Here is a 288,358-nt window from a genome sequence, read left to right on the forward strand (position 1 = left end):
TGCGGGTACTGGGCAGGGTATGAGTTAATGACAGGTACTGGGCAAGGTGTTAATGGTGGGTATTGGGCAGCATGTTAATAGCGGGTACTGGGCAAGGTGTTAATGGTGGGTACAGGGCACGGTTGTTACAGGGCAGGGTGTTAATGATGGGTACCTGGAAGAACATTAATGATTGGTACAGAGCACGGTGTGAGTTAGTGATTGGTACTGGGCACGGTGTAAGTTAATGGTGGGTACTGGGCATCGCATGAGTTAATGGCGGGTACTGGGCAGGGTGTTAATAGTGGGTACTGGGCTCGGTGTTGTTTAATGGCGGGTACTGGGCAGGGTGTTAATGGTGGGTACTGGGCAGGGTAAGAGTTAATGACTGGTACTGGGCAAGGTGTTAATGGTGGGTACTGGGCACAGTGGGTATTGGGCAGCATGCTAATAGTGGGTACCGGGCAGGGTATGAGTTAATGGCGGGTACTGGGCAGGATATTTATGGTGGGTACTGGGCACGGTTGGTACAGGGCAGGGTGTTAATGATGGGTACCTGGCAGAACATTAATGATTGGTACAGAGCACGGTGTGAGTTAGTGATTGGTACTGGGCACGGTGGGTGAGTTAATGGTAAGTACTGGGTACAGTGGGTGAGTTAATGGGGTACTGGGCATGGTCTGTACTGGGCAAAACATTAATGGTGGGTACTGGGCACCGTGTGAGTTAATGGTGGGTACTTGGCACGGTCGGTACTGGGCAGAACATTAATGGTGGGTACTGGGCATGGTGTGAGTTAATGGTGGTGTAACAGACTGCTCATCACCCCGACTGGGTTCCTCCGTTACTGGATGCTCCTAGCGCTTCCCGAGGGCTCCAAGCGCTCCGCCAGACACCATAACCACCGCAGACCCCACGAACCGCCGCAGCTTGGTTGGGGTCTTGCCGTATCCTACCCACCCTGGACCTATGACCAGGCTCCAGGCTCCAGTGGGTGAGCCTCTCCTCCAAGAGAGTGAAGCAGGAATAAGCTTAGAAGTGATTATCCAAGGGAGTATGCAGAGCATAGCAATCCCTTGTAGTGATATAGCAATTCCCCCAATAAGAGACAGGACTCTAGATTGAGGGTTAGGCAGGAACTGAGGTTTAATGACACACACTCTGCTGTTATGCAATTCTCCCGTGCAAGGGAGACACCCACAGACAATTAAGAATTACCCAATCCACAACTGGTTACATCCCACACATCCCCTCCCCTTAGCTTGAGAGATAACATAATTAACCGTACACACATTTTACACACTTTCTATAACTTTAACATTATACATCACATTACATTTTCTGAATCAGCATACATAGGGGACAAACATATCCAAAAATCATGTGAATCCGTTCAGCAGTTCGGGAGTTAGCTGGAAGTCATGGGGATGTGCGGGGGGGAAGGGGGGGGGGGGCATGGGGGAGGTGGGGATGTGCGGGGGAGAATGGGGTAGGTGGGGATGTGTGGGGGGGATGGGGTAGGTGGGGATGTGCGGGGGATGGGGCAGGTGGGGATGTGCGGGGGGAATGGGGAGGTAGGGATGTGCGGGGGATGGGGCATGGGGGTGGTGGGGATGTGCGGGGGGTAAGGTGGGGTGGGGATGTGTGGGGGGTCATGGGGGAGGTGGGGATGTGCAGGTGGGGGTAAGGTGGGGTGGGGATGTGCGGGGGGGCATGGGGGAGGTGGGGATGTTCAGGGGGGGCATGGGGTAGGTGGGGATGTGGGGTCATGCAGGGTTAAAGCTCCCATTTATTTTTTATAAAATCTTTCTTTGCTCTGTTTACTAAACCTGCCACTCCTTCTCTCTCTCCTCCCAGCCTGTCTCTCGCTCCTTCTAACTTCCGCTCTCTGTTGTCATTACATTCCTGTCCCAGCTCTCTGACACTTGGTAAGACCTCACTCAGTGTAATAACAATATCACAGCTTTTTACTCTGTCAAACACTTTGCTTTTTCTCACTGACTGTCTCTCTTTCTCCCTTACTCTGTATGTCTGTCTGTCCCCCTAACACTGTCTGTCTCCCTTACACTGTCTGTCTGTCTCTTTCCCTTACTCTGTCTGTCTGTCTCACTTACACTGTCTGTCTGTCTGTCTCCTTCCCTTACTCTGTCTGTCTGTCCCCCTAACACTGTCTGTCTCCCTTACACTGTCTGTCTGTCTCTTTCCCTTACTCTGTCTGTCTGTCTCACTTACACTGTCTGTCTGTCTCTCTGCTGTCTCCCTTACACTGTCTGTCTATCTTTCTCCCTTACACTGTCTGTCTGTCTCCCTGTTTTTCTAAAATGGCTCACTTCATCCCTCTCATGAAATTACCGTCATCTCAAGACCTGGTACTGATCTTTATATGTGAGATTGTCCGTCTGCATGGCATTCCTCACAATATTGTATCTGATAGAGGTTCTCAGTTTGTATCCCGATTTTGGAAAGCTTTCAATAAGCAATTGGGGATTGAATTGTCTTTTTCATCCTCTTACCACCCCCAGACTAATGGTACAGCTGAGAGGGCTAACCAGTCTTTGAAGTTATACTTGCGTTGTTTCGTTAATAGCCCTGTCTGTCTCCTTTACTCTGTCTAATTTACTCTCTCCATGCCCTGTCGGTGGCACGCAGTCTCTCCATGCCCTGTCGGTGGCACGCAGTCTCTCCATACCCTGTCGGTGGCACGCAGTCTCTCCATACCCTGTCGGTGGCACGCAGTCTCTCCGTGCCATGTCGGTGGCACACGGTCTCTCTGTGTCCTGTCGATGGCACGCAGTCTCTCCGTGCAATGTCGGTGGCATGCAGTCTCTCTGTGCCCTGTCGATGGTACGCAGTCTCTCCGTGCCATGTCTGTGGTACACAGTCTCTCCATGCCCTGTCGGTGGCACGCAGTCTCTCCATACCCTGTCGGTGGCACGCAGTCTCTCCATACCCTGTCGGTGGCACGCAGTCTCTCCGTGCCATGTCGGTGGCACACGGTCTCTCTGTGTCCTGTCGATGGCACGCAGTCTCTCCGTGCAATGTCGGTGGCATGCAGTCTCTCTGTGCCCTGTCGATGGCACGCAGTCTCTCCGTGCCATGTCTGTGGTACACAGTCTCTCCATGCCCTGTCGGTGGCACGCAGTCTCTCTGTGCCCTGTCAGTGGCACTCAGTCTCTCTGTGCCATGTCGGTGGCACACAGTCTCTCCATACCCTGTCGGTGGCACGCAGTCTCTCCGTGCCATGTCGGTGGCACGCAGTCTCTCCGTGCCATGTCAGTGGCACGCAGTCTCTCCTTGCCCTGTCGGTGGCACACAGTCTCTCTGTGTCCTGTCGGTGGCATGCAGTCTCTCCGTGCCATGTCAGTGGCATGCAGTCTCTCTGTGCCCTGTCGATGGCACGCAGTCTCTCCGTGCCATGTCGGTGGCACACAGTCTCTCCATGCCCTGTCGGTGGCACGCAGTCTCTCTGTGCCCTGTCAGTGGCACACAGTCTCTCTGTGCCATGTCGGTGGCACACAGTCTCTCCATACCCTGTCGGTGGCACGCAGTCTCTCCGTGCCATGTCGGTGGCACGCAGTCTCTCCGTGCCATGTCAGTGGCACGCAGTCTCTCCTTGCCCTTCGGTGGCACACAGTCTCTCTGTGCCCTGTCGGTGGCATGCAGTCTCTCCGTGCCATGTCAGTGGCACCCAGTCTCTCCATGCCCTGTCGGTGGCACACAGTCTCTCTGTGCCCTGTCGGTGGCATGCAGTCTCTCCGTGCCATGTCGGTGGCACACAGTCTCTCCGTGCCATGTCGGTGGCACGCAGTCTCTCCGTGCCATGTCGGTGGCACGCAGTCTCTCCGTGCCATGTCGGTGGCACCCAGTCTCTCCATGCCCTGTCGGTGGCACGCAGTCTCTCCGTGCCCTGTCGGTGGCACGCAGTCTCTCCGTGCCATGTCAGTGGCACGCAGTCTCTCCGTGCCATGTCGGTGGCACCCAGTCTCTCCATGCCCTGTCGGTGGCATGCAGTCTCTCCGTGCCATGTCGGTGGCATGCAGTCTCTCTGTGCCCTGTCGATGGCACGCAGTCTCTCCGTGCCATGTCGGTGGCACCCAGTCTCTCCATACCCTGTCGGTGGCATGCAGTCTCTCCGTGCCATGTCGGTGGCACGCAGTCTCTCCGTGCCATGTCGGTGGCACACAGTCTCTCCATGCCCTGTCGATGGCACGCAGTCTCTCCGTGCCATGTCGGTGGCACACAGTCTCTCCATGCCCTGTCAGTGGCACTCAGTCTCTCTGTGCCATGTCGGTGGCACACAGTCTCTCCATACCCTGTCGGTGGCACGCAGTCTCTCCGTGCCATGTCAGTGGCACACAGTCTCTCCATGCCCTGTCGGTGGCACTCAGTCTCTCCTTGCCCTGTCGGTGGCACACAGTCTCTCCTTGCCCTGTCGGTGGCACGCAGTCTCTCCGTGCCATGTCGGTGGCACACAGTCTCTCCATGCCCTGTCGGTGGCACTCAGTCTCTCCTTGCCCTGTCGGTGGCACACAGTCTCTCCTTGCCCTGTCGGTGGCACGCAGTCTCTCCGTGCCATGTCGGTGGCACACAGTCTCTCCATGCCCTGTCGGTGGCACGCAGTCTCTCTGTGCCCTGTCAGTGGCACTCAGTCTCTCTGTGCCCTGTCAGTGGCACTCAGTCTCTCTGTGCCCTGTCAGTGGCACTCAGTCTCTCCTTGCCCTGTCGGTGGCACGCAGTTTCTCCGTGCCATGTCGGTGGCACACAGTCTCTCCGTGCCATGTCGGTGGCATGCAGTCTCTCTGTGCCCTGTCGATGGCACGCAGTCTCTCCATACCCTGTCGGTGGCATGCAGTCTCTCCGTGCCATGTCGGTGGCATGCAGTCTCTCCGTGCCATGTCGGTGGCACACAGTCTCTCCATGCCCTGTCGGTGGCACGCAGTCTCTCTGTGCCCTGTCAGTGGCACTCAGTCTCTCTGTGCCATGTCAGTGGCACACAGTCTCTCCATACCCTGTCGGTGGCACGCAGTCTCTCCGTGCCATGTCAGTGGCATGCAGTCTCTCCGTGCCATGTCGGTGGCACGCAGTCTCTCCGTGCCATGTCGGTGGCACACAGTCTCTCCATGCCCTGTCGGTGGCACGCAGTCTCTCTGTGCCCTGTCAGTGGCACTCAGTCTCTCTGTGCCCTGTCAGTGGCACTCAGTCTCTCCTTGCCCTGTCGGTGGCACACAGTCTCTCCTTGCCCTGTCGGTGGCACGCAGTTTCTCCGTGCCATGTCGGTGGCACACAGTCTCTCCATGCCCTGTCGGTGGCACGCAGTCTCTCTGTGCCCTGTCAGTGGCACTCAGTCTCTCTGTGCCCTGTCAGTGGCACGCAGTCTCTCCGTGCCCTGTCGGTGGCACACAGTCTCTCCTTGCCCTGTCGGTGGCACGCAGTCTCTCCGTGCCATGTCGGTGGCACACAGTCTCTCCATGCCCTGTCGGTGGCACGCAGTCTCTCTGTGCCCTGTCAGTGGCACTCAGTCTCTCTGTGCCCTGTCAGTGGCACTCAGTCTCTCTGTGCCCTGTCAGTGGCACTCAGTCTCTCCTTGCCCTGTCGGTGGCACGCAGTTTCTCCGTGCCATGTCGGTGGCACACAGTCTCTCCGTGCCATGTCGGTGGCATGCAGTCTCTCTGTGCCCTGTCGATGGCACGCAGTCTCTCCATACCCTGTCGGTGGCATGCAGTCTCTCCGTGCCATGTCGGTGGCATGCAGTCTCTCCGTGCCATGTCGGTGGCACACAGTCTCTCCATGCCCTGTCGGTGGCACGCAGTCTCTCTGTGCCCTGTCAGTGGCACTCAGTCTCTCTGTGCCATGTCAGTGGCACACAGTCTCTCCATACCCTGTCGGTGGCACGCAGTCTCTCCGTGCCATGTCAGTGGCATGCAGTCTCTCCGTGCCATGTCGGTGGCACGCAGTCTCTCCTTGCCCTGTCGGTGGCACACAGTCTCTCTGTGCCCTGTCGGTGGCATGCAGTCTCTCCGTGCCATGTCGGTGGCACGCAGTCTCTCCGTGCCATGTCAGTGGCACGCAGTCTCTCCTTGCCCTGTCGGTGGCACACAGTCTCTCTGTGCCATGTCGGTGGCACGCAGTTTCTCCATGCCATGTCGGTGGCACACAGTCTCTCTGTGCCATGCCGGTGGCACGCAGTCTCTCCGTGCCATGTCGGTGGCACGCAGTCTCTCCGTGCCATGTCGGTGGCACCCAGTCTCTCCATGCCATGCCGGTGGCACGCAGTCTCTTCATGCCATGTCGGTGGCACGCAGTCTCTCCGTGCCATGTAGGTGGCACCCAGTTTCTCCATGCCCTGTCGGTTGCATGCAGTCTCTCTGTGCCCTGTCGGTGGCACGCAGTCTCTCTGTGCCCTGTCGGTGGCACACAGTCTCTCTGTGCCCTGTCGGTGGCATGCAGTCTCTCCGTGCCATGTCAGTGGCACCCAGTCTCTCCATGCCCTGTCGGTGGCACGCAGTCTCTCCGTGCCCTGTCGGTGGCACGCAGTCTCTCCGTGCCATGTCGGTGGCACCCAGTCTCTCCGTGCCATGTCGGTGGCACGCAGTCTCTCTGTGCCATGTCGGTGGCATGCAGTCTCTCCGTGCCATGTCGGTGGCATGCAGTCTCTCTGTGCCCTGTCGATGGCACGCAGTCTCTCCGTGCCATGTCGGTGGCACCCAGTCTCTCCATACCCTGTCGGTGGCACGCAGTCTCTCTGTGCCCTGTCAGTGGCACTCAGTCTCTCTGTGCCCTGTCAGTGGCACTCAGTCTCTCCTTGCCCTGTCGGTGGCACACAGTCTCTCCTTGCCCTGTCGGTGGCACGCAGTCTCTCCGTGCCATGTCGGTGGCACACAGTCTCTCCATGCCCTGTCGGTGGCACTCAGTCTCTCTGTGCCCTGTCAGTGGCACTCAGTCTCTCTGTGCCCTGTCAGTGGCACTCAGTCTCTCCTTGCCCTGTCGGTGGCACGCAGTTTCTCCGTGCCATGTCGGTGGCACACAGTCTCTCCGTGCCATGTCGGTGGCATGCAGTCTCTCTGTGCCCTGTCGATGGCACGCAGTCTCTCCATACCCTGTCGGTGGCATGCAGTCTCTCCGTGCCATGTCGGTGGCATGCAGTCTCTCCGTGCCATGTCGGTGGCACACAGTCTCTCCATGCCCTGTCGGTGGCACGCAGTCTCTCTGTGCCCTGTCAGTGGCACTCAGTCTCTCTGTGCCATGTCAGTGGCACACAGTCTCTCCATACCCTGTCGGTGGCACGCAGTCTCTCCGTGCCATGTCAGTGGCATGCAGTCTCTCCGTGCCATGTCGGTGGCACGCAGTCTCTCCGTGCCATGTCAGTGGCATGCAGTCTCTCCGTGCCATGTCAGTGGCACCCAGTCTCTCCATGCCCTGTCGGTGGCACGCAGTCTCTCCGTGCCCTGTCGGTGGCACGCAGTCTCTCCGTGCCATGTCGGTGGCACCCAGTCTCTCCGTGCCATGTCGGTGGCACGCAATCTCTATGTGCCATGTCGGTGGCATGCAGTCTCTCCGTGCCATGTCGGTGGCATGCAGTCTCTCTGTGCCCTGTCGATGGCACGCAGTCTCTCCGTGCCATGTCGGTGGCACCCAGTCTCTCCATACCCTGTCGGTGGCACGCAGTCTCTCTGTGCCCTGTCAGTGGCACTCAGTCTCTCTGTGCCCTGTCAGTGGCACTCAGTCTCTCCTTGCCCTGTCGGTGGCACACAGTCTCTCCTTGCCCTGTCGGTGGCACGCAGTCTCTCCGTGCCATGTCGGTGGCACACAGTCTCTCCATGCCCTGTCAGTGGCACGCAGTCTCTCTGTGCCCTGTCAGTGGCACTCAGTCTCTCTGTGCCCTGTCAGTGGCACTCAGTCTCTCTGTGCCCTGTCAGTGGCACTCAGTCTCTCCTTGCCCTGTCGGTGGCACGCAGTTTCTCCGTGCCATGTCGGTGGCACACAGTCTCTCCGTGCCATGTCGGTGGCATGCAGTCTCTCTGTGCCCTGTCGATGGCACGCAGTCTCTCCATACCCTGTCGGTGGCATGCAGTCTCTCCGTGCCATGTCGGTGGCATGCAGTCTCTCCGTGCCATGTCGGTGGCACACAGTCTCTCCATGCCCTGTCGGTGGCACGCAGTCTCTCTGTGCCCTGTCAGTGGCACTCAGTCTCTCTGTGCCATGTCAGTGGCACACAGTCTCTCCATACCCTGTCGGTGGCACGCAGTCTCTCCGTGCCATGTCAGTGGCATGCAGTCTCTCCGTGCCATGTCGGTGGCACGCAGTCTCTCCGTGCCATGTCAGTGGCACGCAGTCTCTCCTTGCCCTGTCGGTGGCACACAGTCTCTCTGTGCCATGTCGGTGGCACGCAGTTTCTCCGTGCCATGTCGGTGGCACACAGTCTCTCTGTGCCATGCCGGTGGCACGCAGTCTCTCCGTGCCATGTCGGTGGCACGCAGTCTCTCCGTGCCATGTCGGTGGCACCCAGTCTCTCCATGCCCTGTCGGTGGCACACAGTCTCTCCGTGCCCTGTTGGTGGCACGCAGTCTCTCCATGCCATGTCGGTGGCACGCAGTCTCTCCGTGCCATGTAGGTGGCACCCAGTTTCTCCATGCCCTGTCGGTTGCATGCAGTCTCTCTGTGCCCTGTCGGTGGCACGCAGTCTCTCTGTGCCCTGTCGGTGGCACACAGTCTCTCTGTGCCCTGTCGTGGCATGCAGTCTCTCCGTGCCATGTCAGTGGCACCCAGTCTCTCCATGCCCTGTCGGTGGCACGCAGTCTCTCCGTGCCCTGTCGGTGGCACGCAGTCTCTCCGTGCCATGTCGGTGGCACCCAGTCTCTCCGTGCCATGTCGGTGGCACGCAGTCTCTCTGTGCCATGTCGATGGCACCCAGTCTCTCCATGCCCTGTCGGTGGCACGCAGTCTCTTTGTGCCCTGTCGGTGGCACGCAGTCTCACCGTGCCATGTCAGTGACACAGTGAAAGTGCTATTCCTGTCAGACTGGGTGTGTGTTCTGGCACAGCTCCCCTTTGTGCCAGCTCACACACAGCAGAGAAGGAGCTCAGAATCTGATCTGATTCTGTGCAACCAGTCCCCTTCCCTCTCATGCCCCTCGACCGCCAGCCGTGCCCCTCGACCGCCAGCCATGCCCCTCGACTGCCAGCCGTGCCCCTCGATTACAAGCCGTGCCCCTCCAGCCATGCCTCTTGACCACCAGCCATGCCCCTCGACCGCAAGCCGTACCCTCCAGCTGTGCCTCTCGACCACCAGCCATGCCCCTCGACCGCAAGCCGCGCCCCTCCAGCCATGCCCCTCGACCACAAGCCGTGCCCCACAACCTCCAGAGATGGGAGAGATGAAACTGGGGGCTTTGTGTTGTGGGGGGTGGTAATGTGGGGCATGGGGTGATGGAATTATGGGATGTGACTGATGCCCCTCGACCCTCACTCAGTGAGTTATTCAATCTCTGTTTGTTCAATTTGTTCGATCACAATGTGTCTGATTAGTAAATATGACTGTCTGCAACCTGTCTCTTTACTAACTGGAACTTTGCCTGATTTTAGCTGGCAGCTTCACCATGAAGGGAAATACAGGTAAATATATCTCTGTATTAAGCCAGCCATAAGGTATCAGTCTGCCCTGTGTTCCCCTGTCCTAGAGGTATCAGTCTGCCCTGTGTCCCAATGTCCTAGAGGTATCAGACTTCCCTGTGTCCCCCTGTCCTAGAGGTATCAGACTGCCCTGTGTCCCCCTGTCCTAGAGGTATAAGACTGCCCTGTGTCCCCATGTCCTAGAGGTATCAGACTGCCCTGTGTCCTGTCAGTGGCACACAGTCTCTCTGTGCCCTGTCGGTGGCACGCAGTCCTAGAGGTATCAGACTGCCCTGTGTCCCCCTGTCCTAGAGGTATCAGACTGCCTTATGTCCCCATGTCCTAGAGGTATCAGACTGCCTTGTGTCCCCCTGTCCTAGAGGTATCAGACTGCCCTGTGTCCCCATGTCCTAGAGGTATCAGACTGCCCTGTGTCCCCTTGTCCTAGAGGTTTGTTTGCCCTGTGTCCCCCGTCCTAGAGCTTTGTTTGCCCTGTGTCCCCTTGTCCTAGAGGTTTGTTTGCCCTGTGTCCCCCTGTCCTAGAGGTTTGTTTGCCCTGTGTCCCCCTGTCCTAGAGGTTTGTTTGCCCTGTGTCCCCCTGTCCTAGAGACTTGTTTGCCCTGCCCCCCCCTGTCCTAGAGGTTTGTTTGCCCTGTGTTCCCTTATCCTAGAGATGTGTTTGCCCTGTGTCCCCTTGTCCTAGAGGTTTGTTTGCCCTGTGTCCCCTTGTCCTAGAGGTTTGTTTGCCCTGTGTCCCCTTGTCCTAGAGGTTTGTTTGCCCTGTGTCCCCTTGTCCTAGAGGTTTGTTTCCCCTGTGTCCCCCTGTCCTAGAGGTTTGTTTGCCCTGTGTCCCCCTGTCCTAGAGGTTTGTTTGCCCTTTGTCCCCCTGTCCTAGAGGTTTGTTTGCCCTTTGTCCCCCTGTCCTAGAGTTTGTTTGCCCTGTGTCCCCTTGTCCTAGAGGTTTTTTTTGCCCTGTGTTTCCCCGTCCTAGAGGTTTGTTTGCCCTGCCCCCCCTGTCCTAGAGGTTTGTTTGCCCTGTGTCCCCCTGTCCTAGAGGTTTGTTTGCCCTGTGTCCCCCTGTCCTAGAGGTTTTTTTTTGCCCTGTGTTTCCCCGTCCTAGAGGTTTGTTTGCCCTGCCCCCCCCCTGTCCTAGAGGTTTGTTTGCCCTGTGTCCCCCTGTCCTAGAGGTTTGTTTGCCCTTTGTCCCCCTGTCCTAGAGGTTTGTTTGCCCTTTGTCCCCCTGTCCTAGAGGTTTGTTTGCCCTGTGTCCCCTTGTCCTAGAGGTTTTTTTTGCCCTTTGTCCCCCTGTCCTAGAGGTTTGTTTGCCCTTTGTCCCCCTGTCCTAGAGGTTTGTTTGCCCTGTGTCCCCTTGTCCTAGAGGTTTTTTTTCGCCCTGTGTTTCCCCGTCCTAGAGGTTTGTTTGCCCTGCCCCCCCCCTTGTCCTAGAGGTTTTTTTTCGCCCTGTGTTTCCCCGTCCTAGAGGTTTGTTTGCCCTGCCCCCCCCCTGTCCTAGAGGTTTGTTTGCCCTGTGTCCCCCTGTCCTAGAGGTTTGTTTGCCCTTTGTCCCCCTGTCCTAGAGGTTTGTTTGCCCTGTGTCCCCTTGTCCTAGAGGTTTTTTTGCCCTTTGTCCCCCTGTCCTAGAGGTTTGTTTGCCCTTTGTCCCCCTGTCCTAGAGGTTTGTTTGCCCTGTGTCCCCCTGTCCTAGAGGTTTGTTTGCCCTGTGTCCCCCTGTCCTAGAGACTTGTTTGCCCTGCCCCCCCTGTCCTAGAGGTTTGTTTGCCCTGTGTTCCCTTATCCTAGAGATGTGTTTGCCCTGTGTCCCCTTGTCCTAGAGGTTTGTTTGCCCTGTGTCCCCCTGTCCTAGAGACTTGTTTGCCCTGCCCCCCCTGTCCTAGAGGTTTGTTTGCCCTGTGTTTCCTTATCCTAGAGATGTGTTTGCCCTGTGTCCCCTTGTCCTAGAGGTTTTTTTTGCCCTGTGTCCCCCTGTCCTAGAGGTTTGTTTGCCCTTTGTCCCCCTGTCCTAGAGGTTTGTTTGCCCTTTGTCCCCCTGTCCTAGAGTTTGTTTGCCCTGTGTCCCCTTGTCCTAGAGGTTTTTTTTGCCCTGTGTTTCCCCGTCCTAGAGGTTTGTTTGCCCTGTCCCCCCTGTCCTAGAGGTTTGTTTGCCCTGTGTCCCCCTGTCCTAGAGGTTTGTTTGCCCTGTGTCCCCCTGTCCTAGAGGTTTTTTTTGCCCTGTGTTTCCCCGTCCTAGAGGTTTGTTTGCCCTGCCCCCCGTCCTAGAGGTTTGTTTGCCCTGTGTCCCCCTGTCCTAGAGGTTTGTTTGCCCTTTGTCCCCCTGTCCTAGAGGTTTGTTTGCCCTTTGTCCCCCTGTCCTAGAGGTTTGTTTGCCCTGTGTCCCCTTGTCCTAGAGGTTTTTTTGCCCTTTGTCCCCCTGTCCTAGAGGTTTGTTTGCCCTTTGTCCCCCTGTCCTAGAGGTTTGTTTGCCCTGTGTCCCCTTGTCCTAGAGGTTTTTTTTGCCCTGTGTTTCCCCGTCCTAGAGGTTTGTTTGCCCTGCCCCCCCCTGTCCTAGAGGTTTGTTTGCCCTGTGTCCCCCTGTCCTAGAGGTTTGTTTGCCCTTTGTCCCCCTGTCCTAGAGGTTTGTTTGCCCTGTGTCCCCTTGTCCTAGAGGTTTTTTTGCCCTTTGTCCCCCTGTCCTAGAGGTTTGTTTGCCCTTTGTCCCCCTGTCCTAGAGGTTTGTTTGCCCTGTGTCCCCTTGTCCTAGAGTTTTTTTTTGCCCTGTGTTTCCCCGTCCTAGAGGTTTGTTTGCCCTGCCCCCCCCCTGTCCTAGAGGTTTGTTTGCCCTGTGTCCCCCTGTCCTAGAGGTTTGTTTGCCCTTTGTCCCCCTGTCCTAGAGGTTTGTTTGCCCTGTGTCCCCTTGTCCTAGATGTTTTTTTGCCCTTTGTCCCCCTGTCCTAGAGGTTTGTTTGCCCTTTGTCCCCCTGTCCTAGAGGTTTGTTTGCCCTGTGTCCCCTTGTCCTAGAGGTTTTTTTTTGCCCTGTGTTTCCCCGTCCTAGAGGTTTGTTTGCCCTGCCCCCCCCGTCCTAGAGGTTTGTTTGCCCTGTGTCCCCCTGTCCTAGAGGTTTGTTTGCCCTTTGTCCCCCTGTCCTAGAGGTTTGTTTGCCCTGTGTCCCCCTGTCCTAGAGGTTTTTTTTTGCCCTGTGTTTCCCCGCCCTAGAGGTTTGTTTGCCCTGTGTTTCCCCGCCCTAGAGGTTTGTTTGCCATGTCTCCTTTAATCACTGATTGTATATGCAGGCGCTGATGACCCCCTGTGTAGTGAGCCCCCCAGTTATAACACGATTGCGCCCTATGCTCCGCCAGTTTTGTTCCCGCCAGTGCCATCCGTGCCACTTGTGGACTCCATCCAGTTGAAGGGAGTCCCGCTGGGTTTGGAGTACCTCAGCCAGGTAACTATAATGGAATTTTGTCCTTTGGGAAACAGATCGATAGTGATCACACTCATTAAAGGAACACTTCCACATACCATCACCACTGCAGCCTGCTGGAGTGCCTGGCACCCTCCCAGCAGTAAACAGAATTGAGAAAGGTTTGTCAATTTGCAGGAATTTGCCAGGTGATGACATAACTGTAAGGTAAACACTGGAGCCCATAAACAAACAAACAATACTTAAAACTTGAGAACTGTACTATAGTGTTAAAGGAAATGCACTCCAACCTCCAGCCTGTTCGGACACCAGAGAAACTAAGTCCCAGCACAAGTCCAGCACCCTCTGTTCCACCAGGCCACCGCACAAGCTTGTGTCTTGTGACCTGGTTTTCCTGTGGACCGCTATCTGAATCCCAGGTTTGAAGCTTGGGTGTCGGGCTGCGACGTGGAGATCTCTTCCACCAGGCTCGGGGCCTAGGAAAGCAGCTGCAGGGGTCAGGTACCAGCGCCAGAGACTATATTCGTGGTTGTGGGTTGTCGGCTGAAGTAAGTTGACTGTGTATCCGTGCGGCCCAAAGCCAAGTTAACAAGGCGGTCCGCACGTTCAGCTGCGTAGTTAGTGGAGAAGATTCCTGTTTGGCGGCCATTTTAGGGTTAGGATGTGATGTACCATGCATGGGCTGCGATCGACTCACTTCCACCTGAGACACACCGCTTCGGGGATCTCCAGTGGGGACTGGGATAACCCCCACCGGTCCAAAGGGTGGGGAAACGGGATCAGCCAGTCACATCATCGAAGAGCCAGTGTGCCGGAGTCGGCAAGAAGTTAAGGCAGCGGCTGTCCACCTCACCCCTTGCATGAGTAGGCCCAGGACCTTAGATTGTTTGGTGTCAGCATTGGCACTAGCAGTTGCAGTATCGACATCTGTCAGCTTTTGGTTGCTGAGGTTTAGGTTTATGCACTAAAATTGAGCGTTTGAACTTGAAGCCAAAGCCAGCAGGAGCTGCTCCGACATGCATCTAGTCGGCATGACGGTCCAGCCCCGCTCCCAAAATGTCTCAGTTTTTTTGTGATTTTTGGTGTTAGTTTTGTCTTTTCCCCCATTTTACTATAAAACTTTGTGTTTCAGCTTTCATTTTACGCCACTTTACTGTTGGTGCTAGCTTTGTATAAAGCATCGTTATTGCAGCTAAGTAATCACAGAGAATGAAAAGCGCTCGTTCTGTGCGTTTTTAACATCATTGTCTGAATTCTCGGTGAGCTGTGGATTCTCTCCTGTAACGGTTTCACAGAATGCAATTACTCGCTCCATACAAAGTCTGCTCGTCATAAAATGACTGATAGTAAATACTACCACACCAGCCCAGCAGGTTTCCTATAAAAACAGGGAGCCAGTGCAGAATCAGCCTAGGGTAATCCCTGGAAAATCACAAATGGCAGATTTATGGCTCTAAATAAGATGTCGGCTTAGTCAATTTTTAGAAGTTTTTATTAAGTATGGACCAATTACAGACCAGAAATTGGGCCCCTTTCAGGTCACTTTGACGAGTCTCTCCCTAAATGCACAATAATAGCACAACCTCGTGTATTGAAACCCAAGTTGAATAATTAAAGCTAAAATCGTCAAAGAAGTAACGTTTTGGATATGTTGGTCACCCAGATCAGGGCTACCAAGGGATGTCACATTTGTGGAGATATTATGTGTTTTGGGACTTTATAGAAATGTGTGTTTTTTCTGCTGAGAGATAATTGAGTTAATAAAGTATCTGACTCAATTATCTCCCAGGCAGAGGGGAGGGATTGTATGCTATGTGTGGCAGTGTCGTGCATTGGTCTGTGAATATTATCACTCAGTTCCCCACAAGGTCCATGTGGGCGTACCCCTTGCATGGGGATTGTCATATAAGTCCAAGTGTGGTCCCATTAAAATCAGTTCCTCTTCACCCTCAACACGCAGCCTCATCTCGTGATTGTAGGGAAAAGCTATACCAGCCATACCAGCTAAAATCCCTGCTCCTCTTTGGATTACTATATATGCTATAACCACTAGCTCTTGTAAGGGCTTCACAGCTATACTCTCTTGGAAGAGAGGCCTTCCCACTGAGAGCTGGATCCAGGAGTTGGTCCAGGGTGGGAAGGGACGGCGAGACCCAAGCCAAGCTGTGGCGGCTAAGGGGCTACGGTGCTCATAGTGTCCGGTGTGGTGCTTATGGTACTCCAGGCAACTAGGAAGCAACGATTGGCAGAGGCACCCAGTTGGGGTGCCAGGCGATCCGTCACACCGGGTTCTGCTGGGAGCCCACTGAACACTCCTCAAGCTGTAGAAGCCATATCAAAATAAAACTCTCTAGAAGGGGTCTAGAAGTCTCCAAGAAAGAGCCTATCCTGGGTGAATTTATGAATTAAAAATAAGCCCCTCATTAAAGGACCTGAAATATTTCCTTAACGTTATGAAAATAATATGAGCAGAGAAAACCCGTGCTTCGAAGTGATTACATTAACTTAAAGCCCTAAGATTAATATCCATCCTATAAGTAATATACCAACATACAAGGTAATGCCGCGTAAACACGTCCGGTGCTATTAGTATGGGTGGATTGTCCACATTAACTCTATGGGGATCGAGGTGAGAAGACTCCATCATTTTAATAAATGGTTTGCTTGGGCTTGAAGTGAGTGGAAATAAATCACCTACAGACCCCACAAATAGTAACAAAGCCATATAAACTGGAACAAATAGGGACAATCAATCCTAGAGTAATAAGAGAGAACATTGGAATCCTATACAGATCGACTCGTATAGAGATAGAAGAGATCCCGGCATTAAATCAAGTATGTCAGACAGGAAACTCACTCCATATAGATTCAGGATCTAGTGCTCACAGGTGATACCACAGGGTGAACTTTAACCATTACAGCCTAGGAATCACCACACCTATTACCTCGGAGCACACAGCCTCTACACTAATAGGACTGTTGGGTACTGTGAAGGAGGACCCCATCACGTTCGGCTCTTTCTGTTTGCTGGATTCATGTCCCATGGTTATTTTGTTTATTCTGTTAGGTTTCTGAACTGAGACAACCCAGAGACCCATTAAACCATGGAATGTTAAGTACCTGTATGAAAACCGCAAAAGGAACTCGTTAATAGAATCCTACGAACATCGGTCATCATGGACCTGCTGCCTGTTCCAGTTCTATTTCACCTACACAAACCAAGTTCGAGAGTTAGAGACTACTGAACACTGGGAGCATGCCACACAAACCAGCTTTTATCTAACTTATGTGGTGAAGGGCGTGGCTTGAACACAGGAGTGAATGGCCGCATGAGAGCCGAGCTCCGCTCAGAACTTGCCTAATCCATAGGAATCCCGGCACCTACGACGACACTTACCGCTTCCAAAACTTCATTAAGGCGGTATTTCGCTGAAAAATCGGAGTCGGAAAAAATTACCTTATGTGGTGTTTGTACAAAACCCCACGAACGGAGATCGTCTCTTGCCACTAATTCCCTGGAACTATTTTGGGCTTCTACCTCGTGGCAGACCGATCAAAACTTCCCTGCGATGGCGATCCAAAACTACCAAACGGATCTGCGTGATTTTGGGATATATTGTTCACCCAGATCCAGATTGCGAAGTTTCCATGTATTTTGGGGGGTACTTTTGGGGTGTTGTAAAATTGTACGTTTTTCTGTGCCTGGAGATAATTGAGTTTAGTACAGTTCCTAACTCAAATATCTCTCAGACACAGAGGAGGAGTTTATTGACTGTATACATCTGATACCTGTACTGCCATTAAACCAGTTTTCTCCCAACATTAAACCTTGGATCATGTGTGGGGGGTTATGGAATATTGGTGCTATTTTACCTTGTGGATTATTTTGGGTTCTTGTATTGGGAAAAGAGTATCCGTGGCGGTGATACTTTGGCAGACCGCCATAGGTACTCCGATTGAAACAGAGCTGTTCTGACCCCAAGCTTGATGAAAACATCTTAGTCGTCCTCTAGAATAGGCGCTGGCAACCTTTTAGTACTAATGTGCCAAAACAAGATTTTGAATTCCTTTGGCATGCCAATCCTTTTTTTTTGGTGTGTATGTGGCCGTATTGTGCGCGTTGTTACAAACTGCCGTTTGTAACTGGGATTTTATGTGACAAATTGCCCTGTGTCCTTGGCTTATGGAGAAGCCTAATTGCCAGCCTCCTTCCTAATGACTATGACCCCTCTCATCAGCCCATGCTAAACCTAAACCCCATGGCGATTTGACTGTGTTTGTGGGATCTGAGCGCTGTTTGGATATATTGAGCGCTCAGATCCAAGCCATCTGGGGATAGGTTGAATGTGGGGGTTCTGTTCAGTATGATAGGAGTTATGTATTTTTGTGTATTTTTGCTGTTGTTGTGAATAGAGATATTTTCTGTATCTGGAGATAGTTGGCTTACCACACCCAGTTAAGCCAATTATCTCCAGGATAGAGGACTCTGTGGAACTGGTTTGGGCTGGAAAGCCATGCTTCAGTTGGTCACAAAGGACTTCGACCTAACTTTTAAACCAATGGAAGTGTAACGGATCACCTGGCACCCCGACTGGGTACCTCCGTTGAAGGATGCTCCTAGTGCTTTCCGAGGACTCCAAGCACTCCGCCAGACACCATAACCACTGCAGACCCCACGAACCGCCGCAGTTTGGTTGGGGTCTCGCCATCTCCACCCACTCTGGACCCAAGACCAGGGTCCAGCTTCCAGTAGGTCAACCTCTCCGAATTCCAGAGAGCAGGAACAGGAACAAGCTCTTAGCAGAGCTTAGTGACCATACCCTGGGGAGTATAGTGATTATAGCAATCCCCAGAGTGTAGTTCTCCAATCCCCCAAACATGAGCCAAAACTTCATGAAGGTTCAAGATGATCTGATTTTTAATGACCACACACTGGCTTTTATGCAAGTCCCCATGCAAGGGGACATCCCACAGGGTGGGGCACAGTACAACCAATCATTTACAGGAAAACCGTAAAACACACCCAGCACCAACATACAATCCCTCCCCTCTGCCTGTGATATAGTTACTGAACACAATGGGTTAATGTAATTTATCACAGGCAGGAAAAATACACTTTTTATACATGTGACGAGAGCAATCTCACCACATTGCATTGGAGAAGCCTGGCTGCCCGCCTGCTGCCTTTGGACTATGGCCCTGGGAGATTGGGCCCTTTAAAAACAGTATTCGGCCATACCAGAGTGTATGTCACTCATTCTGGCCCTTTAAATACAGTGGGGTCATTTGGTACTTACCCTGTGTGAGCTGTGGTAACCCAGATAGCTATGCCATGGAGCCTATTCGTGTGATTAAAGACTTTGGCTCCATGGCGATTAAATTGTATTCGGTTGGTCTGAGTGCCATTCACTTAATAATGTGCACTCAGACCTGAGCTATCTGGGGATATGTGAAATGTCTGTGTGTTATGTGTAAAATGTGACTTTATGTATTTTAAAGTGTTTTATGTCGTTTTGCAACCATGTGGTTAATGGAGTCTGCCTCTAGTCCTGGATAATTGGATTACTTCCCCCCATTGTCTCCAGGATAGAGGGCCCTGTAAAACCATGCTTCCAGAAGGTCAAATGCACATTTGTACTAACTTTTGAACCCCTGGTCCAATTCGTATGATTTTTGAGTATGTAGTTCCCCTGAATGGATTGATTGTGAATATGTATTTTTATGCGAATGTGATGTATATTTTGGGAGTTATGAATGTTGTGTAAAAACTGTATTTTCCCTACCTATGATAATTGTATTTTCCTGTGTGTACAGATAATTAGTTTACAGGTAGAGGGGAGGGCTATGTGTGGGATGTAACTATTGTGTGATTGGTTAATGTACGTTACTGTGTGTGTCCCTCCCCTTCATGGGAGCACCTAATAAAAAGGTCTGCAAGCTAGCAGCCAGAGAGTTCTATTTTTACCCTCAACTTGAGTCCTGTCTCTTATTGGGGGAATCTGCTACAAGGGATTGCTATGCTAGGCATATTCCCTTGCTATAATCACTGAGCTCTTGTAAGAGCTTGTTCCTTCTTCGTTCTGAAGGGAGATAGCTGCAGCCTGCGGTGCTTATGGTGTCTGGTGGAGTGCTTGGAGTCCTCTGGAAGTGCTAGGGGCATCCATTAACGGAGGTACCCAGTCGGGGTGCCAGGTGATCCGTTACATTGGTGGCAAGCGGTGGGATGGCGTCCTAGTGCGAGGAGAAGCAGCTCAGAGACACCGGTAACGTGTGGAGTTGTGCAGCGTCCCTATCTTCAGCAACATAATGGAACCAGCAGTGGCTACAGCAAGCATGGCGTATAGCTACTCCGTACTAGAGTTTGGCACGATGGTAGGGTTGCACCTGAAGTTTTACGGACCCAATCCAGAGGAGAAATACGTGCGGTTCGTGTGGTACATGGTGACCCGGAACCTACAACACAGGGCGTTGAGGGAAGGCCAGTGGGCACGTTGGGAGAAACTCTAGCCACAGGTAGAGTGGGACGAGGAAGAAACCGAGGTGGCCGGTGGAGATGGGACCGAGGTATCTCTACCGGCCCTACAGGGATGCTGGGCACCCGGCCCAGATCCCCAGCGGCAGTATGTTTTACAGGGAGGGGAGACAGTCGGTCTCACTCCCCAGCGGCAGAATGGGTTATTGGAGGAAGAGACAACCGGTCTCCCTCCCCAACAGCAACCAGAGGTACCCGAGGTAGAGGACCTCATAGACTGGTCCTGGGAGGACCCCCTGCAGGCAGGTGGAGATGGGACCGAGATCTCTCCACCGGCCCTACAGGGATGCTGGGCAACCGGCCCAGATCCCCAACTAGAGCTGGAGTTACAGAAAGTGGAGAGCATCGACCTCCCCCCCCAGCAGCAGGACACTGTATTGGGAGGAGAGACAGTCGGTCTCCCTCCACAAAGGTGGAAAGTATGTATGGGAGAGGAGCTTGCTACCACCTCTCCCCAGCAGCGGATCATTGATGTGCAGGGAATAGGGAGCCCAGTCTCCTTTCCCCAGCAGCAGGGCACTGTATTGGGAGGAGAGACAGTCGGTCTCCCTCCACAAAGGCGGAAAGTATGTATGGGAGAGGAGCTTGCTACCACCTCTCCCCAGCGGCGGATCCGTAATGTGCAGGGAATAGAGAGCCCAGTCTCCTTTCCCCAGCGGCAGAGTGTTCTATTGGGAGAGGAGCCTGTTACCCCCTCTCCCCAGCAGCAGCTTAATGTACCAGGGGGAGACTGTAAGCCCCCCACCGGTGCAGATAGGACCGTGGTCTCTGCACTTACCACACAGGGGGTAGGGATGGTCGGTCCTGCCCCCCCACGACAGGGCTGTTTAGCCAAAGGGGAGACAGTCGGTCTCCAGCAGCAGAGCTGTGTAACTAAAGGGGAGACAGTCGGTCTCCAGCAGCAGAGCAGTGCAGCTAAAGGGGAGACAGTCGGTCTCCAGCAACCAGGCTTCAACCAGACTACTCCCGTGGTAGTGCTGGCATCAGGGCAGAGTACCGCTGGTCTCTGCCCACTCAGCAACCCACCAAGGCAGCCTACCAGTCCCCCACACAGCCATGGTGAGGCACCTGGACATGGCCAAATTTCTCCTCTACCCAGGTGTAGTAACCAGTTATTGTGGGTGGGCTGTACTGCTGTTTCTGTTTTGTGGGTGGGCTGCTGGACTAACAAGGGCACTGACCGGCAGGAGGTCAGATACCCTGTTAGTCTGTTTGGAAAAGGGGAGAGATGTGACGAGAGCAATCTCGCCACATTGCATTGGAGAAGCCTGGCTGCCCGCCTGCTGCCTTTGGACTATGGCCCTGGGAGATTGGGCCCTTTAAAAACAGTATCCGGCCATACCAGAGTGTATGTCACTCATTCTGGCCCTTTAAATACAGTGGGGTCATTTGGTACTTGCCCTGTGTGAGCTGTGGTAACCCAGATAGCTATTCCATGGAGCCTATTCGTGTGATTAAAGACTTTGGCTCCATGGCGATTAAACTGTATTCGGTTGGTCTGAGTGCCATTCACCTAATAATGTGCACTCAGACCTGAGCTATCTGGGGATATGTGAAATGTATGTGTGTTATGTGTAAAATGTGACTTTATGTATTTTAAAGTGTTTTATGTTGTTTTGCAACCATGTGGTTAATGGAGTCTGCCTCTAGTCCTGGATAATTGGATTACTTCTCCAATTATCTCCAGGATAGAGGGCCCTGTAAAACCATGCTTCCAGAAGGTCAAATGCACATTTGTACTAACTTTTGAACCCCTGGTCCAATTCGTATGATTTTTGAGTATGTTGTTCCCCCGAATGGATTGATTGTGAATATGTATTTTTATAGTTATGAATTGTTGTGTAAAAACTGTATTTTCCCTACCTATGATAATTGTATTTTCCTGTGTGTACAGATAATTAGTTTACAGGTAGAGGGGAGGGCTATGTGTGGGATGTAACTATTGTGTGATTGGTTAATGTACGTTACTGTGTGTGTCCCTCCCCTTCATGGGAGCACCTAATAAAAAGGGCTGCAAGCTAGCAGCCAGAGAGTTCTATTTTTACCCTCAACTTGAGTCCTGTCTCTTATTGGGGGAATCTGCTACAAGGGATTGCTATGCTAGGCATATTCCCTTGCTATAATCACTGAGCTCTTGTAAGAGCTTGTTCCTTCTTCGTTCTGAAGGGAGATGTTTGTATTTAAAAAAAAAAAATACAAACATACTAAAAACATCAGACAATTCCTTCCATTGGTTTAAAAGTTAGGTCGAAGTCCTTTGTGACCAACTGAAGCATGGCTTTCCAGACCAAACCAGTTCCACAGAGTCCTCTATCCTGGAGATAATTGGCTTAACTGGGTGTGGTAAGCCAATTATCTCCAGGTACAGAAAATATCTCTATTCACAACAACAGCAAAAATACACAAAAATACATAATTCCTATCACACTGAACAGAACCCCCACATTCAACCTATTCCCAGATGGCTTGGATCTGAGCGCTCAATATATCCAAACAGCGCTCAGATCCCACAAATACAGTCAAATCGCCATGGGCTGATTAGAGGGGCCATAGTCATTAGTAAGGAGGCTGGCAATTAGGCTTCTCCATAAGCCAAGGACACAGAATATGGGGACCGGGTTGGCCAGGTACAGGTGAAGGTCAGGAGCTGAGATAGGCCAAACCTCGAGTGCCATGCATAGCACGCGTGTCATAGGTTGCTGACCTCTGCTCTAGGAGAACCCTAATGGCCAGACTACCAGTAAATTAGTAAATAAGGGGGATACTTTATTTATAGCGAGTCACATGATTTACACAGTACGTGTGGACATTCACCATTTATTAACATGATTGCGCCTTGCTAGTACTAATGTAGATCGCCTTAGGGCATCCAGTGGAACCCTTGTGTACCAACATCGTGGAACCCCTCTGAAAAATGTAGTGCCAGTACATTGATAACTACTGACATGTGGTTACATGCATAATTTGCTTGATTTTTTATTTATTTTATTTTTTAACGTGTTTGAACTGAAAGAGATTTTTATGGTTTTTATGTACAATGTATGTTGGGTTTTTATTATATAGGAGATTTTCAGGAATTTATTTTCATATTTGAATCTATATAAAGGAATTGTAGATTATGCTAACGTAGTGTACCTATAATCTTAATTCTAATAATGACAGGAGGCGAGTATTTTGCATAACTTTCTTTACTTTATGCCTCCAGCAGCACAAGTCAATCAATAAACTTTAAACCAATCAGTAACAGGCATCACATCCATATATAAAGCCCTGACAGACACATGACTTCCTCTTTCTTTGATGCGAAAGCAGTCTATTATAACGTCAGGGAATTCCAATAACAGTCCTGAGTAACGTGTAGCACATAACTTGAAACCTTCCAGCTTTATCTTGTCGAATCCCTCTATAATGATTACGCTGACAAGAACAGAAATACGTGAGAGGTGATGGAAACTAACTGTTTCTATATTTGTAGTCATATCAACGTATCTATATTTGTAGTCGGGGACATAAGCCGTAAGGTATGATAAGTACATAAGAATATAACAGTCGGTTGTGGTGTGCTGGAACCGACGTATGGGGTAGGCCTGTAATAAAAGAGGGCAAAAAGGTTGGAGCAAACAAATAACGTTATTGGACATGTTACATTGCTAGACCATTAAACGCTGATCTTAATTCTTGTACGGCTGTGGAATATTTAACGGGATAGGAAGACATACAGGATTGAGAACTAGGGTAGGCTCTAATGATGTGGTGTTAAATACCTGAGAGATACAGTTTAATGACAGTATTAAATGACAGTTTAAGGTTAAGGTGGCAAAAGGAGATAAACGGAATGATAGAAACTAGTGAATGGGTGAATTTGGTATATATGGTAAATGCTCGATTGTATGCCCGGGATGTGTTAGTGGAGAGGGCAGCTCTGGCTAGGTAACTGCTGTGTGATAGCAGTCTCTCTAGTCCAGGATGAGGTCTTGCAATGAGGGGGTGCTGACCGGTCTGGAGTTGGCTGTGGGATGCGTCCTGAAGAAAAGCTGTAAGTTAGATCGCGACAATGCGTCAGCGGCTGTATTGGTGTTTCCTGGAATGTGGATGCACGTGATGTGGAATTGTCGTGTTGCTGCTAACCAAGTTAGCCTTCGGATCAATTTCATTATGGTGAGCAAGGAAGATCTACCCTTGTTTATGATGTCACAGGCTGCTTTGTTATCGGAAAAGCTTTTTACTGCTTTCCCCTGCCATAGGTGTCCCCATACTCTTGCGGCTGCCACAATTGGATAGACTTCAAATAAGGCTGAAGTAGTGTTAAATGAGGGCAAACCACGGGTTTCTAAAGGCCAGGAATCTCTAAACCAGTTATTGCCATAGATGTCCGCAAACCCTGTGTGAGCTGCGGCATCGGTCCAGATGACTGGTGAGGATTCTGACAAGGGTGTGATGAACATGGCTCTCCCATTCCAATGAGACCGGAAGCGTGAGTAGATCTGCCCTGGCGTGAGTATCTAGTGACAGGGAGCTGGAGTCAGTATTGAGTAAAGGGAGAAGGCACAACAATCTAGAGATGAATGCCCGGCCTTGCGGAATGATTCTCATGGCGAAGTTCAACGTGCCCAGTAAAGATTGTAGGTCTGACCTGGTACACGTGTCCTTAACCAAAAAATACTCCACTATCTCTATGATTTGTCACACCTTCTCTCCTGGTAAACTAGCCTGTAAGGTAACAGTGTCCAGGTGAATGCCCAGGAATGTAAGATTTGTGGTAGGGCCTATAGTTTTCTCTTGGGACAGTGGAACCCCTAATGCTGAAAATAGGGCCAAGGTCTTCTGGAGGCTGACTGGAGAGGACTGAGATGATTCTATAGTGAGAAAGTCATCCAAGTAGTGCAGAACTGAGGGGCAATGGGTAATATTAAGGAGTAGCCAACATAGTGTGTCGACAAATATGTCAAATAGTTTGGGGCTGCTTTTGGCTCCGAAAATAAGGCGGGTAGCAAAGTAGTTGTCGATGCTAACTTGGGTTAGTCGTTGTTTTGGGTAAAGACGATTGGGACATATAGTTTTGGTGTGTGCCCTGAAGCAAATTGAGCAGACAGGACCTAGATCGTGAGTCAACTGGTGCTAGCTAGGCCAGAGGCGAAACACAGGTACTTAGTTCTTTTATTCCCCCCTCACTATTTTTAGGGTGAGGGGGGTAGGTAGAGGTTTATTCATTTTTGTTTTGTTTGGGGGGGGTGTCTAGGGGTTGGGGGCAATATTTTCATTCAGGGCCCCCACCCGCCGCTCAGGGATGGGAGCCGGGGGACAATAGGCCCCCCACATTCTCATTTTGGACCCTCACTCGCGCAGGGGATATTAGTTTGTTGTTGTTTTTTTTTACATGCCCCTACTCGCAATTGTAACGGACCGTTTCAGCATATGAGGGGTTAAAATCTGTTTAGGCGATAATCCCCTTTTCTCAGAAAGGCACAGCTACTGCAGAACATCAAAACTCACGGATTGGATATAGGTGAATGCATCAAACTCCCGAACTGCATACCAGGTAATAAGATAGCACTCCAAGCTGGAACCTCACGAATAGCTGCTAGCAGATGAATAGGAAAAGCAGACATCAGCTTACACTCCTAGCAATCAATCTCCAACAGCATACAGTGAATCCCCCCAAGAACGAGACAAGGCTCCGTGTTGAAGGTCAAGCAGTGGTCTGAGGTGCTGGGGCACCCAGCCTGGTTTTTATTACATGAGTACACATACAGGCCACACCCAGGGGGAGGCATAAAATATCCAATCACATACATGGTTCAGCCCACACATCCCCTCCCCTCAGATAACATTAAACCCAATTATCTGGTACACCTTTTCAGCCAAGTTCTGGATGTACCCCAAAACCAGGGAGTACACCTTTAAATCTAGCATCGCTGGATAGCCCTTATTCAGGGGGACAACATATTCAAAATTCAAGTCATTCGGATGAACGGTTCGGGAGATATGGGGTTCCAAAGATTTGACCGACCGCATGGGTAAAGTATCCGAAAACAGTTCCATGCATTTTGGCCCTGCGGTCGGTCACAAACAAGGGAATGAAAACAGGCGAATTGCCTGTGTTATAGAGCCTGGAGAGGGTTTGAATGAATTCCCTTGTTTGTGGGGTTCTTTCTACCGAACGGCGGGTCATTCGGTAGTTTCTATACGAATTTCTGGAAGTATGGAGGTCTCAGCGGTGTTTGCCTAGTCAAGTGTCCGATTTTAGTTCCAGACACTCAACGGCAAAACACCGCTGTTCGGTAGTTTAAGATGGCCGCCGCCACGTGTTCGTTTCCCGAATGGCGGCCACCCAGAGGACAAAGAATACATTACACTGATTGCCAATTACCCGTTTGCAACATTGTTGCAAACTGTAATTGGAGGCACACTTATTCCTGGGTGGTCTGGTTGTTCGGTAGTTTCACTCAATATACTGAATGGAGTGATTCTACCGAACAATCAGATGAATGCTGCATACATATAACCAAGGTTAACTGAACACATAAATGCATACATGATATTAAAGGACTAAAGGCAGGATTACTGTAATATGCTCTACAGTCTTAAAGGTACAGTATCCCACAAGTCCCAATAGGTCCACGGATGGCCCTTAAAGGCCCAGTAGCAGTAATATAAACTATTACATGCCCAAATATAGTTTTTACAGTGCAATATGTCCAGGGGCCATAGTCGCAGGGCAGGAGGCTAGCAACCAGGCTTCTCCAGTTCTCAGTGGCGAGGTTGGTTTCGTCACAGCAATATAGCGAGTAGGGGCAGAATTTACTAATACTGAGTAATCTTTACTTAGTATTAGTAAATTTAGCTGAAAGACCAGTTTGGTTCTTTCAGCCTTTTGGTAGATAGCTCCCTGATACCGTGTGAATTAGGGAGTTATCTACTAACCGCCTGCAAGATGCAGCCACGGTACGAATAGGATCGGAGTTTCATTCATTAGAATGAAATTCTGATCCGAACAAAGTCCCGAATTGCATCCTAACATGAATGAACAAACTGTTCTCATTCTGTTCGGACGAAATTCGGTCGTTTCGCCAGGCTTCGGGAAAAGTAAAAGGAAGTATCGCGGGAACACGGAGGAAAGGTGAGAATTGTGGGAAAATTTCAATGACCACCGGAAATGAAGCACACTTTGCTCCTCCGCTGGTCAGAGATGGTCAGGCGTAGGAAACCTCCATAAGACAAATTATTTGTCTTATGTTTTAAAGAAAACTAAAGCAGACAGGAAGAAATGAAGAACAGATCCTGAGAGAGGGAGAGAAGAGGAAGTGATTAGGGGAAGGTAAGTTCGACATGACAGTGCCGCTTTAATTCGCAACATTTTAAAAAAAAAAGTGTCTTAATGTTTCTGAATGCACCGTACATACCATACATAATAAATATATATATTTTACATACAATAATATGTGTGTGTTTAATGGTATTTTTTGTTTCATCTTGTAACAGTTGTAAGTAATACCGTAACTCATTATATTATATTTTATTTTGTTTCCCCAGATAAACCAGTTGATTTTGCGAGCAAAATGTAAGAAAATGTTTGTTTTTGTTTTATAAAAGAGAAATAGTAACCCCCAGCCCCCACCCTCCCCCCCTTTAGTCAACAGCAAAATGTGAATTTATTACCAACACACTGAGATTACAGACCATATATTACCAACACACTGAGATTACAGACCATATATTACCAACACACTGAGATTACAGACCATATATTACCAACACACTGAGATTACAGACCATATATTACCAACACACTGAGATTACAGACCATATATTACCAACACACTGAGATTACAGACCATATATTACCAACATACTGAGATTACAGACCATATATAACCAACACGCTGAGATTACAGACCATTTATTACTAACACACTGAGATTACAGACCGTTTATTACTAACACACTGAGATTACAGACCATATATTACCAACACACTCAGATTACAGACAGTTTATTACCAACATACTGAGATTACAGACCATATATTACCAACACACTGAGATTACAGACCGTTTATTACCAACACACTGAGATTACAGACCATATATTACCAACATACTGAGATTACAGACCATATATAACCAACACGCTGAGATTACAGACCGTTTATTACTAACACACTGAGATTACAGACCGTTTATTACTAACACACTGAGATTACAGACCATATATTACCAACACACTCAGATTACAGACTGTTTATTACCAACACACTGAGATTACAGACCATATATTACCAACACACTCAGATTACAGACAGTTTATTACCAACATACTGAGATTACAGACCGTTTATTACCAACACACTCAGATTACAGACTGTTTATTACCAACATACTGAGATTACAGACCATATATTACCAACACACTCAGATTACAGACCGTTTATTACCAACACACTCAGATTACAGACCGTTTATTACTAACAAACTGAGATTACAGACCATATATTACCAACACACTCAGATTACAGACCGTTTATTACCAACACACTGAGATTACAGACCATATATTACCAACACACTCAGATTACAGACAGTTTATTACCAACATACTGAGATTACAGACCATATATTACCAACACACTGAGATTACAGACCGTTTATTACCAACACACTGAGATTACAGACCGTTTATTACCAACACACTCAGATTACAGACTGTTTATTACTAACACATTGTTTAACTCTTCTTTAATTGCAGTCTCTGTGTCTCAGGGTAGTGATCGAACGTTTGATGTGCTGGATTCTGTCGGCCAGCGGTTATTTCAGACAAAGCAGACTGTTCCCTGTTGTGTAATTTCCTATAAGGCAAAAATTACGGATAACGACAATAGAGACATTATGGAATTAAACGAGTCTTATGGATGTTGTACCAGACTGGTGAGTGTGTCTACGAAATATTCCAGGTTCCCCAATGTAACGTCTGCTGCAAGCCAGCTCCTGAGCATCTTAATCAGAGCTGTCGTAAATATTAACGGGGGCCTGGGGAAACCTTGTGGGCCCAATGCCTGCGTCCAGTTAACCCACTCAATTTGGGGGAAAAATGCCTGCCAAGTGTATTATCATTCTAAGTTAATATTCCATATATCCCTGCACTGTGCCTGAAGAAAGCTTTGACAGACGCCGATCCCAGTACAGCCGGAGTTGGCATTGATGCGGAGTACGGCTGGCTCACAAGCAAAGAAGCTCAGGACTGGCACAGCTGCCAGAGTTGTGCAGACATGTCAGTTAAACGCCCCAAAACGTATAAAATGAAAACAAATCCGTGAAGAGGCCCCAGGGAGAGTGCGCAGCTTAGCGGACAGGGGCACATGTATGAGTGTGGGATGGATGATGCATGATTGGCTATATTCTACATGTATTTGTGTGGGATGGATGGTGCATGATTGGCTATATTCTACATGTATGAGTGTGGGATGGATGGTGCATGATTGGCTATGTGCTACATGTGGGAGTGTGAGATGTGAGGAAGTGGGTGGTGACAATGTAGACTGACCTCAGTGCCACTTAGGAGCCGGGCCAGCAACAAGTTTCCCGCCCATCCTCCCTTTGCTGCTTTGGGCCCGGGTGGTTGTCACAGCGAGGCGGGGCATGTCCTTGCCAAATAAGGGATGGTAGATTAGATGAAAAGGGGGATAATGGCCGGGTCTCATCCTCCCCCTGTCTCTTATGGTGAACCTGGAGGAGGTACCAGGTTGGACGTGTCCCCACTGGGTTGTAAGTCGACTGGGGTGGAGCATTATCGTTGGGCACCACCGAGCGGAAAAACGGCTGGTCGGAAGCCCTGAAAAGGAAGATGGTTTTTATTATGCCGAGGGGGGGAGGTGAGAGCCTTGGGGAAGTTAGATTGGCAAGGACGGTTTCTTGATTACTGTATGACTGTATAAAAGTGTTTATGTTAATTTATTATGTTATATGTTTAAGGAGTTATACAGTATTTTGTGATGTTAATAAATGCTGTGGCCTGTTTTTCCCAAGAAGTTGTCTGTCGTTATTTGAAGGGGTAAGTTATGGTTTTTATGGGGGGATGAGGGGAATGCTATCCAATGCCCACTACGTACATACATGACGTGTCATTTCAGTTCGAGACAAGGCCCCAGGGAGAGTGCACAGCTTAGCGGACAGGGGCAACAAGTTTCCCGCCCACCCTCCCTTTGCTGCTTTGGGCCCGGGGGTTTGTCACAGCGAGGCTGGGGTGTGTCCTTGCCAAATAAGGGATGGTTTGGTAGATTAGATGAAAAAGGGGGATAATGGCCGGGTCTCATCCTCCCCCTGTCTCTTATGGTGAACCTGGAGGAGGTACCAGGTTGGACGTGTCCCCACTGGGTTGTAAGTCGACCAGTGGGGAGCATTATGGTTGGGCCCCACCGAGTGGGTGGGGAGCCCTGAAAAGGAAGATGTTTTTTTTATTATGGCGAGGGGGGGAGGTGAGAGCCTTGGGGAAGTTAGATTGGCAAGGACGGTTTCTTTGGTTACTGTATGACTTTATGCAAATTGTTTATGTTAATTTATGATATTTATTATTTCGTTATATGTTAAAGGAGTTATACAGTATTTGGTTGTGTTAATAAATGCTGTGGCCTGTTTTCTCCAAGAAGTTGTCTGTCGTTATTTGAAGGGGTAAGTTATGGTTTTTATGGGGGGATGAGGGGAATGCTATCCAATGCCCACTACGTACATACATGACGTGTCATTTCAGTTCGAGACATGTAGAAGCTTATTCTTTGAGTGTTCAGAGATATTTTGCTGTTAATATCACACTGATGTTGATGCACAGATCACTCAATACAATATGACTCTCATTTCTGATATTTTACTGCTTTTTCCTCCTGTGACAGATGACGGTGTGTTCTCTGGATGGATCTATTATAGGACAGATCAAGTTTCACAGCGGCAGTGTAGTTATCCACCTCTCCCTTCTGAGTCCAAACAACGAGGTCATCCTACTCATCGTCGGACCCGGCTTCGAGACCAATGTCTTTGGGAACTCTAGCTTTGAGGTAATTCGCAGCCCAGACAGGGGAGCGCTAGGAGTCTGTCCCTCCCCCTGCAGGGTGACACCATGACACAGGCAGAGGGTGATGTACGTACAGTGTCAGTGATACAGACAGGGGAGCGCTAGGAGTCTGTCTGTGACGAAACCAACCTCGCCACTGGGCATTGGAGAAGCCTGTTTGCCCGCCTCCTACCTGCTGACTATGGCCCCTTGAAAATTGGTACGTTTAGAGAACTATATTTGGGCATATTGTATTTTATTGTGCGACTGATGCCCCTTTAAGACGGTGTCCCCAGACCTGTAAAATAACTTGCCCCTGGCTTTCCCCCACTTGGTTCAGTAAATAGGGCTTACTGAACCAAGTACCACACAGGCAGACCACCCAGAAGCTAAAGTGTGCAGGCAATTTACCTCCCAGGCTGTGAGGTTACTGCCGGTTAATTGCACGTGGCGGCGGCCATCTTTGTTCAGTCGAATGCGGTCAGCGGTGTATGCTAAAGATTCTGTGGAACTAAAATCGGCTACACATTTTACCGAACACCGCTGACCCTTACCTTCTCCCATACTGAACTTGCAGCTCCAGAGACTAAGTCCCGTTCGAAATGGGACTTAGTCGTTTTTTCGCATGAAATTGACCGGCCGCACAGCCCAAATCTATGGAACTGTTTTGGGCAGGAAAATGTGCTTGCGGTCGGTCATAAAGGACTTCCAGCTAACTTTTGATCCACTGGAGGGATTTGGCTGATTTTTGGAAGGGTGTATGTTTCAAGTGTGCTGATTCCAAATATGTGGTTTTTGGGAAGATGTATGGTTTTAAAGTTATAGCACATGTATAAAAACTGTATTTTCCCTGGCTGTAATAATTATGTTAACTGGTTATCTGAGGGGAGGGAACTTGTGGGTTGTAACCGTTATGCTATTGGCTGTTTTACCCCGCCCCTGTGGGCGGGCTTTTATGTGTAAGATGGAAATAAAAGCAGACTGGGTGTGCTAGCACCTCAGATCATCTTGGACCTTCATGAAGTTTTGGCACATGTTTGGGGGATTGGAGAACTACACTCTGGGGATTGCTATAATCACTATACTCCCCAGGGTATAATCGCTGAGCTCTGCTAAGAGCTTGTTCCTGTTCCTGCTCTCTGGAATTCGGAGAGGTCCATCTACTGGAAGCTAGACCCTGGTCTTGGGTCCAGAGTGGGTAGCGTGGCGAGACCCCAACCAAGCTGCGGCGGTTCGTGGGAGTCTACAGTGGTTATGGTGTCTGGTGGAGTGCTTGGAGACCTCGGAAAGCACTAGGAGCATCCGTCAGCGGAGGGTACCCGGTCGGGGTGCCAGCGGTTCCGTTACACTGTCCCTCCCCCTGCAGGGTGACACCATGACACAGGCAGAGGGTGATGTACGTACAGTGTCCGTATTACAGACAGGGGGCGCTGCACATACAGTGTTACCTATATAGACAGGGGGCGCTGTACATACAGTGTCAGTGATACAGACAGGGGGCGCTATACATACAGTGTCAGTGATACAGACAGGGGGCGCTGTACATACAGTGTCAGTGATACAGACAGGGGGCGCTGTACATACAGTGTCAGTGATACAGACAGGGGGCGCTGTACATACAGTGTCAGTGATACAGACAGGGGGCGCTATACATACAGTGTCAGTGATACAGTCAGGGGGCGCTGTACATACAGTGTCAGTGATACAGACAGGGGGCGCTACACATACAGTGTCAGTGATACAGACAGGGGGTGCCGTACATACAGTGTCAGTGATACAGACAGGGGGCGCTATACATACAGTGTCAGTGATACAGACAGGGGGCGCTATACATACAGTGTCAGTGATACAGACAGGGGGCGCTATACATACAGTGTCAGTGATACAGACAGGGGGCGCTGTACATACAGTGTCAGTGATACAGACGGGGGCGCTATACATACAGTGTCAGTGATACAGACAGGGGGCGCGCACATACAGTGTTACCTATATAGACAGGGGGCGCTGTACATACAGTGTCAGTGATACAGACAGGGGGCGCTATACATACAGTGTCAGTGATACAGACAGGGGGCGCTGTACATACAGTGTCAGTGATACAGACAGGGGGCGCTGTACATACAGTGTCAGTGATACAGACAGGGGGCGCTATATATACAGTGTCAGTGATACAGACAGGGGGCGCTGTACATACAGTGTCAGTGATACAGACAGGGGGCGCTATACATACAGTGTCAGTGATACAGACAGGGGGCGCTATACATACAGTGTCAGTGATACAGACAGGGGGCGCTATACATACAGTGTCAGTGATACAGACAGGGGGCGCTGTACATACAGTGTCAGTGATACAGACAGGGGGCGCTGTACATGCAGTGTCAGTGATACAGACAGGGGGCGCTGTACATACAGTGTCAGTGATACAGACAGGGGGCGCTGTACATACAGTGTCAGTGATACAGACAGGGGGCGCTATACATACAGTGTCAGTGATACAGACAGGGGGCGCTGTACATGCAGTGTCAGTGATACAGACAGGGGCGCTGTACATACAGTGTCAGTGATACAGACAGGGGGCGCTGTACATACAGTGTCAGTGATACAGACAGGGGGCGCTATACATACAGTGTCAGTGATACAGACAGGGGGCGCTGTACATACAGTGTCAGTGATACAGACAGGGGGCGCTATACATACAGTGTCAGTGATACAGACAGGGGGCGCTGTACATACAGTGTCAGTGATACAGACAGGGGGCGCTATACATACAGTGTCAGTGATACAGACAGGGGGCGCTATACATACAGTGTCAGTGATACAGACAGGGGGCGCTGTACATACAGTGTCAGGGATACAGACAGGGGGCGCTGTACATACAGTGTCAGTGATAGAGACAGGGGGTGCTATACATGCAGTGTCAGTGATACAGACAGGGGGCGCTATACATGCAGTGTCAGTGATACAGACAGGGGGCGCTATACATACAGTGTCAGTGATACAGACAGGGGGCGCTGTACATACAGTGTCAGTGATTGTAACGGACCGTTTCAGCATAAAAGGGAATAAAATCCGTTTAGGCGATAATCCCCTTTTTGAGAGACAGGCACAGCTACTGCAGAACACCAAACTCCCGAACTGGATAAAAGATAACACTCCGAACTGGAACAGCTGAACAAGAAAAGCATACAATCCGCTTACACTCCTGGCAGTCAGTTTACAATCCAATTCCCCCCAAGAACGAGACGACACTTCATTTTGAGGGTTAAACAGGAACTCAGGACTGGCTCATCCAGCCTGGCTTTTATTTCCAACTCACACATACAGGCCACACCCAGGGGGAGGCATAAAAGAACCAATGACATAGATGTTACCTCCCACACATCCCCTCCCCTTAGTGTGACACATAATCCCATTATGCATACAGTTTAAAATATACTTTTACACAACTTTCCTAACTCTAAAACCATACATCACATTCACATAAAAATACATATCCACAATCAATCCATTCAGGGGAACAACATATTAAAAAATGGCATGGGGGGGCGTGTCCTAGCCGCGCATGTGATCGGACGTGCTTACCGGAGCTCTCCCGGACCGCGGCACGAAAACGACTTCAAACAGCGTGTAAACCTTCCGAACACCCCCTAAAACGCCACAACCTGCAAGGTGAATACCCAACACCTCATGGCTAACAAAAAACTAAAGCAAAAAATGCTCATTTCCCTCCTGGAGAGGCCGCAAACCTCGGAGCTGCAAAAACAAAATGGCGCCGACGGGCAGCAAACGCCAGACCCAGGCCCAAGCCCAGACACAGGAGACAGCCAGCAAGCACCTGGCAATCCTGCTACAGATGCCTCTATCAGGCTGATTATGAAAGAACTACAAACCTCCTTCAAAGCAGACCTCCTGCAGATGACTGCTGATATCAAAGCAGATATACATAGCATGGGGGAACGCACTACCCGCCTGGAGGAAAGAACAGAAGAAATAGTGGAGGCGCACAACTCAATGGCAGATGCATACTCCTCCCTAAAAAATAAGGTCAGAGAACTAGAAGAAAAAGTGACAGACCAAGAAGACAGGAGCAGGCGGAATAACATCCGAATAAGGGGCATACCCGAAAATATCACACCTCCAGACCTCCCCAGGTATGTCAAAGACCTATTCAAGGCCTTAATCCCCTCCCTGTCGGAGTTTGACCTCATCCTGGACAGGACACACCGGCTCCCCAAGCCCAAACACCTCCCCCCGGACACCGCCAGAGACACCATAACCAGGGTTCACCACTTTACGGTCAAAGACAGAATTATGCAAAAAGCTAGAACCACCAACCCATGGCCAGAACCATACACTAACATCAAGCTCTTCACAGACCTCTCCTCGGCTACCATGACCAAGCGCCGTACCTTTGCGCCTGTGACAGAGGCGCTACGAAGCGCGAACATCCCCTATAAGTGGGGCTTTCCTGCAAAGCTGCTGGTCAAGAAGAATGGCTCTATCCAAGTCATCACTCATCCCGAAGAAGGCAAAAGACTGCTCCAAGAGTGGGAAGTACCGATCCCATCCAAAAGCCCGCAGAAAACACAAATGAAGGCCCAAGCTTCAAAGATATCTACCAGGGAATGGTCCCGAGTGCCCAGACCCTCTCACATACCGGCAGAAGTGGAGTCTTCACCGACCTGAAAAGTCTATAGACTGTTCTCACACCACCAAAACCAAGTGGACTTATCATACAGGTTTATTCTTATTTTGCGTTTCAATTTTATGCACAACTAATGTTTAACTTTATATATATTGCAATGTTACAAGAAGGTTGAAAACGTATGCCGCGGAGGGTGGATCACACCCGGTTGCTGCGTGCTCGGACTCAGACTATCGTAGATCCCATTCCCATCAGGATCTCGATACTCTAACCCCGAGAGGTATACCCCCAAGGCTCCAGTAGCCATATTTCTCCGTTGCCTAGAGCATCCCTCGTCACCGAGAAGTGACACACGGAGTATTGTATATAGTTTTCCCCCGTTACCCCTCCCCCTTCACTTGTGAGTACACCCAAAAGCCCCCTGGGACCCCGCTGCCTAAGGGGACAACACATCCTACGAATACAATATGGTCATTAAGATTATGTCTTTAAACGCAAAAGGGCTTAATTCCCCAAACAAACGTAGACTGGCCATACAAGAAGCGAAGAAATGTGGTGCGCTAGTAGCATTCTTCCAGGAGACACACTTCAGGTGGAAAGATAGACCCAAATTCACATCCAGATGGTTCCCCCACAATTTTCATACATGTTACACAGCCAAAAAGAGGGGTGTTTCCATTTTAATAAGTAAAGAAGCGATCTTCTCCTTGGTCCGCAAGATCACGGATAGGAAAGGGCGATAACTAATACTACAATGCCTACTTAATAATACACCGTACACTCTAGTTAATATATACGGGCCAAACGATAATCAACATGACTTTCTAACTTCAACCCTAGCAGTAATTGATATGTACAGATATGGGGAGGTAATAGTTGGAGGCGACACTAATTTCCTATTGGATGCCAAATCTGACTCATCCACTGCCACAGGTCTCTCACGAGGCACTATGCGACAACGAACTGCCCTAGCAACTAAGGCATGCACTACGCTAACCTCCCACCACTTAGTGGACCCTTGGCGCATCCTCCACCCCACAGAAGTGGATTATACATGTCATTCCATAGTGCACAACAGCTACTCACGCATCGACCGCTTTCTCATTCCTGCCACATTAATGCCGAAAGTAGTAGAGGCTTCTATCGGTACGATGTCATGGTCCGATCATGCGCCTATCACCCTTAGCATCAATGAAACATTCCCTAATAAAGGGAGAGGCTCATGGAGGCTAAATGAGACACTTCTGGCAGACCCCTCCATAGTTACACAAATCACCACAGACCTCCAGCATTACTTTGCGGAAAACATGTCACACGACACCTCTGTAGAACAGCTTTGGTTAGCACACAAAGCAGTCATCCGAGGCAGTTTCATAAAACACGCCGGTAGAGCCAAAAAGTTAAGACTAGCAGAATACAACGCACTGGTTTCACAGATTGCCACACTGACACACTCTAACAAGCGAGACCCATGCAAGAACACCCAAAACACCCTACTGGCTCTCCAAAACCAATTGAGAAATATAAAACTAAATAAGACAAATTATCTCTTGCGCAAAGCTAATCACAACTTCTTTGCCAATGGGAACAGGGCAGGTGCCAAATTGGCCTCCCAATTAAAGGAGAAAAAAGTCGCCTCCAAGATTGCCTTCCTAATCAATAACAAAGGGGGGAAGGTTTTGAATCCACAAGATGTTGTAGACCTGTTCGCACAATACTACGGGGAATTATATAATTTAAAAAATGACCCCAACATGTTCATACCATCAAACGAAGACATTGACAAATTCCTGACAGGCCTCGACCTACCGAAACTACAAAACGGAGACTGGGACTTGCTCCAAAGACCCTTCTCCCCTAGTGAGCTCACGGAAGTTATCTCCCAACTTCCAGCACACAAATCCCCAGGCCCTGATGGTTTCACGAATGCCTACTACCAACAATTCTCCACCATCCTTTCACCACACCTACTAAACTTTCTGAACCACTGCGCTACCAAAGGTGCACTACCAGATGAAACACTGCTAGCCCACATTTCCACTCTCCCCAAACCTGGCAAACCCCCCACCATATGTAAAAACTTCAGGCCTATCTCCCTACTTAATGGAGATGCCAAAATATATGCCAAACTTATCAGCAACCGCATAGCCCCTCTCCTCCATAAACTAGTACACAATGACCAGTCAGGGTTTATAAAAGGTCGGCAAGGGTCAGACAACACCAGGAAAATCCTAAACATGTTAGCAACACTTGATGCGGGCGGCACAGAGGGCCTCTTTCTAGCACTAGATGCAGAGAAGGCTTTCGACCGCTTGAATTGGACTTATATGGCCAAAACCCTCAGCAAATATAACTTCCCTGAACCCACCATTAAGAGTATAATGGCATTATACCACAATCCAGCAGCCAGGGTCTCACATGGTGGCTTCCTATCCAGCCCCTTCTCCATCACAAATGGCACCCGACAAGGATGCCCCCTCTCCCCCCTGCTATACATATTGGCCCTCGAACCACTGGCATGTAAAATTAGATTACACCCTGAAATACAAGGAATTCCTATACGCAACACACGGTACAACTTAGCCCTATTCGCAGACGACATCTTTGTGGCATTAACAGACCCCTCCCAGTCATTGCCCCATATGCTGACTCTCATACAACAATTTGGAAAGGTATCCTACTATAAACTAAATCAAGATAAAACCCAACCCCTACCCGTTAACCTGCCAAAAACCCAAACAGACGTGCTCCGCACCACCTACAACTTTGACTGGAGATCTTCATCCATCACATATCTAGGGATAAAAATCGCACCCTCTATCCCAGCCACAGTAACACTTAACTACACACCACTGTTGACACTCTGCAAAACAGAAATGAACAAGTGGAAACACACCATGATATCCTGGCTAGGGAAAATTAACGCATACAAGATGATGATCCTACCCCGCATCCTCTATGTCTTCAGGATGCTTCCCCTCAAAATCCCCAACCACTACTGCAAAACACTCCAAAAACTATGCAGCGCATTCATCTGGGGGGGGGGGGGGGAAAACCTAGAGTGTCCATGGCACTACTGCAAACGGTCACCCGCTCCGGAGGTGTAGGCCTCCCTAACATTAGACAATACTATAGGGCAGCAATCCTGACCTCTAGTGTACTACTGCACACACCGCCTGACACGATCCAATGGGTAGACATGGAGAGAGCACAATTTGGCAACTATTCGCTCACTGACTACTTATGGACACCCAAACAGTTAAGGACTCCGCGCAATGATCTCTTCCCTACCACCCAACTCACAGTTGCAATGTGGAACGAATTCATGGGAGCCATGGGTCACAGTGCCTCCTTCCACCCCAGGGCACCCATATCGACCCTCAAGGCAATAGTGCCAGGCATACCACTACAAGACTGGCACGGGGCGGGGATCAAAACTATATCTCAACTGATGACTGACAAGAAAGTAACACCCTTCCCGGCCCTGCAATTAAAGTGGCAACTCCCTAGCAGAGCCACCTTTTCATACCTACAGGTGAAAAGTGTCCTACAAGCACATGCTGTAACCCCGCACAGCCTAACACCTTCAGTACGAGTCGCCCCCTGCTCACTCATTGAAAGATGTTGGTCCGCACCTACCAAACCCAAAGCACTTTCACTATGCTACAATGCGTGGCAAGAACTTATGCCATCCAAACCACACTCACATAAAACACATTGGGAAAGGGATTGCAACTTGACCTTATCAGACAAAGAGTGGCTCTCCGCACTAAACGGGCTGTCCAAATGGACAAAGTGCTTCTCACACATAGAAGCCCACAGAAAGCTGTTGTACAGGTGGTACATGACACCAAACAGACTCCACCAGATATACCCCAAGTCAGACCCGAAGTGCTGGAGATGCAACTCAGCTACAGGCACATTACATCATATGTGGTGGTCCTGTGAAAATATACGACCCTTATGGGCCACAACGAGGTCACTCCTAGACGCACTAGACATCCCACAATTTGAACTGACGGCATCAATCTGCTTATTGCTACTACTTCCAAAAGACCTAAATCCAGGTCAAAAACAAATAGTGGCGCTAGTGCAACTAGCTTCAAGAAATCGCATCACACTTAACTGGAAATCAAACAACTGCCCACTTCTGTCACAGTTGACAGACAAAGTACAGCAATTCTGCTTATACGAGAGGATGTCAATTTCATCCCCGACTAAAACACAACAGTTTGTGGCTTCTTAGGACAAATGGGTAGAAAAATTTGGAGGTATAAATGAAAGAGTACAGATGCAGACAGGAAAAGACAGAAGGGACGATGAGAATTGTAACGGAGCTCCGTGTACCCCGACCGAGTACCCTCCGTTGATGGATGCTCCTAGCGCTCTCAGAGGACTCCAAGCACTGCAGACGACACCCCAACCACCGCAGGCTCCACAACCGCCGTAGCTTAACTGGAGCCGCGCCGTCTTCCTTCCACCCTGGAATGAACCTTCAGCATTCAGGACCGTGTGGGGAAAACCTCTCCTCCTGGAGAGCGTATCCGGAACAAGCTCTTACAAGAGCTAAGTGATTAAGAGCTCAGGGGAATATGCAGAGCATAGCAATCCCCAGTGTGATATAGCAGTTCCCTCCAATAACGAGACAAGGCTACGTATTGAGGGTCAGAAGAGGTCTGAGGTGCTGGAACACCCAGCCTGGCTTTTATTGAGGTTACATGCAAATAGGACACTCCCAGGGGGAGGCATAAAATCACCAATCACACATCTGGTGCAACCCACACATTCCCTCCCCTCAGATAAACAGTTAAACCAATTATTACATACAATAAAAATACAGTTTTCACATACACACTGTAACTTTAAAACCATACATTCAATTTCAATAAAAGTGCATATTCAGACTCAGCATACATCAAACATACACCCTTCCAAAAATCAGCCAAATCCCTCCAGTGGATCAAAAGTTAGCTGGAAGTCCTTTATGACCGACCGCAAGCACAATTTCCTGCCCAAAACAGTTCCATAGATTTGGGCTGTGCGGCCGGTCAATTTCATGCGGAAAAATGACTAAGTCCCATTTCGAACGGGACTTAGTCTCTGGAGCTGCAAGTTCCGTATGGGAGAAGGTAAGGGTCAGCGGTGTTCGGTAAAATGTGTAGCCGATTTCAGTTCCACAGAATCTTTAGCATACACCGCTGACCGCATTCGACTGAACAAAGATGGCCGCCGCCACGTGCAATTAACCGGCAGTAACCTCACAGCCTGGGAGGTAAATTGCCTGCACACTTTAGCTTCTGGGTGGTCCGCCTGTGTGGTACTTGGTTCAGTAAGCCCTATTTACTGAACCAAGTGGGGGAAAGCCAGGGGCAAGTTATTTTACCGGTCTGGGGACATAGTCTTAAAGGGACATTGTTCAGCAAAGTCACAATATGTCCCCAGACGGTTCTTAAAGGGCCATACACACCCAATAAATGTTAATAAGTTTTCAGGGGCACAATCTTCCAGGGGCCATAGTCATGAGGCAGGAGGCTGGCAAACATGCTTCTCCACAATCCAGGGAAGCAGGGCAATTTGTCATTTAAAGGGCCAGTTACAAATAGTGATTTGTAACAAGAATTAGTCCCGATCTTCCCCCCTGGCCCCTTTTTGTAGTACCCTAGTCATAGAAAACGTCATCGGTCACCAACCATGGTGATACTCACACACCCCCCCCATATCCCTCTGAATACCTTCCCAACCCACCAGTTTCCACTCTCCCACCACAACCCCCTTATTTAGTTCTTGACCTCAACTACAGGCTCATGACATCCAGACCTCTAAGGAGGCAGACGAGACAACACTTGCAAGGTTACCCAAATGTTAGTATTGCAAAGTCAAAAGCAAGGATGTTATATATGGTTCTCACATACTGGCAATATACCTTAAAATAACAAATGTACAAAGACTAACTTGAACCACACATATGTCTGTATCTTTATTGGTTGTATAATGCTACATCACCATTGTTGTCAAGCTGAATGTATCTCATGTTTGAATAACCCTCCCACTTTCTTTTTTCTGTACCCCTAATAACCTTAACCAACAAAAACCAATAAAATACAAATTTGAAAAAAAAAAAAAAAAATGGCATGGATCAGACCAGGGGTTCAAAAGTTAGTAAAGTATCTTTTAAAACCCCTAGCTTTCCAGCTCAGACTGTTTTTTACAGAGCCTTCTCTGTGCTGGAGAAGTAATCCAATTATCTCCAGCACAGAGACAGACTCCATTAACCACATGGTTACAGAAAGACATAAAACACTTTAAAATACAGAAAGTTACTTTTTATCCATAACACACAGACATTTCACATATCCCCAGATAGCTGGGATCTGAGCGCACAAAACTACCGAATAGCGCGCAGATCCTATTCACACAGTACAATTGCCATGGAGCTAAAGTCTTTCCCATAGTCTTTCATTATATGAATAGGCTCCATGGTATGGCTATCTGGGGTATCACATTCCCATAAAGTCTGGTCCATAGTCCAAAGGCAAGAGGCGGGCAACCAGGCTTCTCCAGTTCACAGTGGCGAAGTTGGTTTCGCCACAGTGATACAGACAGGGGGCGCTGTACCTACAGTGTCAGTGAGACAGACAGGGGGTGCTATACATACAGTGTCAGTGATACAGACAGGGGGTGCCGTACATACAGTGTCAGTGATACAGACAGGGGGCGCTGTACATGCAGTGTCAGTGATACAGACAGGGGGCGCTATACATACAGTGTCAGTGATACAGACAGGGGGCGCTGTACATACAGTGTCAGTGATACAGACACGGGGCGCTATACATACAGTGTCAGTGATACAGACAGGGGGCGCTGTACATACAGTGTCAGTGATAGACAGGGGGTGCTATACATACAGTGTCAGTGATACAGACAGGGGGGGGCTGTACATGCAGTGTCAGTGATACAGACAGGGGGCGCTATACATACAGTGTCAGTGATACAGACAGGGGGCGCTATACATACAGTGTCAGTGATACAGACAGGGGGCGCTGTACATACAATGTCAGTGATACAGACAGGGGGCGCTGTACATACAGTGTCAGTGATAGACAGGGGGTGCTATACATACAGTGTCAGTGATACAGACAGGGGGTGCCGTACATACAGTGTCAGTGATACAGACAGGGGGCGCTGTACATACAGTGTCAGCGATACAGACAGAGGGCGCGGTACATACAGTGTCAGTGATACAGACAGGGGGCGCTGTACATACAGTGTCAGCAATACAGACAGGGGGCGCTATACATACAGTGTCAGTGATACAGACAGGGGGCGCTGTACATACAGTGTCAGTGATACAGACAGCGGACGCTATACATACAGTGTCAGTGATACAGACAGGGGGCGCTGTACATACAGTGTCAGTGATACAGACAGGGGGCGCTGTACATGCAGTGTCAGTGATACAGACAGGGGGCGCTATACATACAGTGTCAGCGATACAGACAGGGGGCGCTATACATACAGTGTCAGCGATACAGACAGGGGGCGCTATACATACAGTGTCAGCGATACAGACAGGGGGGCGCTATACATACAGTGTCAGTGATACAGACAGGGGGCGCTGTATATACAGTGTCAGTGATACAGACAGGGGGCGCTATACACGCAGTGTCAGTGATACAGACAGGGGGCGCTATACATACAGTGTCAGTGATACAGACAAGGGGCGCTGTACATGCAGTGTCAGTGATACAGAAAGGGGGCGCTGTACATGCAGTGTCAGTGATACAGAAAGGGGGCGCTGTACATACAGTGTCAGTGATACAGACAGGGGGCGCTATACACGCAGTGTCAGTGATACAGACAGGGGGCGCTATACATACAGTGTCAGTGATACAGACAGGGGGCGCTTTACGTACAGTGTCAGTGATCTGTCTGTTCTCGGCAGGTGAAGTCTAAGGATGAGCAGCACATTGTGGGGATTATAAAGAGCGAGGCTGAGAATCGGATGATGGTTTCATTTCCGCTCGATTTGGAGGTGACAGTGAAGTCGTTGCTCCTGGCCGCCAGCTTGTACCTGGTGAGTAGATATCAGATTATGTTAACATCGATACCGTGATTACGGTCCTGTGATCAGAGCTTGTAGCTGGGATTAGTTGTTGCATTAATAGTAGTGAGCTAAATTCCTTTTACCGGTTAACACCTCGATATAAACAGTGTCCTCATCAGGTCCATTCAGATAATTAAAGAATAGAACTAATCAGCGAGTTCCAGACCCGAGGTGATATTATGGAATGTGCCCGTTTTACTATTCGATTAGAGATTAATGTGTGTTACATGCAGTTGGTAATATATTCTGTCACTAGATTTATACTGCCAGTCAAAAAGGTAAATGGACCCCCTGACAAGAATTGTAGGTGATGTAATGGCACCGCCTACTGACCAAAAACTAGATGATAGTCTATAGGGAAGACATACCCACAGTTCCCTATTGGACCTTGTGGCGAAACCAACCTCGCCACTGGGCCCTGGAGAAGCCTGTTTGCTAGCCTCCTACCTGCTGACTATGGCCCCTGGGTTATTTGGGGCATATTGTACTGTATATTGCTGCTACTGGCCCTTTTAACAGCATCTATGGACATATTGGGACTTTTGGGACTACTGTCCCTTTAAGACTGTGATACATATTCTAGTGTACTGCCTGTAATATTATATGTGTATTAAGTTTAACCTGGGATATGTATGCAGCATTCAGCTGATTGTTCGGTAGAATCACTCCATTTATTTTATTGAGAGAAACTACCGAACAACCAGACCACCCAGGACTAAGTGTGCCTCCAATTACAGTTTGCAACAATGTTGCAAACGGGTAATTGGCAATCAGTGTAATGTGTTCTGTGTCCTCTGGGTGGCCGCCATTCGGGAAACAAACACGTGGCGGCGGCCATCTTAAACTACCGAACAGCGGTGTTTTGCCGTCGAGTGTCTGGAACTAAAATCGGACACTTGACTAGGCAAACACCGCTGATACCTCCATACTTCCAGAAATTCGTATGGAAACTACCGAATGACCCGCCGTTCGGTAGAAAGAACCCCATAAACAAGGGAATTCATTCAAACCCTCTCCAGGCTCTATAACACAGGCAATTCGCCTGTTTTCATTCCCTTGTTTGTGACCGACCGCAGGGCCAAAATGCATGGAACTGTTTTCGGATACTTTACCCATGCGGTCGGTCAAATCTTTGGAACCCCATATCTCACGAACCATTCATCCGAATGACTTGAATTTTGAATATGTTGTCCCCCTGAATAAGGGCTATCCAGCGATGCTGGATTTAAAGGTGTACCCCCGGGTTTTGGGGTACATCCAGAACTTGGCTGAGAAAGTGTACCGGATAATTGAGTTTAATGTTATCTGAGGGGAGGGGATGTGTGGGCTGAACCATGTATGTGATTGGTTATTTTATGCCTCCCCCTGGGTGTGGCCTGTATGTGGATGAGTGTAATAAAAGCCAGGCTGGATGAGCCAGTCCAGAGTTCCTGTTTTACCCTCAAAGTGATGTGTCGTCTCATTATTGGGGGGGAAGGATTTATTGCATGCTGTTCCAGTTGACTGCTAGGAGTACAAGCCTATTCGTATGGTCAATTCAATGGTCTACAGCATTCATACGCTTGGGAGGATTTAAAGGTTTCTTGGATTCGGTGATTATGGTGTCTGCCAGAGTGCTTGGAGTCCTCAGGAAGCACTAGGAGCATCCTTTAACGGAGGTACCAAGTCGGGGTGCCAGGCGATCCGTTACATTGGTGGCAAGCAGTGGGATGGCGTCCTAGTGCGAGGTAAAGCAGCTCGGAGACACAGTGCGTTTGGATTTACAATTGAGGGCGACGCTGGTGTGCATACAGCGTCCCTGTTTACATAAAGATTTGGGAAAATGGGGTTCGTAGACCCCTGGGCAACACACACACCTGAGGAAGAGAGTGAATTAGAATGGAGAGATAATGCCCGGATAGAATTATGGTACGATGCCCTGGAGGAAGTCCAGTATCAACGGCAGCAGCGCCTTCCTGGTGTCGCATACCGGTTGGAGGAACAAATGGCCTGGCGAATGCCGCTTCTGGGAGACCAACCTGGAGGGCAGCGGGTAAGACAACTCGAGTACCTCGTGGAAAGGGAACTGAGCTTGGACACCTCATACCGGGCACTGTGGTGGTGCACTGTCCAGCCAGAGACGTGGAGGGCAGAGGGCATCCAGCCAGAGGGGGAGAACTACACGAGCCCTGGCCTGTTGTGGAAAGCCTTAGTGGAGGATGTCGACTTCGGCAGTCCAGCAGAGTCACGGTACTGGGCTATCTTTCATTACCGAGGTGAGATGATACAGGGCCCGAGATCTATTGGACTGGGACAAGACCTCCGCCGTTTCGCTGCCATGGAACGAGAGCTGGAGATGGACTATGTAGAACTATTAAATTCCTGCCAGCCGCAGAGCAGGGACGCAGACCGGGAAAACTGGGTGGCAGACCCAGACCTGCTAGCCTACAGCTGGGAAAAGGTGGCTGAGGTACCCCCTGCTTCACTACCAGCTGCAGAAGTTGGGGACCTCATAGACTGGTCCTGGAGAGACCCACAGATGGCAGGTGAAGATGGGACCGAGATCTCTCTACCGGCCCTACAGGGATGCTGGGCAGTTGGCCCAGATCCCCAGCGGCAGTCTACGGTTCAGGGAGAGGAGCCTGTTATTACCTCTCCCCAGCGGCAGCACAGCTCACCAAGGGGAGACAGTAAGCCCCTCACCAGCGCAGATGCGACTGTGGTCTCTGCGCCCTGCCTACAGGGAGTACAGAGGGTCAGCCCTGATCCCCAGCGGCAGTCTACAGTGCAGGGAGAGGCGCCTGATACCCCCTCTCCCCACCGACAACCTAACCCATCAAGGGGAGACAGAAAACCCCTCACCAGCGCAGATGGGACCGTGGTCTCTGCGCCCAAGTTACAGGGAGCTAAAGGGGCCGTCCTCCCTCCCCAGCGGCAGTGTGATTTGTTGGGAATTGGGAGCCCAGTCTCCATTCCCCAGCGGCAGTGTGAATCACAGGGAATTGGGAGCCCAGTCTCCATTCCCCAGCGGCAGGCTGAGTTACAGGGGGCAGAGGTAGTTGGTCCTTCCCCCCAGCAGCAGAGTGATATGCCGGGAAGGCAGTGTGAAGTGCAGGGAGAGGAGAGCAGCGTCCTCCCTCCCCAGCGGAAGGCTGAGTTACAGGGGGCAGAGGTAGTTGGTCCTACCCCCCAGCAGCAGCATGATTGTTTGGGAATAGAGAGCCCAGTCTCTATTCCCCAGCAGCAGGACACTGAATTGGGAGGAGAGACAGTCGGTCTCCCTCCACAAAGACTGAAAGTAGGCATGGGAGAGGAGATTGTTACCACCTCTCCCCAGCGACGGATCATCGATGGGCAGAGTGTTCTAATGGGAGAGGAGCTGGTTACCACCTCTCCCCAGCGACAGCTTAATGTACCAGGGGGAGACTGTAAGCCCCACACCTGTGCAGATGGGACCGTGGTCTCTGCACTTCCAGCACAGGGGGTAGGGACGGTCGGTCCTGCCCCCCCACAACAGGGCTGTTTAGCCAAAGGGGAGACAGTCTGTCTCCAGCAGCAGAGCTGTGTAACTAAAGGGGAGACAGTCGGTCTCCAGCAGCAGAGCTGCGCAGCTAAAGGGGAGGCAGTCGGTCTCCAGCAAGGCTCCAACCAGACTACTCCCGGGGTAGTGCTGGCACCAGGGCAGAGTACCGCTGGGCTCTGCCCACTCAGCAACCCACCAAAACAGCCTACCAGTCCCCCACACAGCCATGGTGAGGCACCTGGACCTGGACAAGTTTTTCTCTTACTCAGGTGTAGTAACCATTTATTGTGGGTGGGCTGTACTGCTGTTTCTGTTTTGTGGGTGGGCTGCTGGACTAACAAGGGCACTGACCGGCAAGAGGTCAGGTACCCTGTTAGTCTGTTTGGAAAAGGGGAGAAATGTGGCGAAACCAACCTCGCCACTGGGCCCTGGAGAAGCCTGTTTGCTAGCCTCCTACCTGCTGACTATGGCCCCTGGGTTATTTGGGGCATATTGTACTGTATATTGCTGCTACTGGCCCTTTTAACAGCATCTATGGACATATTGGGACTTTTGGGACTACTGTCCCTTTAAGACTGTGATACATATTCTAGTGTACTGCCTGTAATATTCTATGTGTATTTGTGTATTAAGTTTAACCTGGGTGATATGTATGCAGCATTCAGCTGATTGTTCGGTAGAATCACTCCATTTATTATATTGAGAGAAACTACAGAACAACCAGACCACCCAGGAATAAGTGTGCCTCCAATTACAGTTTGCAACAATGTTGCAAACGGGTAATTGGCAATCAGTGCAGTGTGTTCTGTGTCCTCTGGGTGGCCGCCATTCGGGAAACAAACACGTGGCGGCGGCCATCTTAAACTACCGAACAGCGGTGTTTTGCCGTCGAGTGTCTGGAACTAAAATCGGACACTTGACTAGGCAAACACCGCTGAGACCTCCATACTTCCAGAAATTCGTATGGAAACTACCGAATGACCCGCCGTTCGGTAGAAAGAACCCCATAAACAAGGGAATTCATTCAAACCCTCTCCAGGCTCTATAACACAGGCAATTCGCCTGTTTTCATTCCCTTGTTTGTGACCGACCGCAGGGCCAAAATGCATGGAACTGTTTTCGGATACTTTACCCATGCGGTCGGTCAAATCTTTGGAACCCCATATCTCACGAACCGTTCATCCGAATGACTTGAATTTTGAATATGTTGTCCCCCTGAATAAGGGCTATCCTGCTGGATTTAAAGGTGTACCCCCGGGTTTTGGGGTACATCCAGAACTTGGCTGAAAAGGTGTACCGGATAATTGAGTTTAATGTTATCTGAGGGGAGGGGATGTGTGGGCTGAACCATGTATGTGATTGGTTATTTTATGCCTCCCCCTGGGTGTGGCCTGTATGTGTATTATTGTAATAAAAGCCAGGCTGGATGAGCCAGTCCAGAGTTCCTGTTTTACCCTCAAAGTGATGTGTCGTCTCATTATTGGGGGAAGGATTTATTGCATGCTGTTCCAGTTGACTGCTAGGAGTACAAGCCTATTCGTATGGTTCCTATTCAATGGTCTACAGCATTCATACGCTTGGGAGAATTTAAAGGTTTCTTGGATTCGGTGATTATGGTGTCTGCCAGAGTGCTTGGAGTCCTCAGGAAGCACTAGGAGCATCCTTTAACGGAGGTACCAAGTCGGGGTGCCAGGCGATCCGTTACAGACCTATCAACTAGTGACGTGCAGAGAAATTCTGTTTTAAAAAGTAAGGACAAAGGGAAGAGGGACATTCTGACTCTTGGACTGGACTCAAGGCTACCACTTCCAGACTCTCAAACACAATCTTGGACACACCTAATTCTTTATCTTTTCCAACTAACACAACTTCAGAATTTTGAAAACTTTTCTATTTTACTCAATTCTTATCATACTTCGAAATTCCTGGGACATATCTACACATCTGATAGAAAATCTACAACCTAGCTGGTAATAATGCTGGTTTTATTTAATTAAATTAATTAATCTTTACTAATGGCAGGAATATACAGCTGGATAAATATTGGTCAGATTTCAATTATTACAAATCGTAATTAGCTAAGGAATATATGGTTATAGAAATCACATTCCTGCAGGTGGAATAAAGATAACGATATATTAACGGTAAATTTAACAAATGTTAGCGTACCAAATTTTTATCCAGAAGTATTGACTTGTTCTGATATAAGATAGTGAATCTTAATTAGGAAAGTTACAATTCTGTAAACGTAAAATCTGGTAGAATTATTCTTATTGGATGGACAGAGGAATGGTCAAATGATCTGGTATGAGGATTACTTTAATTGTAAAATTGCAATATGATAGGATATCTTGCCTATGAGGATTGTAGCCAGCAGTGTCAGAGTTAATCCAGTGTGATCTGACTGTCAGCCAAAGCTTGTATTGCTTTATGCTGCACTGCTGTGTACGTCTGTGAAGTTCTGTCTTCTCTATGAATTTGGTTTCTATGTGGAGTGTCCTGTCCTAAATCTTAAACTGATGACAACTGTGCACAGAACCGTTGCTTTTAGCTGTCTATGTTGTGTTAAACCACTGCCATATTGTATACTTATGTTATACCTAAATATTCACTGATCATTGTTACGCATGTTATATATATTATTTCATTATTATTGTCACAATACATTATATTTTTATAATTCATTTGTGATTACTAGTGATGTCGCGAACATAAAATTTTCCGTTCGCAAACGGCGAACGCGAACTTCCGCAAATGTTCGCGAACGGGCGAACCGCCATAGACTTCAATAGGCAGGCGCATTTTAAAACCCACAGGGACTCTTTCTGGCCACAATAGTGATGGAAAGGTTGTTTCAAGGGGACTAACACCTGGACTGTGGCATGCCAGAGGGGGATCCATGGCAAAACTCCCATGGAAAATTACACAGTTGATGCAGAGTCTGGTTTTAATCCATAAAGGGCATAAATCACCTAACATTCCTAAATTGTTTGGAATAAGGTGCTTTAAAACATCAGGTATGATGTTGTATCGATCAGGTAGTGTAAGGGTTACGCCCGCTTCACAGTGACAGGCCAAACTCCCCGCACCGCAAACAACCGCAAACAGTCCATTTGCAAAACCGCAAACTCCCCATTTGCACAAGGTTGGATACCAAGCTAGCCATGTCCCGTTCCTTGTCCTCACTGATGTCATTGAAGGTCTCTTCCTCCACCCAGCCACGTACAACACCAAGGGTCCCCGAAAGGTGACAACAAGCCCCCTGTATTTTTTTTTTTTAAATGTACACTACTGTTACACCAGATAATGTATAATAAACACAGGTTACTGGCTATGGGGGGGATAATGTATAATAAGCACAGGTTACTGGCTATGGAGGATAATGTATAATAAACACAGGTTACGCTATGGGAGGGATAATGTATAATAAACAGAGGTTACTGGCTATGGGGGATAATGTATAATAAACACAGGTTACTGGCTATGGGAGGGATAATGTATAATAAACACAGGTTACTGGCTATGGAGGATAATGTATAATAAACACAAACACACACAAAAAAAAATAATAGGAAAAAAAAATGCAGCTTCAGAATTAATCTAAATTGTATGCTGTCTAGGAGGTGGGAGGGTCTGGGAGGGAGGGTCTGCTGCTGATTGGCTGGAATGTGTCTGCTGACTGTGAGGTACAGGGTCAAAGTTTACTCAATGATGACGAATAGGGGGAGGACCGAACATCGCATATGTTCGCCATCCGTGGCGAACGCGAACATGCTATGTTCGCCAGGAACTATTCGCCAGCGAACCGTTCGGGACATCACTAGTGATTACTGAGTGAAGTTAAATCCTCTAGTGAAACTTACTCTAGGATCTAAGAGAATTTTAAAAAAATTGGGTAATTCTCAGCTTTATATCATTAATCGGGAAGACAGTGCCACAATATAAATTTTTAATATAATAAAAATTATTAAATTAATTTTTGATAATTTATGACAATATTATTTTTTAATATTTATCACCCCATAAATATCCTCACAATTCTGTGTTACAATATTTACTGTGTCTGTCTGCTGTCACTGGTTTCTCTGTTCCTTTCACAGGACTATGTTATTTACGAAAAGAGACAAGAGATCCTGTACAGGAAGAACAGTGACTGACATTCCGCGCCCGTCTCTGTACACAAATCCCTTGTACATATGTGCAGCTATGTGTTTCAGTGTTTTAATACTATTTCATGCAATGTATATTATATTATTCTATACGTCTGGAATAAATATATAATGTATAAGGAACAAACCCGTATTCCTGTCACTATTTAGGCGCCAGGTCCGCCACCAATTTAAAAGGCACGTATACTCAGATTTATTTCAGCACCGCACAGTCTTGGCTGGCTCCACCCCCTTGGGTGAGATCATAAAATTGACAATCTCAGCCTATCCAATGCATCTCTAGTGAGGAACGTTCAGCGCCCCCTGCAGAGTGTGGAGACGCCGAATGTCAGTGACTGTTACTGGAAGTGTCCCTAGGGAGCAACGTAAACACTGCTCCCTAGAATATTCTATACCTAACACATTAAATATGAATAAAATGTTAATAATAAATGTTTTGCTTATAATAATATTTACAAGTGAAGTGTAAAGAAAAAGACCTGAAAATAAATTCATGTATCCGCTCTGATTAATAAATACTCCATGACTGTGATCTAAATTTATGTTTTGAAGTTAAAGCTAATCCTATACAAGAGATGTTCCGCGGCCCGGGACTGCTAGCCATGCGGCCTGGTTGCCGTCCGCGCTGCCAGGCGGTGAGGGAGCCCTTCACATACTGTGATTGTGCATGTCTATGATTAATTGTGTATGTCTGTGTGACGGACCACCTGGCACCCCGACTGGCTGTCCTCCACCCACCCTGGACCCAAGACCAGGATCCAGCTTCCAAGAGAGTGTAGCAATATGCTCCTAAAAGAGCAAGTGATTATAATCCCAGGGGAATATAGTGATATAGCAATCCCCAGAGTAGATACAGTTGTTTCCCCCACACATGAGATGAGACTCTGTTGAGGGTAAGCAGGAACACGTTTATTGGCAGTCATAACTGGCCTTATATGCAGGTCCCCATGCAAGGGGCACTCCCCCATGGACCTGAGAGTAGACTACAGTAAAAACATATACACGATTACATTGGCTCTCAGGTCCAGGACACTCCCACATAGAACAAGATAATCCCTCCTCCTGGGAGTCAGGAACTGTACTAACCTCAATTATCTCCAGGCACAGAAAACCAACATTTTTACAAAATCCCCCAAATTGCTTTTAAACACAAAAAACCCCCACAAAAGTTACATCCCCTGATAGCCCCGATCCGGGTGACCAACATATCTAAAAATCACACAGATCGGTTCAACTGTTACAGAGAATCAGGGCTTTAAAAACCGAACAAACTACCTAACATAGTCAATGTTCTTACCCTGGAGCTTGTTCACCTTGTTCGTGGGAATGTTTCCACCGAACAGTGCCCTTCTAAGTTGTGTAGATCCGAATGCAGGTGATCCTGGAGGTCCAGCGGTGTTCGGGAGTTTCAGTGACCGAAAAAAGTTCCATGAACTCGACGACCAAACACCGCTGCCTGCGTTCACGTGAACAAGATGGCCGCCACCTCGTGATCGTTCCTGTCATCCAGGCTAAAACTTAGAACACTGTGGTGGAATGTGTTACAAACTGTCAATTAGGCTTAACAAGCTCCCGGGTGGTCTCTGGTTTGTGCGGCTGTTCGGGAACCAAACCATAAAATCCCAATTGCATGAACAGAGCCTTTAAAAATTATTTTAGCCAGGTCTATAGCAGGGGGCCATAGTCCTGGGGCAGGAGGCTGGCAAGCAGGCTCCTCCAAAAGCCTGTGACGAGGTTCTGTTCTCCACAATCTGATAATGTGATTGTGTGTGTGTCTCTAAGTATGTATAGGTCTGGGATTGTGTGTATAGGTATGTGTATGTTTGTGTCTGTGATTGTGTGTGTATGTCTGACTGTGTGTATAGGTCTGTGATTGTGTGTGTATGTTTGTGTCTGTGATTGTGAGTACATCTGTGATTATGTGTGTGTAATTATGTGACTGTGTGACTGTGTATAGGTCTGTGGTGATTGTATGTGTTTGGGTGTATTTGTGATTGTGTGTGTGGTTATGTGTGCATATGTATATACGTGTGTATTTGTTTAGTAGACAACTCCCTAAGTTGGAATCCTTAAATATGGCAATCCCACATAAGGATAACCAACAAGGTAGTCATCTACTAAACCAATTTAAGAAGTTTTATTATATAAAATTAATTATATTATAGATTTTACGTGCAGCCCAAGGTAATTCCTCTCTTCTCAATGCTGCCCAGGAAAGCCTAAAGGTTGCACACCCATGCCCTATACGCAGATAGGGGGCGCTATGAGTCTGTCCCTCTTCCTGCAGGGTGACACAGTGAGGCAGACAGGGGGGCTATGATTCTGTCCCTCCCCCCGCAGGGTGAAACAGTGACACAGACAGGGGGCGCTATGAGTCTGTCCCTCCTCCTGCATGGTGAAACAGTGACACAGACAGGGGGCACTATCAGGGACGTTTTAGCCGCGAGGCAAACAAGGCATTTGCCTTGGGCGGCATTTTCCAGGGGGCGGCTGTACCGGACGCCTTCCGTTGACGGATGCTCCTAGCGCTTCCTGAGGACTCCACGCACTGCAGACGACACCACAACCACCGCAGACTCCACAACCACCGTAGCTTAACTGGAGCCGCGCCATCTTCCTTCCACCCTGAATGAACCTCCAGCATTCAGGACCGTGTGGGAAAGACCTCTCCTCCAGGAGAGGGTATCAGGAACAAGAGTTAAGTGATTAAAGCTCAAGGGAGTATGCAGAGCATAGCAATCCTCAGTGTGATATAGCAGTTCCCTCCAATAACAAGACAAGGCTACGTATTGAGTGTCAAGAAGAACTCTGTTTTAATTACACACACTCTGCTTTTATGCAATTCTCCCCTGCAAGGGAGACGTCCACATCCAATTAAGCATTACCCAACCATACAATGGTTACCTCCCACAGATTCCCTCCCCTTAGCCTGGGAGGTAACCCAATTATAACATACAGTTTAAACATACATTTCTATAACTCCAAAACTATGCATTCAATCTTCATATTAATAATCAGCATATTTTACTTACAAACATATCCAAAATTCAGCTAATTCCATCCAGGGGTTAAAGAGTTAGCTGGAAGTCCTTTAGGACCGACCGCAAGCACATTTCCCTGCCCAAAACAGTTCCACAGATTCAGGCTGTGCGGTCGGTCTATTTCTGCCCTGAAAAGTTACAAAGTCCCGTCCGAAGGCACCGTTCGAATCGTCGAACTCACTTCGACTTTTGTCGAAGTGTCGAAGTGAAACCGGGGTTGTTTCCGTGGTGTTATATTGTCTACCAGAGGTCTATTTTACACCCAGAAATGACAAAGACCCGTTCGAACGTGTGTTCGAATCTTCAAACGGGACTTAGTCTCCAGCCGCAGTGTCGAAGGGTAGGGGAAGGTACAGCTCACCGCGTTCAACTGGATTAAAATGGCCGTGTTCGACTGTAATGGAAACGGCATCGGCACTTCGAATGCATTCAAAGTGCCAGTTTAAAAGTTGGAACACTGCTAGCAAGTATTTAAAGGGCCAGAAACAGCATACAAACATACATTGTGCCCAAATACAAGTCTCAAAGGGCAATACCTTCCAGGGCCATAGTCACAGGGCAGGAGGCTAGCAATAAGTCCTCTCCAATGCCCAGTGGCAAATGGCAGCTTGTCACAGCGGCAAAAAACGCCGCCCCCAAATGCCCAGGGCATATGCTTGTTAGCTAACTGACATGCCGGCCAGGCGTGCAGGCTGCTGTGCGCTGGCGGGTGGGCGGCTGGCGAGGGAGCACTTCCTCTGAGCTGTCTGCTCAGTTCCCTCGCGCGCCGGAATTCCGGCTCCCAGCCTCACTCTGCGGTGCACGAGGGAGCTGAGCAGACAGTTTAGAGGAAGTGCTCCCTCGCCAGCCGCCCACCCGCCAGCGCACAACAGCCTGCACGCCCGGCAGATAGCCCGCCAGTGCCATCCGCCCAGCAGCCACTGGACCACCAGGGAGAAAGAGACCCCCCGAGCATTCCCAAAGGTAAGGAGGCTGGGGGGGATGTTAAAATATATATATATATATATATGTTAATGTTAGTGTGTGTATGTCTGTTAAAGTGTGTGTGTGTCTGACTGTGTGTGTGTTTGCCTGTTAGTGAGTGTGTGTGTGCCTGTTAGCGTGTGTGTCTGTTAATGTGTGTGTGTCTGTTAATGTGTGTGTGTGTCTGACTGTGTGTGTGTTTTTCTGTTAGTGTGAGTGTGTGTGTCTGTTAGTGAGTGTGTGTCTGCTAGTGAGTGTGTGTGTGTCTGTTAGTGTGTCTGACTGTGTGTGTGTTTGCCTGTTAGTGTGAGTGTGTGTGTCTGTTAGTGAGTGTGTGTGTGTGTCTGCTAGTGAGTGAGTGTGTGTCTGACTGTGTGTGTGTCTGTTAGTGTGAGTGTGTTTGCCTGTGAGTGTGTGTGTCTGTTAGTGAGTGTGTATTTCTGTTAGCTAGTGTATCCATATCTGTCAGTGAATGTGTGTGTGTGTGTGTGTGTATTTAGAAGGCGGGACGGGGGGAAGGATTGGGTGGGGGTGGCGCGCGGGGGGGAGGGGGCGCCTGAGTTTTGTCCTGCCTAGGGCAGCACAAAACCAGGATACACCACTGGGCGCTATGAATTTAATGTGAAAATTATGACACAGGTTATGTCCCCTGATGAGAAGTATGAGGTCAGGATAATCTGATCCAGTAATGGGCTGTTAATTAACTCTCCCGGTAGGTCTGGATGTGACAGTGTACTTACAGCCGGCCGCTCCTGTCAGGTAAGTGAGTCTCTGTTTGTTATCCACGAATTCTGTTTACATGATTCTTCCAAACGCTCGGCGTTCTCCTCCAGATCCTGGGACGAACGCCAGGGAAATGTGAGTCAGAGATCGCATTAACCGGAATATGTGTTGAAGCTCAGCAATAAAGACAAACAAGCATTCTCTGGGGCTGGACAGAGCCTCATTATCTGACTGTGTGAGGCTGATGGGATTAGAAACTCCAACACGGTTATTGACTAGGCTGAGAATTTAAAGTGATTGACATGGAAGCATCGCTGGCTGAAAGAATGTTCACAGTTTGGCTACTTTGGCCTTAAAGTGGAATTCTCCCAGTAAGTGTCAGACAGAGCTAAATGACTAAACTGTGGGAATAGCTGGAAGTAGTCACGTGGAAATATGTAGGATTTGTAAAAGTACCAATTTATACAGCTAAAATGTGATCTATAACATGTATGTACATAGTGGGGAATCGCGATGCAGCCTAGAACAAAATCTAACCCCATTCAACCCCCCAGTAACGACAGACCACTTAGTATGGATGAAACAGGCCACAGCATTTATTATCACAAACTAAATTACTGCATAACACATCCATAACTTTATTTATTAAATCTCTTCTTTTCTGTAACCAAAACGTTAGACATAAATAAGCATAAATTAACATATATACATATATAACTCCACCCATAGTGTTATACAGTGACCCAACCGTCCTTGCCAATAAAAACATGGAGTGGTTCCTAATCACCACTCCCTCTCACCTCCCCCCTCGTCATAAAAAATCCTTCCAATGCCCGCCATCAGCCGACCTTATCCACGCTCGATGGGCACGAGACCTCAGGCAACCTAAAGTTTAACCTTTGAAGCAGGGGAGGTTTGAGACCTTAAAAAACTTGTTCATCTCATTCCATCTACTTAAACGTAACCTCAAACTCAATTGGCAAGGACATACCCCCGGCTAGCTGCGACTAAATATACTAATAGGGCGGGCGGGAGGGAAGCTGTCTGCTGGCCAGAATCCCAAGTGGCACTGAGGTAAGACCTCCCCCACACTGTCTTACACAAAACATAACCCCACCCACAGACTCTTCCCAACCAATCCCATGCATCTATCCCCACACTCCTACATGTGCCCTTGTCCGCTTAGCTGCGCTATCTCCCCAGGGCCTAGAACCTTGTATCTTATTTACAGACACCAATTGTAGTTTAACCCCTTAAGGACTGAGCCAATTGTACAAGTTGTGATCAAGACATGTGCCCTGCAGGGGTTAATTCTAACATACGCTAACATATGAATAAACACAGACTAAATAATAATAAAAACACACAGACTCAGATAACACATTACAAACCATAACTTATTCACTTTTTACATATAGAACTTGTAACCAAACATCTACGTCCTTTAAACCCCCAGAGATTTTAACACATGAATTACCAGATTTCCTCCAAACTCAGCTAGTCCACCACCCCCCTTTAAAATAAGCAGGTGACCTTAACCACAATAAAAGACCACGACATAAAAAAAAAAAAAAAATATTGGGGGGAGGTGGGGGAACAGGTCCAATTAAATTTTTCTTCAACTTTTTGGGCGCTAGCTGTTACCTCAGGGCGCCTTATATATTGTATTTTCCCCGCCTCACAGTGCCCTCGCGGACAAGCGATCCAATCAGAGCGTTGTCCACGCAGATCTCTGTGCTGCATGACCGTGAGGGCATCACACAGATTGCTGCCGATGACCCGCCAGCAGCGCGTGCGTAAAAATTCCTCCCGCCGCTAACCCTGTAGCGCCAGGGACGTATTAGCCGCGAGGCAAACAAGGCATTTGCCTTGGACGGCACTGTCCAGGGGGCAGGCGGCGCTGGCGAGGGAGCTGAGCAGAGAGCTCAGGGGAAAGTGCTCCCTCGCCAGCGCCGCCCGACCGACCGCCCAGCAGCCCCAAAAGACCCCAGGGAGATGGAAACCCCCCTCCCCCCTCCAGCATTCCCAAAGGTAAGGAGGATGGGGGGGTTAAATTAGAAAAAAATGAATGTATTAATGTGAGTGAGTGTGTGTGTCTGTTAGTGTGTGTCAGTGTGTGTGTGTGTCTGTTAGTGAGTGTGTGTTTGTCTGTTAGTGTGTGTGTGTGTGTCTGTTAGTGAGTGTGTGTGTGTCTGTTAGTGTGTGTGTGTGTGTCTGTTAGTGTGTGTGTGTGTGTGTCAGTGTGTGTGAGTGTGTCTGTTAGTGTGTGTGTGTTTGTCTGTTAGTGTGTGTGTGTCTGTTAGTGAGTGTGTGTGTGTGTGTCTGTTAGTGTGTGTGTATGCGTATCTGTCAGTGAATGTGTGTGTGATTGTGTGTGTATTTAGAAGGCGGGCAGGGGGGGCACCTGAGTTTTGTCCTGCCTAGGGAAACACAAAACCAGGATACACCACTGCGTAGCGCACATGTGTACATTGTCGAATGACCAGCTACTGTCTAAACATAAACAAAACCTGGAATTTGCGCTATATGTGATTCACCCATAATTCACCTCTTTCATTTAAGTGCACACACACTTATTATATATAACTTTGTTCAGGAGAAACAGGGCTTTCATGTCACATCAAATATTCATATATGAAACATAATTTAATATGAATACAATCTAAACAAATATGAGAAGTTATGACATTTTGTTGCAGGACCAATGTTGCCTTTGAGACCGTATGGCAGATCAGGAATGAAAATTAACCACATCGTGGCATACTATTTGTAAAAATAGACAACCCACAGTATTCAAAATGGGGTATGTCCAGTCTTTTTTAGTAGCCACTTAGTCACAAACCCTGGCCAAAATTAGTTTAATTAATTTATATTTGTTTTTATTTGCATTTTTCACAAATAAGCTGCTTTTTCACAGATGGTATTATCAGTATAATACATTTTACTGCTCTAAAACACTAATTTGCGTAGAGTAATGTCTCACGAGTACAACAGTACCCCTCAAGTACAGGTTTTATGGTGATTTGGAAAGTGACAGGGTCAAACATAAGATTTGCCAATTTCTGTTTTTGTAAATTGCTATTTGCCAGATTGGCTATGTTGCCTTTGAGACGGTATGGCAGCCCAGAAATGAAAATGAACCCCACCATGACATACCATTTGGAAAAGTAGACAACCCAGGGTATTCAAAATGGGGTATGTCCAGTCTTTTGTAGTAGCCACTTGGTCACAAACCCTGGCCAAAGTTAGCATTTATATTGTTTTTTTTTGCATTTTTTTTTACACAAAAACTGCACTTTTACTGCTTATATCATCGTTGTGATAAGTTTTACTGTTTTAAACGCTCATATTTGTGTTCAGAGAAGTCTCCCAAGTATAACAGTATCCCCCATGTGCAGGTTTTATGCTGTTTTGGAAGGTTATGGGGTTAAATATAGTGCTAGCAAATTAAATTATCTGGGCTGTCTGCCTGGGTTGTCAGGCAGGTCCCACAAATTATAATTAATAAAATCAAATTATATAAAATTAGTCTTTAAATGTATATATATATATATATAGATAGATAGATAGATAATTTTAATATCTATCTATCTATATATCTTAATATCGTTTAATTTGTAGTCAGGGAAACAAGCGTTAACCATAACATACACAAACTCTTATTTCCTATATATGTAAAATATATTATAAAATAATTAAAGCATTTTATCATATATTATACATGTAGTGGAGCGCTAGTCTAGCAGGGACTTTTTTCACCAGGTTCTCCTGCTCTTTTAGGTTCCTTGACTAGCACTGACCCAACACCAGGTTCTCCTGTTCTCAGATTCTGTGACTAACACTGTACCAACACCAGGTTCTCCTGCTCTCACTGACCTAACATCAGGTTCTCTTGCTCTCAGGATACGTGACTAGCACTGACCTAACACCAGGTTGTCTTATTCTCAAGATCCATTGACCCAACACCAGGATCTCCTGCTCTTAGGATCCATGACTAGCAATGACCCAACACCAGATTCTTCTGCTCTCAGGATCCATGACTAGCAATGACCCAACACAAGGTTCTCCTGCTCTCAAGATCTGTGATTAGCACTGACCCAACTCCAGGTTTTCCTGCTCTCACTGACCTAACACCAGTCTTTCCTTCTCTCAGGATATGTGACTAGCATTGACCCAACACCAGGTTCTCCTGCTCTCAGGACCCATGACTACCACTTGTGTGGGTTTATCCGGTGACCCATGATTTATAACAAGGGAACATAGTGATAAGACCTCCTATTACATCAGAGCTACAGGAGCCAAAACTGGAATTATAAATATCTAAACAGAGCCTGTCTTAACTCCTATCAGCCTCAGCCAGCACCCAAAAGCCGAAAGCTCATTAGTGTGAGGTGAACAAACCACAAGTTATACAGATATCATGGTATAGTAAGTGGTGGAAAGTCATATGGCTAATGTTAATAAATTAATCCGTTTACATGTTTGAAGTTTACACAACACTGAATATTTGTAGATTATTTGGCTCTTGCCTGGAAAAGCCAACAATTTAACTTGTGTAAAATCCCTTATCAATGACATAACCTCCTGATCTAATTAATGAGTAACATGAAAATTACCCTGGGTTAGAGCCATGCTGTATAAACTACTTCTCCTCTATGGAGACAGGAAATAGCGGCTTAACCCTTTGCAGCAGTGACCGGACTGAGGTTATCATGGAGCATTGGGTGGGCCACAAGGAGACATGAGGCAATATATGGACATTTAACCAGATATTTCCTCAGATTCATTGAGTCACTGGCACAAAGTACGTCAGTCTTGCTAGTTGCTAAGAAACCTAGAATGTGAGGGCAGATAAGAACCATTCGGCCGATCTAGTCTGCCAAATTTTCTAAATACTTTTGTGGCGGAACCAACCTCGCCACTGGACATTGGAGAAGCCTGTTTGCTCGCCTCCTACCGCTGGACTATGGCCCCATGTTAAAAACTGGTATTCTCCCCTGCAGAAACGCTTGTTCGTGCCTTTCTGCCTGGGCGTTCGGTAGATTGAATCTACCGAACAAACAGACGAATGACCGACCACCTGGGAATGGAGTATGCCGTCAATTGACCGCCCAGAAGCTGCGGTTAACCGCAACTTAATGGACGAACGCTGGGTGGCCTTTGTTCGTTTGCCGAACACGTGGCAGCGGCCATTTAAAACTCCCGAACGGCCAACGGTGTTCAGCTCCAAATCTATGGAACTCAAAACGGACACTATTTGCGCGAACACCGCTGAGCCACCGACCTTCCTTCTCCTTCAATTAATGTGAACGCCGTCCGTTCGGTACTTTGACTTAGTGAACCATGCTACCCCAGATAGCTATGCCATGGAGCCCATTCGTGTAACGAAAGACAAGGTGAAAGACTTTGGCTCCATGGCGATTGGACTGTATGTATATTATCTGAGCGCCATTCGGTAATAATGTGCGCTCAGATCTAAGCTATCTGGGGATGTGTTGAATGTACCAGTTTTATGCAATAGCTGCATGTGGCGAAACCAACCTCGCCACTGGGCCCTGGAGAAGCCTGTTTGCTAGCCTCCTGCCTGCTGACTATGGCCCCTGGGTTATTTGGGGCATATTGTACTGTATATTGCTGCTACTGGCCCTTTTAACAGCATCTATGGACATATTGGGACTTTTGGGACTACTGTCCCTTTAAGACTGTGGAGCATATTCCAGTATACTGCCTTTAATATTACATATGTATTTATGTGTTGAGTTTAACCTGGGATATGTATGCAGCATTCATCTGATTGTTCGGTAGAATCACTCCATTCATTATATTGAGTGAAACTACCGAACAACCAGACCATCCAGGAATAAGTGTGCCTCCAATTACAGTTTGCAACAATGTTGCAAACGGGTAATTGGCAATCAGTGTAATGTATTCTTTGTCCTCTGGGTGGCCGCCATTCGGGAAACAAACACGTGGCGGCGGCCATCTTAAACTACCGAACAGCGGTGTTTTGCCGTCGAGTGTCTGGAACTAAAATCGGACACTTGACTAGGCAAACACCGCTGAGACCTCCATACTTCCAGAAATTCGTATAGAAACTACCGAATGACCCGCCGTTCGGTAGAAAGAAACTCACGAACTAGGGGATTCATGCGAATTCCCCTTAGTCTCTATAACCCAGGCAATTCGTCTGTTTCATTCCCTTTTCTGTGACCGACCGCAGGGCCAAAATGCATGGAACTGTTTTCGGATACTTTACCCATGCGGTCGGTCAAATCTTTGGAACCCCATATCTCACGAACCGTTCATCCGAATGACTTGAATTTTGAATATGTTGTCCCCCTGAATAAGGTCTATCCAGCGATGCTGGATTTAAAGGTGTACCCCCTGTTTTTGGGGTACATCCAGAATTTGGCTGGAAAAGTGTACCGGATAATTGGGTTTAATGTTATCTGAGGGGAGGGGATGTGTGGGCTGAACCATGTATGTGATTGGTTATTTTATGCCTCCCCCTGGGTGTGGCCTGTATGTGTATTATTGTAATAAAAGCCAGGCTGGATGAGACAGTCGAGAGAGTTCCTGTTTTACCCTCAAAGTGATGTGTCGTCTCATTATTGGGGGAAGGATTTATTGCATGCTGTTCCAGTTTGACTGCTAGGAGTGCAAACCTATTCGTATGGTTCCTATTCAACTGTCTACAGCATTCAGAGGCTTGAGAGGATTCATATGCTTCTCTGATTCGGTGATTGTGGTGTCGGCTAGAGTGCTTGGAGGCCTCAGGAAGCACTAGGAGCATCCTTTAACGGAGGTACCCAGTCGGGGTGCCAGGCGATCCGTTACACTGCACAGTTATATATTTTTGTGTAATTTTATGTCTTTTTGTCACCATGTGGGTAATGGAGTTTTGCCTCTGTCCTTGGAAATAATTGGATTACTTCCCAATTATCTCCAGGATAGAGAGGAGGGATTGTGATGTAATTGTGGGAGTGTTTAAAGGTGTATGTCCGTGATTGGTCAGTGTATATTTTGTGTCCCTGTCTTCCATCTGGTTTCCGAGGGGAGTGTCCACCAGGTGGGAGACCTGCATAAAAGCCGGGCAGGTAGCCCCAGTAAACCAGATTCTGCTTGACCCTCATCACGAAGTGTCGTCTCGTTCTTGGGGAGAATTTGATTGTATGCTGTTACAGTTCGACTGCCAGGAGTGTAAGCTGTTTGTATGGTTTTTCCTGTTCGGCTGTGTAGCGGAGGCCTGTTATTCCACAGGTTAACTCCACTAAAGATCCCAGTGAGGCTCAGGAACAAGTAGTAAAAATACCATGAAGTAATAATTCCAGCAAACAAAGTAATCCGTGAATATCCCCATACAGATCCCAATGACTGGACGACACACAGCATCAGGAGCAGAACTGACTTTTAATCCACACAGTCTCCTTATAAAGCATTCTCCCATGCAAGGGAGGGATTCACATTATTCAGTACAGTATCCAATAGTGTAACCGTTACCTCCCACACCTCTCCTCCCCTCAGTGTGACACTTAATCCCATTACACATGCTGTAGTTTTCCCCGAGTTCTGGATGTACCCTAAAACAAGCAGTGATAATAATACTTTGGGTACCCCCTGGTAGCCCTGATCTGGGTGACTAGCATATCCAAAATTCACCCAGATCGGACCAGGGGTTCGGGAGTTAGGTGGAGGGTGTAATTTGACCGACCGCACACAAGGTGGTATCCGAAAAGGGTTCCATGTGGTTTGGCCCTGCGGTCAGTCTTCGTTCGGGAGGTAAAACACACATAAAATACTGCCATCCACGATTAACCTTACATTCGTATGAATCCCCTTGTTTGGTACTTTAAACTTACCGAACGGTGGGCTGATTAGCCTTTCCGTTCGGGAGTTATGGAGCCCTGGAGGTCTCAGCGGTGTTCGGGTAATCGAGTGTCCAATTTGAGTTCCAGACACTCGACGACCAAACACTGCTGAGATTTTCGTGCGTAAAATGGCCGCCGCCACGTGTTCATATACCGAACGGCGGCCACCCGGATACATCAACAAAGTACCGATTAACTACTAGCGGTTAGAGAAGTGTGAAAGCTTAATAAGATACACACTTCTCTCTGGGGTGGTCTATTGGTTCAGTAGTTTCCATTCGTATGGAGTACGGATGGAAACTACTGAACAATCATACAAATCCTACATACAGTTTAACCATATAAATAGAAAACAACACACGAATTGCATTTTTACCACAGTCTTTTAGGACAGCCCTAGTACCATCCGCTACAAGCTGTTTACAGCATTCGTGTGTTTCCTGTTCGGGAATTGCAGTATTCATTTGTTTGCAGTTCGGGAGATTGGTGCTTGCAGTAGCTGCTCGTCTATCTGGAAGGGGAATATCGCCTAAATGGATTTTACCCCTTCTGTGCCAGGGGGATCCTTTACAACTTTCATTAGTCCATGGCCTTATTTTATAGTTAGGATAGCCTAACCACGCATGGTTAAACTCCCTCACTGTGTTAACCTCTACCACTTCAGCTGGAAGAATATTCCATGCATCCTCTACCTTCTCATGGACTAAGGCAAGTCCTATGACATCTCATTGCCGAGTTCATGTCAGGTCTGGTATTACCATAACTGCTTGACGAATTGCTAAACAGCTTGCGAGCAGCTTCCTCCGATGTTCCCCAGTTAGTGAGATAGCTCAGTGGACAGGGCTCCAGCAGCCATATCAATGTCACCGATTATGTTCCCAGAAATGTTATTCTTATAAGGGCTATAAAACAAGTACTATTAACTGATAAAAGGCTGGGCAGGAGTGAGGAGGGAATCATAGCGCCCGAAATATTAATAAACAACTCTAAAATCACTAAACATTGTAATATCTGTTAATGAATATATTTACATTTAGTCAGAACCTTCCTTCCCATCCCCCGCACAAACTACGTCAGTGTGGGGGATGGGAATCGTTTAGGGGATCCTATACTAACTTCTAAAAAATCCGGGCAAATTGCTCCCCCATACCTCGCCCCGTGTGTTGGTTCCTAATATAATAAACAGAAAGGGTTTAATAATAAATGTTGGGTTCCCAGATCCCCCATTACTTTCTCCTCGGTATAAATGTACTTAAACCAAAGAAATACGATTTGACCACCTTCCCTCATGTGTAAGATGAAATGGGGGTCTTCTCTAAACTCTCTCTACAAACAAATAGTGGCAAAAACAAGTGGGTCAATGTCTCTGCGCATGTACACTGGATGGACACGATTTATTTTAATTTATTACGAATAATAACACAGCTTATTATATGTAATAATTTATTAATACATAACTGTGACGGACCGTTTGGCACCCTGACCGGGTACCTCAGTCAATTGCTGCTTCCTAGTACTTGCAAGTACCATAAGCACTGCATTGGAACACCGTAACCACCACAGACCCCACGAACCGCCGCAGCTTGTTCGGAGTCTTGATGTCCTCCACCCATCCTGCACCCAAGACCAGTATTCAGCTTCCAGTGGGTAGACCGCTTCTAGTACAGAGAGCGTAGCAGGAACAGCTCTTAGAAGAGCTAGTGATTATACTCAGGGGAGTATTGTGATATAGCAATCCCCAGAGTGAATGTAGTTCTCCAATCCCCCAAACATGAGCCAAGACTTCATGAAGGGGTAAACAAATATCTGCTTAATGGGAGCCACACTTGGCCTTATATGAAAATCCCCATGCAAGGGGTGCGCCCACAGTGACCTGGTGGGGGACTGATTTGCAACGTCACAGACCAATAACAATAAGGTTACAAGGCATGACACTCCCACACACAGCACACAATCCATCCCCCCTGTCTGGGAGATAATTGGATCAGTAACTGTACTAAGTCTAATCCAATTATCTCCAAGCACAGAAAAAAACATACTTTTTAAAAACACCACAAAAGTACCCTAAAAATACATAAAACCCGACAAATGTTACATCCCCTGAGAGCCCCGATCTGGGTGACCAACATATCCAAAAATCACCTAGATCAGTTCAGGGGTTCAGGAATTTCCTGGAAGTCTTATTTTTTACCGACCGTGCACATGGTCCCATGCCCAAAACCAGGGCCGGATTAACATAGGGGCTGATGGAGCTGCAGCTCCAGACGCAGGCCCAAGGAATAGGCCCATTGATTTAAAAAAAAAAAAATGAATATTTTTCTTTTTTTCTTTTTACATGCTACTCTTAGGGTTGCCCCCTGGCTGGTATTTATTTAAGGCTGCCTGGCCGGTGCCAATATTGCAGTATTACCGGCAATAGAAATGCTGGTATTTTTCTCAGCATAAACAGAGATAACGCTGCAATACCAGCATCAGCCAGTAGGGTTCGCTGTTTGTGGGGAGAGAGGCAGGGATAGGTTTGTGGGGAGAGAGACAGCATATACCTGCATCTTTCTACTCACTGATCCACGGGGGAGCGGCTACACAGCACAGAGAGTCCAGACAGCAGCTCCCAGCCTGCAGAGACAGCCTACAGCTTAGGGAAGTGAGGGATGGGGTAAAGGCTGCAGGGAGACACCAGGGGACACTGTGAGACATGGGGACACTGAGACACTGGGAGACATAGAGACACTGAGACACCAGGGACACTGGCTGGGAGACATGGGGATACAGACACTTGGGGACACAGACACACACAGGGATACTTGGGGACACTGAGACATGGGAAAACAGACACATATGGGGACACTAAGACAATGTCTCCCAGCCAGTGTCACTGGTGTCTGTGTCCCCATGTCTCCCAGTGTCTCAGTGTCCATAGGGTCTCAGTGTTCCAATGTCTCCCTAGTGTCTGTGTCCCCATATCTCACAGTGTCCCCATATCTCACAGTGTCCCTAGTGTCTCAGTTTCCCCATGTCTCCCAGTGTCCCCATGTCTCCCAATATCACATGGGGACACAAACACTAGGGGACACTGGGAGACATGGGGCACTGGGACACTGTGATACATAGTCTCAGTGTCCTCAAGTGTCTCAGTGTCCCCAGTGACATGGGGACACTGGGAGACATGGGGATACTGGGAGACAAAGTGACACTGGGAGAAATAAATCTATACAGCAGAATAGAACTGTAAGTAGTTGTTTGGTGATTTCACAGAATTTTCTCTTACTCCTTGTGATTTACATCATGTGATGTCACGCATACATAATTAGTTATGCAAATTAGTAAGGCCTCTATTTTCTGCAAGAAAGATCTCAACATTGTGGCATGTTCCCTTTCTTCTACACTCACTACATCCACCTGTTCTCTGTCTCATACCAGGAGCTTCTGCCTGCTAGTAAGAAGGTAAGGAGACAAGTGGACATGTGCTAGGGGACAGTCCTTAGAAAGCGTGGAGCGAGCGCATTATTAGACGCATTTATGCCAAGCTCAGGATGCTCTTGGTCAGCATGCATGATTGGCAGGCAGCCTGACTTGCATTCATGCCAGGCTAGCCTTCCAATTCTTTTTAGGCATGTTTGTCCCTTTCGGGAGTTCTGGTTACATGATGCGCATCAGTGGCCCACCCTTTAACACTGCCCATTGACTTCCTGCTTCACTGGACACTGCTGTTAGGGGGTATGGATTTACTTGAAAGATGAAAGCATAAATAAAATTAGAGAGAGATTAGCATATTTCAAGAGAATCTGCATTTCTTATAGCTGCATCCTATGAGTTTCCCTCCGGCAAAAACTCCACCAGATACATAATGCCTGAGATGTATGACTGTTTTAGTGTTTTTGGCCCCTCATAATTGTCAGCACCAGGCCCACTGGGCTCTTAATCTGGCCCTGCCCAAAACAGTTCCAGAGAATTAGAGCTCACAGTCGGTCTCTCTGTCTGGAGTACAGGAAATACTTCACATGAACAGAGCCTTTTAAAATATTTTAGCCAGGTCTATTGCAGGGGCCATAGTCACAGGGTAAGAGGCTGGCCAGCAGGCTCCTCCATGAACCAGTTATGAGGTTCAGTTCGTCACATTTCTTCCCCCCCCCCCCAAGGGAAGACTTACCAGGTACCTGACCATCTGTCGGTCGGTACCTGAGTTAGTCGAGTAGCCCACCCTTAAACAAACACTTGAACTGGTGGCTTCTGGTGTCCGGCTGGTAAGTAGGGGGCAGGTAGGGCATATGCTTCTCTCTGTGTAATGCACACTGCCACTGGGGTGTGAGACCATCCGTCTCCACTCCCAATAACTTGCCCTGCCGCTGGGGAGAGAGACCGGTTGTCTCCTCTCCCTGTAAAGTAAGCTGCAGCTGGGGAGTCGGACTGGCTGTCTCGCCTCCCGGTAACGCTGGCTGGTGCTGGGTAGTGGGACCGACTATCTCCACTCCCAGGGCTGCTTGCTGCTGCTGGGATGAGGGACCGACAATCTCCTCTCCTGGTAACTTTGGCTGCTGCTGGGGAGTGAGACCGACCATCTCCACTCCCTGTAACTCACCCTGCCGCTGGGGATAGCGAGATTCAGATCGTCACAATAACAAACACTATTTGTAGCCATACAAAACACAAAGTATAAAGCAAGCATTTTACACGACATCCATCTCTATCCACAGACAGAGGCAAAAGGAAATCATATTCAGACTAACATAGCAGATTTAGAACAATTCTCCAAATCCAGCCAAAAGAAGTCTGTAGCTGAGCTGACAATTTGCAGATCTGCTAGTTTGGTCTGAATATTGAAATCTGAATATTGAAATCTTCAATTCACTACAATTTAAGGAACCCATTTGTGGCCTGTTTGCCCGCCTCCTACCTGCTGACTATGGCCCCTGGGTTATTTGGGGCATATTGTATTTTATTGTGCGACTGCTGGCCCTTTAAGCACAGTGAATGGTATTTTATTATACTGCTGCTGGCCCTTTAAGAACTGTCTGGGGACATATTGAGACTTTGGGTAACAATACCCTTTAAGACTATGGCCCCTGAAAACGTATGGACTTTTATTCAGTGATTATGGCCCTGTGTGAGCGGTGATACCCCAGATAGCTATACCATGGAGCCTATTCATATAATGAAAGACTATGGGAAAGACTTTAGCTCCATGGCAATTGTACTGTGTGAGTAGGATCTGCGCGCTATTCGGTAGTTTTGTGCGCTCAGATCCCAGCTATCTGGGGATATGTGAAATGTCTGTGTGTTATGGATAAAAAGTAACTTTCTGTATTTTAAAGTGTTTTATGTCTTTCTGTAACCATGTGGTTAATGGAGTCTGCTTCTAGCCCTGGATAATTGGATTACTTTCCTCTTTGTCTCCAGGATAGAGGCCTAGGTAAAATCTGTCTAAAACGGTTTGCCATGCGGCCAGTAAGGGACAAAAGATACTTTTAGTAACTTTTGAACCCCTGGTCTGATCCATGCCATTTTTTAATATGTTGTTCCCCTGAATGGATTGATTGTGGATATGTAATTTTGTGTGAATGTGATGTATGGTTTTGAAGGTACAGATATTGTGTAAAAGTTATGTTTTAAACTGTATAATAAGTGGATTATCTCTCAGGCTAAGGGGAGGGGATGTGTGGGTTGTACCATATCTCGGATTGGTTATTTTATGCCTCCCCCTGGTTGTGGCCTGTATGTGTGAGATGGAAATAAAAGCCAGGCTGGATGAGCCAGTCCAGAGTTCCTGTTTTACCCTCAAAGTGAAGTGTCGTCTCATTATTGGGGGAGGATTTATTGCATGCTGTTCCAGTTTGACTGCTAGGAGTGCAAGCCTATTCGTATTGTGGTGGAATCTCGGTAAAAATAAATTTAGTAGGCCGAGATTACCACGTGGCATGTGTACGTGCATATGCTGACGTATCGATCAGTTGGTTGCACGAGGCAAGATACGATCAGTAGTGTACGGAGCATGTGCAAGAATACAGGATATAGTATTCCCCTCCTCCATTGTGCTGGACAGGCCATGCGGTCAAGCAGGAAGTTAATTCTTATTTGTATTGATTGGTCAAGAGAATGTGCGGGTGGAGCTTAATATGGGAGGAGTTATGTGCCTATATAAGGAGCCTGCACTATTGTCCGGGGCTCAGAACTTGCTGTATTTTGGTGACATTAGTCCCTCTGAGTCCCGATCGGTGATCCAATAAAGAATCTCTTCCTTCCTGAAGAAACCTGTGTCCATCTCTCTGTGCTTGGCTTCCGTCAGTTTCTCCGGTATCATTTGGTGCATTGGCCGGGAAGCTCATCGTTCAACGGTAGCTGAGAGGCAGAGGCGTGAGACGGTCTATCTTTGCCCACGTTCTCTACGGCTGCACCCCTGAACTTCTGCGTGGACCTCCCTTCGTCTCGGCGCCACTGGTCTGTTGTCCAGGAGATCATCGGCCTCTACGTAAGAAGTGCTGGGGTGTCCCCGTCGATGAGTGTGAACTCAGGTTCAGGAACGAGGAGGTAAGACAACTGCTGTTTTAGACGGCAGACCCACTAGGGGTATACCGATTGTGCGGTAGGCCCAAAAGGGGTTTAAATCTGTGTATGGAATCTGCCCCCTCTGTCGGAGGGAAGGAGCGAAGGCGCACCGCTCAATCGAACGCTCTTTAGTAAGACCGTTTGATTTGGTTTGGAGTCAGGCGGGGTCCTGTGTAAATAGCCCTAGCCGGACACCGGTGTCTTGTCTAGACTAGCGTTCTAGGGTGTATATTTTGTTCGCTAGGTCGGAGGGACCGGGAGACTAAGCGGCGTCTGTGTAAATTCGGTTCGCTAGATCTCAACCTATCTTGGCTAAGTGGGAAGGCGTGTAAATTTGGAACCCACTAGATTTTTGATAGAGTAAATAGACGAAAAGGGTGCTGTTGTAAATTCCGCCCTCTAGTTCGCTATATGTGGTGCTTGGGCAGTGTGGCTAACCAAAACGGGTGTACATAGTGTAACGGAGCTCCGTGTACCCCGACCGAGTACCCTCCGTTGATGGATGCTCCTAGCGCTCTCAGAGGACTCCAAGCACTGCAGACGACACCACAACCACCGCAGGCTCCACAACCGCCGTAGCTTAACTGGAGCCGCGCCGTCTTCCGTCCACCCTGGATCGGCTTCTGTCCTCCAGGACCGTGTGGGGAAGACCTCTCCTCCAGGAGAGCGTAACAGGAACAAGCTCTTACAAGAGCTAAGTGATTAAGAGCTCAGGGGAATATGCAGCGCATAGCAATCCCCAGTGTGATATAGCAGTTCCCTCCAATAACGAGACACGGCTACGTATTGAGGGTCAGAAGAGGTCTGAGGACTGGAACACCCAGCCTGCTTTTTATTAGGATAAGGTACACACAGGACACTCCCAGGGGGAGGATGAAATTAACCAATAACAGCATAGTACAGCCCACAGGTTCCCTCCCCTCAGATAAACAGTTAAACCAATTATTACATACAATAAAAATACAGTTTTCACATACACACTGTAACTTTAAAACCATACATTCAATTTCAATAAAAGTTACATATTCAGACTCAGCATACATCAAACATAAACCCTTCCAAAAATCAGCCAAATCCCTCCAGTGGATCAAAAGTTAGCTGGAAGTCCTTTATGACCGACCGCAAGCACAATTTCCTGCCCAAAACAGTTCCATAGATTTGGGCTGTGCGGCCGGTCAATTTCATGCGAAAAAACGACTAAGTCCCATTTCGAACGGGACTTAGTCTCTGGAGCTGCAAGTTCCGTATGGGAGAAGGTAAGGGTCAGCGGTGTTCGGCAGAATGTGTAGCCGATTTTGGTTCCACAGAATCGTTAGCATACACCGCTGACCGCATTCGAGTGAACCAAGATGGCCGCCGCCACGTGCAATTGACCGGCAGTAACCTCACAGCCTGGGAGGTAAATTGCCTGCACACTGTAACTTCTGGGTGGTCCGCCTGTGTGGTACTTGGTTCAGTAAGCCCTATTTACTGAACCAAGTGGGGGAAAGCCAGGGGCAAGTTATTTTACCGGTCTGGGGACATAGTCTTAAAGGGGTATTGTTCAGCAAAGTCACAATATGTCCCCAGACGGTTCTTAAAGGGCCATACACACCCAATAAATGTTAATAAGTTTTCAGGGGCACAATCTTCCAGGGGCCATAGTCATGAGGCAGGAGGCTGGCAAACATGCTTCTCCACAATCCAGGGAAGCAGGGCAATTTCTCATTTAAAGGGCCAGTTACAAATAGCGATTTGTAACACATAGTTTTAGGTAGTCCATTCAAGGTACTGGCCAATAGTTTAGTTGGGATTGTAAATGTGTTAAAGATTGTTTCACTTGGTAACCGTACCACGTGGTGCTGTTGCCAGAGGAAACGGGTGTGACTGTTGAATAGAACGCGTGCATAGTATTCGTTGTCAACAACGTTCCATTGATAAGTATGGGCGCGTCGGAGTCAACGATTTTGGATCCCTTAGGTTGTATGGTAAAGCATTTTAAAAAGGGATTTAAAACATGTGATTTTGGGGTTAAAATGTCTCCTGTACGTTTGGTCACTTTGTGCACTAGGGAGTGGCCTATTTTGGTTGCGGCATGGCCGCCACGTGGTAGTTTGGATCCAACCCTGATACAGCGTGTACACGTGGCTGTGTCAGGTAGGCCTGAACTTTACGGACAGTTTCCATATATTGATTGTTGGAGACAGGCCGTAAACGACTCGCCAAAATGGATTCAGATATGCCACGAGGAGCAATGTCGCCTCATGATGGCCAGGACTTGTTTGTCCACTAGGACTGTGGTTAGGCCCATTTTGGACATGCCCCCTGAGTCCGAGATCCCTTTGCCGCCCCCTTACTTCCCTATAGGAAGAGGTGACGCGGGTGCAGGAAGTTCTATACCCCTCCCCTCATTGCCCTCATCCACTTCCGCTTCCTCCTCCAGTACAGAATCCACTCCCCCTCGTATTAAACCTCCCCTTCCGGAACCAGAACCAACCCCCGTTAGATCTGAATATCCTGATTTGGCGCCACTTCAAACTTCCGGTCAAGCTTCTTCTAGCTCGGCTGGGAGTATTCTATTTACTAGCTTTTCCCAAAATCAAGCTCCCACATCCTCATGCCTTATTTCCCCCCGACTGGAACCCATAACTGACGCCCCTCCACGTAGCCTATACTAACCCGACAACTGACCGGTACCCAACAACTTAGACATTATCAGATTCCTCTTCGTCTGAATCCTGGGTCAGCCTATCTCGATGCCGCAGGTCAAATGGCACATGCTGACCCAGTCTTCGTATATGTCCCGTTCACGACTACCGATCTCTTGAATTGGAAGACCCACAACTCCTCGTATACTGAGAAACCACAAGCTATGACCGATCTGTTCACCTCGATAGTTCAGACACATAATCCGACATGGGCTGATTGCCAGCAGTTATTAATGACATTGTTTAATAATGAGGAAAGGACAAGGATTAACCAAGCGGCCATTAAAGCGCTAGAGGATAGAGCCCGTGCTTTAAATCAAGCCAATCCGGCAGCATGGGCCGCAACACATTACCCTAATACCGATCCCGATTGGAATGTTAATGGCGCAGATATGGTTCAACTCAAAGCCTATAGAGACGCTATAATTGCTGGCATGAAAGCCGGAGGGAAGAAAGCTATTAATATGTCGAAGACAGTTGAGGTGATTCAGAAAAGTGATGAAGCGCCCAGTGTCTTTTATGACCGATTATTGGAGGCATACCGCTTGTATACCCCCTTTAATCCGGAAGACGCTGATAATTCCCGAAATGTAAACTCCGCCTTTGTCAGCCAAGCTTACGGAGATATTAAGCGCAAGCTACAAAAGTTAGAAGGGTTTGCAGGAATGTCTATCACCCAACTATTGGAGGTAGCAAATAAAGTATACATGAACAGGGAAACAGAGACAAAGAAAGAGGAAGGGCGCAAGATGCGTAGAAAGGCAGATATGCTAGCGGTAGCGATCGCAGGCGTAGATAGACGGGGCCCAGATAGAGGCGATAGTAAGTGGAATGAGGAACCTCTGAGTAGAAATCAGTGCGCATACTGTAGGGAAGAAGGGCATTGGAGAAGTGAGTGTCCACGAAGGGAACAGTATGAGAGAGACAGACCTAGGACAGGTTATGGAAACTTTAGAGGCAGAGCGAGAGGTAGAGGAGGCCCCGGAGGGAGCAATGGTAATAGAGGGAGTAATGGGAACAGAGGAAGTGTAAGGGAAGATAGGTATTATCCAGCAGCGCAAAGGTCCCGCGATAGAGAAGGTAGGGACTTTGTAGGATTGGCTGACACGGTCATGGAGGACTATTGATACCGACCGGGCTCCATCCCCCTTGGTCGAGCGGAGCCTATGGTCGATGTATCAATAGGGGGAAAAAGGAGTGCGTTCATGATCGACACTGGTGCTGAACATTCGGTGGTGACTGACCTAGTTGCTCCTCCATCTGGAAGAACTATTACTGTAATAGGAGCAACTGGAAGAAGTGCTGCAAAACCGGTTCTTAAAAGTCGACTCTGTACATTGGGAGGCCACGTAGTAAAACATCAATTCCTTTATATGCCTGAATGTCCAGTCCAATTGCTGGGACGTGATATGCTATCTAAGTTACAAGCGCAGATTACATTCCTACCAAATGGAACAACATCCTTAAAGTTTAACCTTCAGGTATTATGACATTATCCGTACCAAAGGAAGAAGAGTGGCGACTTTATACAGCGTTGACTAGCCAAAACCCTAGGAGTGATGAATCCTTATTCAACATACCAGGAGTTTGGGCAGAGAACAACCCACCAGGACTGGCCCGCAATATTCCACCTATTAAAATCGAACTAAAACTTGGGGTTTATCCAGTGAGCCTAAGACAATATCACATCCTGCAGAAGGCTAAGAAGAACATCCAATCTTATCTGGATAAGTTCATACGGTATGGTATCCTAAAATTCTGTACTTCCCCCTGGAACACCCCATTGCTGCCTGTTCAAAAGCCCGGTACAGATGAGTATCGACCTGTACAGGACTTGAGAGCAGTCAATGATGCGGTTGTTAGTATACATCCAGTTGTGCCCAATCCATATAACCTGCTTGCTTTAATTCCGGGCGGGGCAACTTATTTTACAGTCTTTGACCTCAAAGATGCCTTCTTTTGCCTCCGAATTGCTGCAGAAAGTCAATGTATCTTTGCTTTCCAATGGGAAAACGCTGTAACGGGCTCAAAACGCCAAATGACTTGGACAAGACTGCCCCAAAGGTTTAAAAATTCACCTACCCTATTTGGTTCAGCTCTAAGTCAAGATTTATTGGATTTCGAGTCCATCCCAGGAGAGTGTGTATTGTTACAATATGTAGATGACTTGTTGATAGCAGCAGTTACAAAGGAAATATGTCAGCAAGCAACGCACGATCTACTACACATTCTCTGGAAGGCAGGATACAAGGTGTCTAGAAAGAAGGCTCAGTTGTGTTTGCCAACTGTCAAATATCTGGGATTCCATATCTCTGAAGGTCAAATAATTATGGGGCCAGAGAGAAAAGAAGCTGTGTGCCAAATACCGTTACCCAAGAATAGAAGACAAGTGCGAGAATTCTTGGGGGCAGCAGGCTTCTGTAGGATATGGATTCCCAGCTACGCGATACTGGCAAAACCTCTGTATGCAGCTATCAAAGGTACAGAGCACGACCCCTTCTTATGGACTCAAGAACAACAAACGGCATTTGAAGATGTGAAGAAGGCTTTGATGAGTGCCCCAGCATTAGGTCTACCTGATCACACACGACCATTCTACCTGTATGTACATGAGCAAAGAAGAATGGCTGTGGGAGTATTGACACAGTACTTGGGATCATGGCAAAGACCTGTTGCCTACATGTCTAAACAACTGGATGCAGTGGCCAGCGGACTTCCACCTTGTCTAAGAGCTGTAGCTGCAGCCGCCCTGCTAGTAGCTGAAGCCGATAAACTCACTCTGGGTCAAGAACTTTATGTACGAGTCCCACATGCAGTACAGACGTTGTTGGATTACAAAGGAAATCATTGGTTTAGTAACAGCCGTATGACCAAGTATCAAGCAATGTTGTGTGAAAACCCAAGAGTGCATTTAGAGACTGTAAACACCTTAAATCCAGCTACCCTTTTGCCACAACCTACTGAAAGTCAACATGATTGTTTGGAAGTAATGGATGAAGTATTTTCAAGTAGACCAGATCTTCGTGATTTTCCCATCCAGAACCCCGATGTTCAATATTATACCGACGGCAGTAGTTATGTGAAAGAAGGGATCCGCTATGCAGGATATGCAGTAACAACAATAGACAAGGTGATAGAAGCTCGGCCACTGGCGAAAGGAACATCAGCACAAAAGGCAGAATTGATAGCACTGACACGAGCGTTACAATTGGCTGAAGGTTTAAGAGTGAACATCTACACGGACTCCAAGTATGCGTTTTTAACCACTCATGCCCACGGAGCTTTGTATAAAGAAAGACGACTATTGAATTCAGAAGGCAAAGAAATCAAGTACGCAGCTGAAATCCTACAACTATTGGAAGCAGTGTGGGAGCCGAAAGAAGTCGGTATTATACATTGTCGAGCGCATCTGAGAGGAGATGGTGATGTAACCAAAGGAAATCGGATGGCAGACAGTGCAGCTAAGCGTGCCGCTGAATCGGGAAGACAGGAGTATGTGGGGCATATAGCTGCTCTTATACCAACTCCACTGTCTCAATGGACTCCAGTTTATACAGCTCAAGAAGAGGAGTGGTTAAAGACTGAACCTGGAAAGTATTTGGAGAACAAATGGTATCAGTTAGAAGATGGAAGAATAGTCATTCCAGCATCACTAGCGGTGGAAATTGTCCAAAACTATCACAACGGGACACATTCTGGGAGAGATAGTACAGAAGAATCTCTCAGAAAACATTTCTACATACCAAGATTGTCCAACTTGACTCAGGCCATTGTACGAAGATGTGTAACGTGTGCTAAAAATAATGCAAGGCAAGGACCAGTAAAGCCACCAGGAGTCCAGTTTATGGGGGGGACTCCCCATGTCCGATTTACAAATTGACTATACAGTGATGCCTAAATCAGGTGGACATCGCTACCTGCTGGTAGTTGTGTGTACCTATTCAGGCTGGGTAGAAGCATGTCCTACTCGTACAGAGAAAGCAGGAGAAGTTGTGAGATTCCTGCTACGAGAAATAATACCCCGATATGGACTACCCTGCTCTATAGGATCGGACAATGGTCCAGCTTTTGTTCATCAGTGCCTACAACAACTGACTCATATGCTTGGTATAAAGTGGAGGCTTCATACGGCATATAGACCCCAGAGTTCTGGTAAGGTAGAGAGAATGAATAGAACTATTAAGAATCAGTTGGCTAAAATGTGTCAGGAAACCCAACTTAAGTGGAACGTTCTCTTGCCCATAGCTCTATTGCAAATCCGCAGTACCCCTACCAGAAGGATGGGCCTCTCTCCTTTTGAAATCATGTATGGGCGACCACCTCCCGTACTTGGTAACTTAAGGGGGAATTTGAGTCAGTTGGGAGAAGGAATTACCCGGCAGCAGGTTGTAGAGTTGGGTAAGACTATGGAGGAGGTACAGAAATGGGTACAAGATAGATTACCTGTGAATATTTATCCCCCAGTTCATAGTTACCACCCAGGAGACCAAGTGTGGATTAAAGAGTGGAATAATGTACCGTTAGGGCCCAAGTGGAGAGGTCCTTATGTTGTTCTTTTGTCTACCCCTACAGCGATAAAAGTAGCCGAAGTGACTCCGTGGATACATCACTCCAGGGTTAAACCAGCAGCAGTCGATTCTTGGCAAGCTACAGCAGATCCAGAGAATCCCTGCAAGATCCGGTTAAAGCGCACAACTCAGTCGGAGTGACGAGGAACCTTGTGGATTACAAATTTTATTGTTTCAGAGATTTGGTAAGTGAGTGAGAAGGCCATAATAAAGCCTGTCCGCTCACCAACGAGTGTATAAGCCAGGAAAAGTCCCGAAGGGACCCCTGTGAAGACGAGCAGAACTCCATTCCCTGCAGCCCTTACATCCTGGAAGCTGAGGTGCCTTCGCACGGACGAAGACTGAGGATGACGACGAAAGATGTATTCTTAATAATGTTTTTATATGTGTATTTTTATATTCAGGAAGGTAGAGGTACCGACACTCCTAGCTGTGAGGTATGCATTAAGACTACAAGAACAGGTAACCATATTTCCCAAACCCTAATTTGCCATTCGCAATACGAGTGTAAAGGAGATGTATCAAGATGTAGATACTTAAATATAGAATATAGTGTGTGCCATTTAGGAGTAGGAGAACCTAAGTGCTTCAGTCCAGAGTATCAACCTCGTACAATTTGGTTGGCTCTCAGGAATGGAGATCCTCAGGGGACCCTAATTAATAAGACGGTATTAGAATCCGTACATTCTTCGGGTGTTCTGCTATTTGATGCGTGTAAGGCGATATCAAGTGGTAGAAAGCCGTGGAATGTATGTGGGGATCTTAGATGGGAGAGGACGTATGGGTCTAACGATAAATATATTTGTCCCAGTAGTAAAAATAAGTATGTGAGCCCTAGATGCCCAAATAGAGATTATAACTTTTGCCCATATTGGTCTTGTGTGGGGTGGGCAACTTGGGGACAGACAGTAGACAAGGACATGATTGTGACTAAGTTGCCTACCAGCCCATATTGTAAGTCTATGGAATGCAATCCAGTCCATATACTTATAAATAACCCCGACAAGTTCTTAGATAAATATGGTAATTTATTTGGGTTTCAAATATATGGGACGGGTTTAGATCCTGGGACAGTATTGTTTATAGGGATAGAGACTGATACGGTATCCTCCCAGACTCATCAAGTATACCATTCCTTTTATGAAGAGATGAGCATAGATAATAAGATCCCCCATAATGCTAAAAACCTGTTTATTGATTTAGCTGAAAGTATTGCCGGTAGTCTTAATGTTACCAACTGCTATGTGTGTGGAGGTACTAACATGGGAGACCAATGGCCTTGGGAAGCAAAGGAGGTAATGTCCGGTTCTGAGGCAGTTGACCAATTAATATCTTCACAAGCCGATTATCATATGAGTGTTAGAGGTAAATCTGAGTGGAGATTAAAGACCTCCATCATAGGTTATGTTTGCATAGCAAGGAAAGGAATGATGTATAATACTTCTGTAGGAGAATTAACTTGTCTAGGGCAAAAAGCTTATGATGATGATACGAAGAATACAACTTGGTGGTCGGCTTCAAATGTCTCAGAACCATCTAACCCGTTTGCTAGATACGCCAATTTAAAGGATGTATGGTTTGATTTATCCATCACATCTAACTGGAGAGCCCCAGCAAATTTGTACTGGATCTGTGGTAAGAAAGCCTATTCGGAGTTGCCACAGGACTGGGAAGGGGCATGTGTGTTGGGTATGCTCAAACCATCCTTCTTCTTGTTACCTATTGAAACAGGTGAGACTTTAGGTGTTAAAGTGTATGATGTGAATCATAGGAAGAAAAGGGGACCCATAGAGATAGGCACCTGGGAAGATAATGAATGGCCTCCCCAGCGTATTATAGATTACTATGGGCCAGCCACGTGGGCAGAGGATGGTACCTTTGGTTATAGAACCCCAATTTATATGCTCAACCGTATTATAAGATTACAGGCGGTGGTTGAGATCATTACTAACGAGACATCACAAGCGCTCAATCTTCTAGCGAAGCACAATACCAGGATGAGGACAGCAGTATACCAAAATAGATTAGCCTTGGATTACCTTTTGGCAGTAGAGGGAGGTGTATGTGGGAAGTTTAACCTGAGCAATTGCTGTCTTCAAATAGATGACGAAGGGCAAGCAATAGCTGAGCTTACTAGCCATATGGTTAAACTAGCGCATGTGCCTACTCAGGTATGGAAAGGGTACAATCCAAGTAGTTGGTTTGGTAGCTGGTATGAGTGGTTTGGAGGGCTTAAGGCAGTGGTAGGTGGAGTCCTACTGATTTTAATGTTGCGTCTACTCCTACCGTGTCTTATACCCTTAGTAGTTAGGTCTGTGCAAAGCCTGATAGAAAATATAGCAGAGAGGAAGGCTGCTGCACAGATAATGGCAATATATAAATATAAGGCTCTAGATCAGGGAGAACCAATGCAGGAAGATGAATGTTGAAGATTAACATCATAAGATAAGTCTGGTCTGGTTCAAGGTAACTTGCGGTGTAAGCAAACTAAGGTTAAGTGATGCCTCAAGTAATTGTAAAATATCAAGAGGCATCAAAGGGGGGAATGTGGTGGAATCTCGGTAAAAATAAATTTAGTAGGCCGAGATTACCACGTGGCATGTGTACGTGCATATGCTGACGTATCGATCAGTTGGTTGCACGAGGCAAGATACGATCAGTAGTGTACGGAGCATGTGCAAGAATACAGGATATAGTATTCCCCTCCTCCATTGTGCTGGACAAGCCATGCGGTCAAACAGGAAGTTAATTCTTATCTGTGTTGATTGGTTAAGAGAATGTGCGGGTGGAGCTTAATATGGGAGGAGTTATGTGCCTATATAAGGAGCCTGCACTATTGTCCGGGACTCAGAACTTGTTGTATTTCGGTGACGCTAGTCCCTCTGAGTCCCGATCGGTGATCCAATAAAGAATCTCTTCCTTCCTGAAGAAACCTGTGTCCATCTCTCTGTGCTTGGCTTCCGTCAGTTTCTCCGGTATCAATATCAGACAGTCCCCCTGCTGGTGGGAAGTATAAAAAAAAATTAATTAGACATGTTTTAAAATAAATCAAATGTATTTATATATATTTAACGTCAGACATAGTGTATTTTAATACTAATATAAGTACATATATTAGTATTAAAATACACTTAGAATGACGTTACATATGTAACCCTGTGAAGTTACACAGACTGCATTATCTGAAATGCCCAGTAGATGGCACATGGCCCCAGTATGTTGTTAATAAAACATTGAGCATTGATCACATGACTTGCTGAAATCAGTGGGAGGAGTGTGGCATCATCAGTTCCTGGGAGGTTTTCCTGCACAGCTCTGGGGAAGGAGGGCCTAAAAGGATTCTAGAAGGATGACATGCTGAGCTGAGATGGAGGACATGTGAGAGACTGTAGCACAGAGATGGAACCTGGCGGAGAGAACTTGTTTCACCCAAGATCACACCAGCTGAGAGAGGGACCTGCTGGCAAAGACAAGCATTGAGTCCAGACGTTTGGTGAATCCAGTGAGAGGAGACTGCTACTGACTACCTGGTTAATTGTGTTGTGAGGGTAAGCCAAACCTCTCCCTGTATCACCACAGGGCACCTGTCTTCTCACTCACAGTAAAGACTCTGAGGTCCCGTACAGACATTACACATCTGAGGCTGTGTCAGTGACTCTGTGGAGCAGGACTTATTAGGGCCCCAACTCTCCTATGTGCACCAACGGCCGCTAGGGCGAAGATCAGGGGGTGGGACGCAGGTGTGCTGGTGGGTGAGTGGGGAAAATCCACATTTGCATTGTTATCTGTTACGCCATTGTATTTTCCTATGTGTGTCGGTTCAATTGCTATTTACCATATAAAGTTAGTTCCAGTTAGGCTGTGTCAGTCTTATTGCACCAAGTATGTTCCCAGTGGGACCCCACATCCCTACCCCGGATGTTCCACTGGGTGGAGGCGCTGCCGCAGACATGTACCCCAGCTCCCAGATAGAGGAGGCTCAGGATCCGCCTGTCAGGCATAGTGAATTAACTAGGTTTAAGGACCCCAAAGACACTAGGGGGCATCCCCAAAACCCCGTTACACGTATATATAATACACATATATTATATATATAAATACGTATAATTACAATAATAAATAAATAAAATAATAAAATTAATAAATAAAATATTGAAACAAAATTTAATGTAAATACATATGTAATTTAATTCTAACTGTATTTTGTTATTAATATATATATATTGGTAACAAAATACACTTAGAATGACATTCTATATATATCTATCTATATATAAAATACAAATAACCGCAAATATATATATAGAGATAAATACATATGACATAATAGATTACATTATTATACAAGTAGAATTTAAATACCTATAAATGCATATATATTAAAATTCTACATGTATATTTAAGTTATCTTTTAACATAATTAGGTGATTTGATTAATTGAAATTTGATTGACATACCTGACAACACAGGGAGAAAGTGCAGAGAATTTAATTCGCAAGCACTATATTTGACCCTGTAACTCTCCAAGACACCATAAAACCTGTACATAGGGGGTACTGTTTTACTCGGGAGACTTCGCTGAACTCAAATATTAGTGTTTCAAAATGGTAAATTGTATTACAACGATGATATTTTAAGTAAAAGTGAAGTTTTTTTCATTTTTTACAAACGAACGGCACTTTTATGGACTATATTATTGTTGTAATATGTTTTACTGTTTTAAAACACTAATATTTGTGTTTAGTGAAGTCTCCCGAGAATAACAGTACCCCCCATGTACAGGTTTCATGGTGTTTTGGAAAGTTAGAGAGTCACGTATAAGGCTTGCATTTCATTTTTTTTACATTGAAATTTGCCAGATTGGTTATGTTGCCTTTGAGATCGTATGGTAGCCCAGGAATGAGAATTACCCCCATGATGGCATACCATTTGCAAAAGTAGACAACCCGAGGTATTGCAAGTGGGGTATGTCCAGTCTTTCTTAGTAGCCACTTAGTCACAAACACTGGCCAAATATTCGTTTTTTGCTTTTTTAACACAAAAACAAATATGAACGCTAACTTTGGCCAGTGTTTATGACTAAGTGGCTACTAAAAAGACTAAACATACCCCACTTTCAATACCTTTGGTTGTCTACTTTTTAAAATGGTATGCCATTATGGGGGTAATTCTCATTCCTGGGCTACCACACCGTCTCAAAGGTAACATTACTAATCTGGAAAATTTCTATTTGAAAATGGAACGTTCTATATTTGACCCTGTAACTTTCCAAAACACCATAAAACCTGTTAATGGGGGGTACTGTTGTACTCGTGAGACATCGCTGATTACAAATATGTGCATTTTTGTGCAGTAAAACCTAACAGTATTATGACAATCACAGCTAAAATGTCAGACGGAAATACAAATTATTTTTTTTTTTTACATTTTATTCATAATGAATTATGTTCCATATATGAATAGTTAATGGTAAATTAAAGCCCTGTTTCTCCTGAACAAAATGATATATAATAAGTGTGGGTGCATATAATTTGAAAGAGGGGAACTACGGTTGAACAGACATATAGCGCAAATTCTAGTTTTTGTTTACGTTTTGTTTTGATCAGAACGTGCACTATTGACTCCGTCCTGAAGGGGTTAAAGAGAATGAATACCATCTGGTAATACAGTATCTATGGAAGAAAAAAAAAGACGTCTGGTAATTCAGGCTTGTCTCCCCACAATAACGGGGTATGTATGGAGTGGAAGTTCAGCTGGCAAAAGAGGGCAATGAGTTCAAGCTTATCTCCACCCAGAGTGGACCTAGAGCAATATAGTCCTTAGGGATCCCTGAGGAAGTCCGTGTATCGGACGAAACGCGTTGGACATCAATTGTGGGAGTTTTATTTGTTTTTGTTGTTCCCTTCTTTTGTATGTATTTTTTTTGTTCCTGTTGCCGGGCTGCTCTTTGCTGTTCCACCTACCTTTTGCAGTATATTGCTCCAGGCTTATCAGTGATGTTTCTATAATTATTTTATTATCTAACAGTAATTAATTTATTATCTAACAGTAATTAATTTATTATCTAACAGTAGAACTAGGTTTTCATTAAAGGAACACTATAGTCACCTAAATTACTTTAGCTAAATAAAGCAGTTTTAGTGTATAGATCATTCCCCTGCAATTTCACTGCTCAATTCACTGTCATTTAGGAGTTAAATCACTTTGTTTCTGTTTATGCAGCCCTAGCCACACCTCCCCTGGCTATGATTGACAGAGCCTGCATGAAAAAAAAAACTGGTTTCACTTTCAAACAGATGTAATTTACCTTAAATAATTGTATCTCAATCTCTAAATTGAACTTTAATCACATACAGGAGGCGCTTGCAGGGTCTAGCAAGCTATTAACATAGCAGGGGATAAGAAAATCTTAATTAAACAGAACTTGCAATAAAGAAAGCCTAAATAGGGCTCTCTTTACAGGAAGTGTTTATGGAAGGCTGTGCAAGTCACATGCAGGGAGGTGTGACTAGGGTTCATAAACAAAGGGATTTAACTCCTAAATGGCAGAGGATTGAGCAGTGAGGCTGCAGGGGCATGTTCTATACACCAAAACTGCTTCATTAAGCTAAAGTTGTTCAGGTGACTATAGTGTCCCTTTAATTGAAGAATGGATGTTCTCATGTAATATAATACTGACCAGCAGGGGGCAGTAAAGTGTTAGAAATAAACCTGCTACTTTTTTGCTCTGAGTTAAATTATAATTATTTATACAGTGCCAACACATTTCGCAGTGCTGTATAAATAAGCAAACAACTCTAACAAAAGCCGTTTGACATACAGGAACAGTAGGTGAAGAAGGCCCTGCCCAAATGAACTTACAATCTAAAAGGAAGAGGGACAAATACACAGAGGGATGTGAGGGAATGAAATGATCTGAATGTCCCAGAGGATGGGGGGTGGGGGAAGCTCAGTAGGTGGGAGACGGCAGAGGTAGGTGGTCAAGGATGATAAGGGGCTTTTCTAAAGATGTGTGTGTTCCGGTATTTTTAAAGAAGGGAAGAAATGAGAATAGTCGCATGTACCATGGGAGGGCATTCTATAAGCACAGGGCAGCCCTGGAGAGGTGAAGAATTGGGAAGTAACAGTATGTTGGCTGAGGGAAGAGAGGGCCAGAGCTTATATGATAATGAGGGGGGCAGTTATAGAGAGCAATGTAAGTGAATCAAATCCTAAATAAAACAAGAAGCCAGTGCAGAGTCTGACAGATGGGTGAGAATTTCCTGGACATACAATAGGTGAGTCTGGCAGCGGAGTTCATTGCAGACTATAGAGGAGAAATCTGGGCACTGTTCAGCCGACAAGCAGCCGGTTACAATAATCAATGAGAACATAGAGCATCGTAGCTGCATCCGGAGCGAGAAAGGGGTGAACGCCAGAAGGTGAAAGCGTCAGGATTTGGTGATAAATTACATGTAAGGGGTGAAGCTTAGGTTGCTTAGAATATCTCAGTATATTGTCACACTGACCAGCAGGGGGCAGCGATGGGCTCCCGTTAAAGCTTTCTATTTGTCAGGAATCCTAGGAGACCCAACACGCAGGGTGTAAAAGAAAAACATATACCGGACCTTACAGGGGCCGGGCTTTACGTTTGACAGAAAAGGAATGGTCAAGACCAAGCCGGGTTCAAGGAATATAGAAATCATGAAAATGAGTATACTAGCCGAGTCAGGGAACTAGACTAGAGAGTAGTCGAGGTATGAGAGCCGAGTCAAGAACAGGAAAATAGAGAGTAGCCAGATAGCCGAGGTCAAGATACCAAAAAGGAACAATCAGGAAAGAAGCGCTATTGGGAACCAAACAAGAACCACAACAAGGCAAAGTCCAATGTGTGAACCAGCCTTTTATAGGTTGGCTATTTAAATTGGAAACCACGCTCCCAAAATGTTAGAATTCAGACATTGTGGCAGGCCCTGACGTCATCACGCCGGCACACGTATGCCGCGTCATAAAAGAGGGCGGAGTCACACAGACACTGGGTGAATTATCCCCCCCCTATTAAACAGACACTGGGGGAATTATCCCCCTATTAAACAGACACTGGGGGAATTATCCCCCCTATTAAACAGACACTGGGTGAATTATCCCCCCTATTAAACAGACACTGGGGGAATTATCCCCCCTATTAAACAGACACTGGGTGAATTATCCCCCCTATTAAACAGACACTGGGGGAATTATCCCCCCTATTAAACAGACACTGGGGGAATTATCCCCCCTATTAAACAGACACTGGGGGAATTATCCCCCCTATTAAACAGACACTGGGGGAATTATCCCCCCTATTAAACAGACACTGGGGGAATTATCCCCCCTATTAAACAGACACTGGGGGAATTATCCCCCCTATTAAACAGACACTGGGTGAATTATCCCCCCCTATTAAACAGACACTGGGTGAATTATCCCCCCTATTAAACAGACACTGGGTGAATTATCCCCCCTATTAAACAGACACTGGGTGAATTATCCCCCCTATTAAACAGACACTGGGTGAATTATCCCCCCTATTAAACAGACACTGGGGGAATTATCCCCCTATTAAACAGACACTGGGGGAATTATCCCCCCTATTAAACAGACACTGGGGGAATTATCCCCCCTATTAAACAGACACTGGGTGAATTATCCCCCCTATTAAACAGACACTGGGGGAATTATCCCCCCTATTAAACAGACACTGGGGGAATTATCCCCCCTATTAAACAGACACTGGGGGAATTATCCCCCCTATTAAACAGACACTGGGTGAATTATCCCCCCTATTAAACAGACACTGGGGGAATTATCCCCCCTATTAAACAGACACTGGGTGAATTATCCCCCCTATTAAACAGACACTGGGGGAATTATCCCCCCTATTAAACAGACACTGGGGGAATTATCCCCCCTATTAAACAGACACTGGGGGAATTATCCCCCCTATTAAACAGACACTGGGGGAATTATCCCCCCTATTAAACAGACACTGGGGGAATTATCCCCCCTATTAAACAGACACTGGGTGAATTATCCCCCCCTATTAAACAGACACTGGGTGAATTATACCCCCTATTAAACAGACACTGGGTGAATTATCCCCCCTATTAAACAGACACTGGGTGAATTATCCCCCCTATTAAACAGACACTGGGGGAATTATCCCCCCTATTAAACAGACACTGGGGGAATTATCCCCCTATTAAACAGACACTGGGGGAATTATCCCCCCTATTAAACAGACACTGGGTGAATTATCCCCCCTATTAAACAGACACTGGGTGAATTATCCGCCCTATTAAACAGACACTGGGTGAATTATCCCCCCTATTAAACAGACACTGGGGGAATTATCCCCCTATTAAACAGACACTGGGGGAATTATCCCCCCTATTAAACAGACACTGGGGGAATTATCCCCCTATTAAACAGACACTGGGTGAATTATCCCCCCTATTAAACAGACACTGGGTGAATTATCCCCCCTATTAAACAGACACTGGGGGAATTATCCCCCTATTAAACAGACACTGGGGGAATTATCCCCCCTATTAAACAGACACTGGGGGAATTATCCCCCCTATTAAACAGACACTGGGGGAATTATCCCCCCTATTAAACAGACACTGGGTGAATTATCCCCCCCTATTAAACAGACACTGGGTGAATTATCCCCCCTATTAAACAGACACTGGGTGAATTATCCCCCCTATTAAACAGACACTGGGTGAATTATCCCCCCTATTAAACAGACACTGGGGGAATTATCCCCCCTATTAAACAGACACTGGGGGAATTATCCCCCTATTAAACAGACACTGGGGGAATTATCCCCCCTATTAAACAGACACTGGGTGAATTATCCCCCCTATTAAACAGACACTGGGTGAATTATCCGCCCTATTAAACAGACACTGGGTGAATTATCCCCCCTATTAAACAGACACTGGGGGAATTATCCCCCTATTAAACAGACACTGGGGGAATTATCCCCCCTATTAAACAGACACTGGGTGAATTATCCCCCTATTAAACAGACACTGGGTGAATTATCCCCCCTATTAAACAGACACTGGGTGAATTATCCCCCCTATTAAACAGACACTGGGGGAATTATCCCCCTATTAAACAGACACTGGGGGAAGTATCCCCCCTATTAAACAGACACTGGGGGAATTATCCCCCCTATTAAACAGACACTGGGGGAATTATCCCCCCTATTAAACAGACACTGGGTGAATTATCCCCCCCTATTAAACAGACACTGGGTGAATTATCCCCCCTATTAAACAGACACTGGGGGAATTATCCCCCCTATTAAACAGACACTGGGTGAATTATCCCCCCTATTAAACAGACACTGGGTGAATTATCCGCCCTATTAAACAGACACTGGGTGAATTATCCCCCCTATTAAACAGACACTGGGGGAATTATCCCCCTATTAAACAGACACTGGGTGAATTATCCCCCCTATTAAACAGACACTGGGTGAATTATCCCCCCTATTAAACAGACACTGGGGGAATTATCCCCCTATTAAACAGACACTGGGGGAATTATCCCCCCTATTAAACAGACACTGGGGGAATTATCCCCCCTATTAAACAGACACTGGGGGAATTATCCCCCCTATTAAACAGACACTGGGTGAATTATCCCCCCCTATTAAACAGACACTGGGTGAATTATCCCCCCTATTAAACAGACACTGGGTGAATTATCCCCCCTATTAAACAGACACTGGGTGAATTATCCCCCCTATTAAACAGACACTGGGGGAATTATCCCCCCTATTAAACAGACACTGGGGGAATTATCCCCCTATTAAACAGACACTGGGGGAATTATCCCCCCTATTAAACAGACACTGGGGGAATTATCCCCCCTATTAAACAGACACTGGGTGAATTATCCCCCCTATTAAACAGACACTGGGGGAATTATCCCCCCTATTAAACAGACACTGGGGGAATTATCCCCCCTATTAAACAGACACTGGGGGAATTATCCCCCCTATTAAACAGACACTGGGTGAATTATCCCCCCTATTAAACAGACACTGGGGGAATTATCCCCCCTATTAAACAGACACTGGGGGAATTATCCCCCCTATTAAACAGACACTGGGGGAATTATCCCCCCTATTAAACAGACACTGGGGGAATTATCCCCCCTATTAAACAGACACTGGGGGAATTATCCCCCCTATTAAACAGACACTGGGGGAATTATCCCCCCTATTAAACAGACACTGGGGGAATTATCCCCCCTATTAAACAGACACTGGGGGAATTATCCCCCCTATTAAACAGACACTGGGGGAATTATCCCCCCTATTAAACAGACACTGGGGGAATTATCCCCCCTATTAAACAGACACTGGGGGAATTATCCCCCCTATTAAACAGACACTGGGGGAATTATCCCCCCTATTAAACAGACACTGGGGGAATTATCCCCCCTATTAAACAGACACTGGGGGAATTATCCCCCCTATTAAACAGACACTGGGGGAATTATCCCCCCTATTAAACAGACACTGGGTGAATTATCCCCCCTATTAAACAGACACTGGGTGAATTATCCCCCCTATTAAACAGACACTGGGGGAATTATCCCCCCTATTAAACAGACACTGGGGGAATTATCCCCCCTATTAAACAGACACTGGGGGAATTATCCCCCCTATTAAACAGACACTGGGGGAATTATCCCCCCTATTAAACAGACACTGGGGGAATTATCCCCCCTATTAAACAGACACTGGGGGAATTATCCCCCCTATTAAACAGACACTGGGGGAATTATCCCCCCTATTAAACAGACACTGGGGGAATTATCCCCCCTATTAAACAGACACTGGGGGAATTATCCCCCCTATTAAACAGACACTGGGGGAATTATCCCCCCTATTAAACAGACACTGGGGGAATTATCCCTTCTATTAAATAGATACTGGCGGAATTATCCCCCCTATTAAACAGACACTGGGGGAATTATCCCCCCTATTAAACAGACACTGGGGGAATTATCCCCCCTATTAAACAGACACTGGGGGAATTATCCCCCCTATTAAACAGACACTGGGGGAATTATCCCCCCTATTAAACAGACACTGGGGGAATTATCCCCCCTATTAAACAGACACTGGGGGAATTATCCCCCCTATTAAACAGACACTGGGGGAATTATCCCCCCTATTAAACAGACACTGGGGGAATTATCCCCCCTATTAAACAGACACTGGGGGAATTATCCCCCCTATTAAACAGACACTGGGGGAATTATCCCCCCTATTAAACAGACACTGGGGGAATTATCCCCCCTATTAAACAGACACTGGGGGAATTATCCCCCCTATTAAACAGACACTGGGGGAATTATCCCCCCTATTAAACAGACACTGGGGGAATTATCCCCCCTATTAAACAGACACTGGGGGAATTATCCCCCCTATTAAACAGACACTGGGGGAATTATCCCCCCTATTAAACAGACACTGGGGGAATTATCCCCCTATTAAACAGACACTGGGTGAATTATCCCCCCTATTAAACAGACACTGGGGGAATTATCCCCCCTATTAAACAGACACTGGGGGAATTATCCCCCTATTAAACAGACACTGGGGGAATTATCCCCCCTATTAAACAGACACTGGGGGAATTATCCCCCCTATTAAACAGACACTGGGGGAATTATCCCCCCTATTAAACAGACACTGGGGGAATTATCCCCCCTATTAAACAGACACTGGGGGAATTATCCCCCCTATTAAACAGACACTGGGGGAATTATCCCCCCTATTAAACAGACACTGGGGGAATTATCCCCCCTATTAAACAGACACTGGGGGAATTATCCCCCCTATTAAACAGACACTGGGTGAATTATCCCCCCTATTAAACAGACACTGGGGGAATTATCCCCCTATTAAACAGACACTGGGGGAATTATCCCCCCTATTAAACAGACACTGGGGGAATTATCCCCCCTATTAAACAGACACTGGGGGAATTATCCCCCCTATTAAACAGACACTGGGGGAATTATCCCCCCTATTAAACAGACACTGGGGGAATTATCCCCCCTATTAAACAGACACTGGGGGAATTACCCCCCCTATTAAACAGACACTGGGGGAATTATCCCCCCTATTAAACAGACACTGGGGGAATTATCCTTCTATTAAATAGATACTGGCGGAATTATCCCCCTATTAAACAGACACTGGGGGAATTATCCCCCCTATTAAATAGATACTGGCGGAATTATCCCACCTGTGACAAAATCCACAATCCTGTTTGCCAGCCTCCTACCCTGGGACTATGGGCCTTGTGATAACACATGTTCAAAAGCCTTGTTTCTGCCCCTTGGACTTTTAACTGGAACAGATTCAAACATGTGGCGGCGGCCATCTTAAATTGCCCAGCAGTGTTTTGTCGTTGAGTGTATGGAACTGTTTTGGGCATGGGACCATGTGCACGGTGGGGCAAAAATAAGACTTCCAGGAAATTCCTGAACCCCTGAACCGATCTGGGTGATTATTGGATATGCTGTTCACCCAGATCGGGGCTATCAGGGGATATGTTGTATTTTGGGGTACTTTTTGGGCTTAGTAAAAATGTATGTTTTTTCTGTTTAGCGTTGAGTTAGCCCATTGTCTTAGTTAAGTGTATCACAGGCAGAGGGGAGGGATTGTGAACACTGTAGGGGAGTGTCTGTATGTAAGACTCTGTTATTATTGGTTTGTTAATTGTATCACAGGCAGAGGGGAGGGATTGTGAACACTGTAGGGGAGTGTCTGTATGTAAGACTCTGTTTGTATTGCTTTGTTAATTGTATCACAGGCAGAGGGGAGGGATTGTGAACACTGTAGGGGAGTGTCTGTATGTAAGACTCTGTTTGTATTGGTTTGTTAATTGTATCACAGGCAGAGGGGAGGGATTGTGAACACTGTAGGGGAGTGTCTGTATGTAAGACTCTGTTTGTATTGGTTTGTTAATTGTATCACAGGCAGAGGGGAGGGATTGTGAACAATGTAGGGGAGTGTCTGTATGTAAGACTCTGTTTTTATTGGTTTGTTAATTCTATCACAGGCAGAGGGGAGGGATTGTGAACACTGTAGGGGAGTGTCTGTATGTAACACTCTGTTTGTATTGGTTTGTTAATTGTATCACAGGCAGAGGGGAGGGATTGTGAACACTGTAGGGGAGTGTCTGTATGTAAGACTGTTTGTATTGCTTTGTTAATTCTGTGTCCTGTGCCCCACAAGGTTCACCTGGGCGTCATCCTTGTGGGGAAAAACTGTCTAAAAACTAAAGCTGTTCAATAAACCTTCAGACCTTCTTACCCTCAACTCGCAGCCTCGTCTCGTGTTGTAGGGTCCTGCTAGTGTAACACTTGCTTGTTGGGTCACATGGTCTTTGGATTTAGCTGGTATTGACAATTCTGTCTTTAATTCACATTGTAATCGTGGAGCAAATAAAAATCTTTTACATCAGGAGAAAGATTGGAGGATATTATGAAATCTGATGATTGGTCTAACGAATCTACTTTGATTTATTTAATTATTATTTTTAACCGATTGAACACATTTTTTCATCTATTATTTATCAGCTTTAAACGAGCATGATATGAGCCTCCGTGTCCTGTAATCAAACTAATTGATTTTATTAAAGACACGGAGGCGCGTATTATCCCCCCCTTTTATTTCTACACATATTACTGTGTCTTGTAGTTGTTCACTATATGTGTTAGATGTATTTTTGGTTATTATATATATTATTACTGTAATCTAATATATATCTAGTTCAGTTCATAACTTGATATTTAATTCAATACTTGATATACATTTACTAATTTAATATTATTGTTTCTTTAGTGTAATTCTACATCGACATCGAAATTTCAAAGATTCTCATCACGTCTCACACCCAATTCCTGTGGTTTCCTGAAGTTATTCCTCACATTCGGAATTCCACTTCTATTCTTAATTCAAGTTGTTTCTTGTTTGTTGAATTGTTACATTATTACTGGAATATTAAAGAGGACGTTGGAACATTGCCGACAGTATTTGTAAGGCTCTCTGTTATCCAACTGGCTATGCGTTTATGTCAGTTAATGCGAATTTTTAGATCTGTTTCCATGCATTTATTAATTCTCTTTGCTGTTATATTTAATTAAAGAAAGAGATAGCACAATACTTGCCTCTGTCTTTAATAAAATCATGACTTTACGTCATCTCTTAGCAAAATCAATGAATTAATATCACCTTACTGGGACTGGCACATCCACCTACCTATGGTCACCGCAGTATAGCTCCCTGGTCGCTAACGGGAGACTCCTCTGGGTTTCGCTCTTGGTGAAGCGCCCTGTTCTGAGGCTTCCATGGGGAGAGAGGTTGAACTCCGCAGAGGATCGGGGTACCACAGACCCAAATAAGTCACAAAAGAAAAAGGAGGTGCAAAGCATACTGTGTCCAGTGTGGAGTGGACAGGATAAAAGCCTGAGGTACTAGGGCAGCGGTTCCCAAACAGCGCGCATACCGGGGCACTGCAAAATGTTTAACCGGTGCTATGATCATCGTACTGGGAACCATCCATGTCTCACTCTCCCCTGACGGTTCTGCAGGACTGGAGGCGAGATCGGAGATCTCCCTCCCCTGCCGGCTGCAGCATTTCAGTACTAGTGGGCTGGTGAGGGAGATTTCTGATTTTGCCTCTGGGCCTGCAGAACCGGAGGACCCAGGGGAGCTCCACCGGGTTCTTTTCTCGTGAGCTCAGAGAGTTACTGTGCTTACGATGGCAACACTCCAAATCTTACGAGAATGTACTCTTGTCTCAGGAGCTGCTAGAGTACACTCTCACCACTTGGATCACCAGGGCTTCCCCACTAGACCACCAGGGTTTAGTACTGTCCCCCCTCCCAGGCAATGCTAAGACACACAGACCCTCGATAACTTACCCACACACACACACACACACACACTGCCCCCCCCACACACTGCACCCAATACATACACGCTCAACCCTCACACGCACACTGCACCCCTCAGACACACACACTAAATATTTAACAAACACAATAGATCCCTATACACACACACTGTACCCCTCACATACACACTACATCTTTAATAAACACAATGCATCCCTGTACACACACTCCATCCCTCACACACTCACACTGCACCCCTCACACACTACAGCCCCTATCCCTGCAGATCCCAGGTAAGTTGGCAAATTGTTCTTAAACCGTTTGACTACTTACCTTGCACCACGGCACTGCTGGCACCATAACCACTACAGAGTGCTGTGATGGTTATTGTGCCTGGATTGTTTCTTTAAATAATCTATCAATGCCCCTCCCGAGATCCGCACCTGACAGGGAAACATTTCTGCTGAACAGGGGCCCAGTATAGGCCGCAGCGCTGTACATATATACAACGGCTTGGAAAAATATTGAAATATAAAGGGCACCTTGAACCAAAAAAGTTTGGGAACCACTGGGCTAGGGGATGGAGTCTCTTTTATTGTTTAATTGAGAGGTGTTCCTTTCCAATTAAGGATTGGGAAGAGCTATACTCATCTCTAGGGCTGCCATAGATATATCTGGGAAACAATGCATTCATATGGGGGTAGACAATTATTGCAGTTACCTTTCCAGGGTTAACCCAGACAATGTTAATGAACTGAACTGTCCTGGGTGCTAATAGTGTCCCTTTAACAAACCAAGGTCTGTGTTTTAATATTTTTACAATGGGACACTGCATGAATTAGACTGAAATACACAACACAACAGCACAACACAATACAATATACTAACAGCACAACACAATACACTCACAACACAATACACTAACAACACAATACACTCACAACACAATACATTAACAGCACAACACAATACAATATACTAACAGCACAACACAATACACTCACAACACAATACACTAACAACACAATACACTCACAACACAATACACTAACAACACAATACACTCACAACACAATACATTAACAGCACAACACAATACAATATACTAACAGCACAACACAATACACTCACAACACAATACACTCACAACACAATACACTCACAACACAATATGCTAACAACGCAACACAATACATTAACAGCACAGCACAATACACTAACAACACAATACACTAACAACACAATACACTAACAACACAATACACTAACAGCACAATACACTAACAACACAATACACTCACAACACAATACGCTAACAACGCAACACAATACATTAACAGCACAACACAATACACTAACAGCACAACACAATACAATATACTAACAGCACAACACAATACACTCACAACACAATACACTAACAACACAATACACTCACAACACAATACGCTAACAACGCAACACAATACATTAACAGCACAACACAATACACTAACAGCACAATACACTAACAACACAATACACTAACAACACAATACACTAACAGTACAACACAATACACTAACAACACAATACACTGACAGTACAACACAATACATTAATAGCACAACATAATACAATAACAACACAATACAGTAACAACACAATACACTAATAGTACAGCACAATACACTAACAACACAATACGCTAACAACACAACACAATACACTAACAACACAATACACTAACAGCACAACACAATACACTAACAACACAATACACTGACAGTACAACACAATACACTAACAAGCGCTACGGAATCTGTTGGCGCTATATAAATGGCAATAATAATAATAATAATAATAATAATAATAACAGCACAATACACTTACAGTACAACACAATACACTAACGGCACTGTGGCAAACCTAGCCACTGCTGGACTATATGTATTGCAGGTTGTCCATAGGCTGAATGTATACTGTATGCCCTTACATGTATAAGTGCTGTGTTATGGCCGTTCGCATGCTGGCAGCCGTACGCTGCCAGCATACAAAGCATTCGTTCGACGAAACACGGCTATCCCGGCCGTTCGCCGTACGAATGTGGGCTCCCCAGGTAGACCACACATTCACAAGTCGTGTGGCACCAATTAACCGATTGCAACAATGTTGCAATCGGTAATTAAGGGCTCTCCTAGGTGGCCGCCGTTCGGCTACCGACCATGCGGCGGTCGGCCATCTTGGATCCTTTGTCTCTGCAGCGGTGTTCGGTCGTCGAGAGCCTGGAACTGAAAACGGCTACTCAATGATCCGAACACCGCTGGACTTCCAGAGCGTTCGGGAGTTCCGCGTTCGGCACATTCTGTTCCCCATAGATGTTCGGTACTTTTAAACCGAACTCAATGTTTTAATGTATTTTGTGCGGCGTTCGGTTAGTTTAGCTGGGATCAGAGCGGTATTCTCACTAAATGTGCCCGCCGACCCCAGCTATCTACCGAACGGTCATTCGTCGAAAAGCGAGTAAAAATGTATAAAATATGGATTTCTGTATAAATTGTCGGTTTTGCTCCACGAGGGGATAATCCACTTAATCGTCCATTTTAGTGGGAGTATCCCTCTCGTGTAGCAATGCCTGTTGGGATAATTGCAATGCCTGATGGGAGAAATCCCCTGTAACAGCTGTAAGGAAACCCCTTGCAAGGGGAACTGCATAAATATGGAAGTCTGTGAATAAAGCGAGTTAGTTGACTCCCAAACTGTGTTTCGTCCGGTTATTGGGAGGATGGGGAATATTGCCGTGCTTTCTGCTCTGACTGTGGATTTCCTGAGAATACCAACGGATATCGTAGACTAATACACTGCGTTCCGTCACAATTGGTGGCAAGCGACGGGATCCGAACCTTACAGCCGAAAAGAGGAGTTCGTGTAACTGGAACTACCGAACAAGGAAAGCAAAGGCAATTCGTATGGAGATTGATTATACCATACTGAAACGACAGACTTTAAAGGAACTACTGGAAGCCAGAGGGAAAGTAGCCAGCAGCAAAACCAAGGCTACCCTAATTGCCGAGCTGATGGAGGGAGACCAAACCCGCAGCGCTACACCCCCAGTAGTTATGGAGGAAACCCTCTATGAAAGAGAGATGAGGACCAGGCTAGCATTTTTGCCGCAGCCTATATCGGATGCCATGTTGAACCTGGTGATGGCAAATGTGCAGGAATATGTTATGGCACACATCCCGCAACACACCTTGACTCGAACCGAGTCCAACCCCGGGTCCCTTTACAACCCGGTAAAGCCCAAGATCCCGTACCAGGCCTTCAGAGCTTTTTGCGAGGAAAAGGACGAAATAGACGGGTACTTGCAGGACTTTGAAAGACTGTGTGATCTGCATGAGCTAGAACGGTCAGTATGGGTGCAACTGCTAGCAAGCAAACTAGCAGGTCGGGCAGCTGAAGCGTACCGTGCTGTGCCCAGTGAGGACAGCAAAGATTATGAAAAAGTAAAGCGCGCAATCTTGGAGAGGTATGCCATTACCCCGGAGGCATACCGGCGCAAGTTCAGACACTTACGCAAACCAGAGCGAGATTCGCACGCAGAATGGGCACACAAATTGGATCAAGCCTCCCAAGGGTGGATACAGGCCAGCAACGCCACCACCATGGAGGAATTGCGTCAGATGGTGTTGCTGGAGCAATTTTTTAATGGATTGTCACCAGAGACTCAAGAATGGGTGCGGGACAGAAAACCCCTCACCCTAACCGAAGCGGCTAGATTGGCCGATCAACACTTTGATGCCCGGAGGCACCAGGGACCTGTAACCAAAAACTACTCCCGACCCACAGGACTACCTAGCGCTACACCATCCTTAGCGCCCACAGCCGCTCCGTTTCGTCCCTCACAAGGACAGATACCGCCCCCTTCCAGATACAATGGGCGGGCCAACATCCAGTGCCATTCCTGTAAGCAATGGGGGCATATGGCCCGAGAATGCACCCAGAATCGCGGCAGGCCCACCTGGAATCAGGGGCGTCAAAACCCCGCACCCAGGGCAGCTGCTCACCATTACCAGAGGGAACCAGCCACTCAGGATTTGTGGAGTGTCCATGCGGAGGAACCCCTGGGTATATTGCACGAAGTAATGTCGGTCCGAGCCACCGATATCCGGCAGCATCACCGGCAGCTGGTAACCCTTGAGGGGAACGAAGTTCAGGGACTGCGAGATTCGGGAGCTACCTTAACCCTAATAGCACCCCATTTGGTATCGGAGGGCACGCATACCGGCGGATCCGTGGCTGTTCGGGTAGCCGGGGGAGCTGTATACCGACTACCCACGGCAAAAGTACATTTGAACTGGGGTGCGGGGGAGGGGACAGTAGAAGTGGGACTAATGCAGAACTTACCAGCAGATGTTGTGCTAGGGAATGATTTGGGTCAGATGACCTCTGACTTTGTTCCACAGGCCCCCTACCAGGAAGCCCATCCAGTAACCACACGGCAACAGGCTCGCACCACGGCTACACCGATACACTCTGAGGCTCAGACGCTTCAATGTTTGGATTGGGGGCAGTGCTGAGTCAAGTGGGAGCCGATGGCGGAGAACATCCCGTAGCATACTTAAGCCGCAAGTTGTTGCCCCGTGAAGTGAGCTACGCCGCTATTGAGAAGGAATGCCTGGCCGTGGTGTGGGCCCTTAAAAAGTTACAGCCGTATTTATATGGACAACCTTTTTCATTACTCACAGATCACAACCCGTTAGTGTGGCTAAACCGTGTATCTGGGGACAACGCCAGGCTGCTGCGCTGGAGTTTGGCGCTGCAGCCCTTTGACTTTACCATCCACTACCGGCCAGGAAAACAAAACGGTAACGCTGACGGGTTATCCAGACAGACTGAACTAGAGAAGTGATCTGTGAGTACTCCCCCGGACATCCCCAAGCCGATCCGTTGGGATCAGACTGTGTATGCCGGCTTGGTTCTGGGGGAGCATTGTGGCAAACCTAGCCACTGCTGGACTATATGTATTGCAGGTTGTCCATAGGCTGAATGTATACTGTATGCCCTTACATGTATAAGTGCTGTGTTATGGCCGTTCGCATGCTGGCAGCCGTACGCTGCCAGCATACAAAGCATTCGTTTGACGAAACACGGCTATCCCGGCCGTTCGCCGTACGAATGCGGGCTCCCCAGGTAGACCACACATTCACAAGTCGTGTGGCACCAATTAACCGATTGCAACAATGTTGCAATCGGTAATTAAGGGCTCTCCTAGGTGGCCGCCGTTCGGCTACCGACCATGCGGCGGTCGGCCATCTTGGATCCTTTGTCTCTGCAGCGGTGTTCGGTCGTCGAGAGCCTGGAACTGAAAACGGCTACTCAATGATCCGAACACCGCTGGACTTCCAGAGCGTTCGGGAGTTCCGCGTTCGGCACATTCTGTTCCCCATAGATGTTCGGTACTTTTAAACCGAACTCAATGTTTTAATGTATTTTGTGCGGCGTTCGGTTAGTTTAGCTGGGATCAGAGCGGTATTCTCACTAAATGTGCCCGCCGACCCCAGCTATCTACCGAACGGTCATTCGTCGAAAAGCGAGTAAAAATGTATAAAATATGGATTTCTGTATAAATTGTCGGTTTTGCTCCACGAGGGGATAATCCACTTAATCGTCCATTTTAGTGGGAGTATCCCTCTCGTGTAGCAATGCCTGTTGGGATAATTGCAATGCCTGATGGGAGAAATCCCCTGTAACAGCTGTAAGGAAACCCCTTGCAAGGGGAACTGCATAAATATGGAAGTCTGTGAATAAAGCGAGTTAGTTGACTCCCAAACTGTGTTTCGTCCGGTTATTGGGAGGATGGGGAATATTGCCGTGCTTTCTGCTCTGACTGTGGATTTCCTGAGAATACCAACGGATATCGTAGACTAATACACTGCGTTCCGTCACAATTGGTGGCAAGCGACGGGATCCGAACCTTACAGCCGAAAAGAGGAGTTCGTGTAACTGGAACTACCGAACAAGGAAAGCAAAGGCAATTCGTATGGAGATTGATTATACCATACTGAAACGACAGACTTTAAAGGAACTACTGGAAGCCAGAGGGAAAGTAGCCAGCAGCAAAACCAAGGCTACCCTAATTGCCGAGCTGATGGAGGGAGACCAAACCCGCAGCGCTACACCCCCAGTAGTTATGGAGGAAACCCTCTATGAAAGAGAGATGAGGACCAGGCTAGCATTTTTGCCGCAGCCTATATCGGATGCCATGTTGAACCTGGTGATGGCAAATGTGCAGGAATATGTTATGGCACACATCCCGCAACACACCTTGACTCGAACCGAGTCCAACCCCGGGTCCCTTTACAACCCGGTAAAGCCCAAGATCCCGTACCAGGCCTTCAGAGCTTTTTGCGAGGAAAAGGACGAAATAGACGGGTACTTGCAGGACTTTGAAAGACTGTGTGATCTGCATGAGCTAGAACGGTCAGTATGGGTGCAACTGCTAGCAAGCAAACTAGCAGGTCGGGCAGCTGAAGCGTACCGTGCTGTGCCCAGTGAGGACAGCAAAGATTATGAAAAAGTAAAGCGCGCAATCTTGGAGAGGTATGCCATTACCCCGGAGGCATACCGGCGCAAGTTCAGACACTTACGCAAACCAGAGCGAGATTCGCACGCAGAATGGGCACACAAATTGGATCAAGCCTCCCAAGGGTGGATACAGGCCAGCAACGCCACCACCATGGAGGAATTGCGTCAGATGGTGTTGCTGGAGCAATTTTTTAATGGATTGTCACCAGAGACTCAAGAATGGGTGCGGGACAGAAAACCCCTCACCCTAACCGAAGCGGCTAGATTGGCCGATCAACACTTTGATGCCCGGAGGCACCAGGGACCTGTAACCAAAAACTACTCCCGACCCACAGGACTACCTAGCGCTACACCATCCTTAGCGCCCACAGCCGCTCCGTTTCGTCCCTCACAAGGACAGATACCGCCCCCTTCCAGATACAATGGGCGGGCCAACATCCAGTGCCATTCCTGTAAGCAATGGGGGCATATGGCCCGAGAATGCACCCAGAATCGCGGCAGGCCCACCTGGAATCAGGGGCGTCAAAACCCCGCACCCAGGGCAGCTGCTCACCATTACCAGAGGGAACCAGCCACTCAGGATTTGTGGAGTGTCCATGCGGAGGAACCCCTGGGTATATTGCACGAAGTAATGTCGGTCCGAGCCACCGATATCCGGCAGCATCACCGGCAGCTGGTAACCCTTGAGGGGAACGAAGTTCAGGGACTGCGAGATTCGGGAGCTACCTTAACCCTAATAGCACCCCATTTGGTATCGGAGGGCACGCATACCGGCGGATCCGTGGCTGTTCGGGTAGCCGGGGGAGCTGTATACCGACTACCCACGGCAAAAGTACATTTGAACTGGGGTGCGGGGGAGGGGACAGTAGAAGTGGGACTAATGCAGAACTTACCAGCAGATGTTGTGCTAGGGAATGATTTGGGTCAGATGACCTCTGACTTTGTTCCACAGGCCCCCTACCAGGAAGCCCATCCAGTAACCACACGGCAACAGGCTCGCACCACGGCTACACCGATACACTCTGAGGCTCAGACGCTTCAATGTTTGGATTGGGGGCAGTGCTGAGTCAAGTGGGAGCCGATGGCGGAGAACATCCCGTAGCATACTTAAGCCGCAAGTTGTTGCCCCGTGAAGTGAGCTACGCCGCTATTGAGAAGGAATGCCTGGCCGTGGTGTGGGCCCTTAAAAAGTTACAGCCGTATTTATATGGACAACCTTTTTCATTACTCACAGATCACAACCCGTTAGTGTGGCTAAACCGTGTATCTGGGGACAACGCCAGGCTGCTGCGCTGGAGTTTGGCGCTGCAGCCCTTTGACTTTACCATCCACTACCGGCCAGGAAAACAAAACGGTAACGCTGACGGGTTATCCAGACAGACTGAACTAGAGAAGTGATCTGTGAGTACTCCCCCGGACATCCCCAAGCCGATCCGTTGGGATCAGACTGTGTATGCCGGCTTGGTTCTGGGGGAGCATTGTGGCAAACCTAGCCACTGCTGGACTATATGTATTGCAGGTTGTCCATAGGCTGAATGTATACTGTATGCCCTTACATGTATAAGTGCTGTGTTATGGCCGTTCGCATGCTGGCAGCCGTACGCTGCCAGCATACAAAGCATTCGTTTGACGAAACACGGCTATCCCGGCCGTTCGCCGTACGAATGCGGGCTCCCCAGGTAGACCACACATTCACAAGTCGTGTGGCACCAATTAACCGATTGCAACAATGTTGCAATCGGTAATTAAGGGCTCTCCTAGGTGGCCGCCGTTCGGCTACCGACCATGCGGCGGTCGGCCATCTTGGATCCTTTGTCTCTGCAGCGGTGTTCGGTCGTCGAGAGCCTGGAACTGAAAACGGCTACTCAATGATCCGAACACCGCTGGACTTCCAGAGCGTTCGGGAGTTCCGCGTTCGGCACATTCTGTTCCCCATAGATGTTCGGTACTTTTAAACCGAACTCAATGTTTTAATGTATTTTGTGCGGCGTTCGGTTAGTTTAGCTGGGATCAGAGCGGTATTCTCACTAAATGTGCCCGCCGACCCCAGCTATCTACCGAACGGTCATTCGTCGAAAAGCGAGTAAAAATGTATAAAATATGGATTTCTGTATAAATTGTCGGTTTTGCTCCACGAGGGGATAATCCACTTAATCGTCCATTTTAGTGGGAGTATCCCTCTCGTGTAGCAATGCCTGTTGGGATAATTGCAATGCCTGATGGGAGAAATCCCCTGTAACAGCTGTAAGGAAACCCCTTGCAAGGGGAACTGCATAAATATGGAAGTCTGTGAATAAAGCGAGTTAGTTGACTCCCAAACTGTGTTTCGTCCGGTTATTGGGAGGATGGGGAATATTGCCGTGCTTTCTGCTCTGACTGTGGATTTCCTGAGAATACCAACGGATATCGTAGACTAATACACTGCGTTCCGTCACAGGCACAATACAATTACAGTACAGCACAATACACGAACAACACAATACGCTAACAACACAACACAACACAATACACTAACAACACAATACATTAACAGCACAACACAATACACTAACAGTACAGCACAATACACTAACAGTACAGCACAATACACTAACAACACAATACGCTAACAACACAACACACTAACAACACTGTAACGGATCACCTGGCACCCCGACTTGGTACCTCCGTTAATGGATGCTCCTAGTGCTTCCTGAGGACTCCAAGCACTCTGGCAGACACCATAATCACCGAATCCGAGAAACCTTTAAATTCTCCCAAGCGTATGAATGCTGTAGACCATTGAATAGGAACCATACGAATAGGCTTGTACTCCTAGCAGTCAACTGGAACAGCATACAATAAATCCTTCCCCCAATAATGAGACGACACATCACTTTGAGGTTAAAACAGGAACTCTGGACTGGCTCATCCAGCCCGGCTTTTATTCACAAACAGGTACATACAGGACACTCCCAGGGGGAGGATGAAATTGACCAATCACATGGATGTACCTCCCACACCTTTCCTCCCCTTAGATTAACACTTAACCCAATTATACAGTACACACTTTTCCCCAATTCCTGGATGTACCCCAAATACATATGATACACCCCTAAAACAGATATCCCCTGATAGCCCTGATCTGGGTGAGCAACATACTCAAAAATCACCCAGATCGGACCAGGGGTTCGGAAGTTATGAGCAGGCAAAGTTTTGACCGACCGCATGGGTAAAGTATCCGAAAACAGTTCCATGCATTTTGGCCCTGCGGTCGGTCACAAACAAGGGAATGAAACAGACGAATTGCCTGTGTTATAGAGCCTGGAGAGGGTTTGGATGAATTCCCTTGTTTGTGGGGTTCTTTCTACCGAACGGCGGGCCATTCGGTAGTTTCTATACGAAATCCTGGAAGTCTGGAGGTCTCAGCGGTGTTTGCCTAGTCGAGTGTCCGATTTTAGTTCCAGACGCTCGACGGCAAAACACCGCTGTTCGGTAGTTTAAGATGGCCGCCGCCACGTGTTCGGCTCCCGAATGGCGGCCACCCAGAGGACACAGACCACACTGCACTGATTGCCAATTACCCGTTTGCAACATTGTTGCAAACGGTAATTGGAGGCACTCTCATTCCTGGGTGGTCTGGTTGTTCGGTAGTTTCACTCAATATACTGAATGGAGTGATTCTACCGAACAATCAGATGAATGCTGCATACAAATCACCCAGGCTAAACTTAACACATCTATAAATACATATATAATATTACAGGCAGTACACTCGAATATGCTTCACAGTCTTAAAGGGACAGTAGTCCCAAAAGTCCCAATGTGTCCATAGATGCTGTTAAAAGGGCCAGTAGCAGCAATATACAGTATAACAAGCCCAAATATAAATCTTTAAATGTACCAGTTTTCCAGGGGCCATAGTCAGCGGGTAAGAGGCAGGCAGCCAGGCCCCTCCAATGTCCAGTGGCGAGGTGGGTTCCGCCACAAACACAATACATTAACAGCACAAAAAAATACGCTAACAACACAACACAACGCACTAACAACACAATACACTGACAGTACAACACAATACACTAACAAGCGCTACGGAATCTGTTGGCGCTATATAAATGGCAATAATAATAATAATAATAATAATAATAATAATAATAACACAATACACTAACAACACAATACACTAACAGCACAATACACTAACAACACAACACAATACACTAACAACACAATACACTAACAGCACAATACACTTACAGTACAACACAATACACTAACAGCACAATACACTTACAGTACAGCACAATACACTAACAACACAATACGCTAACAACACAACACAATACACTAACAACACAATACATTAACAGCACAACACAAAACACTAACAACACAATACGCTAACAACACAATACACTAACAGTACAGCACAATACACTAACAACACAACACACTGACAGAACAACACAATACGCTAACAACACAACACAATACACTAACAAGCGCTACGGAATCTGTTGGCGCTATATAAATGGCAAACATAATAATAATAATAATAATAATAACAACACAATACACTAACAGCACAATACACTTACAGTACAACACAATACAGTAACAGCACAATACACTTACAGTACAACACAATACACTAACAGCACAATACACTTACAGTACAACACAATACACTAACAGCACAATACACTTACAGTACAACACAATACACTAACAGCACAATACACTTACAGTACAACACAATACACTAACAACACAATACGCTAACAACACAACACAGTACACTAACAACACAATACATTAACAGCACAACACAATACACTAACAACACAATACGCTAACAACACAATACACTAACAGTACAGCACAATACACTAACAACACAATACGCTAACAACACAACACAATACACTAACAACACAATACATTAACAGCACAACACAATACACTAACAACACAATACGCTAACAACACAATACAATAACAGTACAGCACAATACACTAACAACACAATACACTAACAGTACAGCACAATACACTAACAACACAATACACTAACAGCACAATACACTTACAGTACAACACAATACACTAACAACACAATACGCTAACAACACAACACAACACAATACACTAACAACACAATACATTAACAGCACAACACAATACACTAACAACACAATACGCTAACAACACAATACACTAACAGTACAGCACAATACACTAACAGTACAGCACAATACACTAACAACACAATACGCTAACAACACAACACAACACAATACACTAACAACACAATACGCTAACAACACAACACAATACACTAACAACACAATACACTAACAGCACAATACACTTACATTACAACACAAGATAATACACTAAACACAGGCTAATGCATGCTGTCTCTTTAATTTCCTTATTATTTACACCTTCACCTACTCTGCAGGTCACGTGATCCCTCCTGTCGTACAAAGTTTATATCATGTGACAACTTCCTGACCACGCCCACTCAGTGAGCTGCCTTCTAGGACCAGGTGAGTGCATACTAACCCTAAACTCTCTATACCTCACTCACTGACCCCCACTCAGCTCCACACTGCACTCACTGCCCCCCACTCAAATACTGCACTCACTGACCCCCCACTCAAATACCTCACTCACTGACCCCCACTCAGCTCCACACTGCACTCACTGCCCCCACTCAAATACTGCACTCACTGACCCCCCACTCAAATGCTGCACTCACTGATCCCCACTTAGCTCCAGACTGCACTCACTGACCCCCACTCAGCTCCACACTGCACTCACTGACCCCCCACTCAAATACTGCACTCACTGACCCCCCACTCAAATACTGCACTCACTGACCCCCACTCAGCTCCACACTGCACTCACTGCCCCCACTCAAATACTGCACTCACTGACCGCCCCACTCAAATACTGCACTCACTGACCCCCCACTCAAATGCTGCACTCACTGACCCCCACTTAGCTCCAGACTGCACTCACTGACCCCCACTCAGCTCCACACTGCACTCACTGACCCCCACTCAGCTCCAGACTGCACTCACTGACCCCCCCACTCAAATACTGCACTCACTGACCCCCCACTCAAATGCTGCACTCACTGACCCCCCACTCAAATGCTGCACTCACTGACCCCCACTCAGCTCCACACTGCACTCACTGACCCCCACTCAGCTCCACACTGCACTCACTGACCCCCACTCAGCTCCAGACTGCACTCACTGACCCCCACTCAGCTCCAGACTGCACTCACTGACCCCCACTCAGCTCCAGACTGCACTCACTGACCCCCACTCAGCTCCACACTGCACTCACTGACCCCCACTCAGCTCCACACTGCACTCACTGACCCCCACTCAGCTCCACACTGCACTCACTGACCCCCACTCAGCTCCACACTGCACTCACTGACCCCCCACTCAAATACTGCACTCACTGACCCCCCACTCAAATGCTGCACTCACTGACCCCCACTTAGCTCCACACTGCACTCACTGACCCCCACTTAGCTCCACACTGCACTCACTGACCCCCACTCAGCTCCACACTGCACTCACTGACCCCCACTCAGCTCCACACTGCACTCACTGACCCCCACTCAGCTCCACACTGCACTCACTGACCCCCCACTCAAAGACTGCACTCACTGACCCCCACTCAGCTCCACACTGCACTCACTGACCCCCACTCAGCTCCACACTGCACTCACTGACCCCCACTCAGCTCCACACTGCACTCACTGACCCCCACTCAGCTCCACACTGCACTCACTGACCCCCACTCAGCTCCACACTGCACTCACTGACCCCCACTCAGCTCCACACTGCACTCACTGACCCCCACTCAGCTCCACACTGCACTCACTGACCCCCACTCCGCTCTACACTGCACTCACTGACCCCCCACTCAGCTCCACACTGCACTCACTGACCCCTATTCAGCTCCACACTGCACTCACTGACCCCCACTCAGCTCCACACTGCACTCACTGACCCCCACTCAGCTCCACACTGCACTCACTGACCCCCACTCAGCTCCACACTGCACTCACTGACCCCCACTCAGCTCCACACTGCACTCACTGACCCCCACTCAGCTCCACACTGCACTCACTGACCCCCACTCAGCTCCACACTGCACTCACTGACCCCCACTCAGCTCCACACTGCACTCACTGACCCCCACTCAGCTCCACACTGCACTCACTGACCCCCCACTCAGCTCCAGACTGCACTCACTGGCCCCCACTCAGCTCCACACTGCACTCACTGACCCCCACTCAGCTCCACACTCACTGACCCCCACTCAGCTCCACACTGCACTCACTGACCCCCACTCAAATACTGCGCTCACTGACCCCCACTCAAATACTGCACTCACTGACCCCCACTCAGCTCCACACTGCACTCACTGACCCCCACTCAGCTCCACACTGCACTCACTGACCCCCCCCACTCAGCTCCACACTGCACTCACTGACCCCCACTCAGATCCATACTCCACTCACTAACCCCCACTCAGCTCCATACTGCACTCACTAACCCCCACTCAGCTCCATACTGCACTCACTAACCCCCACTCAGCTCCACACTGCACTCACTGACCCCCACTCAGCTCCACACTGCACTCACTGACCCCCACTCAGCTCCACACTGCACTCACTGACCCCCACTCAGCTCCACACTGCACTCACTGACCCCCACTCAGCTCCACACTGCACTCACTGACCCCCACTCAGCTCCACACTGCACTCACTGACCCCCACTCAGCTCCACACTGCACTCACTGACCCCCACTCAGCTCCACACTGCACTCACTGACCCCCACTCAGCTCCACACTGGACTCACTGACCCCCACTCAGCTCCACACTGGACTCACTGACCCCCACTCAAATACTGCACTCACTGACCTCCACTCGGCTCCAGACTGCACTCACTGACCCCCACTCAGCTCCAGACTGCACTCACTGACCCCCACTCAGCTCCAGACTGCACTCACTGACCCCCCACTCAGCTCCACACTGCACTCACTGACCCCCCACTCAGCTCCAGACTGCACTCACTGACCCCCCACTCAGCTCCACACTGCACTCACTGACCCCCCACTCAGCTCCAGACTGCACTCACTGACCCCCACTCAGCTCCACACTGGACTCACTGACCCCCACTCAAATACTGCACTCACTGACCTCCACTCGGCTCCAGACTGCACTCACTGACCCCCACTCAGCTCCAGACTGCACTCACTGACCCCCACTCAGCTCCAGACTGCACTCACTGACCCCCACTCAGCTCCAGACTGCACTCACTGACCCCCACTCAGCTCCAGACTGCACTCACTGACCCCCACTCAGCTCCAGACTGCACTCACTGACCCCCACTCAGCTCCAGACTGCACTCACTGACCCCCCACTCAGCTCCAGACTGCACTCACTGACCCCCCACTCAGCTCCAGACTGCACTCACTGACCCCCCACTCAGCTCCAGACTGCACTCACTGACCCCCACTCAGCTCCACACTGCACTCACTGACCCCCCACTCAGCTCCAGACTGCACTCACTGACCCCCACTGAGCGTGACGTCCCCTCACGGACCCTAGAGTGGGAGAGGGCTCAGAATGAATTGGGGTGGGGGGTTATTGTTTATTGTTTGTTATAAGCGCTTTATGTCCTAATTCCAGGTCTGTTAACTCAGTCGGCTTTCAATGGCATTTTCAGGTAAGTTCCCTGTGTAACATCCACCTGCTCCGTAAATATATAGATTCATGGGTAATCCTTAGCTATAGCAATGATAACAATAATTAATAAAAAAAAAAAAACGTCTTTCACTGCTCCGGTCTTGAGATATCCCGACGTACAGGTTATGGTGCAATCTAAGATCGCTAGCTGCATTGAGGGCTGTGGAGATTATCTGCTATATGTCAGTGGGCCTGTCCTAGAAGTCCCAGGCAGTGCAAAACGTCAGTGGGCCTGTCCTAGAAGTCCCAGGCAGTGCAAAACGTCAGTGGGTCTGTCCTAGGGGTCCCAGGCAGTGCTATACGTCAGTGGGTCTGTCCTAGAGGTCTCAGGCAGTGCTATACATCAGTGGGCCTGTACTAGAGGTCCCAGGCAGTGTTATATGTTAGTGGGTCTGTCCTAGAGGTCCCAGGCAGTGCTATATGTCAGTGGGTCTGTCCTAGGGGTCCCAGGCAGTGCTATATGTCAGTGGGTCTGTCCTAGAGGTCCCACGCAGTGCTATACGTCAGTGGGTCTGTCCTAGAGGTCTCAGGCAGTGCTATACATCAGTGGGCCTGTCCTAGAGGTCCCAGGCAGTGCTATACATCAGTGGGCCTGTCCTAGAGGTCCCAGGCAGTGCTATATGTCAGTGGGCCTGTCCTAGAGGTATCAGGCAGTGTTATACGTCAGTGGGCCTGTCCTAGAGGTCCCAGGTAGTGCTATACATCAGTGGGCCTGTCCTAGAGGTCCCAGGCAGTGCTATACATCAGTGGGCCTGTACTAGAGGTCCCAGGCAGTGCTATATGTCAGTGGGTCTGTCCTAGGGGTCCCACGCAGTGCTATATGTCAGTGGGTCTGTCCTAGGGGTCCCAGGCAGTGCTATATGTCAGTGGGTCTGTCCTAGGGGTCCCAGGCAGTGCTATATGTCAGTGGGTCTGTCCTAGGGGTCCCAGGCAGTGCTATACGTCAGTGGGCCTGTCCTAGAGGTCTCAGGCAGTGCTATATGTCAGTGGGTCTGTCCTAGGGGTCCCAGGCAGTGCTATATGTCAGTGGGTCTGTCCTAGGGGTCCCAGGCAGTGCTATATGTCAGTGGGTCTGTCCTAGAGGTCCCAGGCAGTGCTATAATCAGTGGGTCTGTCCTAGGGGTCCCAGGCAGTGCTATACATCAGTGGGCCTGTACTAGAGGTCCCAGGCAGTGCTATATGTCAGTGGGTCTGTCCTAGGGGTCCCAGGCAGTGCTATATGTCAGTGGGTCTGTCCTAGGGGTCCCAGGCAGTGCTATATGTCAGTGGGTCTGTCCTAGAGGTCTCAGGCAGTGCTATATGTCAGTGGGTCTGTCCTAGGGGTCCCAGGCAGTGCTATATGTCAGTGGGTCTGTCCTAGGGGTCCCAGGCAGTGCTATATGTCAGTGGGTCTGTCCTAGGGGTCCCAGGCAGTGCTATACGTCAGTGGGTCTGTCCTAGGGATCCCAGACAGTGCTATACATCAGTGGGTCTGTCTTAGAGGTCCCAGGCAGTGCTATATGTCAGTGGGTCTGTCCTAGGGATCCCAGACAGTGCTACACGTCCCCCATATCAGCTGTGCATGCTCTGTTATTAATAGATTGCATTATTTTGTCAGGTGTTGAAGACCATCTGTATCAAGGCCCCCATGAGCGGCCCCCCAATTACAGCACTATTGCGCCCTATGCTCCTCCTGTCACATACCCATCAGCTCCATCTATAGGCCCCATGCTAATTAATGGGGTTCCTGCAGGTCTGGAGTATCTTACCCAGGTAATATTATATATATACGCCCTAAGCCGTGTACACTGTGTGCCCATATTGGGCGTATAATAATATATCTGATTCACAATATCACTATTTCACTATATCTGAGTCACTGTATCTCTGATTAAATGTATCTCTGATTCACTAATTCACTATATCTCTATTTTCAAGATTCACTGATTCACTATATCTCAGATTCACTATATCCCTTATTCACTATATCTCAGATTCACTATATCCCTGATTCACTATATCCCCGATTCACTATATCCCCGATTCACTATGTCCCCGATTGACTATGTCCCCGATTCACTATGTCCCCGATTCACTATATCCCCGATTCACTATATCCCCGATTCACTATATCCCCGATTCACTATATCTCTGATTCACTATATCTCTGATTCACTATATCTCTGATTCACTATATCCCCGATTCACTATATCCCCGATTCACTATATCTCTGATTCACTATATCTCTGATTCACTATATCTCTGATTCACTATATCTCTGATTCACTATATCCCTGATTCACTATATCCCTGATTCACTATATCCCTGATTCACTATATCCCTGATTCACTATATCTCTGATTCACTATATCCATTTCTGTGCAAAAATATCAGGGATGAGGTGATGTGCAGGCCGTAGATACAGACAATAGTTTGGGTGTTTATGGCCTGGGCTTCACCGATATCCAATATACGCCGTCAGTTATCCCGAAATCCGGTATATGCTGTTACTGTTATCCTGATATCCGGTATATGCTGTTACTGTTATCCCGAAATCCGGTATACGCTGTTACTGTTATCCTGCTATCCGGTATACGCTGTCATTTATATTGATATTCAATATATGCTGTTACGGTTATCCCGATATCCAATATACACTGTCAGTTATCTTGATATCCGGTATACGCTGTCAGTTATCTTGATATCCGGTAAATGCTGTCAGTTATCTTGATATCCGGTATATGCTGTCAGTTATCTCGATATCCGGTATATGCTGTCAGTTATCTTGATATCCGGTATACGCTGTCAGTTATCTTGATATCCGGTATACGCTGTCAGTTATCTTGATATCCCGTATATGCTGTCAGTTATCTTGATATCCCGTATATGCTGTCAGTTATCTTGATATCCCGTATATGCTGTCAGTTATCTTGATATCCCGTATATGCTGTCAGTTATCTTGATATCCGGTATACGCTGTCAGTTATCTTGATATCCCGTATATGCTGTCAGTTATCTTGATATCCCGTATATGCTGTCAGTTATCTTGATATCCCGTATATGCTGTCAGTTATCTTGATATCCCGTATATGCTGTCAGTTATCTTGATATCCCGTATATGCTGTCCGTTATCTTGATATCCCGTATATGCTGTCCGTTATCTTGATATCCCGTATATGCTGTCCGTTATCTTGATATCCCGTATATGCTGTCCGTTATCTTGATATCCCGTATATGCTGTCAGTTATCTTGATATCCGGTATACGCTGTCAGTTATCTTGATATCCGGTATACGCTGTCAGTTATCTTGATATCCCGTATATGCTGTCAGTTATCTTGATATCCCGTATATGCTGTCAGTTATCTTGATATCCCGTATATGCTGTCAGTTGTCTTGATATCCCGTATATGCTGTCAGTTATCTTGATATCCCGTATATGCTGTCCGTTATCTTGATATCCCGTATATGCTGTCCGTTATCTTGATATCCCGTATATGCTGTCCGTTATCTTGATATCCCGTATATGCTGTCAGTTATCTTGATATCCCGTATATGCTGTCAGTTCTCTCGATATCCGGTATATGCTGTCAGTTATCTTGATATCCCGTATATGCTGTCAGTTCTCTCGATATCCGGTATATGCTGTCAGTTATCTTGATATCCGGTATACGCTGTCAGTTATCTTGATATCCCGTATATGCTGTCAGTTATCTTGATATCCCGTATATGCTGTCAGTTATCTTGATATCCCGTATATGCTGTCCGTTATCTTGATATCCCGTATATGCTGTCAGTTATCTTGATATCCGGTATATGCTGTCAGTTCTCTCGATATCCGGTATATGCTGTCAGTTATCTTGATATCCCGTATATGCTGTCCGTTATCTTGATATCCCGTATATGCTGTCCGTTATCTTGATATCCCGTATATGCTGTCCGTTATCTTGATATCCCGTATATGCTGTCCGTTATCTTGATATCCGGTATACGCTGTCAGTTATCTTGATATCCGGTATACGCTGTCAGTTATCTTGATATCCGGTATACGCTGTCAGTTATCTTGATATCCGGTATACGCTGTCAGTTATCTTGATATCCCGTATATGCTGTCCGTTATCTGGATATCCCGTATATGCTGTCCGTTATCTGGATATCCCGTATATGCTGTCCGTTATCTTGATATCCCGTATATGCTGTCCGTTATCTTGATATCCCGTATATGCTGTCCGTTATCTGGATATCCCGTATATGCTGTTACTGTTATCCCGATATCCAATATACGCTGTTAGTTATCCCGATATCCAATATACGCTGTTAGTTATCCCGATATCCAGTATATGTTGTTGGTTATCTTGATATCCGGACAGTTTTCCCAATATTTGGTATATGCTGTGTGACGGACCCTCTGTCAATCGATGCTCCTAGTGCTGACCAAGGACCATCAGCACCGCACCAGATTCCATAAGCACTGCAGACCCCACGGACCGCCGCAGATTGGTTGGGGTCTCAATGTCTCCAACCCACCCTGGACCTACGACAAGGCTCCAGACTCCAGTGGGTGAACCTCTCTTCCTTCAGAGAGCATAGCAGGAACAGCTCTTACAATAGCTAGTGATTATCCAAGGGAGTGTGATGATCATAGCAATCCCTTGTAGTGATATAGCAGTTCTGTACAACACGAGATGCGGCTGCGAGTTGAGGGTAAGAAGGTCTGGATTTTTACAGGTTGGATTTTTATACAGTTTTTCAGGCCAGAGGCACACCCACTGGACCTGATGGGGAACTGGGACACAAGGGACGTAAACCAATGAAAACAGTATTTAACGGTACGACACTCCCACATACAGTAAACAATCCCTCCCCTCTGCCTGTGATATAATTAAGGTAGTTAATGCATAAACTTAATTATCTGCAGGCAGAAAAAACACACATTTTAATAAAGTACCATAAGTACCCCAAAACATAACATATCCCCTGATAGCCCTGATCTGGGTGAACAACATATCCAAAAATCACCCAGATTAGATCAGGGGCTCAGAAATTCTATGGGAAGTCATAGTTTTGTCCATGCAAACAAAGAATTTCATGCCCAAAACAGTTCCATAGAATCGCGGCTGAGTCCCGCTGGAGGGCCGACCGGGAATCGCGAGGTTTTCATGACGAATATAGTTCCAGGGCATTCGCGGTTAAGTCCCCCTGAAGTCTATTCTGGATGTGACAAACTCCCCTTTTTTTTTTTTTTTTTTTTTAATTCTTTATTTTGGTGTGCATGGAAAATATAACAAGTGAGCTTGACATGCCCCAACGGCTTTGACAAGCTTATTACTAAACATATTTTAACATTAGGATAGCATGTGTTACAGTCTGCACATTTTTGTTAAATTAGTAACCTTACAGGATAACATCGTGTGTTCAGCATAAAAAGTTGTACATAATGGCATTTGCAATAGACATGTGAATGAAAGAACTTAACGGCTGAAACTTTATCTTAATAAACAATAGGGTAACTTAGTCAGAGTATTGTTCAGTTGACAGTGCTTGGAGCGCTCGGTAGGCAGTGAGTAGGTAAGTAGAGTAGAAAATAAAATTAAAAAGGAGGGGTGGTTGGTAGGGCAGCTGAGATGGTCAAGTGGTAGGTAAATGTAAATATAGGCTTGCTGCCCTAACGAGCTGCCTAATCGAGCTTTTAGTGAGTACCTACGGTCGTAACCTCGTGAGTGTAACCCTTGGGTCGCCCCTTGTTGGTGGTGCCTGAGGGTATGAAAGTGTAAGCCCGTGTCAAAGCGGTGAAGTCGTAAACGTCGTATGTACCCCGTGTGTGTTGTCTGGACATTATTATCCGGAGCATGTGCCTGATCTACGGGGGGGGGGGGTATTCAGTGGGGAAGAATTGCTACGTGGTCTAAGAAAGGTCTAGGTAAGCTGCAAGCTGTGTGTGGAGGGTATGGGGTTTTGTGCCCTGTGCGGGTAGGACTATTCTGTTGTATGAGTCCCACATCGGAAGAGGCAGTCCCTTGTAGTTTCAGGTTGTGGGTCTGGCTTTGGTGCCCACATCGGTCTGTCTGGGTACGAAGTCCGCCGTGGTTCCTGGGTCCCATCTGTGGGCTGGCTGGGTAGCCGGAGGTGGAGTGTCCATGTTAGGAGAGTGTTGGGGTAGTCCCATGCGCTGCAGAATCGATGCGGCTTCTTGGAGGTTGCGTATGGTGTAAGTAGACGTTCCGTGGAGGATGGATAGGGACCTGGATGGGCACCACCTGTAGTCGATTTTGTGTTGTTGTAACAGGCTAGTGAGCGGTTTTAGGTCTCGGCGCCAATGCCAATGTGCTGCCACTGAGGTCTGCATAAAATGACAATGACATGTTCTCGAAGTTGTATGGTGTAATGCCCCTTAGTGCAGTCAGGAGCGCGGTTTTGTCCCTTCCGTGTTGAAATTGAATAATTACGTCCCTTGATGCTGTGGGTGGTGCCTTAGCGGGTTTAGGCACCCGAAATATGCTTTCTATCACCATCGTTTTGGAGATTTTGGGTGTCAGTAGGACCGCTAGCAGTCTCCTTACTGCGTGTGGGAGCTCAGCTTCAGGTATGAGTTCAGGGATTCCCCTAACTTTCAGGTTGTTTTTGCGACGGGAATCTTCCAGTGCGGCAAAGCGGCATTCATAGGAGTAATTCTGTGTTTGCAGGTCTCTAACCTCTTGTTGGAGGGTCGTGAGCTGCTGCTTGCAGGAGAGGGAGGTGTTTTCCAGGGTTCCTATGCGGCCTGTCAGACCTTTCAGATCCTGGCGTAACGTTGCCATGTCTGCCTGCAGGGTTGTTTGTAATTCCCCCAGTAGCTCTTTTAGGAGTGTGGCTGTCACCGGGGCTGTGTCTGGCTTCGCAGATGGGATCGGCGGTGGTGGAAGCGCCGGTATCGGTGTGTAGCCCTCCTCCGTTCCACATGAGAAGTCGTCGGAGAGATCCGAGCAATCCCCTGTGATGGTCGCCATTTTGGGCCCATGTGCGCCTTGGGCCTGCCGCCATAAATCTCCTATGTTCATGCTCGACCGGGGAGCATCTTGCCGTAATTTCTTTGTTTTCTTCCCCATTTGGAAATAGGTATGCTAGGGGATGTTCAGGGTACGAGAAAGCTGGTCTGGGCGCCAGAAAATAGGTGAAAATTACCCTCATTGGTCGGAGCTCCACACACATGCGACCGTCCGCTTAGGCTGTCAGACTCCGCCCCGACAAACTCCCCTTTTTAAGGGAGGTTGCCATGAGTTTTTGGAGGGGCCTGTTTGCCAGCCTCCTACCCTGGGTCTATGGGCCCTGTGATAACCCATGTTCAAAAGTACTGTTTCTGCCCCTTGGACTTTTTTATTTATTTTTTTGACAATCTTTATTTTCTTATTTTCATATTTAAGTAGTCGTACAAGGTACTGTGCTTATTAGTTACAAGCCAATTGGTCAAAATGTTATGGTAAAACATTGGAACAAATAACTTCCCATTTGTACATTTCCGGCACCCTCACGTCCTGTTGTGTGAGAGAAAATTCATCCACGGGGTCCAAGTCTGCATGTATTTGTCCAATATTCCCTTCAGGGTCGCTGTGAGGGTCTCCATCCCGTGTATTTCCTCTACCTTGTCCATCCATTGGCCCCTTGAACTTTTAACCAGAACAGATTCAAACATGTGGCGGCGGCCATCTTAAATTGCCCAGCAGTGTTTTGTCGTTGAGTGTATGGAACTGTTTTGGGCATGGGACCATGTGCACGGTGGGGCAAAAATAAGACTTCCAGGAAATTCCTGAACCCCTGAACCGATCTGGGTGATTATTGGCTATGCTGTTCACCCAGATCGGGGCTATCAGGGGATGTGACAGTTTGTGGGGATATGTTGTATTTTGGGGTACTTTTGGGGGTTTGTAAAAATTTATGTTTTTTTCTGCTTAGCCCATTGTCTTTGTTAATTGTATCGCAGGCAGAGGCGAGGGATTGTGTACAGTAACTGGGAGTCGTCAAGTGTAAAACTCTGTTTTTATTGGATTGTGAGTTTCATGTCCTGTGCCCCACAAGGTCCCCCTGGGAATTAACCTTGTGGGAAAAAACTGTATAAAACAGCAGCTGTACCATTTAACCTTCCGTTCTACTTCACCCTCAATCTAGAGTCCTGTCTCTTATTGGGGGAATCTGCTACAAGGGATTGCTATGCTCGTCACACTCCCTTGAATAATCACTGAGCTCTTGTAAGAGCTTTTTCCTGTTCCTGCTTCACTCTCTGGGGAAAGAGAGGTTCACCCACTGGCTACCATTGAAGTGAGATTTGTTTTACCCTTCATGAGTTCTAGGCTCATGTTTGGGGGATTGGAGATTGCTATAATCACTATACTCCCTTGGATCACAACACTGCTGTGGCAAACCTAGCCACATAAGACTAGTCCTAGAAAGACTGTTTAATCTATGTTGTTTTATGTTGTTTGCTTAACCCATTAAGGATCAAACTTCTGGAATAAAAGGGAATCATGACACACATGTCATGTGTCCTTAAGGGGTTAAAGAGGTGATAGAGGGCATTCGTATGCTAGTGGCGCGAAAGCCGCTAGGATTCATACGGTAGTTTCACGAACAGTGACTTTCAACACTGTTCGTGAAACGAACAAAGTACCGAATGGGAGACCACACACAGGAGGTCGTGTGGCTCCCATTAACAGATTGCAACAATGTATCGTTCCTCGGTTAATTGATTCGCGGGGTGGCCGCCATTCGTATACCGACCACGCGGCGGCGGCCATCTTGGATTCACTTTTAGCCCAGCAGTGTTTGGTCGTCGAGTGCCTGGAACTAAAATAGACTACTCGACGGCACGAACACAGCTGGACTTCCAGACCGTTCGGGTACACCAGTCTTTCGGTACTTTCCCTCAAACTGTGCATTCGTGTATTTTCTGATGAATTCATATTAAAGTGTATTTTGTGTGACATTCGGCTAATTGTGCTGGGATCTGAGCAGTAGTTTCCCGAAGTATGCGCTCAGATCCCAGCTATCTACCTATATGATATCCGGTATACGCTATTACTGTTATCCCGATATCCGGTATACGGTATTACTGTTATCCCGATATCCGGTATATGCTATTACTGTTATCCCGATATCCGGTATACGCTATTACTGTTATCCCGATATCCGCTGTTACTGTTATCCCGATATCCGCTGTTACTGTTATCCCGATATCCGCTGTTACTGTTATCCCGATATCCGGTATACGCTGTTATATTTATCCCACCGTTTGACGTATCTACTATCAAATTATTGATTGTCGTAGTTGATGAATTGCTACATTATTGAACCATGCTGCAGTATTGCCAATATTAGACCAATATAAATGGTCTCCGATTAATGCTCCTTACACAATGTATAGAGTCGAACAGTACACAAGGGGTGTTAAACAGCCATATGAAGGTTATCAACGTGTACTACGGGTCATAACTTATAGGCTGCTACAAGATGTTTTGTATGTGTATTAAGTGTCTTGAAATTAAGAACTCTAGCTCTAACAGGTACAGACCAACATTCCCTTTGGCAAAATACACAATGACTGATATGCACGAATGAAACCTGTAACCTGCACGGACTTTCCCGCACTCGTCCTGAGCGACACATCTCGAATGCAGAAAACCCGGTTGTAACGGACCGTTTCAGCATACAAGGGGAAAAATGCGTTTAGGCGATAATCCCCTTTTCCATAGACAGGCACAGCTACTGCAGAACATCAGAACTCACGAGCTGGATACGAAATAACACTCCGAACTGGAACAGCTGAACAAGAAAAGCATACAATCGGCTTACACTCTTGGCAGTCAGCTTACAATCCAATCCCCCCCAAGAACGAGACGACACTTCATTTTGAGGGTTAAGCAGGAACTCAAGACTGGGACACCCAGTCTGGCTTTTATTACCAACAAGTACATACAGGACACTCCCAGGGGGAGGATGAAATTAACCAATCACATGGATGTACCTCCCACACATTTCCTCCCCTTAGATTAACACTTAACACAATTATACCGTACACCTTTTTCCCCAATTCCTGGATGTACCCCAAATACATATGCTACACCTCCAAAACAGGTATCCCCTGATAGCCCTTATTCAGGGGGACAACATATGCAAGAATCAGCCCATTCGGATAAATGGTTCAGGAGTTATGGAACTTTAAAGTATTGACCGACCGCATGGGTAAAGTATCCGAAAACAGTTCCATGCATTTTGGCCCTGCGGTCGGTAACAAACAAGGGAATGAAAACAGACGAATTGCCTGTGTTATAGAGCCTGGAGAGGGTTTGAATGAATTCCCTTGTTTGTGGGGTTCTTTCTACCGAACGGGGGGTCATTCGGTAGTTCCCATACGAACTTCTGGAAGTATGGAGGTCTCAGCGGTGTTTGCCTAGTCAAGTGTCCGATTTCAGTTCCAGACACTCGACGGCAAAACACCGCTGTTCGGTAGTTAAAGATGGCCGCCGCCACGTGTTGGTTTCCTGAATGGCGGCCACCCAGAGGACACAGAACACATTACATGATTGCCAATTACCCGTTTGCAACATTGTTGCAAACGGTAATTGGAGGCACACTTAATCCTGGGTGGTCTGGTTGTTCGGTAGTTTCCTCAATACAATGAATGGAGTGATTCTACCGAACAATCAGATGAAGGCTGCATATATATATATAACCCAGGTTAACTGCATACAACAATACATACATGACATTTAAAGTATTAAAGGCAGGATTACTGTACTACGTTCCACAGTCTTAAAGGTACAGTAGTCCCAAAAGTTCCAATATGTCCATCGCTGCTTTTAAAGGGCCAGCAGCAGCAATACAAATTATTACCTGCCCAAATATAGTTTCTAAAGTGCAACACGTCCAGGGGCCATAGTCAGCGGGCAGGAGGCCAGCAGCCAGGCCTCTCCAGTTCACAGTGGCGAAGCTGGTTTCGCCACATTTCTCCCCTTTGCCAATTAGACTAACAGGGTACCTGACTTTCTGCCGGTCAGTGCCCTGGTTAGTCCAGCAACCCACCCACAAAACAGAAATAACCGAGCAGCCCACCCACACTAACCGGTTACTACATCTGGGTGAGGAAGGATTTTGTCCAAGTTCTGGTGTTTCACCACTGCTGGGTGGGAGACGGGTAGGCTGCCTTGGTGGGTTGCTGAGGGGGCAGAGACCAGCGGTACTCTGTCCTGTTGCCAGCACTACCACGGGAGTAGTCTGGTGGGCGTCTGGTTGCTGGAGACTGGCTGTCTCCCCTTTAGGTGCACAGCTCGACTGCTGGAGGGGGAGACCGACTGTCTCCCCTTTGGATCCATCACACTGAGGCTGGGGAACAGGACCGACCGTCCCTATCCCTTGTGCTGTAAGTGCAGAGACTACGGTCCCATCTGCACAGTTGTGGGGCTTAACATCTCCCCTTGGTGGGTTAGGTTGCCGTGGGAGAGAGGGTGTAACAAGTTCCTCTCTCTGGATGGCAAACTGCCGCTGGGGAGAAAGGATGGCACCTTCTGCTCCCTGGGGTACACACTGCCGCTGGGGAGGAAGGACGACACCATCAGCTCCCTGGGGTACACACTGCCGCTGGGGAGGAAGGATTGCACCTTCTGCTCCCTGAGACACACCCTGCCGCTGGGGAGGGAGGACACGGCTCTCCTCTCCCTTTACTTCACACTGCCTTCCAGGCACATCACTTTGCTGCTGGGGGGCAGGAACAACAACCTCTGCCCCCTGTAACTCAGCCTGCCGCTGGGGAGGAAGGACGACACCTTCATCTCCCTGGGGTGTACGCTGCCACTGGGGAGGAAGGACGACACCTTCATCTCCCTGGGGTGTACGCTGCCACTGGGGAGGAAGGACGACACCTTCATCTCCCTGGGGTACACACTGCCGCTGGGGAGGGAGGACGCTGCTCTCCTCTCCCTTCACTTCACACTGCCCTCCCGGCACATCACTTTGCTGCTGGGGGGCAGGAACAACAACCTCTGCCCCCTGTAACTCAGCCTGCCGCTGGGGAGGATGGACGACACCATCAGCTCCCGGAGACACACACTGCCGCTGGGGAGGGAGGACGCTGCTCTCCTCTCCCTTTACTTCACACTGCCTTCCTGGCACATCACTTTTCTGCTGGGGGGCAGGAACAACAACCTCTGCCCCCTGTAACTCAGCCTGCCGCTGGGGAGGAAGGACGACACCTTCATCTCCCTGGGACACACACTGCCGCTGGGGAGGAAGGACGGCACCTTCAGCTCCCTGAGATACAATCTGCCGCTGGGGAGGAAGGACGACACCTTTAGCTCCCTGGGACTTACTCTGCCGCTGGGGAGGATGGACGACACCATCAGCTCCCTGGGTTACACACTGCCGCTGGGGATCTGGGCCGACTGCCCAGCATCCCTGTAGGGCCGGTAGAGAGACCTCGGTCCCATCTCCACCTGCCTGTTGTGGTTCCTCACAGGACCAATCTATGAGGACCCCTACTTCGGGTTCTTCCTGCCGCCTCGGGGGAGGGCGGCTAACCTCCTCGGATGCAGCCTCTACTCTGCTGCTGTACCACTCTTCCTGCTCATCATACTCTTCGTCCATCTTTGAGTTTTGCTCAGCCATGACCTGGTTCCAGATCCCCTGGAATGTGTCCATGGATATATAACCCCCATACTGGGCCACTTGCTGCCTCACCTTGGCCATAAAATCATCTTCAGCGTCAGAGCCTTCCATACTTGTCTGCTCCAAGTCGCTGGATACCTCTGCTGCCAGGGGCGCTGCACGAATGCTAACGTTGCCCTCAATTTGTAACTCCAAGGAATTGGTGTTCTGTAGCTGTCCTTCTGGTTGTAGGAACGATCCCGCCGCTTGCCACCAATTGTAACGGACCGTTTCAGCATACAAGGGGAAAAATGCGTTTAGGCGATAATCCCCTTTTCCATAGACAGGCACAGCTACTGCAGAACATCAGAACTCACGAGCTGGATACGAAATAACACTCCGAACTGGAACAGCTGAACAAGAAAAGCATACAATCGGCTTACACTCTTGGCAGTCAGCTTACAATCCAATCCCCCCCAAGAACGAGACGACACTTCATTTTGAGGGTTAAGCAGGAACTCAAGACTGGGACACCCAGTCTGGCTTTTATTACCAACAAGTACATACAGGACACTCCCAGGGGGAGGATGAAATTAACCAATCACATGGATGTACCTCCCACACATTTCCTCCCCTTAGATTAACACTTAACACAATTATACCGTACACCTTTTTCCCCAATTCCTGGATGTACCCCAAATACATATGCTACACCTCCAAAACAGGTATCCCCTGATAGCCCTTATTCAGGGGGACAACATATGCAAGAATCAGCCCATTCGGATAAATGGTTCAGGAGTTATGGAACTTTAAAGTATTGACCGACCGCATGGGTAAAGTATCCGAAATCAGTTCCATGCATTTTGGCCCTGCGGTCGGTAACAAACAAGGGAATGAAAACAGACGAATTGCCTGTGTTATAGAGCCTGGAGAGGGTTTGAATGAATTCCCTTGTTTGTGGGGTTCTTTCTACCGAACGGGGGGTCATTCGGTAGTTCCCATACGAACTTCTGGAAGTATGGAGGTCTCAGCGGTGTTTGCCTAGTCAAGTGTCCGATTTCAGTTCCAGACACTCGACGGCAAAACACCGCTGTTCGGTAGTTAAAGATGGCCGCCGCCACGTGTTGGTTTCCTGAATGGCGGCCACCCAGAGGACACAGAACACATTACATGATTGCCAATTACCCGTTTGCAACATTGTTGCAAACGGTAATTGGAGGCACACTTAATCCTGGGTGGTCTGGTTGTTCGGTAGTTTCCTCAATACAATGAATGGAGTGATTCTACCGAACAATCAGATGAAGGCTGCATATATATATATAACCCAGGTTAACTGCATACAACAATACATACATGACATTTAAAGTATTAAAGGCAGGATTACTGTACTACGTTCCACAGTCTTAAAGGTACAGTAGTCCCAAAAGTTCCAATATGTCCATCGCTGCTTTTAAAGGGCCAGCAGCAGCAATACAAATTATTACCTGCCCAAATATAGTTTCTAAAGTGCAACACGTCCAGGGGCCATAGTCAGCGGGCAGGAGGCCAGCAGCCAGGCCTCTCCAGTTCACAGTGGCGAAGCTGGTTTCGCCACACCGGTTTACTATACAAATAGGTTTCAATGTGCAGGTGTCAGAAAACAAGATGGGGCTAAATAAGAGGGCGCTCTTGTGTTGATAGGTTGAATGATTGTATGCAGCTCATGTGGTTTGCATTTATATTTTTATTAATTAATTTTTTATTCATTTTCTTCCCAGATAAATCAGATGACCGTGCGGGCCAAATGTAAGACTTTTCATTATATCTCCTGCTCTCGTCCCTCGATCTTTTTCCTCCTGAATTCGCCACTGGGCTTTCTGAATTTCCTACTTTCTCTTCCTAAACCCAACTCTGTAATGTCCTGAGCTTGTTATCGTGAATACGAATTGTTCTGACTGGATTCCAGTGTTTATGGGGTCACTACACTGAATTCCACACATTCCTGTTAGTTACAATAATATTGTTTATTGAATCCATACATAAATGATTTATTGATGTTTGTAATGAAGAAAAGACTGGCCTCTAAATCCACACGATTTCTGGATACGGAATCAGCCTCTGCTTTTCTGACGCTGGCTGTGCAGTCTTCATTACTCAGGACAATCTTCTTCCCTAAAATCTATGTTAGGGGGAATAAGGGCCGCGCTGCGGAGGGGGCCAGTCCTTATCTCTGATCAGTGTAATTTCACATTGATGACTCAGACACGATTATTAACAAAGTGCCTGTGCATGATTGGTACAGGTATGAAGACAGGTACAATACATCTTGCAGAGAATGCAAAATGTGACAGACAAAAACCGGACGAATTGAGGACTGTTCGCAATCTAGACGCTAAGACATCCTTGGCTTAGAGCAAACATTGCTGCACTTGATAACATCCTTATTTGAGGAAAATGTGTGTGTGTGTTACCAGAAATAGGGATACAATTATACTCCTTCTAGAAGGTTAAAGGGACACTATAGCCACCAAAACAACTTTAGCTTAATGAAGCAGTTTTGGTGTATAGATCATACCCCTGCAGTCTCACTGCTCAATTCGATGACATAGAGAAGTTAAATCCCTGTGTTTATGAACCCTAGTCACACCTCCCTGCATGTGACTTTCACAGCCTTCCTAAACACTTCCTGTAAGAAAGATCTTATGTTTACACTTCCTTTATTGCACAGTCTGTTTAATTTAGAATTTCTTATCTCCTGCCCTGTTAATTGCCTGCTAGACCTTGCAGTATCCGATGGTATGTGATTAAAGTTAAAGACCAAGAGATAAAATCTTGTAAAGTAAGTTAACATCAGATTAACAAAAAAACAGGTGGAAGCGAAATACTATATAGAAAGTATCTAGGACAGACACTAGGGGGTAACCCTGGGAGAAAATTGGAAAACCGAAAAATGTGATCTGTCCTAATAGCATCACTGGAATAGACAAAATATATTAAAATATTATATTTAACGGGTATAATTAAAAGGGAGTAACTGAAAGGCATGGGAAAATAATGGGGGGGGGGGGGGGAGAGAGAGAGAGAATAGAAAAGAATTCACTGCAAATAATTGCTATATAGAAGAAGGAAATCTGAGTGGTAAAGCCACCGGGATTAAAAAGAGAGAATATACTGCTAAATTGCTATATTGGAGAAATGTGTAACGAAAAGTATTTAACAATTTAACCAGGTCCCTAAATAGGAAGTTCAACACAGAGCAAAGAAACAAAGTAGCAATCTGTGCAGTAACAGCATATCTCGTTAGTAGCAAGAGACGATAGTACTAGGTGAACCTCATCAACTAAATGTCTTGAAAAAGGGATATATATCCCTATAGTAGCAGTATATAGATTAGTGAATGTACGAAAGTGTACACATAGAGCAATATCAGGATAAGTAGGTAGATGTGCATAGGGTACCTTGAGAGAATAGAAACGATATGAGGTGGAGCAGATCTAAGGCATAGGTAATCCCTAAATCTGTGCCCTTCGAGGGCACTAAATGTCTGCTACAAATATACCTGATGGTGAAAGCACCCAATACTAATTCATTAGAAGTAATCCCTAAATCTGTGCCTTCGAGGGCACCTAATAAGCTAAACGCTGAAACCTACTAGCTGCCATCTATACAGAAGGTAAAATGAATATACCCTTTCCCCACTGGCCTCTGTCATTAAAGTATCGAGATAGAATAAATACGAATATCAGATAATGTCTGTCAGCAGGGTAGGAGTTTAACATTGAATTGCTAATGAAACCATTCTTTCACGCAGGTTGTCAGTCACAGCCAGGGGAAGTGTGGCTAGGGCTGTATAAACCGTAAACGTAAAGTGATTTAACTCCTAAATAGCAGAGAATTGAGCTGTGAGACTGCATGGGGCATGATTGATACACAAACTGCTTTGTTAAGATAAAATTGTCTTGTGACTAGTGTCCCTTTAATTTAGCAGTGTAACGGATCACCTGGCACCCCGACTGGGTACCTCCGTTTAAGGATGCTCCTAGCGCTTCCTGAGGACTCCAAGCACTGCAGCAGACACCACAACCACCGTAGACTCCTCCAGAGGGCAAAACAGGAACAAGCTCTTACAAGAGCTTAGCAGTGATTTCGCAAGAGAGTTTGAATAGCATAGCAATCCCTTGTAGCAGATTCCCCCAATAAGAGACGGCACTCCAAATTGAGGGTGAAGTAGAACTCTGGTTTAATGACACACACTCTGCTTTTATGCAATTCTCCCCTGCAAGGGAGACGCCCACAGACAATTATACATTACCCAATCACACAATGGTTACATCCCACAGATTCCCTCCCCTTAGCCTGAGAGGTAACCCAATTATACGTACAGTTTAAACATACTTTTTACCCAACTTCCATAACTCTAAAACCATACATCCAGTATTAATTGTTACATATTATTATATTATTATTAATTAAACATTCCAAATACAAACATACCCAAAAATAATTTGAATCCGTTCAGGAGATAGATATGTCACTTTTGACCGACCGCAAGCACATTTTCCTGCCCAAAACAGTTCCATGGATTTGGGCTGTGCGGTCGGTCTATTTTACACCGAGAAAACCATTCGAACGGGACTTAGTCTCCAGCCGTGGTGTCGAAGAAGGTACGGGTCAGCGGTGTTTGTGCAATTGGGTAGCCGCAAACAGTTCCATAGATTTTGCTGCACACACCGCTGACCGCGTTCGAATAAGTTAAAATGGCCGCCGCCACGTGTTCGTTTGTCGAATGGCGGCCACTTCGGCACTTCAACTGCATCCGAAGTGCCAGTTTAAAAGTTGTAACACTGCTCCAAAGTAATTAAAGGGCCAGGAACAGCATTATACAAATCCATTGTGCACAAATACAGTTCTTAAAGGGTTAATACATCCCAGGGCCATAGTCGCATGGCAGGAGGCTGGCAACCAGGCTTCTCTAGTGCACAGTGGCGAGGTTGGTTCCGCCACAAGCAGTTTATGATTTTGATAATTTCATCCTTAATATGTAGTATTTTGTTACATAATCTGTGTGTCTCAGTCTCTGTGTCCCAGGGTTGGGGTCGGATGTTCGATGTCTTGGACCCCGTGGGGCAGAGATTATTTCAGGCGAAGCAGGAGTATCAGTGTTGTGGACCGGTGTATAATGTAAAAATCTCCGATAACAGCGACAGAGATGTTCTGGAACTGATCCAGGAGTGTGCGTGTACCTGCACGCGGCAGGTGAGACGGTGCTGTGGATTTCACGGATGGCATATTTACTTGCAGATATTTATCTAGACAATGTTTGTCCTCCGTGAGAATGTGCGTAAAGTGCCTTGTTTGCATTTAGATCATGTTTAGTATGAAGGGTGACCGCCAGAAATCACACAGACTGGGGATGAGGTCAGGAAACAGAGCTAATAGGAGCAGTGAGATTCTCCAATACTGGCTGTGAAGACTTGTAGTCTCATGTTGTAAATCTCCCCTCTCGATCAGCATATTAGAAATCTTTCATTGTCTTATTTTAATGCTCTGTATCTCTCTGTGACAGCTGCAGGTCTATAGTCTTACTGGAGACCTCCTTGGAAGTGTGAGGTTACACCTGGATTCGTTTGTTACACATCTCTCATTGCGAAATCCTGCTGACGAGGTTCTGCTGTTAATCATCGGACCCAGTTTTCAGACCAATATATTTGGGAATTCCAACTTTGAGGTAGAAAGCGTTGCCAGGGGGCGCTCTACATAGTGTCAGTGATACAGACAGGGGGCGCTATACACGCAGTGTCAGCGATACAGACAGGGGGCGCTGTACATACAGTGTCAGTGATACAGACAGCGTACGCTATACATACAGTGTCAGTGATACAGACAGGGGGCGCTGTACATGCAGTGTCAGTGATACAGACAGGGGGTGCTATACATACAGTGTCAGTGATACAGACAGGGGGCGCTGTACATACAGTGTCAGTGATACAGACGGGGCGCTATACATACAGTGTCAGCGATACAGACAGGGGGCGCTATACATACAGTGTCAGTGATACAGACAGGGGGCGCTGTACATACAGTGTCAGTGATACAGACAGGGGGCACTATACACGCAGTGTCAGCGATACAGACAGGGGGCGCTATACATACAGTGTCAGCGATACAGACAGGGGGCTCTATACATACAGTGTCAGTGATACAGACAGGGGGCGCTGTACATACAGTGTCAGTGATACAGACAGGGGGTGCTATACATACAGTGTCAGTGATACAGACAGGGGGCGCTGTACATACAGTGTCAGTGATACAGACAGGGGGCGCTGTACATACAGTGTCAGTGATACAGACAGGGGGCGCTGTACATACAGTGTCAGTGATACAGACAGGGGGCGCTGTACATACAGTGTCAGTGATACAGACAGGGGGCGCTGTACATACAGTGTCAGTGATACAGACAGGGAGCGCTGTACATACAGTGTCAGTGATACAGACAGGGGGCGCTGTACATACAGTGTCAGTGATACAGACAGGGGGCGCTGTACATACAGTGTCAGTGATACAGACAGGGGGCGCTATACATACAGTGTCAGTGATACAGACAGGGGGCGCTGTACATACAGTGTCAGCGATACAGACAGGGGGCGCTATACATACAGTGTCAGTGATACAGACAGGGGGCGCTATACATACAGTGTCAGTGATACAGACAGGGGGCGCTGTACATACAGTGTCAGTGATACAGACAGGGGGCGCTGTACATACAGTGTCAGCGATACAGACAGGGGGCGCTGAACATGCAGTGTCAGCGATACAGACAGGGGGCGCTGTACATACAGTGTCAGCGATACAGACAGGGGGCGCTGTACATACAGTGTCAGCGATACAGACAGGGGGCGCTGAACATACAGTGTCAGCGATACAGACAGGGGGCGCTGTACATGCAGTGTCAGCGATACAGACAGGGGGCGCTGTACATGCAGTGTCAGTGATACAGACAGGGGGCGCTGTACATGCAGTGTCAGTGATACAGACAGGGGGCGCTGTACATGCAGTGTCAGTGATACAGACAGGGGGCGCTGTACATGCAGTGTCAGTGATACAGACAGGGGGCGCTGTACATGCAGTGTCAGTGATACAGACAGGGGGCGCTGTACATGCAGTGTCAGTGATACAGACAGGGGGCGCTGTACATGCAGTGTCAGTGATACAGACAGGGGGCGCTGTACATGCAGTGTCAGTGATACAGACAGGGGGCGCTGTACATGCAGTGTCAGTGATACAGACAGGGGGCGCTGTACATGCAGTGTCAGTGATACAGACAGGGGGCGCTGTACATGCAGTGTCAGTGATACAGACAGGGGGCGCTGTACATGCAGTGTCAGTGATACAGACAGGGGGCGCTGTACATGCAGTGTCAGTGATACAGACAGGGGGCGCTATACATACAGTGTCAGTGATACAGACAGGGGGCGCTGTACATACAGTGTCAGTGATACAGACAGGGGGTGCTATACATACAGTGTCAGTGATACAGACAGGGGGTGCTATACATACAGTGTCAGTGATACAGACAGGGGGCGCTGTACATACAGTGTCAGTGATACAGACAGGGGGTGCTATACATACAGTGTCAGTGATACAGACAGGGGGTGCTATACATACAGTGTCAGTGATACAGACAGGGGGCGCTGTACATACAGTGTCAGTGATACAGACAGGGGGTGCTATACATACAGTGTCAGTGATACAGACAGGGGGTGCTATACATACAGTGTCAGTGATACAGACAGGGGGCGCTGTACATACAGTGTCAGTGATACAGACAGGGGGCGCTATACATACAGTGTCAGTGATACAGACAGGGGGAGCTGTACATACAGTGTCAGCGATACAGACAGGGGGCGCTGTACATACAGTGTCAGCGATACAGACAGGGGGCGCTGAACATGCAGTGTCAGCGATACAGACATGGGGCGCTGTACATGCAGTGTCAGTGATCCAGACAGGGGGCGCTGTACATGCAGTGTCAGTGATACAGACAGGGGGCGCTGTACATACAGTGTCAGTGATACAGACAGGGGGCGCTGTACATACAGTGTCAGTGATACAGACAGGGGGCGCTGTACATGCAGTGTCAGTGATACAGACAGGGGGCGCTGTACATGCAGTGTCAGTGATACAGACAGGGGGCGCTGTACATACAGTGTCAGCGATACAGACAGGGGGCGCTGTACATGCAGTGTCAGCGATACAGACAGGGGGCGCTGTACATGCAGTGTCAGTGATACAGACAGGGGGCGCTGTACATGCAGTGTCAGTGATACAGACAGGGGGCGCTGTACATGCAGTGTCAGTGATACAGACAGGGGGCGCTGTACATGCAGTGTCAGTGATACAGACAGGGGGCGCTGTACATACAGTGTCAGTGATACAGACAGGGGGCGCTGTACATGCAGTGTCAGTGATACAGACAGGGGGCGCTGTACATACAGTGTCAGTGATACAGACAGGGGGCGCTGTACATACAGTGTCAGTGATACAGACAGGGGGCGCTGTACATACAGTGTCAGTGATACAGACAGGGGGCGCTATACATACAGTGTCAGTGATACAGACAGGGGGCGCTGTACATGCAGTGTCAGCGATACAGACAGGGGGCGCTGTACATACAGTGTCAGTGATACAGATCTGTCTCTCGCCCGCAGGTAAAGTCCCGAGATGAGCAGCACGTGGTGGGGATGATCAGGAATGAGAGTGAGCAGTTCTCTGTGTATTTTCCTCTGGATCTGGATGTTACAGTGAAAGCCTTGTTATTGGGGGGCAGCTTCTTTCTGGTAAGTGCCCAGTGCACTGCGTCATCCAGAATAATCCAGCTATGCTTGTACTGTAATAATGGCTGAAATAGTTCTCCGCCCCAGAATCTCCACCTGTCATGCAGATAACTGGTTTGGCTTTCATTTGTAAACATGTCCATGTCTGCTGCAGACACGCTGGTGGCTGACTAGGCCAATGTGGGACATTCAGATCCACAATGTCACGCTCCCTCCTCTGTTTAATTTTATTCTCAATATCTGCCCTGGGTGCGTTCTCGCAAGAGGCGACAGCCTGATGCATGGTGTGTCTCCAAGTCTTCCAATCTGAGGTTAGAGCAGACTGTTGATGTTGGAGTCTTTGTACCTTTTCGTTGGTGCTCCTTTGTTGTGGTGTCCAGTGGCGAGTTCACATATAGGACCTTAGGTAAGGGATAATCTTCCATCCTGGAGACATGACCTGCCCAGCGCAGCTGCAACTTCAAAATCATTGCCTCGATGCTGGTGGTCTCTGCCTGTTTGAAAACTTCGATGTTGGTGATGAAGTCATTCCATTGGATGTTGAAGATTGTGCGGAGGCAGTGTTGGTGAAAGCCGTCAAAGAGTCACAGGAGATAGGTGTGGCGAAACCAACCTCGCCACTGGGCCCTGGAGAAGCCTGTTTGCTAGCCTCCTACCTGCTGACTATGGCCCCTGGGTTATTTGGGGCATATTGTACTGTATATTGCTGCTACTGGCCCTTTTAACAGCATCTATGGACATATTGGGACTTTTGGGACTACTGTCCCTTTAAGACTGTGATACATATTCTAGTGTACTGCCTGTAATATTATATGTGTATTTGTGTATTAAGTTTTACCTGGGATATGTATGCAGCATTCATCTGATTGTTCGGTAGAATCACTCCATTTATTATATTGAGTGAAACTACCGAACAACCAGACCACCCGGGAATAAGTGTGCCTCCAATTACAGTTTGCAACAATGTTGCAAACGGGTAATTGGCAATCAGTGTAATGTATTCTTTGTCCTCTGGGTGGCCGCCATTCGGGAAACAAACACGTGGCGGCGGCCATCTTAAACTACCGAACAGCGGTGTTTTGCCGTCGAGTGTCTGGAACTAAAATCGGACACTTGACTAGGCAAACACCGCTGAGACCTCCATACTTCCAGAAATTCGTATGGAAACTACCGAATGACCCGCCGTTCGGTAGAAAGAACCCCACAAACAAGGGAATTCATTCAAACCCTCTCCAGGCTCTATAACACAGGCAATTCGCCTGTTTTCATTCCCTTGTTTGTGACCGACCGCAGGGCCAAAATGCATGGAACTGTTTTCGGATACTTTACCCATGCGGTCGGTCAAATCTTTGGAACCCCATATCTCCCGAACCATTCATCCGAATTACTTGAATTTTGAATATGTTGTCCCCCTGAATAAGGGCTATCCAGCGATGCTGGATTTAAAGGTGTACCCCCGGGTTTTGGGGTACATCCAGAACTTGGCTGAAAAGGTGTACCGGATAATTGAGTTTAATGTTATCTGAGGGGAGGGGATGTGTGGGCTGAACCATGTATGTGATTGGTTATTTTATGCCTCCCCCTGGGTGTGGCCTGTATGTGGATTAGTGTAATAAAAGCCAGGCTGGATGAGCCAGTCCAGAGTTCCTGTTTTAACCTCAAAGTGATGTGTCGTCTCATTATTGGGGGAAGGATTTATTGTATGCTGTTCCAGTTGACTGCTAGGAGTACAAGCCTATTCGTATGGTTCCTATTCAATGGTCTACAGCATTCATATGCTTGGGATAAATTTAAAGGTTTCTCGGATTCGGTGATTGTGGTGTCTGCCAGAGTGCTTGGAGTCCTCAGGAAGCACTAGGAGCATCCATTAACGGAGGTACCAAGTCGGGGTGCCAGGTGATCCGTTACAATAGGAAACCTCTGACTCATACAGCGGAATGGTTAGTATGACAGCTCTGTACTCAGGGCGGGCGCCACCGTTAGGTGAACTAGGCCTTCGCCTAGGGTGCCGTCCTGCAGGGGGAGCCTGAAGGTGGGAGTGCCCAGTGGAGCAGGCACCTTCTTACCTTGATGACAGGTGCCTGCTCTGCCATCAAATGCCGGTGCCCGGAGGAGAATGAAGGCGGCGAGGCTCTCTGTGATTTTGGAAGCCGGAATATGACGTCATTCCGGCCCATCATACTAAACGGCACGCTGGAGGAGTGAGACCCCAGGGAGGTGAGTGTTAGTGTTTGTCAGTGAGTGTCTGTCTGTCGGTGAGTGTCTGTCGGTGAGTGAGTCTCTCTGTGAGTGTGTGTGTGTGGGGGCAGGAAAAATCCATGCACTGGCCCAGTCTGTACTCACTTATTTTTATCCCCTAATAGTTGGAGCAGTCAGAAATTCTCCCTTGTTCTTATACAGGGTGATGATTATAGCGTCACGTAGGTCCTGTGGTAATTTACCTTGTTCCCAGCAGCAGACAAAGAAATCATGAAGTTTAGTGTTGGGCACTTCAATCGGAATTCCATCGACTCCTGCTGCCACTTTTCAGTTTAAGAACCATTCGGCCCATCTAGTCTGCCCAGTTTTTTAAATACATTCATTAGTCCCTGGCCTTATCTTATAGTTAGGATAGCCTTATGCCTAACCCACACATGAGGGTGCAGCCAATTTGTCTTAAGACGATTTTTTTTGCTGGAAGATGGTGTTGGTGATGACAAGTTTCTGAGCACAGTCTCTGCCTACTCTGGCATTTAAGTCATCAAGAATGCAAGAACGTTCTGCATGAGGTTGTGTAGAACTTTTCAGCAGGACTTGCTTGAAGAGTTAGGGCATACACGCTAAACAGCATGACATTCTGCTTGTTTTAAAGTTGGAGGCGCATGGAGATAATGCGATCTGAGTGACCTGATGACAAATTTTCAAGTCGGGAGGCAATGAAGTTCCTGATCATAAAGACAACAACACAGAGGAGACCGGTAGAGGGTGTATCCTGCGCCAAGCTCTTCAAGGCTGTCTACCTCTGGGAGGTAAAATTCACTGAGAGCAGCGATATTGTGGCCACTGTTTTTTGGAGGGGCCTGTTTGCCAGCCTCCTTCTCTGTGACTATGGCCCCTGCAATAGACCTGGCTAAAATACTTTAAACAGGCTCTGTTTATGTGAGTTTTGTACTTTTGTACTCCAGACAGAGAGACCGACCATTAGCCCTGATTCCCTGGAACTGGTTTGGGCATAGGACCATGTGCACGGTCAGTCAAAACTATGACTTCCATAAAATGTCTGAACCTCTGATCTGGGTGATTTTTGGATATGTTGTCAGGGCTATCAGGGGATGTAACATTTATGGGGATATGTTATGTTTTGGGGTACTTATGAGACTTTGTAAAAAGGTATGTTTTTCTGCCTGGAGATAATTGGGTCAATACAGTATCTCACTCTGTTATCTCACAGGCAGAGGGGAGGGATTGTATGCTTGTTATGGGAGTGTCGTACATTTAATTACAAGGTCCACGTGGGTGTCACCCTTGTTGGTAAACTTGCATAAAAGGCCAGTGTGGCTCTATTAAAATTGAGTTACTGGTTTACCCTCAACATAGTCTCATCTCATGTGTGGGGGGGAAAAGCTGTATCTACCCTGGGAATTGCTATATCACTATACTCCCCAGGGATTATAATCACTAGCTCTTTTAAGAGCTTGTTCCTGCTATGCTCTCTGGAGTAGGAGAGGTTCACGAACTGGAAGCTGGATCCTGGTCTTGGGTCCAGGGTGGGTCGAGGATGGCGAGTTTCCAGCCAAGCTGTAACGCTGGACGTGGGGACTGCGGTGTTGGGTGGAGTGCTTGGAGTCCTCGGTGAGTACTAGGAGCATCGACTGACTGAGGTACCCAGTCAGGGTGCCAGGCGGTCCGTCACATCTGGTGGCAGTGGTGGGATGGCTTCCTAGTCGAGGAAAAACATCCTGGAGACACCAGTAACGTGTGGATTTATATTGAAGGCAACACCAATCCCCGTACAGCGCCCCTGGCAACAGCAGTATGGAACAGCGTTCCTATACAAGGAGGAGGATGACCCGGACTGGAGGAATGCAGTCCGGAAAGACATCTGGTATGAGATCATACAGCATCGGTGAGGCGAGAGTTTACCCAGTGAAGAGCAGCGTTGACAGATGCAAATGGCACTGCGGATGCCTCTCCTGGGAGAGCAGCCCCTGAATGAGTCGGTGACCGAACTCGAGGACCTGGTATGGAAGGAGGTTTGGCTAGACGACGCCTACCAGGCCCTATGGTGGTATATGGGTCGGCATACCACCTGGATGGCTGAGCACGACAGGCCTGAGGGGGAGGATTACGATGATCCTGGCCTGTTATGGGAGGCCTTTGCAGAACCAGAGTTTGGAAGTGCTGGAAACTCACGATTCTGTGACATTTATGATTACAGGGAGGGTATGCATGATTGGGCTGACGCCAACGAGACCTGACCCACCTGGTAACAATGGAGTGGGATCTGGAGCAGGACTACCAACACCTACTCCACTCAATTCAGCCCCAAGATCTGCCACCCTAAAGCTGGGAAGATCCACAGATGGCAGGTGGAGATGGGACCAAGATCTCTCTACCGGCCCTACAGGGATGCTGGGCAGCCGGCTCAGGTCCCCAGCTACAGCAGGAGTTACTGGGAGTAGGGACAGTCGGTCCTACTCCCCAGCAGCAGCTTACCTTGCAGGGAGAGGAGACAACCAGTCTCTCTCTCCAGCAGCAGTGCATCCTACAGGGAGTGGAGACAATCTGTTACCGGTCTCCCTCCCCAGCGGCAGTGTACCTTGCAGGGAGAGGAGACAACCGGTCTCTCTCCAACAGCAGCTGGAGATACAGAGAGAGGAGACAACTGGCCCTTCTCCCCAACCACAGGGGGACAGCACTCCTGACTCCAATGGTGCAGATGGGACCGTGGTCTCTGCACCAGACCTACAGGGATGCTGGATGGCCAGTCCAGATCCCCAACCAACACCGCAGGAATGCCTGGAGGAGGAGATAGGCGATCCCTCCTCTCCACAGCAGAACCTCAACCAGGTCCTGGGGGTAGTATCCACTGATCCCATCCCAGGAGAAGAGCTGGCAACAAGGCAGAGCGCTGCTGGCCTCTGCCCTACCTGCTCCCTTGTTACAGGGCAGAGCGCAGTTGGCCTCTGCCCTCTCCTTGTCCTTAATCCTGGAACTGGCACCCCTCTCAATCACCCAGCTGTAACGCTAGCTACAGTCTAAGTGGCCTGTGGCAAATCTAGCCACTTCTGGACTATATGCAGTATAGGTTGTCCGTAGGCTGACTGTATGATGTGTTCCGTTAAATGTGTATGTATTGTGCTATGGCCGTTCGCACGCTGGCAGCCGTACGCTGCCAGCGTACCAGCATTCATACGACGAAAACACGGCTATCCTGGCCATTCGCCGTACGAATACGGGCTCCCCAGGTCGACCACACACTCCCAAGTCGTGTGGTACCAAGTAACCGATTGCAACATTGTTGCAATCGGTAATTAAGGGCTCTCCTAGGTGGCCGTCGATCCAATACCGACCATGCGGCGGTCGGCCATCTTGGATCCTTTGTCTCTGCAGCGGTGTTCGGTCGTCGAGAGCCTGGACTTGAAAACGGCTACTCGATGATCCGAGCCCCGCTGGGTTTCCAGAGCGTTCGGGAGTTCCGCGTTCGGTACATTATATGTCCCGTATTTATTCGGTACTTTTAAACCAACTTTCATGTTTAAATGTATTATGTGCGGCGTTCGGTCAATTCAGCTGGGATCAGAGCGGTATTCTCACAAAGTGTGCGCTCCGACCCCAGCTACCTACCGAACGTTCGATTATTCCAAAGTACCGAATATTATGTGAATTATGGATTTTAGAGTCAATTGTCGGTTTTGCTACACGAGGGGATAATCCACTTAATCGTCCATTTTAGTGGGAGTATCCCTCTCGTGTCGCAATGCCTGTTGGGAAAGTCACAATGCATGTTGGGAGAAATCCCCTGGATGATCTGTGTGGAAACCCCTTGCATGGGGAACTGTATAAATACGCTGCTTGTGAATAAACCGAGTTAGTTGACTCCCAAACTGTGTTTCGTCCGGTTATTGGGAGGATTGGGGATATTGCCTTGCTTTCTACTCTGACTGTGGATTTCCTAGATGTACCAACGGATATCGTATGCTGATACATTGCATTCCGTTACAATTGGTGGCAAGCGACGGGATCCGAACCTTACAGCCGAAAAGCAGCGTTCGTGTAAACTGGAACTACCGAACAAGGAAAGCAAGGGCAATTCGTATGGAGATTGACTATACCATACTGAAACGACAGACTTTAAAAGAACTATTGGAAGCCAGGGGTAAGATAGCCAGCAACAAATCTAAGGCTGTGCTGATCGCAGAGCTGATGGAGGGAGACCAAGCCCGCAGCGCTACACCCCCACCAGCCATGGAAGAGACCCCATTCCAAAAAGAGCTACGAACCAGGTTGGCGTTCCTACCACAACCATTACCGCTGGAAATAATGACCGTGATGATATCGGATGTACAGGATTATCTGATGGCAACCAGCACACCAGCAACACCGCCTAGGGCAGAGTCTGTTACTGCCTCCACCTACGGACAGGTAAAGCCCAAAGTCCCACATCACGCATTTAAAGCGTTTTGTGAAGAAAAGGACGAAATTGATGGGTATTTGCAGGACTTTGAGCGGCTGTGCGATTTGCACGATTTGGAACCCGCCACATGGGTGCCGCTGCTGGCAGGCAAATTATCCGGTAGGGCAGCGGAAGCCTACCGTGCTGTACCCCGAGAGGACAGCAAAGATTACCCTAAGGTAAAGAGGGCGATCTTAGAGAGGTATGCTATTACCCCAGAGGCGTACCGGCGGAAATTCCGGGGCTTGCGCAAGCCTGAGAAAGATTCACATGCAGAATGGGCGCACAAGCTGGACCAAGCATCACTAGGCTGGATACAGGCCAGCAACGCTACAAACATGGAGGAGTTGAGGCAGTTAATGCTGCTGGAACAGTTTTTTAATGGTTTGTCCCCGGAAGCACAAGAATGGGTGAGGGACCGTAAACCACTCACCCTACCCGAAGCCGCTAAATTGGCGGATCAGCATTTTGATGCCAGGAGGCATCACGGTGCCCAAAATAAGACTCTCACTCGGATTACAGGGACATCCAATACTTTTATCCCTACCAGCCCCACCGTACCCCTGCACCGGCCAGCACTGAATACTCCACCACCCCCCTCCCGATACAACGGTCGGGCGAACATTCAGTGTCACACATGCAAACAGTGGGGGCACATTTCTCGAGAGTGCACCCAAAACAGGAGCAGGCAAGCTTGGAATCAAGTGCGACAAAATTTGGCACCCAGGGCTGCTGCGCACCATTACCAGGTAGCCCCCGCCACCCAAGAATTGCTGAGTGCTCAAATTGAGGAGCCTCTTGGGGTGCTGCATGAGGTAATGTCGGTCAGGGCCACCGACAACCGACAACATCACCGGCAGCTGGTAACCCTGGAGGGGAAGGAGGTACAAGGGCTCCGGGATTCAGGAGCCACTCTAACTTTGGTTGCGCCACATTTGGTACCAGGCACAACCCACACTGGCGGCTCAGTGGCAGTACGGGTGGCAGGGGGAGCAGTATACCGGCTACCTACTGCCAAGGTTCATTTGGATTGGGGTGTGGGAGAGGGAACTGTGGAAGTGGGGCTGATGCAGAATTTACCTGCAGATGTTGTGCTGGGGAATGACTTGGGCCAAATGACTTCCGCTTTTATTCCCCAGACTCCGTACCAGGAGGCACACCCCGTAACCACCCGACAACAGGCTCGCACCACGGCTACACCGTTACACTCTGAGGCTCAGGTAAGAGACCCTGTTTCCCAACTGACCCCCATGTCCTGGGATACCCCGACGACTTTTGCGACCGCAGTCCAGACCGATCCCACCCTCCAAGTATATAGGGACAGGGCCCAAACAGACCAAGCAGGGCTAGAGGGGGAGCGGTTCATCTGGGAGAAAGAGTTGCTATACCGGGTCACGGCAAAAGATGTGGGGGGGTCTGTCACCCTAACTAATAAACAGCTAGTGGTACCCCAGAAATATAGACAGGAGCTGCTGAGAATTGCGCATGACATTCCCTTGTCAGGACACCTAGGGATGACCCGTACCCGATACCGTTTGACCCATGCCTTCTTCTGGCCCGGGATCTCTCAGGATGTGCGCCAGTATTGCACCTCCTGCGACGTCTGCCAGCGTGTAGGTAAAAGAGGGGATCGCCACAAGGCCAGGCTATGTCCCCTACCCATCATTGCGGAACCCTTCAGCCGAGTAGCGGTGGATATCGTAGGGCCCTTACCAAAACCCAGTCCCTCTGGCAAAAGATATATTCTGACTATAGTGGATTACGCCACCAGGTACCCCGAAGCTGTAGCTCTCTCTAATATCCACGCTGAGACCGTAGCGGAAGCCTTAATGAAGGTATTTTCCCGGGTAGGGTTTCCCCAAGAGATCATCTCAGACCGAGGTACCCAATTTACGGCCGAAGTTACCCAACATCTGTGGAAGGTGTGTGGCATTAAGCCAATAGTTAATTCCGCCTACCACCCCCAGTCCAATGGGCTATGTGAGCGGTTCAACGGGACGCTGAAGCAGATGCTTCGGACGTTCGGGGAGACCCACAAAGACTGGGAGAGGTTCCTGCCTCACCTACTTTTTGCTTATAGAGAGGTTCCCCAGGAGTCAACAGGATTCTCCCCGTTTGAGCTACTATTTGGGAGGAGGGTGCGAGGACCCTTGAATTTGATTAGGGAACACTGGGAGGGAGAGAGTCCCACTAACGAAACCCCTATCATATCATACGTCCTGGAGTTCAGGGACCGTCTGGAGGCGCTAACCCAGGCTGTACACACCAACCTCCAGGCGGCCCAGCAACGCCAGCGGCGCTGGTACGATAGAGGGGCCAGGGACCGCAGCTTTCAGGTGGGACAGAAGGTCTTGATCTTAAAGCCCGTCCGCACCGATAAGCTGCAGGCCATCTGGCAAGGCCCATACCAGGTAGTGGAGCAGCGATGCGACACTACCTATGTGATCGGCCCCTGCTCAGGGGTAGGGAAGAGACGCATGCTCCACGTGAACATGCTCAAACCCTACCATGAGAGGATCGAGGATGTGACGGCAATCTGTGCCTCCTCCTTGGAGGATCAGGAGAACCTACCCTTACCTGACCTACTAGAACCCGAGGAACAGATAGAGCCTTCCCGGGGAGTCCAGCTGGGGGAGCGGCTAAGCCCCCAGGAGCGTGCCCAGGTACAGGCGCTGATTGTAGCCAAAGGGACTACCTTCTCCAATTTACCTGGGTACACTCCTTTAGCCACTCACCGAGTAGAGACCCCGGGGCAGCTACCTATGCGCCAAGCTCCATATAGGGTTCCGGAATCAGTCCGTACCCATATGAAAGCCGAGCTAGATGAGATGTTACAGCTAGGGGTTATCGAACCCTCCGATAGCCCCTGGGCATCGCCGGTAGTCCTAGTACCGAAAAAGGATGGCACCACTCGGTTCTGTGTCGACTACCGGAGGCTAAATGACAAAACGGTGTCTGATGCCTACCCGATGCCCCGGATAGACGAGCTGTTAGATAAGATGGCACGGGGCCAGTATCTCACTACCATTGATTTGTGTAAGGGATACTGGCAAATTCCACTAGCCGATGACGCCGTCCCCAAGTCGGCGTTTGTCACTCCGTTTGGCCTGTACCATTTCAAGGTCATGCCCTTCGGAATGAAAAACGCTCCGGCTACCTTTCAGCGGATGGTAGATCGGCTACTGGACGGGTTCCAAGAGTATGCCTGTGCCTATCTAGATGACATAGCCATCTTCAGCCAGACCTGGGAGGATCACCTACACCACATAGGGGCGATCCTAGATCGTATTGGGGAGGCTGGGTTAACGTTAAAGCCTAGCAAGTGCCACATAGGTATGGCTGAGGTGCAGTATCTGGGACACCGAGTAGGGTGTGGGCAGCAGAGACCCGAGCCAGCCAAGATTGAGGCCGTAGCAAAGTGGCCTACCCCCAGGACTAAGACTCAGGTGCTGGCGTTTTTAGGGACGGCCGGCTACTACCGGAAGTTTGTTCCAGACTATAGCACCCTGGCCAAACCCCTGACGGACTTGACTAAAAAGAACCTTCCCCGACAGGTTGTCTGGGCCCCAGAGTGTGAGCAGGCATTCCAGCAACTCAAAACGGCTCTAACCAATGCTCCTGTGTTGACTGCTCCTGATCCAACTAAAAGATTTCTTGTTCACACAGACGCTTCAATGTTTGGATTGGGAGCAGTACTGAGCCAAGTGGGAGCCGATGGCGGAGAACACCCCGTAGCTTACCTAAGCCGCAAGTTACTACCGCGTGAAGTGAGCTACGCTGCCATCGAGAAAGAATGCCTGGCCGTGGTGTGGGCCCTCAAAAAGTTACAGCCATATTTGTACGGACAACCTTTTTCCTTACTCACAGATCACAACCCGTTGGTGTGGCTGAACCGTGTATCTGGGGACAATGCCCGGCTGCTGCGCTGGAGTTTGGCGCTACAGCCCTTTGACTTTACCATTCACTATCGGCCCGGAAAACAAAACGGTAACGCCGACGGGTTATCCAGACAGACTGAACTCGAAAAGTGATCTGTGAGTACTCTCCCGGACATCCCCAAGCCGATCCGTTGGGATCAGACTGTGTATGCCGGCTTGGTTCTGGGGGAGCATTGTGGCAAATCTAGCCACTTCTGGACTATATGCAGTATAGGTTGTCCGTAGGCTGACTGTATGATGTGTTCCGTTAAATGTGTATGTATTGTGCTATGGCCGTTCGCACGCTGGCAGCCGTACGCTGCCAGCGTACCAGCATTCATACGACGAAAACACGGCTATCCTGGCCATTCGCCGTACGAATACGGGCTCCCCAGGTCGACCACACACTCCCAAGTCGTGTGGTACCAAGTAACCGATTGCAACATTGTTGCAATCGGTAATTAAGGGCTCTCCTAGGTGGCCGTCGATCCAATACCGACCATGCGGCGGTCGGCCATCTTGGATCCTTTGTCTCTGCAGCGGTGTTCGGTCGTCGAGAGCCTGGACTTGAAAACGGCTACTCGATGATCCGAGCCCCGCTGGGTTTCCAGAGCGTTCGGGAGTTCCGCGTTCGGTACATTATATGTCCCGTATTTATTCGGTACTTTTAAACCAACTTTCATGTTTAAATGTATTATGTGCGGCGTTCGGTCAATTCAGCTGGGATCAGAGCGGTATTCTCACAAAGTGTGCGCTCCGACCCCAGCTACCTACCGAACGTTCGATTATTCCAAAGTACCGAATATTATGTGAATTATGGATTTTAGAGTCAATTGTCGGTTTTGCTACACGAGGGGATAATCCACTTAATCGTCCATTTTAGTGGGAGTATCCCTCTCGTGTCGCAATGCCTGTTGGGAAAGTCACAATGCATGTTGGGAGAAATCCCCTGGATGATCTGTGTGGAAACCCCTTGCATGGGGAACTGTATAAATACGCTGCTTGTGAATAAACCGAGTTAGTTGACTCCCAAACTGTGTTTCGTCCGGTTATTGGGAGGATTGGGGATATTGCCTTGCTTTCTACTCTGACTGTGGATTTCCTAGATGTACCAACGGATATCGTATGCTGATACATTGCATTCCGTTACATGGCCGACATTTGAACACATGGTGGTGGCCATCTTGTTCGCATGTACCAAAACCGCGAAGAGACTTCAGGGGGACTTAGCCCTGAATGCCCTGGAAGATCTCGGCGGGGTACAGATTTCTACATGGTATCAGGAAGATGTTTATTAGGGGATCCAGATCTCTATATATAAACACCATACGGGGCAGTGACCTATTGAGTTGGAGCCTATTATACCCTGCATATAATCAGCCAGACATTCTCGTTTTACCTTTTATTACATGGAAGACTGCTGCCGATCAGTGGACTCAGTGGGTGTGTTCAATTTATAAAGCTAGATGGTGTAGCGTAGCTGCAATATTAAATCCCCAAATCTCTGCTGGTAAAAGAAAGTAATCCAAGTAAAGCGCTGAATGAAGGCAATATCCCAAATCCCCCAGTAACCGGACAAAACACAGTTCTGGGAGTCAACTGAGGTTTTTATTCACAAGCTCCAGTATTTATGTGGTTCCCCATGCAAGGGGTTTTCTTAATCACTTTACAGGGGTTGTACAGTAGGGGACTACGTGGGAAACTGAACATGCAGGACATTTTTCCCACCATGCACTGCTGTACGAGAGGGATACTCCCACAGAATATCCTGTTGTGGATTATCCCTCCGTACAGCAGAACCGGGCTTTTTACTTAAATAAATGTAATTGGCACATTATTCGTGCTATTCGACCGAATGACATATGGGTAGATAGCTGGGTAGATTACCGCTCAGATCCAAGCAAAATCCTGTGTGTGGTCTCCCATTCGGTACTTTGTTCATTTCACGAACAGTGTTGAAAGTCACTGTTCGTGAAACTACCATATGAATGCTAGCGGCTTTCGGGCCACTAACATACGAATGCCCTCTATCACCTCTTTAAGCGAACACATGAAACAACATAGATTAAACAGCCTTTTTAGGACAACCATTAGATATACAGGAATAGTCTGAAGTGGCTAGGTTTGCCACAGATGGTATTAATACTTTGCTCTCCGGCTGTATGCTGGTGGAGATCGTGTGTTTCAAACCGTGCCGTGCTGCTGTAGGCAGTGATATAGTAGAAGACATTAAAGTGTGTGTAGATCTGGGGTTCGCATTTCTCAGAATGCTCTTGGTAGAACCTGTGAGTGTGTCGGCTTGCGTGTGATTGGTTACTAAGTCTGGCCACGGTGTGCAAGCTTCCAGTGGGAGCAGTAACAATGATATATACAGAGGGTAGTAGATACAAGGAATAGCCTTCCAGTGGTAGCAGTAACAATGATATATACAGAGGGTAGTAGATACAAGGAATAGCCTTCCTGTGGGAGCAGTAAAGACACAAGTTAATAGAAAATAATTCTGTAATTGTTTTTGTTACAGGAGTCTTTTATTTATTCGAGGCGGAGGCAGATGGCAACAAGAAACAAACGATAGAAAAGGTGGAACTCGACTTTGGATTTTTCTTTATTTTGCAGAGAATCATAGTGACCCCTGCTGGTGAATTCATGTTACTACCATAGTCACCCTCTAAACACAAAGTGCTGAATGTTTACACCGCCTCACCGTTGTATAAGGTGTGCTGTTGGTTATATTGTTATTGATTCTTATTTTATCTTATGAAAGTAGAATAAAACGTCTTGTAGAGCTACTGTCTCCTGTTTCGATTGTCCTCTGAACCTGATTTCGAGATTATGAATCCGATATATTGCACGTCGCTATCGCAATAGAACTGATAAAGCACGTCCACTCTAATCGCGGGGTTTATTTAGTAAATCTGGCATTGTCACCTGATTACTTCTCCCCGATACGCAGGACTTGGTGCCGTGACATGTTACATGGTGCAGGTTTTAAAATACTGACACTGTGTGGCTCCAGGATATCCTGATACATTGTGTATGATGTCAGAGAACACAATTCTTCACCATTACTTACTGGGCCATATAGCACGTATTGGACTGTGAGCGTGCTGTGAAACCGTGTAGGAGATCCTCCATATAGTATCCCAGTGGGCCATATAGCACGTATTGGACTGTGATCATGCTGTGAAACCGTGTAGGAGATCCTCCATATAGTATCCCAGTGGGCCATATAGCACGTATTGGACTGTGAGCGTGCTGTGAAACCGTGTAGGAGATCCTCCATATAGTATCTCAGTGGGCCATATAGCACGTATTGGACTGTGAGCGTGCTGTGAAACCGTGTAGGAGATCCTCCATATAGTATCTCAGTGGGCCATATAGCACGTATTGGACTGTGAGCGTGCTGTGAAACCGTGTAGGAGATCCTCCATGTAGTATCTCAGTGGGCCATATAACACATATTGGACTGTGAGCGTGCTGTGAAACCATGTAGGAGATCCTCCATATAGTATCTCAGTGGGCTATATAACACATATTGGACTGTGAGCGTGCTGTGAAACAGTGTAGGAGATCCTCCATATAATATCCCAGTGGGCCATATAGCACGTATTGGACTGTGAGCGTGCTGTGAAACCATGTAGGAGATCCTCCATATAGTATCCCAGTGGGCTATATAACCCGTTATATAATACCTTTGCACTGTTCCCCAACAATCCTATAAATGTTAACAGGCCCTGGAGGAAGTCATTGTGCCCGTCAGTTAATCATTTCCTCTCGGGCACATAGAGTGTCTTTGTTATACAATGTGTTTTGGAATGGAGTCATTGTACTAGTCATCTTTAATCACTGAGCAGAGGGATATATCAGGGGTGAGGGGGATATGGCAAAATATATTTTGCAATATCCCTCTCACCCGTTATATCAGTGGTGAGGCTCCCTCGCCGCAGCTGAGATGAAGACAGGCGCCTATGGATTAAGTCCTGCGCCTGTCTTCATCTCAGCTGCGGCGAGGGAGCTGGCCACGCCAGCTCTACAGGTAGGGAGGCTGGGTGGACATTTTTTAATTTGAAAAAAATAATTTGTGTGTGTGTGTCTGTGAATGTGTGTGAATATGTGTGTCTGTGAATGTATGAGTGTATGTGTGTCTGTGAGTGTCTGAATGTGTGTGTGTGTGTATATATATATATATATATATATATATATATTTATGTATATACATATTTATGTATATACATGCGGCGTGTGTTTGTGCTTTAGGGTGCACACCCTAATGCAATAGGCTGTGCATGCCTATGCCTGTGAGCTTAACTTCTGTGACTGGGAAATTATTTGAACGGCTATTAAGGGATAATATTCAGGAATTCATTGAGAAGAACTCAGGGTGTTGCAGTGGATGTGATCTACTTGGATTTTGCCAAGGCATTTGATACGGTTCCTCACAATAGGTTAGTCTTCAAACTAAAAGAAATTGGTCTAGATGAATATTCTTGTTCTTGGGTAGAACATTGGCTTAAGGATAGAGTACAACGAGTTGTCATTAATGATACATTTTCAGGCTGGACAAAAGTGGTAAGTGGTGTCCCTCAAGGTTCTGTTTTGGGACCGCTTCTATTTAACATATTTATAAATGATCTTGAAATGGGCATTGAAAGCCATGTGTTACAAATCGCTATTTGTAACTGGCCCTTTAAATGAGAAATTGCCCTGCTTCCCTGGATTGTGGAGAAGCATGTTTGCCAGCCTCCTGCCTCATGACTATGGCCCCTGGAAGATTGTGCCCCTGAAAACTTATTAACATTTATTGGGTGTGTATGGCCCTTTAAGAACCGTCTGGGGACATATTGTGACTTTGCTGAACAATGCCCCTTTAAGACTATGTCCCCAGACCTGTAAAATAACTTGTTCCTGGCTTTCCCCCACTTGGTTCAGTAAATAGGGCTTACTGAACCAAGTACCACACAGGCAGACCACCCAGAAGCTAAAGTGTGCAGGCAATTTACCTCCCAGGCCGTGAGGTTACTGCCGGTCAATTGCACGTGGCGGCGGCCATCTTGGTTTCCTCGAATGCGGTCAGCGGTGTATGCTAAAGATTCTGTGGAACTAAAATCGGCTACACATTTTGCCGAACACCGCTGACCCTTACCTTCTTCCATACTGAACTTGCAGCTCCAGAGACTAAGTCCCGTTCGAAATGGGACTTAGTCGTTTTTCGGCATGAAATTGACCGACCGCACAGCCCAAATCTATGGAACTGTTTTGGGCAGGAAATTGTGCTTGCGGTCGGTCATAAAGGACTTCCAGCTAACTTTTGATCCACTGGAGGGATTTGGCTGATTTTTGGAAGTGTTTATGTTTGATGTATGCTGAGTCTGAATATGCAGAATGAAATTGAATGTATGAAATTGAATGTATGGTTTTAAAGTTACAGTGTGTATGTGAAAACTGTATTTTTATTGTATGTAATAATTGGTTTAACTGTTTATCTGAGGGGAGGGAACCTGTGGGCTGTACTATGCTGTTATTGGTTAATTTCATCCTCCCCCTGGGAGTGACCTGTGTGTACCTTATCCTAATAAAAAGCAGGCTGGGTGTTCCAGTCCTCAGACCTCTTCTGACCCTCAATACGTAGCCGTGTCTCGTTATTGGAGGGAACTGCTATATCTCACTGGGGACTGCTATGCGCTGCATATTCCCCTGAGCTCTTAATCACTTAGCTCTTGTAAGAGCTTGTTCCGGATACGCTCTCCTGGAGGAGAGGTCTTCCCCACACGGTCCTGGAGGACAGAAGCCGATCCAGGGTGGAAGGAAGACGGCGCGGCTCCAGTTAAGCTACGGCGGTTGTGGAGCCTGCGGTGGTTGTGGTGTCGTCTGCAGTGCTTGGAGTCCTCTGAGAGCGCTAGGAGCATCCATCAACGGAGGGTACTCGGTCGGAGTACACGGAGCTCCGTTACACCATGTATCAGTGTTTGCAGATGACACAAAACTTTGTAAAGTAATAAAATGTGAGCAGGATGGGGGCGGGGCCTGACCGCCGAGCTGGCTGGACGTGGGGCACCTCTGCTCCTCAAAGAATCCCCAATATCCAGCGCAAAACACCCTAATCTCTCCTGAATACCCGAACAGCTGCTACAAGAAGGCGAGGGGGGACCCGAGCACAACTTAAGGGGTGAATACTGACCCCCGTCCTGCCGGCAAGGATGATCGCTGGATGGCTGGGATTGTGGCCTGTCGTGAGGCTCTGGCGGGAGATGCGGCCGGTCTCCCGTGCTTAGTCCGGCGGGACCTCCCATGCACTTAACGAGGGCCCCGTTCACCCCCCCCTGTGGGCCGGGGGGGTTATCCCGGACCCCACCGGGGAAGCAGCAATCTCCTATGTAGCCTCAGTGACAAACGGCGCAAATAGGGACCGCATGGCGAAAAACAAAATGGCCGCCGCATCAATCACCAGCGGCAGAACAGGAGACCCACAGGCACAGACACACTCTTGCTGCACACCAAATAACTCTAAGGAGGAAACGCTCAGAAAGTAAGGAAGGCTCACACCTGCATAACATGAGGCAATCTCTCACCATGGTCACCGGAGGATCAGAGGGAACTCAATCGGGACTCTAACCCTGCTGTGTCACAAGCTCCCTCTCTCAAACACCAGAAGCTGCAGCTAGCACAACAAGAGATTAACCCCTCCCTGGCAAGAGACCTGACTACATCAAGGACACTGACCGATCCAGCACAGAGGCAGGGAGGATCAAGCGGAGGCTAATTATATATTATATGTGCCATGTGTATATGTATGTATAAGGTTGTGGACTATGGCAAACCCTGTGTTTCAGCACCTTACCTTTACAAAAATCCCGAGTGTAAACTGCAGCTGAATCTCCTTCTGTAATTCCCCATAGAGAGCAAATATGAAGCGAGACCATGTGGAAAACCTAGCGCTCTGCTGCCCCCTGGTGGTTAAATTTATTTAAGCATACAGAAATACACTCTTGATGTTTACTTTTATAGCCTGTACTAACAATCTAATGTTCACACTACTTAAAAAAAAACCAAAATGTGCATTGTTACACATGCCTCACTAACACTGATCTATGTTAAACGATCTCTCGGCAACAGCTGTTGGGGCATTGCCAGATTATTTGTACTGTTTATCCTATGCACCAAAAATAAAGAATTTAAAAATAAAAAAATAAAAAATAAAAAAAAAATAAAAAATGTGAGCAGGATATTGCTTTGCTGCAGAGGGATTTGGATAGATTGGGGGACTGGGCACTAAACTGGCAGATGAAATTTAACGTAGAGAAATGCAAAGTTATGCAGTTCGGGGTTAAGAATGCACAAGCAACTTACACCCTTAAGGGTAATGAATTAGGGATAACCACACACGAGAAAGATTTGGGAATTGTTATAAACAACAAATTAGGTAGCAATATGCAATGTCAATCGGCAGTTGCTAAGGCCAGTAAGGTTTTGTCATGTATAAATAGGGGCATAAATTATCTGGATTGCATTGTTCTGGCTTTAGACCCCCTGGTGTGTGTAGGGCAATAAAAACGTGGTTTTCCCTGAAATAAACAGTTCTCTTGTTTTACCCAATAGGACAGGTCTTGTCCACTATATTGGGGCATTTTACAAGGTTCCAGAGGGCTATAATTACTGTGTGCTGTAGCAGGATCCAGGGCCAGCGGAGGATTAGAGAAGTGGTGACCAAGGGATACTAAGAGACCTTGCTACCCGTGACATTCCCAGCTCACACCCCGTGTACTCCCAGCTCACACCCCGTGTACTCCCAGCTCACACCCCGTGTACTCCCAGCTCACACCGCGTGTACTCCCAGCTCACGCCGCGTGTACTCCCAGCTCACGCCGCGTGTACTCCCAGCTCACGCCGCGTGTACTCCCAGCTCACACCGCGTCTAGTCCCAGCTCACGCCGCGTGTAGTCCCAGCTCACACCGCGTGTAGTCCCAGCTCACACCGCGTGTAGTCCCAGCTCACACCGCGTGTAGTCCCAGCTCACACCGCGTGTACTCCCAGCTCACACCGCGTGTACTCCCAGCTCACACCGCGTGTACTCCCAGCTCACACCGCGTGTACTCCCAGCTCACACCGCGTGTAGTCCCAGCTCACACCGCGTGTAGTCCCAGCTCACACCGCGAGTACTCCCAGCCCATGTTGTACATCGCTACAGAATATGTTGCTGCTCTTTAACCCATTAAGGACCAAACGTCTGGAATAAAAGGGAATCATGACGTCACACATGTCATGTGTCCTTAAGGGGTTAAACTGCATGGAGCCAGCAGCCAGGTGATACTAAATAACCGTTTAAGTGGAAAATACCAGCTGTAGGTTAATGAGGGTGCTAATTGTGAGTCATAGTCTAAAGGTAAATAGGAAGGATTTTCACAGCTACAATGGGAGACTCTCCTTAAAATTCCTTTAACCCTAACACAGAGCCTTCAGGACAGGTGGGGGAGGAATGTAAACTGACACGTCACCTCTCCCTTCATACTGTATCCCACTCACCCCAAACACACCCGGCACGCCTATGCTCACAGGTCTATAATTTCCAGGCAAGGATTTTAAACCCTTTTTAAATATAGGAACAACATCAGCCTTCCTCCAATCCTCCGATAGATATAAATAGATAATGGAAGTGCACTCAACCCTTCGTCATGGAATACAAGGTGCTCCAATGGACAAGTCCCAGTACCAGAATGGACCAAATGTAAAATTATTAAATGTAGAAAATAATCCAGGCACTCCAACGAATTCCAGAGTACAGGCGATTTTATTAGAACCAGGAACTACACAGCAACGTTTCGACCCCTTAGGGCCAAGCTACTGAAGCACATACAAAATACACAAAATATAGGTGCATGACATCATTTAACAAGTGAATAAACATGTGATGTAACAAGTAATTACTCCCATCATCAATTAATAATAATGAACATGTGTCTCTCCAATAATCGTCTCAAATATTAGGGGTGTCCAAAAGCACAGAATAACACAGCCAATGAGATCTAGGTTTATTGTTCATTATTAAATAATTGAACCTAATGAACAAGTTAAATCTACTAATTTCTAATTGAGTATAATAATTTAGCTTCCATTAGAAGCACCAGAGGACGCTAGGTACGTACATTTCCGTGTCCAGTCACCTGAATTAAATCATGTGACCATCTCCAGCCAATGAGACACAACTAGGAATGCTGATCACATGACCCGGAGAAGCCGGATCACGATCGCGTACGGGTGCGCATGCGCAAAGAGATGTACCAGTATCGCGCATGCGCCGAACCGCGCATGCGCAATACTCCACATCATCGAAGAAAATCAAACAAGATACAAATCGCAGTGTGCATGCGCCATCTCGCGCATGCACAATATGGCAGATAATACCGCATAGATATCGCAGAATATCAATAAAAAAATAAATAAAATATAAATGCACACCCGATGTCTCATTAAGAGACACAACTTGTAAATTCTCGTTAAATGTATAATATTGACAATAAGCTATATGTTAAGCCAATTTAAATCAAAACTGCCCATATATTATTAACTGCTCATATAACAGACACTAATATAATTATCAAATACAATGCAGAAGGGCTGATTTTAATTCCTGCTTTTAAATGACAACCCCAATAGTGGATAATATATAAATTATGACGTTCATAAAAGGTAATTATAAATCGTAAAAACAAAGAGAACGTTACCTGCGCTCTGGCCTAAATCCCCATGTGCACAAAATGGAGGCTCTTTAGTCTTATTCCAATGGCCATTTTGAATATATAAGCTCACCGGCCACGTCAAGGCAAGCCCCAATAGGTGAGTTCCTACACTAGCCATTAGATATGCTGATATCAGCCAAGAATCTCCAGTAAGACAGGAAGGGGTGTTTTATAAACCCATTAACATTTAACCCTTTATAGGGCTTCTACACATTCAATAAACTTGTACTATGTATTTTAAGCTGTCTTTGTCTTTGTGTTTGTAATAATAAATCGTAGTTAACATATAATAGCACATAAATGTCAATTGATAGATTACATCATAGTTTCCATAATATAATTGTCCTAACATAATTATTTGAAAATGATATAGTGAATAATAATACAGTGAAAAAATTATACTAAAAATATATAAAAATTATATTTAATATTATTGCAATTAACCTAACACTATAAGTGATAAGAGGTCCCCTAGTGTGTATCACACACCAAAGAGCCATAATCATATATCGTATAGATATTAAAGGGTCACTATATGTGTGACTAAATGTGTATATTATGTATATTATTATTTGTGTATATTATGTATATTATTATTTGTGTATATTATGTATATTATTATTTGTGTATATTATGTATATTATTATTTGTGTATATTATGTATATAGTGATTCATATTTAACAATCTATAAATAAAATGAAAACAAAATTAGAATAACTGACACATAATCTCTCAATGAACAATACTTTTCATACAATAGATTTAATTGTCACTTAAACCATGAAGTTTCAAAAAGAGAATCAAGAAATATTTAACTTTATTGTTTAATTTTATTATTAAATTCTATATTATTACATTTTATTTTTAATTTGTTAATCTATTGAAAAATCATGATAATACAAATTAGTTCAAGAGAGACTAAATGTTAATCAATTTGATTTAAAGCTGTAAGATAATATTGCCAGCCATTATATATAATAATCTATATTTATATTCAACATTAATTAATATAACGCAATATATCCATCACTAATATATCAAGCGACAAGGAAGAACCAAGTAACGAGGCTTAGTTTTAACTAATCCCCTGTCAAATATTTAACTACTATCATGTAATTAGAAATTCATAGTGAGAAACATTGGAGAAACAATTTAACCCCTTAAGGACACATGACATGTGTGACATGTCATTATTCCCTTTTATTCCAGAAGTTTGGTCATTAAGGGGTTAAAAAATATGTGCTCAATAAAGTGTTAACCAGCACAGCCCACACAGATAATAATCTGTGAAGAATGATCTGTAAAACATAACAACAAAAATTGAAAATTAATTAAAACATTAAAAACAACAAAGACTAAACTTGAATTTAAATAGATGGATTGAGGTCATATTCTTGATTGAGTCCCCTAGGAGTCAGGGATCCTAATTCTCTAATCCAATATGCTTCTCTAAATAATAATCTTTTTAATCGATCCCCTCGTCTCGAGCTCTCTTCTACATGTTCAATGATTTGAAATTTAAGTTGAGTTGTGTTGAGTTATGTTTTGCTTCTACAAAATGCATTGGAATGGGCAACTCAAGCATTTTTGTCCTAATTGTAGATTTATGTTTTGAAAATCTTTCCTTCATTTTTTGTGTTGTTTGACCTACATAGATCAAACCACAAGGGCATTTTAAAATATAAACAACATATGCCGTGTCACATGTACAACACCTGAAACAAAAGAATCTTGAAAAATTATACAGAGGTTCACTTATTTCCCCACTTAGCTCCTTGAGTACTCGTGGGTGAATACCGTCAGGCCCTAGAGCTTTATTTACATTAATTTTCTTTAATAGCTGTAGCGCCTTGTCTCAAGTTATCCAATCACTAGTTATTTGCAAGTTTTTTGCAGCAATCATTTGCATATCTCTTGCCATAGGATCCTCATTAATATATACTGAAGAAAAATAATTGTATTAATTACAATTTGAGGGAAATGTCGGACAACCTAGGCTGAAAGTCCAGAGAATTTAATTTGCTAGCACTATATTTAACCCTGTAACTTTCTAGGACACCATAAAACCTGTACATGGGGGGTACTGTTTTACTCGGGAGACTTCGCTGAACACAAATATTAGTGAATAAAAACAGTAAAACCTATCACAACTATGATATCGTCAGTAAAAATTCATTTTTTTTTAATTTTTCACACACAAACGGTACTTCCACTAATGATATAATTGTTGTGATACGTTTTACTGTTTTGAAACACTAATATTTGTGTTCAGCAAAGTCTCCCGATTATAACAGTAGCCCCCATGTACAGGATTTATGGTGTTTTCAAAAGTTACTGAGTCAAATAAAGGGCTTGAGTTACCTTGTTTTCACATTGAAATTCACCAGATTGGTTACGTTGCCTTTGAGACCGTATAATAGCCCAGGAATGAGAATTACCCCCATGATGGCATACCATTTGCAAAAGTAGACAACCCAAGGTATTGCAAATTGGGTATGTCCATTCTTTTTTAGCAGCCACTTAGTCACAAACACTGGCCAAAATTGGCATTCAAATTTGTTTTTTCATTTTTCACACACAAACAAATATTAACACTAACTTTGGCAAGTGTTTATGACCAAGTGGCTACTAAAAAAGACTGGACATACCCCATTTGCAATACCTTGGGTTGTCTACTATTGCAAATGGTATGCCATTATGGGGGTAATTCTCATTCCTGGGCACTGGCGTACATACCGGGTATGTACGCCAGTGTGGCCAGCCTCTTCTCCTGGGGGGCCCAGGAGCCGGCCACCTCAGGGCCCCCGAGGCTGGCCCTGGTGTCACCGGACTGGCGTGCGTGCGAGGGAGCACTCTTCCTGGCTGAGCGCTCTCTGCCCAGCTCCCTCGCGCACGCCACTGATGCCGGAGCCGGGAGAGTGCTCCCTCGCGCACCCGCCAGCCAGCCTGGTGACCGGCCCCCCAGCACCACCACTGGACCCCAGGGAATCCCCTCAACACTCCCAAAGGTAGGGAAGGCTGGGGTTAAATTTAAAAAAAAAACGTGTGTGTGTGTTAGTGTTAGTTTTTGTGTCAGTGTATGTCTTAGTTTGTGTGTGTCAGTGAGTGTGTTACTGTGTGTGTCGGTTACTGAGTGTGTTTGTGTGCGTCTGTTAGTGAGTCTGTTTGGTGTCTGTTAGTGAGTGTGTGTTTGTCAGTGAGAGTGTATGTTTTGTAAGTGAGTGTGTATGTGTGTCAGTGAGTGTGTATGTATGTCTGTCACTGAGTGTGTGTCTGTCAGTGAATGTGTGTGTCTGTTAGCTAGTGTGTATGCGTCTGTTCGTGAGAGTGTGTGTGTGTCTTCAGCACTTATCTTTCTCCAGCGCCAGACTCCCTTGGCGCTGGGGATGCCTCCGTCCCGATCCGCCTCTCAGCTCCGAATGCCGCGCGCGCATTCAAACCTGTGATTTTCACAGTGATTTTCACAGTGAGAATCGCGGAAGCTCCTCTAGCGGCTGTCAATGAGACAGCCACTAGAGGCTGGATTAACCCTCAGTGAAACATAGCAGTTTCTCTGAAACTGCTATGTTTTCAGCTGCAGGGTTAAAACTAGAGGGACCTGGCACCCAGACCACTTAATTGCGCTGAAGTGGTCTGGGTGCCTATAGTGGTTCCTTAAGTGTGTGTGTATCTGCATGCACTGGCGTACATACCGCGGTCGCTGAGGTCGTAGCGATGAGGTGCCCGCTGCCATGTGTTGCGGCCACGTCCCACGCAGGGTAAGCACGGAGGGGGGGCCCACAGATCAATTTTCGCACCGGGGCCCCATGGGTTGTGTGTACGCAACTGTTCCTGGGCTACCAAACAGCCTCAAAGGCAACGTAACCAATCTGGCGAATTTCAATGTGAAAAAAACGGAAAAATGTAACTTGTTATATTTGACTCTGTAACTTCTCAAAACCCCATAAAACCTGTACATAGGGGGTACTGTTATACACGTGAGACATCCCTGAATACAAATATGATTATTTTATTGCAGTAAAAGCAAACAGTATTATGACATTCAGAGTTAAATGTCACGTAGAACTAAAATAACGTTTCTTATCTTCTCCCATTTTTTTCATATTAAATTGTTTCATAGCTAAATATTTGACATTAAATGAAAGCCCTGTTTCCCCTGAATAAAATGATATATAATAAGTGTGTGCGAATTACGGTTGAACAGACATGTAGCAGAAATTCCAGGTTTTGTTTACGTTTTTGTTTACATCACAACGTGTACTATTGACGCCCTGAAGGGGTTAACTTGCTGGACCTGTCCTATTCCTGTTCGTAGTCTCTCCTCCCCTAATATACGTAGTTTGTGTTTCTCTCAGTACGATCCCAGAATTCTGTATCCAGCCTGGCCAACACTTGGTGAGTGAACACTCAAACTTTGCAGGGCTTGCAGATACAATACAGAGTCTGTCTGTCCGTCTTGGCTAGGTTAAATAAAATCTATATGTATTGAGGATACAGATCCTGTAACCCAGAGCCGGATAAGGATTGCCCAAGGCCCTAGGCAGGATGATTAGTGCCCCCTCCTAGAGCCCTGGGCGTTGTTCTGAGTGCTATGGGTATATGTAGTGTCTGAATGTTGTTTGTGTGAAGGAGGCTGGGGAGGGGGGGGAGAAGCTGAGTGTGGATGTGTTAGCTGGCTGAGTGTTGAAGGTGTGGGGGAGCTGAATGTGGCTGTGTTAACTGGCTAAGTGTTGTAGGTGTGGGGGTAAGGCGAGTGTGGCTATATTAGCTGGCTGAGTGTTGTAGGTGTGGGGGTAAGGCGAGTGTGGATGTGTTAGCTGGCTGAGTGTTGTAGGTGTGGGGGAGCTGAATGTGGCTGTGTTAACTGGCTAAGTGTTGTAGGTGTGGGGGTAAGGTGAGTGTGGCTGTATTAGCTGGCTAAGTGTTGTAGGTGTGGGGGTAAGGTGAGTGTGGCTGTATTAGCTGGCTGAGTGTTGTAGGTGTGGGTGGAGCTATATGTGGCTGTTTTAGCTGGCTGAGTGTTGTACGTGTGGGGGGAGCTGAGTGTGGATGTGTTAGTTGGCTGAGTGTTGTAGGTTTGGGGGGGAGTTGAATGTGGCTTTGTTAGTTGGCTGAGTGTTGTAGGTGTGGGTGGAGCTGAGTGTGGATGTGTTAGCTGGCTGAGTGTTGTAGGTGTGGGTGGAGCTAAGTGTGGATGTGTTAGCTGGCTGAGTGTTGTAGGTGTGGGGGAGCTTGTGGCTAACCTAGCCACTTCAGACTATTCTTCTATATATCTAAGGGTTGTCCTAGAAAAGCTGGTTAACTATGTGATTTTATGTGTTCGCTTATAACAGTAATAGAGAGCATTCGTATGCTTGCGGCATGAAAGCCACCAGCATTCATATGGTAGTTTCACGAACAGTGACTTTCAACACTGTTCATGAAACGAACAAAGTACCGAATGGGAGACCACACACAGGAGGTCGTGTGGCTCCCATTAATAGATTGCAACATTGTAGCGTTCCCCAGTTAATTGATTCGCGTGTCGGCCGCCGTTCGGATACCGACTTTATGTTAAACTGTATTTTATGTGGCGTTCGGCTGATTGTGCTGGGATCTGAGCGGTAATCTACCGAAGTATGCGCTCAGTTCCCAGCTATCTACCTATAGGTCATTCGGTACAATAGCACGAATAATGTGCCAGTTATATATTTTTGAATAAAAAGCCCGGTTCTGCTGTACGGAGGAATAATCCACTTAACAGGATATTCTGTGGGAGTATCCCTCTCGTGCAGCAGTGCATGGTGGGAGAAATGCTCTGTATATTCAGTTTCCCACGTAGTCCCCTACTGTATAACCCCTGTAAAGTGACTAAGGAAACCCCTTGCATGGGGAACCACATAAATACTGGAGCTTGTGAATAAAAACCTCAGTTGACTCCCAGAACTGTGTTTTGTCCGGTTACTGGGGGATTTGGGATATTGCCTTCATTCAGCGCTTTACTTGGATTACTTTCTGTTACCAGCGGAGATATTGGGATTTCATGTTGCAGCTCCGCTACAGAGCTGAATGTGGCTGTGTTAGCTGGCTGAGTGTTGTAGGTGTGGGGGGAGTTGAGTGTGGATGTGTTGGCTGAGTGTTGTAGGTGGGGATCTTAGTGTGGCGGCACAGCGACATACGCTCAGACACAGTGTACACATTGACACATACATACTCAAAGTATACTTGCACAGCCACATACGCTGACACATTATAACTACACAATCAGTGGCGAAACTACCGCCGGTGTAGCCCCATGCTGAGGGGGCCCATCAATTGGCTCATGCACTTAGGGCTACCCTCAGGGCCGGACTGGCCAACCGTGATACCGGGAAATTTCCTGGTGGGCCGTCGGCACCTGTGGCTGGGTTGACAGCTGTCTGTGTTGGAAGGCCTCAATGGGAACCTTCAGTTTTGCTGGCGGCCGCAGGTGAGCAGGCTGTGCTGTCTCTGCTCCCCAGCGCGCAGCTTAATGAGACCGGGGTCGGAATATGATGTCATATTCCGGCCCCGTTCTCATTAAGTAGCGCACTAGGGTGGGGGGAGCAGAGACAGCACAGCCTGCTCACCTGCGGCCGCCAGCAAAGCTAATGGTCCCCCCCCTGCAGGTGACAGGGGGACCAGGGGGACAGGGGGAGCAGAGACAGCACAGCCTGCTCACCTGCGGCCTGCCAGCAAAGTTGAGAGCTCCCCCTGCGGACATCCAGCACAGACAGCTGCCTGTGCACAGGTAGCACTAGCAATTATGTGTGTCTGTCATGGTGTGTGTGTGTGTGTCTGTCATGGTGTGTGTGTCTGTGTCATGGTGTGTGTGTGTCTATCTGTGTCATGGTCTATCTGTGTCATGGTCTATCTGTGTCATGGTCTATCTGTGTCATGGTGTGTGTGTCAAGTTGTGTGTGTGTCTGTCATTGTGTGTCATGGTCTGTCTGTGTTATGTAATGTGTGTGTCTGTGTCATGGTGTGTGTAACGGATCGACTGGGTACCTCCGTTGAAGGATGCTCCTAGCGCTTCCTGAGGACTCCAAGCACTGCAGCAGACACCACAACCACCGATTCGTACTCAGCACACTTTAATTATAAACATAATCAAAATTCAGCCAATTCCATGCAGGGGTTAAAAAGTTAACTGGAGGTCCATTTTTGACCGACTGCAAGCACATTTTCATGCCCAAAAGACTTCCATAGAATCAGGCTGTGCGGTCGGTCTATTTCCCATGTTAAAGTCAGTTCAAACACACGAACGACAACCATTCGAACTGTCGAATGAACTGTCGAACGGCGTTCAAACTGTCGAATGCATTGAAGTCTGGAGAAGGTAAAACTTCAGCTGAATTAAAGATGGCCGCCGCTACATGTTGGTTTGCACGAACAGCGGCCACCCAGTGGTCGGCAATTAACCTGCAGTAACCTCACAGCCTGGGAGGTAAATTGCCTGCACACGTCCACTTCTGGGTGGTCCGCCTGAGTGGTACTTGGTTCAGTAAGCCCTATTTACTGAACCAAGTGGGAGAAAGGACACAGTATATTAACAGTCTGGGGACACTGGGGACAAAGTCTTAAAGGGGCATTGTTCCCAAAAGTCACAGTATGTCCCCAGATGGTTCTTAAAGGGCCAGCAGCAGCATAATAAAAATCCATTATGCCCAAATCGGTTATTTCAAGGGACAAACCTCCCAGGGACCATAATCACATGGCAAGAGGCGGGCAAGCAGTCCTCTCCAGGCACAAGTGGCGGGGCTGTTTCCGCCACAGTGTGTGTGTGTCTGTGTCATGGTGTGTGTGTCTGTGTCTCATGGTGTGTGTGTGTGTCTGTGTCATGGTGTGTGTGTTTCTGTCTGTGTCATGTAATGTTTGTCTGTGTTATGGTGTGTGTGTGTGTCTGTGTCGTGGTCTGTCTGTGTCATGGTATGTGTGTGTGTGTCAGTCATGGTATGTGTGTTTGTCATGGTGTGTGTATGTCATGGTATATGTGTGTGTGTGTCTGTCATGGTGTATGTGTGTGTTTTATAAATAGTGTTTTTACTCACCTTTTTTTTCCCCACGCTGTGCTGGTCTCCCCTCGACTGGCTCTGCCTCTGTGGCTGAGATCATCAAGCTTAATGATCTCAGCCAAACCAATGCTTTGCCATAGGATTGGCTGCAAAACGTTACACCAATCAGCATCTCCTCATAGAGATGCATTGAATCAATGTATCTCTATGGGGAACGTTCAGCACCAATACCATAAATACATTAGTTTTGCCATTGCACACAATGCCACACACATGCTCACAATATACATGCACTGCCAGACACGCTCCTACACAATAGGCATGTAAACTGCCACAAGCACACACACACACACATTGTACACTGACGCACACTGTTATACACACCCCCAGAAACAGTATATACACACACACTGCAACACATACACAATACATAAACAATGATACAGTCACAGTACACACATCATAAATAGTTATTTAGTGATGTAGAACATTTCCCCATTTCAAATGTTTTTTTTCCTCTTTTGTCACTTGTTTTGTTACGTAACATCCTGTGATGTCATGTTCAGTGATATCATGCATATATAATCATGCAATGGACAATTTTTTTTCCCCAAGAATGGTGGCAATGCTATCAGGGGAGGGCTGGCAGCGTTAGGCCTGGGGGGCAAAACCAGTCAAGTGGCCCATTGCACCACCAAATCAGTTCACCATCCATGCCCACCTTTTTCTGGTTTTATAGCGGATATTGATGTTATGCTAATCAGTAGCTTTTTGCCATACCCGCTCCTTCACGGCTCTGACTTTCAATGTTGTCAGAGCACAGGCTGAGAATCTCTGAGCCTGTGCTCTGACTCACTAACTGAGCGCCGGAACCACGAGGGAGAGGATATGATCTGACTGCACCTACTGCTGGTGCGCACCAGTGGACCACCAGCGAATCGTTTAAATTAAATATGCTGGTGTACCCAACTTGTGAGCTGTGTTGGCCGCCGGGCGCCTCTGTTGTCATGGCACCCTGCGTGACCGCACAGCTTGCCCACCCTAACGGCTGGCCCTGCTGACACACACTGACGTTACTACTTAGACATCCCTCAATATTAATACAGAGATCAGAGTAAACACCAATAAACTGTGGAAACAGAGCTGATCCCCCCACATTTATAAAGGTTTGCTTAGAGGATTTATTGTAAGATTAAATCATGCCTCCTCCTCTCTCTCTCCCATGCGCTGCTCTGTAGGCTGGGAGGAAGTGAAGAGTAATCACAGTCTCCCAGCACAACGCCACCTGTGGCTGCATGGGGAACAGCTGTTTAATGTAATGCTTGCAGGACGGCCAGCTGCCGCAGAACCTCTTTGTTTCCGTCTCTGCAAAGGGCTCCAGGCACTGCTTGTTGTGAGTGTGAGCCACTGTAAATTAGGGGCAGAGGGCAGAGGGCACTTGCACTGCGGTAAAGACGGGTCTGGGCAGGAGGAGAGTGCAGTGCAATCAGTGAACTCCCCTCCTGTGGGTCACCAGTAGACTGGTGCACCTGCCCAGGATAAGAGCCGGTGCAAGGATTTTTGCCGCCCTAGACAAAATAAAAATTTGCCGCCCTCCCCCCCCATGTGACATCACAACGCCCCACCCATATGATCTGCCATATGAACTAACGCCAGTGCTGCACACTGTGTGTGTTTACATTAAAAAGCCTGCAGGGACCAGCTATAGACACCACAACCACTTCATTAAGCTATAGTGTCCCTTTAATGTGAGGTAAATTATAGATTAGTGTCACTAATAATACACTAGATTGCCTACTTACAATTAGATGAGGATGATGATGGGCTGCAGTTTGGCTCCACTGGTCTGGTGTAGAACAGGACCTCTGGAGGCTGTTTGCAACTGTGGTCACAAAATTCAATGTTCTGGGAGAATTGGAAGCAGCTCCATTTTTTTGGGGCCCCTTACACAGCTCAAGGTCTGGGCCCCAGGGCCTGACGGTGAGTATGCCCATAAGGCCCACTCATAAGTCCACTTATATGTTCCACCCACCCATGAGCTCGCTCACAGGGAGTGGAGTGTGTAGGGGATGTGTTATGTGTTATTGTAGAGGATCTAATATGTGTGCTTATGGTATGTAGTGTATAGGGATACCAGTTTGTGCAGGTGATGCAGTGTGTTTGTGTGTAGTGGAAGCAGTGTGTATTTGTGTATAGGGATGCATTGTGTGTTTCTGTGTATGTATAGTGTGTATGTATAGGGATGCATTGTGTGTGTGTGTGTGTGTGCGTGCGCATAGTGTGCATATTCTTCTTCTTACTCCCCCCTCTTTTTCTTATCTCCCCCTCCTTCTTACTCCCCCCTTCTTCTTCTTACCCCTTCTTTTTCTCATCTCCCCTCCTTCTTATTCCCCCTCTCCCTCTTCTTAATCCCCTCCCCCTCTTCTTCTTACTCCCCCTCCCCCTCTTACTCCCCCTCCCCCTCTTCTTCTTACTTCCCCTTCTTCTTCTTACCCCCTCTTTTTCTTACCTCCCCTCCTTCTTACTCCCCCCTCTTCTTATTCCCCCTCTCAACTCTTCTTACTCCACCTCCCCCTCTTCTTCCCCCCTTTTTCTTATCTCCCCTCCTTCTTACTCCCCCCTCCCCCTCTTCTTATTCCCCCTCTCCCTCTTCTTACTCCCCCTCCCTCTCTTCTTCTTACTCCCCCTCCCCCTCTTACTCCCCCTCCCCCTCTTCTTCTTACTTCCCCTTCTTCTTCTTACCCCCTCTTTTTCTTACCTCCCCCCTCTTCTTACTCACCCCCTTCTTTTTCTTATCTCCCCTCCTTCTTACTCCCCCCTCTTCTTATTCCCACTCTCAACTCTTCTTACTCCACCTCCCCCTCTTCTTCCCCCCTTTTTCTTATCTCCCCTCCTTCTTACTCCCCCCTCTTCTTACTCCCCCCTCCCCCTCTTCTTATTCCCCCTCTCCCTCTTCTTACTCCCCCTCCCTCTCTTCTTCTTACTCCCCCTCCCTCTCTTCTTCTTACCCCCCCTCCCCTCTTACTCCCCCTCTCTTCTTCTTACTCCCCCTCCCTCTCTTCTTCTTACTCCCCCCTCCCCTCTTACTCCCCCCTCCCCTCTTACTCCCCCTCCCCTCTTCTTACTCCCCCTCCCCTCTTCTTACTCCCCCTCCCCTCTTCTTACTCCCCCTCCCCCTCTTCTTACTCCCCCTCCCCCTCTTCTTACTCCCCCTCCCCTCTTCTTACTCCCCCTCCCCTCTTCTTAATCGCCCCTCCCCTCTTACTCCCCCTCCCCTCTTCTTACTCCCCCTCCCCTCTTCTTACTCCCCCTCCCCTCTTCTTACTCCCCTCCCCTCTTCTTACTCCCCCCCTTCTTCTTACTCCCCCTCCCTTCTTCTTACTTCCCCTCCCTTCTTCTTACTTCCCCTCCCTTCTTCTTAATTCCCCTCCCTTCTTCTTAATTCCCCTCCCTTCTTCTTACTTCCCCTCCCTTCTTCTTACTTCCCCTCCCCTCTTCTTACTCCCCCCTTCTTCTTACTTCCCCTCCCTTCTTCTTACTTCCCCTCCCCTCTTCTTACTCCCCCCTTCTTCTTACCTCCCCCCTCCCCTCTTCTTACTCCCCCCTCCCTCTCCTTACTCCCCCCTCCCTCTCCCCCTCTTCTTACTCTCCCCCCTCCCCTCTTCTTATACTCCCCCCTCTTCTTATTCCCCCCCTCCCCTCTTCTTACTCCCCCCTCTTCTTACTCCCCCCTCTTCTTACTCCCCCCTCTTCTTATTCCCCCCTCCCCTCTTCTTACTCCCCCCTCTTCTTACTCCCCCCCTCCCCTCTTCTTACTCCCCCCTCTTCTTACTCCCCCCTCTTCTTACTCCCCCCTCTTCTTACCCCCTCCCCTGTAGCGTGGCCGAGCTGCTCTCCGGTCCGCGGTGCCCGGCCGGAGTGATAGGAAGGTGCACGCTCAGTGTGCACTTCCTATCACTCCGGCCGGGCACCGCGGACCGGAGAGCAGCTCGGCTACACTACAGGGGAGGGGAGGGAGGGAAAAGCAGCTGCAGCCGTCTGAGCGCTCTTTACAGAGCGTTCAGGCGGCTGCTGCAATTAAAGGGCCGGCCCGCCGCGGCTGGTCCTAAAAGAATTTCGGGCGGCCTGGGGGGAAATTGCCTCCCTGCCCTCCGGCCCAGCCCGCCCCTGAATGCTATCTGCATCAATACTTCCTCGTGGTTCGGTCAATGACTCAGACCTCTGACTGTGGTGTTCTGAGTCATTGAGAAGCTCTCTGGTTCGTGAGGGAGCTCTTAACGTGATCGGCACCCGATACAAAGCTCCCTCGAGCAGTTATTGGGGTGGAGGGCCAAGCATTGAGATCTATCAATGCCCTTTGATACCCCTACTCAGCCCTGCACCCCCTTACACACAGAGCCGAAACTCCAGGCACAGATAGGGGGCAACTCTTTACTTAATCAGTTTATTACTCCATATAAACATCTCCCGCAGCTCGTAATTAGTCTGAAACCACACACCGTTTACTAAGGATCCAGCACACACTCATTTACTAAACATCAACTTCCTGAATTAGGTGAAAATAAGGGGGGTTTAGTTACACAGTATATAATCATACATTACATAAACCTGCCCCAACGTTATTATACCCCATTCTTGGCAGGTCCTACTCTAGCACCTAATGTCTGCTCTTATATGATTAATCCACTTAATCCTCCTGGGACTCTGTGCAGGGCAAGGTTAGATAGGCAATAAAAAAAAAAAAAACACATTCCCTCACTCAGATCTTTACTTCATTCACTCACCCACTCACTCACTCACTCAGCTACTTCCTCTACATTTCAATCGACACTGAAACCTTGACAACTTTTCCTTAATCCCTTACAGCTGTCATTAATACAGGGGCCAAGATAGCGGCCCGTCAGTTTTTGGGAGCCGGAGTCCAGGATGCAAACACCAATTTAGAGGTGTCCTAGCAGTATATGAAGAGGTATTCCAAAAGCAGGGCAGGACAGGAGTTAGTGTCCAGAGAAGTAGTGGTCCGAGCAAGGTACACAGGGTCAATTCAGTAGCGTGTCGGGTCAGGTCAGTGGTTATAGTCCAGAGAGATATAGTTCAATAGGCTGAGGTAGGACACCACTAAACTATAAAGGCAGCACAGGCATTGGGGGGCTATCTATGAAGGACTGGGGGTGTTTGTGTACAAGGTGGGAGCCATGATTTTGTGGATGCTGAGCTGCGCGGGAGACAGGAGAAGGTAAGTAAGGGTCTGACACTGTCCTAAAGACACTTCAGGTTTCTTTGGGTTGTCTAGACGTGATGATTGAACATAACATCCTACGCAGGGCTGTACTGATTGGCAATGGACCTTTCCTGATTGTTAGAGGGCATTAATATAGAAATCTCAATGTGTCCTTCCTGGAAAAATATTTTATAAATTAATAAATAAAACATCTCCTTCAGACTTCCTTACTGTGTAGGAAGAGGGAGGGGACGCTAACAGTGAAGACTTGGCATTTAGAAAACAAGTGGCTTTATGGGGTAAAATGTGTGCCCCCAATATTGGTAGTGAGGGGGTTAAAATCCACTAAATCCTCAGTGTTGATTTTTCTGTATCCCCGTCGTGTTGTGCGATTCCCCTGATTTCTTCTGCTCGGTACATATAATGACTGTGTGGTCGCTTGTCAAAAATAATGCAAGTTCCAGGGACGGCCTTGGAGGAATCATGTCAATCCCTCCCCTCTGGCCTGGAGATAATTGGGAAGGAATCCAATTATCTCCAAGGACAGAGGCAAACTCCATTACACACATGGCAGACAAAGGACAATAAAAGACATAAAAATACATACTGGTACATTTAGTACATAAAACATATACATTCCACATATCCCCAGATAGCTTAGATCTGAGAACACACTATTACCGGATGGCGCTCAGATCACATACATCCAGTTCAATCGCCATGGAGCCAAAGTCTTTCATGCGGTCATTCAGTATACGGCTGGGCTCCATGGCATAGCTATCTGGGGTAGCATGGCACAAATAAAGGCACAAATAAACCTTTATGCAGGTAAAATAAAAGGTTTAACCTGCAGGACCATAGTCTAAAGGGAGCAGGCGAGCAACCAGGCCTCTCCAGTGGACAGTGGCGAGGTTGGTTCCGCCAGTTTAATATTATATTACCCAGCACAGTCCGTACGTTCGCCATGCTGATGTCAGATTCTGGAAACTTTATAAGAATTCTGTTTGAAACTTAACAATACGAACGACTTATTGACTGTGTCATCTGTTTGTTTTATTCTATAAGGTGATGCTTTTACTAAACTATGTGTTCTTAAAATACAGGTAAAACGACTCACTCCCACCTCTCCATGACCTCCACAGGTAATTATCCTCACAGTATTGTAGTATCTACATAGTATCACAGTATTAATATACTAAATATCATCACAGTAAAATAATATCCTCATAGTATTGTAGTATCTACATAGTATCACAGTTTCAATATACTAAATATCATCACAGTAAAGTAATATCCTCATAGTATTGTAGTATCTACATAGTATCACAGTATCAATATACTAAATCTCATCACAGTAAAGTAATATCCTCATAGTATTGTAGTATCTACATAGTATCACAGTATCAATATACTAAATATTATCACAGTAAAGTAATATCCTCATAGTATTGTAGTATCTACATAGTATCACAGTATCAATATACTAAATATCATCACAGTAAAGTAATATCCTCATAGTATTGTAGTATCTACATAGTATCACAGTATCAATATACTAAATCTCATCACAGTAAAGTAATATCCTCATAGTATTGTAGTATCTACATAGTATCACAGTATCAATATACTAAATATTATCACAGTAAAGTAATATCCTCATAGTATTGTAGTATCTACATAGTATCACAGTATCAATATACTAAATATCATCACAGTAAAGTAATATCCTCATAGTATTGTAGTATCTACATAGTATCAAAGTATTAATATACTAAATATCATCACAGTAAAGTAATATCCTCATAGTATTGTAGTATCTACATAGTATCACAGTATCAATATACTAAATATTATCACAGTAAAGTAATATCCTCATAGTATTGTAGTATCTACATAGTATCACAGTATTAATATACTAAATATCATCACAGTAAAGTAATATCCTCATAGTATTGTAGTATCTACAAAGTATCACAGTATTAATATACTAAATATCATCACAGTAAAGTAATATCCTCATAGTATTGTAGCATCTACATAGTATCACAGTATCAATATACTAAATATCATCACAGTAAAGTAATATCCTCATAGTATTGTAGTATCTACATAGTATCACAGTATCAATATACTAAATATCATCACAGTAAAGTAATATCCTCATAGTATTGTAGTATCTACATAGTATCACAGTATCAATATACTAAATATCATCACAGTAAAGTAATATCCTCATAGTATTGTAGTATCTACATAGTATCACAGTATCAATATACTAAATATTATCACAGTAAAGTAATATCCTCATAGTATTGTAGTATCTACATAGTATCACAGTATCAATATACTAAATATCATCACAGTAAAGTAATATCCTCATAGTATTGAAGTATCTACATAGTATCACAGTATTAATATACTAAATATCATCACAGTAAAGGAATATCCTCATAGTATTGTAGTATCTACATAGTATCACAGTATCAATATACTAAATATCATCACAGTAAAGTAATATCCTCATAGTATTGTAGTATCTACATAGTATCACAGTATCAATATACTAAATATTATCACAGTAAAGTAATATCCTCATAGTATTGTAGTATCTACATAGTATCACAGTATCAATATACTAAATATCATCACAGTAAAGTAATATCCTCATAGTATTGTAGTATCTACATAGTATCACAGTATCAATATACTAAATATCATCACAGTAAATTAATATCCTCATAGTATTGTAGCATCTACATAGTATCACAGTATCAATATACTAAATATTATCACAGTAAAGTAATATCCTCATAGTATTGTAGTATCTACATAGTATCACAGTATGAATATACTAAATATTATCACAGTAAAGGAATATCCTCATAGTATTGTAGTATCTACATAGTATCACAGTATTAATATACTAAATATCATCACAGTAAAGTAATAATCTCATAGTATTGTAGTATCTACAGAGTATCACAGTATTAATATACTAAATATCATCACAGTAAAGTAATATCCTCATAGTATTGTAGTATCTACATAGTATCACAGTATTAATATACTAAATATCATCACAGTAAAGTAATATCCTCACAGTATTGTAGTATCTACATAGTATCACAGTATTAATATACTAAATATTATCACAGTAACGTAATATCCTCATAGTATTGTAGTATCTACATAGTATCACAGTATCAATATACTAAATCTCATCACAGTAAAGTAATATCCTCATAGTATTGTAGTATCTACACAGTATCACAGTATCAATATACTAAATATCATCACAGTAAAGTAATATCCTCATAGTATTGTAGTATCTACATAGTATCACAGTATCAATATACTAAATATCATCACAGTAAAGTAATATCCTCATAGTATTGTAGTATCTACATAGTATCACAGTATTAATATACTAAATATCATCACAGTAAAGTAATATCCTCATAGTATTGTAGTATCTACATAGTATCACAGTATTAATATACTAAATATCATCACAGTAAAGGAATATCCTCATAGTATTGTAGTATCTACATAGTATCACAGTATCAATATACTAAATCTCATCACAGTAAAGTAATATCCTCATAGTATTGTAGTATCTACATAGTATCACTGTATTAATATACTAAATATCATCACAGTAAAGGAATATCCTCATAGTATTGTAGTATCTACATAGAATCACAGTATCAATATACTAAATATCATCACAGTAAAGTAATATCCTCATAGTATTGTAGTATCTACATAGTATCACAGTATCAATATACTAAATATCATCACAGTAAAGTAATATCCTCATAGTATTGTAGTATCTACATAGTATCACAGTATCAATACTCTAAATATCATCACAGTAAAGTAATATCCTCATAGTATTGTAGTATCTACATAGTATCACAGTATTAATATACTAAATATCATCACAGTAAAGTAATATCCTCATAGTATTGTAGTATCTACATAGTATCACAGTATCAATATACTAAATATCATCACAGTAAAGTAATATCCTCACAGTATTGTAGTATCTACATAGTATCACAGTATTAATATACTAAATATCATCACAGTAAAGTAATATCCTCACAGTATTGTAGTATCACAGTATTAATATACTAAATATCATCACAGTAAAGTAATATCCTCATAGTATTGTAGTATCTACATAGTATCACAGTATCAATATACTAAATATTATCACAGTAAAGTAATATCCTCATAGTATTGTAGTATCTACATAGTATCACAGTATCAATATACTAAATATCATCACAGTAAAGTAATATCCTCACAGTATTGTAGTATTTACATAGTATCACAGTATTAATATACTAAATATTATCACAGTAAAGTAATATCCTCATAGTATTGTAGTATCTACATAGTATCACAGTATCAATATATTAAATATTATCACAGTAAAGTAATATCCTCATAGTATTGTAGTATGTACATAGTATCACAGTATCAATATACTAAATATCATCACAGTAAAGTAACATCCTCATAGTATTGTAGTATCTACATAGCATCACAGTATCAATATACTAAATATTATCACAGTAAAGTAATATCATCATAGTATTGTAGTATCTACATAGGATCACAATATCAATACTCTAAATAACATCACAGTAAAGTAACATCCTCATAGTATTGTAGTATCACAGTATCAATATACTAAATATCATCACAGTAAAGTAATATCCTCACAGTATTGTAGTATCTACATAGTATCACAGTATCAATATACTAACTATCATCACAGTAAAGCAATATCCTCATAGTATTGTAGTATCTACGTAGTATCACAGTATCAATATACTAACTATCATCACAGTAAAGTAATATCCTCATAGTATTGTAGTATCTTCAGAGTATCACAGTATCAATATACTAAATATCATCACAGTAAGGTAATATCCTCATAGTATTGTAGTATCTACATAGTATCACCATATTAAAATACTAAATATCATCACAGTAAAGTAATATTCTCATAGTATTGTAGTATCTACATAGTATCACAGTATCAATATACTAAATATCATCACAGTAAAGTAATATTCTCATAGTATTGTAGCATCTATGTAGTATAACAGAATTAATATACTAAATATCATCATAGTAAAGTAATATCCTCATAGTATTGTAGTATCACAGTATTAATATACAAAATATCATCACTGTAAAGTAACATCCTCATAGTATTGTAGTATCTACAGAGTATCACAGTATCAATATACAAATTATCATCACAGTAAAGTAATATCCTCATAGTATTGTAGTATCTACATAGTAACACAGTATCAATATACCAAATATTATCACAGTAAAGTAATATCCTCATAGTATTGTAGTATCTACATAGTATCACAGTATCAATATACTAAATATCATCACAGTAAAGTAATATCCTCATAGTATTGTAGCATCTACATAGTATCACCGTATTAAAATACTAAATATCATCACAGTAAAGTAATATTCTCATAGTATTGTAGTATCTACATAGTATCACAGTATCAATATACTAAATATCATCACAGTAAAGGAATACCCTCATAGTATTGTAGTATCTACATAGTATCCCAGTATTAATATACTGAATATCATCACAGTAAAGTAATATCCTCATAGTATTGTAGTATCCACATAGTATCACAGTATCAATATACTAAATATCATCACAGTAAAGTAATATCCTCACAGTATTGTAGTATAACAGTATTAATATACTAAATATTATCACAGTAAAGTAATATCCTCATAGTATTGTAGTATCTACATAGTATCACAGTATTAATATACTAAATATTATCACAGTAAAGTAATATCCTCATAGTATTGTAGTATCTACATAGTATCACAGTATCAATATATTAAATATTATCACAGTAAAGTAATATTCTCATAGTATTGTAGCATATATGTAGTATCACAGTATCAATATACTAAATATCATCACAGTAAAGTAATATCCTCACAGTATTGTAGTATCTACATAGTATCACAGTATCAATATACTAACTATCATCACAGTAAAGCAATATCCTCATAGTATTGTAGTATCTACGTAGTATCACAGTATCAATATACTAAATATCATCACAGTAAAGTAATATCCTCATAGTATTGTAGTACCTAAATAGTATCACAGTATCAATATACTAAATATAATCACAGTAAAGTAATATCCTCATAGTATTGTAGTATCTACAGAGTATCACAGTATCAATACTCTAAATATCATTACAGTAAAGTAATATCCTCATAGTATTGTAGCATATATGTAGTATCACAGAATTAATATACTAAATATTATCACAGTAAAGTAATATCCTCATAGTATTGTAGTATCCACATAGTATCACAGTATCAATATACTAAATATCATCACAGTAAAGTAATATCCTCACAGTATTGTAGTATCACAGTATTAATATACTAAATATTATCACAGTAAAGTAATATCATCATAGTATTGTAGTATCTACATAGTATCACAATATCAATACTCTAAATAACATCACAGTAAAGTAACATCCTCATAGTATTGTAGTATCACAGTATCAATATACTAACTATCATCACAGTAAAGCAATATCCTCATAGTATTGTAGTATCACAGTATCAATATACTAAATATCATCACTGTAAAGTAATATCCTCATAGTATTGTAGTATCTACAGAGTATCACAGTATCAATACTCTAAATATCATTACAGTAAAGTAATATACTCATAGTATTGTAGTATCTACATAGTATCACAGTATCAATATACTAAATATCATCACAGTAAAGTAATATCCTCATAGTATTGTAGCATCTACATAGTATCTCCATATTAAAATACTAAATATCATCACAGTAAAGTAATATTCTCATAGTATTGTAGTATCTACATAGTATCACAGTATCAATATACTAAATATCATCACAGTAAAGGAATACCCTCATAGTATTGTAGTATCTACATAGTATCCCAGTATTAATATACTAAATATCATCACAGTAAAGTAATATCCTCATAGTATTGTAGTATTTACATAGTATCACAGTATCAATATATTAAATATTATCACAGTAAAGTAATATTCTCATAGTATTGTAGCATATATGTAGTATCACAGAATTAATATACTAAATATTATCACAGTAAAGTAATATCCTCATAGTATTGTAGTATCCACATAGTATCACAGTATCAATATACTAAATATCATCACAGTAAACTAATATCCTCACAGTATTGTAGTATCACAGTATTAATATACTAAATATTATCACAGTAAAGTAATATCCTCATAGTATTGTAGTATCTACATAGTATCACAGTATCAATATACTAAATATTATCACAGTAAAGTAATATCCTCATAGTATTGTAGTATCTACATAGTATCACAGTATCAATATACTAAATACCATCACAGTAAAGTAACATCCTCATAGTATTGTAGTATCACAGTATCAATATACTAAATATTATCACAGTAAAGTAATATCATCATAGTATTGTAGCATCTACATAGTATGTACATAGTATCACAGTATTAATATACTAAATATCATCACAGTAAAGTACTATTCTCATAGTATTGTAGTATCTACATAGTATCACAGTATTAATATACTAAATATCATCACAGTAAAGTAATATCCTCATAGTATTGTAGTATCTACATAGTATCACAGTATTAATATGCTAAATATCATCACAGTAAAGTAATATCCTCATAGTATTGTAATATCTACATAGTATCACAGTATCAATATACTAAATATTATCACAGTAAAGTAATATTCTCATAGTATTGTAGTATCTACATAGTATCACAGTATTAATATACTAAATATCATCACAGTAAAGTAATATTCTCATAGTATTGTAGTATCTACATAGTATCACAGTATTAATATACTAAATATCATCACAGTAAAGTAATATTCTCATAGTATTGTAGTATCTACAGGGTATCACAGTATCAATATACTAAATATCATCACAGTAAAGTAATATCCTCATAGTATTGTAGTATCTACATAGTATCACAGTATTAATATACTAAATATCATCACAGTAAAGTAATATTCTCATAGTATTGTAGTATCTACAGGGTATCACAGTATCAATATACTAAATATCATCACAGTAAAGTACTATTCTCATAGTATTGTAGTATCTACATAGTATCACAGTATTAATATACTAAATATCATCACAGTAAAGTAATATCCTCATAGTATTGTAGTATCTACATAGTATCACAGTATTAATATGCTAAATATCATCACAGTAAAGTAATATCCTCATAGTATTGTAGTATCTACATAGTATCACAGTATTAATATACTAAATATCATCACAGTAAAGTAATATCCTCATAGTATTTTAGTATCTACATAGTATCACAGTATCAATATACTAAATATCATCACAGTAAAGTAATATCCTCATAGTATTGTAGCATCTACATAGTATCACCATATTAAAATACCAAATATCATCACAGTAAAGTAATATCCTCATAGTATTGTATTATCTACATAGTATCACAGTATTAATATACTAAATATCATCACAGTAAAGTAATATCCTCATAGTATTTTAGTATCTTCATAGTATCACAGTATTAATATACTAAATATCATCACAGTAAAGTAATATCCTCATAGTATTGTAGTATCTACATAGTATCTACATAGTATCACAGTATTAATATACTAAATCTCATCACAGTAAAGTAATATCCTCATAGTATTGTAGTATCTACATAGTATCACAGTATCAATATACTAAATATCATCACAGTAAACTAATATCCTCATAGTATTGTAGTATCTACAGAATATCACAGTATCAATATACTAAATATCATCACAGTAACGGAATATCCTCATAGTATTGTAGTATCACAGTATCCATACACTAAATATCATCACAGTAAAGTAATATCCTCATAGTATTGTAGTATCTACATAGTATCACAGTATCAATATACTAAATATTATCACAGTAAAGTAATATCCTCATAGTATGCTAGTATCTACATAGTATCACAGTATCAATACTCTAAATATCATCACAGTAAAGTAATATCCTCATAGTATTGTAGTATCTACATAGTATCACAGTATCAATATATTCTAAATATCATTACAGTAAAGTAATATCCTCATAGTGTTCTAGATGATTTTAAATAAACAAATATGTTTAAATGTCTATCTGTTCCTGTCCAAATCTGAGATGATTAAATTGCGTATACGCAGAAGTAAGTTCACACTGACACACGGAGTTCAGGTTAAAATAACTTCGAGGAATTTTAATGGCATCTGATTAAAAAGCGGGCTCGCAGACCCTTATAAGAGCGAAATTGCATCATCATTGAATATCAAGATAACAACAAATAAACATCATTAATTGGGTTAAGTGTTAAGTGGTTATGTCAATGTCCACCCATCAATATTATTAATTGGCTCCAGCACTAAGTGGTTAGCTAGGTGTCCTCTCACCGGGAGGTGGCGTTATTCTGGACACGGGTGTGGACAGATGGCTCATGCGCCATCTTACCCAGCACGAGGCTTACTCGGTGGGAAGGGGGTCTTGGGCGTCATTTTGGGTAGTAAGAGATGTCAGACTCTAGGTCAGGTTCAGGGTCTTTTTTATGAAAGAACATTTCATACAGGCTGTTTCTCATGGCCTAGCTATAGTATACTTTGTTTCATATTACAGGAACTTGATAATTCCGGTGTTAGTCATGTCCTTCTAGAAAATACAGTCTCTATTCATTATTCTAAATGCTGTTAGGAAAATCTGTCATGTAATGTAGTTAGAAATGGAGTTAGTACAAAAATTCAATACAGGATCAATAAAGGTTTTAATAATTCTACATCAGTCCCCCCTATGAAATGTTAGATTCTAAAAAAGATAAACTTTATTTGTTAATACCAGAAGACGTGTTAGCCCAAAGGCACAGAAACCCAGTGGCCGCTAGCTAGGTGTTATTGCAAAGTGCAATTCTGTCCCTTCCTGTCCCTAACAGGCTGCAGCACATCCGTCAATACTGGCAGGAAATCTCTTCACTCCGCTGGTGGCCCGCGGTGGCTAGTCCACCACTTCTCCGCACGGCAGTCAGTTCCATAGAGACGGACGATGTCCCTAAGCTGGTTCCCTACCTAGAACTCTTGCACTTTATCAGTAAAAGGGATAGTTTGCAGCGGTATACAGGGTGAGTTGAGATCTTGGAAATCTTGGTCATCAACTGTCAGATGTGCGAAAGTTGGTGCCGCTTGGTCTACAGTCTTCTGTAGGAATTTTCTCAGACAGGGGAGGATACAACAAACGAGAAGAGCAAAAATAAAAAGAGAAATTAGTATTGCCATACCAATATGCATTAAAGCTTTTTGCCATCCTGTCATCCAACCAAACCATCTTTCCCAGGGATCTTTTATCCCAGAATTTCTTTTTAACTCTTCAGAGAGCTCATTTAATTTCTCTATGGTCAAGGTGACTTTACCATTAGGACCTGTGTTTTCTGGGATGTAAGTACAACAGGTCATCGTGTCGGGCAATATTTTACATACACCCCCTTTCTCAGCTAGAATCATGTCTAAGGCCATTCTATTCTGGAAGGACATTTGAGATGTAGCCTGCAATTGTTCGGCTAAACCCTGGAGGGCATCCCTGGTATAGTTAACAAAGCGTTGTTGGTTGTAATAAATGTAATTAATCCAATTTAAATTCTTGTTTGCAGTAACTATGGTAAAAAGTGATTCAAACCCTGCAGCAACTTCATCTCTTGCTTTAAATTCATTAGGCACCCCCCTAGGCACCCCAATGGCATCAATATAAATGTGGGGGTCAAAACTGCCTCTTACTGGGGCTTCACGCTTAACCTTGACTGGTGTGTGTATGGACTCATGTGTGTCAGGGTGTGTGTCAGAGATAATATGTATAGGCATGATGGCTTTAGCCAGAGTACACTCCCCCCACCATTCCTTGTCCATCCTGGATCTTAGCTGTAAATCCCCACACAACCAGTAAATATCCCCTAATGACCTAGTATGGAATTGTAACAGGTACATAGGGACAGTTCTGTAGGTTGCACAATACCCTTTGGAGAAGTTACCTAAGAATTTACCAATTCCATCATAATTGGCATAACAGGTGTAATTACCTTTATAAACTGTAACACCATCTGGGGGTTTGACATCCTTGGCTAGGAGAGGATATTCTACTGTCCATGCTTTGCAGAGGGACCTATTGAAGTTGTAGTGGTAGGCAAAAAGACTCAAAACACATTCTTCTATATCTACTGGCAAAGTTAAAGGTACGGTGCCGAGGTGAGGCCGGGCACCACCACACACATAGCATGCAGTTCTGTTATGTTTGTTGGCATTATATTTCATCCATTCTAACCATAAATTAACATCATTAAAACCTGTTTTGGCGGCCATGGTATCTTCAAAGGTGGGGTTAGCAATGGCCATCATGTCTTTAAAGGACTGGATGTGTGGTTTTAATGGGTTTGAGACCATGTGGGTGGCCCCTTGCCACTCTGGAGAGTGGCACATATCTTTTAGGTAGAAGTGCCCTAGTTTGTTATAGGAACCTTTCTTCCAATACATTCCCATTACATACTGGTCTGCATCTGTTGGACTGGGATGCTCAATGTTTAGGATTAATTTCATGGGTATACCCCCTCCAGGCTTCCTCAGAGTCATTCTTTGGAGAAGGGATCTACCATGATCATCTACTTTAGATAAGGCACTTTTTGGTTTGTAACCCCAGGCAGGCCCGGCATTCCATCCCGCCGCCCCCCAATGGTTACAGTTGTGCCCCCATTGTTTGTCAACTACACAAACATAGGGGTCTTTTACATGAGGGATATCTCTATAGATATTTTGAATTTGTGACGTAGGGAATGGGCAGTCTACAATGTCACAGTAATGAAAAGTGTATGTAGCCACACGGGTACATGAAGAATTGTACCAGAAGGTATACCCACTGGCATCTTTAGTAATGGCTACTTGTTGGGCCTTAATTAGGCTGATTAAGGAGATGATGCACCAGAGGCACATTGTTGTGCGGTATCTGCTTCCTCTGGGGCAGGAGTCTTCTTGCAATGGGAAGCGTGGATCCAATGTGCCCTGCCGGCCAACTTGACGGAGGTTGAAGTGATCAGGAGAACTTGGAATGGTCCGTCAAATCTTGGTTCCAGGGTGTGTTTCCGCACAAATCTCTTGACCAGAACCCAATCTCCGGGAAGCAGGTTGTGGGTACCCGTGTCAAAATCGGGATCTGGAATTGAAGAGAAAACTTGGGCATGTATTTTGTTCAAGGCACTTGCAAGTTCAGTTACATAGTCTACTAAAACATCAGTTTGAAGCTGCAACTGTTGCGGGTAGTAACAACCTAGTCTGGGTGCAGTCCCAAATAGAATCTCATATGGGGATAGTGAGTGCTTCCCTCTAGGTGTGTGCCTAACGCTGAATAAAGCTATTGACAGGCTTTCTAGCCAGGGCATCTTTGTTTCTTGTGACATTTTTAACATTCTGGCTTTTAGGGTGCCATTCATGCGTTCCACTTTGCCACTACTTTGTGGGTGGTAAGGGGTGTGAAAGGCTAGGGTCACTCCCAGAGCAGTCCAGATTTCTTTAGTCACTGTTGCTGTAAAGGCTGGGCCCTGGTCACTTTCAATAACTTCTGGAAGTCCAAATCTACATACAATATCTGTAAGTAGACGTCTTGCTGTTGTTTTTGCAGTGATATTGGTTACTGGGTAGGCTTCAGGCCAGCCTGAAAACATGTCCAATATTACTAGTGCATATTCATGAGGCCCACTCTTGGGCATTTGTATGTGGTCAATCTGGATTCTCTGGAATGGGTACATAGGCTTAGCCAGGTGTTTCAAAGGCACTTTGATTGGTTTTCCTGGGTTGCATTTTGCGCAAATGACACAGGCCCTACAGAAGCTGTTGATCAATGTTGTGATTCCAGGTGCTTCGTAATACTTTTGTATGAGGGCGGCCATTAAGTCTTTTGACAGATGTGCAGGTCCATGTGCCCATTGAACAACTGCTGGATATAAATTCTTAGGAAGGCAGAATCTAAAGTTGTTGTAGTATACTCCATCCTTTAGGACTGCTCCTTTCTTCTTCCATTTCTGTATTTCTTCGGGGGCAGTTGTAGCTTGCTGTTCCCGTAAGATTCTTAGGTCAGTAGGAAGAGTCTGCAAGGTAAAAATAGGAATTTCTTCGTGTCCGGACACTTCTTCATCCACTTCCTGCAATTTTCTTGCCGCTTGCTTAGCAGCCTGATCAGCCAAGTGATTGCCCTTTGCTTCATCTGTATCCAGTTTCCCATGTGCCTTTACTTTCAAGATGGCCACTTCTTCAGGGAGTAGGAGGGCATCCATTAGTTCCTTGATTGCAGAGCTGTGCTTGACTGGTGTACCGGCAGTGGTAAGAAATCCTCTTGTTTTCCAAATTAGTCCGAAGTCATGTGCCACACCCAGAGCGTATCTTGAGTCTGTGTAGATGTTGGCACGTTTTCCTTCGGTGATCTTGCATGCTGAAGTCAGGGCTTGCAATTCAGCTTCTTGTGCAGACATTGCTGGTGGTAAAGATGATGATTTGATAACTTCATCCGTTGTGGTTACGGCATATCCTGTGTGGTATTTTCCTTCTTCATCAGCATACCTTGAACCGTCCACAAACAGAGTGAGATCAGGATCTGTTAATGGATTCTCATGTACAGTTGGTAGATGTATTGTCTCCATTTTCATCTGTTCAAAACAGTCATGAGGTGTCTCTGGGTCATAATCATTCACTATGACTAGATCTTGAAATTCATTTTCCAGGAAGTGGCGTGGCCATGCTTCAAGATGGTCAGTTGTTGGGTATTTGGCAATGCCATTTTCCTGTAGCTGTGGTTCATCCATGGTGGCCCATAATTTTGCCATGGGCCCAAGATCATTCCATGATTTTGTTTTCAACTTGGTGACAGGGACATGTGGAATGGCAGTGTCCCAATGACGGTACAAGTATTTGAGTTCTGAAGGTAGTTGAATCAGGACCATGCTGTTGCCTTCAGAGTCACAGTAGAAGTCTTGTGCAGTGAGTTTCACCTCCACCCGATGATAGAGCTCATCTTCATAGCAAGGTTCAGGAGTGATGTTTGGTTTGTACCACATGGTACAGAAGGCATATCCTGCTCCCTCGCAGAGAGGTGTTTGTCCATCATGAAAGGATAAATCAGGATGCATTCTCTTGATGGTACCAGTGAGAAGGTAGATGTAGGTTTCATCCATGATAAACCCATAGTGGATACCCCCCTCAGGTAGTGGAAGAAGAGTGGACGGATTGAGAACTTGACATCTTTGTATGGTGATGTTGTCAGGTAATAGGAGGTGACATTGAAGGCGTAGGTGTCTTGCAGGAGACACATGCTTGAGTTGTACTTGGTTGATGATGGCAGAAATGTCATGAGGGGCCAAGACAACTAGAGGGTGGCCAAGGACCAGGTCCGCAGTTCTTTCAATTAGTTCTCTTGCTGCAAAAACGGCCCGAAGGCAAGCCGGGGTCCCTCTGGCCACAATATCCAGCTGGCAGGAGAAAAATCCAATAGGCCTTTGACGGCCTCTTAAGTCATTTGTTTGAGTAAGGACTCCTGTTGCGTGGCCTTGTCTTTCAGAGACAAACAACTTGAAGGGTTTGGTATAGTCTGGTAGGCCTAGAGCAGGAGCAGATGCAATGGCACGTTTTAGTGTGCAGAAGTTGTCTTGTGCTTCATTGGTCAGGCAGAATGGGTCTGACTTGAGTGCATCATAGAGTGGTTGCATGAGCAGAGAGGCTTCTGGGATCCATGCTCGGCAGTAGGAAATGAGGCCTAAGAAGGCATGTAGTGATTTTGAAGTCCTTGGAGGTGGAATATCCAGTACTGCTTTGACTCGGTCACGAGTGAGATGTCTGGTACCCTGAGATAGACAATGTCCAAGGAAGATTACAGTAGGCTGACAGAATTGAAGCTTGAGAAGTGAAGCTTTGCATCCTTGGTCTGCTAAATAGCAAAGGAGACTAATTGAACATTCTTCAGTTGTAGGTATGTCATCTCCACAGAGCAGCAAATCATCCACATACTGGAGCAGGACAACTTGTGGGTGGTCTGATTGCCATGGATCAAGGATAGAGCACATGGCCTTTGCAAATTGACTTGGAGAGTTTTGTGCCCCTTGGGGCATGACAGTCCATGTATACTGTTGCATTTCATGTGTGAAGGCGAACAGGTATTGACAAATTGGATCCAGGGGTACACTGAAGAAGGCATTGGCCAGATCAATGACTGTGAAGTATTTTGCAGAAGGTGGGACCCCAGAGAGCAGAGTGTGTGGGTTTGGTACAATAGGGGTGTCCAGGACAGTTGCTTCATTCACTGCATGGAGATCCTGGACCATTCTGTATTTCTCTGGTTCACCTTTTGGAGTCTTCTTCTTCACAGGAAACAATGGGGTGTTGTATTTTGATTCACATTTCACGAGAGCACCCTTCTCCAAGAGTGCTTTGATTTGAATTGAAATAGCTGCAGCTTGAGCTGGTTTTAAAGGATATTGTGCTTTCCTTGGTAGTTTTGCTCCTGGAATGAGTTTTACCACCACAGGTGGAACTTTTAGGTGACCTATGTCTTCTGGGCCTGAGGACCACAGTTTTGCAGGTACTTGTGTCTTCAGTGAATCAGGGAAATTGGACCTCAGTTCCTTTGCGTCCCCATGGGGTTCTTCTAAATGGAGCATCAAAGGCAGGGAGCACAAGGCTGAGGTGTCTGACACAGATAGAGGGGTTGATAACTCTACTTGTCCATCTGGAGTGAAAGTGATGGATGCCTGCAGGCGTGAGAGGACATCAGCGCCTAACAGGTTAATGGGGCATGTGGAGGAAACCACAAAACGAGCAAGCAAGCTAGGGTAGTTGCCAACTCGTAATGGAGTTGTTAAAGGATTGTGTCTTGGTTGGCCATCCACTCCTACACAAGAGACATCAATATTTGATAGATATGATGGGTCTGGCAGATCTTGTTCTCGTAGAACACTTCGGGCTGCACCTGTGTCAACAAGAAATGTAGTAGGTTGTCCTTCAATGGGTAGAGTCACAGTGGCAAGTGGCCCCCCCTTATCCCCTGAAGACACTGCCATGACAGGGGTTGATGACACAGGCTTGCCAATTTCCTAATCATCAGGTTCTTCAACTATTGGAACTGTTTTTGTGGCCTTGGGGCCAGGAGCAGGCTTGAACACTCTCTTGGGTTCTGGGCAATCATTTTTGAAGTGTCCTTTAGCTTTGCAATTGAAGCAAAATCCATCCTCGGGTTTGGTGCCTTTTGGGACAGGTCCGGGGCGGGACACCATGAGAGGAGCTGAAGTGGGCCTTCTAGGAGTCTGGGCAGATTCCAGACCTCTAGCAACTAAGAGTAAGGTATCCAGAGGGACTACCTTATATTCAGGGCGTGCAGCAATGATTCCCTTGCGTATGGAGTCTTTGACACCTTGGACAAATGCACCAGACAGCATTTGAGAATGGATCTTGTCTGTGAGATCAAATCCCAAATCTGTAAACAGTTGAAACAGTCTTGCATGAAACCTTTCCACTGATTCTCCTTTTTCCTGTACAATGTCAGTAAGGCCAGCAGCCTGATCTGCAAGTTTGTCCTTAGCCCATTCCTTTAGCTGGTTGCAGAATGCTACTCCGGAGGGGTAATCAATGTCACTTATAAGTACATCTGTACTGAGGTGGCGGGCAATGCTGGGCCAGTATGCATCTCCGGCTTTGATAGCACAAATGCTCAGTAAATCACGCCATGCAGCGGAATAAGTCTTTTGAATTGTAACTATCCCTCGGTAAAAAGGCATAGGTTGCTTTTCTGGGTCAGGGAGTGATTTCATCAGAGAACTAGCCTGAGTAGGATTAAAAGAAACATATTTAGGAGGGGCCTGATCCCCTCGGCCCGTATGTCCGAAAGGATCATCGAGGGAACAGCGAGGCGGAGGCCCTGTGGCATCCGGTGAGCCCCGGTATCCATGAGAGCCGGTCTCCTCATACTCATCTTCGTCCGTGACCAAGACCCCTCTAGACAGTGGGGCCACTTGGGGTGTCAGAGCCGGGGGAAAGGCGGGGATCCCGGATGCTGGGGTGGCCAGTGGATTATAAACTTGGGATGAGTAGTCACCGGCATTAGGGGTGCTGGATGACTGGGGGCCGCCATATTGGAGGCGTGAAAGGAAGCTGCGTTAGGGTTAAGGGAGGTAGTGGCGGCCATGTTGGATGTGGGCACATCAGGGGTAGACTGTGCCGGATTGGGCGTGACCGGGGTCTGGGGAGTGGCTTGGGAAAGGAAGTAGGCTTGGTTTGGATAGGGCAGGGCCATGTGGTAAGGGAAGGGGTATGGCCAGACCATCTGGGCAGGGGCTGAGGTGGAACCTGGGGAGGGCGGGTTAGTTGGGCAGGGGGAAGGATGTGGGACATCCGGGGTACGGAAATGAAACTGAAGGGGTGGGAACTTGGGCTGTGGGAGGAGTGGGCAGGAGAGAGGACGGAGAGAGATTAGCAGAGGCGGGTGTAGTAGGAGGAGCCAGTAGCGGGTGAGGAGGGGTTAGAGTGGATGCAAGTGGGAGGGTAGGAATATTGACGGAGAGAGAGCGTAGAGAAGGAATGGCGGATGAAATGTTTGGATTAGACAGGGAAGGTAGTGCAGGGATGGATGAGGATGATGGGAATGTTAGGGATGATGATGGGGAAAATAAAGATCCATCAGAATTCAGGACCGGACAAACAGGGGAAATGACGGGATGGGTGATGGGAGGATTGGGAGTGGGGAACATGGTCAGCTGGCTGTCACTTATTGCGGACTGAACCTTGGGGATGGACATCCCCTGGGCGCCATTTTGGGGCGCTGGCTGAGGGAATGCCCCAGCAACATAATTATTATGATATACATACAGTTTTACACCTTTGTGATCTATTTCTTCCTCAACCCAACCTTCCTGCTGAATAGCCTTTGCTACTCTATACCATGCTTGTGGCGAAACCAACTTCGCCACTGTGAACTGGAGAAGCCTGGTTGCTAGCCTCCTGCCCTGCGACTATGGCCCCTGGACATATTGTACTATAAAAACTATATTTGGGCATGTAATAATCTATATTACTGCTACTGGGCCTTTACGGGCCATCCGTGGACCTATTGGGACTTTTGGGATACTGTACCTTTAAGACTGTGGAGCGTAGTACAGTAATCCTGCCTTTAATCCTTTAATGTCATATATGTATTTATGTGTGCAGTTAACCTGGGTTATATATATGCAGCATTCATCTGATTGTTCGGTAGAATCACTCCATTCATTGTATTGAGGAAACTACCGAACAACCAGACCACCCAGGACTAAGTGTGCCTCCAATTAGCGTTTGCAACAATGTTGCAAATGGGTAATTGGCAATCAGTGCAGTGTGGTCTTTGTCCTCTGGGTGGCCGCCATTCAGGAAACTAACACGTGGCGGCGGCCATCTTTAACTACCGAACAGCGGTGTTTTGCCGTCGAGCGTCTGGAACTAATATCGGACACTCGACTAGGCAAACACCGCTGAGACCTCCAGACTTCCAGGATTTCGTGGGGAAACTACCGAACGGCCCGCCGTTCGGTATAAAGAAACTCACGAACTAGGGGATTCATGCGAATCCCCCTTAGTCTCTATAACACCAGTAATTCGTCTGTTTCATTCACTTGTTTGTGACCGACCGCAGGGCCAAAATGCATGGAACTGTTTTCGGATACTTTACCCATGCGGTCGGTCAATACTTTAAAGTCCCATAACTCCCGAACCGTTCATCCGAATGGGCTGATTTTAACGTATGTTGTTCCCCCAGACTAGGGCTATCTGGAGATATTGGATTTGTGGATGTACCCCAAGTATTTAGGGTACATCCAAAACTTGGGTAAAACTATGTCCCTGTTAATTGTGTTAACAGATATGTTGGAGGGAGGAGATGTGTGGGTTGTACCTTAAACTGGATTGGTGTACTGTAAACCCCTCCCTTGCATGGGAGAATCTCATATAAGCCTGTGTGTGAATAAATCAGTGTTGTTGCTGTTTAACCCTGAAGCTGGAGTGTGTCTCTTTCTTGGGGGAAAGGGGACTGTATGCCGACTGCCAGGAGTGTAAGCTGTTTGTATTGCTTTTCCTGTTCGGCTGCTTCCAGGGTTCGTGTGTCTGCTGTTCGAGAGTTGGTGAATCCGTGCAGTTTGGGAGTTCGGGAACTTGGTGCTTATAGTAGCTGCTGGTCTATCTAAAGGGGATTATCGCCTAAACGGATTTTTCCCCTTTTATGCTGAAACGGTCCGTTACAATGCTTCTGCAATACGTAATAAATCATTATCTGTAAGCTTGCCTTTCTTCTCTGTCAGTAATCTACGCCAGCTTTCTGGCTGCAATCTACCACATGAAGGCACAGCAATTTTACACACTTTAGCAATTTTTTCAACTCCCTTAACCATCTCCTCACCCTCTCTGTCTTCAACTAGATCACACGCTAGCCAGCCCTTACCGGGCTTTCCCAATCCCTGTCCCATACCCCCTATAAAAGGCGTCCCAGATATAGGGGAAAGAAGATGAAACAGAGTGTCTATAATGCTCGACTGCCACTCGGAAGGGTGGGTCCCCCCAAGTGCGTCTTCCTAGTCACTAATTCCGCCTACCCGAGGTAGCCACGGATTGGAGCGAGGTGAGAAGTGTGTGACCAATCACTTCTCTCACAAGAGAAATAGGAGTGGATAGTGTAAATAACACAGGAAGTAGAGTAAAAAAAAAAGTAAAAGTAAAGTGAAAGTAGAGACAGACACAGGAGTTTGAATGACTCCCAATTAAGACAACAATTCAATTGAAATACAGTGCATGCATCACAGTTCAAATAAATTCACATCACAGTTCAAATAAATACAGTAATCCCTTTCCTTTACTCATGTGACCAAAGTCACCTCCCTCAACCTCGTAGTGTCCCCGCTCGGAGAATGACTTCCTCAAGTCTCACTACCAGCAGCCAAGGATAACAGCTAACACCGGCCCGAAATCCATATGCCTCCCTCGTTACAGCAGACCACCAAGTGTGGCTACCACTATCCTCACCCTTGTAGTGCCCCTACGGACCCACCCGTAAGTCTCACTACCCCGTGGTGATGGAGACAGCAATGCCTGCCCGAATCCACGCACCACAAATAAAATTGGAATGCCACCAGCCTCAGCGCTCGAAGCTGGAGGGTAACACCTCTCTGCAAGCAGAGCTATGTGCACAATGAGGCTAGCTAGGCTATCAAAGTGACACCACGGGAATCCCCTGGAAGCAATGAGTCTACACCCCTCCACAGACTCCCCACCCTCTTTTTCCTTACTGCTGCAGCTACCCAGCACCTAAAAGAGTTAAACAGGCAAAGAAGACCCCCAGGAAAACTTCCACAGGTCCACCCCCCTTTTTCCCTACAGCCACGTGGCTCCTAAAAGGGGTAAACAGGCAACAGAGGACCCCAGGCACACACCCACAGGTCCACCCCCCCTTTATCCCAAAAGGGGTAAACAGACAAACAGAGGACCCCCAGGCAATCTACCACAGGTCCACCCCCTCTTATCCCAAAAGGGGTACACAGATAAACACTCTACCCGGGCACTTAAGCTAAAGACAGGCCAATACAAACACACCCAGGCAACAGATAGACTAAATGCAGGAAAACAGGTGGGTAACAACAATAAGGCACCGGGCAAGATATTACCTGTCTTTGATGTCCTCCCGGTAGCAGTCACAGACACTTGGACGGGTCAATCAAAGGGGCTGGAACATACCACTTGGCTCTGCAGTAGTCTCTACCGTGTATTCAGAGGTGATCAGTCTCTTATCCTTCTCCCCGGATTCCTCCGTCCAACAGCGTCTTCCTTAGGACGGCTTACCGGCCAGAGGCCATAGCCCGGTGCCCCACGTATGGGCGCCAAATTGTTCTAGATTATTTTAAATAAACAAATATGTTTAAAAGTCTATCTGTTCCTGTCCAAATCTGAGATGATTAAATTGCGTATACGCAGAAGTAAGTTCACACTGACACACGGAGTTCAGGTTAAAATAACTTCGAGGAAATTTAATGGCATCTGATTAAAAAGCAGGCTCGCAGACCCTTATAAGAGCGAAATTGCATCATCGTTGAATATCAAGATAACAACAAATAAACATCATTAATTGGGTTAAGTGTTAAGTGGTTATGTCAATGTCCACCCATCAATATTATTAATTGGCTCCAGCACTAAGTGGTTAGCTAGGTGTCCTCCCACCGGGAGGTGGCGTTATTCTGGACACGGGTGTGGACAGATGGCTCAAGCGCCATCTTACCCAGCACGAGGCCTACTAGGCTGTTTCTCATGGCCTAGCTATAGTATACTTTGTTTCATATTACAGGAACTTGATAATTCCGGTGTTAGTCATGTCCTTCTAGAAAATACAGTCTCTATTCATTATTCTAAATGCTGTTGGGAAAATCTGTCATGTAATGTAGTTAGAAATGGAGTTAGTACAAAAATTCAATACAGGATCAATAAAGGTTTTAATAATTCTACATCAATAGTATTGTAGTATCTACATAGTATCACAGTATCAATATACTAAATCTCATCACAGTAAAGTAATATCCGCATAGTATTGTAGTATCTACATAGTATCACAGTATTAATATACTAAATATCATCACAGTAACGGAATATCCTCATAGTATTGTAGTATCTACATAGTATCACAGTATCCATACACTAAATATCATCACAGTAAAGTAATATCCTCATAGTATTGTAGTATCTACATAGTATCACAGTATCAATATACTAAATATTATCACAGTAAAGTAATATCCTCATAGTATGCTAGTATCTACATAGTATCACAGTATCAATACTCTAAATATCATCACAGTAAAGGAATATCCTCAAAGTATTGTAGTATCTACATAGTATCACAGTATTAATATACTAAATATCATCACAGTAAAGTAATATCCTCATAGTATTGTAGTATCCACATAGTATCACAGTATCAATATATTCTAAATATCCTTACAGTAAAGTAATATCCGCATAGTATTGTAGTATCTACATAGTATCACAGTATCAATATACTAAATATCATCACAGTAAAGTAATATCCTCATAGTATTGTAGTATCTACATAGTATCACAGTAGCAATATACTAAATCTCATCACAGTAAAGTAATATCAGCATAGTATTGTAGTATCTACATAGTATCACAGTATCAATATACTAAATATCATCACAGTAATTATCTTTGTGGTATCTTTATATCATCATAGTTGTGGCAAACCTAGCCACTTCTGAACTATATTCATCACAGGTTGTCCGTAGGCTGACTGCATAATGTGTACCGTTAAATGTATATGTATTGTATTATGGCCGTTCGCATGCTGGCAGCCGTCCGCTGCCAGCATACAAAGCATTCGTACGACGAAACACGGCTATCTTGGCCGTTCACCGTACGAATGCGGGCTCCCCAGGTCGACCACACATTCACAGGTCGTGTGGCACCAATTAACCGATTGCAACATTGTTGCAATCGGTAATTAAGGGCTCTCCTAGGTGGCCGTCGTTCGACTACCGACCATGCGGCGGTCGGCCATCTTGGATCCTTTGTCTCTGCAGCGGTGTTCGGTCATCGAGAGCCTGGAACTGAAAACGGCTACTCAATGATCCGAACACCGCTGGACTTCCAGAGCGTTCGGGAGTTCCGTGTTCGGTACATTATGTTCCCCGTACTTATTCGGTACTTTTAAACTAACTTCAATGTTTAAATGTATTCTGTGCGGCGTTCGGTTAGTTCAGCTGGGATCAGAGCGGTATTCTCACAAAGTATGCGCTTCGACCCCAGCTACCTACCGAACGTTCGGTTATTCCAAAGTACCGAATATTGTGTGAATTATGTATTTTAAAGTAAATTGTCAGTTTTGCTGCACGAGGGGATAATCCACTTAATCGTCCATTTTAGTGGGAGTATCCTTCTCGTGCAGCAATGCCTGCTGGGAAAGTCATATTGCATGATGGGAGAAATCCCCTGGATTTACTGTATGGAAACCCCTTGCATGGGGAACTGTATAAATATGCCAGCTGTGAATAAAGCCAGTTAGTTGACTCCCAAACTGTGTTTCGTCCGGTTATTGGGAGGATTGGGGATATTGCCGTGCTTTCTACTCGGACTGTGGATTTCCTGAGGATACCAACGGATATCGTGTATTATTATACTGCATTCCGTTACAATAGTAATTATCTTTGTGGTATCTTTATTCCTACATAGCGTTATCTTGGCATTATTGGAGTATCTTTATATTTATCATAATACCAGCATAGTCTTATACTGTCTTCATAAGTTCATTAACTTTAATATAATATTGACACAAACAGAGAATCTTGCGGGATTGTGGACTGTTCCCACTCACTGTGTGTTGGGGGTGGTGGTATGTTCCCATCTCTGTGTTGTAATCCTGGGGGTGGTGGGCTGTTCCCACTCACTGTGTGTTGGGGGTGGTGGTATGTTCCCATCGCTGTGTTGTAATCCTGGGGGTGGTGGGCTGTTCCCACTCACTGTGTGCTGGGGGTGGTGGTATGTTCCCATCTCTGTGTTGTAATCCTGGGGATGGTGGGCTGTTCCCTCTCACAGTGTGTTGGAGGTGGGGTGGTATGTTCCCATGTTACGGCTCCCCCAATAGAAGAGGGGTTACAGCCATATTGGACGTTCCCTTCCCGATTGCAGAGGTAGCTACTGAGCGCTCCAAACTGCCGAATAGCAATCACACAAACCAGTTAGTCTCCCAAACAGCCGAACAGCAATCACACGTACCAGCTAGTCTCCCAAACAACAGAACAAGCGTAATCCATACAAATAATCCCGCCAATGATGAGACAAATGATGAGACAAAGGGTATTGAGGGTCAGCAGGAATCCCTGGGGACCAGATGGGAGACTGTGACATTGACCAATCAGAATGTTACACATGTAACTATGCCCCTTTAATTACCCAAGACCCTCTGCTCTTCCCCGGAGATAATTGTGAAGTAATTCAATTATCTCCCTGAACAAAGACCCAGCGCCATTTTAAGTGGCAGGGGTGGTGGGCTGTTCCCTCTCACTGTGTGTTGGGGGTGGTGGTATGTTCCCATCTTTGTGTTGTAATCTTGGGGTGGTGGTGGGAGACGTGATGTAGCTATGTTGATTCCCATCTTTTTCCTCAGTAAGCTCTTGTTACTTTGTTCCAAACCCTACTCCATCTATTGAGGTGGCAGGTAGGACTTTTTCCTAGACTGTCTCCCAATGTGAATCTTAAAGGGTGTGGGAATTCTTATTTCTTTCTGAATCGATTGCTTTGTCATTTTCAGGTTTAGAAGACCAGATGTATAAAGGTCCCCATGATGAACCCCCCAGTTACAGCACCATTGCACCCTGTGCTCCTCCAGCCACATACACATCAGTTCTACCTGTTCTTTCTGGGCAAATGAATTGGGTTCCCCCTGGACTCGAGAACCTCACTCAAGTAAGTCTATTTATACTCCTGCCTTACACTCTGATCTCCAGCATGCCTTCTGTTCCCACACCCCACTCTTCCACTCCATCTTTATATTACCATGAAAGCAGTGTTGCTTTGTCCATGTTTGGTATATTTCACTTTATAATGTGTGGTACGTGACCATTTTGACTATCTGACAATCATTGAGGGTCCCCGTAGATCGAGGCCATACTGCTCACTAATCTAGAAAGTCAGATAATGATAATGTAAGCACATGAAGGAATCCGACCATGGGTGAGATATAATTGTCCCATCACAAGAAGGACCAAGATGGACCGAGATGGACCTGTGACTTCATTTACTGCTAATACGTACTTGGCCTTTATCATTTGACTAATTGGATTTTTTTTCCCCACATTTTCAGCTGAACCAGTTGACTGTGCGCGAGAAATGTAAGATTTTACCAATAAATTTGATCATTTTTTTAATTTCTCCTGCTTTCTAGTTTCAACTTTGACTCTTTTTAAATGTTAATGCTCTGATTTGTAATTTTTAATATCTAATTGGTCAATACAATGAAATACAAGCCATTCCTGGTGGGCTTACAACTATATCATTTTCTGTAAATCAATATATATTGATAAAATTTTTTTACATAAATATGCCTGCAGGGACTGACTATAATCACCAGAACAACTACATTAAGCTGTATATTGTACATTAAGCTGTATACCGTACATTAAGCGCTTCCTGAGGGCTCCAAGCACTTCAGCCAACACTGTAACGGAACCGCTGGCACCCCGACTGGGTACCTTCCGTTGACGGATGCTCCTAGTGCTTCCCGAGGACTCCAAGCACTCCGCTAGACACCATAAACACTGCAGACTCCCACGAACCGCCGCAGCTTGGTTGGGGTCTCACCATCTCCACCCACTCTGGACCCAAGACCAGGGTACAGGTAAACATCTCTGAATTCCAGAGAGCAGGAACAGGAACAAGCTCTTGGCAGAGCTTAGGGGAGTATTATATCGGTATTCAGACCGTACAAACGCATTTCACGAACCATTATAAAGACACATTCGTATGTACGAACGATGGACCACCCAGCCCTTGGTGTGTGCCACCACTTAACCCTGTCACCTCTAAAAGTACCGAATAACAGACCACCCTACGAGCGGAGTGTGCCTCTCATTAACCGCACAAGGCGCTGCCGTCTGCGGTTAACCACCAACTAATTGATGGTCCCAGGGGACCCACGTTCGTATACAATTCCCTGAAGAGAAACTGCCAAAAGACTCACGAATGGGGACTAACTTCATTCTGGCGTGTGGCATCAATTAGAACGTTGCTCTTGCGGTTAACCGCAGGTTATGTACCCCTTCCGGGCGGTCTCCCTTTGTCTCCCGAACGGCCAGGACAACCAGACTGAGAGCGGGGATTTGTCCAAATATATATCTGACCCCTGCTCCATAAGTATTAGGTCGAGCTTCCGCTGTCCATCCATCAGGGGTTCACGACCAAAGTACCGAATGAGATTTTCTATGGCAAAAAACCCTCGTTCTGTTCGTGGGATCTGGGCGCAATTCGTATACCTGATGCGCCCAGATCTGAGCTACCGAATGAATAGTGGAATTAACTATATTATCCATAAAATGTCAAAGTTATATATTTTTATGCTGTTTTATAGGACACAATAAAGCATGGTCTTTTGGGCGCTTGGAGATAATTAGATTGTATAACCGTTGGCCTCATTATCTCCAAGCTGGGCGGGTACTAGTTTGAATGATACATTGTATTATGATTGGTTGAATCTTTTTTTTTTGTAAATCTTTTGTAAATCTTTTTAAGTCGGTAAACAGTAAGAAACTCGCAGGTTTCTGTTGTCTGTAGGTAAAGATAAGACAGTGAGACAGGTAGAATCCCGCAAACATTTCGATAGAGAGGCCCGCAGGTCTCCGAGCAAGATAAGAATAGTTTTTCAACATAATGTTTACAGCGTGGGTATTATACAGTGCGAGATGGTAGCATCATACAGAATAGCATGTATGTATCAAACTGAAAGCTTCGTTCAACAAAATTATATGCAAGAGACAGGCATTGGTTGTATACGGGGTATAACGCTCTCAACGCATTATCATGAGAGTCACACAACACTGTATTACTCGAACATTTGGGTGGAGTGTCAAGGCAAGTATAAGAAAGGTGGTTTTCAGACTCCTGTTGAGTTCTGACTCGTGGGTCCGCAATGTTGTCACAAAATAAACCTAGTACGTTGAGTTGGTGGGTGTAGTCGTGTATCGTGGTTAGCGTCACTGTAAGGTAAGTTTCCGGTCGTATAGCGATACATTATTGAGGTAGGAGTCACCCTCATGCTAGAACGGTGTGGATTGGTTTCCATAGTTTGGCTATGAATTTCCGCGGGAGGATGTCCTACAGTCCGTGTTGCTGGTGTACTAAGCTATGGTTGTCGCTTCTCTTGGCAGAGCCCGCGGTGCGCGGATATCCCTGGATGTGAATTACATAAATTTGTTGAAGACAATGCAATTGACAGGTATGAGCAGTGGAACTATGTCATTACAGTGTGTATCAGTGTTAGCGCAAAGTGAGTATGATGTAGGTCTACGTGGTGCAGGGCTGTTAGCTGCGAACGTGCGGAGTCCCAGATATTTACTCGTGTTGTGACAGTGTGTGTGTCCGAGCGCATCTCGCGCGCCTCAAAAACATGGGCAGATAAACGAGTCCCGTGTGGGTTAGGAGCCCATGTGGTGTTAAGATGTAGCAGATTTGCATGTTTCAATGACACTTCACAATGATCTCGGCCCCCCCCCCCCAGGTCCTGGGACCCTTTAACTCAGCAATCATAGAGGTGGAAAAGGGACAGGAGGAGGTAGATGTAGAAGGAAGGGGTGTAGGGTGAGGTGATCTGCGTCAAGTAGGGCCCATGTCAGCCGTCCCTCCATCCACGGGCTCAAAGGAATCAGTTGTTTGTCTATACTGGGTAATGTACGTGAACCATGGGAGCCACATTTCCATATGTTTTGTTTCACGGACAGTCAGGGAGGCGTGAACGTCTTCCGCCCCATGTATGTCCTCCACCCTGCGGATCCATTCTTTCTTTGTCGGCGTGTCGCTCGTTTTCCAGTGTGCTGGTATATTGGCTTTGGCTGCGTTAAGCAAGTGACGTAATATAGATCTTTTATAGGCCCGGATGGATTGCGTTGAGATGTGTAGTAGGGCCAGTTCTGCGTTCCATTCTGGGATATCTCCCAAAATGTCGGTTATGGCTCCTTTAATCATCGCCCAGTATGGGACGATGTCCCTACATTCCCACCAAATGTGTATCAGCGTGCCACGTTCTGCCTGGCATCTCCAGCACAATGGGGTGATCGATGGGAAGATCCGGTGCAGCAAGGTTGGGGTCCTATACCACAATGAGAGCAATTTGTAGTTGACCTCCTGGTAGTATGAACTCATAGAGATTTTCTGCTGCCATAACAATGCCGTATCCCATTGTGCGGGTGTAAGCGCCTTTCCAAGTTGTTCTTCCCATTGACGGCGGAAAGTGGATGCCTGGGTTTTGTCCCCGATAAGTAAGTGTTGATATAAAGCCGAGATTGTGTGGCTAAGTGGGGCGCCCTGGTTGCAAAGGTCTTCAAACCAGGTGAGGTCCCGATGTAAGCGATCTTTATGTGGTATCGAGTTGTAATAATGTTGCATTTGTAGATATCTGAGGACCGTGAGGGGAGTCCTGGGTTTTATTCCCAATAATGTGGCCAGGTCTCGCATTCTGCCCCCTTCGAGAATTTGGTAGATGGGAATGTATTTCCTAGTGCTCACGATGGGCCATGCCCCCGATGGTAGTCCTCCCCCCAAAGATGCATTATGCGTCAGCGGGATCATGGGGCTGGGGGTAGGCGAAATGTGGCCCAGGTTCCTCAATGACCGCCATCAGAACAGCGTTTGTTGTATCGGGCCTCCGTTGTCTTCATTGGACATCCGTCCCCGTGCAGTCCCCCATATCTCCATTTCGAGCGATGGTCCGAGTAGGCCTTTATCTAGAGCTACCCATTGTTTCGTCGAGGGGTCCAAGTGCCAGTCCAGTATCCGCTGTAATATCGTGGCTTGATGGTACTTCTTGATGTCCGGGAGTGCCAGTCCCCCGTGGTTCCGCGGCCGGCAAAGTATGTCGTGACGGATTCTGGAACGGTCGCCGCGCCACACAAATTTAATTATCGCCGTTTTCAGTGAGGAGATGAAGGTGCTCGGTTTGGCCAGAGGAATTGTTTGCATGAGGTAGAGAACTCTCGGTAAGATATTCATTTTTAGTACTGCCACTCTACCGTGCCATGTTATGTGTGGGTAGGACCATCTATTCAGATCAGCCACAATTGACTTCAGGAGGGGAACAAAGTTGATTTGATAAGTGTCGTCCGGGACCGTGGCCACCCAGACTCCCAGGTACTTCATTTTGCCATAACACCAACGGAAAGGGAACTGCGAGTCAAGAGACGTGTAGTATTCCGTAGGGATCGTGATATTCAAGACTTCGCATTTGGAGAGATTAAGCCTGAAGACCGAGATTTTACCAAATGTGTCGAATTCCGCGAGTAAACAAGGTAGTGTTGTCCTAGGATTTCTTACGAAAAACAGGAGATCATCTGCGTAAGCGGCTACTTTATGGTGTGTGTCTTGCCATTCATAGCCTTGTATGTTCGGGTTTAAGCGAATCGCCTGGAGAAGAGGTTCCAGTGTCATTGCGAACAGAAGTGGCGAGAGTGGGCAGCCCTGACGGGTGCCATTGCCAATCACGAAGTCAGCAGTCGTAGACCCGTTGACTCTCACAGTTGCATGTGGTTTACTATAGAGGGCTGATATCCACGTGAGGAACCTCTGCCCACATCCCATCTGTTGTAAAGTGGACATCATGTACGTCCAGTCGACCCTATCAAATGCCTTTTCAGCATCAGTTGATAAGAGAAGTAGTTGGGTTTTCGTCCTCCTGGCGTGTTGTTGGATGGAGAACAGCTGCAGCGTGCTATCCCTAGCCTCTCGTCCCGGGATGAAGCCTGTCTGATCTACGTGAATCAGGTCCGGTAGGAGGTGGTTGAGTCTGCTTGCTATAACCTTCGTAAATAACTTGGCATCTGTGTTTAACAAGGAGATGGGACAGTAGCTTCCACAGAGCAGAGGGTCCTTTCCTGGCTTGAGCAAAACTGTGATGGTCGCTGCTAAGGATTCCGCGCCCAGGCTCCCTCCTTCACCCACCGCATTAATCGCTTTAGTCAGCCATGGTAGCAGGAGGTTGGAGAAGCTCTTATAATAGCCAGTCGAAAAGCCACCCGGGCCCGGGGCCTTGCCTGATTTGGATACTTTGAGGACCGCCGTTAGCTCTTCCAAGCTAATCGGTGCATCAAGCACGGATGCTGAGTCCTGGTCAATCTTGTTGGTAACTGTGTTGAATAAATAGTCTGATATTTGCGTGCATCGGCTTTCGTCCCGTGTCGTCTGAAGGGAAGGATGCAGATTGTAAAGGTTTTGGTAGAAAATCCGGAACTCATCGGCTATCTTCTGCGGAAAGGGGGTCACCTCGCCTGAGGCTAATCTTAGTTTCCGTATTTGCCTGCGGGGCATGGGGCCCTTTAGCAGCCTAGCCAGGTATCTTCCCCCCTTATTAGCGTGGGCATAGTAAAACCCTTTCGTTCGCTGTAAATTGCGAAGGTGTTTTCGTGTGATGAGGTCTCTAAGTTTTCTCCTGTGTTCCATCAGTTCCCCATAGACTTCGTTCAGCTGTGACCGTTTGTGTTGACTTTCTAGCGAGGTTATCTTCCAGTATAAGTCGGTCATCTCGGCCATAGTTGCTTTTCGTTTTTGCGACGCGATGCGGATGAAAGAGCCGCGGATGACACTTTTGTGGGCTTCCCACACAGATATTGGTGACGTTTCAGGTACATCGTTTTCCCGAAAATAGAGTTCCAACTCCTGGTTTATTTGATCTTTAGTGGCGGGATCCAGTAGCAGCGCCTCATTGAGTCTCCAGGTCCAGGATGATGGGCGGAACAGGGGAGACTCCAGTTCCATCCAGACCGAGCCGTGATCCGACCATGTGGCAGGGTCGATGTCCGATCTAAGCAGACGGGTGAGACTCTCTTGTGTGATAAAGAGGTAGTCTATGCGCGAATAGCGATTGTGAAGGGCGGAATAGTAGGTATAATCCTTCACCGAAGGGTTAAGTGTCCTCCAGCAGTCAACCAATCTCAGGTGTGACAGAACCATCCGTCTGTCTATTTCTTTTGTGGGTTCGTCTATTTTGTACCATCCGTCTAAATGACTGTGTTCAGTATCCCAACCATCCGAATGACTGTTTTCCCGAATAAAACTGCCGAACGGATGGCCACCCAGAAGAGAAGTGTGCTGCTGGTTAACCTTTTGATCCCAATTAGAACGTTGTGGTTAACCGCAGACACTTCTCAATTAAGCCGACTTCGAGGTGGCCGCCGTTCGCATGTCGACCACGAGGCAGCGGCCATCTTTAATCCGACGAAAGCCCAGCGGTGTTCGGCTCTGATTCCATGGAACTAAAAACCTTTTCTGCCGAACACCGCTGAAACCATTGGTCATCCGGCTGCCTCGACAAGACCATACGAATACCAGCTGTTCGGGAGTTCTACCGTCGACTGAAAGTATGTAACGTATGTAACCCAGATAGCCTTCCCATGGAGTCGATCGCCTGCCGAAAGACTATAAGAACTTTGACTCCGTGGCGATTGAACTATACGAATGGGATCTGAGCGCTATTCGTCAATAATGTGCCCTCAGATCCCGGCTATCTGGGGATATGTGATATGGATGTGAAATATACAGTCATCATAAAGTTATGTATTTTTATGTATTTTCTGATTTTATATTTAAAATGGCGATGGGTCTTTGTCCTGGAGATAATTGCATTTCTTCCCAATTATCTCCAGGGCAGGAAGTAGGAAACCCCATTGCATTGTGGGAAAAGTCTATGCCTGTATGTCTGGAATGTCCTGCTGTACATCTATAATTTCAGTCTCCCAATTGGTCCCCTAGGGGAGTGTCCAGGTATATTGAGGTCCCTACAATTCTGCGTAAGAACCCTCAAGGGTGTATTTTGGTAAGCCATTCCCGTATCGTGGTACCGGTGCTACCTTAAATCTCTAATGTACCTAGAGAGCCCGCGATCCCAGAGGGCAGCCGGCAGGGTAAATAAACTCGACACAGATCACCGTAGGAAGGGTAGAGGAGGTAGAAAGGGGAAGAGATAAGCAAAAAGAATGAGAGGCAGGCAGCAAAGGCTCTAGGGATCAAGATCAGGGTGCAGGCGCCCGAGGAGCGAAGCCTGTCAAAGTCCCTCTAGTGTGACGGAAATGGAAGCCCGTGTCCCGGGTGGTCACTCCGGTATCGTAGGTATCCCGAGTGCAACCCCGTATAGGGTGATGTTAGTGGTAGATCTCGTGCTGCAACCAGTGCTAGTGGTACCTCGCCTTGGTTCCAGCCCAGAAGACGAGAGCAACCACAGCCCAGTTGCCCAACTCGTAGCACGAGGGTGTAGTGTGGGTAATGCGCGTCAGGCTCTGCCCAAGAGAATTGATTTACCTAACAGTGGACCCGTCCGCCCCACCAGACCCCCTGGAGCTAGTGTCAAGCCAAACAGATCGGTCCGTGTGTGCAGGGCGGTCATAGTTTCTCAGGAGCGTCGGGAGTGGTATAAATGGATTATATATCGGCTACTGTCCCCGTCTCAGACCCCCAGTGTCCCCCACGGGGGGGGTACGTTCCCCTTCATCGTCTTAACGTCTTCCCGGTCTCTATATTTAGTCATGTGTGTCGTAATGCTAGTGGGACGGGGTTCAGGACATCACTCTCGGTCAACAGTGGCCCTACCAGTCCATCCACCTGGAGGGAAGAGTCTGCCCTGTATCATAGGAATGCCAGCCGGTGTCTCAGATTCAGTGCTTGGACCTTTAAATATATATTAACAAGAGGATTGCAACAGCTTAAATAGGTAGAACAATCAATAATAACAAGACGGGGTATAACAGTGTGTCAATATCGACCCTCGGTGTCCCACAACCCGCCCCTCAGCCAGCCCGATTCCGGCGCAAACCCGCCGCTGGAAATCTCCTGTCGCCCAAGTCGTATGTGGTCGGTAGGAGAAAAAAAAAAAAGGGGGGGGGGTCTCCCGGTCCAGACATCGTTATCCCCATAGGCGGGGCTTTGAGTTCCCTCCCGGTCAGCGATAAGGGGCGTAGGCAGGGTGGGAGAGGGAGGGGGGGGGGGGGTAGGGGGGTAGGGTGGTACCATCAAACTACGTCTCCTGTCTATGTCACACCCAGCTCATCTCAGTTATGATCCAGTCAAGAGGCAGAGACATAACAACAATTGCATATTAAACCCCCACATGTGTCCCCCACCCCGCTCCCCCCGCATATAGATACACGCTGATTCATGTGTATTTAGGTGATATCAAGTAAAATATAATAACAGTAAAGGAATAAAAATAATAGATAATAAATAAAATAAAATAAAATAAAATAATAAACAAAAAAACAAAAAAAAATGTTTTAATTACATATATATATATAAGGACATATCTACTTGACAGCGTGGAAGCCAGGAATCTCGGTGTGCTGTTCAGGGCACAAGTCAATGTGATGGGTGCCTGCGCCCTCGCCCAAAGGACCCACCCCCCCCCCCCCCCCAAAACAAGCGAGCCCAGGCCCCTGAAGGGAAGCTTCCTCCAAGGTGAGAAAGGTGGCAGGGCAGCCGCAGAGAAAGTCACCCGAAGAAGCCCGCAGGGCCAAGTCCCGAGTCCACAAACCCCCCCACTCCCCCCCCCAAATGTGGCTTACCATACCTGTAGGCGTGTGCTGTCCTATCAAGGCCCAAACAAACTGTGGGGGTAGGTGGCAACAGCTCTAGTTAAAGACCGGAAATCAGGTCGTTGGGACGCCCGGGTGAGGGCCCTGGGGTGCCGGCATTCATCCCGGCAGATCGATGCTCACTCTTCAGGAGACGCCGGATTCCTGCGCCGTCTTGCAGGCTGAGCGGAGGGGGAGCGGGCTTCTCTCCGCCGGGGTACTCTTTGCGGTCTCCACATAGGGGCCATAGGTCCCAAGATCCAGTTGGGAACGACAGGAGTTGGGAGGCCCAGGTCTTCCATGAACCTCGGGACATCTTCAGGCCAGCGGATAGATATCCAGTTGTTACGGTGTCTGGTCAGCAAGGCGAAGGGGAACCCCCATTTGTAGGTTATGTTGTTTTCTCTTAGTGCGGCTGTCACAGGGCGGAGGGCCCGCCGGGCCTCCAGCGTGATTGGGGACAGGTCGTTGTATAGGGCAACTTGCGCCCCTCTATAGGGCCACGTCGGTCTATCCCTGGCCTTCTTCATAATGTTATCTTTAATGGGGAAGGAGTGGAGGCAGCATATGAGATCCCTCGGTCCGTCTTCCAGGGATCTGGGTCTCGCAGTTCTATGTGCCCTCTCGAACTCTATGTGCTCTGGCGATATCGGTTGCAGGATAGTCTGGAAGAGTTCGGTGAGTATGTCCACCACATTTTCATCCGTACCCTCAGCCTCGGGTAGCCCCGGATGCGAATATTACACCTCCGACCTCTATTGTCCAGGTCCTCGAGGTGTCTCCTCATTGATAGGAGCATAGAGCCTTGGTGGGCTATTGCCGTGTCGGCAGACGTTTGGCGTGCCGTGAGGGCCTCAGTTGCCTCCTCTGTTCGTGCAATACGGCCTGCATGTGACGTGACTTCAGAGCGGATCCCTGCTATTTCAGCCCTGAGGGTGTCCTGGATGGCGGTGGTAAGGGACTTCAGGTCGTCCTTTGTGGCCATAGATGCAGTCAGACTCTCCAGCCTATCCTCAATCCTCTCGAGGGCGGTGCCGCCCGACCCCGGCGGGGTAGTCGGCGCCATTTTGGGGCTTCCCGTCTCTCCGCTAGCCCCCGGTTGCGGATGCAGGAACCCGTCCAGGGGGCCCTGCTGGAGGTTCCTGGGGGTCTGGGGTTGCTCCGGGCGCTTAGTGCGACCCATTTAGCTAGGAAAGATGCTTAGAAGGCGGCTTTTCAGGGTCCGGTGGAGCGGAGCTCTCCCTCTATGCGGCCATCTTGGTCAGCGCCGTGACCACGCCCCCCATTGGTTGAATCTTTGTACTGTACCTGTATCCCATCAGGTCCATAGGGGGCTGTCCCTGGACCTGGGGACTTGCATAAATTGCCATGCTTGTGTGCCATTAAAGCCAGTTCGTTTTACCCTCAAATCGCAGCCTCGACTCGTGTTGTAGGGATCCGGGAATCCTAGCTTTAGTGGGATATTCTACATTTACAGATTTCTACCGATTGAAACACCGTTCGACTCTCTGACTTCGGGAACCAGGACATCCAAGCGATCCAACCTCCTGCTAGACCGGATGCAATCGTAACATGATACATTAAGCTGCATACTGTACATTAAGCTGTATACTGTACATTAAGCTGTATACCGTACATTAAGACTGTACTTGTTCTGGTGACTATAGTGTCTCTTTAGTATTACAGAAATTGTTATAAAATCTTTTAGTTACCTTTTTTTTTTTTTTAGAAATATTTGATTTCATTGTATTTCATGTATGTGCATTATATAGTATTACTAGTAATTCCTTCAGGGTTCGTATAAATATCTATAAACAAGGTATTATTTGACCATTTTATTGTTCGTTCAGATGTTAATGATCTTTCAGTTTTCATTAGCTCTTCTCTTTGTACCTCTCTCTAATCTGTGTTTCTCTGTCTCAGTCTCTGTGTCCCAGGGTTGGGCTCGGATGTTCGATGTCTTGGACCCCATGGGGCAGAGATTATTTCATGCAAAGCAGGAGTATCAGTGTTGTGGACCGATGTATAACGTAAAAATCTCTGATAACAGCGACAGAGAGATGATTGACGTAATCCAGGAGCGAGCCTGTACCTGTACCCAGCAGGTGAGTGGAGGTTCGGGGAGTGGGTATGTAGTGAAGCTCCAATACTATGACCTCCTCCCTCCTCGTAGCTGAAAGAAGCAGTATAATAACCCAAGACACTTTCCACCCCAGCAACTAGATGACACACAGTTCTGGGAGTCAACTGATTTTATTTTGGTCACACACGGCCTTTATGCACAGACCCCTACATGGGGTCTCCCATATAATAATACAAGGCTTTCCTTATAGGAATAAGGTATACAAATTATACCAAACAAGTGGAGTGCTCTAAACAGTAGAGGGGTTTCAACAAGGCTTTCCTTATAGGAGTCTCTGTTTCTGAGAGATAATTAAGTGAGAAAACTATAATTCAATTGTAGCGGATGGCATTGGGCTGTCCTCAAAGGTTATGTTAAAAATGCAATTTGTGGGGCGGAGCCAAGCTGCAGAGGAGAGAGGTCGCATGGCACTGTAGCTCCTGCGATCTCAAGCAAAAAAACTGCCTCATTTCAGCGATAAACACGGCCAAACAGCCACAAATCCCGGGCAACAGCAGGGGACTCGATATGGGCCGGAAAAATAAAAAGCCAAAGCCCGACGAGCCCAGACTTGGCCTCGATATCGGAGCCATGTGGCGCCAAGCCCGCGGAGCAGCTAGGCCCAAGATGGCCGATTACCCGGAGACTTACTCTGAATTGTCGGGTGATCTCTCCCAAGAGGATGACATGTATCCCTCTCCTAACCCTCCGGCATCCAAAGCCACTCCACTGGACCCTGATAATGCACCAGTCACGACTGCGGTGCTCAAGGCATTGCTGGCGGGCCTGCAGACCACGATCCAGGCAGAAATGGCAAGCCTGCGCACGGACCTCCAGGGAATGACCGGGAGACTGAGCACACTGGAGAGCACGACCGCTACTAATACGGCCGACATCACCGCCATGCAACAGGAGATTAAGAGCCTGCGGGCCACAGCAGAGACCTTTGAACGGAGGTTTGCAATGATGGAAGATACACGAAGGGCAAACAATATAAAGGTACGGGGTGTATCGGATGACCTACCGGCAGAAGAACTCCCGCATTTCGCGCGGAGGCTCCTGGCAGCGCTCATGCCCGCGCGGCAGGTCAAGGCAAACCCCAAATCGGCCAAAGCCCCACCAACGGCCTCCAGGGACGTCATACTTCGCTTCCAACGCAAAGCAGACAGGGCCGCAACCATGGCAGCGGTCAAAAACTCCCCCCAATACTCTTTCGAAAACATGTCCCTCTCCTTTTTCACGGACTTGTCCGGCAGCACCTTGGCCTGGAGGCGTTCACTCAAACCCCTTACGACGCTACTCCAGCAAAACAACATACCTTACCGGTGGCGCTTCAATCGCTCCCTGCAAGTGGCACATGGCGGGAACACCCATGAGATACACGACCTGCAGGGGGCACGGGAGTTGCTACCCACACTAGGGTTACCTCCAGATGCCGTACGGCCCGCGACAGCCTCCGAGACCGCCGAACCGCGACACAAGTGGAATCCGGAAAAGGTGAAGAGCTTCATACCGAGAAAACCCACCATGATACACCATCATGGCGCCCATCATGATACCCCTACTTGAAGGACCCGCGGACTGTGCACAATGCAACGATATACATGCCGGGACTGTAAGACCTTCTTGCCACGGAACTGGCGCTGCTCATCGTACCTGAGCTACCTTATTTACTTACCTGATGACATAGACTTTACTTTAACTTGTTTTCCTTTGTGTTCCCTATTTTTATCTCACCAATACTATCACAAGAAAAATACCTCTCAGACACAGGTTTTACTACCCTCCCCCCCCCACAAGGCAACACATTACCCCGACCGGTGGACAGGCAGGGATATAACACGACCGAGACCTACATACATACTGAGCTGTGTTAATACCCACAGATGAGAGTGGGGGGTACAACCCCGAACACTACACTGTACTTCCTATCCCAACACCTCCTGACCGCTCAAGCGAACACAGGTGGATTCTCCTCACAGTATACACGCTGACAGAGCAGCTCACATTATCAAGCCTAATAAACATCATGGGCCCTTAGGCCCTCCACAGCCATTGGCAGGAGCGCATTTTTTAAAACAATAGGTCAAATTACTAATATCATGCTGCCCGGCTATAACATATACACATGTATTAGGGAGATGACTCCACGACGGTTAGCCTATCTTATTTTATAAAAGTTAAATGCGCATCATTTATCTGCTCAACTCCCTCTGGACGCATACAATTTTTCTTCTTATGGCCACACACTAGCTAGCATCACTGATGTAAGTCAGCCAGTATATAAAGTTTTGATATGTTTGCCATGCAAGAATATCTTATACTATATTTTTGCCCCTTAGGAAAAACAGTGCGTGACTTCAGTTATCTTGCAATATACAAAGTTGATGTTTATGTAATATGCAAATCATTGCTTTATCGACGATTATGCTCCAGGAAACCAACGTATTTTCAATTAAACTTAGAACTTAGCTATACATGACGACAATAAAGCCTGACTCCAATAGAGCGCTTGTAACCAATCTATGCCATTACCTGATTAAGTATCACGCATGCAATATACAATTATTATTCCTATACTCATTCAAAAAATGTGCTGTCAATTAATGCCATGTTATTGTTATACATTGTGATATATCTGCGGCTTATATCGACCGTCGTGGCGATATGAGCAAGTTTGTTAATCTGAGCACTACAAAAATAAAGAATTAAAAAAAAAAAAAAAATGCAATTTGTGTGTTTATTCTCATGTATAAATAAAATTGTATGTAGCATTCGTATGATTGCTCGGTAGTTTTCATCTGTATTACATATGAATGAAAACTACCGAACCATTAGACCACCCCAGAAAAAAGTGTGTACCTTATTAGGCTATCACACTTCTCTAACCGCAAGTTAATTGGTGCAATCGGTACTTTGTATCTGTATCTGGGTGGCCGCCGTTCGGCATACGAACACGTGGCGGCGGCCATCTTATGCACGAAACTCAGCGGTGTTTGGTCGTCTAGTGTCTGGAACTCAAATCGGACACTCAATTACCTGAACACTGCTGAGACCTCCAGAGCTCCGTAACTCCAGAACGGAGGGGCTAAACAGCCCCTCGTTCGGTGAATTAAAAGTACCGAACAAGGGTATTCAGACGAATACCAATTTAATAGTGGATGGCAAGGATTTGTGTGTATTTTATCTCCCGAACGGAGACCGACCGCAGGGCCAAAACACATGAAACCCTTTTCGGCTACCACCTCATGTGCGGTCAGTCAAATTGTCTCTTCCACCTAACTCCCAAACCCCTGGTCCGATCTGGGTGAATTTTGAATATGTTGGTCACCCAGATCAGGGCTACCAGGGGGTGCCACTTAGATAATTGTACCTGACTGTTTTGGGGTACATCCAGAAACCGAGTAAAACTGTAGCATGTATAAGTGGATTATGTGTCACACTGAGGGGAGGAGATGTATGGGAGGTAACTATTGTACCATTGGCTACTGTACCAATTACTGTAAATCCCTCCCTTGCATGGGAGAAACCTTTATAAGGAGTCTGTGTGATTAAAAGTTCAGTTCTGCTTGACCTCAAAACGAAGTGTCGTCTCGTTATTGGGGGAATTGGATTGTATGCTGATTGCCAGGAGTCTAAGCTGATTGTATGCTTTTCCTGTTCAGCTGTTTACAGCATTCATATGCTTGAGAGCATTCATATGCTCTCTGGTTCGGTGTTTGTCGTGTCTGCTGCAGTGCTTGGCGTCCTCAGGAAGCGCTAGGAGCATCCTTCAACGGAGGTGCCCGTCGGGGTCGGGGTGCCCGTCGATCCGTTACATCAATTATTTCTCAGATACAGGAAAACATACAATATTTCTAAAACACCGCAAAAATACATATTAATAACCTAGGAACCCCATGATAGTCATATCACCGAATAGCTTGGGTCTGAACGCACACTTTGACGAAATATCACTCAGATCCCTTTGTTGGTTTGGACGGCCAAGAGGTGATGCCCCTGATGCCCCTGTAGCGGAATGGGTATTGCTACTATCCACCTTTTATATTATTGGCTGTCCATAACCCTTGTGTTGCTTTATTTTATATTATTTGCAACTGTTTGTTACTTATGGTAATAAGTAACAAGCTGTCCTTTTATATCATTCGTCTGGTTGTTCGGTAAGAATTCTATTCCCACTATGTTAAGCCATATTGTTCGACAAACATCTGCCTTGAATGCTGCAGCGCCACTCCAAACAAGTACCTCAAGGAGGACCCGTCCCCAACCATGGCATACTAAATCAACGCGCTACCTGCAAAGATGCTCCCGTTGTGCTGAACGCTCCTGGAGGAAGTCTCGCACCCAATCAGACTTTCTCCATTATAGATTCATATTGTGTTCATACAGTGCAGCCCTTGCAGTCCTATTTTTCCACTCTCATTAGTTCATGTTCCCGCAACCCCAGGCGTCTCTTTGACACCTTTAATTCTCTTCTTCGCCCATGTCTTTACCCGTGTGTCTCATTTCCTCAATTCCAACTCTCTCCTTGACCCCCTTCAATCTGGCTTCCGCCCTCTCCACTCTACAGAGACTGCCCTTATCAAAGTTACTAACGAACTAATCGCAGCTAAATCCAAAGGCCACCACTCCATACTAATTCTTCTTGACCTCTCAGCGGCCTTTGACACCGTTGATCATGCTCTCCTTCTTCAAACTCTTCAATAACTTGGTCTCTGTGACTCTGTCCTCTAGTGGTTTTCCTCTTATCTCTCATTCAGTGTCTCTTTTTCTAATGATACCTCCTCCCCTCGTCCTGTCTCGGTTGGAGTCCCCCAAGGCTCCGTCCTTGGTCCCCTTCTATTTTCTCTTTATACTGCCTCTCTTGGCAAACTTTTTACCTCTTTTGGATTCCACTACCACCTGTATGCTGTATGCTGATGACACCCAGCTATATCTCTCCTCCCCGGACCTCTCCCCTGCCGTCCTGCAACGTGTCACTGCTTGCCTTTCTTCCATCTCTGACTGGATGTCCTCCCGCTTTCTGAAACTCAATCTCTTAAAAACTGAGCTTTCCTCCTCCTAATACTGATCCTCCTCTTTCGCTCTCTGTAACGGATCGACGTGCACCCCGACTGGGTTCCTCCGTTAAAGGATGCTCCTAGTGTTTCCTGAGGACTCCAAGCACTCTGGCAGACACCACAACCACCGAATCGGAGAAGCATATGAATGCTCGCAGGCGTATGAATGCTGTATACAGCCGAATAGGAAAAACCATGCGAATAGGTTTACACTCCTAGCAGTCAAACTGGAACAGCATACAATAAATCCTCCCCAATAATGAGACGACACTTCACTTTGAGGGTTAAGCAGGAACTGACTGTACTAGCACATACAGTCTCTTTTATTCCCAATCCACAAACATAGTACAGCCCACAGGGTTTTACAGAGCAATCAATCAATCCGTACAACACACAGACACTCCCACACAAAATCCTCCCCTCTGCCTGTGATATGATTACTGAACACAATGGGTAATATCGTTATCACAGGCAGAGAAATACAGTTTTATAAAACATATCACAGGAACCCCAAAACATGCAATAACCGCATAAAAAGTATATCATCAGAACCGGGGGATCTGAGTGAACCAGAAAATTCACCCAGATCCGTTCAGTAGTTTGGAAGATACAGTTTAATGCAGATTCCGCGGAATCTGCATTAAACTGTATCTTCCAAACTACTGAACGGATCTGGGTGAATTTTCTGGTTCACTCAGATCCCCCGGTTCTGATGATATACTTTTTATGCGGTTATTGCATGTTTTGGGGTTCCTGTGATATGAACATATACAGATTATATAAAAAATAATTACTGTATAATGTGTCCCCTGTTTCAAACTACTGCACGATGTCTTTGTGCACCAAATACCGGCGAGATGGCACCGTGTAGAAAAGTCACAACAGTGTCTGTGAGTTAAAATGGCCGCCATCCATTGTTCTCACCATGTGCTTCATCCATTGTTCTCACCATGTGCCTCTGATACATGAAATGGTGGCCACCCAGTAACTCCACAGTATGTCCCCAGATGGTTCTTAAAGGGCCAGCAGCAGCATAATACAATACAACATGCCCAAATCAGTTCCTAGAAGGCAATACATCCCAGGGCCATAGTCGCAGGGCAGGTGGCTGGCAAACAGGCTTCTCCAATGCCCAGTGGCGAGGTTGGTTTCGCCACACTCTCCCTTCAAGTTTCTGGTACTAACATCAGTCCATCCTTGCAAGCGCGCTGTCTTGGCGTCATACTTGACTCTGGTCTCACCTTTGAGCCTCACATCCAGCATGTTGCTAAATCCTGTAGATTCCATCTTAAAAACATAGCCCGCATCCGCCCCTTTCTTGCACCAGATACTACCAAGGAGCTTATCCATGCTCTAGTAATTTCCTGCATGGATTATTGTAACACTCTCCTGATTGGTCTTCCCAAAAGCCGTACTGCATACCTACAGTCCGTAATGAACGCTGCTGCTAGACTGATTTTCCTCTCTAGTCGTTTCTCTCACACCTCACCCCTCTACCAGTCCTTACATTGGCTTCCTGTATGCTATAGGAGTCAATTCAAGGTACTAACTCACACCTATAAAGCACTGAACAACTCTAGCCCCTCTTATATCTCCTCACAGATCCATAGGTATGTCCCTTCTCGGTCTCTCCGCTCTGCCCGTGACCACCTCCTGTCCGTTGTCTGCACCCGTACGGCCAACTCGCGCTTGCAGGACTTCTCACGGGCGGCTCCCTTCCTACGGAATAGCCTGCCTACCGCCAGCAGACTCTCCCCTAGTCTTGCATCTTTTAAGAAGTGCCTTAAAACCCATCTCTTTAGGAAAGCTTATGGCCTCCAAGACTAACCCTTACCTCACATACCTGTCTCTTGCCCTCTCCTAAAGGGCAGCCCACCTTATTTGATTGCAAATTCCTGTCCTAATGTGTTTTACACCCCACCTCCTATAGAATGTAAGCTCGACTGAGCAGGGTCCTCTTCCACCTATTATTCCTGTAAGTTTATTTGTAATTGTCCTATTTATAGTTAAATCCCCTCTCATAATATTGTAAAGCGCTACGGAATCTGTTGTCGCTATATAAATGGCAATAATAATAATAATAATAATAATAATAATAACGAACAGACTACCGAACAACCAGGCCCCCCCAGAGAAGAGCTTGGCACTAATTGACCTCCCTATCATTATTCACCCAGCCTTAATTTCCAACCGCACAAACTAACTGGGTATTCCCTGGGTGTACCCGCCATTCGACATACGAATGCACCAGCATTGTTTGGTCGTCGAGTGTCTGGAACCCAAATCGGACACTCAACGGCACGAACACCGCAGAGACTTCCATCCTCGCACAAGTTCGTGGAAAATCAAGTGAACAGAGCGGCGTTCGGTGAAAAGAGTCATACGAATGAAGGGAATCATATGAACAAAGACACAACCCATTATGTTACACATTTTCGTGCATTTCAAGCTCACGAATGGAGACCGACCGCATGGCTAAAACGCATGGAACTATCCTTGTCTCACACCTCGTGTGCAGTCAGTAAAACTAAGACCTCCATAAAACTTTCGAACCCCTGAACCGATCTGGGTGATTTTTCAGTATGTTGCTCCCTCAGATCGGGGCTATTAGGGGATGTTGGAATTATGACCGTATGGTATGTTTTTAGGGTGTTTTCAGAAAAGTGTGAAAAGTATGATTTTTCTGTTTTGGGATAATTGAGTTGATACAGTAATTAAGTCAATTATCCCCTGAGCAGAGGGGAGGGATTGTATATGGGAGTGTCTTGTACATGAACTCTGTTTTTACTGGTTGTTGCATTTTTTGATCTGCGCCCCACAAGGTCCACCTGGGTGGTAACCTTTGGGACAAAACTTGCATAAAAGGCCAGCCTGGCCATTAAAGGATCAGTTCTGCTCCTAATACTGAGTGTTGTCAAGTTATTGGGAAGGGTGATGGGATATTCGAATAACCTCTTGTATTTCTGCCCTGTTACAATTGCTCTCCGCTATAGCCCCCAAATAGTTCCACAGAAAACAAGGCAACGACCGATCATCTTTCAGAGGTTCTCATATGAACACTGATGAATGCTCCCCCTGGCTGATAGGCTCATGCCTCCCGAATGTTGTTCTCCAAATTGTTCGGGAAGTTGGACGGGCCACAGTACAAGTTTCCCAGGTGTTCCCTACAACACGAGACGAGGCTGCGAGTTGAGGGTAAGCAGATCTGGTTTATTGAGCACAGGCCAGAGGCACACCCCCTGGACCTGATGGAACACAGGGACACAAGGAACATAAACCAATAGGAACAATAATTAGTACTGTAACACTCCCAGATACACTCAGCAATCCCTCCCCTCTGCCTGTGATATAATTAAGCTAGCTAATGGAATAACTTAATTATCCACAGGCAGAAAATATAAATTTTTACCCAAAGTTCAGAAACACCCCAAAACTCAAACATATCCCCATAAATGTAATAATTATATATTAAATAAATTATACTTTCTTGGACAGCCCTGATCTGGTTGAACAACATATCAAAAAATCACCCAGATCAGAGCAGGGGTTCAAAAGTTCAATGGAAGTTTCTTTTGACCGACCGCAACCATGGCTTTCATGCCCAAAACAGTTCCACTGATTTAGGCTGTGCGGCCGGTCTATGTCCAAGGCTCAGTTCTGTTCAAATGCACGAACGGGGGTCGTTCATGCAATTAACCAATGTTAAAGGGGCGTTCGAATTGTCGAAAGCCGTTCAACTCCTGTTGAAGTTCCGTAGAAGGTACAGTTCAGCTGTGTTTGTGCCGTCGCGTGTCCAATTTGAGTTCCATGAACTTGACGACCAAACACCGCTGAACGCGTTCGACTAAACATGAGGGCCGCGGCCACGTGTTCGACTATACGAACGGCGACCACCCAGCCGGTCGCCAAGCTGCGGTTAACCGCAAACCGCAGCTTCTGGGTGGCTAATAAGTGGCACACTCCTCATTCAGGGTGGTTGGTCATTCGGCATTTTGTTAGGTGGTTTGAAGGTGAAAAAGGTTAACAAGGCAAACTGCAGCTTCTGAGGAACTAATAGGTGTCACACTCCATTTGCCGGTTGGTCGGTCATTCGTTCATACGAAAGACATGGTGAATTACTTTTGAAGTTTACTTAGAGGAAATGAACAGACACATTGTAACAAGCGGCAGACAGAGGGTATTTGTAACAATCATGTTCTACACAAGCCTAAAACATGCTCACCACGGCAAGTCTGGGGCGTCCATGGCTAACTCACTAATGGGCTAGCGAAAATTCTGAGGCCTGTCTTAATCACATTTCATCTCAGGGCTCTGACATCACAGGATGCCTCAATATCTGAGGGACTTGTCCAGAGAGAACCGTGAAAATTAATGCAAAATATAATTTTGGCATTTAGCTTGTTTTTGTATTGAAACTAACTGGATAAAATTCAGATATTGGTATACAAAGTGTATTTACCCATCAGTCTCTCTCTCTCTCTGTGACAGGCACAGGTGTATGGTCTTAGTAGAAACCTACTTGGAAGTGTGAGGTTACACATGAATTCGTTTGTTACACATCTCTCATTGCTAAATCCAGTTAATGAGGTTCTGCTGTTAATCATTGGACCCAGTTTCCAGACCAATATATTTGGGAACGTCACATTTGAGGTAAAGAAACATTGTGTACCTCCATCACACAGTAATGCAGTGTCAGCGATACAGACAGGGGGTGCTATACATACAGTGTCAGCGATACAGACGGGGGGCGCTATACATGCAGTGTCAGTGATACAGACAGGGGGCGCTATACATGCAGTGTCAGCGATACAGACAGGGGGTGCTATACATACAGTGTCAGTGATACAGACAGGGGGTGCTGTACATACAGTGTCAGTGATACAGACAGGGGGCGCTGTACATACAGTGTCAGTGATACAGACAGGGGGCACTATACATACAGTGTCAGTGATACAGACAGGGGGCGCTATACATACAGTGTCAGTGATACAGACAGGGGGCGCTATATATACAGTGTCAGTGATACAGACAGGGGGTGCTGTACATACAGTGTCAGCGATACAGACAGGGGGTGCTATACATACAGTGTCAGCGATACAGACGGGGGGCGCTATACATGCAGTGTCAGTGATACAGACAGGGGGCGCTATACATGCAGTGTCAGCGATACAGACAGGGGGTGCTATACATACAGTGTCAGTGATACAGACAGGGGGTGCTGTACATACAGTGTCAGTGATACAGACAGGGGGCGCTGTACATACAGTGTCAGTGATACAGACAGGGGGCACTATACATACAGTGTCAGTGATACAGACAGGGGGCGCTATACATACAGTGTCAGTGATACAGACAGGGGGCGCTATATATACAGTGTCAGTGATACAGACAGGGGGTGCTGTACATACAGTGTCAGTGATACAGACAGGGGGCGCTGTACATACAGTGTCAGTGATACAGACAGGGGGCACTATACATACAGTGTCAGTGATACAGACAGGGGGCGCTATACATACAGTGTCAGTGATACAGACAGGGGGCGCTATACATACAGTGTCAGCGATACAGACAGGGGGCGCTATACATACAGTGTCAGCGATACAGACAGGGGGTGCTATACATACAGTGTCAGTGATACAGACAGGGGGCGCTGTACATACAGTGTCAGTGATACAGACAGGGGGCGCTGTACATACAGTGTCAGTGATACAGACAGGGGGCGCTGTACATGCAGTGTCAGTGATACAGACAGGGGGCGCTGTACATACAGTGTCAGTGATACAGACAGGGGGCGCTGTACATACAGTGTCAGTGATACAGACAGGGGGCGCTATACATACAGTGTCGGTGATACAGACAGGGGGCGCTATACATACAGTGTCAGTGATACAGACAGGGGGCGCTATACATACAGTGTCAGTGATACAGACAGGGGGCGCTATACATACAGTGTCAGTGATACAGACAGGGGGCGCTGTACATACAGTGTCAGCGATACAGACAGGGGGCGCTGTACATACAGTGTCAGTGATACAGACAGGGGGCGCTGTACATACAGTGTCAGTGATACAGACAGGGGGCGCTATACGTACAGTGTCAGTGATACAGACAGGGGGCGCTGTACATGCAGTGTCAGTGATACAGACAGGGGGCGCTATACGTACAGTGTCAGTGATACAGACAGGGGGCGCTGTACATACAGTGTCAGTGATACAGACAGGGGGCGCTGTACATACAGTGTCAGTGATACAGACAGGGGTCGCTATACATACAGTGTCGGTGATACAGACAGGGGGCGCTATACATACAGTGTCAGTGATACAAACAGGGGGCGCTATACATACAGTGTCAGTGATACAGACAGGGGGCGCTGTACATACAGTGTCAGTGATACAGACAGGGGCACTGTACATACAGTGTCAGTGATACAGACAGGGGGCGCTGTACATGCAGTGTCAGTGATACAGACAGGGGGCGCTGTACATACAGTGTCAGTGATACAGAGAGGGGGTGCTATACATACAGTGTCAGTGATACAGACAGGGGGCGCTGTACATGCAGTGTCAGTGATACAGACAGGGGGCGCTATACATACAGTGTCAGTGATACAGACAGGGGGCGCTGTACATGCAGTGTCAGTGATACAGACAGGGGGCGCTGTACATGCAGTGTCAGTGATACAGACAGGGGGCGCTGTACATACAGTGTCAGTGATACAGACAGGGGGCGCTGTACATACAGTGTCAGTGATACAGACAGGGGGCGCTATACATACAGTGTCGGTGATACAGACAGGGGGCGCTATACATACAGTGTCAGTGATACAGACAGGGGGCGCTATACATACAGTGTCAGTGATACAGACAGGGGGCGCTGTACATACAGTGTCAGTGATACAGACAGGGGCACTGTACATACAGTGTCAGTGATACAGACAGGGGGCGCTGTACATGCAGTGTCAGTGATACAGACAGGGGGCGCTGTACATACAGTGTCAGTGATACAGACAGGGGGCGCTGTACATGCAGTGTCAGTGATACAGACAGGGGGCGCTGTACATGCAGTGTCAGTGATACAGACAGGGGGCGCTATACATACAGTGTCAGTGATACAGACAGGGGGCGCTGTACATACAGTGTCAGCGATACAGACAGGGGGCGCTGTACATACAGTGTCAGTGATACAGACAGGGGGCGCTATACATACAGTGTCAGTGATACAGACAGGGGGCGCTGTACATGCAGTGTCAGTGATACAGACAGGGGGCGCTATACATACAGTGTCAGTGATACAGACAGGGGGCGCTGTACATGCAGTGTCAGTGATACAGACAGGGGGCGCTGTACATGCAGTGTCAGTGATACAGACAGGGGGCGCTGTACATACAGTGTCAGTGATACAGACAGGGGGCGCTGTACATACAGTGTCAGTGATACAGACAGGGGGCGCTATACATACAGTGTCGGTGATACAGACAGGGGGCGCTATACATACAGTGTCAGTGATACAGACAGGGGGCGCTATACATACAGTGTCAGTGATACAGACAGGGGGCGCTGTACATACAGTGTCAGTGATACAGACAGGGGCACTGTACATACAGTGTCAGTGATACAGACAGGGGGCGCTGTACATGCAGTGTCAGTGATACAGACAGGGGGCGCTGTACATACAGTGTCAGTGATACAGACAGGGGGCGCTGTACATGCAGTGTCAGTGATACAGACAGGGGGCGCTGTACATGCAGTGTCAGTGATACAGACAGGGGGCGCTGTACATACAGTGTCAGCGATACAGACAGGGGGCGCTGTACATACAGTGTCAGTGATACAGACAGGGGGCGCTGTACATTCAGTGTCAGTGATACAGACAGGGGGCGCTATACATACAGTGTCAGTGATACAGACAGGGGGTGCTATACATACAGTGTCAGTGATACAGACAGGGGGTGCTATACATACAGTGTCAGTGATACAGACAGGGGGCGCTGTACATACAGTGTCAGTGATACAGACAGGGGGTGCTATACATACAGTGTCAGTGATACAGACAGGGGGTGCTATACATACAGTGTTAGTGATACAGACAGGGGGCGCTGTACATACAGTGTCAGTGATACAGGCAGGGGGCGCTGTACATACAGTGTCAGCGATACAGACGGGGGCGCTGTACATGCAGTGTCAGTGATACAGACAGGGGGCGCTATACATGCAGTGTCAGCGATACAGACAGGGGGTGCTATACATACAGTGTCAGTGATACAGACAGGGGGTGCTGTACATACAGTGTCAGTGATACAGACAGGGGGCGCTGTACATACAGTGTCAGTGATACAGACAGGGGGCACTATACATACAGTGTCAGTGATACAGACAGGGGGCGCTATACATACAGTGTCAGTGATACAGACAGGGGGCGCTATATATACAGTGTCAGTGATACAGACAGGGGGTGCTGTACATACAGTGTCAGTGATACAGACAGGGGGCGCTGTACATACAGTGTCAGTGATACAGACAGGGGGCACTATACATACAGTGTCAGTGATACAGACAGGGGGCGCTATACATACAGTGTCAGTGATACAGACAGGGGGCGCTATACATACAGTGTCAGCGATACAGACAGGGGGCGCTATACATACAGTGTCAGCGATACAGACAGGGGGTGCTATACATACAGTGTCAGTGATACAGACAGGGGGCGCTGTACATACAGTGTCAGTGATACAGACAGGGGGCGCTGTACATACAGTGTCAGTGATACAGACAGGGGGCGCTGTACATGCAGTGTCAGTGATACAGACAGGGGGCGCTGTACATACAGTGTCAGTGATACAGACAGGGGGCGCTGTACATACAGTGTCAGTGATACAGACAGGGGGCGCTGTACATACAGTGTCAGTGATACAGACAGGGGGCGCTATACATACAGTGTCGGTGATACAGACAGGGGGCGCTATACATACAGTGTCAGTGATACAGACAGGGGGCGCTATACATACAGTGTCAGTGATACAGACAGGGGGCGCTATACATACAGTGTCAGTGATACAGACAGGGGGCGCTGTACATACAGTGTCAGCGATACAGACAGGGGGCGCTGTACATACAGTGTCAGTGATACAGACAGGGGGCGCTGTACATACAGTGTCAGTGATACAGACAGGGGGCGCTATACGTACAGTGTCAGTGATACAGACAGGGGGCGCTGTACATGCAGTGTCAGTGATACAGACAGGGGGCGCTATACGTACAGTGTCAGTGATACAGACAGGGGGCGCTGTACATACAGTGTCAGTGATACAGACAGGGGGCGCTGTACATACAGTGTCAGTGATACAGACAGGGGTCGCTATACATACAGTGTCGGTGATACAGACAGGGGGCGCTATACATACAGTGTCAGTGATACAGACAGGGGGCGCTATACATACAGTGTCAGTGATACAGACAGGGGGCGCTGTACATACAGTGTCAGTGATACAGACAGGGGCACTGTACATACAGTGTCAGTGATACAGACAGGGGGCGCTGTACATGCAGTGTCAGTGATACAGACAGGGGGCGCTGTACATACAGTGTCAGTGATACAGAGAGGGGGTGCTATACATACAGTGTCAGTGATACAGACAGGGGGCGCTGTACATGCAGTGTCAGTGATACAGACAGGGGGCGCTATACATACAGTGTCAGTGATACAGACAGGGGGCGCTGTACATGCAGTGTCAGTGATACAGACAGGGGGCGCTGTACATGCAGTGTCAGTGATACAGACAGGGGGCGCTGTACATACAGTGTCAGTGATACAGACAGGGGGCGCTGTACATACAGTGTCAGTGATACAGACAGGGGGCGCTATACATACAGTGTCGGTGATACAGACAGGGGGCGCTATACATACAGTGTCAGTGATACAGACAGGGGGCGCTATACATACAGTGTCAGTGATACAGACAGGGGGCGCTGTACATACAGTGTCAGTGATACAGACAGGGGCACTGTACATACAGTGTCAGTGATACAGACAGGGGGCGCTGTACATGCAGTGTCAGTGATACAGACAGGGGGCGCTGTACATACAGTGTCAGTGATACAGACAGGGGGCGCTGTACATGCAGTGTCAGTGATACAGACAGGGGGCGCTGTACATGCAGTGTCAGTGATACAGACAGGGGGCGCTATACATACAGTGTCAGTGATACAGACAGGGGGCGCTGTACATACAGTGTCAGCGATACAGACAGGGGGCGCTGTACATACAGTGTCAGTGATACAGACAGGGGGCGCTATACATACAGTGTCAGTGATACAGACAGGGGGCGCTGTACATGCAGTGTCAGTGATACAGACAGGGGGCGCTATACATACAGTGTCAGTGATACAGACAGGGGGCGCTGTACATGCAGTGTCAGTGATACAGACAGGGGGCGCTGTACATGCAGTGTCAGTGATACAGACAGGGGGCGCTGTACATACAGTGTCAGTGATACAGACAGGGGGCGCTGTACATACAGTGTCAGTGATACAGACAGGGGGCGCTATACATACAGTGTCGGTGATACAGACAGGGGGCGCTATACATACAGTGTCAGTGATACAGACAGGGGGCGCTATACATACAGTGTCAGTGATACAGACAGGGGGCGCTGTACATACAGTGTCAGTGATACAGACAGGGGCACTGTACATACAGTGTCAGTGATACAGACAGGGGGCGCTGTACATGCAGTGTCAGTGATACAGACAGGGGGCGCTGTACATACAGTGTCAGTGATACAGACAGGGGGCGCTGTACATGCAGTGTCAGTGATACAGACAGGGGGCGCTGTACATGCAGTGTCAGTGATACAGACAGGGGGCGCTGTACATACAGTGTCAGCGATACAGACAGGGGGCGCTGTACATACAGTGTCAGTGATACAGACAGGGGGCGCTGTACATTCAGTGTCAGTGATACAGACAGGGGGCGCTATACATACAGTGTCAGTGATACAGACAGGGGGTGCTATACATACAGTGTCAGTGATACAGACAGGGGGTGCTATACATACAGTGTCAGTGATACAGACAGGGGGCGCTGTACATACAGTGTCAGTGATACAGACAGGGGGTGCTATACATACAGTGTCAGTGATACAGACAGGGGGTGCTATACATACAGTGTTAGTGATACAGACAGGGGGCGCTGTACATACAGTGTCAGTGATACAGGCAGGGGGCGCTATACATACAGTGTCAGCGATACAGACGGGGGCGCTGTACATGCAGTGTCAGTGATACAGACAGGGGGCGCTATACATACAGTGTCAGTGATACAGACGGGGGCGCTGTACATACAGTGTCAGTGATACAGACAGGGGGCGCTGTACATACAGTGTCAGTGATACAGACAGGGGGCGCTATACATACAGTGTCAGTGATACAGACAGGGGGCCCTATACATACAGTGTCAGTGATACAGACAGGGGGCGCTATACATACAGTGTCAGTGATACATACAGGGGGCGCTGTACATACATGTCAGCGATACAGACAGGGGGCGCTATACATACAGTGTCAGTGATACAGACAGGGGGCACTATACATACAGTGTCAGCGATACAGACAGGGGGCGCTGTACATACAGTGTCAGTGATACAGACAGGGGGCGCTATACATACAGTGTCAGTGATACAGACAGGGGGCGCTATACATACAGTGTCAGTGATACAGACAGGGGGCGCTGTACATACAGTGTCAGTGATACAGACAGGGGGCGCTATACATACAGTGTCAGTGATACAGACAGGGGGCGCTGTACATGCAGTGTCAGTGATACAGACAGGGGGCGCTGTACATACAGTGTCAGTGATACAGACAGGGGGCGCTGTACATACAGTGTCAGTGATACAGACAGGGGGCGCTGTACGTACAGTGTCAGTGATACAGACAGGGGGCGCTATACATACAGTGTCAGTGATACAGACAGGGGGCGCTATACATACAGTGTCAGTGATACAGACAGGGGGCGCTGTACATGCAGTGTCAGCGATACAGACAGGGGGCGCTATACATACAGTGTCAGTGATACAGACAGGGGGCGCTATACATACAGTGTCAGTGATACAGACAGGGGGCGCTATACATACAGTGTCAGTGATACAGACAGGGGGCGCTATACATACAGTGTCAGTGATACAGACAGGGGGCGCTATACATACAGTGTCAGTGATACAGACAGGGGGCGCTGTACATGCAGTGTCAGCGATACAGACAGGGGGCGCTGTACATGCAGTGTCAGCGATACAGACAGGGGGCGCTGTACATACAGTGTCAGCGATACAGACAGGGGGTGCTATACATACAGTGTCAGTGATACAGACAGGGGGTGCTATACATACAGTGTCAGTGATACAGACAGGGGACGCTGTACATACAGTGTCAGTGATACAGACAGGGGGCGCTGTACATACAGTGTCAGTGATACAGACAGGGGGCGCTGTACATGCAGTGTCAGTGATACAGACAGGGGGCGCTGAACATACAGTGTCAGTGATACAGACAGGGGGCGCTATACATACAGTGTCAGTGATACAGACAGGGGGCGCTATACATACAGTGTCAGTGATAGACAGGGGGCGCTGTACATACAGTGTCAGTGATACAGACAGGGGGCGCTATACATACAGTGTCAGTGATACAGACAGGGGGCGCTATACATACAGTGTCAGTGATACAGACAGGGGGCGCTATACATACAGTGTCAGTGATACAGACAGGGGGCGCTATACATGCAGTGTCAGTGATACAGACAGGGGGCGCTATACATACAGTGTCAGTGATACAGACAGGGGGCGCTATACATACAGTGTCAGTGATACAGACAGGGGGCGCTATACATGCAGTGTCAGTGATACAGACAGGGGGCGCTATACATACAGTGTCAGTGATACAGACAGGGGGCGCTATACATACAGTGTCAGTGATACAGACAGGGGGCGCTATACATACAGTGTCAGTGATACATACAGGGGGCGCTGTACATACAGTGTCAGCGATACAGACAGGGGGCGCTATACATACAGTGTCAGTGATACAGACAGGGGGCACTATACATACAGTGTCAGCGATACAGACAGGGGGCGCTGTACATACAGTGTCAGTGATACAGACAGGGGGCGCTATACATACAGTGTCAGTGATACAGACAGGGGGCGCTATACATACAGTGTCAGTGATACAGACAGGGGGCGCTGTACATACAGTGTCAGTGATACAGACAGGGGGCGCTATACATACAGTGTCAGTGATACAGACAGGGGGCGCTATACATACAGTGTCAGTGATACAGACAGGGGGCGCTATACATACAGTGTCAGTGATACAGACAGGGGGCGCTATACATGCAGTGTCAGTGATACAGACAGGGGGCGCTATACATACAGTGTCAGTGATACAGACAGGGGGCGCTATACATACAGTGTCAGTGATACAGACAGGGGGCGCTATACATACAGTGTCAGTGATACAGACAGGGGGCGCTGTACATACAGTGTCAGTGATACAGACAGGGGGCGCTATACATACAGTGTCAGTGATACAGACAGGGGGCGCTGTACATGCAGTGTCAGTGATACAGACAGGGGGCGCTGTACATGCAGTGTCAGTGATACAGACAGGGGGCGCTGTACATACAGTGTCAGTGATACAGACAGGGGGCGCTGTACATACAGTGTCAGTGATACAGACAGGGGGCGCTATACATACAGTGTCGGTGATACAGACAGGGGGCGCTATACATACAGTGTCAGCGATACAGACAGGGGGCGCTGTACATACAGTGTCAGTGATACAGACAGGGGGCGCTATACATACAGTGTCAGTGATACAGACAGGGGGCGCTATACATACAGTGTCAGTGATACAGACAGGGGGCGCTGTACATACAGTGTCAGTGATACAGACAGGGGGCGCTATACATACAGTGTCAGTGATACAGACAGGGGGCGCTATACATACAGTGTCAGTGATACAGACAGGGGACGCTGTACATACAGTGTCAGTGATACAGACAGGGGGCGCTGTACATACAGTGTCAGTGATACAGACAGGGGGCGCTGTACATACAGTGTCAGTGATACAGACAGGGGGCGCTGTACATGCAGTGTCAGTGATACAGACAGGGGGCGCTGAACATACAGTGTCAGTGATACAGACAGGGGGCGCTATACATACAGTGTCAGTGATACAGACAGGGGGCGCTATACATACAGTGTCAGTGATAGACAGGGGGCGCTGTACATACAGTGTCAGTGATACAGACAGGGGGCGCTATACATACAGTGTCAGTGATACAGACAGGGGGCGCTATACATACAGTGTCAGTGATACAGACAGGGGGCGCTATACATACAGTGTCAGTGATACAGACAGGGGGCGCTATACATGCAGTGTCAGTGATACAGACAGGGGGCGCTATACATACAGTGTCAGTGATACAGACAGGGGGCGCTATACATACAGTGTCAGTGATACAGACAGGGGGCGCTATACATGCAGTGTCAGTGATACAGACAGGGGGCGCTATACATACAGTGTCAGTGATACAGACAGGGGGCGCTATACATACAGTGTCAGTGATACAGACAGGGGGCGCTATACATACAGTGTCAGTGATACATACAGGGGGCGCTGTACATACAGTGTCAGCGATACAGACAGGGGGCGCTATACATACAGTGTCAGTGATACAGACAGGGGGCACTATACATACAGTGTCAGCGATACAGACAGGGGGCGCTGTACATACAGTGTCAGTGATACAGACAGGGGGCGCTATACATACAGTGTCAGTGATACAGACAGGGGGCGCTATACATACAGTGTCAGTGATACAGACAGGGGGCGCTGTACATACAGTGTCAGTGATACAGACAGGGGGCGCTATACATACAGTGTCAGTGATACAGACAGGGGGCGCTATACATACAGTGTCAGTGATACAGACAGGGGGCGCTGTACATACAGTGTCAGTGATACAGACAGGGGGTGCTATACATACAGTGTCAGTGATAGAGACAGGGGGCGCTATACATACAGTGTCAGTGATACAGACAGGGGGCGCTATACATGCAGTGTCAGTGATACAGACAGGGGGCGCTATACATACAGTGTCAGTGATACAGACAGGGGGCGCTATACATACAGTGTCAGTGATACAGACAGGGGGCGCTATACATACAGTGTCAGTGATACATACAGGGGGCGCTGTACATACAGTGTCAGCGATACAGACAGGGGGCGCTATACATACAGTGTCAGTGATACAGACAGGGGGCACTATACATACAGTGTCAGCGATACAGACAGGGGGCGCTGTACATACAGTGTCAGTGATACAGACAGGGGGCGCTATACATACAGTGTCAGTGATACAGACAGGGGGCGCTATACATACAGTGTCAGTGATACAGACAGGGGGCGCTGTACATACAGTGTCAGTGATACAGACAGGGGGCGCTATACATACAGTGTCAGTGATACAGACAGGGGGCGCTATACATACAGTGTCAGTGATACAGACAGGGGGCGCTGTACATACAGTGTCAGTGATACAGACAGGGGGCGCTGTACATGCAGTGTCAGTGATACAGACAGGGGGCGCTATACATACAGTGTCAGTGATACAGACAGGGGGCGCTGTACATACAGTGTCAGTGATACAGACAGGGGGCGCTATACATACAGTGTCAGTGATACAGACAGGGGGCACTATACATACAGTGTCAGCGATACAGACAGGGGGCGCTGTACATACAGTGTCAGTGATACAGACAGGGGGCGCTATACATACAGTGTCAGTGATACAGACAGGGGGCGCTATACATACAGTGTCAGTGATACAGACAGGGGGCGCTGTACATACAGTGTCAGTGATACAGACAGGGGGCGCTATACATACAGTGTCAGTGATACAGACAGGGGGCGCTATACATACAGTGTCAGTGATACAGACAGGGGGCGCTGTACATACAGTGTCAGTGATACAGACAGGGGGCGCTGTACATGCAGTGTCAGTGATACAGACAGGGGGCGCTATACATACAGTGTCAGTGATACAGACAGGGGGCGCTGTACATACAGTGTCAGTGATACAGACAGGGGGCGCTGTACATACAGTGTCAGTGATACAGGCAGGGGGCGCTGTACATACAGTGTCAGTGATACAGACAGGGGGCGCTGTACATGCAGTGTCAGTGATACAGACAGGGGGCGCTATACGTACAGTGTCAGCGATACAGACAGGGGGCGCTGTACATACAGTGTCAGTGATACAGACAGGGGGCGCTGTACATACAGTGTCAGTGATACAGACAGGGGGCGCTGTACATACAGTGTCAGTGATACAGACAGGGGGCGCTATACATACAGTGTCAGCGATACAGACAGGGGGCGCTGTACATACAGTGTCAGTGATACAGACAGGGGGCGCTGTACATGCAGTGTCAGTGATACAGACAGGGGGCGCTATACATACAGTGTCAGTGATACAGACAGGGGGCGCTGTACATACAGTGTCAGTGATACAGACAGGGGGCGCTGTACATACAGTGTCAGTGATACAGGCAGGGGGCGCTGTACATACAGTGTCAGTGATACAGACAGGGGGCGCTGTACATGCAGTGTCAGTGATACAGACAGGGGGCGCTATACGTACAGTGTCAGCGATACAGACAGGGGGCGCTGTACATACAGTGTCAGTGATACAGACAGGGGGCGCTGTACATACAGTGTCAGCGATACAGACAGGGGGCGCTGTACATGCAGTGTCAGTGATACAGACAGGGGGCGCTATACGTACAGTGTCAGCGATACAGACAGGGGGCGCTGTACATACAGTGTCAGTGATACAGACAGGGGGCGCTATACATACAGTGTCAGCGATACAGACAGGGGGCGCTGTACATACAGTGTCAGTGATACAGACAGGGGGCGCTATACATACTGTGTCAGTGATACAGACAGGGGGCGCTGTACATACAGTGTCAGTGATACAGACAGGGGGCGCTGTACATACAGTGTCAGTGATACAGACAGGGGGCGCTGTACATACAGTGTCAGTGATACAGACAGGGGGCGCTGTACATACAGTGTCAGTGATACAGACAGGGGGCGCTGTACATACAGTGTCAGTGATACAGACAGGGGGCGCTGTACATACAGTGTCAGCGATACAGACAGGGGGCGCTGTACATACAGTGTCAGTGATACAGAGAGGGGGCACTATACATACAGTGTCAGTGATACAGACAGGGGGCGCTGTACATACAGTGTCAGTGATACAGACAGGGGGCGCTGTACATACAGTGTCAGTGATACAGACAGGGGGCGCTATACATACAGTGTCAGTGATACAGGCAGGGGGCGCTGTACATACAGTGTCAGTGATACAGACAGGGGACGCTGTACATACAGTGTCAGCGATACAGATAGGGGGCGCTGTACATACAGTGTCAGTGATACAGACAGGGGGTGCTATACATACAGTGTTAGTGATACAGACAGGGGGCGCTGTACATGCAGTGTCAGTGATACAGACAGGGGGTGCTATACATACAGTGTCAGCGATACAGACAGGGGGTGCTATACATACAGTGTCAGTGATACAGACAGGGGGCGCTGTACATGCAGTGTCAGTGATACAGACAGGGGGCGCTGTACATACAGTGTCAGTGATACAGACAGGGGGCGCTATACATACAGTGTCAGTGATACAGACAGGGGGTGCTATACATACAGTGTCAGTGATACAGACAGGGGGCACTATACATACAGTGTCAGTGATACAGACAGGGGGTGCTATACATACAGTGTCAGTGATACAGACAGGGGGCGCTATACATACAGTGTCAGTGATACAGACAGGGGGTGCTATACATACAGTGTCAGTGATACAGACAGGGGGCACTATACATACAGTGTCAGTGATACAGACAGGGGGCGCTGTACATACACTGTCAGTGATACAGGCAGGGGGTGCTGTACATGCAGTGTCAGTGATACAGACAGGGGGTGCTATACATACAGTGTCAGTGATACAGACAGGGGGCGCTATACATACAGTGTCAGTGATACAGACAGGGGGTGCTATACATACAGTGTCAGTGATACAGACAGGGGGCACTATACATACAGTGTCAGTGATACAGACAGGGGGCGCTGTACATACAGTGTCAGTGATACAGGCAGGGGGCGCTGTACATACAGTGTCAGTGATACAGACAGGGGACGCTGTACATACAGTGTCAGCGATACAGATAGGGGGCGCTTTACGAACAGTGTCAGCGATACAGACAGGGGGCGCTGTACATGCAGTGTCAGTGATACAGACAGGGGGCGCTGAACATACAGTGTCAGCGATACAGACAGGGGGCGCTGAACATACAGTGTCAGTGATACAGGCAGGGGGCGCTATACGTACAGTGTCAGCGATACAGACAGGGGGCGCTGTACATACAGTGTCAGTGATACAGACAGGGGGCGCTATACATACAGTGTCAGCGATACAGACAGGGGGCGCTGTACATACAGTGTCAGTGATACAGACAGGGGCGCTATACATACTGTGTCAGTGATACAGACAGGGGGCGCTGTACATACAGTGTCAGTGATACAGACAGGGGGCGCTGTACATACAGTGTCAGTGATACAGACAGGGGGCGCTGTACATACAGTGTCAGTGATACAGACAGGGGGCGCTGTACATACAGTGTCAGTGATACAGACAGGGGGCGCTGTACATACAGTGTCAGTGATACAGACAGGGGGCGCTGTACATACAGTGTCAGTGATACAGACAGGGGGCGCTGTACATACAGTGTCAGCGATACAGACAGGGGGCGCTGTACATACAGTGTCAGTGATACAGAGAGGGGGCACTATACATACAGTGTCAGTGATACAGACAGGGGGCGCTGTACATACAGTGTCAGTGATACAGACAGGGGGCGCTGTACATACAGTGTCAGTGATACAGACAGGGGGCGCTATACATACAGTGTCAGTGATACAGGCAGGGGGCGCTGTACATACAGTGTCAGCGATACAGATAGGGGGCGCTGTACATACAGTGTCAGTGATACAGACAGGGGGCGCTATACATACAGTGTCAGTGATACAGACAGGGGGCGCTGTACATACAGTGTCAGTGATACAGACAGGGGGCGCTGTACATACAGTGTCAGTGATACAGGCAGGGGGCGCTGTACATACAGTGTCAGTGATACAGACAGGGGGCGCTGTACATGCAGTGTCAGTGATACAGACAGGGGGCGCTATACGTACAGTGTCAGCGATACAGACAGGGGGCGCTATACATACAGTGTCAGCGATACAGACAGCGGGCGCTGTACATACAGTGTCAGTGATACAGACAGGGGGCGCTGTACATGCAGTGTTAGTGATACAGACAGGGGGCGCTATACATACAGTGTCAGTGATACAGACAGGGGGCGCTGTACATACAGTGTCAGTGATACAGACAGGGGGCGCTGTACATACAGTGTCAGTGATACAGGCAGGGGGCGCTGTACATACAGTGTCAGTGATACAGACAGGGGGCGCTGTACATGCAGTGTCAGTGATACAGACAGGGGGCGCTATACGTACAGTGTCAGCGATACAGACAGGGGGCGCTGTACATACAGTGTCAGTGATACAGACAGGGGGCGCTGTACATACAGTGTCAGCGATACAGACAGGGGGCGCTGTACATGCAGTGTCAGTGATACAGACAGGGGGCGCTATACGTACAGTGTCAGCGATACAGACAGGGGGCGCTGTACATACAGTGTCAGTGATACAGACAGGGGGCGCTATACATACAGTGTCAGCGATACAGACAGGGGGCGCTGTACATACAGTGTCAGTGATACAGACAGGGGGCGCTATACATACTGTGTCAGTGATACAGACAGGGGGCGCTGTACATACAGTGTCAGTGATACAGACAGGGGGCGCTGTACATACAGTGTCAGTGATACAGACAGGGGGCGCTGTACATACAGTGTCAGTGATACAGACAGGGGGCGCTGTACATACAGTGTCAGTGATACAGACAGGGGGCGCTGTACATACAGTGTCAGTGATACAGACAGGGGGCGCTGTACATACAGTGTCAGCGATACAGACAGGGGGCGCTGTACATACAGTGTCAGTGATACAGAGAGGGGGCACTATACATACAGTGTCAGTGATACAGACAGGGGGCGCTGTACATACAGTGTCAGTGATACAGACAGGGGGCGCTGTACATACAGTGTCAGTGATACAGACAGGGGGCGCTATACATACAGTGTCAGTGATACAGGCAGGGGGCGCTGTACATACAGTGTCAGTGATACAGACAGGGGACGCTGTACATACAGTGTCAGCGATACAGATAGGGGGCGCTGTACATACAGTGTCAGTGATACAGACAGGGGGCGCTATACATACAGTGTCAGTGATACAGACAGGGGGTGCTATACATACAGTGTCAGTGATACAGACAGGGGGCACTATACATACAGTGTCAGTGATACAGACAGGGGGTGCTATACATACAGTGTCAGTGATACAGACAGGGGGCGCTATACATACAGTGTCAGTGATACAGACAGGGGGTGCTATACATACAGTGTCAGTGATACAGACAGGGGGCACTATACATACAGTGTCAGTGATACAGACAGGGGGCGCTGTACATACAGTGTCAGTGATACAGGCAGGGGGTGCTGTACATGCAGTGTCAGTGATACAGACAGGGGGTGCTATACATACAGTGTCAGTGATACAGACAGGGGGCGCTATACATACAGTGTCAGTGATACAGACAGGGGGTGCTATACATACAGTGTCAGTGATACAGACAGGGGGCACTATACATACAGTGTCAGTGATACAGACAGGGGGCGCTGTACATACAGTGTCAGTGATACAGGCAGGGGGCGCTGTACATACAGTGTCAGTGATACAGACAGGGGACGCTGTACATACAGTGTCAGCGATACAGATAGGGGGCGCTTTACGAACAGTGTCAGCGATACAGACAGGGGGCGCTGTACATGCAGTGTCAGTGATACAGACAGGGGGCGCTGAACATACAGTGTCAGCGATACAGACAGGGGGCGCGGTACATGCAGTGTCAGTGATACAGGCAGGGGGCGCTATACGTACAGTGTCAGCGATACAGACAGGGGGCGCTGTACATACAGTGTCAGTGATACAGACAGGGGGCGCTATACATACAGTGTCAGCGATACAGACAGGGGGCGCTGTACATACAGTGTCAGTGATACAGACAGGGGGCGCTATACATACTGTGTCAGTGATACAGACAGGGGGCGCTGTACATACAGTGTCAGTGATACAGACAGGGGGCGCTGTACATACAGTGTCAGTGATACAGACAGGGGGCGCTGTACATACAGTGTCAGTGATACAGACAGGGGGCGCTGTACATACAGTGTCAGTGATACAGACAGGGGGCGCTGTACATACAGTGTCAGTGATACAGACAGGGGGCGCTGTACATACAGTGTCAGCGATACAGACAGGGGGCGCTGTACATACAGTGTCAGCGATACAGAGATGGGGCACTATACATACAGTGTCAGTGATACAGACAGGGGGCGCTGTACATACAGTGTCAGTGATACAGACAGGGGGCGCTGTACATACAGTGTCAGTGATACAGACAGGGGGCGCTATAGATACAGTGTCAGTGATACAGGCAGGGGGCGCTGTACATACAGTGTCAGTGATACAGACAGGGGACGCTGTACATACAGTGTCAGCGATACAGATAGGGGGCGCTGTACATACAGTGTCAGTGATACAGACAGGGGGCGCTATACATACAGTGTCAGTGATACAGACAGGGGGTGCTATACATACAGTGTCAGTGATACAGACAGGGGGCACTATACATACAGTGTCAGTGATACAGACAGGGGGCGCTGTACATACAGTGTCAGTGATACAGGCAGGGGGTGCTGTACATGCAGTGTCAGTGATACAGACAGGGGGTGCTATACATACAGTGTCAGTGATACAGACAGGGGGCGCTGTACATACAGTGTCAGTGATACAGACAGGGGGCGCTATACATACAGTGTCAGTGATACAGACAGGGGGTGCTATACATACAGTGTCAGTGATACAGACAGGGGCCACTGTACATACAGTGTCAGTGATACAGACAGGGGGCGCTGTACATACAGTGTCGGTGATACAGACGGGGGCGCTGTACATGCAGTGTCAGTGATACAGACAGGGGGCGCTATACATACAGTGTCAGTGATACAGACAGGGGGCGCTATACATACAGTGTCAGTGATACAGACAGGGGGCGCTGTACATGCAGTGTCAGCGATACAGGCAGGGGGCGCTGTACATACAGTGTCAGCGATACAGACATGGGGCGCTATACATACAGTGTCAGTGATACAGACAGGGGGCGCTGTACATACAGTGTCAGTGATACAGACAGGGGGCGCTGTACATACAGTGTCAGTGATACAGACAGGGGGCGCTGTACATGCAGTGTCAGCGATACAGACAGGGGGTGCTGTACATGCAGTGTCAGCGATACAGACAGGAGGTGCTATACATACAGTGTCAGGGATACAGACAGGGGGCGCTGTACATGCAGTGTCAGTGATACAGACAGGGGGCGCTGTACATACAGTGTCAGTGATACAGACAGGGGGCGCTGTACATACAGTGTCAGTGATACAGACAGGGGGTGCTGTACACGCAGTGTCAGCGATACAGACAGGGGGGGGGCTGTACATGCAGTGTCAGTGATACAGACAGGGGGCGCTATACATACAGTGTCAGTGATACAGACAGGGGGCGCTATACATACAGTGTCAGTGATACAGACAGGGGGCGCTATACATACAGTGTCAGTGATACAGACAGGGGGCGCTATACATACAGTGTCAGTGATACAGACAGGGGGCGCTATACATACAGTGTCAGTGATACAGACAGGGGGTGCTGTACATACAGTGTCAGTGATACAGACATGGGGCGCTGTACTTGCAGTGTCAGCGATACAGACAGGGGGCGCTGTACATGCAGTGTCAGCGATACAGACAGGAGGTGCTATACATACAGTGTCAGTGATACAGATCTGTCTCTCGCCCGCAGGTAAAGTCCCGAGATGAGCAGCACGTGGTGGGGATGATCAGGAATGAGAGTGAGCAGTTCTCTGTGTCTTTTCCTCTGGATCTGGATGTCACAGTGAAAGCCTTGTTATTAGGGGGCAGCTTCTTTCTGGTAAGTGTCCAGTGACCCCCCATTAATTTGCCACTATAAACAAACAAAAACGTACTCCTCTGCACTCAGCAATTGTTACAAAGTCCCCTCTGTCTGCTACAACCCTGTTATTTTGTTACTTTGTTGCTTATTTCCCGAAAAAACTGTTGCAGGTCATTCGTATTTACGAATGACTGACCACCCGGCCCTTGGCTTGTGCCGCCAATTAACCCCATTCACCTCTCACAATTCCGAACAAACTATCGAACAGCCGACCCCCCTACCTGAGGAGTGTGCCCCCGATTAACCACCCAGAAGCTGTGGTTTTGTGGTAAACCGCAGCCTAATTGCCCATCGACGGGGCGATCGTCTTTCGTATTTACGAACACGTGGCGGCGGCCATTTTTGACTGTTGAACTCCCAGCGGGACCTGCTCGTCAAACTCCCGCCTGTGTGGTACTTGGTTCAGTAAGCCCCATATACTGAACCAAGTGGGAGAAAGCCATGCACAAAGGATTTTAAAGGTCTAGGGACATAGTCTTAAACGGGCATTGTCACACAAAGTCTCAATATGTCCCCAGACGGTTCTAAAAAGACCAGCATGGTCCAATACAAGTCCATAAGCCCCAATGCTGTTTTTAAAGTGTCCAATCTCCCAGGGGCCATAGTCCCAAGGCATGAGGCTGGCAATCAGTCCCCTCCAAAAAACAGTGGCGAGGTCGCTTTCGCCACACTACCTTCTAGCACAGACCCCAAAATATATATGTTTGTTTAGGGGTGCTTGCCACACACTATTTATTTATTAAATGTATAGTTTCTTGGAAATCTCTGACGTAGGTGTAACGGATAACCTGGCACCCCGACTGGGTACCTCCGTTGAAGGATGCTCCTGGCGCTTCCTGAGGGCTCCAAGTGCTCCACAGACACCACAACCACCGCAGACCCCACTAAACGACGCAGCTTGGTTGGGGTCTCGTCGTCTCCTACCCACCCTGGACCTACGACCAGGCTCCAGGTGCCAGTGGGTGAACCTCTCCTCCAAGAGAGTGAAGCAGGAACAAGCTCTTACAAGAGTTTACAAGTGATTAGCTAAGGGAGTATGCAGAGCATAGCAATCCCTTGTAGTGATATAGCGATTCCCCCAATAAGAGACAGGACTCTATATTGAGGGCGAAGTAGAACTGATGTTTAATGGCAGGTACTCTGCTTTATGCAGTGCTCCCCTGCAAGGGAGACGCCCACAGGCAATTAGGCATTGACTAATCAAATAACGGTTACATCCCACAGATTCCCTCCCCTCTGCTTGGGAGATAATTGAGTTTCTTCCTGTATCTACTCAATTATCTCCAAGCTAAAACTTATACTTTTTTATGCATTTTTATAACTTTATGATTTTTTTATCACACAGGAATAAAACTTATATTTTTATGAACCACATAACTTGGGGACAAATATATTAAAAATTCGTACAAATCGGTTCAGTGGTTCCAGAGATATTGAACAAGTCTCTTTGGACCGACCGCATGCCTGTTTGCATGCCCAAAACAGTTCCACAGATTCAGGCTGTGTGGTCAGTCTATTTCTGCCTTGAAAATTGACAAAGTCCCATCCGAAGGCGGCGTTCGAATAGTCGAGCGCACTTCGACTTCTGTCGAAGTAAAACGGGGAAGATTGCCACTGAACAATGCACACAGGGTGGGGGCGGGGAGAGGGAAGGAGGCATCTGAAGGACCTGTTTCAATTCATAAATCTTGATCACATATACATGTTCCATGGGTGCACGGTTGTGGAGACTATCTGATGTGGAGAGAATGTAAATAACCTCCCGCAATAACAATGAAGAACATTAGAAAGATTGCTGGAATTTAGGTTAACTGGGGTCGATTCCTTGTGACTGACACTTTTCTTTAATTTTCCAGTTTGACAAGAACTTATTAGAACTTGTTACGGTTGCCTCCAGGCTAGCTGAAAGTTGGACCGTAGAAAGAATGCTCCTAGCGCTCACCAAAGGATTATCAGCACCGTAGACACCATAAGTACTGCATACTCCACGAACCACCGCTGCTGGGCTGGGATCTCGCCATCTGCTATCCACCCTGGACCTATGACCAGGCTCCAGGTTCCAGTGGGTGAACCTCTTCCTTCTGTAGAGCGAAGCAGGATCAGGAATGTGGCAAACCTAGCCACTTCTGGACTATATTCATTGCAGGTTGTCCGTAGGCTGAAGCTATAATATGTAACGTTAACTGTATATGTATTTTTCTATGGCCGTTCGCATGCTGACAGCCGTATGCTGCCAGCATACAAAGCATTCATACGGCGAAACACGGCTATCCTGGCCGTTCGCCGTACGAATGTGGACTCCCCAGGTAGACCACACATTCACAGGTCGTGTGGCACCAATTACCCGGTTGCAACATTGTTGCAATCGGTAATTAAGGGCTCTCCTAGGTGGCCGTCGTTCGACTACCGACCATGCGGCGGGCGGCCATCTTGGATCCTTTGTCTCTGCAGCGGTGTTCGGTCGTCGAGAGCCTGGAACTGAAAACGGCTACTCAATGATCCGAACACCGCTGGACTTCTAGAGCGTTCGGGAGTTCCGCGTTCGGTACATTATGTGTCCCGTACTTATTCGGTACTTTTAAACCCACTTTAATGTTTAACTGTATTATGTGCGGCGTTCGGTCAAATCAGCTGGGATCGGAGCGGTATTCTCCCAAAGTGTGCGCCCCGACCCCAGCTATCTACCGAACGTTCAGTTATTCCGAAGTACCGAATATTGTGTGAATTACAGATTTTAATGTCAATTGTCGGTTTTGCTGCACGAGGGGATAATCCACTTAATCGTCCATTTTAGTGGGAGTATCCTTCTCGTGCAGCAATGCCTGTTGGGAAAGTCACAGTGCATGTTGGGAGAAATCCCCTGGAATTACTGTATGGAAACCCCTTGCATGGGGAACTGTATAAATATGCTGCCTGTGAATAAACCGAGTTAGTTGACTCCCAAACTGTGTTTCGTCCGGTTATTGGGAGGATTGGGGATATTGCCTTGCTTTCTACTCTGACTGTGGATTTCCTAGATGTACCAACGGATATCGTATGCTGATACATTGCATTCCGTTACAATTGGTGGCAAGCGACGGGATCCGAACCTTACAGCCGAAAAAGCAGCGTTCGTGGAAACTGGAACGACCGAACAAGGAAAGCAAGGGCAATTCGTATGGAGATTGATTATACCATACTAAAGCGACAAACTTTAAAAGAGCTACTGGAAGCCAGGGGTAAGATAGCCAGCAACAAGTCTAAAGCTGTGCTGATCGCTGAACTGATGGAGGAAGACCGAGCCCGCAGCGCTACACCCCCACCAGCCAAGGAAGAGACCCCATTCCAAAAAGAGCTGCGAACCAGGTTGGAGTTTTTACCGCAACCAGTACCGCTGGAAATACTGACCGTGATGGTATCAGATGTACAGGATTATCTGATGGCGACCAGCACACCAGCAACCCCGCCTAGGGCAGAGTCTGTTACTGCCTCCACCTACGGACAGGTAAAGCCCAAAGTCCCACATCACGCCTTTAAAGCGTTTTGTGAAGAAAAGGACGAAATTGATGGGTATTTGCAGGACTTTGAGCGGCTGTGCGATCTGCACGATTTGGAGCCCGCAGTATGGGTGCCGCTGCTGGCAGGCAAATTATCGGGTAGGGCAGCTGAAGCCTACCGTGCTGTACCCCGAGAGGACAGTAAGGATTACCCTAAAGTGAAGAGGGCAATCTTGGAGAGGTATGCTATTACCCCAGAGGCATACCGGCGGAAATTCCGGGGCTTGCGCAAGCCTGAGAAAGATTCTCATGCAGAATGGGCGCACAAGCTGGACCAAGCATCGCTAGGCTGGATACAGGCCAGCAACGCCACTAACATGGAGGAGTTGAGGCAGTTAATGCTGCTGGAACAATTTTTTAATGGTTTGTCCCCAGAGGCACAAGAATGGGTGAGAGACCGGAAACCCCTCACCCTACCCGAAGCCGCTAAATTGGCGGATCAACATTTTGATGCCAGGAGACATCACGGGGCCCAAACTAAGGCCCTCCCTCGGATTACAGGGCCACCTAATAATTTTACCCCTACCAGCCCCACCGTACCCCTGCACAGGCCGGCACTGAATACTCCACCAGCCCCCTCCCGATACAACGGCAGGGCTAACATTCAGTGTCACACCTGCAAGCAGTGGGGGCACATTTCTCGAGAGTGCACCCAAAACCGGAGCCGACAAGCTTGGAATCAGGTGCGACAAAATTTGGCACCCAGGGCTGCTGCGCACCATTACCAGGTAGCACCCGCCACCCAAGACGTGCTGAGCGCTCAAATTGAGGAGCCTCTGGGGGTACTGCACGAAGTAATGTCAGTCCGAGCCACCGACAACCGACAGCACCATCGGCAGCTAGTGACCCTGGAGGGAAAGGAGGTGCAAGGGCTCCGGGATTCGGGAGCCACTTTAACTTTGGTTGCACCACATTTGGTACCAGGCGCAACCCACACTGGCGGCTCCGTGGCAGTACGGGTGGCCGGGGGAGCAGTATACCGGCTACCTACTGCCAAAGTTCATTTGGACTGGGGTGTGGGAGAGGGGACCGTAGAAGTGGGGCTGATGCAGAATTTACCTGCTGATGTTGTACTGGGGAATGACTTGGGCCAAATGACTTCCGCTTTTATTCCCCAGACTCCGTACCAGGAGGCCCTTCCCGTAACCACCCGGCAACAGGCTCGCACCACGGCTACACCAACGCACTCTGAGGCTCAGGTAAGAGACCATGTTCCCCAACTGACCCCCATGTCCTGGGATACCCCGACTACCTTTGCGACCGAAGTCCAGACCGATCCCACTCTCCAAGTATATAGGGACCGGGCACAAACCGACCAAGCAGGGTTAGAGGGGGAGCGGTTCATCTGGGAAAGAGAGTTGCTCTACCGTGTCACAGCAAAAGATGTGGGGGGATCTGTCACCTTAACTAATAAACAGCTAGTGGTACCCCAGAAGTATAGACAGGAGCTGCTGCGAATTTCTCATGACATCCCCTTGTCCGGACACCTAGGGATGACCCGTACCCGATACCGTTTGACCCATGCCTTCTTCTGGCCCGGGATCTCTCAGGATGTGCGCCAATATTGCACCTCCTGCGACGTCTGCCAGCGTGTAGGTAAACGAGGAGATCGCCACAAAGCCAGGCTATGCCCCCTGCCCATCATAGCAGAACCCTTCAGCCGAGTAGCAGTGGACATCGTAGGTCCCCTGCCAAAACCCAGTCCCTCCGGCAAAAGGTATATCTTAACTATAGTGGACTACGCCACCCGATACCCCGAAGCCGTGGCCCTCTCTAATATCCACGCTGAGACCGTAGCAGAGGCATTAATGAAGGTATTTTCCCGAGTAGGTTTTCCCCAAGAGATAATCTCGGACCGAGGTACCCAATTTACGGCCGAGGTTACCCAACATATGTGGAAGGTGTGTGGCATTAAGCCAATAGTTAATTCCGCCTACCACCCCCAGTCCAATGGGCTTTGTGAGCGGTTCAACGGGACGCTGAAGCAGATGCTTCGGACGTTCGGGGAGACCCACAAAGACTGGGAGAGGTTTCTACCTCACCTACTCTTTGCCTATAGAGAGGTCCCCCAGGAGTCGACAGGATTCTCCCCGTTTGAACTACTGTTTGGGAGGAGGGTGCGAGGACCCTTGAACTTGATTAGGGAACACTGGGAGGGAGAGAGTACCACTAACGAGACCCCTATCGTGTCATACGTCCTGGAGTTCAGGGACCGTCTGGAGGCGCTGACTCAGGCTGTGCACACAAACCTACAGGCGGCCCAGCAACGCCAGCGCCGCTGGTACGATAGAGGAGCCAGGGACCGCAGCTTTCAGGTGGGACAGAAGGTCTTGATCTTAAAGCCCGTCCGCACAGATAAGCTGCAGGCCGCCTGGCAAGGCCCATACCAGGTAGTGGAGCAGCGATGCGACACTACCTATGTGATCGGCCCCTGCTCAGGGGTAGGGAAAAGACGCATGCTCCACGTGAACATGCTCAAACCCTACCATGAGAGGATAGAGGATGTAACGGCCATATGTGCCTCCTCCGTAGAGGATCAGGAAAATCTACCTTTACCCGACCTACTAGAACCCGAGGAACAGATAGAGCCCTCCCGGGGAGTTCAACTGGGGGAGCGGCTAAGCCCCCAGGAGCGTGCCCAGGTACAGGCGCTGATTGTAGCCAAGGGGACTACCTTCTCCAATTTACCTGGGTACACTCCGCTAGCCACCCACCGAGTGGAGACCCCAGGACAGCTACCTATGCGCCAGGCTCCATATAGGGTTCCGGAATCCGTCCGGACCCATATGAAAGCCGAACTGGACGAAATGTTGCAGCTAGGGGTTATCGAACCCTCCGATAGCCCCTGGGCATCGCCGGTAGTCCTGGTACCTAAAAAGGATGGCACCACCCGATTCTGTGTTGACTACCGGAGGCTAAATGACAAAACGGTGTCTGATGCCTACCCGATGCCCCGGATAGACGAGCTGTTGGATAAGATGGCACGGGGCCAGTATCTCACTACCATTGATTTGTGTAAGGGGTACTGGCAGATCCCACTAGCCGATGACGCCATCCCCAAGTCGGCGTTTGTCACCCCGTTTGGCCTGTACCAGTTCAAGGTCATGCCTTTCGGGATGAAAAACGCCCCGGCTACCTTTCAGCGGATGGTAGATCGGCTACTGGACGGTTTTCAGGAGTATGCCTGTGCCTATCTAGACGATATAGCCGTGTTTAGCCAGAACTGGGAAGACCACCTACGCCATATAGGGGCGATATTAGATCGCATTGGGGAGGCCGGGTTAACGCTAAAACCTAGCAAGTGCCACATAGGTATGGCCGAGGTGCAGTACCTGGGCCACCGTGTAGGGTGTGGGCAGCAGAGGCCCGAGCCCGCCAAGATTGAGGCCGTAGCCAAGTGGCCTACCCCCAGGACTAAGACCCAGGTGCTGGCGTTCTTAGGGACAGCCGGCTATTACAGAAAGTTTGTCCCTGACTATAGCACCCTGGCCAAACCCCTAACCGACCTGACGAAGAAGAACCTTCCCCGACTGGTTGTCTGGGCCCCAGAGTGCGAGCAGGCATTCCAACAACTCAAGACTGCTCTCACTAATGCTCCTGTGTTAACTGCTCCTGATCCAACTAAAAGATTTCTTGTTCACACAGACGCTTCAATGTTTGGATTGGGGGCAGTACTGAGCCAAGTGGGAGCCGATGGCGGAGAACACCCCGTAGCCTATTTAAGCCGCAAGTTGCTGCCTCGTGAAGTGAGCTACGCCGCCATCGAGAAAGAATGCCTGGCCGTGGTGTGGGCCCTTAAAAAGTTACAGCCATATTTGTACGGACAACCTTTCTCCTTACTCACAGATCACAACCCGTTAGTGTGGCTAAACCGTGTGTCTGGAGACAATGCCAGGCTGCTGCGCTGGAGCTTGGCGCTGCAGCCCTTTGACTTTACTATCCATTACCGGCCAGGAAAACAAAACGGTAACGCTGACGGGTTATCCAGACAGACTGAACTCGAGAAGTGATCTGTGAGTGTTCTCCCGGACATCCCCAAGCCGATCCGTTGGGATCAGACTGTGTATGCCGGCTTGGTTCTGGGGGAGCATTGTGGCAAACCTAGCCACTTCTGGACTATATTCATTGCAGGTTGTCCGTAGGCTGAAGCTATAATATGTAACGTTAACTGTATATGTATTTTTCTATGGCCGTTCGCATGCTGACAGCCGTATGCTGCCAGCATACAAAGCATTCATACGGCGAAACACGGCTATCCTGGCCGTTCGCCGTACGAATGTGGACTCCCCAGGTAGACCACACATTCACAGGTCGTGTGGCACCAATTACCCGGTTGCAACATTGTTGCAATCGGTAATTAAGGGCTCTCCTAGGTGGCCGTCGTTCGACTACCGACCATGCGGCGGGCGGCCATCTTGGATCCTTTGTCTCTGCAGCGGTGTTCGGTCGTCGAGAGCCTGGAACTGAAAACGGCTACTCAATGATCCGAACACCGCTGGACTTCTAGAGCGTTCGGGAGTTCCGCGTTCGGTACATTATGTGTCCCGTACTTATTCGGTACTTTTAAACCCACTTTAATGTTTAACTGTATTATGTGCGGCGTTCGGTCAAATCAGCTGGGATCGGAGCGGTATTCTCCCAAAGTGTGCGCCCCGACCCCAGCTATCTACCGAACGTTCAGTTATTCCGAAGTACCGAATATTGTGTGAATTACAGATTTTAATGTCAATTGTCGGTTTTGCTGCACGAGGGGATAATCCACTTAATCGTCCATTTTAGTGGGAGTATCCTTCTCGTGCAGCAATGCCTGTTGGGAAAGTCACAGTGCATGTTGGGAGAAATCCCCTGGAATTACTGTATGGAAACCCCTTGCATGGGGAACTGTATAAATATGCTGCCTGTGAATAAACCGAGTTAGTTGACTCCCAAACTGTGTTTCGTCCGGTTATTGGGAGGATTGGGGATATTGCCTTGCTTTCTACTCTGACTGTGGATTTCCTAGATGTACCAACGGATATCGTATGCTGATACATTGCATTCCGTTACAAGGAACAAGAGCTCAGTAGCTAAGGGAGTATGAAGAGCATTGCAATCCCTGTAGTTATTATAGCTGTCCCCTACAAACACGAGTCGAGGCTGCAAGTTAGAGGGTCAAGTAGTTCTCAGTTTCGAAGGCTGCGGGAGTATCCCAGGGTCCAGGGAGTTGGGGATTGGCTACAGTTGGGGATGGTCTTACCTGAGTCTCCCGCACTGGAGAAGGGTCTTGCTGTATCCCTGCTTGTGACCGGGTGGTTACAGGGTGAGCCTCAGTGTTGTAAGAGGGGGCATAGGCTGAAGTCATCGGACCCAGGTCGTTGGCCAATAGGACCTCAGCGGGCAGGTTGGCCATGATTCCCACATTCACAATTCCTTTCCCCGCACCCCAATCCAAATGTACCTTGGCGGTCAGCAGTTTGTACACATCCCACCCGGCCACTCGGACGGCCACAGTGTTTCCTGAGCATTTATGTTCGGGGATTAGGCGACTCTGGACTAGGATGATAGTGGCGCTGGTGTCCCTTAGTCCCTGAGCGGTGTGACCCTCCAACCATACCTCCTATATGTGGTGTTGGCTTCATGTAGGGGTCCCAGGTATTCTTCCATAGGGGTCTCTCTATCCACACAAAGTGCTCGGGCTGGTCGGGGAGGACCAGACGAGGACGAGTTGTAGTTCTTGGAAGGGTAGTTGTTATTGAGGGGGCAACTGGCTAGATGTTGTTGCACTTGAAGCAGGTAGGACATCTTTTGAAAACACTCCCCCCTACCCTGGAGATAATTCGTCCCAACAGTTACACTAACCTAATTATCTCCAAGTACATGAAAATGCCACGTTTTATTACCCACATGAAAATAACATAAAAATACATAGCTTTTATATTTTAATACTAACATATCCCATTCGACCATTCTCTGGATAGCTCAGATCTGAGCGCACAAAATATACAAATTGCGCTCAGATCACACGAATGGTGTGTAAAAGCCATGAAATTAAAGTCTATTCATATGGTTTTTGTACGAACGGATGGGACAACCGGCACCCCAGCGAGGTTTGTGCAAACCAGTAGCCGATTACAGTTCCAGGGGTTTTATGGTTACGTCCAGCTGAGCATTCGACAACAAAAAGATGTCCCCCGCCTCGTGTGCGACATACGAACGGCGACCACCTTGGATAAGTACTTAGATTGCGGTTAACCGCAGAAACCACAGCTTAATTGGAGACACATGCCAGTATCTAGGTGGTCGTCGTTCAACAGTTCTTTAGTGAGGTTGGTTTGGTACTGTTCGGTTAATTGTATACGAATGGGTACCACCCTGATCATAGTCAATTAGGCTGCGGTTAACCACAAACCGCAGCCCCCGGGAGGCTGATTGTTGTCACACTCCTCACGTAGGGTGGCCGACCGTTCAACCATTCTTTCGGTTACTGGAGGGTTGACTGAGGTTAATTGGCACATGCCAAGGGCCGGGTGGTCGGCTGTTCGTACATACGAATGGGAAACAAGGCTCGTTCGTATAAATAGGGGAATAAAAGTATCCATGTAGTAACCAAGTAGTGGAATTGAAACATTATCCATTGTAACAACAAAGTAGGTATCTTGTAACAGCCAGAGGGGGATCTCTGTAACAGAACTTATTTACTTTTACATTTTATTTAGTTCTAACCCATGACGGAAAAAACATATTTAACTTCAACTGTGACTTTACTTCTTTATTTTCATAATACCCTTTGTTATGGTTCTGCAAATTAACACTCAGGTAGACTTGCTTGTTTTTAGGGGGTTTAAGGTATACAGGAGTACCTTGTCATAGAATGACAACTGTAAAATCTATGGGTGTGTAGGCTTGAATGTCATTCTCCTGAGGTGATCACCCTACCAACCAATGACCACTCGTGTCATTCTCCTGAGGTGATCACCCTACCAACCAATGACCACTCGTGTCATTCTCTTGAGGTGATCACCCTACCAACCAATGACCACTCGTGTCATTCTCCTGAGGTGGTAACCCTACCAACCAATGACCACTCGTGTCATTCTCCTAAGGTGATCACCCTACCAACCAATGACCACTGAGGTGGTAACCCTACCAACCAATGATGACTTGTGTCATTCTCCTGAGGTGATCACCCTACCAACCAATGACCACTGAGGTGGTAACCCTACCAACCAATGATGACTTGTCATTCTCCTGAGGTGATCACCCTACCAACCAATGACCACTCGTGTCATTCTCCTGAGGTGGCAACCCTACCAACCAATGATGACTTGTGTCATTCTCCCAAGGTGATCACCATACCAACCAATGACTACTTGTGTCATTCTCCTGACGTGATCACCTTGGCCACCAAAAACACTTGTGTCATTCTCCAGAGGTGATCGCTTTTGCCACCAACAACCACTCCACAGGTGATCGCCATGGCCACTAATGCTATGCTCTATAAATGACCGCCAGCCTCACCAGCAGGTATTTCTGATGATCTCTAGAGGTTTCCAAGAATTGTGGTTCAGTTCCATAAATTTTCCACGGATAGTATGTACCTGGAATAGCCTTCCAGTGATAGCAGTTACAGTGATATAGAAAGTGTATTAGATTCCATGGAATAGCCTTCCAGTGAGAGCAGTAACAGTGATATAGAAAGGGTAGTAGATACCTGGAATAGCCTTCCAGTGGGAGCAGTAACAGTGATATAGAAAGGGTAGTAGAAACATGGAATAGCCTTCCAGTGGGAGCAGTAACAGTGATATAGAAAGGGTAGTAGAAACATGGAATAGCCTTCCAGTGGGAGCAGTAACAGTGATATAGAAAGGGTAGTAGATACATGGAATAGCCTTCCAGTGGGAGCAGTAACAGTGATATAGAAAGGGTAGTAGATACATGGAATAGCCTTTCAGTGGGAGCGGTAACAGTGATGTAGAAAGGGTAGTAGATACATGGAATAGCCTTTCAGTGGGAGCGGTAAAGGCTAAGAATTGGAATTAATGGTTGCTCGATTTGTGAAGCTAACAATCTGTTACATTTCGTAGAATAGAAACTATTTTTTTCTGTAAATTTTTTTCCCTTTTTCAGGAATCTCTTATTAACCAGAGAAGACGGCAAGTGATGAACAGAAGGAACAGCCATTAGGAGAGGCAGAACCTGCGCTTGGGCCATAAGGCACAGTCACAGTGCCCCCTGCTGGCGATACTGTGATACTACTAGCGTCACCTTTTAAACACAAACTGATTTCTGTTTACACAACCTCAGGCTTAAAATGATTAACCACTTCACTTCCAAAAAAAATATTAACATTATGTGTTTTTGCTATTTTTTTGTATAGTTTCAGAGAAACTCAAAACAATAAAATTATGTCATTTAAAAATAAATAAGTGTTTTGTCTGTTTTCGAAAGTACACGGTGTCCTTTTATCTTGCTATATTCAGGGTCTGAAATTAACTATAAAGACAAAAATATAGTTTCTAGAGCCAGACCGAATACAGAGACAGGGCTAGAGCTAGAGACAGACAGAATACAGAGACAGAGAGAGCTAGAGACAGACCGAATACAGAGACAGAGAGAGCTAGAGACAGACAGAATACAGAGACAGAGAGAGCTAGAGACAGACCGAATACAGAGACAGAGAGAGCTAGAGTCAGACCGAATACAGAGACAGGGCTAGAGCTAGAGACAGACAGAATACAGAGACAGAGAGAGCTAGAGACAGACCGAATACAGAGACAGAGAGAGCTAGAGACAGACAGAATACAGAGACAGGGCTAGAGCTAGAGACAGACAGAATACAGAGACAGAGAGAGCTAGAGACAGACAGAATACAGAGACAGAGAGGGCTAGAGACAGACAGAATACAGAGACAGAGAGAGCTAGAGACAGACAGAATACAGAGACAGAGAGAGCTAGAGACAGACAGAATACAGAGACAGGGATAGAGCTGGAGACAGACAGAATACAGAGACAGAAAGAGCTAGAGACAGACAGAATACAGAGACAGGGCTAGAGCTAGAGGCAGACAGAATACAGAGACAGAGAGAGCTAGAGACACAGAATACAGAGACAGAGAGAGCTAGAGACAGACAGAATACAGAGACAGAGAGAGCTAGAGACAGACAGAATACAGAGACAGGGATAGAGCTAGAGACAGACAGAATACAGAGACAGAGAGAGCTAGAGACAGACAGAATACAGAGACAGAGAGGGCTAGAGACAGACAGAATACAGAGACAGAGAGAGCTAGAGACAGACAGAATACAGAGACAGAGAGAGCTAGAGACAGACAGAATACAGAGACAGGGATAGAGCTGGAGACAGACAGAATACAGAGACAGAAAGAGCTAGAGACAGACAGAATACAGAGACAGGGCTAGAGCTAGAGGCAGACAGAATACAGAGACAGAGAGAGCTAGAGACAGACAGAATACAGAGACAGAGAGAGCTAGAGACAGACAGAATACAGAGACAGAGAGAGCTAGAGTCAGACCGAATACAGAGACAGGGCTAGAGCTAGAGACAGTGTCACGTTTAAACATTTGTTATGAAGGAACACAACTGCAGATTTCTTATAGTTCGAATATTTATTAGAAAGTAATTGGTATTGACTTTAATTCCAAGTAGCATTAAGTAATAAACGATAACTGAAGTCCACAAATATATGCACTGTAGCTTTAAGGAGTTAACGATAACTGAAGCAGCAAGAGTCCTTTAGTAATATTAATTAATTAGATGATAAGAAGTTATAATAGCTGTTCCATAGACTTTAACTGAAGAAAGATAGATGCAGCTAACTGAGACAAGTATGAGTTGAAGTTAGCTGTAACGGATGGCTTTAACGAAGGACTTTGGAGACAGGAAATAACAGCTTTAGATGCAACGCTTATCAGAGAAGTTTTACTTAGCTTCCGGCTTAAAGAACACTGGTTCCCGAGATTCCTCAGAGGCAGATTATCCTGCATGGATAGAGTTCAGCTTTAGCCGTGGATGAGGAGAGGCGAAGGGAACTTGAAGTCTTCTATTCCGGTCCGGTAACAGTAGGCTTTCACAACGAAGTTGCAGCCGGTTCGTGAGTACAGAACGTAGTTCATTAATCCAGCGTCGATCAGCTGGTGCGGTCAGATTAAATAGGGAGACCGGGTCATGAAGAGGTGTGGCTAAGCTCCGTGGAACCAGGAAGTAAGGGGATATTATAGTTAAGGCATGACAGTAACCCCCCTTAATGAGCAACCTCTGGGTGCTATTGACTTGGCTTAGAAGGGTAGCGTTTGTGAAACTGGGAAACTAATTTGTCAGCATGAACGTCAGAGGAGTTTTCCCATGTATCTTCATCAACTCCATATCCTTTCCATCTGATGAGATATTGTAAGGAGCCACGATGGAACCTTGAATCCAGTATACTTTGAATCTCGTATTCTTCTTCACCCTGGACCAGTATAGGGTCAGGAGAAGTAGTGACATTCCTTTGGAAAGGGTCAGGATGATGAGGCTTCAGCAAGGACACATGAAAAACAGGATGTAGCTTTAAAGTAGGTGGAAGTTTCAATTTAACAACATTACGGTTGATAATCGATAGTATTGGAAAAGGACCAAGGAAAAGAGAACTTAACTTCTTTGATGGACGGTTTGTAGAAATGTTCTTTGAGGAAAGCCAGACAAGATCACCGATTTGATAAGAAGGTGAAGGTTGTCGTTTTGTATCAAAAAACTTCTTTTGAGTGGAGGAGGCCAATTCAAGATTGTCATGCAATTTTTTGAATAAAGAGGACATATGAGAGATTTGATTCGAATCGGAGAGATTAGATGAAGAACTTGTCTGAGCAGGAAATGAGGAAGGATGAAATCCATAATTGGATAGAAATGGAGTCATTTTACTGCTGGTATGAAAAGAGTTATTGTATGCGAATTCTGCCATAGGTAACCAAGTTATCCAATCGTCTTGTAAGTGAGAGCAATAACATCGTAGATATTGTTCTAAGCATTGGTTGACTCTTTCAGTTTGTCCATCTGTTTGAGGATGATATGCAGATGATAGTTTACGTTGGATATGAAGAGTGGCACATAAGGCAGTCCAGAATTTGGATTCAGCAATATAATCTTCAACGGGTCTATTTCTTTGCTGTAGTGTTCTGATTGTTAAATCAGCTGTAGCTTGTTTGTTAGGATCTTCATAGAGAAGAGACATAGCTTCAAAAAATTTATCCAGTGAGCCTAAGATGGGGTCATCATTGTCCAAAAAGGTATGGGCCCAGAACATAGGTTCACCTCTTAGAAAGGAAATAACTGAAAAAACCTTAGATCTTTCTGTGGGATAAGCTCTAGGTTTTAAAGCAATCAATAGTTTGCAGGAATAAAAAAACTCCTTATATTTGGAACGATCACCATAGAATTTTTCAGGGTTACATACAGCAGGATCGCTAGCCGAGAGCAGAGTAGTATGAGGAGTACGAGTTTGTAATTCTCTGACATAAGTGAGAAGTCTCTCGTTAGTGACTTGCAGGTCTTGCACACCTTGGGTTAGTGTATCAACTCTTTGATTCAGAGTAGTTATAGTAGAATCGAAATCTGCTGGATCCATTACAATGGCTGGATTAATCTGTCACGTTTAAACATTTGGTATGAAGGAACACAACTGCAGATTTCTTATAGTTCGAATATTTATTAGAAAGTAATTGGTATTGACTTTAATTCCAAGTAGCATTAAGTAATAAACGATAACTGAAGTCCACAAATATATGCACTGTAGCTTTAAGGAGTTAACGATAACTGAAGCAGCAAGAGTCCTTTAGTAATATTAATTAATTAGATGATAAGAAGTTATAATAGCTGTTCCATAGACTTTAACTGAAGAAAGATAGATGCAGCTAACTGAGACAAGTATGTGTTGAAGTTAGCTGTAACGGTTGGCTTTAACGAAGGACTTTGGAGACAGGAAATAACAGCTTTAGATGCAACGCTTATCAGAGAAGTTTTACTTAGCTTCCGGCTTAAAGAACACTGGTTCCCGAGATTCCTCAGAGGCAGATTATCCTGCATGGATAGAGTTCAGCTTTAGCCGTGGATGAGGAGAGGCGAAGGGAACTTGAAGTCTTCTATTCCGGTCCGGTAACAGTAGGCTTTCACAACGAAGTTGCAGCCGGTTCGTGAGTACAGAACGTAGTTCATTAATCCAGCGTCGATCAGCTGGTGCGGTCAGATTAAATAGGGAGACCGGGTCATGAAGAGGTGTGGCTAAGCTCCGTGGAACCAGGAAGTAAGGGGATATTATAGTTAAGGCATGACAGACAGACAGAATACAGAGACAGAGAGAGCTAGAGACAGACCGAATACAGAGACAGAGAGAGCTAGAGACAGACAGAATACAGAGACAGGGCTAGAGCTAGAGACAGACAGAATACAGAGACAGAGAGAGCTAGAGACAGACATAATACAGAGACAGAGAGGGCTAGAGACAGACAGAATACAGAGACAGAGAGAGCTAGAGACAGACAGAATACAGAGACAGAGAGAGCTAGAGACAGACAGAATACAGAGACAGAGAGAGCTAGAGACAGACAGAATACAGAGACAGGGATAGAGCTGGAGACAGACAGAATACAGAGACAGAAAGAGCTAGAGACAGACAGAATACAGAGACAGGGCTAGAGCTAGAGGCAGACAGAATACAGAGACAGAGAGAGCTAGAGACAGACAGAATACAGAGACAGAGAGAGCTAGAGACAGACAGAATACAGAGACAGAGAGAGCTAGAGACAGACAGAATACAGAGACAGAGAGAGCTAGAGACAGACCGAATACAGAGACAGAGAGAGCTAGAGACAGACAGAATACAGAGACAGGGCTAGAGCTAGAGACAGACAGAATACAGAGACAGAGAGAGCTAGAGACAGACAGAATACAGAGACAGAGAGGGCTAGAGACAGACAGAATACAGAGACAGAGAGAGCTAGAGACAGACAGAATACAGAGACAGAGAGAGCTAGAGACAGACAGAATACAGAGACAGGGATAGAGCTGGAGACAGACAGAATACAGAGACAGAGAGAGCTAGAGACAGACAGAATACAGAGACAGGGCTAGAGCTAGAGACAGACAGAATACAGAGACAGAGCTAGAGACAGACAGAATACAGAGACAGGGATAGAGCTGGAGACAGACAGAATACAGAGACAGAGAGAGCTAGAGACAGACAGAATACAGAGACAGGGCTAGAGCTAGAGACATACAGAATACAGAGACAGGGCTAGAGCTAGAGACAGACAGAATACAGAGACAGAGAGAGCTAGAGACAGACAGAATACAGAGACAGAGAGAGCTAGAGACAGACAGAATACAGAGACAGAGAGAGCTAGAGCCAGACAGAATACAGAGACAGAGAGAGCTGGAGACAGACAACATACAGAGACAGAGAGAGCTAGAGGCACAGAATACAGAGTCAGAGAGAGCTAGAGACAGACAGAATACAGAGTCAGAGAGAGCTAGAGACAGACAGAATACAGAGTCAGAGAGAGCTAGAGACAGACAGAATACAGAGACAGAGAGAGCTAGAGACAGACAGAATACAGAGTCAGAGAGAGCTAGAGACAGACAGAATACAGAGTCAGAGAGAGCTAGAGACAGACAGAATACAGAGTCAGAGAGAGCTAGAGACAGACAGAATACAGAGACAGAGAGAGCTAGAGACAGACAGAATGGCTGGGTGGACATTTTGTAATTTTGAAAAATAATTTGTGTGTGTCTGAGTATGTGTGTGTGTGTCTGAGTATGTGTGTGTGTGTCTGTGAGTGTATCTGTGTGTGTCTGAGTGTGTCTGTGAGTGTATGTGTGTGTACATGTCTGAGTATGAGTGTGTATCTGTGTGTGTGTGTCTGTGAGTGTATGTGTGCACCTGTCAGTGCGTGGGTGTGCACGTGTTAATATATGCATACAAGTGTATATTATGTTTTTTTTTGGCGGGTGGATCTTGGGTGAGTTCCCACACTTTATTCCCCAGGACTTGACCCGTGGCTAGAGACAGACAGAATACAGAGAAAGCGAGAGAGCTAGAGACAGACAGAATACAGAGACAGAGAATGAGCTAGAGACAGGGAGAGAACTAGAGACAGACAGAATACAGAGAGAGACAGAATACAGAGACATGGAGAGAGCTAGAGACAGACAGAAGACAGAGCGAGAGCTAGAGACAGGCAGAATACAGACACAGATGGAGAACTGAAGACAAACATAATAAAGAGACAGAGAAAAAGCTAGAGACAGGGAGAATACAGAAAGAAAGCTAGAGACAGGGAGAATACAGAGAGCTAGATTGTGGGGATATTTATGGGATAATAATTGTAAACAGATGAGAAATTGCCCACGATTTTCAATTCTCAGATCCCTAATCGTTATCGTGTTAAATGAAATGTATAACCATATACCGGTAATTAAAAATCACAAATTGTTATAAAAATAGGTATTTATTTCTTAACAATTTAAATAATAATGATGAGTAACATGCATGATAATAATCAATGGAATTCGAGTATAACATGAATATGTAATACAATATGGCAATAATAATTAATATGCAATATAAAAACAGTATGCAATACAATAGGCAATTTACTTCCTGGTTAGTACAGCATAGACTCCATTAGCTGTCAAGACTGATTTACGACCCTTTCTTTACAGCTAAGGAAACAAAGTTTTACGGAGACAGAGCATTCCTTAGAGCTGCAGTAAAACTTTCTGGCAGAAGTAACCCTTTCAATGCTGGTTAGACCTCCTAAGTAGTTAAGATCTACTCCTATGTAATTTTAATAAATAACATTTAACCAGTCATCAACCATTTCCTTGATTTTATCCAATGAGAGAAATCTACTATGTTCTATAAGCTGATATTTTAATTAATTTGTCTAAACAGATATTTTATCTTATTTTAGAGCCAATCAATACAGCTGGATAAATGGTCATGATATGCTAACGTGATATTAATCACACAAATACATTAATGGCTATATTAATCCCAGCTGCAGATGGGATGCTATAACCATATATATATCCTTTAATAATTAAGATTTCTAAATATGAAATCTAATCACGATTTATCCAGTCATATATCATGCTATTAATTTTAATTAATTTAAATTAATTAATTAAATGCCTGTATATTTACCAGTTAAGTAGATATTTTCTCATCAGATGTTCCCAGGTAGCTAAGTGTCATGGGTCTCTTTCTCTGCATGGAGTGTCTTGATTTTCTGAGTGTCCGATTCTGCCTGGATCTCTCTGAATCTCCCTGAATCTCATTTACATTATCTTTATGGTGGCTATAACTTATTTTCCTTTCAGATCAAAGGGTCTTTCTGAAATTTCTTCAGACTATGCGTCTCCATTTTCGGTAATAATTCCTAATATTACAGCCTATAATACCATAGATGAACTCAAAAATACAATGAGAATCTGTTGGTATAGAAAGTAAAATTTAATTATTTAATCTTCTCTGTCACCTATGTCTGGATATAGAATTTAGACAGTCTGTCCATCCCCCGTTCTCAATGTCTTATCTCTTTGGTTTGTTTATATACACATTCCATTCAGCTTGGGCAAGTTTTAGGTTCAAGCTAAGGTTAGTGTAACAGAAAGGATAGAAATTTTGTGTCTCTTTATTAACGTGAAGATACAAAATGGAGTCTGGTTTGTTTAGCAATGACTTCAGAATATACACTTTGTATTTCTATCATAGCACAAAATGTCTGCCGATATAAATACCCTGACAAGATACAGACAGAATAAAGAGACAGGGCTAGAGCTAGAGAGACAGACTGTAACGGACCGTTTTGCACACAAGAGGTTAAAAACCGTTTAGGCGATATTCCCCTTTTCAGATGCACAGACAGCTACTGCAAGCACCAATCTCCCGAACTGCAAACTACACGAATCCTCCAACTCCCGAACATGTCCTCTGGGTGGCCGCCATTCGGGAAACGAAGTGTCGCCTCGTTATTGGGGGAATTGGATTGTATGCTGACTGCCAGGAGTGTAACCCTTTTGTATGGTTTTCCTGTTCGGCTGTTTCCAGGATTCGTAGAGTTTGCAGTTCGGGAGATTGGTGCTTACAGTTGCTGCCTGTGCATCTGGAAAGGGGAATGTAACGGATCGCCTGGCACCCCGACTGGGTACCTCCGTTAATGGATGCTCCTAGCGCTTCCTGAGGACTCCAAGCACTCTGGCAGACACCACAATCACCGAACCGATTCAGCATATGAATCTTCTCAAGCCTCTGAATGCTGTAGACCATTGAATAGGAACCATACGAATAGGCTTACACTCCTAGCAGTCAACTGGAACAGCATGCAATCAATCCTTCCCCCAATAATGAGACGACACTTCACTTTGAGGGTAAAACAGGAACTCTCGACTGGCACATCCAGCCTGGCTTTTATTACAATGATACACATACAGGCCACACCTAGGGGGAGGCATAAAATAACCAATAGCATAGATGTTACCTCCCACACATCTCCTCCCCTTAGATTAACACTTAACACAATTATACAGTACACACTTTTCCCCAATTCCTGGATGTACCCCAAATACATATGATACACCCCTAAAACATGTATCCCCTGATAGCCCTGATCTGGGTGAGCAACATACTCAAAAATCACCCAGATCGGACCAGGGGTTCGGGAGTTAGGAGCAGGCAAAGTTTTGACCGACCGCATGGGTAAAGTATCCGAAAACAGTTCCATGCATTTTGGCCCTGCGGTCGGTCACAAACAAGGGAATAGAAACAGGCGAATTACTTGTGTTATGTAGCCTAAGGGGGATTCGCCTGAATCCCCTAGTTCGTGGGTTTCTTTCTACCGAACGGCGGGCTGTTTGGTAGTTTCCCCACGAAATCCTGGAAGTCTGGAGGTCTCAGCGGTGCTTGCCTAGTCGAGTGTCCGATTTTAGTTCCAGACACTCGACGGCAAAACACCGCTGTTCGGGAGTTTAAGATGGCCGCCGCCACGTGTTCGGCTCTCGAATGGCGGCCACCCAGAGGACAAAGACCACACTGCACGGATTGCCAATTACCCGTTTGCAACATTGTTGCAAACGGTAATTCGAGGCACACTTATGCCTGGGTGGTCTGGTTGTTCGGTAGTTTCACTCAAAATGGAGTGATTCTACCGAACAATCAGATGAATGCTGCATATATATAACCCAGGTTAACCGAACACATTGTAATATGTAATATTAAAGGCAGTATATTGAAATATGCTCCACAGTCTTAAAGGGACAGTAGTCCCAAAAGTCCCAATATGTCCATAGATGATTTTAAAAGGGCCAGCAGCAGCAATATAAAGTACATCATGCCCAAATATAGTTCTTTAAATGTACCAATTTTCCAGGGGCCATAGTCAGCAGGTAAGAGGCAGGCAGCCAGGCCCCTCCAATGCCCAGTGGCGAGGTGGGTTCCGCCACAGGGAATATCGCCTAAATGGTTTTTAACCTCTGATGAGCAAAACGGTCCGTTACAATTGGTGGCAAGTGACCCACAGCCCAGGAGGACCGCTACAGAGCAAGCATGGCACCCAGCTACACTCAGGAGGAGTTTGACAGGGAGTTTACATCGCGGCTGGCTTTCTTCAGACCCAACCCACTGGAAAGATCCGTGCAGCTCGTGAGGAGACACGTGGAAGAGTACCTGCAGGTGAAAGCAGAGCGGGCACGTGAGTTGACAGGTTGGGAGAGACCCTAGCGGCAGTGTGAGTTACAGGGAGCTGAAGGTGCCGTCCTTCCTCCCCAGCGGCAGAGTGTCCTGAAGGGAGCAGAGACCGTCAGTCTCGCACCCCAGCCGCAGGACAAAATATTGAAAGGGGAGACAGTCGGTCCCCCCCCTTCACCAGCAGAGAGAGTTTAAGGGAGAGGAGCCTGTTACCCACTCTCCCCAGCGGCTGAAAGTGTGTAAGGGAGAGGAGTTTGTTACCCCCTCTCCCAAGCGGCAGCCTAGCACACCAAGGGGAGACAGTAAGCCCCACAACAGTGCAGATGGGACCGTAGTCTCTGCACCTACACCACTGGGGATATTAACAGTCTGTCCTGGTCTCCAACAACAGGACAATGTATGGGAAGGGGAGGCAGTTTGTTTTCCCCTACAACAAGAGAGGGTGTCGCAGGGAGAGGAGCCTGTTACCCCCTCTCCCCAGCGGCAACCTAGCCCACCAAGGGGAGACAGTAAGCCCCACAACAGTGCAGATGGGACCGTAGTCTCTGCACCTGCACCACTGTAGATATGGACAGACTGTCCTGGTCCACAACAACAGGACAATGTATGGGAAGGAGAGGCAGTCTGTTTTCCCCTACAACAAGAGAGCCTGTAACCCCTTCCCCTCAGCAACAGCTTTGTTCAACCAGGGGAGAGGGCACCCTGGATACCTTTTCCCCACGCCATGGATCTACAACTGGGCACAAGTGGCAGGGGGCCATATGGACAACTACAACCTGTGAGAAAGGCCGGCCGACTATCATTGGCGGAACCAACCTCGCCACTGTGAACTGGAGAAGCCTGGTTGCCCGCCTCCTACCTGCTCACTATGGCCCCTGGTAAATTTGTACCTTTGAATGCAATATTCGGGCATGTGGTATTTTATATTGCTGCTACTGGCCCTTTAAGGGCCATCCGTGGACATATTATGACTTTTAGGAACAATGCCCCTTTAAGACTGTGTAGCAGATTGCATTCAGGCTGTCTTTAATATTATGTGTTCGGTAAACTGTGTTATGTGTATGCAGCATTCGTCTGATTGTTCGGTAGAATCACTCCATTCATTATATTGAGTGAAACTACCGAACAACCAGACCACCCAGGATGAAAGTGTGCCTCCAATTACTGTTCGCAACAATGTTGCAAATGGGTAATTGGCAATGTGTGTAATGTGTGGTTTTGTCCTCTGGATGGCCGCCATTCAGGAAACGAAGTGTCGTCTCGTTATTGGGGGAATTGGATTGTATGCTGACTGCCAGGAGTGTAACCCTTTCGTATGGTTTTCCTGTTCGGCTGTTTCCAGGATTTGTAGAGTTTGCAGTTCAGGAGATTGGCGCTTACAGTTGCTGCCTGTGCATCTGGAAAGGGGAATATCGCCTAAATGGTTTTTAACCTCTGGTGAGCAAAACGGTCCGTTACAAGAGTCAGGGAGAATTCAGAGACTGGGAGAGAGTTAGAGACATGCAGAATACAGAAAGAGGGAGTGAGCTGAAGATAGACACAATAGCGAGACAGTCTGTCCTGTATGTCCCCAGCGGTCAAGTCTGCATCTGGTACTCCTGGTCTCCATTGTACTCCCAGGCATGTAGTTGCAGGTACTTGGTGGGCAGAGGCCAGCGGCGTTCTGCCCTGTAGCCAGCGTTACAGCTGGGTAAGTCAGGGTGTCATCCGGTCGTGGATGGAGGATAAGTGGAGGGAAGAGGCCAACTGCGCTCTGCCCTGTTGCCAGCGCTTCTGCTGGGAGGACTTGTATGTACGTAGAGGGGAATCGCGATGCAGCCTAGAACAAAAGCTAACCCCATTCAACCCCCCAGTAACGACAGACCACTTAGTATGAATGAAACAGGCCACATCATTTATTATCACAAACTAAATTACTACATAACACATCCATAACTTTATTTATTAAATCTCTTCTTTTCTGTAACCAAAACGTTAGACATAAATAAGCATAAATTAACATATATACATATATAACTCCACACATAGTGTTATACAGTGACCCAACGGTCCTTGCCAATAAACATAGAGTGGTTCCTAATGACCACTCCCTCTCACCTCCCCAATCGTCATAAAAACATATAATTCCAATGCCCGCCATCAGCCGACCTTATCCACACTCGATGGGCACGAGACCTCAGGCAACCTAATGTTAAACCTTTGAAGCAGGGGAGGTTGCAACCTTAAAAACTTGTTCATCTCATTCCATATACTTAAACGTAACCCCTCAAACTCAATTGGCAAGGACATACCCCCGGCTAGCTGTGACTAAATATACCAATAGGGCGGGCGGGAGGGAAGCTGTTTGCTGGCCCGAATCCCAAGTGGCACTGAGGTAAGACCTCCCCCACACTAACCTACACAGAACATAATCCCACCCACACACTCTTTCTCAACCAATCCCATGCATCTATCCCCACACTCCTACATCTGCTTAGCTACGCTATCTCCCCAGGGCCTAGTACGTAGTCCTGCCCTGTAACAAGAGAGCAGGTAGGGCAGAGGCCCAGGCAGCGTTACCGTGAGTTGAGACAGTCGGTAAAACCCCCCTTAGCGGCAGTATGGTTTAAAGGGAGAAGAAACAACTGGTCTCTCTCCCCAGCGGCAGACAGAGTTGCAGGGAGAGGAGATTGTATGACCCTCATATCAGCAGCAGCCAGCAGCTCTGGGGGTGGGGACGGTCGGCCACACTAGCCAGCACCAGGCAGCATTCCCAGGAGTCAAGACAGTTGGTCCGACTCCCCAGCGGCAGTATGGTTTAAAGGGACACTATAGTCACCTGAACAACTTTAGCTTAATGAAGCAGTTTTGGTGTATAGAACATGCCCCTGCAGCCTCACTGCTCAATCCTCTGCCATTTAGGAGTTAAATCCCTTTATTTATGAACCCTAGTCACACCTCCCTGCATGTGACTTGCACAGCCTTCCATAAACACTTCCTGTAAAGAGAGCCCTATTTAGGCTTTCTTTATTGCAAGTTATGTTTAATTAAGATTTTCTTATCCCCTGCTATGTTAATAGCTTGCTAGACCCTGCAAGAGCCTCCTGTATGTGATTAAAGTTCAATTAAGAAATTGAGAAACAATTCTTTAAGGTAAATTATATCTGTTTGAAAGTGAAACCAGTTTTTTTTTCATGCAGGCTCTGTCAATCATAGCAAGGGGAGGTGTGGCTAGGGCTGCATAAACAGAAGCAAAGTGATTTAACTCCTAAATGACAGTGAATTGATCAGTGAAATTGCAGGGGGATGATCTATACACTAAAACTGCTTTATTTAACTAAAGTAATTTAGGTGACTATAGTGTTCCTTTAAAGGGAGAAGAGACAACCAGCGTCACAGGGAGAGGAGATTGTAGGTCCCTCGTCCCTGCAGCAACAAGCATCACTGGGAGTGGAGATGGTCGCTTCCACTACCCAGCACCAGGCAGCGTTACCGGGAGTCGTGACAGTCGGTCCGACTCCCCAGTGGCAGTATGGTTCAAAGGGAGAGGAGACAATCGGTTCCTCTCCCCAGCGGCAGTATCTGTTAACAGGAGACAGGACAATTGGAGAGTATGGTGCAGATGGGACCAATGTCTCTGCACAAGCCTATGGCGGCCACCCCGAGAGGATGAGGGGTTTCGCCACCAGAGATGTTCTTTCCCCCTATTCAGAGTGATGCTTTACAAATCCCAAGGCCGGTATAGCTGTGTAGCTCTTACAAGAGCTGGTGATTATAGCACGTATAGTGGTTCCCTACAAACATGAGATGAGACTCTATGTTGAGGGGAAACAGGAACTGATTTATTGGTAGCCACACTGGCCTTTTATGTCAATCCCTTTGCAAGGGGCACTGAGAGTAGACTACAGTAAAAACATATACACAATCACATTGGCTCTCAAGTCCAGGACACTCCCATACAAAGTAGGTTAATTCCTCCTCGGTACCTGGGAGATAACTGAGTCAAGCACTGTACTAAACTCAATTATCTCCAGTGTAACAGATACCTTCCGTTGACGGATGCTCCTAGCGCTTCCTGAGGACTCCAAGCACTGCAGCAGACACCACAAGCACCGCAGACTCCACAACCGTCGTAGCTTAACTGGAGTCTCGCCGTCTTCCTTCCACCTCCAGCATCCTGGACCGTGTAAGGAGAGTGTAAAAGGAGAAAGCTCTCAAAAGAGCTAAGTGATTAAAGCTCAAGGGAGTATGCAGCGCATAGCAATCCCCAGTGTGAATATAGCTGTCCCCTCCAATCACGAGACAAGACTACGTGTTGAGGGTCAAGCAGAACTCTGTTTTAATTATGCAATTCTCCCCTACAAGGGAGATGCCCACATACAATTATACATTACCCAATCACACAATGGTTACATCCCACAGATTCCCTCCCCTTAGCCTGAGAGGTAACCCAATTATACATACAGTTAAAACATACTTTTTACCCAACTTTCATAACTCTAAAACCCAGGCCCGGACTGGCCATCGGGCATACCGGGCAAATGCCCGGTGGGCCGCGATGGCCGTGGGGCCGAGGCCGGCAGGGGAGATCACAGGATCTCCCCTGCCAGTCTCTGCAGGGCCAGCGCTACCCGAGCGCCGGCCCTGCTGTGTACTTCCATGGGCCGGTGGGGAGATCAAAGATCTCCCTCACCATCCCAGAGACACTGACAGGCGGCCGCAGGCAGGAGAGGGAGTGAGGGAGGGAGGCAGACGAGAGGACCAGCGGAGCTCTAACCAGCAGCTCCGCCGGGTCCTCTCGCGAGGTCTGAGCGTTGCCGCGGTTACCGCGGCAACGCTCAGATCTCGCGAGAGTGAACTATAGCCTTCAGGCTAAAGTTCACTCTCACCACTGGACCACCAGGGAAGGAAGCTGAACGGCACCCCCCCACCCCCCAGCCCCAGGCAGAACGGATCCCCCTCTCCCCACAGGCAGAACAGCTCCCCCCTCCTTCCAGGTTAAAAGGTAAGAAGGGAGGAGGGGGGGATATAACTTTTTTTTTTTTTTTTTTTATTAATAAAAAATATATATTTAAATTTAAATAAAATATACATTCACACTCACACACACAGCACCCTCAGACACACACAGCACCCAGACACACACAGCACCCCCAGACACACACAGCACCCCCAGACACACACAGCACCCCCAGACACACACATAGCACCCTCAGACACACACACACAGCACCCTCAGACACACACATAGCACCCTCAGACACACACACACAGCACCCCCAGGCACACACAGCACCCCCAGGCACACACACAGCACCCCCAGACACACACAGCACCTTCAGACACACACACAGCACCCAAACATACACAGTGCACTCAAACACACACAGCGCACTCAAACACACACAGCACCCTCAAACACACACAGCACCCTCAGACACACACATAGCACCCTCAGACACACACACATAGCACCCTCAGACACACACACATAGCACCCTCAGACACACACACAGCACCCTCAGACACACACACAGCACCCTCAGACACACACACAGCACCCTCAGACACACACACACAGAACCCAAACACACAGCACCCTCAGACACACACAGCACACTCGCTCACACATATACAGCACACTCCCACACACACACACATATATATTTATATATATATATATATATATATATATATATATATAAATAAATAAAATAACCCTCAGTGAGTTAACAGACAAAGAAAATTAGAAACCTAGAATGTGACGGCACATAAAAACACCCTCACACACAGCACCCCTCTTACATACACACACACTGCGCCCCTCACGCATACAATATGTCCAAATATATATATATACACACACACACTACAGCACCCCTCACACTGCACCACTACACACATTACGCTCCAGATACACGCTAGATCCCTTACCCTATATGCACTCTTAATCCTCTATACACACACACACACAATCTCCTATACACACTCTGGGTCCTTTACACAGTAGTTCTCCTACACACACACACACACACTGCACCACCTACACACACACACACTACATTCCTTGTCAGCAAACACATACAACATTCTCTAAACACACCCTCTCTACAACCCCTACACACACTACGTCACCTATACACACACACTACAGCCCGTATGCACACACTCGCTACATCCCCTATAACACTATGCTCCCTATACACAAACTCTCTACAGCCCCTAGCCACACATATTACACCACAAACACAAATGAAATTGACCTATTTACACAATACCACACCACACTCTACACACACGCAATCCCTCAAGCAGGCTCCAAACACATGCACCATACACTTTCCTGGCCCTTTTGTCCTCTGGTATCCCACTTGTGGAGACACCAGAGACAATTTAAAAGCAAACTCAGCACAAGCATGTTAATAAATTTGCTTGCGCTGCGCAGAACAAATTCAGGGCCTTTTTATAATGCCAGAGCTCTTCAGCGGGGCTCTGCGCATTGAACTAACATGCTCACTTTGAGAGGGGCTGTGCTTGTCATTAGTGATGACAAAACACACCCTCTCTGGCCCCGCCCCCTTCTTACGGGGCCGCTCTGATTGAAAAATGCCCGGGCCTAATTTTTTTCCCAGTCCGGCCCTGCTAAAACCATACATCCAATATTAATAAAAGTTACATATTATTTGTTACGACACTCACCACCAGGGAGGTAAAGCCGCCGTTTAATAGATAATCCCTTCTCTCCAGAAATGCAGTTTCAATTCAGCCGACCGTCCAACTCCCGAACGGAGTGTACGAACGCGGCAACTCCCGATCAGCAATTCAGTCGAACTCCTTCCACAGCTAGAAATAACGAAAAGCGCTGTTCCAATAGTAATTCCCCTTCCCCACAAACGAGACAGAAGCTCCGTATTGAGGGTCAAACAAGATCTGGCTTTACTGTGGGCTACCCGCCCGTATTTATGCGGGTCTCCCACTTGGTGGACACTCCCCTAGGGGACCAAATGGAAGACTGTAATTACAGTAGGACAAAAGTACATTTCAGACATACAGTCACAGACTCTTCCCACAATGCATTACGTTTCCCTCCCCTCTGCCCTGGAGATAATTGGGAAGTAATGCAATTATCTCCAGGACAAAGGCACATCGCCATTTTAAACATAAAAACAGAAAGTACATGAAAATACATAACTTTATAATAACCGAATATTCTACATTCGTATCACATATCCCCAGATAGCCTGGATCTGAGTGCATATTATTGACGAATAGCGCTCAGATCCCATGCGTATGGTTCAATCGCCATGGAGTCAAAGTTCGTACAGTCCTTCGGTATGCGATTGACTCCATGGGAAGGCTACCTGGGTTCAGTACTTTCGTATGCAGTAAAACTCCCAAACAGCCGGTGTTCGTACGTGTTCGTCGAGACAGCTAAGCGACCCGTTGGTTCAGCGGTGTTCGGCAGAAAGAGTGTCCGTTTTTAGTTCCATGAAATCCGAGCCGAACACCGCTGGGCTTTCGTGCGTTTTAGACGAATCCACCATAACAGACAAATGGATGGTTTTGTCACACGGCTCCCCCCTTGTGGGACACTCCGGCAGACCCGGCTTGACCCTTTGGCGGGTCAACTTGGGGATGACCGGACTAGGAGGTGGTGGAGATGTCGGTTTGCCGCGATAACCCATCTGCATTCCCGTTCAGCTTACCGGGTCTGTAGCTGATAGTAAAATTGTAGGGCTGCAGTGCCAAGCTCCATCTCAGTAGTCTCCCATTGTCTCCTGAGACCCGGTTAAGCCAGACGAGGGGGTTATGATCAGTCACCAGGGAAAACTCTTGCCCATATAAGTAGGGACTTAACATTTTCAATGCCCAGACCAAGGCCAAACATTCCTTTTCCACTGCCGCATAACTCACTTCTCTGGGTAACAACTTTCGACTGAGATATGCTGCAACAGGGTGCTCTCCTCCATCCTCCCCGACTTGGCTCAACACAGCCCCCAGTCCATACATGGAAGCATCTGTGTGGACGAGAAAGCGTTTGTTAGGGACTGGGGCAGCCAAGACAGGGGCATTTACAAGAGCTCGTTTCAGTGCCTGGAACGCAGCTTCACAAGCCGGAGACCACAGGACCTGCTTAGGCAAGTTCTTCTTAGTCAGGTCAGTCAGGGGCTTAGCAATACTGCTAGAGTCTGGGACAAAGTGTCGGTAGTACCCTGCTGTCCCCAGGAAGGATAACACCTAGGTCTTAGTGATAGGTGTGGGCCAGTTAGCCACCGCCTCTACCTTAGCTGGCTCCAGTCTCTGGCTCCCACACCCCACTCTGTGACCCAAGTATTGCACTTCAGCCATGCCTAGATGGCACTTCTCTGGCTTCAATGTCAGGCCAGCGGCCCGAATTTTGTCCAGCACTACCCCTACATGCACCAGGTGTTCCTCCCAGGACCCACTGTAGATCGCAATATCATCCAGGTATGCACAAGCAAATTCCTGGAATCCATCAAGGAGCCTGTCCACCATACGCTGGAAGGTAGCTGGGGCATTCTTCATCCCAAATGGCATGACCTTAAATTGGTATAAGCCAAATGGGGTGACGAAGGCCGACTTGGGGATAGCGTCCTTGGCCAGGGGAATCTGCCAGTAGCCCTTACACAGGTCTATGGTGGTCAGATAGCGTCCCCTGGCAATGCGATCTAGTAATTCGTCGGCCCCAGTATATATCCGTTCATGCCTTATCTACTGATGGTTAAACTACCGAGGCACGAGGCACGAACGGGGACCACCTTCAATCTGGCGTGTGGCCTCAATTAGAATGTAGAACGTTGCTAAGTGCCCCTTCACGGAGGGCTAACTTCGTATACCGAACAGCGACCACATCCAGCCAGAGAGCAGGGATTCGGGCACAACTCTGGCCGTTATTAGTTCCACGAGTTGACGCCGAGGTCCCGCTGCCTATTGTTGCACCTAAAAAATGGCCGCCATTTTCAGTCTGCAACCCAAATACACGAACAGACTTTCTCTTGACGAAATACAGCAACGGGTTCGTGAGTTTGAGTCGCTATTCGGTGAATAAGTGCACACAGACGGGAGCTACAAAATGAGTAGTGAAACTGTTATAGTTATGTATTTTTAATCTGTTTTCTCTGTATGAAATAAACGTGGGTTTTGGGCGCTTGGAGATAATTGTATTACTGTAACCATTGGATTCATTATCTCCAAGCTGGGCGGTATCAAATTCAAATGATACATTGTATTCCTATTGGTTGATCCCTTGTGTTATCCCTGCATCCCATCAGGTCCAGAGGGGGCTGTCCCAGGACCTGAGATTTTGCATAAATATTGATCCCTGTGTGCTTTTAAAATCAGTTCTTGTTTGAACTTCAAATGCAGCTTCGACTTGTTTTGTGGGGAAAGAGTATCCTAGCTGTAATATAGCTAGTGGGATTGTTCTACACTTACAGGATCCTTCTGGATATCGAGCTAAAACGGATTCTCTCTCTCTCTAAACTGGGATAAAGACTATCCAAGCTGTCGAGCTTCCAGCCAGCCTGGGAGTAACCGTAACACATGGATTTGGGCTGTGCGGTCGGTCTATTTTGCACCGAGAAAACAACTAAGTCCCATTCGAACGGTGTCGAAGAAGGTACGGGTCAGCGGTGTTTGTGCAATTGGGTAGCCACAAACAGTTCCATAGATTTGGCTGCACACACCGCTGACCGCGTTCAAATAAGTTAAAATGGCCGCCGCCACATGTTCGTTTGTCGAATGGCGGCCACTTGGACGACTTCGGCACTTTGACTGCATCCGAAGTGCCAGTTTAAAAGTTGTAACACTGCTCCAAAGTATTTAAAGGGCCAGGAACAGCATACAAAAATCCATTATGCCCAAATGCAGTTCTTAAAGGGCAATACATTCCAGGGCCATAGTCGTAGGGCCGGAGGCTAGCGATCAGTCCTCTCCAATGCCCAGTGGCAAATGGCAGTTTGTCACATCCAGACAAAGAAAAAATGATATATTTTTAAACATCTTAAAAATACCTTTTAAACACATGGAAACGGCAATATAGTCATATCCTCTGATAGCCCCGATCTGGGGGAACAACATATATAAAACTCACCCAGATCGGTTCAGGGGTTCAAGATTTCCACGGACGTCTCTGTTTGACCGACAGCAGACAAGGCTCCTGCCCCAAAAGAGTTCCATGAAATAGTACAGTAAGTGCAGCAGGTATACAGTGTATGTATATTATATTTATATAGCGCTAACAGGTGTACTCAGCACTTTACAGGTTACATTACAGTAGAGGGAGGTACAGTAAGTGCAGTAGGTATACAGTGTATGTATATTATATTTATATAGTGCTAACAGGTGTACTCAGCACTTTACAGGTTACATTACAGTAGAGGGAGGTACAGTAAGTGCAGTAGGTATACAGTGTATGTATATTATATTTATATAGCGCTAACAGGTGTACTCAGCACTTTACAGGTTACATTACAGTAGAGGGAGGTACAGTAAGTGCAGTAGGTATACAGTGTATGTATATTATATTTATATAGCACTAACAGGTGTACTCAGCACGTTACAGGTTACATTACAGTAGAGGGAGGTACAGTAAGTGCAGTAGGTATACAGTGTATGTATATTATATTTATATAGCGCTAACAGCTGTACTCAGCACTTTACAGGTTACATTACAGTAGAGGGAGGTACAGTAAGTGCAGTAGGTATACAGTGTATGTATATTTTATTTATATAGCGCTAACAGGTGTACTCAGCGCTTTACAGGTTACATTACAGTAGAGGGAGGTACAGTAAGTGCAGTAGGTATACAGTGTATGTATATTATATTTATATAGCACTAACAGGTGTACTCAGCACGTTACAGGTTACATTACAGTAGAGGGAGGTACAGTAAGTGCAGTAGGTATACAGTGTATGTATATTATATTTATATAGCGCTAACAGGTGTACTCAGCACTGTGGCAAACCTAGCCACTTCTGAACTACATTCAGTACAGGTTGTCCGTAGGCTGAAGATATACTGTGTAACGTTAAATGTATATGTATTGTCCTATGGCCGTTCGCATGCTGGCAGCCGTATGCTGCCAGCATACAAAGCATTCATACGACGAAACACGGCTATCCTGGCCGTTCGCCGTACGAATGTGGACTCCCCAGGTAGACCACACATTCACAGGTCGTGTGGCACCAATTAACCGGTTGCAACATTGTTGCAATCGGTAATTAAGGGCTCTCCTAGGTGGCCGTCGTTCGACTACCGACCATGCGGCGGTCGGCCATCTTGGATCCTTTGTCTCTGCAGCGGTGTTCGGTCGTCGAGAGCCTGGAACTGAAAACGGCTACTCAATGATCCGAACACCGCTGGACTTCCAGAGCGTTCGGGAGTTCCGCGTTCGGTACATTATGTGTCCCGTACTTATTCGGTACTTTTAAACCCACTTTAATGTTTAACTGTATTATGTGCGGCGTTCGGTCAATTCAGCTGGGATCAGAGCGGTATTCTCACAAAGTGTGCGCTCCGACCCCAGCTATCTACCGAACGTTCAGTTATTCCAAAGTACCGAATATTGTGTGAATTATATATTTTAAAGTCAATTGTCGGTTTTGCTGCACGAGGGGATAATCCACTTAAGCGTCCATTTTAGTGGGAGTATCCTTCTCGTGCAGCAATGCCTGTTGGGAAAGTCACAGTGCATGTTGGGAGAAATCCCCTGGAATTACTGTATGGAAACCCCTTGCATGGGGAACTGTATAAATATGCTGCTTGTGAATAAACCGAGTTAGTTGACTCCCAAACTGTGTTTCGTCCGGTTATTGGGAGGATTGGGAATATTGCCTTGCTTTCTACTCTGACTGTGGATTTCCTGGATATACCAACGGATATCGTATGCTATTACACTGCATTCCGTTACAATTGGTGGCAGCGGTGGGATCCAAACCTTACAGCCGAAAAAGCAGCGTTCATGTAAACTGGAACTACCGAACAAGGAAAGCAAGGGCAATTCGTATGGAGATTGATTATACCATACTAAAACGACAGACTTTAAAAGAGCTACTGGATGCCAGGGGTAAGATAGCCAGCAACAAATCTAAGGCTGTGCTGATCGCTGAACTGATGGAGGGAGACAGAGCCCGCAGCGCTACACCCCCACCAGCCATGGAAGAGACCCCATTCCAAAAAGAGCTACGAACCAGGTTGGCGTTCCTACCGCAACCAGTACAGCTGGAAATATTGACCGTGATGGTATCGGATGTACAGGATTATCTGATGGCAACCAGCACACCAGCGACACCGCCTAGGGCAGAGTCTGTTACTGCCTCCACCTACGGACAGGTAAAGCCCAAAGTCCCACATCACGCATTTAAAGCGTTTTGTGAAGAAAAGGACGAAATTGATGGGTATTTGCAGGACTTTGAGCGGCTGTGCGATTTGCACGATTTGGAACCCGCAACATGGGTGCCGCTGCTGGCAGGCAAATTATCGGGTAGGGCGGCTGAAGCCTACCGTGCTGTACCCCGAGAGGACAGCAAGGATTACCCTAAAGTAAAGAGGGCGATCTTGGAGAGGTATACTATTACCCCAGAGGCGTACCGGCGAAAATTCCGGGGCTTGCGCAAGCCTGAGAAAGATTCTCATGCAGAATGGGCGCACAAGCTGGACCAAGCATCACTAGGCTGGATACAGGCCAGCAACGCTACTAACATGGAGGAGTTGAGGCAGTTAATGCTGCTGGAACAGTTTTTTAATGGTTTGTCCCCAGAAGCACAAGAATGGGTGAGAGACCGTAAACCACCCTACCCGAAGCCGCTAAATTGGCGGATCAGCATTTTGATGCCAGGAGGCATCACGGTGCCCAAAATAAGACTCTCCCTCGGATTACAGGGCCACGCAATAATTTTATCCCTACCGGCCCCACCGCACCCCTGCACAGGCCGGCACTGAATACTCCACCACCCCCCTCCCGATACAACGGCCGGGCTAACATTCAGTGTCACACCTGCAAGCAGTGGGGGCACATTTCTCGAGAGTGCACCCAAAACCGGAGCCGACAAGCTTGGAATCAGGTGCGACAAAATTTGGCACCCAGGGCTGCTGCGCACCATTACCAGGTAGCACCCGCCACCCAAGAATTGCTGAGCGCTCAAATTGAGGAGCCTCTAGGGGTGCTGCACGAAGTAATGTCAGTCCGAGCCACCGACAACCGACAACATCATCGGCAGTTAGTAACCCTGGAGGGGAAGGAGGTACAAGGGCTCTGGGATTCGGGAGCCACTTTAACTTTGGTTGCACCACATTTGGTACCAGGCGCAACCCACACTGGCGGCTCCGTGGCAGTACGGGTGGCCGGGGGAGCAGTATACCGGCTACCTACTGCCAAAGTTCATTTGGATTGGGGTGTGGGAGAGGGGACCGTAGAAGTGGGACTGATGCAGAATTTACCTGCCGATGTTGTACTAGGGAATGACTTGGGCCAAATGACTTCCGCTTTTATTCCCCAGGCTCCGTACCAGGAGGCCCTCCCCGTAACCACCCGGCAACAGGCTCGCACCACGGCTACACCGATACACTCTGAGGCTCAGGTAAGAGACCATGTTCCCCAACTGACCCCCATGTCCTGGGATACCCCGACTACCTTTGCGACCGAAGTCCAGACCGATCCCACTCTCCAAGTATATAGGGACCGGGCACAAACAGACCAAGCAGGGTTAGAGGGGGAGCGGTTCATCTGGGAGAAAGAGTTGCTATACCGTGTCACGTCAAAAGATGTGGGGGGGTCTGTCACCTTAACTAATAAACAGCTAGTGGTACCCCAGAAGTATAGACAGGAGCTGCTGAGGATTGCTCATGACATCCCCTTGTCAGGACACCTAGGGATGACCCGTACCCGATACCGTTTGACACATGCCTTCTTCTGGCCCGGGATCTCTCAGGATGTGCGCCAGTATTGCACCTCCTGCGACGTCTGCCAGCGTGTAGGTAAACGAGGGGATCGCCACAAGGCCAGGCTATGTCCCCTACCCATCATAGCAGAACCCTTCAGCCGAGTAGCGGTGGATATCGTAGGGCCCCTGCCAAAACCCAGTCCCTCTGGCAAAAGATATATCTTAACTATAGTGGACTACGCCACCAGGTACCCCGAAGCTGTGGCCCTCTCTAATATCCACGCTGAGACCGTAGCAGAAGCATTAATGAAGGTATTTTCCCGAGTAGGGTTTCCCCAAGAGATAATCTCGGACCGAGGTACCCAATTTACGGCCGAAGTTACCCAACATATGTGGAAGGTGTGTGGCATTAAGCCAATAGTTAATTCCGCCTACCACCCCCAGTCCAATGGGCTATGTGAGAGGTTCAACGGGACGCTGAAGCAGATGCTTCGGACGTTCGGGGAAACCCACAAAGACTGGGAGAGGTTTCTGCCTCACCTACTCTTTGCCTATAGAGAGGTTCCCCAGGAGTCGACAGGATTCTCCCCGTTTGAACTACTATTTGGGAGGAGGGTGCGGGGACCCTTGAACTTGATTAGGGAACACTGGGAGGGAGAGAGTACCACTAACGAAACCCCTATCATATCATACGTCCTGGAGTTCAGGGACCGTCTGGAGGCGCTAACTCAGGCTGTACACGCCAACCTCCAGGCGGCCCAGCAACGCCAGCGACGCTGGTACGATAGAGGAGCCAGGGACCGCAGCTTTCAGGTGGGACAGAAGGTTTTGATCTTAAAGCCCGTCCGCACAGATAAGCTGCAGGCCATCTGGCAAGGCCCATATCAGGTAGTGGAGCAGCGATGCGACACTACCTATGTGATCGGCCCCTGCTCAGGGGTAGGGAAGAGACGCATGCTCCACGTGAACATGCTCAAGCCCTACCATGAGAGGATCGAGGATGTGACGGCAATCTGTGCCTCCTCCTTAGAGGATCAGGAAAACTTACCCTTACCCGACCTACTAGAACCCGAGTGTAACGGACCGTTTCAGCATATGAGGGGTTAAAATCCGTTTAGGCGATAATCCCCTTTACAGATGCACAGGCAGCTACTGCAAACACCATTCTCCCGACTGGAGACACACGAACACTGGATCCGAGAAACCTTTTAAATTCTCCCAAGCATATGAATGCTGTAGACCATTGAATAGGAACCATACGAATAGGCTTGTACTCCTAGCAGTCAACTGGAACAGCATGCAATAAATCCTTCCCCCCAATAATGAGACGACACATCACTTTGAGGGTAAAACAGGAACTGAGGACTGGCTCATCCAGCCTGGCTTTTATTTCCAACTCACACATACAGGCCACACCCAGGGGGAGGCATAAAAGAACCAATGACATAGATGTTACCTCCCACACATCCCCTCCCCTTAGTGTGACACATAATCCCATTATGCATACAGTGTAAAATATACTTTTGCACAACTTTCATAACTTTAAAACCATACATCACATTCACATAAAAATACATATCCACAATCAATCCATTCAGGGGAACAACATATTAAAAAATGGCATGAATCCGACCAGGGGTTCAAAAGTTACTAAAAGTATCTTTTGTTCCTTTCTGGCTGGCAGAAAAACATCCCCACAATGCACCCTGGTTTCCTCCCTTCTGCCCTGGAGTTAATTGGAGAAGTAATCCAATTATCCAGGACTAAAGGCAGACTCCATTAACCACATGGTTGCAAAACGACATAAAACACTTTAAAATACATAAAGTCACATTTACACATAACATACAGACATTTCACCTATCCCCAGATAGCTGGGATCTGCACGCACAAAACTACCGAATAGCGCGCAGATCATACTCACACAGTACAATTGCCATGGAGCTAAAGTCTTTCCCATAGTCTTTCATTATAGGAATAGGCTCCATGGTATGGCTATCTGGGGTATCACATTCCCATAAAGTCTGGTCCATAGTCCAAAGGCAAGAGGCGGGCAATCAGCCCCCTCCAAGGACACGTGGCGAGGTCGGTTTCACCACACCGAGGAACAGATAGAGCCCTCCCGGGGAGTTCAGCTGGGGGAGCGGCTAAGCCCCCAGGAGCGTGCCCAGGTACAGGCGCTGATTGTAGCCAAGGGGACTACCTTCTCCAATTTACCTGGATACACTCCGCTAGCCACCCACCGAGTGGAGACCCCGGGACAGCTACCTATGCGCCAGGCTCCATATAGGGTTCCGGAATCAGTCCGTACCCATATGAAAGCCGAACTAGACGAAATGTTGCAGCTAGGGGTTATCGAACCCTCCGATAGCCCCTGGGCATCGCCGGTAGTTCTGGTACCTAAAAAGGATGGCACCACCCGATTCTGTGTTGACTACCGGAGGCTAAATGACAAAACGGTGTCTGATGCCTACCCGATGCCCCGGATAGACGAGCTGTTAGATAAGATGGCACGGGGCCAGTATCTCACTACCATTGATTTGTGTAAGGGGTACTGGCAGATCCCTCTAGCCGATGACGCCATCCCCAAGTCAGCGTTTGTCACTCCGTTTGGCCTGTACCAGTTCAAGGTCATGCCTTTCGGGATGAAAAACGCTCCGGCTACCTTTCAGCGGATGGTAGATCGGCTACTGGACGGTTTTCAGGAGTATGCCTGTGCCTATCTAGATGATATAGCCATCTTTAGCCAGACCTGGGAAGACCACCTACACCACATAGGGGCGATCCTAGATCGCATTGGGGAGGCTGGGTTAACGCTAAAACCTAGCAAGTGCCACATAGGTATGGCCGAGGTGCAGTATCTGGGCCACCGTGTAGGGTGTGGGCAGCAGAGGCCCGAGCCAGCCAAAATTGAGGCCGTAGCCAAGTGGCCTACCCCCAGGACTAAGACCCAGGTGCTGGCGTTCTTAGGGACGGCCGGCTATTACAGAAAGTTTGTTCCCGACTATAGCACCCTGGCCAAACCCCTAACAGACCTGACGAAAAAGAACCTTCCCCGACTGGTTGTCTGGGCCCCAGAGTGTGAGCAGGCATTCCAACGACTCAAGACAGCTCTCACTAATGCTCCTGTGTTAACTGCTCCTGATCCAACTAAAAGATTTCTTGTTCACACAGACGCTTCAATGTTTGGATTGGGGGCAGTACTGAGCCAAGTGGGAGCCGATGGCGGAGAACACCTAGTAGCCTATTTAAGCCGCAAGTTGCTGCCTCGTGAAGTGAGCTACGCCGCCATCGAGAAAGAATGCCTGGCCGTGGTGTGGGCCCTTAAAAAGTTACAGCCATATTTGTACGGACAACCTTTTTCCTTACTCACAGATCACAACCCGTTAGTGTGGCTAAACCGTGTGTCTGGAGACAATGCCAGGCTGCTGCGCTGGAGCTTGGCGCTGCAGCCCTTTGACTTTACTATCCTTTACCGGCCAGGAAAACAAAACGGTAACGCTGACGGGTTATCCAGACAGACTGAACTCGAGAAGTGATCTGTGAGTACTCTCCCGGACATCCCCAAGCCGATCCGTTGGGATCAGACTGTGTATGCCGGCTTGGTTCTGGGGGAGCATTGTGGCAAACCTAGCCACTTCTGAACTACATTCAGTACAGGTTGTCCGTAGGCTGAAGATATACTGTGTAACGTTAAATGTATATGTATTGTCCTATGGCCGTTCGCATGCTGGCAGCCGTATGCTGCCAGCATACAAAGCATTCATACGACGAAACACGGCTATCCTGGCCGTTCGCCGTACGAATGTGGACTCCCCAGGTAGACCACACATTCACAGGTCGTGTGGCACCAATTAACCGGTTGCAACATTGTTGCAATCGGTAATTAAGGGCTCTCCTAGGTGGCCGTCGTTCGACTACCGACCATGCGGCGGTCGGCCATCTTGGATCCTTTGTCTCTGCAGCGGTGTTCGGTCGTCGAGAGCCTGGAACTGAAAACGGCTACTCAATGATCCGAACACCGCTGGACTGCCAGAGCGTTCGGGAGTTCCGCGTTCGGTACATTATGTGTCCCGTACTTATTCTGTACTTTTAAACCCACTTTAATGTTTAACTGTATTATGTGCGGCGTTCGGTCAATTCAGCTGGGATCAGAGCGGTATTCTCACAAAGTGTGCGCTCCAACCCCAGCTATCTACCGAACGTTCAGTTATTCCAAAGTACCGAATATTGTGTGAATTATATATTTTAAAGTCAATTGTCGGTTTTGCTGCACGAGGGGATAATCCACTTAAGCGTCCATTTTAGTGGGAGTATCCTTCTCGTGCAGCAATGCCTGTTGGGAAAGTCACAGTGCATGTTGGGAGAAATCCCCTGGAATTACTGTATGGAAACCCCTTGCATGGGGAACTGTATAAATATGCTGCTTGTGAATAAACCGAGTTAGTTGACTCCCAAACTGTGTTTCGTCCGGTTATTGGGAGGATTGGGAATATTGCCTTGCTTTCTATTCTGACTGTGGATTTCCTGGATATACCAACGGATATCGTATGCTATTACACTGCATTCCGTTACAAGCACTTTACAGGTTACATTACAGTAGAGGGAGGTACAGTAAGTGCAGGGTGTATACAGTGTATGTATATTGTATTTAAATAGCGCTAACAGGTGTACTCAGCACTTAACAGGTTACATTACAGTAGAGGGAGGTACAGTAAGTGCAGTAGGTATACAGTGTATGTATTTTATATTTATATAGCACTAACAGTTGTACTCAGCACTTTACAGGTTACATTACAGTAGAGGGAGGTACAGTAAGTGCAGGGTGTATACAGTGTATGTATATTGTATTTAAATAGCGCTAACAGGTGTACTCAGCACTTTACAGGTTACATTACAGTAGAGGGAGGTACAGTAAGTGCAGTAGGTATACAGTGTATGTATATTATATTTATATAGCGCTAACAGGTGTACTCAGCACATTACAGGTTACATTACAGTAGAGGGAGGTACAGTAAGTGCAGTAGGTATACAGTGTATGTATATTGTATTTATATAGCGCTAACTGGTGTACTCAGCACTTTACAGGTTACATTACAGTAGAGGGAGGTACAGTAAGTGCAGTAGGTATACAGTGTATGTATATCATATTTATATAGCGCTAACAGGTGTACTCAGCGCTTTACAGGTTACATTACAGTAGAGGGAGGTACAGTAAGTGCAGTAGGTATACAGTGTATGTTGATTGTATTTATATAGCACTAACAGGTGTACTCAGCACTTTACAGGTTACATTACAGTAGAGGGAGGTACAGTAAGTGCAGTAGGTATACAGTGTATGTATATTTTATTTATATAGCGCTAACAGGTGTACTCAGCACTTTACAGGTTACATTACAGTAGAGGGAGGTACAGTAAGTGCAGTAGGTATACAGTGTATGTTTATTGTATTTATATAGCACTAACAGGTGTACTCAGCACGTTACAGGTTACATTACAGTAGAAGGAGGTACAGTAAGTGCAGTAGGTATACAGTGTATGTATATTATATTTATATAGCGCTAACAGGTGTACTCAGCACGTTACAGGTTACATTACAGTAGAGGGAGGTACAGTAAGTGCAGTAGGTATACAGTGTATGTATATTATATTTATATAGCGCTAACAGGCGTACTCAGTACTTTACAGGTTACATTAAGGTAGAGTGAGGTACAGTAAGTGCAGTAGGTATACAGTGTATGTATATTTTATTTATATAGTGCTAACAGGTGTACTCAGCACGTTACAGGTTACATTACAGTAGAGGGAGGTACAGTAAGTGCAGTAGGTATACAGTGTATGTATATTATATTTATATAGCGCTAACAGGTGTACTCAGCGCTTTACAGGTTACATTACAGTAGAGGGAGGTACAGTAAGTGCAGTAGGTATACAGTGTATGTATATTTTATTGATATAGCGCTAACAGGTGTACTCAGCACTTTACAGGTTACATTACAGTAGAGGGAGGTACAGTAAGTGCAGTAGGTATACAGTGTATGTATATTTTATTGATATAGCGCTAACAGGTGTACTCAGCACTTTACAGGTTACATTACAGTAGAGGGAGGTACAGTAAGTGCAGTAGGTATACAGTGTATGTATATTTTATTTATATAGCACTAACAGGTGTACTCAGCACTTTACAGGTTACATTACAGTAGAGGGAGGTACAGTAAGTGCAGTAGGTATACAGTGTATGTATATTTTATTTATATAGTGCTAACAGGTGTACTCAGCGCTTTACAGGTTACATTACAGTAGAGGGAGGTACAGTAAGTGCAGTAGGTATACAGTGTATGTATATTTTATTTATATAGCGCTAACAGGTGTACTCAGCACTTTACAGGTTACATTACAGTAGAGGGAGGTACAGTAAGTGCAGTAGGTATACAGTGTATGTATATTTTATTTATATAGCGCTAACAGGTGTACTCAGCACTTTACAGGTTACATTACAGTAGAGGGAGGTACAGTAAGTGCAGTAGGTATACAGTGTATGTATATTTTATTTATATAGTGCTAACAGGTGTACTCAGCGCTTTACAGGTTACATTACAGTAGAGGGAGGTACAGTAAGTGCAGTAGGTATACAGTGTATGTATATTTTATTTATATAGTGCTAACAGGTGTACTCAGCGCTTTACAGGTTACATTACAGTAGAGGGAGGTACAGTAAGTGCAGTAGGTATACAGTGTATGTATATTATATTTATATAGTGCTAACAGGTGTACTCAGCACTTTACATGTTACATTACAGTAGAGGGAGGTACAGTAAGTGCAGTAGGTATACAGTGTATGTATATTTTATTTATATAGCGCTAACAGGTGTACTCAGCACTTTACAGGTTACATTACAGTAGAGGGAGGTACAGTAAGTGCAGTAGGTATACAGTGTATGTATATTTTATTTATATAGTGCTAACAGGTGTACTCAGCGCTTTACAGGTTACATTACAGTAGAGTGAGGTACAGTAAGTGCAGTAGGTATACAGTGTATGTATATTTTATTTATATAGCGCTAACAGGTGTACTCAGCACTTTACAGGTTACATTACAGTAGAGGGAGGTACAGTAAGTGCAGTAGGTATACAGTGTATGTATATTTTATTTATATAGCGCTAACAGGTGTACTCAGCGCTTTACAGGTTACATTACAGTAGAGGGAGGTACAGTAAGTGCAGTAGGTATACAGTGTATGTATATTTTATTTATATAGCGCTAACAGGTGTACTCAGCACTTTACAGGTTACATTACAGTAGAGGGAGGTACAGTAAGTGCAGTAGGTATACAGTGTATGTATATTTTATTTATATAGCGCTAACAGGTGTACTCAGCACTTCACAGGTTACATTACAGTAGAGGGAGGTACAGTAAGTGCAGTAGGTATACAGTGTATGTATATTTTATTTATATAGCGCTAACAGGTGTACTCAGCGCTTTACAGGTTACATTACAGTAGAGGGAGGTACAGTAAGTGCAGTAGGTATACAGTGTATGTATATTTTATTTATATAGTGCTAACAGGTGTACTCAGCGCTTTACAGGTTACATTACAGTAGAGGGAGGTACAGTAAGTGCAGTAGGTATACAGTGTATGTATATTATATTTATATAGTGCTAACAGGTGTACTCAGCACTTTACATGTTACATTACAGTAGAGGGAGGTACAGTAAGTGCAGTAGGAATACAGTGTATGTATATTTTATTTATATAGCGCTAACAGGTGTACTCAGCACTTTACAGGTTACATTACAGTAGAGGGAGGTACAGTAAGTGCAGTAGGTATACAGTGTATGTATATTTTATTTATATAGCGCTAACAGGTGTACTCAGCACTTTACAGGTTACATTACAGTAGAGGGAGGTACAGTAAGTGCAGTAGGTATACAGTGTATGTATATTTTATTTATATAGCGCTAACAGGTGTACTCAGCGCTTTACAGGTTACATTACAGTAGAGGGAGGTACAGTAAGTGCAGTAGGTATACAGTGTATGTATATTTTATTTATATAGCGCTAACAGGTGTACTCAGCACGTTACAGGTTACATTACAGTAGGGGGAGGTACAGTAAGTGCAGTAGGTATACAGTGTATGTATATTATATTTATATAGCGCTAACAGGTGTACTCAGCACTTTACAGGTTACATTGCAGTAGAGGGAGGTACAGTAAGTGCAGGGTGTATACAGTGTATGTATATTTTATTTATATAGTGCTAACAAGTGTACTCAGCACTTTACAGGTTACATTGCAGTAGAGGGAGGTACAGTAAGTGCAGTAGGTATACAGTGTATGTATATTATATTTATATAGCGCTAACTGGTGTACTCAGCACTTTACAGGTTACATTACAGTAGAGGGAGGTACAGTAAGTGCAGTAGGTATACAGTGTATGTATATTATATTTATATAGCGCTAACAGGTGTAATCAGCACTTTACAGGTTACATTACAGTAGAGGGAGGTACAGTAAGTGCAGTAGGTATACAGTGTATGTATATTTTATTTATATAGCGCTAACAGGTGTACTCAGCACGTTACAGGTTACATTACAGTAGGGGGAGGTACAGTAAGTGCAGTAGGTATACAGTGTATGTATATTATATTTATATAGCGCTAACAGGTGTACTCAGCACTTTACAGGTTACATTGCAGAAGAGGGAGGTACAGTAAGTGCAGGGTGTATACAGTGTATGTATATTTTATTTATATAAGGCTAACAAGTGTACTCAGCACTTTACAGGTTACATTGCAGTAGAGGGAGGTACAGTAAGTGCAGTAGGTATACAGTGTATGTATATTATATTTATATAGCGCTAACTGGTGTACTCAGCACTTTACAGGTTACATTACAGTAGAGGGAGGTACAGTAAGTGCAGTAGGTATACAGTGTATGTATATTATATTTATATAGCGCTAACAGGTGTAATCAGCACTTTACAGGTTGCATTACAGTAGAGGGAGGTACAGTAAGTGCAGTAGGTATACAGTGTATGTATATTTTATTTATATAGCGCTAACAGGTGTACTCAGCGCTTTACAGGTTACATGACAGTAGAGGGAGGTACAGTAAGTGCAGGGTGTATACAGTGTATGTATATTATATTTATATAGTGCTAACAGGTGTATTCAGCACTTTACAGGTTACATTACAGTAGAGGGAGGTACAGTAAGTGCAGTAGGTATACAGTGTATGTATATTTTATTTATATAGCGCTAACAGGTGTACTCAGCGCTTTACAGGTTACATTACAGTAGAGGGAGGTACAGTAAGTGCAGTAGGTATACAGTGTATGTATATTTTATTTATATAGTGCTAACAGGTGTACTCAGCAAGTTACAGGTTACATTACAGTAGGGGGAGGTACAGTAAGTGCAGTAGGTATACAGTGTATGTATATTATATTTATATAGCACTAACAGGTGTACTCAGCACGTTACAGGTTACATTACAGTAGAGGGAGGTACAGTAAGTGCAGTAGGTATACAGTGTATGTATATTTTATTTATATGGTGCTAACAGGTGTACTCAGCGCTTTACAGGTTACATTACAGTAGAGGGAGGTACAGTAAGTGCAGTAGGTATACAGTGTATGTATATTATATTTATATAGTGCTAACAGGTGTACTCAGCACTTTACATGTTACATTACAGTAGAGGGAGGTACAGTAAGTGCAGTAGGTATACAGTGTATGTATATTTTATTTATATAGCGCTAACAGGTGTACTCAGCACTTTACAGGTTACATTACAGTAGAGGGAGGTACAGTAAGTGCAGTAGGTATACAGTGTAGGTATATTTTATTTATATAGCGCTAACAGGTGTACTCAGCACTTTACAGGTTACATTACAGTAGAGGGAGGTACAGTAAGTGCAGTAGGTATACAGTGTATGTATATTATATTTATATAGCGCTAACAGGTGTACTCAGCACTTTACAGGTTACATTACAGTAGAGGGAGGTACAGTAAGTGCAGTAGGTATACAGTGTATGTATATTATATTTATATAGCGCTAACAGGTGTACTCAGCACTTTACAGGTTACATTACAGTAGAGGGAGGTACAGTAAGCGCTGTAGGTATACAGTGTATGTATATATATTTATATAGCGCTAACAGGTGTACTCAGCACTTTACAGGTTACATTACAGTAGAGGGAGGTACAGTAAGTGCAGTAGGTATACAGTGTAGGTGTATTTTATTTATATAGCGCTAACAGGTGTACTCAGCACTTTACAGGTTACATTACAGTAGAGGGAGGTACAGTAAGTGCAGTAGGTATACAGTGTATGTATATTATATTTATATAGCGCTAACAGGTGTACTGAGCACTTTACAGGTTACATTACAATAGAAGGAGGTACAGTAAGTGCAGTAGGTATACAGTGTATGTGTATTTTATTTATATAGCGCTAACTGGTGTACTCAGCACTTTACAGGTTACATTGCAGTAGAGGGAGGTACAGTAAGTGCAGGGTGTATACAGTGTATGTATATTATATTTATATAGCGCTAACAGGTGTACTCAGCACTTTACAGGTTACATTACAGTAGAGGGAGGTACAGTAAGTGCAGTAGGTATACAGTGTATGTATATTATATTTATATAGCGCTAACAGGTGTACTCAGCACTTTACAGGTTACATTGCAGTAGAGGGAGGTACAGTAAGTGCAGGGTGTATACAGTGTATGTATATTTTATTTATATAGTGCTAACAAGTGTACTCAGCACTTTACAGGTTACATTGCAGTAGAGGGAGGTACAGTAAGTGCAGTAGGTATACAGTGTATGTATATTATATTTATATAGCCCTAACTGGTGTACTCAGCACTTTACAGGTTACATTACAGTAGAGGGAGGTACAGTAAGTGCAGTAGGTATACAGTGTATGTATATTATATTTATATAGCGCTAACAGGTGTACTCAGCACTTTACAGGTTACATTACAGTAGAGGGAGGTACAGTAAGTGCAGTAGGTATACAGTGTATGTATATTTTATTTATATAGTGCTAACAGGTGTACTCATCACTTTACAGGTTACATTACAGTAGAGGGAGGTACAGTAAGTGCTGTAGTTATACAGTGTATGTATATTATATTTATATAGCGCTAACAGGTGTACTCAGCGCTTTACAGGTTACATTACAGTAGAGGGAGGTACAGTAAGTGCAGTAGGTATACAGTGTATGTATATTTTATTTATATAGCGCTAACAGGTGTACTCAGCGCTTTACAGGTTACATTACAGTAGAGGGAGGTACAGTAAGTGCAGTAGGTATACAGTGTATGTATATTATATTTATATAGCGCTAACAGGTGTACTCAGCACTATACAGGTTACATTACAGTAGAGGGAGGTACAGTAAGTGCAGTAGGTATACAGTGTATGTATATTATATTTATATAGCGCTAACAGGTGTACTCAGCACTTTACAGGTTACATTGCAGTAGAGGGATGTACAGTAAGTGCAGGGTGTATACAGTGTATGTATATTTTATTTATATAGTGCTAACAAGTGTACTCAGCACTTTACAGGTTACATTACAGTAGAGGGAGGTACAATAAGTGCAGGGTGTATACAGTGTATGTATATTTTATTTATATAGTGCTAACAAGTGTACTCAGCACTTTACAGGTTACATTACAGTAGAGGGAGGTACAGTAAGTGCAGTAGGTATACAGTGTATGTATATTATATTTATATAGCGCTAACAGGTGTACTCAGCACTTTACAGGTTACATTACAGTAGAGGGAGGTACAGTAAGTGCAGTAGGTATACAGTGTATGTATATTTTATTTATATAGTGCTAACAGGTGTACTCAGCACTTTACAGGTTACATTACAGTAGAGGGAGGTACAGTAAGTGCAGTAGGTATACAGTGTATGTATATTATATTTATATAGCGCTAACAGGTGTACTCAGCACTTTACAGGTTACATTACAGTAGAGGGAGGTACAGTAAGTGCTGTAGGTATACGGTGTATGTATATTTTATTTATATAGCGCTAACAGGTGTACTCAGCGCTTTACAGGTTACATTACAGTAGAGGGAGGTACAGTAAGTGCAGTCGGTATACAGTGTATGTATATTATATTTATATAGTGCTAACAGGTGTACTCAGCACTATACAGGTTACATTACAGTAGAGGGAGGTACAGTAAGTGCAGTAGGTATACAGTGTATGTATATTATATTTATATAGCGCTAACAGGTGTACTCAGCACTTTACAGGTTACATTACAGTAGAGGGAGGTACAGTAAGTGCAGGGTGTATACAGTGTATGTATATTTTATTTATATAGTGCTAACAAGTGTACTCAGCACTTTACAGGTTACATTGCAGTAGAGGGAGGTACAGTAAGTGCAGTAGGTATACAGTGTATGTATATTATATTTATATAGCGCTAACTGGTGTACTCAGCACTTTACAGGTTACATTACAGTAGAGGGAGGTACAGTAAGTGCAGTAGGTATACAGTGTATGTATATCATATTTATATAGCGCTAACAGGTGTACTCAGCACTTTACAGGTTACATTACAGTAGAGGGAGGTACAGTAAGTGCAGTAGGTATACAGTGTATGTATATTTTATTTATATAGTGCTAACAGGTGTACTTAGCACTTTACAGGTTACATTACAGTAGAGGGAGGTACAGTAAGTGCAGTAGGTATACAGTGTATGTATATTATATTTATATAGCGCTAACAGGTGTACTCAGCACTTTACAGGTTACATTGCAGTAGAGGGAGGTACAGTAAGTGCAGGGTATATACAGTGTATGTATATTTTATTTATATAGCGCTAACAGGTGTACTCAGCACTTTACAGGTTACATTACAGTAGAGGGAGGTACAGTAAGTGCAGGGTGTATACAGTGTATGTATATTTTATTTATATAGTGCTAACAAGTGTACTCAGCACTTTACAGGTTACATTACAGTAGAGTGAGGTACAGTAAGTGCAGTAGGTATACAGTGTATGTATATTATATTTATATAGCGCTAACAGGTGTATTCAGCACTATACAGGTTACATTACAGTAGAGGGAGGTACAGTAAGTGCAGTAGGTATACAGTGTATGTATATTATATTTATATAGCGCTAACAGGTGTACTCAGCACTTTACAGGTTACATTACAGTAGAGGGAGGTACAGTAAGTGCAGTAGGTATACAGTGTATGTATATTTTATTTATATAGCGCTAACAGGTGTACTCAGCACTTTACAGGTTACATTACAGTAGAGGGAGGTACAGTAAGTGCAGTAGGTATACAGCGTATGTATATTTTATTTATATAGCGCTAACAGGTGTACTCAGCACTTTACAGGTTACATTACAGTAGAGGGAGGTACAGTAAGTGCAGTAGGTATACAGTGTATGTATATTATATTTATATAGTGCTAACAGGTGTACTCAGCACTTTACAGGTTACATTGCAGTAGGGGGAGGTACAGTAAGTGCAGGGTGTATACAGTGTATGTATATTTTATTTATATAGTGCTAACAGGTGTACTCAGCACTTTACAGGTTACATTACAGTAGAGGGAGGTACAGTAAGTGCAGTAGGTATACAGTGTATGTATATTTTATTTATATAGCGCTAACAGGTGTAGTCAGCACTTTACAGGTTACATTACAGTAGAGGGAGGTACAGTAAGTGCAGTAGGTATACAGTGTATGTATATTTTATTTATATAGCGGTAACAGGTGTACTCAGCACTTTACAGGTTACATTACAGTAGAGGGAGGTACAGTAAGTGCAGTAGGTATACAGTGTAGGTGTATTTTATTTATATAGCGCTAACAGGTGTACTCAGCACTTTACAGGTTACATTACAGTAGAGGGAGGTACAGTAAGTGCAGTAGGTATACAGTGTATGTATATTATATTTATATAGCGCTAACAGGTGTACTGAGCACTTTACAGGTTACATTACAATAGAAGGAGGTACAGTAAGTGCAGTAGGTATACAGTGTATGTGTATTTTATTTATATAGCGCTAACTGGTGTACTCAGCACTTTACAGGTTACATTGCAGTAGAGGGAGGTACAGTAAGTGCAGGGTGTATACAGTGTATGTATATTATATTTATATAGCGCTAACAGGTGTACTCAGCACTTTACAGGTTACATTACAGTAGAGGGAGGTACAGTAAGTGCAGTAGGTATACAGTGTATGTATATTATATTTATATAGCGCTAACAGGTGTACTCAGCACTTTACAGGTTACATTGCAGTAGAGGGAGGTACAGTAAGTGCAGGGTGTATACAGTGTATGTATATTTTATTTATATAGTGCTAACAAGTGTACTCAGCACTTTACAGGTTACATTGCAGTAGAGGGAGGTACAGTAAGTGCAGTAGGTATACAGTGTATGTATATTATATTTATATAGCCCTAACTGGTGTACTCAGCACTTTACAGGTTACATTACAGTAGAGGGAGGTACAGTAAGTGCAGTAGGTATACAGTGTATGTATATTATATTTATATAGCGCTAACAGGTGTACTCAGCACTTTACAGGTTACATTACAGTAGAGGGAGGTACAGTAAGTGCAGTAGGTATACAGTGTATGTATATTTTATTTATATAGTGCTAACAGGTGTACTCATCACTTTACAGGTTACATTACAGTAGAGGGAGGTACAGTAAGTGCTGTAGTTATACAGTGTATGTATATTATATTTATATAGCGCTAACAGGTGTACTCAGCGCTTTACAGGTTACATTACAGTAGAGGGAGGTACAGTAAGTGCAGTAGGTATACAGTGTATGTATATTTTATTTATATAGCGCTAACAGGTGTACTCAGCGCTTTACAGGTTACATTACAGTAGAGGGAGGTACAGTAAGTGCAGTAGGTATACAGTGTATGTATATTATATTTATATAGCGCTAACAGGTGTACTCAGCACTATACAGGTTACATTACAGTAAAGGGAGGTACAGTAAGTGCAGTAGGTATACAGTGTATGTATATTATATTTATATAGCGCTAACAGGTGTACTCAGCACTTTACAGGTTACATTGCAGTAGAGGGATGTACAGTAAGTGCAGGGTGTATACAGTGTATGTATATTTTATTTATATAGTGCTAACAAGTGTACTCAGCACTTTACAGGTTACATTACAGTAGAGGGAGGTACAATAAGTGCAGGGTGTATACAGTGTATGTATATTTTATTTATATAGTGCTAACAAGTGTACTCAGCACTTTACAGGTTACATTACAGTAGAGGGAGGTACAGTAAGTGCAGTAGGTATACAGTGTATGTATATTATATTTATATAGCGCTAACAGGTGTACTCAGCACTTTACAGGTTACATTACAGTAGAGGGAGGTACAGTAAGTGCAGTAGGTATACAGTGTATGTATATTTTATTTATATAGTGCTAACAGGTGTACTCAGCACTTTACAGGTTACATTACAGTAGAGGGAGGTACAGTAAGTGCAGTAGGTATACAGTGTATGTATATTATATTTATATAGCGCTAACAGGTGTACTCAGCACTTTACAGGTTACATTACAGTAGAGGGAGGTACAGTAAGTGCTGTAGGTATACGGTGTATGTATATTTTATTTATATAGCGCTAACAGGTGTACTCAGCGCTTTACAGGTTACATTACAGTAGAGGGAGGTACAGTAAGTGCAGTCGGTATACAGTGTATGTATATTATATTTATATAGTGCTAACAGGTGTACTCAGCACTATACAGGTTACATTACAGTAGAGGGAGGTACAGTAAGTGCAGTAGGTATACAGTGTATGTATATTATATTTATATAGCGCTAACAGGTGTACTCAGCACTTTACAGGTTACATTACAGTAGAGGGAGGTACAGTAAGTGCAGGGTGTATACAGTGTATGTATATTTTATTTATATAGTGCTAACAAGTGTACTCAGCACTTTACAGGTTACATTGCAGTAGAGGGAGGTACAGTAAGTGCAGTAGGTATACAGTGTATGTATATTATATTTATATAGCGCTAACTGGTGTACTCAGCACTTTACAGGTTACATTACAGTAGAGGGAGGTACAGTAAGTGCAGTAGGTATACAGTGTATGTATATCATATTTATATAGCGCTAACAGGTGTACTCAGCACTTTACAGGTTACATTACAGTAGAGGGAGGTACAGTAAGTGCAGTAGGTATACAGTGTATGTATATTTTATTTATATAGTGCTAACAGGTGTACTTAGCACTTTACAGGTTACATTACAGTAGAGGGAGGTACAGTAAGTGCAGTAGGTATACAGTGTATGTATATTATATTTATATAGCGCTAACAGGTGTACTCAGCACTTTACAGGTTACATTGCAGTAGAGGGAGGTACAGTAAGTGCAGGGTATATACAGTGTATGTATATTTTATTTATATAGCGCTAACAGGTGTACTCAGCACTTTACAGGTTACATTACAGTAGAGGGAGGTACAGTAAGTGCAGGGTGTATACAGTGTATGTATATTTTATTTATATAGTGCTAACAAGTGTACTCAGCACTTTACAGGTTACATTACAGTAGAGTGAGGTACAGTAAGTGCAGTAGGTATACAGTGTATGTATATTATATTTATATAGCGCTAACAGGTGTATTCAGCACTATACAGGTTACATTACAGTAGAGGGAGGTACAGTAAGTGCAGTAGGTATACAGTGTATGTATATTATATTTATATAGCGCTAACAGGTGTACTCAGCACTTTACAGGTTACATTACAGTAGAGGGAGGTACAGTAAGTGCAGTAGGTATACAGTGTATGTATATTTTATTTATATAGCGCTAACAGGTGTACTCAGCACTTTACAGGTTACATTACAGTAGAGGGAGGTACAGTAAGTGCAGTAGGTATACAGCGTATGTATATTTTATTTATATAGCGCTAACAGGTGTACTCAGCACTTTACAGGTTACATTACAGTAGAGGGAGGTACAGTAAGTGCAGTAGGTATACAGTGTATGTATATTATATTTATATAGTGCTAACAGGTGTACTCAGCACTTTACAGGTTACATTGCAGTAGGGGGAGGTACAGTAAGTGCAGGGTGTATACAGTGTATGTATATTTTATTTATATAGTGCTAACAGATGTACTCAGCACTTTATAGGTTACATTACAGTAGAGGGAGGTACAGTAAGTGCAGTAGGTATACAGTGTATGTATATTTTATTTATATAGCGCTAACAGGTGTAGTCAGCACTTTACAGGTTACATTACAGTAGAGGGAGGTACAGTAAGTGCAGTAGGTATACAGTGTATGTATATTTTATTTATATAGCGGTAACAGGTGTACTCAGCACTTTACAGGTTACATTACAGTAGAGGGAGGTACAGTAAGTGCAGTAGGTATACAGTGTATGTATATTTTATTTATATAGCGCTAACAGGTGTACTCAGCACGTTACAGGTTACATTACAGTAGAGGGAGGTACAGTAAGTGCAGTAGGTATACAGTGTATGTATATTATATTTATATAGCGCTAACAGGTGTACTCAGCACTTTACAGGTTACATTACAGTAGAGGGAGTTACAGTAAGTGCAGGGTGTATACAGTGTATGTATGTTGTATTTATATAGCATTAAGATGTGTACAATGTGTGTATATTTTAGTAATGTAACGCTGTTATAAAGGATAACGTCTTCGCTCGGCCTGAATGATGACAATATTCTATTTTAGACTCAGTATGTTTTGATACGCAGAGTACGGAGAACATTAAAATTAGTTGAGATCCCCCCACGATGTGTAATCATGTTTATTTCCTCTCGCCCTGCGCCCGTGATTTCCCGCCAGCCTTTGTGCAGCACCACGCAGCATGGAAACTGGAAACTCTCCAAATGTACTGTGACGAAACCAACCTCGCTACTGAGAACTGGAGAAGCCTGGTTGCCCGCCTGCTGCCTTTGGACTATGGCCCTGGGAGATTGGGCCCTTTACAAACAGTATTCGGCCCTAACAGAGTGCATGTCACTCATTCTGGCCCTTTAAATACAGTGGGGTCCTTTGGTACTTGCCCTGTGTGAGCAGTGATACCCCCCAGATAGCTATGCCATGGAGCCTATTCATATAATGAAAGACTATGGGAAAGACTTTGGCTCCATGGCAATTAAACTGTATTTGCGTGGTCTGCGTGCCATTCACCTAATAATGTGCACGCAGACCTGAGCTATCTGGGGATATGTTAAATGTCTGTGTTTAATGTATAAAATGTGACTTTATGTATTTTAAAGAGTTTTATGTTGTTTTGCAACCATGTGGTTAATGGAGTCTGCCTCTAGTCCTGGATAATTAGATTTCTTCTCCAATTATCTCCAGGGCAGAAGGGAGGAAGCCAGGATGCATTGTGGGGATGTTTTACTTTTACTGTTTGAGCCAGGGGGAATAAAAGATACTTTTACTAACTTTTGAACCCCTGGTCTGATTCATGCCATTTTTAAATATGTTGTTCCCCTGAACGGATGTATGGTTTTAAAGTTATGAAAGTTGTGTAAAAGTATATTTTGAACTGTACACATAATGGGATTAAGTGTCACACTAAGGGGAGGGGATGTGTGGGAGGTAACATCTATGTTATTGGTTATTTTATGCCTCCCCCTGGGTGTGGCCTGTATGTGTACTTATGTAATAAAAACCAGGCTGGGTGCCCAGCACCTCAGACCACTGCTTGACCTGCAACACGGAGCCTTGTCTCGTTCTTGGGGGGGATTCACTCTATGCTGTTGGAGATTTGACTGCTAGGAGTGTAAGCTGATGTCTGCTTTTCCTATTCATCTGCTAGCAGCTATTTGTGAGGTTCCAGCTGGAGTGCTACCTTATTCACCTATATCCAGTTCGTGAGTTCTGATGTTCTGCAGTAGCTGTGCTTTTCTGAGAAAAGGGGATTATCGCCTAAACTGAATTTAACCCCTCATATGCTGAAACGGTCCGTTACATGTACTATTCACCTCCCTCCCAGCGGGGAGATCACATTAACCCTTTCACTGACCGCATCAGGCCCCTTCGACATGAAAGGAAACTTCATATATTTTACATAACGTTCATTGCTCCCCGATGTCTTACCATTTAGTAATTCCTCATTCTTTTCATTTATTAATCCCTGTCTGTAATTAATGTTTTTATGTAATCCTCTCTGCATTATACATGTCGTCTCCATTAATACAAAAAACACTTCAAAGGAAACTGTCATCATAACATCGAATAAAACATTGAAAATTAACTATAACTTGTGTTAACCTTTATTTCCATTTTGCAAATTATACTATAATCCATCTAATTTAACCAATTACATTCTAATCCTCTCTTCCATTCTATATTCCCTTCTTCATTCCTTCTCCCCATTCTATATTCTCTTTTTCATTCCCTCTCCCCATTCTATATTCCCTTCTTCAGTCCCTCTCTCCCATTCTATATTTCATACTTCATTCCCTCTCCCCATTCTATATTTCCTACTTTATTCCCTCTGCCCATTCTATATTCCCTTCTTCAGTCCCTCTCTCCCATTCTATATTTCATACTTCCTTCCCTCTCCCCATTCTATATTCTCTTTTTCATTCCCTCTCTCCATTCTATATTCCCTTCTTCATTCCCTCTCTCCATTCTATATTTCCTACTTTATTCCCTCTCTCCCATTCTATATTCCCTACTTCATTCCCTCTCCCCATTCTATATTCCCTATTTCGTTCCTTTTCTCCATTCTATATTCCCTACTTCATTCCTTCTCTCCATTCTATATTTCCTACTTCATTCCCTCTCCCCATTCTATATTTCCTACTGCATTCATTCTCCCCATTCTATATTTCCTTATTCATTCCTTCTCCCCATTCTATATTCCCTACTTCGTTCCCTCTCCCCATTCTATATTCCGTACTTCATTCCCTTTCCCCATTCTATATTCCCTACTTCGTTCCCTCTCCCCATTCTATATTCCCTACTTCATTCCCTCTCTCCCATTCTATATTCCCTACTTCATTCCCTTTCCCCATTCTATATTTCCTACTTCATTCCCTCTCCCTATTCTAGATTTCCTACTTCATTACCTCTCTCCATTCTATATTCCCTACTTCATTCCCTTTCCCCATTCTATATTTCCTACTTGATTCCCTCTCCCCATTCTATATTCCCTACTTCATTCCCACTCTCCATTCTATATTCCCTACTGCATTACCTCTCCCCATTCTATATTGCGTACTTCATTCCCTTTGTCCATTCTATATTCCCTACTTCATTCCCTCTCCCCATTCTATATTTCCTACTTCATCCCTGTAACGGAGCTCTGTGTACTCCGACCGAGTACCCTCCGTTGATGGATGCTCCTAGCGCTCTCAGAGGACTCCAAGCACTGCAGACGACACCACAACCACCGCAGGCTCCACAACCGCCGTAGCTTAACTGGAGCCGCGCCGTCTTCCTTCCACCCTGGATCGGCTTCTGTCCTCCAGGACCGTGTGGGGAAGACCTCTCCTCCAGGAGAGCGTAACAGGAACAAGCTCTTAAAAGAGCTAAGTGATTAAGAGCTCAGGGGAATATGCAGAGCATAGCAATCCCCAGTGTGATATAGCAGTTCCCTCCAATAACGAGACAAGGCTACGTATTGAGGGTCAGAAGAGGTCTGAGGACTGGAACACCCAGCCTGCTTTTTATTAGGATAAGGTACACACAGGACACTCCCAGGGGGAGGATGAAATTAACCAATCACCTACATGGTAACACCCCCACGTCTCCTCCCCTCAGATAAACACATAACATAATTAAAACGTACATTATTTTACCCAAAGTCTGGATGTACCCCAAAAACAGGGGGTACAGCTTTAAATCTGGTATCCCCAGATAGCCCTTGTTCAGGGGACCAACATACCTAAAAATCAGTCAATTCGGATGAATGGTTCGGGAGATACAGAGTTCCAAAGTTTTGACCGACCGCACAGACCAACTAGCCGAAAATAGTTTCATGAGTTTTGGCCTTGCGGTCGGTCTCCGTTCGCATGAACAAAAGATACGAAATTCTTGCCATCCATTCGCATCTCCGCGATCGCTAGAATCCCCATACTAAGTTAAGTATAACTACCGAACGGCCGGTCGTTCGGTAGTTTCTGTACGAAGTTCTGGATGTCTGGAGGTCTTAGCGGTATTCGCCTGTTTGCGCTTCCGATTTTAGTTCCATGCGTTCACAGGCAAACACCGCTGTTCGTACACAAGATGGCCGCGAACACGTGTAAGTCCCGAAATGGCGGCCATCTATTCGGTACACAAAGGATTCGTATAGAATCATACGAACGGTTTTACTACCGAATCCCAACAAGGCATTTAAACATATTTTATGTGTCCATAGTCTCTGTCCCGCCCATTTAAAGAGCCACAGACAGCACAATGAAAATTCATTCAAGCCCAGATATAGTTTTAACGTGCAATATAGTCCAGGACCATAGTCGCAGGGGAGGAGGCCGGCAAGCAGGCCTCTCCAGGACAAAGTGACGAAGGGCACTTCGTCACAATCCCTACTCCCCCATTTTATATTTCCTACTTCATTCCTTCTCCTCATTCTATATTTCCTACTTCATTCCCTCTCTCCCATTCTATATTCCCTACTTCATTCCCTCTCCCCATTCTATATTCCCTACTTCATTCCCTCTCTCCATTCTATATTTCCTAATTCATTCCTTCTCCCCATTCTATATTTCCTACTTCGTTCCCTCTCCCTATTCTAGATTTCCTACTTCATTCCCTCTCTCCATTCTATATTCCCTACTTCGTTCCCTCTCCCCATTCTATATTCCCTACTTCATTCCCTCTCTCCCATTCTATATTCCCTACTTCATTCCCTTTCCCCATTCTATATTTCCTACTTCATTCCCTCTCCCTATTCTAGATTTCCTACTTCATTCCCTCTCTCCATTCTATATTCCCTACTTCATTCCCTCTCCCAATTCTATATTCCCTGCTTCATTCCCTCTCTCCCATTCTATATGCCCTACTTCATTCCCTTTCCCCATTCTATATTTCCTACTTCATTCCCTCTCCCCATTCTATATTCCCTACTTCATTCCCTCTCTCCATTCTATATTTCCAACTTCATTACCTCTCCCCATTCTATATTTCCTACTTCATTCCCTATCCCCATTATATATTCCCTACTTCATTCCCTCTCTCCATTCTATATTTCCTACTTCATTCCCTCTCCCCATTCTATATTTCATACTTAATTCCCTCTCCCCATTCTATATTTCCTACTTCATTCCTTCTCCCCATTCTATATTCCCTTTTTCATTCCCTCTCCCCATTCTATATTCCCGACTTCATTCCCTCTCGCCATTCTACATTTCCTACTTCATTCCCTCTCTCCCATTCTATATTTCCTTCTTCATTCCTTCTCCCCATTCTATATTCCCTTCTTCATTCCCTCTCTCCATTCTATATTCCCTACTTCATTCCCTCTCCCCGTTCTATATTTCCTACTTCATTCCTTCTCCCCATTCTATATTCCCTACTTCATTCCCTCTCCCCATTCTATATTCCGTACTTCATTCCCTTTCCCCATTCTATATTCCCTACTTCATTCCCTCTCCCCATTCTATATTTCATACTTAATTCCCTCTCCCCATTCTATATTTCCTACTTCATTCCTTCTCCCCATTCTATATTCCCTTCTTCATTCCCTCTCCCCATTCTATATTCCCGACTTCATTCCCTCTCGCCATTCTACATTTCCTACTTCATTCCCTCTCTCCCATTCTATATTTCCTTCTTCATTCCTTCTCCCCATTCTATATTCCCTTCTTCATTCCCTCTCTCCATTCTATATTCCCTACTTCATTCCCTCTCCCCGTTCTATATTTCCTACTTCATTCCTTCTCCCCATTCTATATTCCCTACTTCATTCCCTCTCCCCATTCTATATTCCGTACTTCATTCCCTTTCCCCATTCTATATTCCCTACTTCATTCCCTCTCCCCATTCTATATTTCCTACTTCATCCCTACTCCCCCATTTTATATTTCCTACTTCATTCCTTCTCCTCATTCTATATTTCCTACTTCATTCCCTCTCCCCATTCTATATTCCCTACTTCAGTCCCTCTCTCCCATTCTATATTCCCTACTTCATTCCCTCTCCCCGTTCTATATTCCCTACTTCATTCCCTCTCTCCATTCTATATTTCCAACTTCATCCCCTCTCCCTATTCTATATTTCCTACTTCATTCCCTCTCCCCATTCTATATTCCCTACCTCATTCCCTCTCCCCATTCTATATTCCCTACTTCATTCCCTCTCTCCATTCTATATTTCCTACTTCATTCTGTCAGGGTACCTGTAGTCTCTACCCCTGAGACGGGTAGAGACTTAGACGTTTTTCCATCCAGACGGCATGATTCTCCCGTTCCTCGCGGTCCCCTCGCGCATGTAAACGCCGGCCGCGAGAGAACTATGCCTTTTTGTAACGTGACGCTCAATAGTCGACGTCATGACGCTATTCTAGCCCGACCTGTCAGTCAAATCCCGGACACGAATCAGGTCTCGGCGGAGGCGTGATTAGTCTCTAGAACCAGGGTATTTAAGGGAGCTCTCAGCATTTGCTCATTGCCCTGTCGTGGTTCTAGCCAGCCTAGTCACACAGTGCTCTTGTATCCTCCTGTCTTTTGGTTCTGACCCGGCTTTGTTATTCCTTACCTGTCTTCTCTGTTTTCCTTGACCCGGCTTGTCTCTCGCTTACCTGTCTTCTCGTTCCCTCGACCTCGGCTTGTCCCTGACCATTCTATACGTAGTATTATGTTAAGTCCGGCCATTCTAAGGTCCGGTATATGTATCTGCTACTCTTTGTACTCTGCGTGTTGGATCCCTGTCCCGATCCTGACATTACGACAGGGACAATGGATCCTGCAGGTACAAACTGTCAGCTTGGTTCTCCTGATCCTAGGTTTGACGCCATGGATCATAGAATGGATCAGATGGCACTAGCACTACAGGCGTTACTATCACGTCCTAATAATCCACCTGAGGAGATGCGTAATACTTCTATTCCTCCTGTGAGTTCAGGGCTAGAGGTAGCCACTGTAGGTGCTTCTTCCCGAGTTACCCCACCTGTACGTTATGCTGGTTCTCCTTAAAGGTGTCGTGGCTTTTTGAACCAGATCAGTATCCATTTCGATCTACAACCCCGTTCCTACCCTACTGATAGGGCAAAGGTGGGATTTATTATCACCTTACTCATTGAGAAGGCTCTGAGATGGGCTAATACGTTGTGGGAGAATGATAATCCATTAGTCTATAAATATAATGCCTTTGTAGCTGCTTTTAGAAGAACTTTTGACCCCCCTGGCAGAAAGGTCAATGCAGCTAGATTACTGTTGCGCCTTAGACAAGAGAACCGAACACTTGTGGATTACGCACTAGAGTTCAGGTCTTTGGCGGCAGAGGTTAAGTGGAATGAACAGGCTTATATAGACGTATTTTTAAACGGATTATCCGATGTAATACTTGACGAGGTAGCGACGAGAGAGCTTCCCGAGAATTTGGAGGACTTAATTTCCTTTATCTCTCGCATTGACGAACGTCTAAGAGAGAGGCAGAACACTCGAGATAGAACCGGTAGACCTTCCTTTAGATTAGCTCCTTCATTTCAAAGTCCTGAAACCAAAACTCCACAGTTTCCAGAACCTATGCAGATAGGCCTTACTCGCCTCTCAGAAGAGGAGAGACAGTACAGGAGAAGGGAGGGACTGTGTATGTATTGTGGAGTCAGAGGTCACTTACGTTTGAATTGTCCCAATCGCCCGGGAAACGCTCGCACCTAAGTTTCTCTAGAGGACAGGCCTTGGGTGTTTCTATTTTGTCCTCTACTCATAACTACAAAGAACACAGGCTTCTATTACCCGTCTCTTTAACTTGGGAGAGGGGAACTTTAGAGACTGTGGCATTGATAGACTCCGGAGCTGCTGAGAGCTTTATCGACCAAGTTTTTCTCACCAAACACGCTATCCCATCCCAGTTAAGGAAGACACCTTTGGCTGTTGAGGCCATAGATGGTAGACCTTTAGTTGAGCCTGTGATTTTCCGGGAGACCACATGTAACGGATCACCTGGCACCCCGACTGGGTACCTCCGTTAATGGATGCTCCTAGTGCTTCCTGAGGACTCCAAGCACTCTAGCAGACACCACAATCACCGAATCCGAGAAACCTTTTAAATTCTCCCAAGCATATGAATGCTGTAGACCATTGAATAGGAACCATACGAATAGGCTTGTACTCCTAGCAGTCAACTGGAACAGCATGCAATAGATCCTTCCCCCCAATAATGAGACGACACATCACTTTGAGGGTAAAACAGGAACTCTGGACTGGCTCATCCAGCCTGGCTTTTATTTCCAACTCACACATACAGGCCACACCCAGGGGGAGGCATAAAAGAACCAATTACATAGATGTTACCTCCCACACATCCCCTCCCCTTAGTGTGACACATAATCCCATTATGCATACAGTGTAAAATATACTTTTACACA

At 46.5% G+C, this 288,358-nt stretch overlaps 2 protein-coding genes across 3 annotated transcripts; both read left to right on the plus strand.

Moving 5' to 3' along the window:
* Nucleotides 1-1,807: 1,807 nt before the first annotated feature.
* LOC134603657 (phospholipid scramblase 3-like) lies at nt 1,808-51,368 on the plus strand. Its single transcript, XM_063449825.1, has 8 exons — nt 1,808-1,907; nt 9,561-9,590; nt 12,876-13,027; nt 27,072-27,099; nt 28,284-28,462; nt 30,421-30,582; nt 43,166-43,297; nt 50,930-51,368. Exons 2-8 carry the CDS (start codon nt 9,575-9,577, stop codon nt 50,984-50,986), a joined length of 726 nt encoding a protein of 241 aa, XP_063305895.1. The 5' UTR covers nt 1,808-1,907; nt 9,561-9,574; the 3' UTR covers nt 50,987-51,368.
* A 54,012-nt stretch (nt 51,369-105,380) lies between these two features.
* On the plus strand, nt 105,381-239,644 carry LOC134603658 (phospholipid scramblase 3-like). Of its 2 annotated transcripts, none has more exons than XM_063449827.1 (8): nt 105,381-105,449; nt 108,624-108,660; nt 110,278-110,432; nt 123,026-123,053; nt 126,322-126,503; nt 126,814-126,975; nt 129,956-130,084; nt 239,288-239,644. In XM_063449827.1, exons 2-8 carry the CDS (start codon nt 108,648-108,650, stop codon nt 239,342-239,344), a joined length of 726 nt encoding a protein of 241 aa, XP_063305897.1. In that variant the 5' UTR covers nt 105,381-105,449; nt 108,624-108,647; the 3' UTR covers nt 239,345-239,644. The 2 variants fall into 2 exon arrangements, with proteins under 2 accessions (XP_063305897.1, XP_063305898.1); XM_063449828.1 differs by lacking the exon at nt 239,288-239,644 and adding an exon at nt 143,175-143,367.
* Nucleotides 239,645-288,358: the final 48,714 nt, after the last annotated feature.

Source organism: Pelobates fuscus, chromosome 3, assembly GCF_036172605.1.
Source record: "Pelobates fuscus isolate aPelFus1 chromosome 3, aPelFus1.pri, whole genome shotgun sequence".
Classification (NCBI taxonomy): Eukaryota; Metazoa; Chordata; class Amphibia; order Anura; family Pelobatidae; genus Pelobates; species Pelobates fuscus.

Excerpts from the sequence above, each read along its gene's own strand:
- LOC134603657 (XM_063449825.1), top strand. Across the intron at positions 13,028-27,071 it reads GTTTGGAGTACCTCAGCCAG|ATAAACCAGTTGATTTTGCG; the intron begins GTAACTATAATG and ends TTGTTTCCCCAG. Across the intron at positions 27,100-28,283 it reads GTTGATTTTGCGAGCAAAAT|TCTCTGTGTCTCAGGGTAGT; the intron begins GTAAGAAAATGT and ends CTTTAATTGCAG.
- LOC134603658 (XM_063449827.1), top strand. Across the intron at positions 126,976-129,955 it reads TTGGGAATTCCAACTTTGAG|GTAAAGTCCCGAGATGAGCA; the intron begins GTAGAAAGCGTT and ends TCTCGCCCGCAG. Across the intron at positions 130,085-239,287 it reads TGGGGGGCAGCTTCTTTCTG|GAATCTCTTATTAACCAGAG; the intron begins GTAAGTGCCCAG and ends TCCCTTTTTCAG.